Below are 288,358 nucleotides of genomic sequence, written 5' to 3' on the forward strand. Positions count from 1 at the left end.
TGCTCAAGCATTACCTCCCAGCAGAAACCCCACGTGCCAAGGTGTACTGCCTTTGCTCTGTGAAAAGCTTGCACAGAGCAGACATGAGTTTTCACTTATCGGACAAAGATAGCCCATTTCTTCAATTCAGGTCTTAACCTCACTGGATCAAAAAAACCTTACTCCTGATGTACATCTTTACAAAGTAGGAATGAATCAGGTTTATGACATCCTGTGTTTCTCCGGAGTTTTCTTCAACGAGTGAGGTCTTGTTGCAACTCTGTAGGTGCAGACCAGAGTCCGTCAGTGCAAACTGCTCATTTATCTGTCCCGTGGACACCCTCATACTGCCAAGTCTCAGCTCTAAGCCAGTTCCCAATACACACGCTGTACTGTGCAGCCCAGTACATATGCATAGTTGAAGTAAAAGAAGTCTTTTTCTGCATTCTCTGCACGTATTGTGTATCTCTGTTTCATAGAGCTACGGTAGAAGTTATTCCAAAAATGAAGGTGCTAAAAATATCTAGGCTTCAGAACTGAAATAGCATCCACATACTGCAGCTTTTTTTTCCTCTAGGTGTATGTCCTTCTTATCAAGAAATGTTAATAAGACTCCTGTACACAACCACATTACAAATAAAACAGTAGCACACATCTTTTTTATAATATTTTATTTTTTAACAGCATATACACAGACATCTGGCTAATAATCATTGGAAGACATGGCACAGTACTACCCCAGTTCTCGCATTTATACAAAATGCTGAACCAAAAGGAATCTAGAAGACTTTTCCTCTCTTCTTTACTTTCATAAATTAAATACACAACATGCCCCTTCTGGAAAGTGCACACCACATTTCCAACATTTAGTCATAATGAAAACCAGAAGGCCACAGTCTGGCTGCTCTGGAGCGTGTGCGCGCTGCAAAGAGAAGGAATAAGGACCATTTCCTCTGTTTGCATGTCTTTTGTGAAGGAGCTGAAGTCTCTGCAAAATGGTGGGGTCGATAGGCTGCAGGCTCCACATGCTGAGGTCCAGCCCTATGAGCCCTGCGACTGCGTGGGGTCTCAGCTGGTGTTTCAGCTCTGATGGACATCAGGGCCAGGGGGAAGAAAACACAGGGAAAAAACCCAGCTTTCGTATATGAGCAAAGTCTGATTATAAAAGCTCCAGGTTGGAGGAGTAGGAAGCGTCCCTCTCATCTCAGCTGCCTCTTGACGCCAGGATCCTCAGGTGCATATTTTGGGCCCAGAGCCGAGGGCTCCGGAGGCAATGGGCATGATGGAGACAGCACCAGCAGAGACCTGGGGGTGTCACCATAGCCGAGTGGTGTGCGGGCACCCAGGGGACTGCAGAGGGGACCCCCAGGGCTCGCCGCCAACCTCCCATCTCCCCAGGTGCCTGGGGACCCCCTGCTGCCACCACCACCTCCACCTCCACGGGCAACAACGTGAACGGGGACCTCCTGCCCGCAGCACAACTCAGCCACCCATGAAATGGTGAGGAAGTAGCAGTTTTGGTCCACAGAGGTCTTTTAAAATCATTTTTAAAAATCGGATGGGAATATAACATACTCTTAGCTAATATACCTAAGAGTCAGCTGAAGGCACTGGAGCCAGCCAAATCCTTTTCTCCCTCTGTAAATACATATGATTTTCCTCTGTCTGTGCACGGCACTGCTGGATAAGAACAGCCACAAACTGTACTGAAATGTACTTTCCAAACAGTAATCAAATTTGCTTAATTTATATTCACATCCTTTTTGGACCCTCTTTCTCAAAACATCCTGCTAAAAGCGTCTCTTTTTGAGGCTCCTCACCTTGAAACAGCAAATGTTGTAGAAATTCATAAAGAGACTATGTGGGGGGTTGTAATTGCAGATTTGCAGAGACTAAGGGGTAGGCTGAGACAAAACGGTGTCCCAGGCAGGTATTGCTGGGTCAGGAGCCAGGTGTCGGGCTGGCACTGCTAAAAAGGTACCACCAGGAGCTGGTACTCAGGCGTCCCTCTGTCTCTGGGGGTCTGCTTATGCCGAAGTCCAGCTCCTACACCTGCAGTGAACTGAAGACATGGGATGACTGCACGGGAAAGGAAGAGAGGCTGAGCCGAACATAAATAATCAACTCTGTTGCCTCTCAGGGAGACTAACGGCCCTTTCAGGCTACGAGTAACACCGTTAAAGACTGTGACTGGCAAGAGAGGTATTTCGTGGTGAGGGAAGGATTTGTTACCTCCTCCGCATAACAAGTGGAAAACTATAAAGAGTGAAGAGCACTAAATTTCACATGCAATCTGCTTGAGGAACAGTTTGGAGACATGGAAAGTCAAAGGTAATGTACTGTTGACAAGCAGAGTACAGGAAAAGGAAAACACTCCGTCGTGCTAAACACATTACACCGCTCTCCAAGGGCTCGCGGGAGAGAACACTGAATTCTCCAAAGGATGCCAGCGTGGAAGTGAGCAGGACTGAAGCTTATTTTCTAGGAACTCATCAAATCCAAACATTAGACTTAAAAACAATAGTAAAGGGACAGTTTAAAAGACCACTGAAATAAAAAAATAATTCCAAGAATTGTACCAAATGAATCATGAAACAGAAATTAATGGTGTGACTGGTGCATCCAGATCAAAACTGCAGATCACATTGTTTAAATAATATCTGTGGTGATTTTGCTAGCATAGAAATAGTTCTTGCAAAATATGTTCTTCATAGATAGTTAGAACAATTCATACATTCACAGTCTGTGAGGAAAATGAGAACTACATTGTAAGTACAAATAAACACATAGCTTTGGTTTGACACTATGTGCTGCTGAAATATGCTTAGATTTGCATGTACCAGAGGTGGATCCAGGTTCTGGTGATTTTTAATGCTACTTGATGTAAACTGGCACAGCAGATCTGATGGTGTTCCCATCTATTTGCCCATTCAGAGCAAGCACAAGGGATCTATTGTTCAGCTACACTTTCTGCGGTGGATCAGGAATAAAGATCATGTTGCTGTCAGGGTGGCTGTTGCAGGGAATCCATTGATGTGATTAAGGCATTTCAATGGCAAAAGAGGAAGAGGGATTTTTATCTAACCATTATCTTCCCAGCTTTCTCTGCCAGGTAACATTTTTGTATGCCAGGTAGCACTATCTGTTTGTCTCTTTGTAGCTGTATAGCACTTTTTTCATCACAGAAAGACCTGCCTTAATATGAGATTAAGGATAACAGCTATATTTAGGAGGATTTGGAAGACATCTATATTTAAAAGGAAATGTTGGGAATGGGAGCTTTAGGAAAATGTTAAATATATAAGGTATGGCAAAGCAAAAAGCTGTTATTACATCTAGACAGAGGATTTTGTCATGGAAAATGCTTATAGAGATTTCGTACTTATGGCTTCACTACAAAGGGAGGATATGGTGCAGTAAGAGAGTGTGTGAATTTATAGAGCACCAATTATCCAGCGCTAGCTTCCTGCCCAGAAACCCCTAATGCATAATGGATGTGAGCTACCTTATTCCATTTTTTAAAGTAGAAGTGGTAACTTTCCTATGAATACATAAATCCAAGACTTTGTCTTCCATGACAGAGTGATGGCGGGGGGAGGGAAGAGGCAGTTTGCAGAGAAATGCCTGTTACTAAACTGTCATCTCACCCTACGTCCTAGATGTAAGCAAGGCATCTGGAGTGCTCACAGCAGGTACTGAGGAGGGTTCCGTATGATACTACGTACCTGTGCTTGACCCCTTGTATGTTGTCCAGCAGCAGATGCACAGTGCTGTAGCTCCATTTTATTTTTCAAAATGAGGCAACCAATGTGCAATACAAAGAGGCCAATTCTTCATCTCTAGTGTTAGAAAGGCATATTTTTACTGTGTGCTTCATTTCCCTTGCATAACCTTTGTGGACGCAGAGCACTGAAGATATACTGGAAGGGTGAAAGAAGTAAGGTTAGCCATCAGTAGGTATTGTGCTGGCCTGTTCTTGTCTTAAAAAAAAGACAGCAAAACCAGTTGGTGCCTTCATGGATATTTTATGGTGTTATAACAACCCCACTAGCACTAGTTGCCTTGTTGTAGAAACCGTCCTTGGTGCAGTGAAGAGAAAGGACCGGGTAATGTGAACTATTAGGAACACAGACCTCTAGGATATGAAAGAGGACAGTTTTTTTCAGAGTAGTAAAACTCCAAAACTCCTTAATTCAATGTAGAATTAGCCCAGCAATAGCTTTCAGCAGTCATACATGTGTCTTCTTTATGCCACTTCTTGATCTAATTCATCACTATTCCAAATAAAAAATTGCCCCATTAAAACCAAACTCTACATGGTTTAAAAATCTATCTTAAATTCTGACTGATAGTGCTTGGGGAGAAATAAATTCCTCTTTTGAAAGAAGATAGGAAAAATTGATTTGACAGCCAACGCAGAAAGAGGAGCACTCTTCCTCCCAGAATAATACCACCAAAAGGACTGTAAGAATTATGTGGATATTAATAAAAACAAACAGGCACTGGAAATTTATACCTGATACTTATTTGTGAGTTCAATCATGACCCCTTAAAAGGAAGGAATGAAGAATAAGAAACTTTAAGTTTCCCATGGTATTGTTTTAATCCTGTACTGCATATCCCACCAACTCCAGGTAAAGCTGTAGTGGGAAATAGGAGTTTGGAAGTTTAAAGACAGTGAAGGAATGTCCTCTACCAAGTCACTTATGCAAACAGTGAAAGGGCATAGGCTAAGTCATGGTGGTTTCCCAGTACAGGTAAACACCTAGAGAAATAAATCAAGCTAACACAGATTAGGAGGTGGATGTTAAAATCTTTTCCTGATATTTTTTTTTTGCATGTTCACAACACTCTGTGCCTGAAATCTGAAATTCCATCTGTATTTACCAGCCTCAGATTCAGATCATCTTGACAACTGATGGCCATCTCAGCATTGCCCTGGCAGATTCAGGAAAATTTAAAAAAAAAAAAAAGGGAGAAAAAGAGGCAGGGCTAATTTTAAACAGTGAAAGTAAAAAATAATTTCATTAAGACATACAGTGTCCTAGGAAGTTTTTCTTAACTATTTCTCTCTTCTGTAGGCAAGCAAACATAGCTGTACAGACTTTGAAATCTCTTTTAAACATTAATGAGGAAGTATCAGTCATTACATATACAAAAATATAATTATATAAATTGAATTGAATACCTGGTGGAAGGTTATCTTTGCAATCACCGGCATTAACACTGAAATAAAATTCAAGTTTTGTCATTGACTTCCGAGAAATCAGGATTTCATCCTTAATTCTATTTTTCAAGTGAAATTATAGGGCCTAATGCAAAACCTTCTGAAGCTAACAACAAAAGACTGCAGTTTTAGTGGGAGTAGGTGGCAAATTAACAATGTGTAAATGTATAAAATATGCAAGGATATTTCCCAAATCTTCTAGAACACCTGTTTCAAATTCTGTACGGTATATTGATTAATCAGACACGTATCAGTAAGTGTGGGTGAAATGAAAGGAGTGTTTTAAAGTTTGAGCCTACTGCTTTTGAAGTAAGTGAAGGTTTGTCTCTCATTTTTATTGGAAGCAGTCCTAGTCCTTTCCAGAGCAGCAAAGCAGAGCAGATCATGAAGTGAATCGGCAACACATTATTGCTAAGGCAGGATTTTTTCATGAGAATTATTCTTGTGTGCCTAGTGTCTGCTAGACACAGCCCTTGCTTCTTTTTTATGTAGCTTATTGCAGAATCTCCTTATCTCTGAAATGATTATTGATAAATAATATTAAGCCACATTTCATTAAACACTCAACTGATAGTTTTAATTAGTTCAAGGAAGGTTGGAAAAGCACATTCACGGGTGGAGGGTGTGGTAACAGATTTGGTATCTTTGCTTTTCTTGCTCTTGCTATGCAAATTTGTCCTTCTTTTCAAAGAGGTGATGAAGAGCCACATGTATTTATTCCAAAGAAGTTCCAAACGGAAGGGCTACGTTCAGCAGCCAGCCTGTAGTCCTTTCTCACACTGGTTGTCCCTGACTGCCCCGGGAGTCCCTCGGGCAAGGCCACGCGCCGAGGATGGTGTCCGTACCAATCACGGCCTATTCTTCCTCATAAGGCGGTGCTGGTGTGGTGCAACTGATAAATAACAGGTGGTTAGCGCAAAGGAATGCAGGCACATCACAGGGTTAAAACATTGGGATTTTGCCTGCAGCTGTCCACAATAAATATGCATAAGTTCATTTTTTGCTTAGTTATGGATTCATCCACCTGTTTTCCTGAGAGTGCCAGACATTTTGTACTCTAATTACTACCAGGTCCTACCCAAAGTCCATTTAAGTTAACACAAAAGGAGTTGTCAGTGATCTCAGGGAACTGGGATCAAGCCATATGGAGCAGTTTCACTAGCATATTTGTATTACAGGTTCTCGGTTTTGACCTTACAAGAGCAAGGCCTAGAGAAAAAAACATTCATTCTTTGTGCAAAGGACTTACAGATTCTGTGCTGTTCTTATTTCCAGGTAGTTTTTAAAAAGAAACCTGTGCTCCTGTTGAATTATTCCGATAGATACCTTCGCAGAACCACAAAGCCAACGGAGGGCTCAGAGCTGCGGCCCCAGTCAGCGGAGATTGATGTCGCTCTGCTGATGGCTCCCACCTCACTTCAGACTTCAGACCTCCCCAGGTCAGCTCTCACACTGTCTCCAGAGCTGCTTCATCTGCAGTGCAACATTACCCATAAAGCAGATGGAGCGCTGCTGCCACAGAAAAGAGCCCATTTCCTCCTTCGGACCACCACTCTGCTCCCCACTGACACTTCTGATGCTTGTCGCTTTCTACCTGTTCTCTTTGACTGTGTCTGATGATTTTATCTCTATTGCCTTTGCACCCAAGTAAGGCCATAGGGTATCCTACAGGCATAGTTAATCAGTGAATCCACAGGCAGGATCACAGCCCTCAGAAATATAACCTTACCAGGAAAATATCTATAATCTGTGAATGCTCCAGAAAACTTTACATACAGGGGTCAAGATTGACCAAACAAAGAACAAACCAAAAACCAACAACAAAAAAAGAATGCCTAGAGGTAAGTTCCCATGGGCATAATTCAACAACTCTGCAGATAACCAGATGTACGAAGTATCTAGCATTACCAGTTTCCAGTGAGTTTCAGGATCCATTTTATAAATCTGGAACTGCATCACATAATATACTATGTATCACTTAATAATACATTTAATGACGTAAGCCATCATATCAAGCAACCTGGCCTTCTCTAAACTCCATTTTCCCTCTTAGTGAAACAATCGGTGAAGCAATTTCTTGAACTTGACGCTGCATGACTCGGAATCATTAAATCTCATGCCTTATTTTATAACAAAACTTCTAGTTAATCAACATCAGACTTATCTCTTTTTATTACTGTCTGGTATTTACATTGAAGGTGTTGGCTAGTCTCGAAACTGAGGCGGTAGAAATGTGGTTTGCATTTAAAAAATGAACCCATGTTCACTGACACCTCTCTGCACAACTATTTTCTGGTGTGAGTCTCGTGGGATGGAGATTCTTGTCAGCCAGGTTTCGGGAAGTTCATGGATATGATTAGGTGACAGTGTCCCACGTGGCTAGTGCACACAAAGCAATATGAAATCAGTCTTCCATCCTTGGCAAGTAAATGGAAGAAGAGCTGGCCTAGACTTTTTTCTTTAATATGTCTTTAGTTGTTATTTAAATTTCTTCGTTCCTACTTTATACTTACATTAGCAGACTAAGCTAAAATTTTATGGGTAGTTTTCCTCTCTGCAATATTGTAATTTGCATTAGCTGTTAGTGTAGACCTGCTTATGTGACCCATCAGTAGCAGTCAATGATTTGGAGCTGGGAAAAAGAAAAATCAGGAAGATTATTTCCCCAAATCAGTTTGCTTTTTAAAGGCTGGAACAGAAAGTTTGAAATATCTACTCTTAATATCACATTGGTGAGTCAAGATCTATTTGCTTGCTGCTAAACACTTTTCATGCAGTACTCTCACGACTATTTGAGTAAGAAGAGCAACAGGGCCCCTCTGATCCCACGCGGGATGGGAATCCCTCTGTGGGATCCAGACGCGGAGAAGCAGAGCTGCTTGCTCAGGGTGCCCCAGGAGAGGCTGAGGAGAGCTTAGCTCTTTGTGGTCCAGGTTAGTGCCTACCCAGCCGATCCATGCCCTCTCTTGCTAGGTGTTGTGCAATCAAATCTAAGATCAGATCTATTCCCTTGATAGATGTATTTTTCAAAAATAGAAATTGCGCTATGATTATTTCAGCATAGAAACACCATGCAGTGTTCTCTGCTTCTGAAAATTGCTGCAGCTCTGTGGATGCCTAATGATTTACTCACCCTTTTTTTGAGACAGACATCAATTTTTCAGAGAAGACTATACAGCCTTTATTATAGATTTTTATTGCAATATATTGTATTAAAATACAATGTATATCATAGAATATACATTGCATTAAAATACAATAGTCAATACATTATTATATATCTAGCATATCATTATTCTTGTCATAAACCATTAATATTGTAAAATCAATGATGGAATTAGAAGTCTTTTCTGAAGTCCTGAAAATATGAAATCTGATTACAAGAGAATTTCAGGTATCAGTTAAAAGCAATTTCCATATCCCCTGGTGTGAAGAAAGCTCAAAAACCTGAGCTGAATGCAAACTGAACAGACCGAAAGAGAAGAAAAATACATGTATTTGTTAAAGCCTTCTGTAAGCTGATTTGATTCTGCAAGTAGAAACCTGGTAAAAGTTGATTAGACACCTGATTAAAAATAGTAAAAATTGCTAGCAAGCAAAACTGAAATAAATCTTTGCACAAGTATGGAGGCTGTTATTGAACTCTGGGCCTGGATGCCTTCCAGCCTTCGCTGGTATGGCCGAGAAATTTTAAGAGCCACATTTTCCTTTTAAACTAATATTCAAAAGAAAAAATGAAACAGGACTTACAGAAAAGAATCTCCTGGGAGTTGAATAATACTTTTCACTGGAGTTTGCTGCAGCAAGTTAGAGTGTACTCACTACTGCTGAGAATTAAAGAGGTAATTAGCAGAAAACCAGGGAGAGATGCCTAACCTGTAGTGAACCTGTACAGCTCCAATGCAACCCACAAAGACTGCCCAGACAAGATGAAGACAGAGTTAAGACTTTGCTTTGTATTTTCCTTTGATATACCAATACATGTGTACAAGAGTAAAGCTACGTTTTTAGTAAAATCCTATAGCTATAATACCTGATGCAAAATCGCACTTGGCTTTAGAGACCTGGCCCGCACCATAAACCTTATGTATGAGAAGTTAATAATTGATTTGGCTCTGTATTCAAGACAAAGCCTTATTTCTCAGAAGCATCAGCATATGCTGTAAAGGGACTTGAAGTTTATGGGAAAAACATGCATCGCAGAAGCATGCTGTTTTTACCATAAGTGATCTGCTTCAGGAAAAAGTTCTGCAAAGAAATATCCCCTGAACTTAATAAAAATATAAAGTGCTTATTCCTAGTAAGCCTGAACTTTTTCTGGTGAGATTATCCCATGCAATAAATTTGGCAAGAATTACCCCTTAAAAAATTAACTGGTCTTACTAAGCACCACTAATAATGTATTTTAAATCTAAGATATATATGCAAAAAGAGATTAACTTAGCAAAAGAATTCTGAATTTTGCATCAAATGATCTTCCTTGCAGATGAGCATCCAGAATAATTTCAGTATAAGTGGACATCAATAACAGAAGACTTCATGGGCACTAAGCAAGAATTTTTCCTTGTTTTTCATAATACTTCTTGGGTAATGAACTTAAGAGCCTGGAATAGAATAAACTACATAGTACTAATGCTAGGAAAACTAGTTCTGTTTTATCTAGTTAATAGGAGTAACATTGCTGCAAGTGTGGATGCTGGTCTTTTAATGATAAGAAAAAGTATCTTTGGAATACTTTAATAATTTAAGTGTTCTTCAATTAGTGTCTTCAAAGAGCTCTAAATAAATTTAATAAATTGGGGTAAATCTATTTTAACAGTGAAAATCTTGATGGTCTGTTTTAGCACTGTGTTTGATATTTCTGGGTGTCCTGAGACATTATGAAAAGATTTTGATATTCAGAATCTAAAGAAGTAAATAATTAAGTATAATTCTGCTAGCAGACGAATCCAGTATTCACTGGTGCTGATTCCTCATCATTTTGCATCTGGTGTAGTCATTTACAGATATGCAGAGTCAGTGCAAAACATTACAAAATTAGAATCAGATTGTTCAAAATCCCTTTATGAAGGTGCACGAAATGTAAGGCAGGAAACTGGAAAGTCATTCCCAGTGTCTTGTGGATCTCCTACTGTTACTGGACTGGATTCTAGTTTTATTCAAGTAATTTCTTCAGATCTGATCCTTTTTACCGTTAATTCACAAAGATGAGATTTATGGACCTGAACTCATGTGTTCAGCCATGCACAACGTGGTTTCTTTGAAGAAAAGGTAATCAGCAGTAAACAGGGGCAGACCCTCAATTAGTCTCCATGGGGTTTTTTTTAGGCGTTTGCTAAAATTCGTGTAGCAAGAGCCTGCTCTGTGCATTTTGCTGGACAGAATATGCACAAAAATATTTTCAAACTAAATGCAGCTGGTTCTAATCCTCCGATAATTCAATATACATGCATCCCTAGCTTTAACATGAAACAAGTCATCTGTAAAATCTTAGTTACATTAGAAGACACAAATCTAGTTTTTGACCAGACCCAAGCCAATCAATACGACTTTCTTTCTTTGATCTTTGTATTTTCTGGAATAATGGCAAGAAACCAAACAAAAGTCACCACAAAATCAATCCAAGCCATAATGCAGTCTTAAAACTTCTAGGCGCTCTTTTTGATGAGGGGCTTCGTTGCTGGTAGTTTCTCTGCTTGCCACATGCATTCCAGTGGTGATTCAAATTCTTCTGCCGAAATGAACTTAGACGATAAACTGTACTTGCAATCATTTAGCAAGCAGTAGGAATACTAAAAAGGAAACATGAATTTTATCTTAAAAGGCATATATGGCCCTCCTTGCTTTTTTCAGATGAAATCCAGACCAAATTTGTTTAAATAACCAGTATAGACAATATAGGAACTGAAAGCAGGAAGAATGCTGAGAAAAAATAAAATGCAGCCAATTCCAAGAACACCAAAAGCATTTTATTCATATTGTATGTTCACATTACATTCAAACTGTGCTTATTCCATACTCTCACATTCCAGCTATAATGGGGTTTCATTAATATTTACAGATAACAGTTTGTATTTAAAAAAAACCCAAGGCTGATTTATTAAAAGGAAATGAGTTCGCATGACAAATGCCATTTTTTTGTGAAAGTCCCTTTATGCATCATGTAGTTTTCCTCCATTTGTGAGATGCATATTCTTGAATCAGGATTTTTACTATCCTACATCTATTTAAGTGAGAGCTACTTGAGTAGGAATGGGCATAAAGCACTGCTGCTAGAGTAGGGTAGTATTTTGATTTTGCTTGGTGCAATTGTCCATGCAATGGACAGATGACCAGAGTGAGAAACTGGTACCTGCCCACCAACTCCTTCACTTTCCTTGGGGAAAGACAGTAGCACTCAAAATGCCCTTGAGTCATTTTTTTGGCTACATACAAAAATGATTCAAATACAACTCTTCACTTGCTGCCTGAAGTACACAGCATGTTTTCAGCAGTATTCCTTCTATGAACCTAAACCCATAAGGCATAGAAAAAAAGAAAAAGATGACTAACAACTCCAGGTCTGTTAAAGAAAGGCTGCTCCATTCCTCCCATTATCAGACATAATTAATAAGTTCTCCTCCATGTTTTTTTTCCCAGTTGCTGCAGTCTTGTATTTTTCTTCCCATTTTATTCATGTTTACTAGTTTTAATCTACATTTTTTTGCAGTCCTCAAGATCAGTTACTCTTTTCTACTGATGTGGAACCAGCTAGAATAATTTAAAAGCCCTTCCAAATGCCTGTCATCACAATCAAACTTTTACTGTTTCATTTACCCGAAACCCTTATAAGTCTAAGTAGCAATATTTTCATTTGGACTACTAACTAAGGTCTACTAGTGCCTGATGGTGCTTTTTGCCTTTTCCACTTAGCTGTTTATCTTTACAGTCTCCTCATAAACCAGTGGACTGGTTGCTCATCCACTTCTTCCATGTTGGTAAAAGATTTGGGCAGACTCCATCCTTTCATCTACTCTACTGGTGTGGTATGCCATGGAAGAATGGGTGGAAATGGTCTTAGCCAGGTATGTGGTCAGTACAGATAACCCCTCTGGTACTCCCAGCTCTGAATGATGCTGGAAGGCTGACATAGCTGGGGAGGGACGTGACAAAAAACCATTCAGTGCAGATCTCCTAGGCTTTAGAACATTACCTGAAGCACAAACTATAGCAGCAATCATATTGAAATAAGAAAAATAAGAGAAACAGATCAGTTCCCCCTTTCGTATGCTGCCACCTGTCCTCTCCCAGCAAGGTTCTGGTTTGACAGTCTTTGTAGAAAGAATATTTAAATCAGATTTTGATCTCCATAAATTGTAACAGCTGGAACAGCAAAATATAAACCAGCTCACAATGGTTTTCCATATGAAGAAATGCTGGAGACATCTCTAACTCCTTTGAATTGGCAGAGAAAAATAGTATGTATAGCCAATATAGTCTGTCTGGTACATCTTTTATTCAGAAAGAAAATGTCATTCATTATCATGCATACTTCAACCAAAGCATGCAGAGATACAGAAAGACAAAGGAAACCTTTAAAAGGCTTACATAGGAACAGGAAGAGCACTGTAACTTTGAAGTCACCAGGAGACGATAAGAAATTTTCTTGTTTAAATCTGAAACGAGGAACCTTCAGAAAATCACTATCAGTTGTGAACGGGGACTGGAACAGGCATTCAACCCAGAAGGGCCGTTTGAGCCAAAAAAAATCTTATATCCCACAGTAGAAAAGAACATGGTGAAAGAATTAGCAGAGTAACAAGAAAAATCATTTAGAAATATATGGCTCTGAAGATGACTGGGTTGCCTGATCCGAAATGTGGTAAAGGAATCTACCGAGCATGAGACATCTGTATAGCCAGCATAAAATGTGCAGGAAGAGTAAGAAAAAACTTCACATAAGAATGTCTGTAAAAACAATGGAAGTGGGGAACTTGCTCAAAAAAAAAAAAAAAAAAAAAAGACACTATTCATAATGTCACAGGAATGGTTAACTTAAGACATTTTTGCTAAATTTGACTCTGTACTGTCCCGATGTGGTTGCTTTCCTCAGCTATGAAGCCCGAAAGGAAACTTGCCCCTCTCACAGTTCAACCTTTATTTCCTTAAAACATATTATACCTCTGCAGAGGTGGAGCTGCAGAACCTAATGTCAATGCCCTAAACTTCCTGTGGAAATCTTACCTCCAGGGGCTGCTGTTTAAAGGATGAATTCATGAGCACCTGGATATTAAATGAAACTTTTTGTCTTTAATGCCTGTCTCACAACTTCAGCAATATTAGGTTTTGAATGACATTTTTCTTTCTCTTTTGAAAAGCATTGCCTTTGCCTGTGACTCCATTTATTTATCACATGATGCTCAGGCAGCAATTTTCTCCTATCTTGTCTCCAGTCTAATACATTCTCTGCATCCAGCAGTAAACCCTGGGAGTTGTAGCCCTGACGTGTGAAGGATTTTGTCTGAGAAGCATGCTTTAGAATGAGAAATGTTCCTATTCACCACTATTACATTTAAACCAAAATAAAAAGATCGAGTTGCTCTGGGCACTCACCTTTGCCTTCAGCACGATTTCTCAAGCATTATAAACCACATAAAAGGACAAAGGATACTTCAGTGCCAGGCCAGAGAGACTTGAGCCAAGAAATACCTTGCCAGGATGAAGATCACAGATACTGAGATCACATGCCTAAAAGAAAAGGGCATTTCAACTGTCTTATATTTTCATGACCAACTAGAAGAGAAGTTAGCCAAGAAATGATTCAAAGCCTACCCACCAAAGCGAGGAAGGCAAACCCCAGATTTGGATGCACACTGCCTCTCTTGCTGCCATCTGCTGTTTTCCTGTGGAAGCATGGAAAATTTCAAATACTATACCATGATCATTCCCTCTACCTACTGCATTAAGCCTACCTACAATTTGGCACAATTTCATGGACCATGTGGGGAGGTATCATTCATGGCAATTTGTTCACTCCGTGGTTCCAGAAAACAGCAACTCCTTCATTTGCAGAATTACTGACAGTAGCTGCTCTTACTGAAGATGCCGCGCTTAGATCAGCTTTGCTCGTAAGCACCTGCAAGAAAACCAACCTGTGGAAAGGCTAACGCTAGCTGCACACCTGAAATGCTCTGCAGAAGCTGCTCTGTTACCCTTCGGGAGCAGAAGGGCACCGGGATGCACTGAAGGGCACCGCTCAGAACTGAGGAGCTGCAAAAGTTGTTGTGCATATTACTATGGTCTGACAAGAAACTCTTCACGGATGCTGCATGAAAATTTTTCCTGTGCTTAACAAGAAGAGTGTGTGCCAGGAAGCTTTTGGAAGTCATTTTTTACGTGTCTTTGTTTGGCAAGTGCCTGGTAAATTTTGCTCATTATCTTTAAAAGGAAAACCTGAAGTAGTTTGTGCTGCTATTATTGAATGACTTGCTTTCTCCGAGATATGGGCCATCCTGTGACAGAGGCATCTTAATCCTGTGATGTTTTTCTCTTGACGTGAAGGGGCATTGATATTGTGTAGGATCGGACCATGTTTTTTCAATTTTTAAATGCAGTCATATACGCAAAATTAAAGGGAAGCCTTTCATTTTCCCAATTCTTTATTTAAGACCTATAATTTACTAATTTGATCTGAGAAATTTTCCTTTAATTTTGCTGCCTATTTGGGGGGGGGGGGGGGTTGACATGAATTCCCATTTGGGGCAAAGGAAAAAGGTTGTTCACTTCTGCTGAAAAGCAAAGAAAGCAGATTTAATAGGGGAAATAATGTATTCATTCTGGTATATTATATACTTTCTATGAGTAAATTTTAATTGGACGACTTGCATAAATGGAATGTAAATGTGTCTACAGCACAGCATGGGTCTGGTGCTTTAAAAGCCCACGTTCCACTCCTGATGTCATTAATTAGGAACTATAATTTGTAAATGTAGGGTAGGTAAAGGAAATGAAAACAAATGTGCTTTATTAACTAATCCTTCAGGCACAGGTAAATCTATTTGAAAGTGAGTTCATTCACCCCAGCAACACACTGCATGCCTAAGACAGCCTTATTATGAGTAAGTTAATAATTTACTGCCTTTGACTACAGCAAATCTAACTCCCCTGGTTACATCTGTTAGGGACCCACATCCAGGAATCATGGTGCAAGACAAGTTTGAAGCTTCGTCTTTGAGTCTTTACAGATTTGGTCCAAAGAAAGATCAACTATCACTGCCCCCTTTACACAATCTGCCTAAATGACTTTGAAGGCCTTCTCAAAGCAGGAGATACTCAGCTGAGACATATGTTTTGATGACCATTAAGAAACCAAGATTAGAATTTTTATTTTCTTGATTGACAGTGATGGTCCTGATATTATTAATTCACAAAGATGCAATCAGATATGTCTTTAGATGCTTTGCAAGTGATACACGAATTCTGTATGACCCATCCTGCAAATGCAGTAACAGTGTAAGTGTGTCCAAGAGGGTGGCAGAAGCCTCCTTCCTAGATCTACATTTTCTCATGGAGTAGTAAAGTAAATGTCTGCTACTGCATACTACCAATGCTTAAAAGCTCAGTTGTGCACTGCTGGTATACAGAGAGCAGCCTTGCCCTTAATCCAAGTTATCTCTATATAGATATTATTGCAGGATTATTTTTTAATGGGAATAGAGTTTCCACTTTCCACGTTATTTCAGTTTAGCCTATGCTGACCTGTTTTTGGTCTTCATTCTCCAGCCTATGGTCTTACATTAACATCCTTGTTTGTGTTCTCAGTCTGTAAAACGAAGGATGATCCCTGTGCTGCTCACTGAATTTGGGTGCTAACATTATCCTTTCTAAAAGAAAACATCGCACACCTGCCCTGCTAGCTAATAACCAGGCAATAGGATGGTTGTCACAGCTTAAAAATGTAGAAATGGAAATGGGAAAGAATCCCAAACTCCCAGAGGGGAAAAGGCCAAACATAAGAGAGAAATTTATTGCTGAGTATGGCATAGCTGAAAGACAATAAAAGATTCCTTAAACTGGGCATAACAACAGGACAAAAGAAAAACAAAACCTCCTAAGCCACGTCTGTTCACTTTTATTATGGGGTCAGCTGCAGACTGCTAGCCTGCTTTAAAATCAACACTTCACAGCAAGAAACTATACAGTAATGTATCACTTCTCTGCAGGCACTTCCTTCCACTGACAAATGGTTCAAGCGGGGTAATAGCTTAAACAGAATTGCACAGAGGGGTGAACGGCACTGATGAAGGATCTATACGAGTGTATTTATTTACAGATACATACACATGCACACAGACTATTGTGTGGACCAGCTTCTTATTGTGGGTAATGATCTGTATAAAATGCAAAGCTACGGGAGATGTTTTAACAGTCAGGGGAAAAAAATACAAATTCCGCGTGTGACGCTAATTTATTCTGTCCCCAAGGGGGATCTCCATAAGCTCGTCAGTCTGAAAATCAGCTCCTCTTCCACCAGCTTTAACACTTACTAGTTAGCACCCCTAGTTAACATCGCTAACCTGCTAGCTTTATCTTTTCCCAATTTTTCTAAGTAAGGAGAACAGAAAAGGGGTTGCTCCGGAGCTCATCATAGTGCTCCCGAGTACAAGCTGAAGCACATTTTTTCCTGAGGCAGAGAATAAACTGCACCCTAATGTAAATGGCTGATACAAAGCCAATGCACCAATTTATGCCTCAACTAAATCCTTAACTTAGCACTTATGTAAGACATTAGACTTTTATAGGGCTTGGACCAAGGTATGAATTTCATGAGGAGCTCACTAATTTGAGAAAACAACTGAGTGTGCTCTTTGGTATGACAAACCAGACCACTTATCCATTGGGGAGAGATGAAGGAAGATAAGATTCTATTTTTCCAGCTTTCTGAAATGTTTTTCAGATTTCCTCATTTAATATAACCTGGATACAAACAAAGTTTCAGAATAAAATTTTTAACCGGCTCTCTAGTTAAAATGCTAAGCCTTTCCCCTCACGAGAAAAAAAAGTATTGTGCACACAGGGTTTCAACTATCTCCGCTCAAATTCTGCCAATTTTCAAATGCTTAGGAATCACACTGAATCTGCTCATTCCCCACCAGGGCTGGTGAATGAATTAGCACTAGAGCTCTGCTATTTTTCTCTTACTCAGTAGTCACATTTCTAGGAGACTGCCATTTTCTAAATACATTAATGCAATGATGTGAAATTTAGCTTAAGCTAACAGGGTTTTGTAGATTCTACACTTGAACCAAAATGCGCATTTAATGAGGACTCCAGGAAATGATGTAGTTCTTGCCAAAGTTTCACTAATGGCGTGGAATTGCAATTTTGGGATAATCAATACAAAGCAGCAAACTGTAAGCTTGGTTTTTCAGGCAGTGGGTGCTCTGCACTTCCTCAAAAGAAAACCATCTCTATTGAGTCTCCATTCTCCTCACAAATCATTAGTATCTTTAAAAAATATTCTTTTTTGTCCTGACGGTCAGTAAACTGTATTTATCCTATTAAATGAAGACATTTCTGAACATTTGGGAACAACTTTGCAAACTGTGATCAAAATCTATTTGCAATAAACTGAAAAACCAAACGTGCAGAAGTAAATTAAAGATCAACTATATACAGCTGCAAAAGTCAATCCTGACCCTTTATGAGTTTTTATGTTTATCAACGATGAAGTAGTAGCATTATAGAAACAAGACCATGATCCATCCTACTACAAAAAAGTCCACCTAACCAGAGTTTAGCCACTTGAAACCTTTTGGCAAACTTTGATATTTTTGTTCTGGAAGACAATTTCTGTTCCTACTTTATACGAAAATGGAGGAAGACCAGGAGACGCTTCGGTACGCCTTAACCTCAGACCTCTAGGAATAATTTACAAAAACTGAGTGAAGCAGTTACACAGCAACATGAAGAAGAGTGGCTTCTAATACATATTATACAGTAGCAGCTAGGCGTCTTTATCAAAATTAATGAGGATAGACACGGCAGTTAACAAATTCAGCCCCATTTTAAAAACCCTATGTCATATTTTAGTTAAACACATAATTAAAAGCTTTAATGGAAGCTCTCTAGTTCTCCTCAAGTCTCTGGCAAGACTCCTAGTGCCTTCCAGCCCATTCAGCGTTACAGGTGCTGATTCATGCCCTTGGGTAATTTAGAGGGACTGAACCTTAGGCTGCTTCTGTGGGGAAGCAAAATCCCAGCCCAGAAAGAAAAACTCCAGAGACTCTGTTGGAGGTAAGAGGAGTACTCTCTATAAATCAGGAAGGAGTAATTTAATCTTCCTCTAGGTCAGGCATCAATTTTTTTCCCTTACATCAGTGACCCCTGGGAACTTCTTAAAACTCAAGCCTCACTTGGGAGAATTAACAATATCCCATGCCTTACGGCAAGCCAACAAAGTTGTTCCTCTTCAAAACAGGGCACTGTAAATAACCCCACATATCTGTGAAGGAACATCATCTCAAAGGAGCACAGGGAGTGATCCTACACTAATTACACCACCACCACCACCAGCTGCAGGGCACAGCTGGCTACAAATAGCATCACCTCTTCCCCCCTTCCCAGGTCTGCAGGCGGGAGCAGGGGAGAGGCAGGACCAGGCCTGGGGCTCCCTGGCGGCTGCTTGCCGTGCATCCAGGCTCTCGCCACTCACCCTGAAGAGGTGCACCAGAAAAACTGCAGGAAGGAGAAGATTTCCTTCAGATGTTTCCACTTTGCTCCAGGAAACTTGACACCATTTTAAGTAACAGGAGACCAGTACTGCGGGAAGCAGATTCCTCTTTCTAATGGGTAAGATGAAGTGGCTCACGGGTTCGGACTCCCAACTTTGCGTACAAGAATCTCAGCAAATTTCATTTTCAGTTGCTAATCATTTTTGTTTCCTCAGTGGAAAAATGTTTAAATATAATTTACATTCAAGCCATCAAAGTTAAAAACAATTCCCAGGCTGAATGTTGCCAAACTATGTCAATTAAAAAAAAAACAAACCAAAACCAAACAAAGGTATTCTTGCAAGAAGTACCGTTCAAAACCCTGTAGTCCAAGGAAAATGTGCCAGAGAAATGAAACAATGGGGGAAAAATAGCTTATTTCCTTCAAGGGCTGGGCAAAAATCTCTGGAATGTGTGTAGCCTCTACCGTGTATTTCAGGGTGACCCTTTTCTGTGATTCATAATTTCCTTCTAGTAAGAGGCAGACTCCATGGGTATGCCTGTGCCCTCGGCTAGGGCACCTCAGTGTTGCCTGAAGTCTGTAACACCGAAATGATTTACTGCAGCTGAGGCACCAGCTCACTGCTCACCAGCTACCCTGAGAAGCATAGCTCAGGCTTCGCCTACCCCAGCATCGGTCCAGCCGCCTCCTGCATCAGCAGCACTTGCAAAGGGTCAGGCTGCACTGCAGAGGGACGGAAGGCTGCAGACAAGAAGTTGGATTTCCTAAATTGTGAATCCGTCAAACTGATGTAAAATTCCTGCCCTGTGGTATTGCAGTTTTCTTTCTGTATTTACCACCTGTACGTGCAATAAAGCACTGGACGTTTAGCTGATTTGAAAGTTGAAGTGAGATATTCTAAGTTTACTCCAATTCCGAATAATGTAATCTTTCTTTAGCATCAAAACGTAAACTAAAAGGAGACAATCACTGAATTTGTTAAAACTTTGTAACAACTCTGGTTCATGTTTTTGAATCATTGTCAACTAAGGAACAGAAGTTAAACCCCTTAAAGCACTATACAACTTCTCCTTCCTCCAAGTTAAGGACTAGGTACTATGCCAGAGGTAAGAGATCACCTTGTCCTTAGGGTTTGCACCTGGAACAGTTATATTGTTTATCAGTCTGCAGGCGATATTAAGCAATTTGCCAGTACCTGTCTGAAACCTACATAAACAAAAGTCTTTTTTGCTTTAATTGTGTTATTCTCCTCAGCAGCCAAGTAAAACTGTTAAAGATGATACACACATGCCCAATATGTATTTACTGCAGATTTTTTTGCTAAAGCTCTGCTTGTGTATTGTCTATACCACAATTACCTGTTGTGTACACTATAAACAAATAAATTAACGCTCCAATCAACACCCCACCTAAATTTAGGTAGTATTCAGAACTTGGCTTAGACTGAAGAAGTCAACATAGAATTTAAAAGCTGGAGTTTGCCATATTTTAAGTTCTGCATAGTTTTTCCTCTTCAGAAATTCTCAATTAACAAGTCACACAGAAGTAAACTTCCTTGCTTTTTAAATTCTTTAGTTTTGTTTGTTTCCTTAACTCTGCAATGATAGAGCTTTATTTTTAAAATATTGGAACCAAAGTTTGAGGTCTCAACAGTAGTTGAGTACCATACTCATCTTGAGTTTAAGGTAAGTATGGAGAACTAGCTTTCTTTGCAGCTCTCTTTTTATGTACTTTTGTGCAAGCTCTGCAGGACCCAGATAATCAAAGGTATTAATTCATGCTCCTAACCAATTTCAGTAGGAATTAAACATCTAGATAAGGATCTGTGCTGTCGTCTTCACCTCTCTGCCTCAGTTTCCAGTCTATAAAATAGAGGCAAGGCTTCTTTATTCACAAATCTAACGATGTTTGCAGTAACTCACTCACTGGTGTGTCTGAAGGATGGTCCTGCTGAGAGCTCAAGGCAGCAGCTGGGCATGCTCTTTTGGTTGGGGTTTTTTGCTTGTTTAACAAAACAGCACACCGAAGCATGCAAATCCCACCTGAAGAATTTACATAAGGCTCTGTCTCAGGGGGAAGGGGCCCTTTTCTGAAGGAAACTGTCCACAGGCTCTGAATTCCCAGGGCACTTTTACTAGCTAGGGGAGATTTCTCTCTCCGTACTCCCGATGCTTTAAGCATCTTGAAAACCTGGCCTGAGGCAAGTAATAAATGGGAGGTGGGGGCATGGAACTGGAGCTATAGCGCCTTGTTCTTCTTGCTTTTCTTTGTAAAATGAAGCATTTTAAAGGGAATTTTTACTGGGCTGGCCTGACTGCAGCACCCATTTACCATAACTTAAAGTAGTCTATATAGAGCCATCCTACAGCAACAGAGCCCATGAGCAGGTAGGAAGTCTAATACCTGCTAGTAATTAAGACCAGAACTTGGTGGCTAATGATGTCCCATTTATAGTGGATCAATTGAAAGGCATCTCTTTTGACAAGAGTACGGGATGTATGAAGATGGATTATTTATGTAGTTTGCAGGCAGCCACACTCAAATTCATTGCTGTGGCAGCTGTTCAGTAAAATTTGCTGGAAAATCTAGTGGAGACCAGGTTTTGATGAGAAATTTCAAGGCGTTTTCCTCTAACGTGAGCAAGCATAAACCTCTCGGGTTTATTTTCTGTTGCAGATCAGCAAGATAACCACGCTTTTGCCCGAGTGGGTGGAAGGTGCTGGGGAAATGGGGGCTGCTACAATCAGGTCTGTGCTGCTCTCCAGCACCACATTTCTCCCCAGTCCTGTTCGACAACATCCACAGACGGTCATTACAGGACATGGCTGCAAATGCCAGGGACGTGCTCGCGAGGCAATTGTCCATTTCTCTGTACGACCGCAGAGCTGTCACTCGAGTGCAATAAAGGAAAACACTTAGAGCAAACCAGGATGTTGCAATGGGTACGTAGCTTTTCCTGACCAAGGAGAAAGCAATGCATCACGCAACTTGATGATGTTGCTTAACGTATGAAACACTCTTGGCTAAGAGATTAGCTGGTGCGCAGCATGGCTGACTTGAATTTCTGGTTCTACTTTCTATTTTCCCTTGCCATCGAGCACATGGCTAGAAGTCACAGGAGACAGCGGGGAGCGTGGCTGGCTGGAAGCGGAGGGAGAGATCGCCTATAGGCAGCTGTAAGAAACATAAGGTTACAGAAGTGACAGTTCCCCTGGCTTAACATCCAGCGAGGAAAAACTTCCCCAAACTAGTCTGAACGAGCCTTCTCAGACTAGTCTTAAGGAAGTCACTGTTTGGATCGCTGGGATCGTTATATTACAATCGCCCAATGAACCCTCCCACAAAGCGCCCGACAGTATCAACTTCTGAGCGTAAATCGAGAGGTTTCTCCTAATGGCTTGCCCCGGACAAGGTGTGCCGCCACAGACTGGCACCGGCCCGCCCCCCCGCCCGAAAGCTGCGCTCAGCACCCGCCGTCTCCCCCTCCTGCCGGGCGCCCCTCACGGCCCGCGCTCCCGCCGCGGCGGCCGAGCAGCAGCCGGAGCGCTCGCGGCGGCGGGGCGCGCGAGGCGGGCGGCAGCCGCGGGCGGAGGCGGCTCGCGCCTGCCCGCCGGCGGGGGCCCGGGGCCGGGGCCGGGGCCGGCCCGCCCGCAGGGGAAGCGGCGGCTGCCAGGGCGGGCGGAGTCGGAAGCACGACAGCACGGGGCGCTGGGGCGGCGCTGGCGGCGGCGGGAGGAGCTCGGCACTAGCTGCCGTGCTGGGGTCGCGGCGCACGGACGGAGCCGGGCAGCGCCGCCGCCGGCCCCGCAGCAGCTAGCAGCAGCAGCAGCAGCAGGAGGAGGAGGAGGAGGAGGAGGAGGAGCCGCCGGAGCCGCCTCCCGCCGCCGCCGAGCGCGGGGAGCCGCCGGAGCCGCTGCCCCGGGCGGCTCATGAGCGCCGGGCTGCGGCGCCGCCGCTGCCTGCCGCCGCTCCGCGGGTGAATGAACCTGTCCCGGCCGGCGACGGCGGCTTCGCCTCGGGCTGCGGTACCGGCCTCCCCCCCGCCAAAATGGACGGTTTCGCCGGGAGTTTGGGTGAGCGGCGGCGGGAAGCGTGAGGGAGAGGGCGGGACGGGAGGGACGGGGCAAGCGTGCCGGCAGCCGCTGGCCTGCCCGCGGGGGCGCGCACCTGCGGCCGGTGGGGGTGCCGGTCCCGCCGGCTGGGGCTGGGCTAGGCTGCGCCCTGCCGCGCCGCGGGGGCTGCGCCCGGCCGGGCGGGCGGTGAGCACCGGCCCGGCGGCGGCCGGGGGCGACGCGGTGCCGGCCGGGCCGGTGCAAACACCGCCCGTGCCGCGGCGGACGGGGAGGGGAGAGGATGCCAGCGCGAAATCTGGTCAGCTTCAAACCATCTGTTGCGAGAGCTCCGGCTGCACTTGCCTCCTTTGTTCTTCCCTCGCCGTGGGCTTGCGCTTCCCCGGAGTTAGTTGCTTGGGTTTGGGCTGCTGGTGTTTTCTTGTTTGGTTGGTTTTGGTTTGGGGTTTTTGTGTGTGTGCGTGTGTGTGTATTTTTTTTTTCAATATTATTATTTTAGTTTTCGTCCCTCGCTTTTGCTCCAGGGGTGGGAGAGACTCCCGGGCGGGCGGGCGGGCGCAGCGGGCCTGGGTGTCGCAGCGAGAGCCCCGGGAAGCCGTGGGCCAGCTCTCCCCGTGGCCTGGCTCAGCTCGGCCCCGCCGTGCTCGCTCGCGCCCCTTAAAAGTTGGGAGCGGTGGCAGTGTCCGCGGCGGTGTCAGAGGCGGGCGAGTCGGCGCCTTCCCGGTGGCCGCGCATCTCTCCGTGTGCCCGAGGAGTCCTCCCGGCTCCCCGAGCGTCAGGTTCCTCTGCCTGGAGCTGTGGTGTGACCGAAAACATGTACTGTTTTCACCGTTCGTTTATCCAGATGTTCCCAGAAAACTGATAGGCTGCGTTCTCTTCAGTTTTGTTAAGGCTGCGGCAAACTGTCATTGGTTTCTTTAAGAAAAAATACTTCGCCAGCCCACTTTCCGAATGATCCGGAGGACAGATTGCATGTCGTGTGAAGTCGTCCTGATTAAAAGTGTGAAGTGAAAATATATCCAAGCGTAAGAATTACAAAGCCTGTACGTTGCTATGCATTTGCTGCAAATTATAAGCGTAACATAGGTCTGACCGTTCACTTCGTGGTTACGTTACGTGTGGTGCCTACCTGCCGCTCTCTTGTACGCCTTCTGTTTGCTTTCAGGGCTGCTGCATCCATGGCAGGCATTTCGTGATCAAACTCGCTCCATCTTTTGTAGAAGAATAAATCTGTGCCTCTAAAAATTAGATTAATTTATTTTTATAGCACTCCTGAGAAATATGTAATAATAGTGAATAGTTCTCAATTTTCTGGAAAAATTGACTCATTTAAATACTTCTGAGTGTGATCCTAACCTTTCAGGTTTTTGAAATGTCAACTCCAGCATTTTGGGCACCTGTCCAAACCAAACTGGTGCACCGTAATTAACAGTACGCTTTGGGAGTTTGGCTCTTTGCCTGATACACTCTCCCTGCTCAAGTAACTTCTGTGGTCATTTTATATCCGACGATCAAAAAGCGACACACGGAGGAATTGTACGGGTTCTGTTCCCGGTTTTCAGAGGGAAGATTATGCCTGTGGGTGACATATGCAAATGTGCCACTGTTAATATTTATGAACCTCTTTACCCAGTAGTGGAACTGATCACCATATCAAAGGGCACCGATACTGCTTTTAACTCATGGAGTGTTGGCCCTGCTGAGATCGATATTTAGAAATAACTGTTTTCTCTTGGAAGTGGGGAAAAACCCAATTATTTTGCAATAATAAAGCATCATTTTCCTGCGCGGAGGTTGCTCGCTGAGTAATGGCGTGGGCTGGTTGGCTGGCCCAGCATCTTGCGCTGGAGCAGTGGTGATGGGCTCTTCAGAGCATCCCGCTTGCCATATGAAGGGAGGCTCCATCTGGACCTTTAATTTGTTTCCCTGTTTGGTCAGGAAGATGCTGTGATTTTATTAGAATTTAATGAGGATTAAGCTCAGCTCAACCTTTTAAACTGTGTATCATGATATTCACTGTTAGTTGGCCTTTGATTTTGCTTTTATGGCAAGCACTGATGCACAGTGGTTTTCTGGACTTGGGCTGAGGAGAGGGCATTCCCAGAATCTCCAGCTTTGAAGTATGAAACTTTATGTGACTTTTTCTTGTTTTCAGGTTTGAATCATGCTGCTTAGTCCTCTTCTGTATTTATAATCACTTGTTGGTTCTAGCTGCTAACAAGCATGTAGCGTTCACAAAGACGTGTGAATTGTTCTGAGATTTTTCTTTTAAACATCTCTAATTAAAATCTAATGGCTTGAATTTAATTAGCTGTCTGCTAAATGTCTTTTAGGAAGGCCATAAATTAATGTAATTTAGAATGAAATGTAAAAATTAATTAAAATTATTGTTGGCAAAACTGTGCTATCTATGTATGTGCGTGCTCAACCAGTCAAGCGAGCTCATTAGAGAGCAAGTTGTCCTTTTAATGCCTCCTGTCATTATCTGGAAGGCAAAATGTTATTACAGATTGTGCCCTCCAGCACAGGCAGAAATACCTTCTTACATGTCTCTTGCAGTTGAAAATACTTTACGCAGCTGTTTTCTTTTGGCTTCCACATTGAAATTTTTATGAGAATAAACGATGAAAGAAACCATTTTATATGTAATTTAGAAAATTGTTTTGATTATTGGTTTAGTAAATGCTTATGTAGCAGTACTTAAGAGTATGCAATTACTGTATACAGTAAAAAAAAAAAAAAGTATTACGAGTTAACTTGCACAGCCGAAATAGGTATTGATTTACTCTTTTGATAAAACACTGAGTTATTTCACATTTGCTGGGACTTCAGTACCTTCTGAATATCACCAGTAGCAAAGCTGTTACTGAATCCCATTTATTGTCTCAAGTAGGACAGTCATACCTTACATTTGAGCATTTCCAACATGACGGTCGTCAGAGGGCTCAATGGATTTTGGCCATCTGCTTTTTCAGATGCATCCCTCGAAGTGAAAGAATGTGCTTCTGAATGGGAACAAGAAGTCCAGGAACTTGGACTGAGTGCCTGGGCTCCTGCCTTGCGCCCTTGCCGAGACAGGAGCACAGCATGGGTGTCTGGCTCTGGCTCTGCCAAGTTCTCTCCCGTCTTAGGGTCCTGATCAAAACAACTTGAAGATGGCATCTTCAGGGAAAAGAAAGCACTGTTAAATCCACCAAAAGAATCAAGCAGAGAGTTCTACCAAAAAAAAAAAAAAAAAAAAAAAAAGGCAAACAAACCAGAAAGATGATGTGGGAAATAGTACAGCCAAGCCTGTCGGCAAGGCTCGTCGTGCTTTACCCCCCTCTCATCTTCGTGCTGCGCTGCTGCCCTGTATCTCTTCCACCCTCACGCTGGTGCCTGTGAGCCCGTGGTGAACTGGTTCAGAGATGCCCATCAGAGGGCTGCAGGACTGTAGAAGGCAGACAGTTTTGCCAACAGTAATTCTGATTTTTACATATCATCGTGGATGATGTTCTTTTATAGCCTTCCTGCTCGCCTCAGCTGTTTTGGCAGGTTTTTGCCCAGATTGGCTTGTTGGAGGGTAGGAGAAGCGTGACAGTGGTGGGAGGGAAGCGGTAGGAGCCCTCAGCTGAGGGTAGGTGGGACGTGGTGGCACTTGTGTATGGTTGGCAGCTCTCCGGTTGGCTCTGCTCTATTGTGAACCTGCTGCAGTGTGGAGGGTGATGCCTTTCTTGGGCGTAAAATGCAACTTTCTGGTGCGGCTAATGTCCACCTTCAGCTGAAAGGTGTCTCAGAGTGCTGTCTTAATATGAAGCATTTGTCACTCTGTCACTTCTCTGCGGCACCTCTTAAGCTGTTCATTTATCTTCCTTTCTGTAAGGTTAATTGGCTAAGGTATGAGATCTACTAGATCTAGGCTTGTGAAGAGTAAGCCGTGACTGGCTGCCTGGGGCTGGTGCTCTTTGGTGTGGGGTGCTCTTTGGTGGACAGTTTTCCATTGTTTTTAGCTGTTGCATTGTTTTCCCTTCTGAGAAAGCTTCTGCTAATTGAGCGCTGTAACAATAACTCATTGTAAACAAAGATATGGAAGCATTTGTCAGTTTATGTTAAAAAAATGACCACAGCTGTTTCCAAGTTTGTCACCAGCTTATGGTATGGTATGATAACAACATGGTATAAAGCGTTTCAATAGGACTCTCTCCAGCGATGAGGTCTGTGGCAGAATAGTAACTCGTAAAAATAAGAAGTCTCAACTTCTGAATTCTAATCGTGGTTTTTGTGCAGCTGTGCAGGATGCCCTGAAGCTTAGAAGTAGTCTTTACTGAAAAATTCCCTATGAATGAAAATATTTTCACAGAGAAATCAAAGTCAATCTTCTCTTGAAGTCTCAGGCAAGCAGAATAATTTAGGATCTTTTTTAAAGAAAAGAGTAGTTGAACTTACACATTTTTTTCAGACACATAGAAGGCAAAGGAGAGCTGTCATGACTAAGTGGAGACCAACGTTTTGCTCTGCTGTTGTTGTTATTGGAGGGAGAGCTGGAGAAATAAGAGATTATTTTTTTCATTTTATGTAGGATCTACGTATTGTTCTGTCACTGTATATGTACTGCTACCAACTGCAGTATATGTGCTAACTACTCACTGGAGGGGTGGCATGTAGGTCAGTTCCTCATTTTTTTTTCCCATTTCTTTTACTGGGTATCGTATGAAAGTTGTTGGAAAACATTCCTGTTTGATAGGTGTGTCAAGTCTGCTTCGGGTAGCTACTGAGGCAGCGTTATGAGTAGGTGCTCTCCTCTGCATTGGAAGAGTCAACAGTGTCTGCTGAACCCGTGGCTTTGCTAAAACTCAGTAAGTCTTCTTCTCTAAAGCCCCCAGTGATGTGCAGGCAGGTATGCTAGAGGGGTCAGGAGAGCTCAAGCAGAGAGGATCTTGTGGTCACCAGTGCTCTGAGCCTGGGGAGTGCGTGTGCATCATGATTCATCTCTGGCTGGGTTCAGTACCAAGAAAAATGAGCGTGTGGAATGACTGGCTACAGCAAGTTGGGGTATTTGTCATTTATTTGGGCTAGAATATGAAGTTTTATGGTTGCCCGTCTAGACTGCAAAAGTGGCCGTGGTGCAGCAGTGCAATTGCTCATAGCGACAGCGAGTTCAGCTTAATTCACGGGGCTCTGTTCGTGGGATTGCTGTGTGCTATTGTCAGTGTGCTAGTCTTCTTAAAAATAAAAACTTTGGCAGGACATCAGTCTATCCTGCCTGAGAAGGATGGCCTTGGTTGGTGCCAGGGGTGATTAAACTATAGCAGCGAGGAGGAGAGGCTGTTTGCTTTAGAAACTCAGTGGTGGCCCACCTTTTGCTAAAAGGGTCTTTAGTTAATGGGCAGTGAGGAGGAACCCTTTGCTCTGTAGCCAGCTGAGAAGCAAAGGATCGTGTGTTTAAAAAACAATCCTTTTTTTGCACAGAGCAATTGGCAATATTTGGCCTGGTTGTGAGTAATACTCTTGCTTTTAAAAACAAAAAAAGAAACAGAATCCCAAACACAGGAGTCTCTATTAGAAAGACTCTGTTCTCCCTCCTTTAGAAAGGCTTTTAATGTTTGGGATGCTGAGAAGAATTTTTGGCCTCACAGTGTGTTTTGATATGGGAAGTACAGTTATCTGACAGGATTTTCTGTTGCCTGAAGAACCTGCTCTGAAAGGTTTTTTTTTTCTGTGCTTTATATCATAAGGTACGTAAGAGGGGAAAAAATTGGTCAAGAACAGTGCTCTTACAAATCCTCTGAAGCATCGTTTTGTTTTGTAAGCAGCATGATGTTGCTAATTGTGCTGTTAGTAATGTACAGGGAGATCTGTATGTCAGTCCTTGCTCTTCAGAGCAGCTCCTTCCCTTCTTGGTGTGGTTTCTATCATTTATTGAGGTTTATTTTTCCCTTCTCTCTTTAGGTCCTTGCTAAATCTAATCCTTAATGAATGCAATTTTAAGGCCAAGAATGTTGTTCCTGTTTTACCCACACACAATGTAATACGGAAGGGTGTTAGAGGGTAATTAATTTTATAGCACATGGCATGTATGATGACAGTGCAAGTCTCTGCTCTTGCTGGTGTTGTGCATTTCTAGTAGGGACATTCTGTTTAGGAGATGAGAATCACCTGATAAACAACTTTTTATAAGCTTCACTAACTTCCTTTTCAAGAAATCTTTCTACAGTTACTTAGGAGCTCAGGTGGAGCTGCTGCTCGCCTTGTTTTTCCTCTGTAAACAAGTGAGCACAGGCACCAACAGTTTAAAGAGGAATTGTTTGCCTTTTTTTCTTTCATCTGCTTGTTTAAATGGATGCAGAATGTTGGTTTTCTAGGCTTTTCTTTCATCGGGTGCTGAAGAATGGATACCTGCAAACACCACGTGGTGATGTGCAAGCTCTTCTGAGAGTTTTGAGTCATCTTTAGGAAATACACATACGTGCACTGAGATTTAAAAAGGCTGTGTTCCTGGAGAAGCTTGCCATCAGAGCTGATAATTCAGACGGTCAGTGGAAGTAAATGGGTGGTGCTGCTGGAGGGGTGGGATGTGAAGAGAGACACCAGAGTCATTAAAGGCCTGAGTTTATTGCTAAATCTTGGAACATACAAAATGTTTTTCTCTTCTGCTTTTGTCCCCCCCCTTTTTTTTCTTCCTGGTTTTTGTTTTTCTTTTCTTCCTCTTTCCCGCTCCCCTTTACTTCTTTTATTTAATTTTTTTTTCTTTTTGCTCCATTTTTTAAGTATTTATGCTACATACCATCAGTGAGTACAGTATTCTTCTTAAGCTTTCTGCCCTAAGACTTTATACTGGGTTGGATGAACTAGGGTTTTTTTTAATTAGTTTTTTGATTGTTTTGCCTCTCAGTGGGTTGCCTCTTCTGCTCATCCTCAATAGTTTCAGCCTAACTTGTTTACTAAATATAGCTGTGTCTTGATGTTAACTGCTGGTTTCCCAACTGCTCTCCTGACTTTTTTTAATGTCTGTACTGCTCTACTTTGCATGACAGTGCTGTTCATTGGGAAGGACAATGTTCTTTTAGCAAGTGTTGGAGAATCCAGTTTCTTTCTTTGGTTGGTCTACACTGCCTTTCTGCCCCATCTAATGATGTAGATTGCATGCTCTTGCAGGTTTTAGGCAAGATAGTTTTGATTGCAAATCTGTCTTACTGTAGAAGTAAGCTTACTTTTTGTATTTAAATACATTTTCTTTAGCTTTCTGGAGCTGCTTGTACATGTGAATGACATGCATAATAAAAGTGCAATGGAAGGGGCAAGAGACAACCAACATCGCTGTGCTCTATAAACAGTTACGATATATTTTGGAGGGGTACAACTACCTTGGATTTCAGATGTTGTATTAAATTAAATATTCACTGTTCTCTCTCGCCTGATTTTCTCTTGCTTCACTGAAACTCGGCTTTTAGCTGTGAATGCAGTGCTCCAGCCTGGAGTTGGTTCCCACTTCTCCTGCCAGTTTCCTTGGGCTTAAAAAAAAAAAAGGGGAGTGGGGGCTGAAACCGAACTGTTTTATGTTTGAATGTATTTTGGATTTGTGTAAACAGTTTTAATGCATCAAGCTAAATTGGCAGGCTTTCATAATCCTCTGGGAAAATTGGGAGTTTGAAACCCAGTGGATAAGTTAAAGTCACAAATGCTTCTAAGCCTCAGATTTGGCTCCCTAAAGGGATGCTGTAAATTAGTTAGGCCTAGAAATGTGGTTTAGTTAAAGTAAATGAAAATGCTTTTTCATGAGAACTTTATAATTTTAAAGACAAAAGAGTTGGATTTCTTTATTCCGAGTTGAGGACACAAAAGCAAGAAAACTACTATTAACAAGAGAAATTTATATTTGCTGTCCAAACACAAGAGGTAATGATTTCACCACTTTTTATGGTTTTTAATGAAATTATGACATAAGGGTAATAGAAATTGTTTTAAAATGCTTAATTTCAGTCAGCAGCTGAGGTAAGCAAGCCCTCACATGCGTAACTAAATTAACAATCCCAAATATACATAAAATGAATGGTAGAAGTGTTAGTTTGCTTATGGTTTACTGTATGTTACATTTTTTTTCCTCTTTGGAGAGCAAAAGAAAAACATTGCTTTTACATCAGGGTTCTGACAAGCTTTGTGCCCATTGCTGTACAAAACAACAGCAGTAGGGTGGGCTCCAGTTTATTTCCTTCCCCCTTATTCATGGTCACAAGCAGACCATGCCATTTGCTTAAGAGGTTTCCTGTTGTGTGCATTAGATGGATCTTTAGTTAATCAGACCTCTGAATTTCATTGACAAGCTCTGTTTAAAAATGGCAGAATAAAGCCCAGTCTTGCAGGTTCAGTTTTTGAGGATGGACGTCACCTCCCCGAACTAACTTTTTTTTCCCAGACTTTTATTATACATCTTACAGTACCTCTGGCTTTTATAACTAATAAACTTTGGATTGGCTTTGAATTGTAGATGTAATCCTTTAGGTAGGGCATGGCTGACCAAATTCCTTTCCAGGAGCAGTAGATATTGAAACCTGACCATGTGGAATGGAAGGAAAAGTGTTGCTGTTAGAGATTTTCTCACACATCTGGTTTGATGTAGCTGTGGTGAAACCGTGCTTTGAGTTGGAGCAGTTCTGAGATGACCGCTACACACGTACATCTGGGCTTCTCTGGGAGCAGCGTCCACTTCAGGTGTGTTAACATGCACTACAGCTGTTAGGGTTTGGGGCTTATTGGATGCAATTTGATTGAATGGAGTTTCAGGAGAGCATTCCTGAAAATGCGCTTCTCAGTGTTTCCGAAGAGAGGTGTGAAAAGGAGGAACCTTCAGCAGTAGGAACTGTAAATGAAACTCTTTCAGCTGCAGGGTTCAGAGACATGGCAATACTCACGTCTGCATAGTATCGCTTAGCTTTTTTTAAACAAGAACTCTAACAAGGAGAAAATTACAGCTTTGTTTAGCTATGAAATTCTGCATTGAACTGCTATTGCCTCCTCTCCCAACATGTACTGTGCAAATGCCATCAGGGAGATCTAGCAGGAAATCAGTGGTTTGTGTGCCTGTAATGCTTGCTTTCTGACCTCTAAACGTGTCCGTTACAGTCATGAGGCAAGGGAGGCAACAATAACAAGCAGTCCAAACTCTTTGGTGTTTGCCCCCCCCCCCCCCCCCCCCCCCCCCCCCCCCCGCCCCATAGGATAAGTATGAAAGAGCTCCAGGTTCGCATTGACAGGTTTGTGATAGCTGTAATAAGCACTGCTTTGAGATGGTTTTAGACTTGCGTGCATTGGGATTGGTGATGGGGAAGATTTCTGCGTGTCTATTTTCTAAACACTTAACATGTGGGATGGCATTTTTCTATGAAAATGATATGACGTATTTAAGAAAGATGACTTGTTGGCAGTCCTGTTGTCCCGGTTTGGATTCATAGCTGTATTTTCTATAATCTGTGACCATAGTATTTTCTGAAAGATGCTCAGAGGGGAGAAGGGTTGGTTAGCACGGATAAGGCAGCTGTTAGGCTGTGACCATATTAACAGTCTGCTTGTTCTTTGCCTGCCACAATTCTTGGACTGAATCCTCATTAGAGGAGTAAATGTATAATTTCTCTGAATATACAAGTTGCTTTTGGAGGTATATATGGTGAAATGCTTAGGAGCTTGATTTCTTTGAGTTTATTCTTTACACTGAAGAACCAGAGTAATAAGGCCATTTATTTAGCCAGCGTAGGCTTGACGGTGGTATTCTTGATGTAAATGTGATTTTTTTTTTTTTAAAGTATTATTTTTTGAATTAAAAATGTGTTAGGGGAGATGCTGTTTCTATCTGTTAACATTTTTATTTTAAATTGTTTTAACTTCTTTTTAATAGGCTGGATCTGCAAAAACTACTGTAGCTTGGGCAAGTGTTTAGCCTGAAGCTAAGAAATACCTGAAATCTTGTTCTGAATTTGGTACGTGTGTTTGTTTTCCAGGAAAAGCTTCCTGGAGGATATATGCCTTTTCTGCAGCATCCCTCCCAGGTTGTTTTCCTTTTGTTTCTCACCCCATACCAGAAATCTGTTGTGGCTGAGGACTCAATTCTGACAGGCAAGGCTAGAGGGAATAGGAACTGCACAAAGATACCATATGCGTGCAGGGTTTATGGTGAAATGTGGTAGACTGAAGGTGCAGTGTGCCCAGTGGTGATGAGGACAGATCCAGTAAGGCAGGGTAATAATAGGTATTTATATAATTCCTTGTGACTTCAAGTTCTGCATAACAGCATGATATTCCTTAATTCTACAACTAAACTTGTGTTTCCTGACTTCAGTAAGCTAACAGAACCGAGTTCTCCCAATTTGTACTGTGTTTTTTTGTTTGTTCCCCCCCAAGGTATTTAGCCTTGATTTAGACTTCTTGTTTCAGTTCTGTTTGATTTTTAAAATCCTATGACCATTCATGTATTATTGGTATTGTGAAGTTAATGGAAGCTATAGCTATGAAGTGTTCAGTGGCTCTATAAACAAAGAGGAAGGCAATTTGGGATATTTTCAGAGTAGCTTTAAGAAAGAAATTGCTTGTTTTCCTGTTAAACATAGAGGAAAATGGGTATTGGGCATAGTAGTAGAAAACCATAAGCAATTCAGATTCTTGGAAAAAACATGTATTTTTTTCTGAACACTTGATCTGGCTTACTAGTGTTTCATTAGAAATGATGCTCCAATATGGTGCTATTCCTGTGCTGTTTGCTAGTACAGCTAACCTGAGTGGTCAGGTACAAGCATTAAATAGGTGTGTATCCATATCCATTACTACTTGTGTGCCTCGTCAGTTCTGGAGGTGAACGTGCTCACCAAGTGGGACTGCTACAGCTGGGTGACTGGGATGCTCTGTGGATCATAACGTAAGGAATGTCAGCGGTGTGCCTTTTCCGGAGGACTGCAGTACCACGGAGGAAAGCAGATACAGAAATGAATCATCTCAGATGTCTTGTGTGCGAGAGAGTTGGGATCTGCTGCGTCAGGAGCTCCGTCCTCATCCCGTGGTGGGTTTGGGAGGAAATGACTGCTGACCCCCAAGTGCAGTAGAGCCTCAGGTGGTACATCTCCAAAACCTACCCAGCACATTAGTCAGTAATTGTATTAGAAATTGTTTTACATTTTTATGATTTGATTCGAAAACTTTCAAAGTGCAGAGACTGTGTGAGATTAACATCGGGCCTCAAGCTTTTCCATCCTAGCTGGTTTAGATGCAAAAGAAAATAGGTCTAAGCTTGCAATCTGCAAATTTATAAACTCTGATGTTTAGAACAACTGCAGCCAAGAACTGAAAAACAGTCCACCTTTATTCATGATGTGGAAATATGATGTGGAATATATACTAGAAGTTACTGTTTAACTGTAGAATGGTTTGGGTTGGAAGGGACCTTAAAGATCATCTAGTTCCAACCCCCCTGCCATGGGCAGGGACACCTTCCGTGAGACCAGGTTGCTCAAAGCCCCATCCAATGACAAATTTAATTCTAAAATAGATTTCCATTTTTCGTTTTTAGATGCCACGCCTGTAGATGTTAATAGTTGTTAGTTATTTAAGTAATGTTGCAGGTGCAAGCTTTTGTTTTAAGATGCATTGTGTGGAAAGTACCTATTTGTAGTTGATAACAGTGCAAATATACCTAATGAGCTGCTTAAAGACTTTAGTGTAACAAGTGTCTTATTGATTATATGTGTTAGCATTGGGGAGAGGAAGTGGGAAAGATACTGATGCAGGTTAAGGGAGTTAAATATTCCAGGTAATCTGCAGCAATTACTTCTTTAGAATTGTTAGGTACATAGAGTGTATTGCGCAGGAGGGAAAAGAACCCTCCTGTCCCGGTCTTTTCAGCATGACAATTTAATACATTCAGATTTAATATTTGCAAGAATCCTACCTGTAAGAGGGGATAGCTCTTGTTATGCTGTTGCATGCCCTTCTGGGCTTGTAGGCCAAACAGCTTTGTCACTGTGGGTCTTGCAATTGTTTGGGGTGTGGTCCGGACATCTTTTTGAAGATAACGTTGACGTATGGTTCTACTTTTCACTCCGTTGCTCTTGAAGTAGAGAAATGGGATCCCGTGCTTTGGTGCATCAGTAAACATCCTGCTAAAAGTTCTATTTAAAAAATATTTCCAACCTAAATCCTTGCCCTCCTTGGCTTTTTTGTTTCTTTTTCTGTGCCAAGCCAGCAATGCTTTATTTGATATCAACATGCTAGTTTCCGCTTACCTGATTTTGTGGGCCCTTTTGCAGTAAAAGTGCTGGCCCTTTCCTCAAGTGAGAGCTCGGGGCTGTGGTCCAGGTGGCTGTGTTGCTTTGTGCCTTGGTGAGAACCTGATTTCCAGCCCTGAGAGAGGCAGAGCGGAGGCTGGCTCAAATTTGTAGAGGATGCTGCGACTCTTCTTCTGCAGTGGAACCCACAAAAGGCACTTGCGAACCTTTAAGAAGTGCTGAGGATGCTGGCAGAACCCCTGTATGTGCAGGGTCTGTTCTGTGTAAATGTATTACCAAGGTAACTTTGATGCAAACGTGTTCAAGCTGTGGGCATCAGATTGGCAGTCGTTAACAATCTCTGATCTTGGTGTACTGCAGAATGGTTTCTTTGGGGTTAAATATCCTGGTGTGCATTAGCAAACACAGAAAATAGTTTGCTTGGAGGAACCTTATGTTGCTTTTACTTTGGGATAAATTGTCAGTGAGTTGTATGGTATTGGGCAGGACTTCATCTGACATCCTATTTTCTGAACTGGGATGAGAGACAGGTTTTTTTCTATCTAGTCATCTGTGTTTTGAACAGATTTTTCATCATTCATTTTGTACGTGTGTGCCAAGCTTGTGGTTCTGCTACAAAAAAGTATATGTGTGTATTGTGCTCTGCTCTTAAAGGAATATGGGGTTGGGAGAGTATTTAATTTGAATTCTAGTAGTCAAACGTTGAAGTGGTCATCTGTCTCAGCCATGAAGAGTGTAAGCTGTTTACTGCTGTGTTAAGGTATTTCAAACCGTAATGCGTGTAAAGATTGCAAGCAGCGTCTCTTTCTCTGTACCTGCAGAAAGCCTTACAGCTTAATGTGTGACCTATCCCTGAACGTGGCTGGAGATGTAGGAGAGAGGGGAGGCTCTGGGCTGCTGGATGAGCACTGCTGTACACGTGTGCTCTGAACCCCGGGCGCTCGCCTGGGACCAGCAAGGAGTTGTTTAGTGGGAGGGAGGAAGTTACTTAGTACATTGAGCAAGAGAGCGTCTTTAAATGAAGTGCGAGCGTGCGGCTTCCCCCCAGCCCCACACAGGGATCACTCAGCATTTTTTCTTATTGCCTTTACAGGGGGCTTAGACCTTAGATGCCCCTGTATTCAGTCTGTTTCCTCTGTTTTTCCTCTGTTTCCTTCCATTTTTTGTCAGGTCTTCCTATTTTAAGGGGTACTGAAAATGTGGGCCACCAAAGAGTTAAATGTCTGTCCTTTAACTCATATATTTATGGGCTGTAAACTATGCATTTGAAATTCTGGCTATGCTGAAGTCAATAATAATTAAAAAAAAAAAAAAAAAAAAGTCCTGTTAGGGTTGACCGAGCAGAGGTTTTACCTTTTGTTTCCCTCCCTTGAACGAGGCCCCATTCCTGTCCTTGTCCTGCTCCAGTTCTCTGGCATTTCTCGTCTCCGTGCAGAGAGTCCTTGTTGGCCCCCGCGCCGGCAGAGCTGAACACAGCTTGCTTCTCCTAAGCCTTACAAATCTGGGGTAAGGGCTGGGGAAAGGTAAAGAGGAGAGGTGATGTCTGTGCAGGTGAGATCTGAACCCCAGATGGGACTTGGCTTATGTGATCACCCTCCCCCTTCTCGTCCGTCCCCCCATATCTAAATACAGTGATTTGAAACCTTCAGAAATATGAAAATGAAAACTACTGTTTGTGCGCTCTCTAGATATTGGTTCAGTTATTGCCTAGCTAAGTAATATAGGTATGTATGTAATGGTTCTTGCTAACATGCTTTTAATTATCTGCATTTACGTAATTATTATTTGCAGTAGAAATTTCAATTTCCTGTTCCTATAGCTATAGCAGCTTTACCAGCAAAAGGGCTCGAACTTGGCCGCTGTTTTTGTGACTTAATGGCAACATTTGCTGTTTGCTTTTTATAGACCACAAAGGGATGTTTTTTCAAAGCTGTAGATAAAATGACAGGGAATTGTGAGAAAACAAAAGGGAATTGACAAGAAAGCATGCATAGAGTATTTGCAGCATATAGCATGTATTGTATTTATCGGTATTGTGCGGATTTGTGTTTGATAGGGTCACTTACATCTGCCTTTCAGCCTTTAGTTTAAGTTAATTTAAACAGATAAAATTTGAATAGTCCTTATTTTTTTTTCCAGAACTGATTGGGAAGTTTCCAGACTCTGGTGTGTGCATATATATACCGCTCCCTGCCCTGCGCACCCCCCACCCTGATTTATTTAAAGGGACTGAAGTCTGGCCTTTTTTAGTTCATAACTGAACATTTCAAAGAATGCCATTACAGTTTGTTCTGGACCTGGTCATATCTTAAATTTTCAGCACAGTCTACAACAGGTCTTTTTGACGTCTGCAAAAACTGCATAAAATCATTACATAGTGCACCTATAATCTCATCAAAGTATATATGCATTCTTCAGTGGAAACATTTCTATTATATTATATAGCCCTATTTTCAGGTACTTTCTGTATGTATGATTAATACATATTTTAGTTTCTTTTCAATATTATCGGGTCTTGATTATCTCATGCATCGCAGTATGTATTTTGGTTTTGCAAAACTTTAAGCTAACTTTGAAGCAGCTTTTTTCCTCTTTCCCATATCGCTATTTACAAGTCTTTTTCATGCAATGTATGTATTAAAACTCAAATACCTTCAAAGTTAAACTAATGGGCAGGTAAAAGAAGATAGAGGTCTTTACTAGAAAGAAGTGACTTGCCTAAGATGAACAAGAAGCTACATTTTGGCAAACAAGGCTTCTGTACTATTACACGATCTTTCTGTATGTATTTTTAGAAGAAAAATGGGTAGGGTTGATGTCATCTAAGAGTTGCCTGTGCATTCTTAACTCTTCATCAGCTTAACTACCCTGGGATGCTAAGGACCCTTGAGTTTCAGTACTGGCTGAACAGCCTCTGGTACCAGCTTCTGCTTTTGATCTGCATCATTCTCTGTTGTGGAACAGGGGTGTAGAAATAACCATTTCATAGCGATCCATCATCTGTTTCATCGTCTTTGATGTGTATGTGTTAATGTCCCCTCTTCTGTGCACTGCACAGTACATGTTGCATCCAGTGTTTCCCTCTAAGCTCCATGAGGAGTGGGTGGTCGGTGGCCTTGAGCCGCGTGCTACCCATGGGCACCATTGTGGCACCCTGCTGGGGTTTGGGGTTACCCATCTGGGGGAAAACCCTCGAGATGTTGCTCAAGATGAAAACCATCCCTGTGGCTGTTTGCTAATCCCATGGCACGTGTGGTCCTAAGCGGTGTCTAGGGAAGCTGGAGATGGGTCGTGCGACAGCAGAGACTTCTGTGTGCTTGCATGGGATAGGGGTAATGTTAATCACCAGATATTAAATGCAGTTTTGGCTTGCTGTGAACAAGCAGCGTTGTAGTAGGGAAGGGAAGGGCAGACGTCTGTCCCTGGGATCTGTGGGAGCCACCCTCGGCTACTCTCTGGGAAGTGTCACTGGGATGCTGACAAGCTGCAGCTGACTGGAGTGGTGCTCTGCAGAGCAACTCCTATTTCTTCCTGTTGTGTTAGGCTGCCATAACGTGTGCTCCTTGCTATAAATACCTAGATTGTCCAACACTCTATAATTCTGTAGAACTTCCCCTCTTCCTCATAGTATCTGTATGGATATTTTGTTGTGGGGTTTTTTGTTTGTTTGTTTTTTAAACTTCGGTTCCTCGGGGAATATTGTTTTCTGTTTTTCACTGACTACCATTTAACTTCAAGTTTTTGCTGAAAAATCCTTGAGGTGGGTCCTGAGTATTTTTGCTGTTAGCTGCAGGCTGCGCTTTAATCCTCCAAGAAGAGGCAGGGAAAGGTGATGATCATCCTGCCAGCGTACTTGATGGCAGAGAAAGATGGTACTGTGGTCTTCCTTTGCAGTGCTGCTGCGCTAGGGAGAATGGTGGAGGTGACATGTGCTTTACATTTCTTTTTTTACATTAAAAATGCATAGATTGTGAAATGGGGAGGCCATCCGTGCTGTCTCTAACTCGTACCTCGTGGATTCCTTAGCCCCAGGTGGTGACTGCACTCATGTTGATGCCCTGGCTTGGGATCCCTGACAGTGTGTCTCCAGCCTCGTGGTGGTGACAGAATAAAGTCATCCCTCAAATCGCTATGGCATGCAGGCAGCAGGTTAGCACAGCCCTGCTCTGCAGTTAATTCTGTTTGTCCAAATCTGGTGGTGCACGACACGCACCCCATATTCTCCTAGTGTGCTCTTGGTTGTCGTGGACTAGTTTATGTCATGTCAGTCTTTTTCTAACCTGTGCCCTGCTTGGATGCTGACTTTGAATGGTTTCAGCATTACAGAAGCAATTTTCTATCTCCTGGAAGGAGCTGTTAGAAGAGGTTTTAGCAATTTAACTTTTGTGCTATGTTAACCATCAATATTCTCGAAATGGAAAACTGAATCACGTTGATGCTCCGAGAACTTGACGTGTTGCTGGGCCACTTCAGGGAGCTTAGAGCAGGAGGGTGCTGCTGCTGCTGCACTGTACTGGCAGTTCAGTCCAACAAGGATCTTCTCATCAGTTCTCTTCTAACAGAACCATCCTTCTTGTTTAATAAGATGATGGCTGCCATATGGCTTTCTTCTTTCCCCTCTTCCCTTCTTTTAATTTTGCATGTGTGTTTATGTACTAAAAGCATCAGGAAGACCATTTTCCATACTAGTATAACACTGAAAGTAGGTAAGTTTCTACTTGTTTTTAGGGACAGTTTACTCACAGTTTAGTAAATTAAGAAAATTTTTTGTTGATGTTTGTAAAATAGACTCCTGGAGTTCCTGAAGGCTTTTACATTTTTGGGGCTGTTTTAATGTTTGGATTTTTGGATTCTTTTTCTTTTGTTTGCAGAATGGTTAATGCATTTTAAGGTAACTAACTATGGAAATATGACACAACTTGTTTTTGCAGAATACAGCTACGCTTTTTTAGCATATATAATCTTATTTTTAAAAGCATTTACATTGGAGAAGAGGGGTTTTTTTTATACTGCAGGGTACGTTCCACTTCTTTGTTAATCATTACAATTTGATTATTTTGTTTGACGTGACTCATTTTTTCCAAGGACTTTTATTGCGGCAATTACACATGTACAACAGGAAGCCTAGAAGGAAGTGCAACATCAGATCATTGAAGATTCTCTGCTACTTTTACAGCTAACTTTTATGTTTTGTGGTGCTGAAGTTAATGATTTCTTGCTGTGCATGTTCTGTTTCACATGCATAGTTTATATTGTGTCTGCTTTATCACCGAGAGTATTTTTTTGAACCCACATGTGTCAGCATAATTAATAGGAAACTTATCTTTGATTTTGTAATTGAACACACAGTTGTGCTTAAGTGCTTTCTGGTGCGGCTTCTTTTGTTGATCTAGGAAGTGACCTGTAGTAGCCATATAGAATAGTTAAAATTATCAAGAGGTAGTGCAGCTCTTCTGCTACATACTGTGATCTTGTTATTGCCGTATGTGTTCTTCTGCAGTCATTTTGCATTTGTCTTTCTGCTCTCTTTTGAGTAAGCCTTAGAGAGGAGCTGCATATTCAGCATTTCAGCTGTGTTCTACCTACCAGAAAAAGTTCAGTTTTAGTTTTGAGGCAGTATTTATAGTCCTTTGGTAGGTCATTGTTCCTGTTTGTATGAAAACATTACTAAAAGTGTCTGTGGGGGCAAACCAGATGGACTCGAGTTCTGGTTGCGTTCTCACTATGTTTCCTCCTTGGACCACGGATGATAAGCTGCTGCCTTTGGGACTGTGCTTTGCTCCTCGTGTGTAAGCTCATCTGCGTGATATCGTGCTGTGCCAGACCCAGGAGGAGCTGGACCCAGTCTGGAGGTGTTTTCCAAAACTTGTGGCTCAGACCACGTGGTGTGTGAGACTGTGTTGGAGGACCGCAGAGGGCTGGCAAGAGGCAGCTCTGCCAGCAGAGAACAGTGGGCTACCCACTGCTGTTCAAGGAGAGGGCTCCTGAGCGTGGCCCTCCTGCTTTGAGAAATAAAGGAATTTTTTTTTTTTTTTTTTTTTTTTTTTTACTAGTCTGCTTTTATAAACCCTCTTCAGGTGAAGACTGAGTAGTGGCTGCATTTGAGGGCAGAGGGATGAGAACAATGAAAGGTGAGTGCTTGAAGCCCAAATGATGTCTTGTATAAAATGTTTAGGATTAGCCGTGTGCCCATCAGCATGATGATGGGTATATTTCTGCAGAAAATTGGCTAATTAATGATTTGGGTTTCCAGGCTAGACAGTTTACCTTGTGGTAACTGTTTTCTTGTGTGTCCAGGGGTGGCAGCAGTAACTCTTCTATTCTTTCAGTCATGCTGGAGAAGCTCTCCAGCCTTTCTGAGGAGTTTTGAGACTCGGGAGCCTTGCAGGCTTGGCTTTGCCCTCCCCGAGGAGCCCAGGTGCAGGAGGCAGTGCCGGTGTTGTGTCGGTGCTGCCTTTGACTTCAGTGGATCACTGTTAGTGGCTGTGTAGGCGGTTACTGGGAGGATCGATTTGTCATCTCTGAAGGACAGAAGATGTGGGTCTTGGAACTGAGCCGTCAGATGATGATCTGAAGCTTTGGTTTGGAAACTGTAGAGATAACACTGTGCCTCTACCCTTTTGAAGAGCTCTTGAGTTGGGGGGGAAAGAAATTAAAGAAGGTGCCAAGCTGTTGTATGCCGCCCAGTATGGCCAGCCTGTGGTCCTGTCCCCCTTTGCAAAGACCCGTCTGTCTCGCTTGTGGAGCTCCTGTCTGCCAACATGGTGAAGTTAGTTCACTTCCCACCCCAAAGATGAAAATACCTCCTCGAGGCATGGCTGCAGGGCTGATGCTGCAAGTGAGGGAAAAACGACTTGGTATGGTGGTGGAGCCAGTTGGATGCTGTTGAACCTCCTTGTACCTCTCTCCAAAACGTAGCAGCTTTCTTCCCCCTCTGTTCCTGTTCCTCCCCTTCTTCCCTTCCTTCTCCTTGTCACGCCATCCTCAAAAAAGGTGTGTGAAAAGAGAGACCAGGTGCTCCCATCTTGGGAATGGGTTTTCCTTTCCAAAGCCTTCTGAAAAAGGTGGATGTGTAGCATTAGGCTATGTCATCGTGTAGTCTCAAAAATCATATATAAACAAATGTATTACTGTTTTTTGAGCCAAACCCCAACCTTGAATGCAGCTAATGATATAATTATCCCACTTGATTATCACTATTTGTCTAGCTGTCCTTGTTAAGGCAGTTATGCATATGTTCCCAATGAGAAAATGTATTGTAATTTGGTTTTGCTGTTGCTGTGTGATAAAAGAAAAAAGAAGCCAACCTAACTCAGTCTCTTAGCATGTATGTGTTTCATGGAAATAGTCTCAAATTAATTAATTAATAACTTTTACTGAATATTTTGTTTATAAGAGCAGATTGCAAGCCCCATATTCTAAAGCTAGTATGTTGTGGAACACCTAATCATAAGAAAAGCAAATAAGTATCAGATTACAGAATTTTTCTACATTAAAAATATGACCATATGTGCCTTTGAATAATTCCAGATGGAAGGCTGCTGGTTTATAATTCGTTGGTTTGGATTTAATTTCTTCAGAATTCTTTATTTTTTTTTGTAAACAGGCCAATCCATAGGTATATTACAAACAGAAGAGAAGAAAGGAATGTATTTGGTTTGCTAGATGTATTAATCTAAACTTTTCACCTATTCATTCTCCCCTCCCACCTCCCAACATTTTGGTTGCATAGCTGAGCTATCAGGGATGTGTCAGGTTTAGATTAGTTGTGTAGACCTTTACATACATTATCATTATGTAGTCCCTAAGTGATTACTTTTTACAGCACAATTATTTTTTATATGTATTTTTAAGAAGCATAGTCAGATGCTTATCGAGGGTGTTCCCAGAGTGAATGTGAAACCTTTTAAATAAAAAGGTAAATATTTGAGAATGTTATAAAGCTCTGAAAACAATATTATAATGAAAATTGTTTTGCAACCATGGCTCTGGCTGCCAGCACTAGTGCACCCTGCAACTGCTTTTGAAAGAAACATACTCTGAGAGCTTGTCAGCTTATTCTCTTTAATGATTCCCTTCTTGGGGGGGGGGGGGGGGGGGGGGGGGGAGGAGTACTTTGTGTTTATCAGGTAATTTTAAAGACCCTTTTGTTACAGCTTAGAAACAGGCATAAGCTTGGTTCGTGTTGTCAAAGGCAGTGGTTAAATATCCCATCTCAGTACTTGCACCTGTACTTCCATGGTAAGGTGAGAAAAATGCAATTTTAGGTTATAGTTAATGGAGTCTTAATTGTTCCTGTATCCAAGGTGGCTTGGGACTCTCTTGCCTCAGGAGTGGTTTGTAGTAATCCTTCAGTGCTCTTACCCTCCTGCCCTGGGCAACTTGATCATTCTTGATCCCCATGGGGAATGCCTGAATCACATTTCAGGTCCTTATTAGTCCTTGTTTGCTCATTCTTTATGCTAAGGCACTAGGATGTCCCAAGGTAATTCAGGGTGATCATTGCAGTTCTTACTATGCATGTCTATTTGTGTTTTCCTTGGTTTTTTTTTTTTATTTACTACTTCCTCACAGAGTTTTAACAGTATTTCATAATTCAGTATTGTAGGAAATAATAATTGTACCCATGTCAATAGATTCTTTATTTTTAATTTCACTCAAAGCATCACATGGGGTCCATGCGTGACCTATTAATAACACAGATGATGGGCTTGGCATCGAGTGCTTGTTCTAAGTTGCTTTTTCATCTTCATCCTCCCTTGTTTTATTTCTGCTGCCACAGTCAAAAGTTCTGGAGTTTAAGAAAGGCTGTGTACTGTATTTATTTCATGGCAGAGGAAGGTATAGGATTTAGTCTTGGCCATGACAATTACGAAGTCAGAATATCTGGAAAACTCGTTTTCATGACTGAGAACTTTATCCTTCTTTTACTACTTCTTTGGGCTAAAAATATTGTTTATTGATTATTCAGGAGTCACGTGAAGTATAAAATAGGACTTTCAGAGCCTTGTGGCTTTTAAGCTTTTATAAGCTTGCCCAATGACTTTCAACTGGTTTTTAAGTAAAGAGGTTCTTCATGCACTTTGGTGACGTAATAGCTGTTCATGTCGGCAAATTGTGGGGTTTCTTTATGTAATGTAAGAAAACAGAGTTCTGTGATATGTCCTTTTTGCAATAAATGTAAATGTGAATAAAATGTGAGCATTTTTTAAATCGGGATCAATTTCAACCAATGTTACAAGTATGTGTGATGTAAGAGAAATCATTTTGATTCCTCAAGAAGCATCATCTTTGTGCAAAAGTGCAACTTGAGTAAAATAGTTTCTGGAGTACAGAACCTACTGTACAGAGCTATTTCTGAAATACCGCTAGGAAAGAGGCCAGGATTAGGAGAGCAAAATTTAGCAGTATGGAGGACTGGTATTGCTAACGGTAAGCATTTTCTCATGCTTGTGACTGTACCATTTTTACACAGCAGTCTTTTAAAATGTTCAGAGGAGGGATAGCATGAGATGCTTCTTTGGGCTCAAGTACCTCTGTGGTCATCTTTATCTGTGGTTTAGACTTTTTTTGGTTCAAATTCTGTATTTTAAAGGGTTTTGTCACCTTCTATGAAACCTTTGCCCTGGCCCTTCAACATCTTGGATGAAAGCTGTCCTGTGCAGCTAGATATTTCTGTTGACTGGCTTGTGTTTCATTCAGTATGTAAGTTTAAACATGTTCACAAGACCTTGTGTATAAGGGTGAGGGTATTTCCATGCAGTTGTTTTGAGAAACCAAGGAATGAATGAGCTTTTGCAATATTAGGCTTGTTTGCGCAGTAGCTGTTATAAGCCCCCCCTCAGTAATGCTGCTTTGCAAATGAAATCCTACCGACTGTTCGATTCATTTTAGAATTTAAGACGACTTACTTGGTGAGCAGTTAACCTGGAAAACTTGCCTTGACATGTAAGGCTGGTTAACGTGTATGGTGTGGTGTTCTTTGCATGCATTTTTTTTATTTTTAAGCAGCTGATGTAGCAGCAGTGAGGCACTGTCTGGCATTTTTTAAGCTCTGTGATCATTCTTCTGCATCAGGGTTTCAGGAAGACACTGTCACCACACCCACCAGCAGCTCCCTCTTCTCTGGGGACTCCTTTTCCTCCTATTTCCTACAGTGCCCGTGCGATTCAGCCGTTCAGAAGTGTGCGTTTGCCTCGTTCTATGAGGTGACAGGATTTTGCTTGAGATTCAGAAGTCCTTGAGCAAAACTGTTGCAAGCTGACAAAATCTGCCAGCATGTGCCCTTGCAAGGGATGGGAGGCTAGCGGGGGGGGTGGGGGGTGTGCACCTAAGGTCTTGGAGTAACTTGTGATAGACACTGTGTTTTGGAGCAGAAATGCATAGATTGCTCAGTTACGTTGGCACCAATTTTCTGTGCGGAGCATAGGGAAGATGCTGTGGGGTGGGTACATAGACAGCTTAAACAAAAAATGGCTGAATCAGTTACATTCGGTCTTTCTACAGAAATTGCCTTTAGGTAGAAATTGGGCATGAAGATCACAGGCCCGTGTAGAAGTAATTTGCTGGAGCTATGAGGAATTAAGATTTGGAAAAAGGGGATGCTATAATGGGAGGTGCGGTTGCCTCCCCCAGTGTATCCTTCCACACAAACAAACGGTGTTCCTTCAGGTGAAATGTGGACTAGCAGAAGATAAAAGACAGCATTATATCTCTAAGCAAACCATTAAACATTCAATTAATATACTACATTAATCTACATAAAACTGAAGATGTGTGGAGGAGAGGATGTATTAGGAGCTATTACAAAGCATTGTCAATGCATTCCTAAAGGGAGATGGCAGAGGTGACTTTTACTTACTTTAAGTGAAGATTAATTGAAGAAATACGAAATATTATTTCAAATATGAAATCCGTGCTGTCCCCTCCTGCAGAGCAAAATTTGTTATGAAAGGATGGATTTTCTCAATATGTAGTAATTTTTATGCTATGCAAATAGTGTGTCGTCTCACTTCTTTATAGTCTGGGTTGCCACAGGCGACTGCGATAACCAAAATGTGTTGAAAGATAAGGTGATGCATTGCATAAAAGTCTAGAGTATTGTTAAATGACAAAAGTTTGTGATACAGTTAATTTCTTGATAGAGAAGTTTCTCTGGGTTGCTCAAAAACATGCTATAGCTTTTGACACAGATATGTTTATAAATATTTGGTCTGAAAGGCACCTTTTGATTACTTTGCTCTTTCTGTATGGGTAGGTTTGAAATTTTTAGTTTGAGACCTCTGAAGAGGAAAATGGTAGGCACGTTCTTGATTCTGCAAAAAGTTGATTTACCTGAGTAAAACTGCTAACGTGGAGTTGTAACTGTTTAAAAGTTACCCGTAGGTAGGTGTTCTCCGGTTAAAATCCTTAAATATATAGAAACGTACTGTGAAATGTTTCAGGTTTTTGTTTCCCTAACTGGATTAGACAATGGTTTCTCCAACTTTTTCTGGTGGTCTAATCTGATTACTTTAATTGTCCAAATAAGAAAATCTTGAGTGACATAAGGAGACCAGTGGGGACAAAAGAGTGCAATTGTACAATTAAGTTTTCTTGATATTTTTAGTAGACACATGTAAACCTCTAATCTGTATAACCTTCCTAGTTTAATGAACCATAATACCAATATTAGATGCAACTACATACTTTCTTCAAATGCCTAAGTGGTTATTCAGTTTTTCTCTATTTTCTAAATGGGTTAACCAGATGTATCTATTTAAATCCTGAATTTCTGATGCCACGCTATCTTGAGTCATGAAGTGTGTCTCGTTCGCTCAGACTGCATTTCCGTAAATGACACTTGACAAGCTAGCAGACAGGAATTTAGAAACTGGTAAGTGTTGGCATCTTCAGTTACTGATCAAGCTCTGCCACACTTGCTCTCTCGAAGGGTTTTAGTGTTCCAAGGGTTTTTTTTTTTCTTTCCCTTATATCTGTTCATATAGGGCTTATTCTCTGCTTGTTAGCTGATTTGCAGACTTATGTTAGTTGGGTTATTTTTGCGTTTATTTTTTTGCAACCAGGGAGCTAGAAAAAACTGTTGGAATTAATGTATATTTACACATTGCTTACGTTACTGGTGTAGGTGGTTTTGCTTTGCATCTATGTGATGCATGCTCAAAGTCTTAATTTGCAACTTGGCAAGAATGGTGAGGAGTCTAGCATTTAACATCTTTCCTGTGTTTTTGACAGCATTCCTGCAGTACCTATTCAGCCCATTTGAATGTACTCCTTTCATCAGATGTCTCAGAAGACTTAGCATTTTGGCAAGCAAAATGGAGAGTCTTCTACCAAAGTAATTTTTCCCCTCTTTTCCATTCTTTTAGTGATTTTTTTTTTCTTTTCCTTTTCTTACATGTATGCTTATATAAATTGCACCCAGCTCAGTAACTTTTTGTACATATCATGCAGAAGCTCTTACTATGGAGGCTATGTTTTCCACATGTCAGAATTGACATTCTCACTAATGATTGAGTACCCTCTCTGCAACGTGTCTCAACCTCTCACTTTTTAATTACAGACCTTTTGGAGCATAAATTCTCCAGTATTTTAACTTCTAACTTTACTTTCACCCAAGTCCGGTCACCTCAGTCTCCTTGATTTGCTTGTGGGCTTCTTGTTTGCAAATGCCCACAACTTCAAGCAACATGGAGTGAGTGAGTATTTTTTTTCGGTGCTGTAGTGTTGGACAAGCCTGTTTTTCTTTTATCTCCCTTCTTTCCCCCCTCTCCTGGGCTATCAGCATTTCCTATCCGCAGTTCACAGCACCCTATTAAACCCCTGAAATTTGCAGTCCCCAAGTGAAAACAAAATTCTTCAAAATAGTAGTTTTCAAATGAAAATAGCATTTTCCGTAGAGTAGATGAGCTGTGTCCTTGTAATTACAGGAAGCAGGAAGATCAGTGTGTGTGGGAGCCAGCTTATTACTGGCTCTCATCTTGTCTGCAGGTTCTACTGACACCTAAATTTTTCACCAGGGTAGGTTCCTCTTACTTGTAGCACCTTGCTAGGAAACCTAAATTGTGGCCAGATTCCAGTCTTCATAGTACATCTCAGTTAGTCTCCTAAAGCTAACATGGACTTTAGACACACAGTATCTTAATCATATTTATTAGCAAAAAGCAGCAATTACTTCTATATTCTGTGTGTAGAGTAGACTGGTTTCACGTTCTTAAAAAACGTGGTATGCTTCCGTCCACTCCCAACTTAAACTATCAGACATTGAAACAACCAGTCTCTTACCCTATTCACCTTAGCAGGCTTTCTGTCGTGAGGACTGTCCACCAGCATAAATCAAAGTTATCACAACAGACTTTACTGAAGTTTTTTCAACACATGCAACAAAAGCATAGCAGGCCAGATCCACTCTCCTTGATGGGGTTCTGTGGATTAACGTCAGCTGAATTTCTGGCCCAGCATGTCCAGTGCTCTCAATTCCCAAACATAGCCATACTGGCTCTGTGAGACACCAGGAGGACATTTGTATTGGAGGATAGTTTGTTGTATCAGCTGTGTTACAGAAAATCTATTTTCCCTGGGCTGTTTGTTACAGACTTTTTATTGTGACTTTGGCTAGCTATCAGATGCTTCTATTTAAACAAACAAGTTTCTTCCCCAGGTTTTTCTCAAGATGTTCTGCAGTGAAGTACCTCTGACTGAGACCAAATGGGGAATATGTACATATTTAATAAGCGACATTTGTTCAAACACATTGATAAATCAGTCATTGAATTGTGACTTCGGAGTAGGTTCTACTGGGAGTAAACCAGCGGAAGGCATCTTAAAAAAGAAAATTTCCATTTCAGAACACTTATCTTTTGTCCCTGATGTTTGTTCCCCTTCAAGCCAAGTCTATGCTACCAGCATGTGCTGCCTGTGTCTGTTGCCCAAGGGTGAGCCACAAAAAGGTATGATCTGCTGTATTGAAGGTGGAAGTCCTTATGTACAGATATGTTGGAAAAACTGTGTGTTTGCATTTCTGGATTTTTTTTTTTAACTTGCCCTTTCCAGTGAGTTTTGACCCAGCATTTTGGAGCATCTGCTGACAAGGGTATGTCAAAGGACTTCAGAGTAGTATCTTCTATTCTTGCATTTTGGCTGGCAGTGCATTTTGGCTTGCTGGTATATTACATTTGTAATCCTATACCATGCATGCCCTCCTAGAATAGATCATAGAATCACTGAAAAATGTGGGTTGGAACCACTGGAGGTCATCCGGTCCAACACCCCCCAGCCCCAGCAGTGCTGGCTTCAAAGACGGATTGTGTTACTTGGGGTCTTGTTCCAGTTGAGTTTTGAATATCTCCAAGGAGGGAAAGGCTACATACAACTCTGGGTACAAAGCAAAAATAAAAAAATCCGGATTGAGAGTGGTTAAGAGCTAAAATAGGTTGCTGAGTTGGAGTTTCCCTTGTTGCAACTTGTGATGGTTGCCTCATGCATGCCCCTTCCCTTTGTACCTCTGAAGAGAGTTTGGCGTGCTTTTCTCTGTAGCCCCTGCTGCCCAAGGTAATGAAGAGTAGAATTGGATCCTGCTTTGGCTTTTCTCTAGGCTGAACGAGCCTAGTTTTCACAGCCTGTGGTCATACCTGATGTGCTGCACCCTCCTTACCATATTCATGGCCCTCCACTAGGCGCTCTGCAGTTGGTCAATCTCTGCTGTACTGAGGGACCCCACACTGGACATGTGTCTAGCTGCCACCAAGAAGGGAATAATCATTTCTGCCAACCTGTTGGCTGCACTTCTGCTCATACAGCCCAGCGTGTGGTTAGCCTTGGTTGCTGCCAGGGTGCCCTGCTGACCCCTGCTCAGTTTGTCCACCTGGATTCCCAGCTCCTTTCTGCTGGTCACCCTAGCCCACACTGCTGCGTGGGGTTATCCTGGCACTCCTGCAAGACTTTGTATTTGTCTTTGCTGAATATTGTGAGGCTTCTGTCAAGCCAGTCTTCCAGTTTGTCCTGATGCTGGAGAGTGGCAGCCCTATGCTCCACCACTTCAGTCCTCCCCCAGTTTGGTGTCATCCACAAACAGGATGAAGGCGTGTCCACCCCGTTGACCAGATGAAGCAGTATTGACCTTGGTACTGACCCATGAGGGACACCAGTTGAAATTAATCCCCAGTTGGACCATTAGACTAGAACCATTGACATTTGGACCAGAACCATTAGACCACAATGACTGCATTTGAAGCCTGATGATCCAGCTGGTTTTTCACCCGGCTTCTAAAAATTATCATGTGTCATCTTCTCTCACCCAATTCTTACATTTTGGAAATGCAGATTTAACAAACAGATTAGTGGAAAGCTGAACAGTGGAACAGAAATTGTTTGTATTGTAGACTTCTAAAAATGCATCTTTGTTTTTAAGAAGGAATTGGGAATTATTTGTGAAAAGGACAGAGTCCAGCAGAGGAATGATTTTTTTTTTTCTTTTTTTTTTTTTTTTAAGCAGTCTATATTCATGTTGAAAGTGGTATGTTCAAAGTGATTATTTGAGCTTTATTGCACTGGTTGCGTGTTGAGGACCTTTATAGGAAAAGCAATTGAGGAAGGTTTTAAGGGAAATACTTGACAGTAAAACCGCAAAGTATCAGGAAGGTTCAGCATATTGGAACTATTTTTAAACAATTTTTGCTTTAAAATCACTGAAGTTTTAAAGTCATCTTTATGTATGACTTTTTTCTTTTTTTTTTCTTTTAAGATTTGGGAGAGACTTTTCCTGAGGTGGTGACAAATTACTGTTAGTCAGAATTTGCTTTGTAAATTATTCTTCATCTGAAAACAAACTTGGGTTTGGTTTGGATAACCTCAAGGTCTAAGCATGGCTGTCCTGAAACACCTGGGCTCATCCAAGCTGTGAAATGCATCAATGGGCAGGGTTCGACTGAGGCATGGTGCGGGGGGCTTGTTTTCCCACACAGTGAGACAACCTTAGTGGGTGTTAGGAAGTCACAGCTGAACACCATGGAGCTGTGAACTTGCTAGGGAGAAAAGAGGGATGGGAGAACATGTTTCCAGCTTGGGAACAGCTGATGTCCGTGAGCTTTGTGGAGCATTTTCCCACCATATGAATGTGAGGAATGGGGTTGCAAATTGGGGAAAATACTCTTTGGGCAGAGGCAGGGTTTCCAATGTTGCACAGCAACTTAATGCTGGAAGACTTCAGTCCAACAGTCCTGTTTTAAGGGAAGATTTGTATGGAAGTCCTGTGTTGTCTTGATTGCAGGGATTTTATACCTCTGTTCCTGCTTTTCCTCCTTGACACCTCCCTCTCCATCCCCTTCCCCTCCTCGGCAAACTAACTAGATCCCGCTGCAATCTGCCGCATTGACAGGCATGTGTGTTCAAATGAGTATCTTGTATTTCAAATATATACACATAGCTGTGCATAATTCACGTAAATCTTACATCATGCCTTAGTACATTCATTTTAGATCCATTATTACTTACACGTTTTATCCTTTTTTTTTTTTTTTTGTTTTAGTTGGACTTGGAAAAGTTTGCACAATAACAAAGGTGTATTTGCATGCCTTTTCACTAAGCCAAGCAGCTTCGATTGTCAAAAGATACACAAGTATGTTGACTTTGCAAGCGGACAAGCGTTTGGTAGATGAATTAGGTGGATCTATGGAAAATCTCTTCTATGAGGCATCTTGATGAATGAACATTCATTTTTATTATGTCACAACTGACTTGTATTATTAAATTTAATGGTCAAAACATCACCCACAAAAGAAAATTTGGTGGCAGAGATCAGAACTAGTGTTCTGGAAATGAGAAAAAATTGTTATCGAAAATTTGCGTATGAGTGGTTTTGTCCTAAGTGTTGATACAATTTGCTTGAAGGTTATAATAAAACTGTGTAACACTTTCTCTCTAAATAGTGCTTTTTTTTTTTTTTTTTTTAAACAAAACAAAACAAACCCCAAATCCTAAGAATTCTTGCAGTGAATTTGGAAAAAATGCCAGGTATGAATTTACACAGCTGTGCATGGTACTAGAGATACTGACTTGTCAAATATAAAGGAGGCTGGAGATGCATTGACCTTTTATTCTTAAACACTCGAGTTTGCTGGAAGCACAGAATAAAATCATGATCTGTTGCTTAAGGTGCTGGACATACAGATTGATGCCAGCAGGAGCACTTATAATAGAGAGAATGCCTTCGGTTTTGAGTAGAAGCCTGTTCACCATACCTTGAGGAGTAGTCACTCTCCTAAAAATAATCTGCTGTCAAATACAGGGAAAAAGTGAGAGCTATCAACTTTCAGCCTAGTTTACCTAATGGAAGATGTGTGGTTTTTTTGTTTTTTGTTTTTTGTTTTTAAAAACCATTATTTCTTTTCATTGTTGACAGTGGAAAGTGAGTGATTTTTTTGTTTGTTTGTTTGTTTTCCCCTCTCTATGTGTTGCCCGTCTTGCTGTGGATGAATGTAGAATTGGGCAGCGAGCTGTATCTGCTAGAAGGAGCTGCAAGTTCACCTTTAACTGCTGTTGCAGCAAGAGAGGACTTGGGTTTGGGGCAAAATGGGTCAGGGTTTTCGGAGGGAAAAGCACACGTACAGTGGGGAATTTCCCTTATGGTGCTGCAGGCAGAAATAGTTTATTCTGTTTTCACTATATATAACCACTGGAGATCTTGATCTTTGTAGTGACTTAGTCAAGATCATGTGCAATCTTTGTTTCTGGCACAAGTCAGTAACTGTAGTTTGGAGACCACTAACTTTTAAGTAGTTCTGTTGATCATCAGGTACACATGCCCCTAGGTATAACCCATGATTTGCAGTTATAAAGGTGTTTAAAACATCTTGGTCTGTCAATCTGATTGACATTTAAAAATCAAGTTCATTTTGGAGAATATAATTGCTATTCTAATAATTACTAGTAGTCTAGTCATTACTTCGCAGCTGCATCAGTTTGAGGAACACTCGTGTTGAGCTTTTGGTTAATTTGTCTTTTGTGCTGTTAGAAATAAGTACAAAACACTTGGGATAAAAATCTGACCCTGATCTGTAAATTTGTTAGATGAGGCTAGTGGGATTGAGTATGGACAGAGCAGTTCAACTGCATGAACCAACGGTGGCGATGGGATCCAAAACTTGCAATTTTTCAGGAGCTTTGTAAGAAATTTTAGAGGAAGAAACTTTATTGGGTTGCCTGTGGGGTTTTATAGATTATTTTTTAAAGACAGAAATATAGTTAAGAGGGCACTGTTAGCTTGAGAGCTTAGTTTTTTGCTGACAGCATCACATTCATGCTAAATAGAGATCTTTAATCAAAATTTAGATGTGAAAATACACCTGTAGCTTGTGTATATGATACTGTGTAGAGCATGTTATCAGATGACGATGTAAAAGTTTTGCTCTTTCACTAATCTTTTTGATATATTTTTTTTTTCCCCCTGAGGCAATAAACAACGTGGTATAAATATTGTACTCTCTTTGTCAGTTCAGTAGGTTTAAATCATAGTAGCAGTTTTGAGAAAGATAATTGCTAGAAGCTTTTATTGTGGTCCTTCAAAAACACCCTAGTATCTCACAGGATGGTTCTGATTATGTACGACTATTTTTTGAGGCTGTGATGTAGCTTTCTGTTTGGTTTTTTTAGTAGCTGCTGTTCTTGTAGATAAGATTTTTTTGGTTTTATTCAAAGCTTTGCATAATTTCAGTGAATTCTGTGGTTTCAGCAGGTATAAGGCAGTGTATTCTAACTAAAGCACTTCAGCTCTGAAAACATCAGACTTTAGTACCTCGTCAGGAAGAAAGCTGGTGATAAATTTAATACAAATTTTGAGCTTGTCTTTGTTATGAGTTGCTGAAACAGAAAAGAAAAGTTTGTGTGCTGTTTTGGAGTAAGATTTGCTACTTTCCTGTTATGCAGTGGTCTTATCCAAGATTGCCTAAAGCCAATTCTGTAATGCCGGAGCTCTTAAGGTTTTCTGTTGCATGGATGCAGCAGATCTGGAGCTGGTGTTCAGTCCATAACAGCATTACATTTTACATTCAGTGAACATTGTGGTAGAACAGGAAGAAGAAACTTCACTTCTACAAGGGGCAGAAAGCCTACAATGGAAAAATACTATTTTCTTTTTTTCTGTGGATTACATCAAGGGATGTCCAGAAACTGTCAGAAGAAACAGGAGCATAGCTAGAGTTAAAATGAAAGACTAAATGGAATTAAAACCAAGGTTGGAGCTGAAATTAAAGGCAATTTGAGAAATCTATTCACTGATTTCTGTATGATCAGTCCCCAAGATTCATCTGATCAGACAGTTCAGTCACTTTTACCACAAAGCAAAAGAGAAATGCAGAAGTTCCCGCTACTTTCCTGAATGTTTTTTCCCCTTTGCAGATTTAAGGTGCTGCCTGAAGTTTGATCTGCTCTGTGTGTGTACATATGTATGTCTACATATAAAAAAAATTCAGATATACAAATAATACTTTGTAGCATCAGAACTGAAGAACTGGAAATCTCCCTTGGTAATGCATTGGCCTTTTCCCCCCTCCCATCTCTTGCTGTACTCCATCCCTCTGCTCCCCTGGCTCTGCTGCTCCATTTTCCTATTTCCCGCAGGTGCAGGCAGATGCTTAAAGCAACTTGCTGTCAGGGACCAACAGCTTTTTCCTCTTAGTTGGTGGGATTTGGTGAGATCACGTAGACACTTGCTCGAGGAGCTGGGAAATTCCATTGCAGTCTGTTCCAGTTAGGTTTTTGCGAGTAATTGCAAGTTTCCCATATCTGTATTGGCTTAAGGTTTTCTATTGTTAATTGATTCAGTTGCATGAAGCTGTGACAGCTATGATAAGCCTTACCATTTTTACTTTGACGTAAATATTTATAAAATATGAATTTCACTCTGTGGCTTGAAAGTTGGATGGCGAGTCTCTGAATGTATTTGTTTAACTATCTGTAGCCAAGTACAATTAGCGTATACTGTAAGGGCAGTGATAATTATCCTGTCTAGTAAGCATGCAGAATTCTTCCTTACTGGAATATTATTTTAATATTCCCTTGGTGTAGCTTGGGGCAGCAGGGAGGTGGATCCCCATGCTAAAAATAATAAAGAAAGATGTGCATTCGTGTGTTGCATCAGCTTTCAGCAAGCTTAAAATAATGTATTGTGCAAGAACATGTCTCCTTCAGCTGATTCTCTGAAGACTACTGAGAAGTTTAACTTCCTTGAACAAACACCCCCGCCCCATGTACATACACAGAAATAGTTCATATGGAGAAAGCTGTGTTCGCCATTTATAAAATAACTCATCCCTTTTTATGTATTGTTCTAAATTCAGGAGGATCTGCACTTCAGATGCAGATTAAATTGCACTAAGGAAAGGAAAGAATCTAAATCTTATCAAAAGGTGCAAGTAAGAGGTAACTTTAAATGTCTCGGGGCAAAACAAGTTTGTTTGAAGTTTGTCGCTGAATGAAAAGGCTAGTGGTTTGTTTACATGGAAAAGAAGAGGCAGTGTTAGCTTTAACTAAAATACAGTATTTTGAATTTGATTGATTTGGCATGAGCCCTGGTCTGATTAAATAAGTGCTTTCTGAAAAGGTTGTTTAGGTGTCCATGTACTTTCTTTGGTTTCTTTGTTCCCCAGGGAAGAGAATTGGAGAATGGATGTGTAATATGAAAAGGTTTTTTTTGGGAATGGGGGAAGGCTTGGCGTTTTTTTTTTTTGTTTGTTTGGTTGGTTGGTTTTTTTACAAGTGAAATAATATATGGGTGTTTTGGCAGTTTTGGAGTTCCGGGAAGTCAAGGCTTACTGTATTGCTTACTTTGGAAATGATGCACTCTTATTGCCTGTTTACAGGGCAGGACAAAATAAAGTTAAGGAACTGGGTACAGGGTGGGGGAGATCACTCTGACACTGAAGTACTTCTAACCCTCAGCTTGCTGTTTAGGGAAGAAAGAGCTTGTAAAAAAATCTGTTACTGTAACTTGTCCAAGTTGAACAGATTGTGGCACTTGTTGATGCTTGAGTCAATACTGAAATACAGCTTCTAGTACCTTTTTATATTGGTAGTGGAACAAAATGAACCCATTTAATGGAAAGACTGTGAGCTTTTTTATTTTAACTTGCTGTAACAGGACTGGTCTGAAATCATGTCTCTTGAATTCTGTGTGCTAGAGCCACAATCTCTTGGTTGCAACTCTTGGAGATTCAGCAATAAATGTGTCCTTCCTCAAATACTGATTATGCATTACTGCATGTACTTGCTCATAAGTTGACTAAAGGAACTGTAGTATGAAATATCTTGTACAGCATCCACAGAGGTGCTTAAAAATAACTACACAGTCCTCTTTTCTGTTTTGCTTTAGTTGTAGAATAATATTTTTGTTCTCTGCTTTGGTGAGTTTTGTGTTTTGCTTCAATATAGTTGGTATTTAAAAAAAGAGCATAAATGGTTTTTCCAGTAGGCTAAGTAGCTATTGACCTAAACGTTTGAAGCTTAGCTTGGCGATGTGAGATTAAAGTATAACTTTCACAAATGAACTGTCAGCTCTAACATTTGAGGCTTTTATTTATTTTCTGCTCTATTTCTTACTGTGATTTTTTTTTTTTTGAGGTGTAAAGTAAACATAATGGCATCATTAAGAAGAAAAAGCAATGAAAATGTAATTCATATCTATTAAGATAGTCACTTACACAAATTCAAGTACGCTGTTTCCAAGCAGGTATTTCCCTTCTGAGGCATCCATCCCTGCTCGCTCTGGTCCTTCTCCCGTTTCTTCTAAAGCAGAGGGCAGCTGGCTGTAAACCTTATCTGTAAACTCCCCAGGTCCTTTTGTCTGTCCAGTGCTTATTGCTCTGATCTTCATCTGGCGTTTCTTGGGACAACAGCAGTGGAAATAACAATGCGTACAAATGCCTAAACTCATCTGACTCGAGTGACCGGTCTGTTGGAAACACACTGCAAATATATCTTGCAGTATCGGATTACATTTAAAAAGCATCAGTGATAGTGGTGATAGTCTGTACTGCACGTTACTGCGGAGGTACTGAATTGTATAATATGTGTGCTTGAAAAAGCAGGATTACATTTAACTTGGAAGAGAAAAAGTAAGCAGCTGAATAAAATGCTTTAGAGTACGATTATAATACTACAGAGGAGGCACAGTGCAGAAAATTGCACTTCTACCCAGATGGCTTGTTCATGGTTTCAGAACCAGGGAATAGTTAGGCATGAAACAAGGTCTTTACCCTCTAAAATGTTAAAAAGAAACTCATCCTCAATAAGGTGATTTATTTGTTTGTTTGTCTTGGTTTCTTAAGAAAGAGGTGTGTATGCTTTCAAAACTTGCATAAAAAGCTGACATTTCTGTTTGTGCTTTTGTAAACACTCTGGCATGTCTAACAAAGTGAATTGAGACAACAAACCGAGGCTATTTTACAATAATTATTTTCTCTACTCAAATCAAAATTTGAACCTGAGTGTATTTCACAGAACAGACATAAAAGTGCAATATTGATTTTTGTCTCTAGATAATTAAAGGTTTCCAGGTATTGCCACGTGTGGGAGTCTGAAGTTACAATTCTCTGTTAAACTGTATTAAAGTGCTGCTGTATTTAAAAAAAATAAATCCATATAAATGCGGAGTAGAAATGATACCGTTCCTAATTGGCTATTGACATTCTGATGAACTTTACTAGTCTACGGTTAAAATTAAATAAATATAAATCAACATTTGAATTTTTTTGTGGCTTGCATATTACACCAAGTTGTATTATAAGGGGCTTAATCACGAGCCCATTGCTCTTTACCTTTATTTATTTATATAGAGTGCAAGGTCTTTTAAAAATAAATAAATAACTTCTATCTACACAATGAATGTTCCCAGCCTTTACTAATTACTGATACAGATAGTGTCAGAGGTATAATTAGAGTTGTGTACCTTAGGGTTTTTGGTGTTGGGTTTTTCTTTGCTTAAGGTAAATGGAACATTTTCTCATACTTCATTCTGGTTAGCCATAGGATTTTAAGTCTCTTACTTTTGAACGACACTATTCCTTTTTGCGTTTTGCTGCTCTGTGTTTCTTATCACTCTGAGTATGAAGGAGGAGGATTTTTTTTGCCAGTACAAGACCTATTTTATACAATTCTGCATTAAAAGGCATTTACTGGATTTCTGTAGTACTTACTGATCTGGAAAGATGAGCTAAGCTGTGCAGCGTGCTTTGACAGGTTCCTGCAGTTTTGAATGCCTGCCTTTCGTATGCAGTAAGTACAGAGGCAGCTGATTGGGGTTGGCCAAGTTCTGCTACATCAGTCGCAATTATTTAAACTTAGACATGCCAGCTGTGATCTGAAAACAAACCAAAAAATCAATTAACATTTCAGAAAGGTCTTAATCTTCTGTCTTCCCCCCCTTTACTTATTTAAAGTGAAAGCAGATTAGCTCAGAGTCAAAAATGTTTTGAAAATCTTTGTTATAGACAAAGGAAACTAAGCCATGATATTTGTCTTTTTTACATATGAGAGGTTTTTCTAGATATTTTCCTGAATATAATGTGCAAGAGTACTGCTGAAGTCATAGCCCTGAAGTGGTAACTAATGCTATGCCCAAACAAGCCCACTGAATCTGTGGAGGAAGGATTTAATTCCTGCCCTCCTACCCCTTCGGACAGAAGTGTGCCATCAATAATTTGACTGGGGAAGCAAAGAAACTTGAATAAATTTAGGTCACAAAAGTTTAAGTAACGTCCGGTCTTGGAAAGGATACGTATGTCTGGGGGGGGGGGGGGGGGGAATGGTACAGAAGGGAAGCCAGAAGACAGAGTGATACACCGAGGTTGAGTCAACAGAGGCCCTTCAGAAAAGGAGCATTCAACCCTAGCAAAACCGATACAGAAAGCCATAAAATACATCAGACAAATGCACGGGAAGGAAATCAGAGGGGTGATAAGTCTGTGAAGCAGATGGTCTACTTGGTAATGTGTCACCTTACAAAAATAGGAAGTAAGTGAAATAGTTCCTTCTCCAATAGATAGTTAGAGGAAAAAAATAGGTGGAACTGTGGTGGTAAGTACTCTAGTTCTGTGGGGATTTTGTTTTTTTTGTCGTGTTAATAAGAATGAATTACTGTCAGGCTTTAGGATGTTAAATAAAAAAGCTGGTGTGTTGAAGCACAGCAGACTGTCATGACCAGTTGGATATGCCAAAGAATTCTGGTAGAATTTAAGGATGACAGAGTTGCTCTGTTCCAAACGTGCATTTCACTGTTGGTGTGAGCAACATGGTGAAATGACAAAAGTTGTATAAGGATAGTCAGTTATTTAATTTGGTTAAGACTAGGCAGGTTTATGAGAAAAAAACAGAGTAACCTGATGAAGCAGCATGAGTGAGCAATAAGGAGACAAGGATAGCACGTTGGACTAAGAGGATTTACAGAAGCTTAATTACTGTCTTAATTTGTGAAGGAAGGGAGGCAGGACAGACATGAGTTTCCAGATAAGAGGACCTTGATTTAGATTCTAAATCCAGAATTGGGCAACCAAATTTTAAGTACACGGAAGAAAATAGATTGCTTTATCTTAGTGGTTGTCTCCAAGGGATCAAAAAAAAGGGGGTGGGGGAAGCGTATGAGGCAATGGAAAGGTAGAACATCTCCTGTGAACAGTGAACGCTCAGCGAAACTAAATCCAAGGAAGAGGAAATACTCCCACCCACTCTTTTTTCTTTATCCTTGGTCTCATAGAATTAGTGTTTACATTGAAAAACACATCTTCAGAGGCTACTGAAGCTGAGAACTCTCCTGAGAATTGAGATGATTTAGACATTTGTATGAGCAGCAAGAAGGAGGTGTTACAGTAAATAATCTGGTTTTAGAAAAGTGTAGAATTATTATGTTTTTAGGCATAAGCACATTTCAGAGGTGTGGGGTGTTTTGCTTTTTCTCCCCTCTGGAAGAAAGCATCTCTGAATGTGTTACTAACATAAATGGAGAAGCAAATGCTGTCTATTTTTAGAAACATGGTGTAGGTTAGATTCACCAGTAGTCTGACCAGATTGAAAACTTTTTTTTCTGAAGTACAGCCCTACTGCATGGGCAGCTTGTGACCTCAGTGTGCATCAGGTCCTCCTGAGATGGGAGGAAGATTCATTTACTTACTTTTTTAAAAAAAAAAACAAACCAAAACAAAAACAAAAAATCAAATGCTTTGATTTGTACGCTGCTCGACTTTTGCTTGGGAAAATCATCAGGAACAACTTGTCTTACGAACAAACGAGTATCTTCTCTCCCACTTTCAGGAGGTTGGTACGAGGCTGTAGCATCAATGGAGATGTTGTGGGCTCTTAACTCTATGAATATAAACAGAATTAAACAGGAATTGCTCTGGCTGGAAACTGAACTGCCCTTAGCAGTTTAAGTGCTTCCAAGCACTAGTGACTGCTGGAGCCATGTTGCCTTCATCTGCCCAATTTCAGCTACTTTGCAGCCACTGCTGTCAACAGGGTAAAGACTTGTGAGGAGTTGAGATCTGCCCTGTAGTATGTGAATTTCCATCTCAGAAATGTAAATAAAAATCTGGGGGTTGAGCAAAGGCTGGTGCAGTAGAGTCAGTCTTGAAGTTGTCAAATACAACTCTTGACTTCTTTCTTCTCTTACTAAAGAGAAATATAAGTTAGCTGATGTCAGGTTGGGCATGTCACTCCTTGAGATTTCTGAGATCTGTTGTGCAGTTTCAAAATAATGATGTAGAAATTACAAGCTGAATTTGTAGGACATGGGTATTTTGGCAAATCATGCTGGAGACCCATCAGATCTAGTGCAGATGGTGGCTGGTGGTCATGGCCACCTCTTGTGGCACAGGGAGCTCCGTAGTTTGTGATTATGAAATAACCTTTTCTTTTGATGGTCACGTTAAGTCCTAACCAATTGCCATTAGTAAGCATCAAATGGAATGAAATATTTTTTCAGAGGGGCTTTAAACTTCATAATGCACTTAACAAGTATTCTTCTCTCCTTCATTACATGTTACAGAGCACATCTGCAAATCAGTTTACATGCCTACTGCATTTATACTGGGTTTGTTACATTTTTTACCCAGGTGTGTGTGTGTAAATCCTTGATGTGTGAACTGCTTGCGCAGATGTGTTCAAGTAGAAACCCCACACCTCAAAGTCTGTATGTTATGGATGGTAAAGTACTTTCTTAGGCATGAGGAGGCCTCATGTCGAAGTGTTAGCTCAATATGTGTTTCTGAGGCTTGCAAAAGGAAGGTGCTTAACTAACTTTTCTACTTAAGGGAAAAAAACCCCACCTTTTATTACTGTTTGCACTGAATTACGGGAGTTAATCATTGCTTGTGTGTGTATGTACGTTGAGAGAGAATGTGTTCACCGAAGGCAGTAAATCTAACAATTCAAGTTGTTTTCTTCAGCTCTGTGTGCCCAGTGAGATATTCAAGTATGATTTTCCTGTGTTAGGTGCTTTGAAGGCATTTTTCAATCCAGTAACCATTGGTGAACAGTGTCTTACCAAAAATGATCTTGTAATGTTTGGGTAGTGTTGTATATTCTGAAGCACAGTAAAGCTGAAGTATAGTTGTGCATCCTGAAATATAGTTAAATCTACCAAAGCATTAGATGTGACAACTCACATATTTGTCAAAGGCAAAAAAAAAAAATACAGCAGTTGCATCATTTTCTTCATTATCACTCAGTATGCGGTTGGCAATGTTCAGTTTACTGTAACTGAAACATGAATGCACAGGTGAAGTAAAAGAAACTGCTGTTTTCAACAGTTGTGTAGGAAAGCCCATAGTAATAGTTTCCACACACCTGGTGACCTTCAGTATGAGAACATAGTGTTGTCTGTCTAGTTGTTATCTTGTATTTAACTTCAGGCATCATCAGCCCATTTCAAGAAAGGTGTAAAACCTCCCTGCCGGACAAATGTGAGATGACCTTCCTCCTTATTCTTAACAGAAGTTGTTTTACATCCTTAAGAAGGGTGCTTTGTATCTGTTCTAAAGCGCTTGTGGTTGTTTTTTTAAACTCTTGCCTATCATGTCTATTTTTAAAACTGGCTTTTCTTTGTGTTTTCTTTATGCCTGTGTTTGTCAATAGTAATCTGAATGTATTTATTGCCCTCCTGAAAAGAATAAGTGGCATTTGTAGGAATGGTTGCAACTTTTGACTTCACATTTGTCAAATGTATATGTTTTTATTAATAGAAATACAACAATACTTATAATTAGAGTGCTGTTCTATTTTTAAGGAGAATATTGGTACAGCTTACATAGCTGAACATTAACAAATGTGAAAATGCTTCTTTTCCCAATACACATTTGCATTAGAGTTCCTAATATAAAGGAGAACAAAGTTCCTGGTTTGTATTTTTTCTCCTCTTCTTAAAATTGTTTTGAAGGCAACATTTTCTTCTACCAAAATCATTAAAATGAGACATTTGATTTTGTTTTACTTTCCAAAGTAATAAAAAATAGTTTTGGTTGTAAAGAATGTTAAAAATGAGGTGTAATAGAGAAGAATATGAACCTCTGAAATATTGATTGCTTCTTTTTATGGATGTTTTTGTTCATGTTTGTTTGTGGTCAGTTGGAAGGAAGTAAGGACTTTGCATCCTGCTAAGCGTGAAAGGCTTTAAATATGTGTTGCTTGATGTTAACTTTTTTAAAACATTACTTATGACTGACACATCCTGGTGTAGTTTACTCTTCCAGCTAGTGACCTTGAAAGCACGTCTGTGCAATAATTGCTTATTGCTGGAACAAAAGATAGTTCTGTCTAAGATTTGTTTGAATGCAGGAAGCCGTGTTTGCCAAAGTAAAATCTTGGTGACGCAACTATGTCAGGTTTCAGCAGCCACACCTCTGCTAAGCAGTTTCAAGTTTTCAGTTTTAACCTTTGTTCATAGCTATATTCCTTTTCCAGCAAAACATCTGAGGTGGTTTTCTTTCTTCCTTTTGCAATGGAGCTCTGCTAAAGAAATGCAGAGTTTCAGAAGAAAAAGCAGCAGCAAGTACTTTTGAAGTTTGCGGTTGTTTTATGTTAAGGTAACTGGACAGCAGAAGGATAAATGGATTCTCTTCCTAATCACTGTGGTAAGGATAACTCTGAATATTCATAAGATTGAATGGTATAGATGGTGTGGTTTTTCTAGAATAGGATTTCATAATGAGCTATACTTGATACCTGAAAAACAATCCAAAATGCCATCACTGGGTTCTGATTGCCTTCCGTTGTGAAGGGATACTGGATCAAATTAAACACTTAATGTCTTCACTGCCGTAATACAGTTTTCAGTGTGGCTCTGGGGTATTGCATTCACATTTGTCTTTGGTGTTTAATGCAAGAATACCTTTCTAATGAGCCATGCTGCTGAAAGTGCTCCCTCTAGGACTGTGTGAATATAGTTTTCACTGCTTTATGCCTAGGATTTGCTTTTCTGTAATTACGGATTTGTAAGAATCCCTTCAAAATTAATAGGTTTTGGATAGCAATTACAGTTCTGAAGCTTATTTCACTATTAATGTGCTGAGCTGCCGAGCTGGTCCCTTTGCCTGTGCTGTACCTGCGTATATTGACCTCTGTTCCTTTGCTGTGTGTGCTCGGGTGAGTGCAGGATTGGGTCTCTGATTAGCGTAACTTCTCACCATCATCAAACTGAAAGTGAGCATGTAATTACAAATTAGCTGTTCTAATTGCTTTGGGGGAAAACCAGAGTTTTGAAATCAAGTCCTGAAGGATCAGCATTTCAAAAGCAGATCCATCCATTTCTGCCTGGAGCCATCCACATTTATGTGTGTGCATACACACACGACTTTTAATTATCAAATACTGAAGTTTTGTACTGAGACTTCTGAAATTTGCCCCTCAGATGCAAATGCTAATTTTTGTCAAGCCTGTAAGTGCTTTAAGCATCCTTTTTGAATGGTTGCTGAATGTAGAGGGCTGGAATGAAGAGCCGTGGTCTTGGAGAGTGTTCAGTGCATTGTTAATACTCCTCTTCAGCCAGATGCGATACCAAGGGTCGAACCCTTGTTTACAGCAGAACTAAAAGCAATCTTTTTACAATGACTTGTGAAGAAGCGATAGTAGTATTGCGTGGAGCCTCTATAGTTTGTTTGTCGCTGCCTTCAGCTATGCCTCATCTTCATACTGTCCTGATTTACTGCCAAATTACGGGACAGCTGCCAAAGACCCTCACTGAAAGCAGTTTGTAATCTTCTTCTGTGGTGAGTTACCTTTAAATATGGCACCATGTTAAGTACATTCATCAGCATGGTCCACTGTTGATGTGTTAAAATGGGCATGCAAAATTTGTCATTTACAAATAGATTTTTTTCTCCAACTTGCCAAGAATGCCATGTTTCTTTCTTTATGTTCCTGCTTTCTGACTTGACTTCTTCCAGGGCTAAGCAACACCACTGCTTTCCTAAGTCCCTTGGAGGAGCTGGTGAAGGATATAGGCATATTCTGTACCTTGAGGGACTAAACTATTTTCCACTAGGCATGGACTAGGAAAATGAACTTACAAACCCAGGGTTTTTTTCATGGGCAGCACTGTCTGACTAACTCGATGGTCACCAGATTCAGAAACTTTTTTTTTCTTTTTTTTCTTTGAGATTTTAATATGGTTATCAAAGTATTTAGTGTGGTTTTCCACTAGAAAAAAAAATAAAATTCAATTTCCTCATTGAATGCATTCCCAGCCATTGATATATGCTAACTTGCCTGCTGTAATGCAAACAGGGATATACTGTGCTCAGTGTGGTCAGACCTTGCATCTGCCCAGGAGACAGTGAGTATCTGCAGAGAGAAGAGCTTCAGCTTTACTTGAAGTAGATCTGTTATGTGATAGATACAAGATACCTGGAATGAGATCCAGATGCTCAAGAGCGCTGTCGCCCAAATGGTAAACGAAAGCAAACTGCGCATGCCTCAAGTTGTTTGGGGAACATTCTTCCACCAGGAATCACGATAGTTGCTCAAGTGTTTGATGTTTATTGAAAGTTTCCTTGAAAAAAATTATTTCCCCCCTTGTCTGTATAATAGTCAGAAATTGCAGGCCTCAAATTAAAATTAAAATTAAAAAAAAAAAAAGCTTGCTGGAAAAGGCAGTGAGAAAGAGGAGGTATACAACAGCTGTTATAGATGAAAAACCTCTTTCAGCTTCTGGGAGATTGACTGACTATTACCTCCCCCTTGGGCCACAAAGTGGTGAACGCTAAGGTGATGTGAAAATGGGATGGTAAAAGACTTGGAAAAAGCACGAAATAATCTAATTTAAGATTGTTTTAATTGAGCGTTGGTTTTCTGGCTGTGTTTAGCTTTAACTGATACCCGTTTACCTGGTGTGTGACCACCTTTGAGAAAGGCTAGGGTGTGCTGTGGCTTTTTTTGCTTAGTTAGGAAGTATGTAAAATTAAGAGCGTTGATAATTGAGTACTTAAATTTATTCTATGCAGAGATGATCCTTTTACTTGAAGACAGATTTACGTGATATTCACAGCCCATAAATCATTCTTGCATTGCCTTCCTGCAAGACTATTGGCAGTAGTGTATGTTACTTAAAATATGCCTGTTTTCAATTAGCTCAAGGAAAATTCTCTAGTCGTGGAAACAACATCCATCTCTATGACCTGCACCAAGAATTAAACACCCAAATACATTTGCATGAAAGATTAGCAAAGCTTACTCTGCCTAAGTAGTGATTAGCGCTGATTTTTAAATAGGAGAAGATAGGAAGATTTAACACAACTGCCTTTGAAATGTTTGTAATCCTGAGATTCAGAGTTGTGATCGGTTGTGGAGTAGCTCCTAGGAAATGGAGAAGTGCAGCAGAAAGCACGTTCGGCTTGGAAAGCAGGAGAGATTTCAGAGAGCCATCCGTGGCAAGTACGGTGTGTGCTGGAGCTGGTCGGTCACTGCTGCGGGGTGCCAGAACACGTCAGGCATAATGGCAAGGCAAGGTGCTGCCTCGCTCATCCCAACTCACTCTTCTGGACGGGAGAGCAATAGTGGTAGTTGTTGCTTTTCCTCTTTAGCAGCAGTTTTCTGTACACTCTGTATACAACCTTCCCCCTTTTTATCTCCAAAGTGGGGGAATTGAGAGCTTTTTGTCTTGTCTTCTCTGTACAACACTTAGACACCCTTGCTTTTTATTTGTGGCTTTGCTCGTTTCATTGTGCATTGGTTAAAAAAAGGTTGTTTGGTCCTTGCAATTAGAGGTTACAGCACGGATCATTCTGTGCTCGGTGTTTCTTGTATAGCTAGTTCTACCTCTCCTCCATCTACTTTGTTCTCTTAATTGGAGAAAAGGCAAAGGGACATTGCCAACTTTCACAAAAAGCTTCTTTCCTTCCAAGGGGAATTGAAATACTTTTCGTCTGTGACTTTCTATTGAATACTTAGAAATGAACAATGTCTCATTAACGTGGTCAGTCCTAAGTCCCTTTTTGAAGGCAGAATGGGTGATCTTGATTTGTGTGAGGTTGCCAAAGTAAATACCAGTTGAAGTCTTGTGTCTTGCACTTAGCTGGAACAATATACCTGGCCTTTAAATAAAGCTTTTTTTTCACTGCCTGATCCTGGAAGAAGAGCTAATTTTATTCTGTTTTGCTGTTAGTGAACAAATTTCTAAAGGTACCACATTAATAAGCGCAACTGTTTTCTGTGTTTCCAATGAAAGAGCCATTTACTTCAGCAGGTACTTTTTGAAGTGCAAAATTTAGGACGAAGACACGACGGTTTTAGGAGCATCTTGTCAGCCTGTTCTAGTGGGGAGTACAGGCTGCTTGAGACCGCATGCGTGTATAAATTTGGAGGAGTCTGTTTTGTGAACATATGTCTGCTGCTTGGAGAAAGTGAAAACTTCCATAAAGTAATATTGCTACATGTGTTTAGATTAAAGTCATGGTGTTGTTTGTTTGGGCTGATAGGGAAATGCTAAGCATCTAATAATTTAAGTAGTCACCTTTTTATTGTGGTCAAAAGAAGTGGGTCATTTTGCAATGTGTATAAAACAGAGAGAGACTCTGTGGCAGGGTACATTGAGGCTTGTTGCTCAGGCATGCAAAAGACTTAATGCTAAAGAAATACTGTGTGTATATATATGTACTCTATACTGGGAATTACTGACATTTTTGTTAATAGCACATAAGTCTGTGTTTATGAGACTTTAAAAACACTTCAGAGATCTTCACACAGTTTATGGCTGTTCAAAAAGCTCTGTTTGTAGCTGTGTCAGTAGAAAACTGGCCTTTTATTAAAGACTTAGTTCTGAAATGGCTGTAGTTTATCATGGCCTGAAGTGCCTGACAGATCTGTTGTGGCATATACCTGTTGAGGGACCTTTGTCTGCTTGCAAAATATTCTTTACTAAACTTAAAAACCTGACTGTGGGTTGAATGTAATATTTGGAGGAACAGAATCTTTTTATCATATTTTTAGCTGGAAGGTGAGGATGGGAGAAGAGGAGGAAAGCCCTGACCATGATAAAGTGAGTTGTGAAGGTCATGAGTCAAGGGGTAGCATGTGCCATTTTGTGTCTCAATTTTTTTTTTTTTTAAATATATCCATGGTCTCAGGCTTTTGAAGGCTCACGCAGACTAATGCCTGATTCTTACAAATTCATGTACTGGATGAGCAGCTGTCTACTGTAGGGCTTCTGGAAAATGTCATTTGTCCTTTACTTGCACAATTAAAAAAAAAAAAAAAAGTAGAGCTGGGAACAGATGAGTTATTACTTAACTATAGGTTTTGTGCTTTAATCACAATTGTATGCTTCCCTTTTACAAATGCTTTTACTCTCTTGGCTGTTGCATCCCATATAAACACCTTCCACTTCAGGAAAATCTTGAACTTCCAAAAAGCCACAGGTTTGTGGCAGGAATAGGAAGGGAATATGTTAAAGTGAGACTCTGTATTTTTATATATGTATATATTTATTTATTAAATATATATAGGGTATATTCATGTATTTTATATATACATATAAAAATCTACACATTATATGTTTTTATACATATATATAAGAATACATATATATTTATATATTATATGTGTGTATTTATATTGGTTGGTTTTGGGGTTTTTTTTTTGTTTTTTTTGGTTTTTTTTTTTTGCCAGCTGGCTGCAGTAACAGTTAGTAAGATGACTGGTTATTGGAGTTAAACCATTTTTGTAAAACCCGAAGAGAAGCAGCATTCGGGTTGCCTCTGTACCTTTGGGGTAGCAGCTGTAAGGGAGCGCAGGTGCTCTGGCTGAGCAGTGCGCAGGGAAGAGGGAAACACTGCCATCAAACACAAACACACGATGCCATTTCGTGTGCCAGGTTGTTGCAGCGTCAGTGGTCAAGTCTAATTCAATTTGCTGGTAATAGTGTTAGATAGACTTGAGGCTAACAACTGAGAGGGGTCCTGCTCCTTTTGGAGTTGGTGGAGCTTTGTCCTTGACTTCTGGGGAGGAGAACAAGTGAACTCCCAGAATAAATTGAAATGTCTGTAAAGCTAGAATTACTTGCATCTGGGATGTCTTAATATTTTGTTGCTGTAAGAATTATTTTCTAGAAGAACTTTCAGAGAGATTACTGGGTTATCACTGCAGCCCTCAACTAATGCTATACTGAAATGTTACACTGGGCCAGGAAAGGTAGGCAAAACTAGCACAACACTTTGGGTGGCTTTTCAGGAACAGACAACACTTTAAAAAGCCCCTTTTTTATGCCTTCCAGAGAGTGATGATTTTTTTTTTTCCGTCTCTTCAGGTTGTTTGGATAGCACACATACGAGCCGAGGAGGACAGAATAGGTGCTTTATGCGTGAGGAAGCACTCTGTTTAGCATAGTCAAAGGCTGGTATGTGCCCGATACATAAAAGCAAGAAAACTGCTCGTTATTATTGAGAAGTTATGTATTTTAAAAGGGGGGAGGGGGGTGTTGATAAAAGGAAAGAAAAAGTATGATGGGTTTCTTCCAACCTTGACTGATAGAATGTCTACTTAGATAATTTGTGGAAAGGAAACAGTACGAATGTTTTTTCACGGATCATTGGTTTATGGGCTTGGCTCCAGAAAACCTTCCTGCAGAGAATAATTTAGTTAAAACAGTGACGCTAATCAGGTGAAACTGAGAGGGTAGATGCTCAGCAAGTTCAATAACAGGATGTTGATTCTTTTGTTGATACTGTCTCCCAAGTCCAGTAACAGTGGGCTTCCTGGCATTACTTGGCTTTCCCAGGTGGCACACGAGAGCTCCATCTGACCTTTTTTTTTTGCGTGAGCGTGACTTGACTGTGTGTGCCAGGAGCCAAGGACCTGTGCATCCATGGGGGTCCAGGCTGGAAGGCAGAGGATCCTCAGTGAGGTTTCTGGATTTGAGGCGGTGCTTTTTGAAACTTATTTCCCTCAACACCTTTGGCTTTAGCAGAGACAATGTTTTCTAGAGGACCGAGCGTGCTGGCACTGGGTCCTGCTGGCTTCCCCAGAGCTAGGAGTAGGAGCAGCAGCAGCAGACAGTGCCCAGATTCAGTAGAGGGGTCTTGGCTCCCAACCCCATGTGTTAATGGATCTTTCCACCATCCTTGGTGGTCTTCCCCTAGCTTCCCTGGCATCTCCCTTTTGCTGTTTGGCAACGAATAGAGTTCAGGAGGGGATCAGGTCAAGAAAGCCTGCAATTGTGGGACATCTCAGGTTCCCGGAATGATAAAACTCTTGTTGCCTAAAAGCTTATTTTCTTTTTTTTTTCTTTAAACAGTATCATAGTTTTCCGAACAAGTTCCTTTTTACTGGTAACTCCAGTACACTTCCATGAGCAGGCTTATTTTCATCAAGTTGCTAGCTTGAGCTAGAAATAGAGATTTTTGTTCCTTTCCTCTGATGTGAAGGTCCCTAGCACGTCTCCAGCTCAGAAGTGGGTGGTACCACCACCTGCTATGAACTTGTGCACAGGAGATGTTGGAGCTCACAATGCAGCGGGGTGGCAGTAGCTCCTGGAGCTAATATTGCTGCTAATCACAACATTGTGTGGAAAAGCTGTTGGCAATATAGCTAGGTGTTTCATATGTGTTTTAAAAGCATGCTGTGCAGGAGTTTAATGCAAGCAGTTAAATAACAGTGCCAGTTTGAAACCTCCTCTGAACTGCATGTTGACCATTTCTTCCAGCAGCGAGAAGGTAATGGTTGTGGCGAAGCTCCCATAAGGATGATGAACACTTGGTGCACCAGGCTGTTACTGACACACCGTGCCCATACTTCCTTTTGCTTCTCCCTGCAACCCGTAGGTTGTCCTTCAGCCTCTTTCCAAAAGTTGAACCCAGCCAGATCCACATTAAGCCTGGCGATGAAACTCAAACCTGCCGGCTCTCTGAACAGTAGTTTCCTGTATTAGTAAAAGGCCAAGGATATAAATGGTTTCTTGTGCATGAGATGTATAAACCATTCATATTGGTGCTAGATGGGTATCAATTGGAGGATGCTCCATTATGTTGGTGGAAGAAACGGTGGGAATGCTTGCTTAGAGTGAGTTTCAGATGGCACTGATATTTAACCACTGGTGGTAATAAACCCCATATTTAGCCCCTTGCATTTAAACAAAACAATTTATATATCAGTTTTCTAAGAAAATTTTCAGCGTATCAAGTGAATTTTCCTTCTATTCCTACTGCTATGTGAAACCAACAGCTTTGTTCAGGAAGAGTTTTTTGATTTTTGGGGTGTGTGTGGTTGTCACGTTTGCTTTTGCCTACGTACAATCCCCAAACAAAATTAACTTGCTGTAGTATATTTTCAAAATTGATTTATAGCAGACAGAACATGTTAATGTGCTGTCAGAAATAACCACATGTTCCTATGGAGGAAGGAAGGAAAGGAAAGGACAGAGCTCTTGTAAGCAGGACTAACTACATTCTTATGAGGCAGAGAAAGCTGGTGAGAGAGAAATACTAAATACTCTGAGCAGTTTGGTATAGGTTGTATACTGTCTTTATTTATGTTTTTCTTTCATAAAACCCAGCAAAATAGCCACTGCTCTCTATAAAGAAAGTTTTTTGAAATATTTCTAGTGCTTCTACTAAAAGCAAAGAAAAAAGAAAAACTAATTCCCCTGCAGGTGAAAAGTCTTGACTTTTTTTTTTTTTTTTTTTTTTTTTTTTTTTTTTAAAAGCTGCTTGTCCTACCCAACTGCTTTTCTTGTATCCTTGCTTACTTTATCAGGTTTTGAACAGTAGAAACATGACATACAGGTTGATGACCTGCAAACAGCAACTCTTGAACATAAACTGAAATAAAACAGGATGTTAACTCTAGGACTGTAGTTTCAGGTTCTTAGATGCGTGTGATATCTTTTCTTATATACCAGTCTTGCCAGGGCTTTTCAACCTCATCATTTATACATAGCAAAGAATGAGAAAACAAAAAAAATGCTGAAGTAGGCTTAATGTAACTTTTGCACTTTATTGTTCCTTTCATTATCTTCTTTCTGTTTGGGTTTTTTTTTTTTTCCTTTTATTGACTGTAAGATCACCATCAAGCAGGGATAAAATCAGAATCAGTTACACAAATCAAATGCACTTTCCTTCTTTCATAGTTCATCTTACTGCTTTTGGACTTGACAGTAGCCTGCTGCTTTTGGACAACTACAAACTGTTTTCCACAGTTTACCATTACATAATTTATTAAAAAACAAACACTTCTACCCTCCTCCTCAAAAAAAAAAAAAAAAAAAAAAATTCAAAACAACTAAGGATGCAGAGCTGAAGTTCATTTTTAAATAGGGTGCAGACATATTTGCAATTTGGAGAAGGGAACTTTTTTAAAGCTAACTACTCAGCTACTCCAAAATATTGTAGGGTATGGCAAGCTGAACTTTGCCAGAATACCATCATGCTTTCAAGTAGAGTGTAAGACTAGAGGTATAGTACATGCAAAGTAATACATAAATTTGCTGAAAAACAATCATTTTAGGGCATGCATGTGATTTTTATTGAAATATCATACAGATATCATTTTTAGGCCTTATGCCTGCCTTACCAAGAATATGAAAACAAGTAACATGTATGTACGTATATCTTTACAATTTAACGATTAAAAATTAATTTTAGATGCTACTGTATTTTGTACATTACACCCAGTGTAGGTGGTCCTGTTTGCTGGATGCCATGCAAACCTGGGAAGAGAGCAAACGTTACCTTGAGGCATTTCAGACCAAATGAAGTGGTTAGAACCGAAAGAAGTGTAGGTTTCTTTGGTAGTCCAGGACAGTTAAACCAAAGGTGTTGCCAGTAAAATGGGATTCAAATTCACTTTGCAATATCTAGAGTTTGTGTCTGTGAGCTGCTAGACTGTGTGAGCCTGCTTTGTGGTAGGGTAAGTTGGGGGGAATTCCAGTTTAAGTTCGAAAACTTATTTCTGTTTGAAACCAAAACCTAAATAAATATTTCCTTTTTCTTCCAGCACTGAGATGTTTAGCAGTGGGGAACTTCTTGTCAAAGTGCTCAGTGCATACCTTGTAATGGAAATTGTGGGAGAATGTGAATAGAACAGAAATAGACCCAGCGTTTATCTGATAGTTCAACAAAAAGTAAATATTGAGATTTGTTTCTCTTCTTGTAATGGACTATTAAAGTAAGGCTGACTTGGGAATGGAGGGCTGAAGGGGACAATTTCCCCAAACAGTCATGTAAAGAAGAAAAGTTTAAATCTAGATGGGCCTTTTGCTCCCTCTCCTCACATGTTCTAACAAATTTAAAGCCTTAATAAAAAGACTGAAAGAGTGAATAAACTGTATTGTGCCCTAGGGAGACAGCAAAAAAGATCAGAGGCATTTTTTCTATATCCCTGTTATAGTAGGGAATGTACTAAATGTAAATGTCTAGCTAAGTGGGGAACAGACCATACCTAAACTACTGAAGTCTGACCCGGGAAAGATTCACTCAAACAGCAGTAAAAATATGAATGAGGTGCAGTGCAGATTCCGCTGAAGTTTGCATTCATGTTGAAGTACAGCTTGCCCTTCATCTTTCCAGCTGGAGTAATACCTCTTGCTTTGGGGCAGTGGGAACCCTTCCACTCCTGAGCCAGGCAGTGGGTTGTTGGAAATTTTTTTTTTCTGTCTCTTGGATAATCAGCAGAAGCTATCAGTACAGAATTTCAATTACTATAATAGAGCATGTGGTGTAGTAACAAACCTTCTTTGAACTGCCTCTTAGGAATTGGTCAGACTGAACACCTGAAGCCTCAAACCAAGAGTGCCTGGGTTGCCTTTGTTCCTCACCTGTTTGAGATTCTGTCTTCAAAGAGGTTTTGCTCCTTATTGGCCCCAGCTAGTTTGACAGGCACTCCCACCCTCTGCACTGGGACCAGCCTCTGCTTTTCCCCCCTAAACAAGCCTTCCTTTTCCTCTGAGGTCCACCCTGCTTTACACAAGACATACTTACAGAGCTGTTTTGCTTTCAGAACTTGGAATGCTCTAGGTAGCAATTAAGTGCTTTAGCTTCCCTTACAGGATAGAGAAAATCTATTTTATATCTTTTGAGTAGCCTTCTCTGCACCTGTTTCAGTTAAATTGGTTTTGGGGGAAGGCACGTGGTTTTGTTTTGCTTTGGGCTAGGTAGCCACAACTATATATATAAAATTACAAATAGTGGTTTACTGACACTTTATATAATTGATCAGTCCTGGTTTCCTACTTAAAATACCTTTTTTTTTTTTCTATGTAGAACTACTGAAAAGCATCGGTATCAAATGGCTGTTAAAAGGGCTAATAGGATCCTGTGATCTTTTGGTGCTCTGACAGCTCCCTTGTCCCCTTCATCTCCTGTTAATGGGTCCCAGATCATAGCAGAAGTTGTTATTCATAATTGTCTTTCACTCTATATGCTTAATTTTCATTGCATTGGTGTTACTTCAGCTCGCCCAAAAGACTGTCTAATTTCCGAGAGATGCTTTCAGGAACAGCGAATTCTCTAAACTTTGGTCTCCCAGAAGTCATTAATGGATATCTGCTTTTTTGTATGGTCACTACATAAATTACTTAATAGCCCTGATCTCACAAAACCTAAGGAACACAGTACCATCTCTTTGTCTGCATCTCTTTTTATTGTCTGTCTTTAAGCCAGTGCTTTGTTCATCTTTAAAATGTTATAGGTCTGTACTGTAAATATTATTGCATGAGATACCACATCAGTTCTTGCTTTAACTCTGGATTAAGTTCACTGTATTATCCTTTTTTTGAGGAATAAATTGCCCAGGTAAAATCAAATTTGCCTTGTCTTCTTTTCACTGTTCAATTACATTTCCTTGATTTCTTTTGTTCAGATCTTGTATTATCAAGGTCATGCTTATGCACTTCTAACACCAAGATTGCTTTTCCTTCTCTCCCAAACTACTTCCTTTCACCCTCCCTCTTGTAATCATTTTTGGCATATCTGTCATTGTTGTGTGTGCCAATTATTTCAGTGTTGGGGGGTGGAGGTTATCCAGATCCCCTTATTTCTTTATTGCAAATGGTCTAATTTTTTATCCACACTGTATGTTGTAATAACCATTATCCTGTCCTCATTTTCACTGTATTATTTTATTATCTTTATTGAAACAGAAGGCAAAAAATTTGCTTTGGTGTTTGTTCCTGCTTATTTTTCCCTAAACATCCTCTTTAACCTCAGTGTGTAGGTACCTCCCTTTCTCTCCCTCTTTTGAAGCTGCAGTGCACAGTAACAGTGATGTCCCCAGTATTTCCTTTGCATGGTTCAGCTCAAGCAGGCTCCCAGTTGGTTTTACTCTTCTCTTTGTACCCTGTAAAGGTTTCCTGCTTATTTTTAGCATTACAGGTCAGGTTTTTATTCATCCAGGTAGTCTGGAGTCCTCCTTACCAAATTTGTTCATTAGCTTGGAAAACAAACCCAACGAGTGGAAATGGGTTTCAGCTGGAGTGCAAATACCCTCTGAAATCTGTCTGCCTCATCAGCCCCATTAACAAATTCTAGTTGTTTCTTGACATGTCCCTGGGAAGTGATCAGAAATGGTCAGGATTGGCTTGTGATTGCTTGAGCTATGGGTCATCTCTCCTGTCCAACAGTGTGAACTGACTGTGAGAGAGCATCCCTGTTGACCTGTGACTGATGATGACTGTTGACCAAAGGAATCCTTCAGCTGTCATGTCTGTGCTATTGCTAACATTCATGTATTTATTTTTTTAATAAAATATGTTGGTTTCCCAGGAATTCACACTTTTCATCAGCATTTTATGAGGGGTAATCTGTGGACTGCAGTCTGGGTTTAGGTGTAAATCTCTGTAGGATCCTAGTTGCTCTCTAAAGTGGTAATTGCCAAAAGTCTGTTATGTTTCAGCTGTTCCTTATTTCTTAACCACTTCATTGGTATACAGTGCTTCCTCATTCCATTATTTTATTATTTTTTTTTTTATTCAGCTTGAATGCCTTGCAGCCTTTGGTGCCTGTGTTGAGGTTGCCATTGGTGTGTATAGATGTTGCCAATGTGCTGCACAGCAGCTAGCTCTGTGTTCTGCAGTCAGCCCCATCCTCCTTGGCAGTAAAACAAGAGCTCGTAAGTTGAGCTCTTAAACTCACTGATATGGTCAATTGCTCTGTCTTTCTACAGTAGTCAGTTTTGGTGGGTGGATAAATCCACTGATGAAGGTGTGTGTGTGCGTTTAGTACTTCTGTTCCTTTATTTTTTTCTCTTCCCTCATTGACTATCCTACCTGGCAATTTTAGCCTTTGTGTAGGTATTGGCTACCTCTCAAAGGTTATGTTTCTCTTATTATGAAATACAAGAAGTATATTGTGGCAACGGCTCGTCTTTTGAGACTAGGGCTTTTTCTTTTGACTCTTAATTGCCCGCTGTGGCAGGACATTCCAGTGCTAGCATTGTCATCTTCGCGTGGAAAACGATTCACCATGCAAGAGAAATGTGTGGCTGAGTTATTTTTTGTGTGTGTTTAAAAAAAACTTTTCTGCAGAAGACTATTACTTTAGGACCAAAGACTGTGTGGAAGAGCTGAAGTTGCCGGCAAAATGTTTATAGGGGAAATTCTGGCAGATTTTTAAGTGCCATACAAGAAATGTGGCTGTCTGAAAACAAGAAGTTGTACGATTCTTTTTCCAGACATGATCCCTTTACCTTTAATTTGCAATTTTAGGGTATGAGAAGGTTTAGGAACAGAAAGACTCATGTAAAATGTCTAATCACACCAATAATTGACTCAGGTTTCTTTCTAATTCCATGTGCACAGTAATGCATCTGCTTGAAGGTGCATGTACTGTATATGCAATTGTTAGCAATTCCTCTCTCTAAAACTGGAGTGGTAGATGTTAATCATGCTGTGAAATCTCGTAAGCTTTGAGTGGTTAAAATTTACTTGTACACCTGAATCCGCTATATTTGTTGATATGCTGTTTCTGAGTGCTCCCTTCATTGAGTTGTCCAGACCCTCTTCTGTGCTTGCTGGGTTTGTGTGGCTTTGTTCTCTGTGTGTGCTGGTTTTCTTTTTTCCCTTTTCTCTTGTTTTTTTACCCTCTTTTTTTGTTTGTTTGTTTTGTTTTTATTTTGGTTTTTTTTTGTTTGGGTTTTTTTGTTTAGCTTTACTTAAGCTCCAGAAGGGGAAGACATTATCAGGTCTATTGGTTGTGGGTCTGTACGCCTGGCTGTGCAGAGGGTGTGTTTTTTTTTTTTTTTTCTTTTTGTTTTATTCTTCTGAGTTAACGTTGAGGAGAGGTGGGCAGAGGGGAAGCGTTAGCAAGTCGTGATGCCTGGCACCGTTTGATTACATTTGAAATAACTAGTTGTGATTTATGTTGTTTAGTTTTCGATGAAGAGGAAGTGGGACACATCCTGCCTAACAACCTCTTGTAACGCTCTATGATTTATCTTTGCAGCATGTCCAATCATACTATTCAGATTATTTTCTATGTGGAAAATGTTCAGTACTGTCAACTGTTGAGAATTCTTCCTAATATTGTCTGTGCTGGTGGACAATTCCAGGCTTGATTCTTTGTAGACCTTTGTAGTCAAGTAGCTGCAGGCATATTGTTGCTGCTGCTCTCTTAATAGGTGAGCGAGCGTGTTTTGAATGCTAATGCCATCAGATACAGGGAAGGATGCAGAGCGATTCACAAGGGGCAGAGTGAGACAAGATCTCTCGTTACTCTTTCTAGAGATCTACAGAGATGTTAGTGTAATCTCCCCTTGACCAGTGACTCATACCAGAAAAAAGGATCTCAACGCTTTTGAGCCCAGAAACGACTGATTTGGAAATACAATTTTGTCTTCTCACTTAACACAGTACTTCCTTCCTCTCCTTTATGATCGCTGAACAGATGCAGCACCTGTTAAAACTCAGTTGTGTTTTACAGTAAGCACTCTCTACCCTGGTGCTAGGTTTGTCCTTTAGGCACCCTAAGTGAGCTGCTCGCAGGGGCCAGGTAGGCACCTGGCTTTGTAGGTCGCAGGTGCATGCCCACGTACATGTATATGCCAATTGGACTGGCGAGCTGTTTTAAAGTAAATCTAGGGTTAAGTTGCTTCAGAGCTGTGGCGGTTTAAGGCGTTACCGAGCTGTCGCGGCGCGTTGCTCGGTGTTGGTGATGGTCGGTGTCGGTGCAGCCGGTTTGCCCCGGTGAGAGGTCCCCTCGTCCGCCGTAGCGCGAGGCTGGCGGTGCAGCCGATCCTCCCCGAGGAGCGTGCACGTAATCGCCCCGGCAGCGACGAGGGGCTCCTCCGCAGGCAGCTACTGCCTGTGAGGGTGTCTGTCGCTGCAGCGGGGGAATAAGAGATACTGGGGCCATAACTTCTTAAGGAAGTCTGCTAGATCTTGAAGGCCACTTTTTTTTTGTCCTCTATGCAGGTGGGATCTTCCTTGCTTCTATGACTAAGGATCCTGCTTAACCCTGTAAGCAGGTTATTTTTAAGATGACTTCACGTTGAGATCTAGGGACTATTACAACCAAGTCCCACTTTGTCAAGAAAGGGAGCTTTTAGTCTATCTCGGGAGGTGCAAATCTCATCAAGTGTTGAGTTCTATTTTTTGCCACTTGACAAAAGAAGGGTTAATGCCAGGTCTTTCAACTCTCTGCTTCTGGGCAAGGGAGAGAAAAAAAAGAAATAAGCATTTGAAATAAATCTTGTTAATGTTTGCTAATCCAGGTGTAGGTTTCATTTTTATCAAGGTCCTTTTGGGGGGTAGAATGAAGTGTAAATTTTAAATCTCTCTTCTCTGTCTGTCCTTTTGATGCTCAGAGGAATTGTGGAATTGTGTATGTTGTGAGAAATCCTGGACTAAGAATATATGTTTCTAAGCAGAAATACGAAAAGAAACTTACTAGATTGAGAAGTAAAAAATACCCTTTCATAATGCATCTAAGCACCTCTTTTAGTGTAATAGGAGTCTCAAAACAGTTCCTACCATCAACAGTTTATGCTTTAAATAGGCAAGAAAAGCAAAAACGGGATAAAAAGAAATATTTAAAGGAAATAAAAGTATTTTGTCGGCCCTCTGTTCTCCCCTCATTGCCAGTGTCCCCTGTACATTATTTCTTGCTTGGCGCTTAGTGTTGAACATGCCCATTTTACACCACCTCTGTTCCCAAAGCTGTGGAGTTACCGCCTTTGTGCATGTTGACAAAGAGGAGCATACAGTTTCAGCATCATTAATTTAAAGGCAATCCCTGGCGGAATTTGGAAAGAGACCCGTTGTGGGAGTGCTGCTGGGAGTTTGTGGTGTTTCCTTTGGTGGTGCTCCCAGGAGATGGGCCTTGCTTTGGGAGAGACTGTGGGGCTGGTGTGTGTCCATCGGGCCCAGAGCTGGAAGCGGCTCTTGTCTTGTAGTCGCTAGAAAAGCATTGCAGCCAAGAGTTCACCTTAGGAAGGGCCTTGTTCAGTGCAGGGCTTGGGGAACAACATACTGGCTGAAGTAGAGAAATCCATGCGATCACTAGGAGAGCGTAGGAAGGTTTGCGGGGTGATCTGCGTTCACGTGGCTTTTGTTCTGGTTTTTACTTTGTGTATCTGGAATGCTCTTGTGTACCTCTGAATTGTTGGGCGTGGCTAATAAATTACTACTTTGCTAGATTTTCCAGTGGATTGCAAAATCGACTGTTTCCTTAATATGGAAAAATCACTAGTTTGTTTTCATCAGTATGCTTTACTGCTTTGTTTTCATGATCTACAGAGGAATTATAAAATTGTAACGGGCACAAAATTTTGGCATACGTCTCAAAGAATGAATAGAAGCAAAAAATATACAGTCTTGTCTGGCTTAAACTGAAACTTTATTTGCGCTCATAATTCAGGTGAGTGGATTTGCTGTTAATATGCAGCCCCTCCTAACTGTGCTGGGAATAATCCAGCAATGTCAGCAATGCCTAGAGCAGGGTAGGTGGTTATTTTTTAGGAGCCTGAAATTGTGTTAATCTGTGGGAAGGTTAGAAAGGCAAACTCGTAGTTCTTCGTCATCACTTATGTGTTTTGAAATGACTTTGGAAATGTACCTGCCCATATATACGACTACGGGTTATTTTGCAGAATGGCACATGCTTCAGTCCTTTCTGATACAGCCACTTGCAATTCAGATAGGTTAAGCAGAAAAGAGTTTTAAAGGCTCTCTGCTTAATGCTCCAGTGCAATTAAATCCTGGCTCTGTTTGTAGAAGATACGATCAGCATGCATGGGAACAATTGATATGACCCATAAAAATAAGAGGCTTTGTCCATATTTGTTGTGAATGTTCAAGTAAGCCAAACTGAAGTGAGCTTTATCAAGAGCTGTGTTTTCAGGGACTGAACTCCAGCATTCATCCTGGTAGAGAAGGCCTTGTGTAGCTCCTGATTTGTGTTTTTTTACAACACTATCAACTCTATTGCTAATGGGTATGACTGTTGTGAACATTTGAAAACTCTGGATGAAGCTGTGAAGCACAAGGAAGAGGATTTCTGTGTTTGTTTAATAAAACTGGGAAGTTAGCAGTCCTCAAAGTTGCAAAAGGAAAAAGCGTGAAAATCAGACATACTCAGAGATGCAGTGTTAAGGAAAAAAAATAATCCTGAATTAACAAACACAGGATGACCAGAAGACATTGCCCCCTTCCAGTAATTTGGTGGTTTGAGGTTGGCTTTGTATTTAAGATGTGCTTCATAAATGATAAAAATTTGGATGTGGCAGATACCTGGTTGTATAATATAAGGTTTAAACAAACATATTTAATTTAAACTGACAGTGTTTGTAGTTGTTCTGTTCAAGCTGCTATCTCAGTGGACAGATCATGCTGTTTAGTCACTATGCCTAGCAGACAACCTCACACACCTATGGAGGTCTTCATGCTGCTCCGGCTACCCCATATATTGAAAAATATTTTTGCAATTGTAGAAGAAACTCCCCTGTCCCCCAACAGGAGGCTGATATTCTTCCCCTCCCCATTCTCTGGAAACATTGGATCATTTCAAATGCAAATCCAGAGTACTGCATGCATCAGTGTTTTATGTCAGCTGTGTTCAGGTCAGGTGAAATTGGAACACTGACTCTCCTGTACCTCTCATGTGGAGTCAGTTAATGCTTTGTGTAGGACGGTGCACCGTCTTGCTTATGCTGCTTAGGTTAGATCATAAAGAAAGCCAAAGCAATGGAACAGTTGAAAAAAAATACATTGAAAAATGGAATGCCTTGTTTGGGGAGTTAGTTGATAATATCCTGTAACATAAGGAGTGGTATCTACAGCTGTACTAGGGCAGCAACCTATAGGGGGAAAAGATGACTTTCTGTTATTAACTACAGAGGCATTTATTTTTCAGACTTCAATTATACCATCTTTTTCTATTTAAGATAGAGCTAAAATGTAAATGACAAATGAGTGACATTTTCTCTCTAAGGAGAATGTCTCTGGTAGTAACTAGTGTTTCAGATTTTGATAATGAATTAACTGATGTGGACCAATTTTCAGGTTTACAGTCTCCTTGGAGGCAAAACTGTCCTTAACCTATTACTATATAATACAAAATAATTTCAGTACATAGAGCCACTTCCCTAGCATTTTAATACACATTAGTGGAATTCATCTGGTATAGAAGCAACTCAGTAAAACCTGTGCTGGTCCTACTTCATGGGGTACTCTAAAGCAGTTTTTTCTATGGAATGCTATTAAGTCAGCATATTTTTCGTTTTGTCGTCTTTATGAATTTATTAAACATTTTTCTTTTCTAGCAAAACCAGTATGAGAAATCAAAGTACTTGAATAATTTGCAAAAGCAATTTTTTTAACTGATGGAGTAATAATATTAATAGCCATTTGTTTTATGAAAGTAGCTCTGATAATCATTGGGAACGTGATGCTATAAAAGAAGGAATGGCAGTATCATATAATATTTACTATAGCCCAAGCTGTCCAAATGCTGTGTAGGTATAGTTTTATTAAAATGTTTTTTTTTCAGAAGACTTTTATATCTATGAGGATGCCTTGTTTTAATAACTCGTTGGAAGTGCCATGTTATGTTAAATTGTGTCAGAGTAAAGAGTATAATAGTCTTGAGGTAAGTCCCTGTTCCCTTTTCAGTCAGCTGGAGTTTCTTGCTGATTTTTAACCTGTCCAGGACCTCACTTAGGAGATGGTCTGCGTTCAGAGCTGTGTCCCCCTTCCACCCAGTGCCACAGCTGCCAGGCAGACTCCTCCCTGCAACATCGTGAAGCAGGATCTAAAAATTTCTTACCAAATCAAATCTTCCACCAGTGAATCTAGTTTAAACCACTATTTTGCTGTAATAACCAAACTCCTGACTCAAGAGGTTTGTGCCAGGTAGAGGTTATTTCTGCTCTAATCCTTTTACTGAAGAGTGGTACCTTGAAAGCAGTTACCTGCAAGTGTTTTATGGTGTGTTTTCAGGGATGGTTGTACTCGTTCTTGCAGCTGGTGCCTGGCTCCATCCTGTCTGTGGGAGAGTGGACCTGTGCTGAAAAGCCACCACGCTCTCCCCACCCGCATCAAGGTGCTCCACACCGTGTATACGTGTGTGTGTGTGATACAGACAGCCCAAGATGTTGCTTTGGGTTTGAAAATCAGTAATGTGTTCTTGTAGAGTGGAGGACTTTGCTAATTAACATTTAAAAATTATTGCCACTACAGATTCAGGCAGCTTTTATTTTTAAAGAAAATAAATGTCCAAGTTTTCTGTAAACCAGATGCTCATCACACGTTGACATTGACACGTGATGCCCATGCTCGGTGGTCTTAGTTGCAGTCTACCTCTGGACCATTTTGTATAGCTCTTGGGGTGGGCAATTGGGATTGGATTGCAAATTCAGTTCACTGTTTTGCTAGTTTGTTCCTTCCAATGAATATCCTGCCTAAGGATAGCAGTTGATTTTTTACATGAGAAAAGGAAGGAGACAATGCAAATAAGCCGTGTTCTCTCATATTGGTTTTAATGCCATAGACCTGATTTCATCAGTGCAGACAGAAAACATCAAGACGCTTCCTCCAAATTGTTGTTTAATTTAATCCTCTTCTCTCCACTTCTCATCTCCCTCCAATGCACATATCCTCCATGGGTTTTGAGGATGCTGCAAGAACAAACCGATTTCCTCTGATGGCAGGTATGCCTTAAAACCTGTAATTTGCCTTAATGGAAGATAACACTGACCACTTGATAGCAATGAAGCAGATAAAAATGGTTGCCTGATTACCCATCAAATGAGTTAATCAGTAAATCAAGTACTCCTCCTTTGGTGAAAAAATGAGTCATTTGAATTCTGTCAAGAGACTGGCAAAGAAAAATACTGAGGTATAAATCTTCTGTTAAGAAAATCTTGAAAGGTATGAAGTATAGTCATTTGCAATCTGCAACTGCTCTCTCTTGACCTGGTTTTAAAGGGGCTGGGGGGAGCTGCCTCCTTGTGAGCCACCTGGCAGGGTGAGAGAGACTTTTCAACAAGGAGGTGTATAGTGACAGGAAGAAAAAATGCAAAGCAGTTATTTTGAGGATTACTTTTGAGATACAAATGTGTTTATGTTAAAATGTAAATATCCTAGCTATTCCAGTGTAGGAAAGCTGCTCAAGTGACTTGCAACAATTAATTAATTCCTGATTGCTGTAATATAATTTTACAGTTTATTTTCCTGTGGAGTGGCAGAATATTGAGCAATTTGACCGAAGAGTAAAAACCTGTATTTTTTATTTGATGATGCCTCTAAGGTTGCTTCAAATCTGTTACCTTGCAAACTGAATGCGTCCTCAAATGATGCCTAGAGACAAACAACATTTAGTGGAAGATTCAGAAAAAGGGACTGGAATTTTCTTTTCCTTGGTGTTTTAGTCTGTCTTCTTATTGCTACCTAATACCATTCCTTTAAATCTGGTGTCCGGCAATATAATTTGATAGTGTATGCTTTCCTGTAGAAGGATTTTCGTTTATGTTGAAAACAGAAAAAGCATATTCGTGTTGTAAATACAGCCAATGGAGAAATATAATAAAATGTCCAGCATTATAGGTTTGTTACTTTCAAGCAGATGTTGCTGCAGGCTTTGTATGTTAGTAAGTCTGTAGTACTTGGTCGAAGGAAATAGCTGAGTCTTCCTGTTTATAGAGATAGCAGGCAAAACATTTCTACTAAATAAAACTTACGCTGAATACGTAATTTTGTCAGTTGCTCAGTGTCTTGTAAGTTCCTGTGTTAATTATAAACTTATTGATAAATAAAACACTGTTACAGTTTGTCTTCTGAAGCTTTGTTTTGACAAAAACTTTTTTAAAACCATGAATTTATTTTGGCTTGGCGATAGAAAAAGGAAGAATGTGGGACTTTTGGGGCTTGTATACTGGACCGAGTATTTCAATGGTCAGAGGTGACCTATGGTATACATGGTTTAAAAAAAAAAACAAACCACTTATTTTTGCTACCTAATTTAGAGCACTTTACTAAGGTTTGGACATCTTTTGTGTCTCAAGACTGTCTTGAGATCAACTCTCACTTACTTTAAAAATTTGGAATACAAAAGAAAAATATAAACTGTAAATATAATGATACTTTATTATGTCCATAATTTAAAAGCTGTGTAGCCATGTGCAGTTACAGTTCTGTGCTCCTCCATTTGACTTTGTGGAGTGCTTTAAACATCGTACAAGCTGATAGAAGAAGTGTTTACAGTCCATTTCCTAGGAAATACATAATTCAAATCGAAGTTGTGTGTTCAGGTTGTCTGTAGGTTAGAACTTTGTGTTAAAAAAGAAACACACACAAAAAAATCCCCAATACTTGGATTAAAAAAAAGCTATGTGTAAAGGTATTTGTCAAGTTTCTATCTAAAAATCCTGTGGTGGAATTGTGCTCCTATCAGTCTTGATCTTGTAAACTTGCACGTAAGCCTCTCGTTACATGAAGCCTCCTGACTTCGTGGATTGGGGATTCCCTCTTGTATTAAGAAAAATACAAATGCTGCAATAGTCTGTAGTGTGTATTTCAAAAAAAAGTGGGGCAGGGGGAATAGTTTTTATTCTTTTAGTTTACTTCCTATGCAAATATGTGTAGATTATTCCTTATCCTAAGCCCTCTGGAGCTTAAAGCAGTCAGTACTGTGTCTCTTTGCTAGTGAAGAAGTTGCTTTTAACTGTAGTCCCATCACCCTTGGTATTTTATTCACTTAGATCATGGACTTTTATCCTTCTCAAAGAACAGATGGGTAAACTCTTCATTTGAGGCTTGATTAAATTCCTGTTAAAGTCGTGACTTCAGTATGTTTTAGATTGTTCTCTTGTTTTCCAGCTCTTATTACTTGAAGATGACTAGGTAGATCTGGAGTACAGAAACCTCCTGTGGTGAAGTGAGTAAGGACATAGCAAGCTCGATCATACACTGCCGTCACCATCCCCACCTCCTAGGGCTGGTGGTTTTGCAGTGTATGAAAATGCCTCTTACGTAATGTAATACCATCAAATTCCTGCCGCTTCTGACCTTTAGTAGGTCTCTGAAGCTTTGGTAAGCTGGATTCTTGGAAAATACAACTGCATTTCTTAAAGTCACCAAGGACCTCCTTTTTTCTTGTGTGGTGTTTTTCCCCCATAGCATGGTGTGTCCTTGCCTACACCACAGCTGTTTAATCTGTCAATTCAGTCAGCCCTCTACCGTTGCACACCAGAGTTTCCCCTCTCTCTTTTGCTCTCTCTCTAATTAGAGCCTTTTTGTTCTTTGCTTTGACCTTTAGCTGTCGTAACAGGACTGATGATCCAGAGGAAGAAATTATTTTTCCTGACCTATAGAATGCTTTTTCTGGCAATAACACATATTTCTGTAGTCAAAAGTTGACCTCGGTCTTGACCTGTGAAAGAGCTACCAATTAAAATGGCGGGTTGCTTGTTGTCTCTTACTGTCCTTTGTTTTTTTTCTCCAGAGAGACTGGCAAAGGTATCATTTGTGTCAGTTTTTTGTAACATTACTATTCCTACAGGAAGAATAAATTGGAAATCAATACCTAATTTTGTGTCAATAATGTTATTCAGACTTTCAAGTAAGCATGACTTCTAGTCTGGCAGATTTCATTTATTGACTTAGTTGAAAGGTCTCTTTTGACCTCTGTGTGTGAACCAAGTTGGTTCCTTCCAATGACAATTTTTTTATCAAACAATTCATGGAAATAGTGTGGCTTGTTCTTCCCGTTTTATATTCACCAAGTTTTAAAGTGAAGCTGAAATATCAAGACTAAGAACGCTACTGAAAAACAAGAGAAGTAAACAGGAGTTTCCATGTGTGTCTTTTTAAAAAAATCCCAACTTATATCTTTTATAGCGTAGGTCATGTGAAATCCTCAGGCAGAGCTTAACAGTTCAATCCTATATTTGTAAACAAACCATGATGTTTATTATTGTGACCCATTTTACTGAGAGTACGAAATCTGCTGTCAACTAAATTTAAAGGAATGACACGGATATAGCACTGTCTCTACAGATTCCCTTTAAACCACTTTGTTTAGTAGTTTGTGCCATCAGAAGGGTAATTTATGGACTGTAGAGCTGTTATATATATATAATAATGTCAAAACTGTGTGGCTGTAAATGATCTTTTGATAGGGTCAAACTCTGAAGTGTTGTAGGTGTCAGACCTTAAACTATTACATCACATCTGTATGTGCTAGGTAATATTTAAATCGGAGATACTGTGTTTATGTTGCATGGTCACAAATGGAGATGATCACCCCATACCTCAGGTGGAAGACTTGGGTTCTCCTGGCGTATGCAGAAGTCTGGAAGCTGAAAGGTGTTCCTAGCCATCTAGATTAAGCCAAACTAATATCTGTGGGTTTTCTTCCTCATTTACGTGCTGTACCAAGATGTGTGGTTACGTCTGAGCGACCCTCTGGGATGCATTTCCCATCCCTATCTGCTCCCACAGAGTATCTTTCTGTGCACAGCAAGGATTGCGTTGTCCCAGTGCACTGCTGAGGTAGGTGGTCACCCGCTGTGCAAGCCCTCGGTGCGTCCACAAGTCTTGTGCTGGACATCCTCAATAAGAATTAGTTGTGTGTGAAGGATTGCCCTTTTTGTTGGTGGTGTTTTTGTAAAGGCTTTTCTACTTCCTCAGCATCTCAAAGTGGATAGTAAGTGAGAAACTCTCTGGTCTCTGTCATAAATAGTGGACTCTTTTTCAAATTCTGTTGGGTTTTTTTACACTTAATTTAGTTTATTCTTTACTACCTTTAAAAATAGTAAAAATAGTCAACACTGCAGCAGTATGTTAGTGGAAACAGCCAACATTTGGAGATGTTTTAATGTGCAAGAATGACATTTAATCTTTTTTTGAAAGAATACGCAACTCTTAAGCAGTAATATTTCTAGAAGTAGATACTTCTTGAAAGTGCTTTGTTAGAAAACAGTTTTGCAGTTGGTCTTTCCCCCTCTGTTTCCCCACTTTTGCGTGGCAAAAGCAACATTTTTTCTTCTGTTGGCATGAGCTAAACGGTTAGACAACAGTCACTTAACTATAGCTAGTCCATAACCGTAGCTTTGGTATGACTAAGACTGCCAGTTAGTCATCTTTATTAAGAATCAAATTTCTGCTAATCGCTTTCAGAAAATGGAAATGCTTCATATTTAACAACCTTATATGATTCGCCTGTAGCTTTAAACATTTCACTTATGCAAAACTTGTGTGTTTGAAGCTGCGTAGGTTCTTGACCAGAGATTAAACTGTGATTATCTCCACAAAAATACAGACTGCACCTAACAGGGATGCTGCTGTTCAGACTCTTCCTTTTCTCAGGGGCAAGGTTGCACGTTTTAATGGGCCCCCACGTAGGATACGTGGTCTGGAACGTATGCCCAAAATAAAATTCGCAGGAGAAACTTTTTGTGGCCATGTTTTGGATTTAATACATTTTCATCTTGTTTGCTGGCTGTTTCCGTATTGTATTTGATGGGTAGGCAGGTAAGCAGCTGCAAGCAGTCTGCTGTGCAAGTGCTCCATGCAGGCAGCGGAAGGCACGCTGCAGCTGTGGTTCGATGTTATTTTATGCTCAGTGAAGAACCAGCCTGAAACATTGCCACCCTTCCTACTCTTCACATCAGTCTGCTGCCACCTCGGTCGCATTGGTGCAGCTGCCCCTGCAGGTCTGTGACAAACTAGAGTAAGCAGCTGATGCAGCAGAAAAAACACCTGACAAAAATAGAAATTCAGGTGGTTATTCTTAAAATATGCATGTACATTTGGAGGGCTGTTTATTGTTTGGGGTTTCTTCTTTTTTCTTTTTTTTTTCTTTTTTTTTTTTCAAGTTAGGTAATGTGGTTTTGGGAAAAAAAAAATATTTCCCCTATTCAGATCCCTTTCCCGGGATGGTTGACCGCATGGACACGAGTATGGTTTAGTTCTGGAGGACAGCCTCAGGACAGCTTTTAAGACATGATGTACACCTATTGTTTCTTATTTTTTCTGCACACTAGCTCTGTTTGAGAAAAACACCCGTAGGACGAAGGAGCTCAGTTTAGAGTCTGGAGGGGTGACAAGGGAACGGCCTCCAGCGCCGCTGTGCGTTCTCTGCACATCCTGCCCTGGCACTGCTCGCTCGGGGACTTCACTCTCTTCTCTATCAGTTCTTGTTTCTCTCAGTTTTCTGTCAATGAAAGGTGATTTACAAGTGTAGCTGTTTCACAGTCACCGTAAGTCATCCATGGGCAGAGCTGCAGTTGATGGGCAGGGTTCCTGCCTCTCTTTCCAGGTGCTGCCACCTCCCTGCTGCTGCAACATGGTTCATTGTGTTGTCCGCTACACAACTGGCCCGGCTTCCTGTTTTGGTGTTAATGGGTTAGTTTTCATCCTGTTGGGTCTCCCGGTGTGCTTCCCTGTGCAGCCCCACGAGCTGTTGTGCCAGTGGCAGGAGCAGAATGAGGATGGGATGCTTATTTTAGCAGTAGTGCTGCCATATGCCAACTCTCAGTGACCTTAATCATAGCCAAAGGTCCTGCCTTCCATCACTCTTGGTATTAATGCTTCAGAGAATGGGACTTTAATGGGTTTTATTACAGCACCAGCACCTGGAGTGAAGAGGAGCAGCGAGCAGGGGCTGCTGCATCCCGCAGGTGTTAATGAGAGCACTCAATCCTACCAGGTTGTCCTTGTCCTTCATAGCTTACTAACCTCGGTACACCTCGCAAGTCCTGCTGGAAACAGGCCTGATGCAATGAGCGTCCTTAACTGAAGTGTGTATTTTAAAACTGTGCTTAATTATTTTTGTCTCATCTGATGAGATGGTTTTGATCTGGTGTGCTTGTTAGGTGATTGCAGGTAAAAGATGCTTTTAAAAACAGTCTGTTGATTTCAGAAAGGATTCCCCCCACAAGGAAAAAGGAATAACAGGCTTCAAGTCTTTAGGAATTGGGTAGTTATTAAAGAAATCATTGTTCTCTCTTTTCCATGGGGTAAAGGTAATACTGGAACAGAGATGCATGCAGCTGCTGAAAGGTAGTACTGTTTGGCTATGAGGTTGATTGCCAACTGAAACGTTGCTGCAGTTCCTTTTCAGAAAGAAGAAAGCAAAATAATTGAAAGATTGTTTGCCAGTGGAAACATGATTAGTTGTATACATATGAAGAAACAAAATTAACTAGTGCTGCCCTCTTGCAGTTCCCCAGCAAGACAGTCGTTAAACTAGTCTCAGTATTGTAATCACTTTATATTGTTTATGTACAGTTATAGCTACAGGTTTTCTGAAGGAAAGGTAGGTAGGAAGAGCTTCCAGTAATCTTTTGGAGAGAAGATAACAATGCGATTGCCTCATGCAGCAGCTCTTGGATCTATAATCTCCTAAATTTGAAGGAGATGAAGAGACCCTTGTCCTGTGAGAACCAATTTCCAAATTTCATGTAACTGCTGGTATTTTCTTAGTAGCAGGATCACTTGCCAAGGAAACTCAATAAATAATCTTCCTGTTTGGTTTTTATTTGCTGAAGGTGTCCTGGGGACACGGTGTGTGTTCTGCACTCTGCAGCTGGAGGTGCAGTGGCTTTGGCGGGGGCATCCCCAGTTTCCTTAGCGGGCTCTGGGTCACTAGAAGGCAATGGTTGGGGTGTGGGGCAGGGGACCCGCTGCTTCCTCCTCTTCGTGTGGAAGTGATTACTCCAAAGAGTTCATGCCTTCCTATGGCTCTCTTCAAAAGCTGGAGGAACCGTTTGCTCCCACCTCTGAAGGTGGGTTGGAATGTTTTTTGATGCATGAAAATCTGGTATGTGTCTAAAATGGTTCCTTTTGTAGGTTCATAATCTGCTGTGGTCTTTGAGACATCCGCTGTTCTTAACAGATGTGTAATGTTCCTAAATATCTGTGTGTTGGGGACAAAAACAACAAATGAATCTGTGCTTGTGCGATGTGCGGAGGTCTGTTCCTGATCTTTAACTGTAGTTATTATGTTAGAATGGAGAGGGTTGGTTTTTTCATGGTGTAACATTGTAATCTGTACCACTAATATACTGAGAGGTTTTTTTTCCTAGGCAAAGGTTCCTTGCCTACGTCATATATGTTTTATTTTGGTCTGTGCCGTATTTTAAGTACTTGTTTTATCATTTGTGTCTGCCTAAAATACTTAAGAACTTGAGTACCTCCTCATCCCCCTCATTCATGTTAAGTAACAGCAGAGAAGAGCAGCCTGAGATGGTTTTTAAGCCTGAAAAGGTTAGAGGTAGACAGCTGTTGAAGATAGTGAGATTGCTTAGAAGGCCAGGTATGGGCCAGAGCTAGAAGAGTGGAAAAATCCTTATGAGGAGTTCAGGCTTTCGTGAGAGATTCAAAGGCAAATCAATTTTAGGCAAAAGAATTTTGATCTAAGTCCTCAGACCAGCAGGGAACAGGTGATGGGTGGATTGAGACTGCTGCTGCCATTTTCAGGGTGGGCTGTGCACAGTGGGCCATCTGAAATCTTACTTCAAACGTTAGCATTCAGAGGGTCTAACATTTGCTTTGGTTCCTTCTGCCTCAACCTGTATGCTCTTGATTCAGCAGGCATCTATTTAAAATACTGCCTTAATGCAACTTTTTTTTTCCCTACACTGGGGAGATCCATTCTTTTTAGAGCTAGAAATTAGAGTCATAGATACCTGGAAATATCAGTATTTCATATGCTTTTAGTACAGTAGGAGATCCTAACTTTTTTTTATACAAAGTGTTTTTCTTACTCTAAAAATGAAACACTCTAAAAAAATTTTATTAGTTTGAACTACATTGGATGCTTCTTGCCAGCTGTATATAATCTGTCATCATTTGGAGCACTAATGGCCACTTAAAATTGCAAATCAGGCTCTTTCTGCTCTCTGTGCCTGTCTTTACCAGCACACACAATGTCTGTTTGGCCTCATGGAGGATTTTTGCCCACAATTTCTTTCAAGGCTTCATAGTTCTATTAGGAAGGATGTTGAGTTTGAAGGGATACCAAAATGTATGTTTGTGCATGTTAAATAATTCTGTGTGTCCAACCCACCCAAGATAAGACTCGGTGTTTCATCTTGCAATGAAGACTGTTTCATCTAATGATGTGATGCAACATAGTGGTTGGGACAAGTTGGAAGCATGGGTTCTTGGTCAATCCCAGTGCCACGGCTGCGTGTTGAAGCCCATGGCTTCAGTAGGGCCCTTTCCTTAATTGCGTGCCCTTGCCTTTTACCCTTTATCATCGTCCACCATTCAGTCTTTTAGTCCCTTCCTTTTATTAATCGTGGTAGTTTCCTGGCTGGCTTCATACTGCAGACCTGTATTCAGCTGACTGCCTTTCTCTTGTTTTTTTTAAATCACTGCAGAGGTCAATTCCTCCAATGTGTCAGGAGCTGCTGGAAAAGGAAGATACTGCTGAAATTATGTAGATTGATGATTCTATGGAAAACACACAAAACCCATTGTGTGCTGTCTTAACTATATGTGTTGTTACGAACCTTCTTATCAGCCGTTTGTGACGGTGGAAAAAAGTGCTGCCCCTCGTTTTTTGAATGGAGACATGGACTTCCCCCGTGTATTTTTTTTTTTCTTTTTTTTACTATCCCACTGTTGTCTGGAAGTCAAAACTTTAGTCCAGAGTTATTTATCATGCTTGCAAAGCTTGAAAATAATAAACTATTTGAAGTATGATAGAGAGACTAGGCAAAATATATGCAGTACATATTCACAAATAGTTTTGTTTTGACATTTATCTTGCTGTAGTCATTCTGCCAACTGGCTTCAGGCACGGCTACCAAAAGAATGAACACATGTTGCATTCATTAGTTCTCATCTGGCTGTGCTTCATCTTGCAAGACAGACGAAATCATGATCATGCTAAATAGATTGTAATGCGTTTGTAATACGAGTTCCCTTCTGCTGAATAGAACGATAGCTTTGCAAAGCTGCTGCTTTTAAGCCACGGTATTTTGCTTTGTTTTAATATAATGGATACGACTATATTTCCAGTGATGTCATTGCTCTTTTGTCCCGAAAGATGTCATATGAAAAATATTCAAATATAATACCAAACAACCAACCGCCCCTTTCCTACCCCCGCCCCCCCCGTGTGAACGTTTCACGTCAAGTTGTGCTTTGACTGACAGCAGGTCTGTGGCGTTTCTGACACACAGACGCGCTTTGGAACAATAATGGTTCATCTGAATTGACGGGGTATAAAAATCCTTTTCGTTAGTCTTTTGTGGTGGTTCTTCCCGCTCAGACCGAGGGCAAATCGATGGCCGTTGGCTTTTTGCAGCGAGCGTCGCGATTCTGAAACCGGCGGCGAGTACCTTGCGGTGCAGTTGGCTGGGAGAGGGGGATGGCGGGTTGCCTGTGCGACCGCCCAGTTGCTGTGGTTTCACGTGAGAAGGGTGCGAGACCCTGTCGGTCGGTCGGTCGGTCTGTGAGGGGACAGCTGCCGGATTCCCGCTGGGAAGCAGGCCGGCGAGCTGCGCGTCCCTGACGAGAAGGCACCCGGGCCGTCGCGGCGCGGTGCTGGAGGGTCGGAGCCTTCCTGCGCTGCCCGCGCCCGGGGAGCGCCTGAGCGAGCGCCGGGCTGACGTCGGAGGGTTAGCCACTCCCTGCGGCAGCCGCCGAGTTTTGTCCCCATCCCGCCCCCTCGAGCCTCTCGCTCTCGCCGGGGCCGCGGGGAGAGGCGGCGGGGACCGGCCGCCGCCAGCGGGGCTTTGTGGCCCGGGGCGTCTCCTCGGAGCCCGCGGCATGCCGGCTGGGCCGGGGCGCGGGGGCCCGCTCTGAGCCGCGGCGGGGGCCGCGAGGGGGCCAGCTCGGCGGCGCTGGCGGCGTCGGCGAGAGGAATGGAAGACGGCTTGCCCTGCCTGGCCGCAGCCTGCGACCCCTCGGCGCTCGTCAGCTTCTGCGCGGGTAAAGTACCACCGCCTGCCCCGCACGGGGAGGGCCCGCCGGGCACCGCCGCGCTCCTCGGCCCCCCGCACAGCGCGCCCGGGAGGGCTCTCCCGGGGTGACCTCCCGCTCTTTTCGCTCAGCGCTTCCCTTCCCCGGAGGGGGAGAAGGGGAATCTGCAAAGTGAGCGCCGGGGTCAGTACTTACCTGCGTGGTTAAGTGAACTCTGCGCGCTCCTTAGCAGCCAGCAAGGTGCGCTGACTCAGAGGCTGAGCTGACTCGCTGCCGGGCAGCATCCTAACCTTCAGAAAAGTAAAAAAAAAAAAAAAAAAATTAAATACAATTTCGACGTGTGCGGATAGCAGAGAAAATGACAGGAAGGTCGCGGCGAAGTTAATGCTTGCTGGAGAGAAGGCTCCCGGCGTGGCCACCCCTGCAGCCTGCGTGCGGGCTGCTCCCGCCGCCGCGGCAGCGTGGGTCCCGCCGGGCGGCCCGGCCCGGCCTCTGAACTGGGAGCGGGAGCTGGCGTTGCGTGTGTGCGTGCAGGGGACCCGTTGCAGCCCTCGGGGGAGAGCTGCTTCTGTGTGTCCAGCCTTTCATTTCCACCTCTCAGTTCTACGCGTTGCAAAGGACAAGTAAGACCAAGCCCCCTCCGGGAAGCCTGGGCAGCGTGCGGGCCTCTCGGGCAGGAGGAGGCAGTAAAGGCTCGTTCAAAGCGGGGAGTTCTTCGCTGCATCTGCTGCGGCTCCGAGAGTGTGCGTTGCTGTACTTTCTGTGCGCCCGTAAAACACGGATTTGCCCTTCAGAACCAAGTCCGTTCCCCCCCCCCCCTTTATTTTTCACTAGTGTCGCAGTAAAAATGAAATATTTCAACACCTATTTCCTCTCTTTAAACAGCTGCTATCAAACCGGCCTCTCTTGAGTGTAAGTTGGGTAATTACTTTCAGCGTTCTAGCTGTATCAACCAAAAGTATATGAGTTAAGGCTTAAAAAGACCAACCAAACAAATAACCCCCGTCGACAAGTCGGATCAGAGGAAAAATGTATTGCTCCTGTATACAGTGAAGTATTTTACTGCAAATGAAACAAACGTCACTGAGCCGCTCTTCTTTGTTTGCTGATTCATGCCGTGCGGTTTTGATACGAATATGGCATCTTGCACAGAAAAAAGTACACTTCTGCCCTAAAATATGATGGTCAACAGTTTGTTTAAAAAAAAAAATAAGGAAAGAAGGGCAGGTATTTAATGCATAGATTTCTATGTGTATTTACTAGGAGAAAGGAACGACTTTGCTTACTTTCTTAAAGTGAGCAATGCACTGTACTTTCATCTGCTTCAGAATTCAAAGCGTTTGTTTTAGAATTCAAGATGTTGCAGCCCTGAGGAAGGAGGGAGGGTGAATTGGAAATTTTAAAATTACAAGTGCTTCATACAATCTTTTGCAGGCTTGCAAGGATTTTTATGGTAGAAAAGAAAGGCTAATGTTTAGCTCTTTTATCTTCAGAATAAAATTCCAAAGAACAGCAATTTTTGTGGCTATAACTTGCAACTTTGTTACTGATGAGTAGAGGTTTATGTTGACATTTCTATTGACTCTAATGGCTTTTAGCATTTCTGTGGTCATCTGTAAAAAAATATAGCAGTGTCTCAGACTTGAGCTTGAGGCATATCTTGAATTTCAGAAGTGAGTGTGGCATGGTGGACTTACCTTTGAGATCTGTCTAGAAATGCAGCAGAATATACATTCTTTTTTCAATGCATATGTTCTACTTCAATTTTTTTCTGCATCTTAAAAAATAATTTTGGCTATAATCTTGATACAAGACTGAGGATATTGCTGGATAAGGGTTAAAGACGGCATTTGTAATTAAAAGAAAATGTGGCTTTGGATACTCTTAGCAGTGTAATGTATTCTGCTGATTTAAAACTTGATTCCTACTTAAATCATTAAACCTAATGCACATTTATATAAAGTTTTCTGAGGAATGTGTGTTGGCTGGCAAGTGAACTTACAGTGATAAGAAACTGGTATGTTGGAGAATCAACAAGTGCTTTGTTCATAGGAAATTTCTAACTTCATCCTCGAGAGCTCCTCGCCTTGAGGGCTTTTAGCAACTTTGCAGTGGTAACAAGTAGGAAAAAGCCTGAGATTAAGCTGTAGAAAGAATTTAATTTTTTTTTTTTTTGGCCATACATGCTCATTCTTGCTTTATTTGAAGGAGATGAAGGCTTTGTACTAACAGTAGGGTATTTCAGGTGAGGTTTGGGGGGGATAACTTAAATTTTTTTAAATAAATATCCTATAGTGATATGCTTTTCTATAGGAACTTCTTTACCTTACCTTTAATTGTGATTTGTTTTCTGCACAGGTATGACTGTACATATGTCCAGTAGCTCATTTCTTGCCAAAGCTAAAAATAAATTCCTAATTCAGCAGTGAAGAACTAGCACTTTCTTTTAACATATGGGATATCAGCGCCAATGGGCAGCTTAATCAGATTTTTAAAAAAAACTTGTTTGATGTCAGTAGGGATGACTTCTTTTTTCTACTTATATTTAGTAAGCTTTTTATAACTGAAGCTAAGGCAAGGGCTTCTGTCATAACATGTCCCTTGGGAAAGATCTTACCTGTCAAATTAGATCTGGGCTAGAATTTGGCTTAGGTGGTACAGATCAGGATAGAAATTTTTAGTATATTTACCTGCAAACAAAACTGTTAGTTTTGCATGCTTCTTGATTAAATATTTGCCTCCAATGACACTTGGCATTGTAAACAGTATTTATAAACTGAAAAAAACCCCACAAATGTCCCCAAATTTGTAAGCTTGATTGTTTCCAGACTCTTGACTTGTTTTGGATACATTAATCTTTAATGTTAAGACTAGTAGAGAGTTTGCTTAGGCGTTGTTTCACAGTGGGGATTTGCCAGTTGCTGGAGGCATTGGTGGTAAAGGTGGTGGTGTTGTGGTGGCTCTGCAGGGTTTCTGCAAGGGTGAGCCTGCGTCCTCCCTGGGTGTCACCATGCCATGGAGGGCACCTTGGCTGGCAGAGACTTTGCCCTCTGCCTCGCTGGCAGGGGTGACGGTGGCCAGTGCATGTTGCTGCTCCTGCTGCATTGCTTCCCTAACCAGGCACTCGCAGAGGAGTACTTACTTCGGATTAGTATCTGACGTAAGGAACGTATTGTCCACAGTCTTGGGCTAGAGGTGTGTTAATAGTTTCTCTGAACCTGCTTTCCTGTTTTCCAGAAAAATACCTATTTGATAGTAGCACGCTTAAAGGACCGCAGTGAGTTTCCTTAGTGAAGGAGGCAGAGCATTTTATTTTCTAGAAATAGTGAAATGCAACCCAGCTATTCCACAAGAGCTGGGGCTCCCTTTCCCCATGGTTACGGTAGTCCAAATGCTTTAGGCTGTATTTTGGGAAAATTCTCTGCTTCCTATTGATCACCCGACAGAAGGGCAAACTAGTCCCTACCAGGAGGAACAACAGTCACCAAGAAATGAATGCAAAGGGTTGCATTTTTGTGGACATGGCCATTCATGCTTGTAATTGAAGGGCTTAAATGCCTGGAATTGGGGATTTCTGAATGTAGGGACGGATGGGATGTTGCTCTCCTTTTGTATGCTTCTTTGCTTATTATATCATACTTTATAGAAGGAAATTATGAGAGCCACCACTCTTTACTGGCATAATTTCCCACATCATTTTCCAGTTTGACATCTTCAGTTAGGATACTTCTCTTATGTCTAGAGGTGAAATCCCATCTCATTATGGTTTGTGAAAATACCACTGCTGCCTCTTGCGCAGCCATAAGTCTACGAGAATTTGCAGGATAAGGTATACTTGCTTTTAAGTTCTACTTCCTTATCAGGTTAGTATAGTTTTAGTTACCACCTTCTACTACTTTGGCAGAGTTAAATGAAGCTTTTATTGAGTGGTTATATTAGAGTAATTATAAGCACAGTTGGACAAAGCAGTATTTACTTGGTTCATGAGTTAGCTGAGCCTATGCTTAATGAAGGGAGCTCTAAGCTAGGTGGGCTAGCTGTTTCCAGGCTTCATTACATTAAATTTATTGTCAAGGTGCTATTTCCTCTTCAGATACTTCTGCCTTTCCAGGTAACCGGGAGAAGGGACATGCCTGGTCTGACCCAACTGTGCACAGTACAGGCTGGTATGGTGGCATCGTGCAGAGCCGCATGGATCCCTCTGTCAGGTCAAACACAGTGTTTGATTGTCACTAACTGTGGATGGGCTGTAAATGTTTGCGCCTACACAGTTCATTAAAAATCTTTCAATGTATGTCTCGACTGAGAAACAGAAAAAAGTATATCTGGTATATACTTTGGTAAATAACTGTTTTATTACTCTATAGCATATGACTAAATATCTGCAGTATTGCACTGTAACAGCAGTGCCATGTAGATACAGTGTAAAATTACAAATATTGTAAAGGTCCATAGGGGTTTTCAACTCCCACTGTTTAGAAGGTTAATACTTACCTAGACTCAGTGGAAAAGTCTAGTTTCTTTAACTTGATAGTTACCTTTTAAAAATGTGGTTACATGTTTTTGGTAATGTTTCTTCTGCTTTGCCTGTCTGGGTCTCTATCTCACTTCTAACAGTTCTAGGAATATGTATTAGTCATCAAAAGAGAGTTGAGAAGATAATGATGACTTGTGCAGGGTAACGGTTAGCATTTCCTTAGCAGTCTCAGAAAGTAGTTGCAAGGTGAAGTAATTGCAAGCCCCACTTGAAGTTGCTAAAGTATCAAAACTGGTGAAATATCAAAGGTGCAGTTGACACAGCAAACTTGTCATTAGAGGTCAGATAAAAACGTTCAGACTGCACACACTTTCTGAGCACTAAGTCAATGATCTCAAATTTTGAGTAATGCCCAGATTAAGAAACCCAAGAAAGTATCTTTATGAACGCTACATCACACCCCTGCTTCACGCAGATAAATAAATCAGGAAAGCAGCAGCATTGGAAGCCTCCCTTTTGCAGCATGCAAAACTAAAGTGCTTCTTCAACCTGCTCATTCTGCAGTGAGGCAGAGTGGCTCTGAGAGCATAACTTGCAAAGAAACACAGAGAGACTGCTGGACTTGTAGAACCTGCCCTGTAAGTGGGGAAGGAGAAGGAAAGACCAGATGTGACAGTCATTGGTCACAGTTGTTTATCGTGTGATGAGAAGATGCTGTGATGCATCCCAAAACCAGATAGAATTTAGGTGCCACGTCTTCTGGCTTTGCTCTTCTCTCACAGCATCTTTTTTGTTCTTCATATGCTCTAAAAATGCATTAATTTGTTGGGTTTTGCCCTTGTGATGGTGGAGGTGGAAAAAATTGGAGGTGGAAGTGGCTTTTGATTCCTGAGTGGTTTGCACTGGTCACGTGCAGTTTCTATATTGGGGTTAGATTACGTGACTGGTGGAAGAATGGCTCCGGGGGCTGTTGGGCAGGGGCCTGGCAGGAGCTGGCAGAGGCAAAGCCGTGCTCCTGGCGCGGCTCCCTCTGCACCAGAGCAGTGACATTGCTGGGGCAGGGTCGTTTGTCCTCTCCACCTGTGGCTCAATGCCGGGAGGTCTTCCCCAGCTCTCAGAGGTATACAAGCTGCGTTTCGTGTAGTGCTCTCGTACGAGGACTTTTTGCTGTGCAAGTCGCAGGTCAGAAAGGATGGTCACACCTAGTTAGAGTGTGGGCTTGCACATGAGTTGCAGAGAGCTAAGTGAAGGTGGAAAACTTACAGCATGTTGACACAGTAGGTTTGTAAATGTGGATTAGTAGGTTAAACAACCTGGCATTTAGTCTTGAGTAAGAGAGTGCACTTGAGTAGTTACTACACGGAAGCTGTGATGCTGTTAACTCCCTCTTGGGCTCACTCCCTCGTAGTTTATGTGGCCATACCCCAGGTCGTAGCCCAAAGAACTTGCTCATACTAGCTCAGTTTTTATTCTTTACTGCTAATGCTAAAAATAAAATAAAATTTGTAAAATAAGATTATCGGAAAGGTTAGAAGATGCTGAAAATGTATAAACCAATTTTGTTCTTACTGATCTATTCTGTTGGGAGGGGGAGATCCTTTTCATGCATGAAAGATCCTGTTATTTTGGCTGGCATTATTATGCAGAAATTGCATGCTCCTGGATGTTTTTTTTTAATGTATAAATAGCTGAATTAGTATAGCGAATGCTTAATAAGTGTATGTGGAATTAATCAATCTTAAAACATAAGCGTTAAAGGAATAAACTGGATAAGCTGTGGTTTAAGATGATAGCTACTTTCAGAATAATTATTATTTTTTTGGCTTTAGATTGTTCCCTCCCAGATATCAAACAAAGTTATAGAAATCTCCAGAATTTTAAAAAGGGAAGAGAACTGAATTGCAAACACTGGAGATCTACAACATACAGCTTTTTCCAGTGTGTTTTTCACTTCATTAGTTTGAAGTCTGTTAGTATGAAACTATAAATTTCCTTTCCATGGGTTGCAGGCAGGCTTTACCTAGCATTGCTGTTCCTGATCTGTTATAAAAAGCTGGAAGTGATACCCAGTGTACTGAAGAGAAGAGCTTTGAGGTAGGTGTGTGAGGGAGCAATGGCCGATGTGGCAGTGGCAGGTTTAGTGGCAATGTAGAGGCTGTGTGGTTGCATCAGTGGTGGTGTACATTTGCAGCAAAACGTTGCTGCTTTTTTTGAACTTGTGTACTTTAGCACATAAAGATTGCTCTTTCTGAGGCGGCTTTGACTGATGTCAGTTCTTGATTAGTTAATGCCTTGATTTTGGGGAATAAGGAAGAAAATGGGAAAAAAATGAAGCTTATTCCTGGTTTGTGACACTGCTGTTACTTAGTCCCAGCCAGATTTAATTCTTGTTTCCCTATCAAGCATTTGTAGTACTTGATCATTTCTAATACCAGACACATCCACGATCAGTCCCGTCTCCCTTGCTAATTTGTAGGGATATTTCTTTACCTAAAAAACTGTTGCTTTGTACCAAATAGTGGGAAAAGAAACTTGAAGATTTTTTCCACTTCAGAGGCCCCATCTGTTCAAAGAACAGGTAGTAATCTGCTTATCATACAAAACATGATGTATTTAAGCAACTTTGATAGAAATGTGGTCCCTTTTGAGTTTACAAAATTTGTCAAACATTCCACATAAGAAATGTATGTGTTTTCCTACAGGATTCTTTGAGAAGGAAGGAAAAGGTATCCCCATGAAAAGGCGTATGTTTTTCCCATGCAGGCAGATTCCATGCACGCGTTCATGATGGTTTCATATGATTTATCAATAGCGATTGTGACACTTCAATTTTATGTAGGACTTTTACATAAAATTTGTTCAAGGTGAAATTCTATAAGGTCTTAGCCTGCCTGTGTCATCCAAAATGTTCTGTTAAGTGATTTTTCTCCGGGAATTTGTAGCATCACATAACACTGTTGCCATGTGTTTGTGTTTGGTTGCAGGTGAATTGATTCTGAAACCTGCTTTGTGGCTTAGCCTAAATAAAGATGAGACCTAATTCCTTCCTTTCCAGTGGAGTTTTCCATTTTAGGCGTAATAGTGCCAGGACTAGCAACTGAAATTATCATTGAAACTGGCTTCGTTTTTATGTATTCATTTCTGTGGAAGCAGCCTGACTATAGCTTTTTAAAATGTATATGTAGTCACACATACAGAAGTCTGTCATGCTGTTCAAGGGTTCTTCCTCCTCATGAATTAAATTAGTTGTTTGACAGTTACCTCATTTGTTTGCAGAGCATTTGTGGAAACTTATTGTTTATAGTGTCCTTGCTAAGGCACATGTGGCAACACTTGATAGTAGATCTGCAGTCTGAATTGTTTAAAAGAGTATCTTTCTTTGTAAAATAATAAACGTTAATATGAAATATTTCTACAGCTGTTCAGACACAGCGTGTTGCAGAATGGCCGGATCGATGACCAGGCAGTCCGTCTCCTGTCAGGCAGCAGCAGCCACAGTGGCAGGAAAGGTGTGAGCAATGCTTTCCACCCACACCTTGTTTATAGGTATTAACTTCAAAGCTTTGCTGGGGCTGTTTAATCACTAACATAATAAAACAAAAGGAGCTTAACTAAAGAACTAGTGATTTTTTTAAATTGTATTTATGCTCGGTTCCCCTTTTTGAGGGTGGCTGTTGACTTACACCAGGATAGATACTTCTGCTTGCTGTCTGGTCTGAAATGTTTTCTGTGACACACAATGTGCAAATATTCCCTTTATTTCTCAATACTTGCTCCTCTGTAGTAACTGAAATGGAGATTGTGACTAATGTGCGATGAGTAGTTGCAGATACCACCTTACAGGTTGGCTGTGTGGGAGTCATGCAGCTTGTGCTTTATCCTTTAAACTATGCAGATAGCTTAGCAGTGTCTGTACTATGACTAGTCTGTATGGAGACATTTTAGATCTTTCCTATGCAAAAAAAACCCCCGAAACTGCTGTTGATTTGGTTGTACCTGGAGTAAGCATTAGCTGTTGTAGAGGTGTTCCTCTAGTATCAAAGCTGCAAGCAGTTGCAGAAGTTGGGGAGGCATCTTGGTGGAGGTAAACGAAAGTGGGATTTTGACTGTTGCTGTTAGAAGTGTCATGTTGGATCTAGCTTGCAATTAAAGAGATTCAGTCTTACACTCCCAAGAAACCGTGGACTCTTAAAAATATCAAAAGCAAACCTTATGTCTGTTCTTGCCTACAAAATACAGGAGACATGTAATGACTGCGAGATGGTATCCCCTGCTGCAACAGCGAGTGTAATGTTTTCAACACAGAGCTGGGAACAGGGGTGCCTTCTGCAGGGGATGAGGACTGCTGGGACAGAGCGTGATGGGCACACAAGCACAACCGATCGCCTTGGCTCTGGTGTGGCAGTGCCTCAGCCATGATGGGTGATCACGGGAGAAAACTTAACACTGGAATTAATACTCCCTCCAGAAGGCTTGTCTCTTAATAGAGCTTATTTTTCACAAGGCAGTGAGTGTATCGTCATCCTTTGGATAAGAAAATGCAAAGAAGGACAGTAACTTTTCAAGGTCACTTTGGCTTGCTGGAGAGAAAGTTGGCGTTTTCCTGAATGGGCTCTGGTATTGAGAGGTAATAAAGCAGTGGCCGCAAATGGGCTGTGAATAAGGGGAAGGAATTCCTATACCTGAAAGGCAAGGACAGAGAGCAGAATATAACCCCCATAATCCAAGAGGAAATAGTTACTGACCTACTACGCCGTCTGGACGCTCACAAGTCTATGGGACCAGACGGGATCCGTCCAAGGGTACTGAGAGAGCTGGTAGAGGAGCTTGCCAAGCCACTCTCCATCATTTATCAGCAATCCTGGTCAACGGGGGAGGTCCCAGACAACTGGAGGCTTGCCAATGTGACACCCGTTTACAAGAAGGGTCGGAGGCAGGATCCGGGGAACTACAGGCCTGTCAGTCTTACCTCGGTACCAGGGAAGATTACGGAGCAGTTCATCTTGAGTGTGCTCACATGGCATGTGCAGGACAACCAGGGAGGGGATCAGGTCAGACAGCACGGGTTCATGAAAGGCAGGTCCTGCTTGACCAACCTGATCTCCTTCTATGACCAGGTGACCCACCTAGTGGATGAGGGAAAGGCTGTGGATGTTGTCTACCTTGACTTCAGCAAGGCCTTTGACACTGTCTCTCATCATGGCATGGTCCTTGAGAAGCTGTCGTCTCATGGCTTGGACAAGTGTACTCTTCACTGGGTGAAAAACTGGCTGGATGGACAAGCCCAGAGGGTTGTGGTGAATGGAGTTAAATCCAGTTGGCGGCGGGTCACAAGTGGTGTTCCCCAGGGCTCGGTGTTGGGCCCCGTTCTGTTTAATACCTGTATCAATGATTTGGACGAGGGGATTGAGTGCACCCTCAGCAAGTTTGCAGACGACACCAAGTTGGGGAGGCAGGGTCGATCTGCTCAGGGGTAGGAAGGCTCTACAGAGAGATCTGGACAGGCTGGATCGATGGGCCAAGGCCAATTGTACAAGGTTCAAAACAAGGCCAAGTGCCGGGTCCTGCACTTGGGTCACAACAACCCCATGCAGGACTACAGGCTTGGGGAAGAGTGGCTGGAAAGCTGCCCGGCAGAAAAAGACCTGGGGGTGCTGGTTGACAGCCAGCTGAATATGAGCCAGCAGTGTGCCCAGGTGGCCAAGAAGGCCAACAGCACCCTGGCCTGCATCAGAAATAGTGTGGCCAGCAGGAGCAGGGAGGTGATTGTCCCCCTGTACTCGGCACTGGTGAGGCCGCACCTCGAGTCCTGTGTTCAGTTTTGGGCCCCTCACTACAGGAAAGACATTGAGGTGCTGGAGCGTGTCCAGAGAAGGGCAACCAAGTTGGTGAGGGGCCTGGAGCACAAGTCTTATGAGGAGCGGCTGAGGGAGCTGGGGTTGATTAGCCTGGAGAAAAGGAGGCTGAGGGGAGACCTTATCGCTCTCTACAACTACCTGAAGGGGGTTGTAGTGAGGTGGGTGCTGGTCTCTTCTGTCAGGTGGCTGGAGATGGGACGAGAGGAAATGGCCTCAAGTCGCGGCAGGGGAGGTTTAGATTGGATATTAGGAAAAATTTCTTTACTGAGAGGGTTGTCAGACATTGGAATAGGTTGCCCAGGGAAGTGGTTGAGTCACCATCCCTGGAGGTATTCAGAAAGCATGTAGACAAGGCACTTCAGGACATGGTTTAGTGGGCATGGTTGATGGTTGGACTCGATGATCCTGAAGGTCTTTTCCAACCTAAATGATTCTATGATTCTATGAAATACCAGAAAACTAAGATAAGGCAGTGAGTTGCCAAGTCTCTTTCCAAACAGATTTTACCTTTTTCTGAAATCACTGTGTCCTGTGAGTTGGAGAGATAAGAGCTGTCAAATATCCTGCTGTGTACACCAGCCCTGGTCCCTTTCCCCTCCATCCTCTGGTGTAAGTGTGTTTCCGTTGAGCACAAAACCCCACCAGATCCCGCTCTTCTCAGCAGAGCCGAAAGGGAAGGCTTCCCCTGGGGGGGAGAGGAGTGTTTTGGGAGAGGGAGCTTTGAGTGCCCAGGGGGGATGCAAGCACCACAAAACCGAATTGCAGTGAGTTGGTGGCCTGTGGGGAGCCGCCAGCCTCCCTGGGAGGGGGCGCAGGGCTCTGTCCCGTAGGAGGAGCGTGGCATCCTGCCCTGCTGTCCTGGCACCCACAAGAGGGTCACTGTGAATTTGGAGGAGTGCTGATGAACTGGGGTGTCTGCACTTTAAGGCTGAATTTTGGGCCTGAAGTGATGCTGCAAAGGACAGGCTTGGGCAGCTTTCCCTTAAGCATGAAGGAAGATGAAGACAAGTGAGAGCAGCATTTGCTATGCTCCATGTTTAATATCAATATCAAGAAGTGAATCTCTTTAACGTATCAGTACCCTAATACTCGTATTTTTATATGCATGTCCATCATTCCAACAGGAGATTATTCTTGTTGCGTAAACATAACACTAAATCTACAAGATAACATCCTATTGCCTGTGAAACACAAGCAACCACTGACAGCTGCACAACCTGTACAACCCAGATTCATAAGTGGACACTGTGGACAAAAACATTTCTTTTGGCAAAGGAAATTAATAAAATAGGCCAGGACTCTCTTTTTCCTGACTTGATGGAGTTTTGCATAGTGGCATTTATGATAGAGTGCCTTAAAATATCGCAGAATGAGATAAAAGCAACGTAGTTTGTACAGTGGTATTTTTGATGTTACAAATTAGTTACTTATGAGTCCTAGGGGCAGGAAGAAAGAACAGCACAATGAAGCAGCCAATACAACAAATTTCAGAAATATTCCAACACTTTTATTTACAGAGATAATGTCTAACTTTATTGCTATGTAACAGAAGCTGGAGATTATTCATTTGTCTTCTAGGATTTTAGATTAGTAAAATTTTGCAAATAAACACTGCATGGTACAAAATAAATTGTATCCATAAAAGAAGAGGGTATGTTGCTTTGCCTGATGTTATCTCACTTAATGATTTCAGTGCTTTTCTGTTTTGGTGCTGAAATTATACCCTAGAATTGATGAGAGTATAACAAGCTTCAAGAGTAAAACCAGCTTTTCTCTGGGGCAAAAATGTACTTGTTAAAAGCACACCACAAACAAAAACTCAGATAAGTTTGTTGCCCAAATAAGCAATAAATATTTAAGATGTTGGAAGGTTTCCATAAGTTTCAGATTAAAGGTATGTTGGTACTACTGAATTCAAATGTTTTGCATCAGAGATGTACTGCAGCGATGGGGAATGTTGGACTTTCCCTGCATTGTTGCAATCTAAAGATTGAATATTTTGCAAACTTGGATTTTATTTGCATGTTACTAGAAAAAATATATTGGAAATATAGCTTGGAAAATCAGAGGTAACCTGTATGAATTGGGGCTTAAATTCTGAAAAAAAGATACCCTAAATATATGGACACTTCTCTGAGCAGGAATTAGCACCGTCACTCTGACAAGAACAGTTAAAAAATAAGTGGCCCCGAGGGGAGGGAGGGGTGCAGAGAGAGGTGGAGAGTCTGAGATCACTCTGAGTGCTCTTTCTTTTTTTTATCTCTGCCGCCTCCCCTCTCCCCCCCCCCCTTTTTTTTTTCCCCCCATTTACAAGCCTTCACACCAATTTCCTTGCCTGCCAGATAACTGGTGGGTACCTGTCTGTGAAACCGAGTTTGCAAATACTCCAGGAAAACCAGTGTTTCAGATGGTCCCATATTTCTCGGTGAACTCTCTACAACGTTTGCTGGACTTCATGATGTTTTGGATAGTGGTACTTTTGTCCGAGCCTGAATATGGTTATTATTATAATTCGTTGTGTTGAGCAGATCAGTGGCAATTACTGCTGCTGTCTTTTGTAGATTTATGCAGTAATGACATATGGTTAAAGAAAAGTGTTATGAGTGGGAAGTCAAAATACAGAACATAAAAGTCAGAACTGGGGTAGTCCTTCAAGCCTGTATTTAATCTTCTGGATCATATAGGTATTAAGATGCAGCCTTTAATTACTTGATCATAGTCTCCTCCAACTCAGAACTTGGAAAAGTTGATTCTGCCTAAAAAGCGGTTGCTCAGCATTTTGAGTTGCCTTAATTTTCTTTGCATGTCTTCCGATATAATTTTTATGGCAAAGCTTTTAGTCTTGCTTTTCAAAGCAATGCATGAATTTAAACATTGACTTTGCTGCAGCACTTACGGTAGTGCTTCAGTAGCCCACAAGTGTTAATTAACCTTTATGCAGTGTGGGATGATGCTTGCATTTAACAGATGAAGAGTGAAGTTAAGAAGAGATTAAGGTCAAAAGCATCTGCTAATTACCTAATTTTCTAATTAAGTAATTGCCCAATTTGAAACCGGGAAGACTTGATTGTCAAAGTGCCTAGGTAGAACAGCCCTGTACAGGTCAAAAGCCTGATTGGTGCTGGTGTGAGGTACCTGTGAGAGCTCAGCACTTTTCCACCCTGATGTCCAGGGTTTCAGGTTAGGCAGAACGTGCAGGTTCTTCCTCTGTGTGGCCTAGGGAGTGCAGGATGGATGCTTTCCTATTCTTGGTGTCCTGCTCTGGGCACCCTTCAGCCCGCTCCATGGGGCGGCTGGGGTGCCATCCAGTCATGGTGCAGGGAGGCAAGCATTGGCAGAGCCCTTGGTGACAAGGAAGACCTCAGAGTTGCAGTCCCTCTTCATCTTCAGCATGTGAAAAGTTGTTTCCCTAGAAAATTTTAACTAGATCGGTTTGGGCATGGGAGGATAGGGGCAAGGAACTCCAGGCACTGAAATTTTTAGCCTGCATAGTTTCATGCTTGGCAAAGTTATTAGTTTGTAACTCTTAAGTTAGCATTTTATCATGGAAGTGTTCTAACGCTTCTAGCACAACATGAAGTATTTTTGACGAAGGAATCCTAATATATGTGTGCTAAAGTGTTATTTTTAATGCACGTGTAACTTAGAGCAGTTCATTGCAGCTGTCTCTCTGGTTGCTATGTGAAATTCCAAGCATATGTGTTAGAAAAGATGCTGTCTGCCCCTCTCTTTCTCTTACTGTGACATGAAAATAAGGTGGCATCAGATATTAAAAAGAGCTTGGGGTGACTGGGATTGCTGCTGAGCGAGTTATAAGGGGGATCCCAAGCAGGTGCCTGTAGACGCCATGAATTCTGACTATGGAGTGTAGCAACAGTGAGCAACAGTTGCTCATCTGTTGAGCAGAAACACCATTTTGGAAGATAAAGGCATGTCTTGCTGGTTGAAGGCAAAGTGTTGAAGAGTCCTGAGCTTCAGAACAGTGTCAGGAGTATCAAGAGCTAAGCACTGCTAGGGGAAGAAAGATACTTAAAAACCACAAGGCTTTTTAAGTAGCGGGTGGTGAAAATCCCATGAATAGTCTTACTGTTGAGATGTGTCTTAATGGAGGTGGAGCTGATATGAAGTATGCAGTTCGGGAAGGATATATGAGAGAGCCAGCATAATTACCTGCCTTTTTGAGTAATTATACGGATAACAATATCAAATATGAGAAGTCTGTGTAAGTGTTGGTTTTCTTTTGTTTTCTTGGTCTGTGTATCAAAACTGGTGTTGGCAAGTATGAAGTCTGATCTGTTTCTTCTTAAAACTTGTGTGCCCAATAAATAATGGAAACCTAGGCAAGCTGAACACTCGTGTTGGTCAAATACAGCATGGGTGGAGTTGTGCCCTGTGAATCTCGTGCTGATATATTTCTAGATTATCTGTATTAAAAATAATACGAGTGTTTACAGCAGCAGATGCACAGGATTATTACAAAAATATTTTTGTCATAACAGCTGTAATTTGTGGTTATTACAAAGTTATTTTTTCAGGATGTTTTTGTATCATTTTTTAATCTTTCTCCTTCCCTTGCTTTTTCATGTCAGCAAAAAAAAAAAAAAAAAAAAACCCCAAAAGATTTGAAAGCTTATGTGCACAAATCTGTTTGGTGTACACAAGTAGAACTACTAATTACTAGAGATGAAGCGGTAGATCATCTTGCGTGTCAGACCAACCCTTTAAATGAGATTGCCTGAAAACATGGGTGATGTTCTTTATAATGTAATGGCGCAGTAGTAGGCTGCCAGGCATGAACTCACTTCAAATAAACCATAAAGCAGTTCACAAATAGCAAAGATCAGTAGCGACTATTGCATTTCATAATGTTCACATGCTAGGGTAAAATCTCCTCATGGATCATCTACAGACAAAAAACTGCAGTTGTATAATGTATATATTGTGCTTAATTGAAAAGTCCTAAGGAAACTTTGTCCAGTGTAGTTATATATCTTTGTTCTTCTAAAATTTAATGCACTGCTTTAATAATTTAAATTTATAGTTTATGTCCCCTCCCCCCCCTTTTATTTTAAATTGCATTTTGTTGTGTATGATTATCTATACAGATATATACAGGTCTGTATTCCAGATGGGCCAGTTTAATTTTATTCAAGTCATGCATAAATTCTTAACAGCATAGATTATATTCCATTCAGGGTTTTGACTGAGGTTTTTAGGCACAGTCTACATTTTCAGACTTGAGTGAGGGTTGGGGTTTTTTTGTTGGTGGTTTTTTTATATGACCAAGTTCTTTATCCATCAGTTAGCATGGCACATTGCACTGCTATAAAGTGAATAATAAGCAATCTTTTTACACAGTTTATGATTAAAAAGGCAGATTAGCCATTGGGGTGATCACTTTTGATGTTTAAGGCACTATCCACTAGACATTGCACTCTCATTTTATGGCCTGACTTTGCACTAAGATCTGAGCAAATAAACTTAGTGCTTACTGTGGACTTGCATTTAAAGCAGCTTGTGAAAGGCAAGGGGAGAGTAATACATCTTTTTTTATTAACTAGCATGTAGAGGACTAAAATGAGATTGTTTAATGTTTCATAGTCTAATCTTATGAGCTGTAGAAGGAAGACAATTTGCTCAACATGGTGGTCCTTGTGCAGCATCAAGCCTGAGCAAATGAGTGGTGTGTGACAACATGCGTTCTTCCCGAAAACCTGAAGAAATGTCTGTGGAAGAGAAAAATACAAGGCTTAGCTAGTGTTGGAAGTACTAACATGCTGCGTATTTGAGAGCCGTGAGTTGGGGATCACTGTCTGCAGTCAGTGACTTATCTGTACCCATCTCAAAGCATCTGCATTGTTCTACAAGAAAGTGCAGAAAGAGCTTTTATCTTTGTCTCCAATAATTAATGTGAGATCAAGCAGTGCATTATTTTACTTCTGAATAAAAAATTTGGAAATTAGGGAAAGAGAATGAAAAAGTAGGAAAGAAAGTAAAAAATATGTGGAGTAATCCAGAATGTTAAAGGCCATAGTCTTGCATTTGCAGGAAAGGACAATTTGGGGACAACTTCCCACTCCACTTCCATGCTACCAGATCTAGCTTTTAGGGACACATCAGAAGTTAATACAGTATCATTTGGGGGGGAGGAGGAGGGAGAAGCTTTTTTAATCTTCCACATTTGTGTTGTGGGTTTTAATTCCTGTTCTCATGTTCCTTCCATGACTCACGTCCTTTACAAAACCGAGATAATTTGTGTGTGTGCTGGCCTTTGGAGGAGGTGAAGGAGATACTGTGGGCAAAAGTGTAGAGTCTAGTTCTACTTCTCTCTCTTTTTTTTTTTTTTTTTTTCTTTTGAGAATTATGTATTTGAAATATGGAACAGAATTCGTGATCTTTTATAAGCTAGTCTTAAGACAAGTGAGCTGCACAGAACTGCAGAGCATTTTCTTTCAGTTAACATGGTAGGAAAAACAAATTTGTCAGTTATCTCTCTGGAAATATAAGCCTCATACAGAGTCAAATTATTCACTGCTCTTCAGAATAAAAATTACAAGTCGTGCAAATACGTACCTTCCTACACACATGGACAGATTGTAGTCCCAGTGAGAAAGGGTTCTTTTGGGCCAATTAGTCCCTGAAATTGTGAGCCAGAGCTTTATACCACTCCAAGTAATTTCTATTGCATTTCTGTAATAAAAGTCTCTTACCACTCTGGGGAAAACATAGAAAACTGTGTGGGTGCCTTGGCAGGCAGGGGTTTAAAAATATCTGTGGTTTGTGTGGCTTTATTGGATAAAATGTAGGATTTTCCACCCTGTGGTTTAAGTTTCCATGTGCTGGAGTTTGTAAAATTTGTTTTTCTGAAATGTTGCTTATGTCTAAAATGAAGCCCTTACTTATGTTTAGTCAGGGCTGGGAGGAATTGAGTCAGAAGTGATAATGGATGCTCTGGAATTGTTGAGGGGCCTCTAGAATAGATGGTTCAGTAGTAAGATTTTTTTTTTATTTTTTTTTTTTTTAAATGCAGCCATTTAAAATTTCTGCTAGGCAGTGAGTGATGAAGGGTGATACTTTTCAAATGCTGTTATCCTCACATGCCTGGTTGGTGACATGTGAGGAGAGGAGTGATACATGGGTCACGAGGTTTGTTAAGTACTATCACTATGTGCTGGATACCCCTTTCAAAGTTCCTGGCCCAAGTCTAAGGGGTGGTTTGAGCTGCTGCTTTGTTCAGTCTGCTGGGAGTGGTTTGATGCACGTGACTTGAGGAATCCCATGCAGCATAATGCGTCTGTTTAATGACGTTCATTGACTATGAAAAGTGAACCCTAATTTTTAGGGTCGTCCAGATGTCTCATGAGTACTGAATACAAACACCCCATATACATCCCTGCTTACTCTAAAAGCAGGGGAAGAATTGATGTTTTAGTGGCTAAAATTAAAAATCTATTGAACTATGGCAACTATGATAAAATAAGACATCTTATTTTGAGATTTGCAGTATTGTACGTTTAGACCTAGCATGGTTTTGCTGTCATTTGAGTACCAATACTCTTATTTTAAACCACTTTTTAAGATTGAAGGACCTTAGATCCTCATCTGTGTGGATGTCTCCTCACTACTACCAGCAAGCACTACAGATGGTGCTTTTTTTGCAATGGTTCTCTTCCCAGTGGCTCTCTTGAATGCATAGGTCATGAACAGCTTGGGAAATGTGACTGACACGTCAGAAATGATGCTATTTGATTATAATAAAAATAACCAGGTAACTAAAAAGGTCTTTTTTTTAAAATATTATAATAAAAATAACCAGGTAACTAAAAAGGTCTTTTTAAAATTAATTAAGTGAATGAATCAGTAGTCAACTGCACTTTTCAAGAAATTTGTATATACCCTTAACTGGTTTCCCTCTTTAAATCGATGAATAAATAAATAAATCTCCCTCTGGTTTAGTAAATTAAGAGTGGTTCATGGAAGGCCTGGATAGATGTCTGAGACAGCATGAGGGAAAGGCCAGATGTTTAGGAGTGGGAGAAGAGGAAGGGAGGAGATGGACTTCTGCTTCACAAGTGACAGACTTTGTACTTGCATAAGAGTTCTTTCACCTCTGAAGGGGGAAGGGCATGAACTTGAAGGAAGCTTTTTGTTTAAACTTCTTTTGAAGTAGTTCTGTAGATTGTAAGAATGTATTTTTAATGGAAGAAGAAATCTTGAAGAGATTTTGAAAACTTCTATGGAAAAAAAAAAGTATAGTTTTGCATTGTGCAGATTTGTCAAAATGATCTCAAGGATTGTGGTTGTGTTTACTTTCAAGGCATCTTCTTTTAAGCTAATCCCTAGTTGACTTGCTTTTCAAGACACTGCCAAGAAGGGCATGTTGGATTTCAGTTGAATATTTGCTTTCGTGCGTGAGGTGTTTGGGTTGGGAGTCATTCATTTTAATTCTCTAATAGTTGCCAGGGTAATATATGATTGTCATCACTTGAAACAGATGCTGCTTCTGTAGAGTGATAAAGAACAATAAAATATTTTCCCATTGTGCTACTGTTCTTTGATCAACCAAAATATCCGTGATTTTCTAGTGATCTTCTTGCTGTCCAACTTCTTTCAGTCGCTGTCTCATGTGCCCTCTTTGCAATGCAAAAGCCACTGGTGGTTTGAAACCTCTTTTCTGCCATTGTACACACACATTGCCCTCTGCTTTGCCTGTTTTTCAATCAGCTAAATGGCTTAATCGTCTTGGTTTCCTACTCATGCCCCATTTATACAGCTATGACCTCTGACAAGCTGTTGGGATGAAGTTGAGTTTGAGGGTCCTTCTGCCTCTCGATAACTGTGTCCAGGGGTTAAACCTCCACAGGACAGGTCACAGAGGTGGACATTGCTCAACTCCTCTACCATCGCATTTGATATGTTGAGGAGGTCAGAGCATTGCAGCTCACCCTTACAGGGCAGAAAGATTTGCTCTCTTGTTTTCCTGTCAAGTTTCTAAGGAAACTTGCCATAACTGTGGCTTTGGGAACTGCAGGAGCTATCTAATGTGTCCCTTTTTTGGGGTGCTGGGGTTCAGCAGAAGCAGTCTAGGCCATGTTAGTAGTCGGTGGGGAAGAAAGATATCCACGTCAGGCAGAGCACTTGCATCTATGCTCATCAGAGAGACAGACCAACAGTGGAGCCATTGCTGGTTTGGTAATTACTGTTATTTGGACTCCACATAGAGAACACAGTAGTGTCTGGCTTCTGAAATGATGATTTGACATAACTACTTCCTCCTTTTACAAATGTTTTAGAGTGATCTGCTGTATATTTATACAGCCTGGGAATTTATCCATGATTTATCCATTATAAGACCTTTTAATAGTTCATTAATTGAAGTCTTTGGCAGACAAAAAAGGAAAAAAATTAAGCTTTCCTTTTTTTTTTTTCCCTGTATTTTTTTTCTTTTCTTTTTTAAGGAAATGTCATACTTGTTCCTTCTGTTTGAACTGCTACCCAGTGTAAGATGAGTTAGAAAGATTATACTATTTTGAAAATAATTGTCATTGTTTTCTGCAGTGTTCATTTTGACTGGTCCATTGCATGTATTTAAAGGCTAATATTGTAAGGATAGCAAAAATATGAATTATATGGTACTTCTTGAAGTCTATTTACTTCCCTAAAGCAAAAGCTTTTCTTCCTGAATTAATGTGAATTTACCTTACTTCCTTTTTATATGCTGCATAGGTATGTGTGTTTGTAGGAACTTCTACTAGCTCCTTAAAACAGGTGGGGTTTTATGGTTTGAAAATGGGGTTTTTAATAAAAGAATCTTACACAGTCTTTCCCAACCTGGGGTAGCTGTCACCGGTCTGGATTTGTAAAGTACTATTGAGAGAGCATTGGATATGCTGGGCTGTAGAGTCGTTAAAATACCTTTTCTGCATATAGGAGGTACAGTTATGGCTAATGATATTAAAGGCATTTTGTACAGAGTTGTTCTGATCTTTTGTCTCTGGATCTCAGTCTGAGTACATGCCTTATTAATTCCCCCACAGTTTTTTTTTTTTATTTATTAGCCTGAATGAATACAGTATTACCTGTGAAGTGATACACTTCTGCTTTTGGTTTAACCAAATAGTGAATTAAATCAATACGCAAAACTGTCTTCGTGTAGGAGTTGTTTTATCAATGTAATCTTAACTGTTCCTTTCAATGTAATAATAATTGTGAATACATTTCACTACTAATATTAGTTTGTTTTACTAATTCCATGCAGGAATTTTGTTGGTGGTGTGAAAGTGTTACTGTGATTCTTTATTTTGGTTGGTTCAATTCTTGGTCCTTCAGCAGTGAGTATCATGTTTTAACTGAATGGAAGTTGGCATTAAACTCCTTAATCGCTTTCATATTTAATTCATTGGAGGGGTTTGGCTCAGTGTTTCTTTTGCTTACATTTATTTTAAAAGTGCCCTTATTCAAGTATTTCAAAGATTAAGGCTTTTTTAGTGAAAAACAGAGTTTTAGGATTGTGGCTTATATTAACTCTTTTTTTTCCTTGGTATATCTTCGTAAGATTAATGAACTAAAGTTTTGATTGTATATAATTGCAGTAATAACATCAGCTATTTATCCTTACGTGTAAATTCGCTCTTTGTATGCATTTCATAGAAAATGGACTTACACTGTCTGTTTGTGTAATACAGGTAAATTTTGTAAACCTGTATTAGAAGTCCCTTCCTGAGTTTTTAGTAAGCCTAAATCAGGATGGATAAGGAATTCAGTACCTTGTGATTAAACAACATATTCTTTTATGGTGTTTTTTGTTTAGTGGTTGGCCTGTGATTTATTGGAACGTCCAAACACAAAAGTCTGTTAAGTGTTATTTTGGCTTGGCAGGAGTAATACAAAGAACTGTCAAAGGCAAACAGTATGCAGAAGCTGTAATTTCCTTTTTACCACTGAAGAATAGATTTGGCTGGATTATGCCTTCAATGCTAATCTATCTCTGTGTGGCCAAACAGATTTTTGGAACCTTTTTGCAGTGTATTTATTTTCTGTTCACTTCAGGCCAAATGTTATAATGTCGTATGGTTTTTTGGCACGTACAGGGTGGTGATGTGAAAAAAGTTAGAGAAGGAATTGAAGTTAAGAACTCTGATTTAGACCATTTAAATTCAGATTGCCACTTGATGCAATTAGGTCATGGCTAGCAATACTTTCATGTTCAACTGTGGAATTTTTTCTTCAGCTTTACAACTTTCTTTAATACTAAGGATCACAGTTAAAATTCTTCAACAGTTCCAAAAGAATATATTGCAAAATTTTACCACAGTTTTATACCATTTTAGTTAATTCAGTTGGCTATTTAAATAAGCTTAATTTCAGTCTGTCTTCTGCTGGTAAGCATGTTTTTCTTTCTGCACTATTTTAACAGAAAGCACATTGCCTCTTCTGATTGTTACAGGGCCATGCACCTTAAGCCTTCTGTCTTGGCTAATGATTAGTAATGTTTCTGTCTTGAAGCACTAATTTGATATGTTTAACATAATATCCATTCCTTATTTGCCTGAACATATTTGTTTGAATGTCTTCAGTATTTCAAAATGATGGGACAGACATACTCATGCTGTACATGCTTTTTTTCTGTGGCTTTTAGTTAAGAACAAAACAGTTAAATGTCTCTTTCTACTCTGCTTTCCCGCTGTACAGATGACAGCATCTCAGCTGCAAGCACGTCTGATGTCCAGGACCGTCTTTCAGCCCTGGAGCTGAGAGTACAGCAACAAGAAGATGAAATCACTGTGCTAAAAGCAGCGTTGGCTGATGTGCTAAGGCGTCTTGCTATCTCCGAAGACCATGTAGCTTCTGTGAGAAAATCAGCACCCAGTAAAGGTAAGCCCATATTTGGTAAATTCTTTCTAGAGTGAGAATGTTATCATTTAGAATGTTCTCCATTGATCACTTCTTTTTTCCCTTTTCTATCTCATTTGGAAAGGCAGGTATATTTTGAGCTGGAGGGGTTAGTTTTTTAAGAGTGGTTTTATAGGATATGGCTAATAGATATCTGAAATACGCTGTTTGCTAACATTTTTTATGTACTTAACACTGCTGAAAGTTTATCTTACTTCTTGTTAAAAGGTTCTTGTTTTAATTTAAATGGTGAAATGCTTTACACCTGCGGTCTTTAACCTGCCACAGGGCATTCTGGGGCTTATGGGCAGTTCTGAGTCTCAGCTTTGACTTCACCTAGAAGTTACTCAACTGAAGGAGCATATTAGAGGCTACATTTCCCCCTGCTCCTGAACTAAAAACAAAATAAAACAAAAAACCTGAAACACATTGCCACCAAATAAGGAAGCTTTCTGAATATAGTTAATTTTTGTTCATCTACAGAGATAACTCACCACCAGTAGGTTTCTTGTAAGAAGTGGCCATATAGCCATTCAGCAATATCTCTTTTGGTTAGTAGCTAGTAACTTTTACATTGCAATTTTGAAATATACAGGATTGTTTAAAAGTAGAGAAACTAGATGCTTTTTTGCACTAGTTTTTACATACTTTTTTTTTTTCCTGTGGACATTTCCTTTTCTATTCCAGAGGACTATTTGAATTGAGTTATTTGAATTTACTCCAATGTAAAATTGTGTGTTCGGCGAGAACTACGGCTGTATATGTTTGTGGTATACATTAGGCCTCTGATTAAATAAAAGGTTAGGTCATATTTCAGATAATTCACAGTTCCAGTTCACCATAAATGCATGTATCCCCATCAAACCATGCAGTGCAGTGTTGTCTAGGCTCAATCCGTGTATTTCATCCTTGAAGTACACCCATTACACCAAAGCCAGTATAACACTGAACTGACACATCATAGCCTATGTTTGTTTGGGTGGCTGCATTATACAGGCTGAAAATGCTGAAAGTTTGAATTATTTTAGAAGTTGCAGAGAGATCAAATTCCTTAATTAAGTGTTTCTGCAGTCTCTCTGCCAGATGGAAGGAAGTGATGATGCTTAATTGGCTTGGGCTCTGAATCCTGCCATTCTCTATTGCTTGCTAAATGGTAGACTGTTGTCATCCCTGCTTATAAACGCAGCTTTTATCTACCCGGTATGCATCTCTGGTCTAATCAAGATTGAGACTTCCTTCTCTAACTTTTTGTAAATAGAGCTCTAGCAAGTATTTCAACTAAATCACTCTTTGCTGTCTGCTGTCCATTATGATAAAAAGAAAATGTCCAAGTAGAAGACTGTGGGCAAAACGTGTGCAACATAGGACCTTATTCTTCCCATTTAAATGCAGAGGAGCTGGAATATGCACAAACACAGCTAAAGACCTTTGGCTTGGAGCTGTCTAATACCCAGCAAACTCTGTGCACAGGCAGGGCAAACTTGCAGTGTTCTGCAAAATGCCTTGGGGCCATCTCCTTACTGAGACTTTGGGGGTCTTGGGGCCATAGCAACTTCTCCAGGTGATTTTTTTTTTTTTTTTCAGTGAAAAATAAATTAATTATTTCTTGGGGGAGAGGGAGGGTGGAATATCTAAAAATCTTCAGCTTTGTGCTATTACATCTCAACCAGTTAATGACAATAGCATGTAACTGAAGAAAAAGATGGGGGTGGGGGTAGAGATGTACACATATGAGCTAATGCATTGAACTTTAAATGAGTTATGACCAATTGGCACTGTATTTAATTTGTGGTAGATGTGTCCCCATTGTGTTCAGTTACCTAATACCATCAGGCAACACATTAATTTCACTGTTTATCATGAAATCATCTGCATATAGATGGTATAAAGACATCACAAAAGAAAATGTTCACATACAGTCACTGGAATTTTGTACAAGTCTAAAATTAGACTTGAATGAGTTTGAGATTAATATTGATTTAAACTTAAACATCAATATTTTAATAAACATTTCAAAAGAAGTTCGTACGTAGCTTTTTGCAATACCTTAGGTTCTACTTTTGATTTCTATATTTTAAGTTCATTCATTAGGTAAAGAGCTCTTGAAATGTTTTAACAAAGAGAAATGTATTAGTTTCATGAATGAGTAGGATTGGCAGAAGATCTGAATTGTCATACAAAAATAATACTCAAGGAAGTCATTGTTAATTTTTCTTTGAAGTATTTTACGGGTACATAACAGGCTCTTACTAGTCAAGTCATGGTTGCTGCAAAGGTAATTGTATTCCTCCAAAACTCTTTTTGGTGTTCGTGATCCTGTCAAGAATCCAGATTCCTGCGTTACAATGATTGCAGTTTCATGGTAAATATTATAGGTAGGTTTTCTTTAAAAAAAAATGCTGAGGCTTTGATTCACAGAAGTATTTGTCTCTACAGCAGCCCTTAAATACATGCTGACATAAATGAGTAAAGAGGATAGGTGTGTGCATATTTCTGAATACGTTGAGAGAGATGTGAAGTATGGCAACACAGTAAGATAAATACTTTTAAAATAAACTGAGCTTAGAAGAATCATAGTACCAGAAAAAGCCATCTTGAATCTTTCCATCAAACAAAAGAGTTTTAATCTGAGTAAGAGACAATATCTAAAGTAGTTTGAAGGAGTCTTTCCTACTTGCTGCTGAAATGAGTTTTCTAAAACCTCTCTATTTTTTTTCTTGTTGCCACCTCAGCAGTGTCTTTGAAGAGAGGTTTTTCACAGGCTAAAAATAAGTGTTGTGAATAGACTGTGAATCATGCTGAAAGGGACAAATCCTGATCACTTTTTAACTGATTTTTTCATTCTGAAGTTCATGGCCCAACTTAGTGGAAAAAGAGATCTCTTCGTCCTCTGTGTTAGTTTGTCTGCATTGCATATCTGGTGAGCTAATTCTGTGCTTATTTTTCTTATCCCTTTTTGAAGCAACCATAGCTGAAGATAAAATTGTTTGCATTATCCTTGTAGTCTTGTGTTTTTCTTTTTTCCTACATTTCTGTTGCATGCTTATTTTGAACTTAGTCCAGTCTTCAGTGAAAAACTTCACATGGGCATGGGTAGAGTTTTATTTCTAACCCATGGGCAATCAGTCAGGAGGTTACTACCTATGATTTTATCTGTCTAGCCCTGTCTCAGAAGCAAGCTGCTCTTCACGCAGGGATAGGTGATTTGCGAACTGTATGAGATAAGCTAAAGGGTTAGATTTTTTTTTTTAGCCACCGTAGTGCCTCCTAGTAAAGTATGAAGTGGGGATACTGTATAAGGGAAACACCTCTAGTAAGGATTGCAACAGAACTAGTGCTTGTCTGTTACTGCACAGTGAAAAGCAGACTGGGAGTGTTTGCATGTGGCTTGTTTTCCTGTTCAGTATTTCTTGATGCAGTGTCATTCTAAATAGAGAAAATCTTTTCAAAATAAAAAGGCTACAATAGTACTTCTCTGTCTCTGCACACAGCTAAGAATAACTACACAAAGGAGAAATTACCAGGTCCAAAGATAGGGTTGAGAATTAGAAATGTGAAAGGGCTTGATTAGGGAACTGGTCCCCAGCAGCTACAGGGTTTGTGGGGATCGTAGTGTGAGGGTGCATTTGGAGGGGGGCGGGAGGATCTCTTCTTTCTATCTGTCTTCCTTTTCTTTCTTAGTAGATGGCTTGGTAAGAAGAATTTCTTTGATGGGAAGTTCTTTGCTTTTGGCAGCTCTGTGCTCTTGTTGCCACACGTCTCTGCTGTTGATGAATGATTGATGCTGTTAACATTCACAAAAAGTTCCAAAAACAAAGATTACCTGGACACCGAAGAAAAGGAAAGCATAAAGCAGTCTGGTACTTGCAGCTGCCAGCAAGATAGATTGGCTCACAGCTGGTGGCTGGTAAACCTATTAAAATCTTCTAGGGTGTCAAAATGTGTGTAACAGGAGAATTCATCCCTCAGGCTCTGGGTGTGGAGACAAGTTTGTGGCACACAATGGCACCAGTAAAATATCTCAGACTAATCATATCACTGGGGTGTGAGCTCTTGCCTGAAAAAGTGGCCGTCTACCAGAAAGTACATCTGATGTCTGCCTGTAGAGAAACAAAGAGTTCATGTCCTTTTTCTGGACCTGAAGGAGCCTTGTCACAGGTTAAACCTCTAGACGAACATTTCCTATTGCTTGGACAAGAATTGATATAAAATAACTCATATGCAGACTCAACTCACAAAGTGAAATTGAAGCAGTGGATGGCAGTTTGCAGAGAGGGTCTCCCATGACAATGCAGGCTGGCAGACTTGAGAGGCATTTATTTTACTTAAAGCAATGACCTTGGGGACCTGAAAAAGCAGCCATGTACTGGAAATGCAGATTTTTTTAAAAATTTATTTTATACTTTTTCCTTTGTGCAGTGGATTTTTATAGTAGGAACCCACAGAGTTTTCCTTCCTTTCCTGCTCCCTTCTCTCATGTGAAATAGTGTGTATCTTCAATAGGAAAAATCCTAAGTAGTATCTTGGATCAAATTCCATCTCATTGCACCAATGTAAGCAAAGCACTTCAGATGTCATTTTTGCCGTATCTCAACAATGGTTTCATTTCAATAACACTAAGTCATTTTCTTTTGTATTAACAAAAATTGACTTCAGGTGTTCAGGAAGCTTCATTAATGAAAGCATAGGATAGACTTGCATTTATGGTTTTAGTCCTAACACGTTTTAATGCGCAGAATTGTACTAATAACTGGGTCATGTTTATGTTGTCTAGTCAGTAAATGTTAAAGGAACAGAAAATAGAAGTGTAGACAGGAAAATGCTTATGGTAGAGGTAGGATATAGGCTTTTATCCACGATATTAGAACTAACCTGGCAAGCTTGTACGTGTGTCATTTTACTCATGGGAATAGTCCAATTGAAGTCTGCAGGCTGTGTGCTTGCATAACAAATAATGATACTCTTGAGGTCTTAATGGATTTTCCATGTATTGGTTTTAGTGCCATCTGTTCTTTCTGCATTAACGTTATTTTTTCTGCATTTCTTCCCCATTTTTTGCTATCTTCTCTGTCTTTAATATTTTCTTTTTCTTCTGTTATACTTGCTATTCTTGATGTTCTTCACATATTTTCCTTTATTCAAAGAATTTGGATCTGGAGGGCATTAATGAACTAAGGGTCACTAACGAGCTAAGCTAAGTTTAAGGAAAGAGAAGTGAAGAAGAAGAAAGTTCGGTTTTCTTTTAACTTCTGTAACCTAATAATCTTGTTCATTGGAGAAGATACTTAGGGCATTGTAGAGGAGTGGTTTTCAGTTGTGGTAAGTGTCCTTATTCTTCTTCCATATGTTTCTTACAGTTTTGGATCTATTTTATGCATTTTTGTGCTTTTTTTAGAACAGTGTGGGCAAATTCTCCTGAGCGGTACTCAGCCGTTCTCCATGATGCTTCCTCAAACTAAGAATTGCAATGTTGGAAGAGTTAAATGGTGCCACTAACTTTTTCAGATAAAAACTGCTTATTGTTTGTAACACTAGAGTAGCTCTTTCATCACTGTTTGCCAGAGTACCTCAAATTGTTTCAGATTACCATAGTTAAAATTTTATTTCCTCTGCTTGGGTATAGCTCATTTGGCAGTTGGTTGAGGAAGTAGATGGTGCCTCTGGGAAAGTATAGCAAAATAATAAGATGGTAGGGAGGGAGGAGAAGGGCTGTGGTTTGAAGAAGCAACTGGCTGTCCCATGCCAAAGTCCTCAGTTTCCCTGGGTAGTAGGTTTTAAAATGCCTGCCCAAGGAGCCATGCATTAGAGCAGGCTCCCCTAGACTCTTAAGAGCAGAACACCTGGAAAACTAGTTTTATTTCTCTAGGAGAATCAGTTATAGTTAGAAATGTATGCGTTGACAGGTTAAGTCATCAGCTATAAAATTTTTGTAGGAAATCTCTAAATAAATATCTAATTATTCTTAATATTGTAGTTAATTTATCTGCCTATTGGGAGAGACTCACTTGCATCTCAAGATGTTTATGCATTAGCTATACATTCTCAAACTGTTGCATATTAACATGCTTTTAACAGGAAATGACAAATAATGTGTGTTTAATAGCCAATTGTCAGTTGAGATTTGTGAAATTGGGCTTCAATTAAAAAAAAGTATGAAAAGCATCTGTGTTTTTTCAGCTAGATACAATTATTGTAAGAATAATAAAGTTTGTCAAAACTTAATTTTGTCTTAAAATTGGATTATTAAACAAGATGAAGTATAACCCATAGGTAGTGAACGGAATTATTTTTTCCTGATTTATACTGGTCATTATTTGAGAACTAATACCTCACCCTGACCTGTAACGTTTGTTCATGTGACAGAAGAAGAGAACATTTTTTTCTACTTAAGGAATCTCAATCAGAATTTGACTCTTACTGTGTAAGTGAAGTAGCTGAATAAAGCAAAATGCTGAAGAAAATATTTCCCTACCCTTCAGAATACAGTACTCTTTTAAAAAAAGAGTCTTAGTGCTCCCAAGCTATTTCTTTGCCAGCATCTTCCATGAGCTGAGGGACTTGACATCCTTTGAAACTTTGGAAACAGCAGTGACTACAGTTAGTTGCTTTGGTACAATTTATTATAACATCTTGAAGTAAGTTTAGGATTTGTCATAACTTCTAGTTTGTTTTTGATGTCTTTATTTTAGGAAGGAAGTGCAGATAAAATCTTATATTTTGCTACACTTAGAACTATTTCAGTCTGTTTTTCTACGGCTCACCTGTGTGGGTTCTCTGGTGACTAGTAGTGTGGTTGAACACACACTGTATGCTTCTTTAGTAAGAGTACTAAATTGGGTTTCTGTCCTTAAACCCATCAGTTTTATTTGCACAAAACCCCTAGGCATGTAATATGCTTGAAATATAGAAATCTTTGTCAAGTTCTGCTGAAAATGAAGTATTCGAAGATTGTTGAAAGGCTTGGATATTGTGTCTTTTTTTTTTTTTTTTTTTTTTTTTTAACAAGGCAAGCCTAAAAGTACAGTGTATCTTTTTTTTTTTTTTGTAACACATAATTTCTTGAGCTTTTTGTTTTAAATCCACTAGAATGAAGTGTCCAGAGAAGTTATTTTGATGTAGCTACAGCTGCTTAACTTTAAAATTGAAATTACCTGAAGAAGAGAAAGAAGGGTTAGATTTTTCTTCGGAAGAAAGGCAGTTCACCTGTTAGGGTATCAGCAAATACAAAGATATTAAGCAAATCGTTGTTCCAGCTAAGACAACTAATAACATAATAAACTATATTTAAACATAAAAACCTGTAACTTTGGGGTTTGGGAAAAAGAAGAGAATTACTAACTGATCCTCAGCTCTAGTACCTTATATGTATGTTTGGAAAGAAAAGCTGTCCTGTTATCACAGGACACACATTTTCAAAACTAGCACTGTCTCTTACAGCTTGGCTTCAGTTTTTCCTCAGTTAGCTAATCAAGGCTGATAAAGAGTTGGAAATAGATTCTTGGTTTATTGTGGTCTGTTTTTTCTAATCCTACTTATCTTTCATTCACACACTTGTGTACTTGACAGATGTTAATGAAATGCTTCTTTTGAACTCAACAGATACTATTCTGTGAAAATTATCAGAACAGAGATGAATCCATTATCCATAAAAGACATTTTTTTCCACTTTCATCTCTGACAATTTGGCTTTAATCCTGGTCACCATACACTGGCTTTCATTTTACGTTCAGTTTATGTCTGGCTTTTGTTCCAAACTAACAGATAAAGCTGAGTGCTATTCAGTCTGAAAAATTTCAGACTGTTTATGCTAGCAGGTGACGTATGACATGATATTGGCAGAGATGTGCAATCCGAGTGCTGGGAGAGCTCAATTGTTTTAGTGTATTGATCTGGAATTTGTGTTCTCCTGTGCCATTTCATTATTTCCCAGGTCTGAAGCAAAGTTGCTTGACTGCTATGAAGGCCTATCATGCAGTGAAGAAGGTTATAGCGTTGTTAATTTTTGACATCTTTTGACTGTAGAGATGCCCTGGTTAAAAGTTGTGAATAGAGCTGCATGGTTTGGCCTGGTAGGTCGGCTTCCCTGAGCTTCTGACCTGGCTGGCAAGATCCCAGTTGTGTGTCTCTGACCCCATGGACAGCCAGGCTTCACTGCTCCACTGCCTGGGATGTGCACAGGGCTTAAACATACCCTTCCTTCTCACGGCTTAAAATTTAAATACATTTTCTTTACATGTAATTGCAGATGATTTCTTGAATTTTTAATTTTTTTCCCCTTTAAAAATAGTATTCTAAAGGTCACTTTTGAATACCTAGTTAAAATGGAATATATACTGAGTCTGGAAGGGGGCTTTTTTCTTAGGGGTGTTGGGTTTGGGGTTTGAGGGTTTTTACTTGTTTTGGTTGGGTTGTTTTTTTTTTTTTTTTCTCCATTGTTTTTGTTGTTTTTTTACATTTTATTGCATATTGAGTGCGGCACTCTCAACTGTGACTGACCAAGATTTTGTTCTGGTCTATAAGAAAACCTGATATATTTTTGACTCTTGAAAAAAAATCTGTCGGTGTGGCTTTTTTCCTAGATATTGGTGTTTCGGTCTGTGTCCAAATGTTTTGGTCACATTTTCAAGGAATGAATGGTTCAAGAGATCTTTGTTATGTATAATTGTTAGTCATTTTACAAACAATGTTTTTATTTTGGTTCAAAAAATCTTCATCTCAAACTTAATTTTGCATGCCGCTTTTTGAAATTAGGAAGTACTCTGCAGATCTACCATCAACATCCACTTTACCAAAAACCAAACAACCTAAAAACTGCTGTACGGATCCTTTTTTTATTATTTTTGCATTCATCATTGCGTGGAGCAGCGCACGTTCCTGTCATGAGTATGCACTGATGTACAGTTTTATTCGTATTCAGTTTTGTCCTTGAACGTAAGCAGGAGCTAACACTTTTTGTACCTAGAAGGGGGAATTACTCACAAAATAGCCGTGTGCTCCTTGCTTGAGAAAACTGAGGAATTTGTTCCCCATCTCATTAAGTTCCTGTACCCTGTCTGTAGCACTGTTGTTCTTTACACTTTCCACTGAATGCTTTCTCCACCGTACTGAGAATTACCGCTATTATGCCTCCTGATCCACGTTTCTGGAAAGTTGTGCTAGTGCTGCTTGGAGAGGCGTTGATCTATTATGATGAGCAGACGGAGATGTTACGGTCGTATGCAGTTAAAGAGTGAATCATAGGCCTTGATATTATGCATCTCCACAAAGAAGATGATTTACTTTGTCACTGAAAATAAAAGAAGCTAATTTATAGGCTTCTAATACTAAAAGTGCTTTTTAAGCTCATGTGCTTTTGTTCTTGCATCTAAGTTACACAGGAGGGTAAAAATCTCTTGAGCTTCAGAGGTTTTGTACAGCATATTAACTTTTAAAATAAAAATCTGTATTCCAAATGTGTATGTTGCAAGTAAAACAGTCACTAAGAAGTAGTGGTTGGAAGGAATCACCCTGAGTTGATTTATGCAGAACTTAGGAATAACAATGATCTTTGCAGTGTTTCTGTATTTGAGTGTGTCTTTACTTTCTTCAGATTTCCTTTATTTCTCATTTCTGCCTGGGATATTCTGCATGCTCCTTTTGGCTCTCCTGATCTGAATTTCAGATTTGGTCACGTGCCACTTGGTGCGTTTGAAGCAGTATATGGTTAGCGCAGGTCAGCCTATTTCTGCCTTCATCCAAATAGTTCTGAAATCTAATATTCCCTTGATGGTATCTCTCATATGTAAATTGCTTGTTTAAAACAAGAATTTGGCTCTTAGCCTGCCCAAAAGAGCTGCGATGTGACAAATGGACCAAATGCTGGTATTGTTCAAATGATGCATCTGTGCGAGTTTGCCCTCAGTGCACAGAGCAGTTGATTCTCCCTGACCGCTTTTTTACTCCTCACTTTTATCTTCAATGTGTGGCCTCATGCCTTATCTAACTCACACTATTCCAAGCCTGCCATGAACACAGAACTGTTATTTTCCTGTCTGTCATGTCCTTCGTGCTTGTTGCTGAAGTCAGAGAGACTGGACATCGTGTCCCCATGAGATGCAGTAACAATTTGCTGTTTGTGAAATGGGGATGTGGCATGGAGATGGGATCAAAACTAACCACTGATTTTTGGATGCTTAATGTGAGGTTAGCCCAGGGATTTTTTTCGGGGCATGCCACGTTCCAGAGGATAAAAGCACAAGTTTAGCACTCAGGGGGAGGAGGGGGCAAAACTCTTTCCTGAGTAAGACCTTAGAAATAAGACAGGCAGGCAAAAAAGGAGACACACACAATTAGTGGGAAAGGGCGAAATATCAGGTTTGAGTAAAATGCCTTCTATTTCACTGATGGTCTGTGGCAGAGGCAGGTCTGCGAGTCAATTGCCAGGCTAGCGTTCATCTCTTTAAATAGAAGAGCCTTCGCTCCCCCCCATCTTCCTTGCAATCCCCTCCCACATTCACTGCATAGTTTCAAACTTCTACAGTGAGTGAAGTGAGCATCTGACAGACAGCAGCTTTCTTCACAAATACAGTCTTGATTTCATCCCTGGAGGGAGTCTGTAATGTTCACTGGATGTGGCAGATGTTCTATGGATTGAACTGTATCAGAAACGTAACAACTGTATTGTAATGCATATATGCAAAGGTCGATACTTTTTTAGGGTGGAAGGGGAAGCTGAAAACAAGCTGAAAAACTGGATTTTTGAATCCTTAGAATCACAACCCTTAAATAACTCCATAATTCTTTCAGTGTAGAGAGGGCTTCTGTCTGCAATTTCTTTGAGCTTTAGTAAAAAACAGATTGAAAGCAAGAACCCTCATGTAGTATTATCTGAGCTGTGATGGTTTTGAACAACAGAGTTGAAATAATGAGATCTGCTGTCCCACGGCTGTTGGAGCTAACCAGCTTCCCAAGGGTAGCCATAGTCTCTAATTCTCCCTGTGGATCACAACCGGAAAGAGATGTGGCGTGTCACTGAATTAAAGTATTTGCTGGCAGCATGGCAGTAGAGAAGCTGACCCCTATCAGAGGATATTCTTGCCTGTCTTACTGTCCCAGGTCTCCCATCTCTAGCTGCCTAGGTTAAGGCTTTCGTGAACGTATGTCACTGGATATAGGCTAGATGGTTGTCTTGAATGCTGGGGCTGCTGCTGTGTGATACCAGGTCCACATCTGAGAGCTTTTGGTTTTTCAGATGGATCTTTGGATACAGCTGTAAAATTTTGTGTTCTTCAATATTATTTTTTTTCTAGGTCAGCCAAGCCTTCGAGAAGCTATCTCAATGTCCTGTATAACTAACGGCAGTACAGGAAGCAGGAAAACAAGCCACAGTTCATCTGTTTCTGTTGCCAGAAAAGAAACTCTTTCATCTGCTGCAAAAAGGTACCGCCTTGTTATTAAAATTGAAATTTTTTTTTTTTTCTTTTTAAAACAAACAAATGGAGCAAGAGTTTGATTTTTGCCTCTGTATGACCCTCAGCAGAGCTTCCTGAAGTCTAGTAAGGCACAAATAAACTTTGGAGATGTACCGTGTTGTTGGGCTGCTTACAGCAGGGTTCTAAAAACAATTCATAAATGGGGAGTACTTCTGTAGTGTATAGTGTCCAAAATGCATTCTTACTGAGGGACAGAACAGGCAAACGTATTTCCAATACAAATGGAAAATTTTTCCTTCTGGTATTCATCTGCATCTTTGTTGGTTTTTTTCAAAGAAATTAAAGGACAAAATTGACTTCATTGTCTGGAGTGTAAATAGTAGGCAGTAGCAAAACAGCTATGAAACAATAGTGAATTGTGTAAGATAAAAATTTACATTTTTGTGTAGAAAATCTTAACCCAAAACGTGGCTACTTAATCCTTATGAAGAATATCTGTATCAGATCTCAAATGTGTAGAAATAACACTGCTTGAGTATTTGAAGTTAAATGAGCTAAGCACCAAACTAGCTTTTTTTCCCCTCCATGTAATGGTTTCAGCTGCATACAGTAAACAAAATGTTTGTGTAACTACTTTCTTCTGTGGGTCTGTTAAATAGTGATTGCATGGCTTCTTTAATCAGTAGGTTTTGCACCTATTCCTATTTGTTGGGAAGAACGGGCTGCCAGATACAGCCACAGGGCAGAGAATACTCTAATGTATAACTGTGGTAAATTATGCGAACAAATTCTTGGCCTCTGTAGAGTACTCTGGTAACTCCAGTGGCTGGTTTATCTTCTAGCATGCATGTAAATACTGTGCTATACAACAAGACAGGGAAATGATATACTTCAGGGAATAAAAATGCTGCATGCAAATATAAACTGTATGGGAACAAACCAGGAAAAGCTTTAGTACCCTTTGGAATTTGGAAAGCAAGGGTAATGCCCTGCTCTTCGCTATTCTCCATTGTGTAGCATTGCATGTCTGTCTTTTTAATGAATCCTTATGTTTACTTTTCAACAATAAATCAGAAAGTGATCACTGTATGTCTCTATCTACTAGTGTGACAGACACCGGGACAAAAGATGTTCCCACAGGAAGGTATTTCTTAGCACTTTTCCATTAATCTTACCGCTGTGGCTCTTGGCACTTTGATGAGAGCCAGTCCGGTTCCCGTGGTGTTCAGCTTGCATTTGCGCTGAATCACCTTCTTGATTCATTGGCTGCTCAACACTTGACTACAGAAGAGCAGACTGGAGAGAACGGCATCCCTTTCATCTGAGTTAAGGTCTTTAAAAGGAGACCTGGATAGGCCAAAAGAGGAAGACCTTAATATGCAAAGGGCAACTCTTCCTGGGCCCCCAAGTAACTGTTCAGGGAAGGTTTTGGTGCTTCCAGTGCAGCTGAAGATACATGACTCCCTTCTTCAAGGCTTGTTTTAGGAAGGCCTAAGTCCGTTCTTCAGTTATCTTTCCAGCAGTTCCTTTCACTCTCCAGCAGTTCCTTTCACTCTCCTGTCTTTATATGTTCTTCCATTAAATTTGTTTGGTGTTCGGAAGAATATAGACTTGCCCTCTTGTAAAATTACCAATTCAAAAAAGATGAAAGAAAATGCCTGATCTCAGGCTTTGTGGATGCGTTTTTTTAATAACAGCAAAACCGTTCGGTACCAAATAGCGTTCCTATTAGAAACATAAGTTAATGTCAGTAGTAGTCCCATTTCCGTAACAAAGTTAGGGTAAACGTGTCTACTTCTAACACTCTTGTCATGGTGAAAAAGAAGAAGGCCGAAGGAGAGTATCAGCTGGTTGTGGGATGCTTCACCCCAACTTGTCCAGGCTTTTCTTCAGGCTGGAGGTTGAACTAATGCAGCAGGTGGACATGGTCATCTGTTGGTGTAGAAGTACGCTGTAGTTACCAAACAGACCCCATAGCCTGCTTATAGCTTTTCATGTTGTAAATATATGTAGCCACGCACCTAGTCACAAATAACAGGTGGCCTACTTGTGTCCAAACTGTTGTTGTTGAAGTTTAGCGTCTGTTTCATGCGGTCTTAATATTGTATATTTCTGCAGCTCTGGCCTCTGTAGACCTGCCGTCTCTGAGAATTTCTTCTATGAATAAACAGTTTCATTTCCTAGACTATTTAATCCTTGTTCTACCAAAGTGAACACTGAGTTCATGGAGATGATCTGATGGCTCAGTAGCTGCACAACAGCAGCATGTCTCATTTTAACAAAGGTATGCTAAAATAGCAGCTCTTGCTAAAACCAGAGCCTAGGAATGTATCACGAACAACAGGTAGATGATGCCCCATTGACAGAAATGAAGTCATGTACATGTTGGGAAAATTTCAGCCCTATAGTCTGGAACAGACTTGTGATAGAGGTGTCAGAACACTTCAGAACAAAGAACCATGCTGCATACCTTGTATATCACCAGAGTTGGAAGCAGGTTTGTACCTCATACTGCAGGTGACTGTCACAGAGACCTGTCTGATCATTTTCCCTAGGACTAAACATTCTTCTGAAAACAGCTTCTGGTAACAATAGTCTTCATGTTTCAGAATGACAACACTCCACAGTAGCTGCCAATGTGTTGTGGTCCAAAGGATGAAACATTGTACTGCATGAAATTAAAGAATCTGCAAAATTAGGGCAGATAGTAATAGCTCTCAGCTACTCACATGTAGACTGAAGAGATGCCTCATCAGGTTGGGATTTGGAAAGAATTTTTGGATACATTAAATGACTGCTTCCCAGAACAACTAGTCTTTAGAAACCCACAAGAAAAGGTGCTGGTTTTGATTTGGTTTCAGTTGTTGCACAAGACCTAGTTGAAGAAGTATTAGTGGGAGAGCCACTCTGTAATAGCCAGTCATAATACAATTAAGCTGAAGATTTTAGCAGAAGTGAGCAAACAAAATAAATTCAGAACAAAGATATTCCATACCCAGACTGCCACATATCTACATAATTTACTTTCAAATTAAAATGGCAGTCAAAAAAAGAAGCCTGCTTGCAACCTAGTGGTAGAGAAGAGCACTGTGTTGTAACCCAAGGTATACCTTGTGCTGCAACCCAAAGAGAAACCAGAGTGGTCCAGTGATTCTCGTGGCCCAGCAGGGAAATTAAGGAGTGAGCCTAATGGTAAAGGTGTGAAATGGATAGTCCACAGCTGCAAGTTCAGTGAAGACGTTGAAGAGATTCCCACACTGAACCTGTGGTTTCTAGGAGATGGATCAGGTGAGCTAAATGAGTTTGGGTAAGAACACAGAAAATACAAGACCGAATTGATAAGTTAGATGTATGCTACTATCAGCAGGTGGCATTCACCTGAGCCTGCTGGAGGAACGCAGAGGTGAATTGCAGGATTGCTGGTGTGTCATTGTAAATGGGATATTACAAAAACTGTGGTGAAAGGGACTACGGGTAATGACCCCACTGTTGAACTCTTTTATGTTACCATCAGAGACAGAACATGGTGCCAGGAGAGCCATTGTTCTGACCAAGTAGAACCATTCTTTGTAGACTTGCAAGCTGGAGTTATGGAAGTTGTTACATTTGTGTGGTCTCTCTCCTGCTTCCCTCATCTCTTTTACTGTTATTAGACTGTATTTTGAAATCCCCAAGTAGAGGGAAAGGGAAAATAGGAAGCAAGTCTTCCTGAAAGATGATCTCTTTAAAAAAATCAACACCACCACCACCACCACCCCCCAACCCCGTCCTAGTAGATGGACTTTGTTGTGAGAAATCCTGCGTTTATGGGAGAGTGAATGCAGAGGTCAATGAGTGTACCTGTCAGAATAGGAATAGAGAGACTCTTGTTTTCTTTAGTGACAAGAGATTCCGAAAATTTATTTCGCTATACTGCATTTCTTGCCACAGACTGCAAAAAGATGAAGATTTCATAGTGTGCTTTTGCATCCAGCAATGCAAGCTAAGTCTTCTGATTAAAAAATAATAATTTTTATGCTTCTAGTTAATTAAGGACTTCTGGCTATAAATTATTAACCAAAACCCCACAGTTCTTCAAGCTTTGTTCTCTGTGATCACATATATGCCCTCAAAGAACTGTGAAAGCTCTTTCTGTCTTGTTTTCATCTGTTTTTCTGAAAAGAAAATGTAACTTTGATGGATTATATTGACATTTTTAACTAGTCGATATGGTTTACAGAAGAAATCCTCAGTGATCACTATAAATGTATTTTGGCATATGTTTGTTCTTCTATGCTTCTTTGGAAGCATTTAGAAAATTTGAACTCATATAAGTGTTGAGGGCTTTGTCTCAGTGGTAGATGATATACTTTAATTGAAATAATAAATGAAGCAAAAAGAGGGTCTTATGAATGTTATATTAAAATTGGGGGCCCATTTTTATTCATTTATTTTTAATATTGTCTTACTGTTTTTCATTGGTTTTTGGGGAAAGGTAAATGGAAACACAAATGATTAAGATTATACAAGGGTTTGGGGGAGAATTGGTGTGAGGGAATAGAAATCTGGATTCTCCCCTTCAGAAAGATACTATTTCTTTTTTACTTTGCAGGTTACTTTGAACCCAAGAGAAAAATTTTTCTTTTTCCTTTTTAGCCGGTGTTTCTATCTTGCTTTGTTTGTTCACTGAGAAATTTATCTTGGAAGATTTTTTTTTTAATCTTAAGAAAGAAATAGGCCACGTACTACAGAATACCCTTCTCTTTCAGATCCTGCTATTGTTTGTGTGATTCAGTATATTGCAAAGCATGCTATTTGATAGAAGAGCCTTTTAATTAATCTTTGTTTGCTTAGTGGACCGTTGGTTAGGTTCTTAATGAATTTAAGGTTGTTAATGGTATGTATTTGAAGCTGTTTAAAATGTTAACCTAATATATACAGCATTATGAAAATAAAGATTTATTCTTAGCTGTCATTTACTGAAGGCATTAAAGAAGTGGCAAGACAGTCTGATGTTAGTCAACTACAGATCAAAACAGCAATGAGTTTTCAGGGATGATTTCCTTTGAACTATGGTGCAGCCAGGGAGAGCCCAGGGACCAGCAACAGCATTTCAGTCTTTCAGTGACAGCGCAAAGATAAGCGGTACCACACATGTCCAGAAATACAGAGAGGTAGGTATAGTTTCATGGCAGGCTTAAGCTAATCGGAGATAATGCAAGTCACACTCCTGCCTTTCCCTTGCACTGAACCTTGGCTGGCAGCACAGTAAGGTAGTCAGTGAGGTGAACCAGAGGATGTTTTTTTTTTTTCTGAGGGACAGCAGACTTGAGGTGGATCAACTTGTGTCAGCTTTGAATGCTGTAGGAGCACCTGCAAATGAAGGACATACTCAAATCAAAGTTGTATTAATTTTAAAATCAGAGTAAACTTAGTACAACTACATGGTAAAAATAAATAAATAATCTTCATGCCTCCCTCACCTTTTTTATTTTTGGAGTTTGTGAATAAATCTTATTTCAGCAAAACACTAACCTGAAGAGACTGAGTAACTAATCAAAGTGTTCTTTTGGTGATTATGTATAGTAAGTTGTTACATGCTTCTCCCATCTTTTCACAGAGGGTGTTTTCTCCCACCTTTTTAATTTATTTGCTTGTTCTCTTTTTTTTTTTTTTTCCCCCCTATGTTATACTTTATTTTACAGCGGTACAGAAAAAAAGAAGGAAAAACCTCCAGGACAGAAAGAAAAAAAAGAGGAATCTCATTCTAATGATCAAAGTCCACAAACTCAAGCATCACCTTCTCCCCAGCCCTCCTCACAGACTCTCCAAACACACAGGCAAACTCAAGAAAGCAAGAGTTCTGCTCCAGCTAAAAGGTTTTCACAGTACCACAGTACAGAAGTAGAAAATGATTGTAATGATACTGAGTTCATATTTGACAACAAGTCATGTGAAATAGTTCCAATCTCATGATCAAGTTAATAAATGTTTGATATTTTTTGTGCTAGAGAACATGCATTCAACATGCATTGCAACAGAGCAAATATGTAAAAATGCAATTTTTCTTTGAGTAAATTTTTAAGATTACAAAGTTTGGGCTTTTTTTTTGTTCTTTGTGATTGAAATCCTAATATGGTAGATCACCTCTAATCAGTCATTATTCTAAAATATTTAACGATGACTCTGACTTGATCCTTCTCAAAATACACTTCATAGGTTTTGTCTGGCATAGCTGAGCTGTGGAGTGTATTTTGCACATGGCCATTTACCACATCTCGTAACAGCATTAGTTAAATACTAGTATCATTGCAACTCTTCCTTCGGGAGTTTTGCTTCTCAAATTACTCTATAAAGTGACTGCAGTTTGGCTTTTTTTTTTTTTTTTTTTTTTTTTTTTTCCCCCAGCCGTTCCCTTTTCATTTCCTGCTAGGTTGCAGGGTGGTTCACTTCACTTTTATTCTGATTCTCTACATGAGTGAAGTTCTGGTTTTACACCCAAATCATAGAACTGCTTGACTTGGGTGAATGTAGAAGTTTATTTAGCATAGCCTGTAAGTTCCCACTCATTTTAGTGGGAATTAGGTACAGGAAAAATGGTACTTTTTTTTTTTTTTTTCTTTTTTTTAATGCCTTTTTAAGTCAAGGAAATGGATTTTAAGATTTGGGTGATTACTTCTGAGTTTCAAAACTATGCAGATCACTCGGTGTGGTTTCTTTTTCTTTTTTCGGTTCATTGTTACCTTATTGTTTTGGGAGGTGTGAAATTTTCTTCTACTGTTTGACATTTAGGAGACTGAAACAAGCTCTTAAATAAATGAAATTTATTCTGAAATTTACTGTAGTTCACAAGATCATGTCGTCTTGCATTGCTCAATTTCACAGCTCTAATAAATATTTAAACTTTCACTTGACTGATGCATGTTATAACACTCCATAAAGGCTCTGTTTCCATGTCTTGCACAAACTCTTTAAGTTGTCTGAAGCTGAACTTGTGGCCTGTTGTTCTCCTGCCTGGTATCTCACTGTAAAGATGTTTGTCTGAAGTCTTGCTTACTAATCTTTTGCAGTGTGGGGAAAAAAAATAAATGCCTTTTTTAGTCTCCTAATGGTTTAACTTGATTTGATTAACTTGTTTGTCACAGGACCTTTCAGCCTCCTGAGGTGCTTGGAAGGAGCTTGCCATTTCTAAAGCTGCCGTTCAGGACTTACTCCTGCAAAAAGCATTTCTGACGGGATGAAGTATGATACTGTTAGCAGGACACATGTAGACTCTAGATCAGCTGATTGAAGAATAATTTGGGCTACATCACTTTTGAAAATGTTTTCCATGATTAAGATGTGCGTGAAATTAACGAACTAGTGACTGCAAAACTTGCGGGTTCCCATTAGTGTAAATTGGCTACAATTAGATTGCAGAAAAATTATATCAGAATTCATGGATTTAATCATCTGTAGTATTGGGCCAAACCTAGCTTGCCTTATTTATGCAAGAAGTTTGCAGACATTTGTTTCAAAAAGATTACAGCCATTAACGTGGTTTAGAATGTGCTGTCTGTAAAACAGCCATATGAATCTGTAATCTGATAGAACTGTTCTGCCTCAGAAATCAGTGTGTTAAAGCTAGTGAACAGTTAATCAGGGGAAAAAAATTCTACTTTTCTTTGTTACCTTCTTAAGTGATTTTTTTTTTAAATAATTTATTCTTTAAGGCTAATCTACTGTAGCCTCATTTTTTTTTTTCCCACTTTTGTAATTCATTAGCAATATAGTAATGAAGTATAGAGTTGTTTTGTTCAAGTCTTTATGTAAGAGCATTTGGAAGTGGAAAGGAATGGATAAAACATTTGGCAGCTGTCTTGCTCAATTGTTTTCATTCATCCAGTTAGAACTTTTTGACTAATCTTTTTTTCCTGTTTCATGCTTCAGCTTGAAGGAAGACCTAGCTCTGCTTTTGTCTCCTGCTGCTTGATCTGTCCGTTGCATACCAGTTCCAGTTATTGATATCTTATTATCTTGTAATTTTAAAATGTATCTTTGTTTCTTCTAGCATAAAGAAATCCTTGACTGCTGAAAAACCTCACAGTGCTTGGGAGAGTTCAGATGACAGTCGTAACAAGCTGCTGAGAGTAGCATCAACATCTAAATTAATATCAAAAGTGGCAAAGAATGCAGACAAGTATGTATCAGTTTGGTGCATAAAAGCAAGTGAACTTTAGAGTCAAAATATTATGAAATTGCATAATTTTAGTGAGCTTATTTGTGTATATGCTAAGACGATTTGTATCTTTGTTTTAGCAGGAGTAATTACTTGCATAACCTGCCAATGTGATGCTCCAGGTGCCTGTGGAATCTTAAAATTACTATGAACTGTGAATGCAGGATTTGGGTGTAAATATATTTTAATGTTGCCCATTTGGGTTAGCGAAATTATGCACTATGAGTTAAGATTTATGGCTTAATGCCACTGTTGTGAAGCTTCCAACCAGTTTTTTCCTAATTAAAACTGATTTGAAAATGCAAGTGTATTTCCTTGAAGTTAGTTTACTGGATTTGACGTAGTATGTGTGTTTCTAAAGTAGGCTATAGTAGTAAGAATATACTTTTATGATTTCAGGTGGGTCTCTCAAATTAACTCTTTAACAGGTTCCTGATTGCAGGTTCTAGATAATAGGCAGGGATCTTCTTTTCAGCTTCACCTTCAGTAGGTGATGTGCTGTAGCCCACCATTCCTCTTGTGCTCTTCTTCAGCAGCAGGTTTTCTCAGTTTGTGGTTTCTAGTGGAGGCCTCACTGGGGATGAATAGCACAGAGTAGTTACTTCTCCTCCTCCTGTCAGCACAGGTACAAGAGTTTGCTTTTTGCTGTCACTCCACATTGTTGAGCCCTATTGTGACCAACTTCTTGTCCTCAATACTCTTTGCCAATTGGGCTTACCACTTTGTACTCACACACTTAGTTGCTGGTTTTGACTTTGTTGAAATTTTGCTGAATTTGTCGAAATTGTTTGTGTTGACTTTTTGACTGAGTCCTCTCCCATTTGCCGAGATCCCCCAGTGTGCTGGCAACTTCTCCCAGCTTGATGTCGTCTGCAGATTTCATGCATCTGCTCATTAATCTTCATTCAAATAGCCATTAACTGGTCCAAGGCAGAACTACCTGAAAATCCCTCCCACTATGACAAATAAAACTCCTCAGACCTTTCAGAGTGATTTCCAGTCTTTTTATGATCGTGTCTGTAGTGCTGTCCTTAGCTTGGATATAAGACTGTCAAATACATACTTAGAGTCAAGAGCAGTGCAAGTGCATTCCTTCTTCCCTGGGAATGGGAAGAACAAAAACATCTTAAATTAATCTTGGGTGTGGATATCAGCACATTTACTAAAAGCTTTATGCTTAGCCTGAAGAGTTCTGCAGAGCAGTGAAGTGCTGTGTGTGAGGGACTATGGGTTATGTATTTTGCAAGTATTTTTTTTCCTTTTATGATTGGTTTTCACTGTTGGAATTTAAAAGCCCTTTGGCAGTTAAGATTATAGCAGCATACTGCTAGATAATATTTTGAAATGAAAAAACTCTCTGACTTGATTTCTGTTTATCAAGTTTCTTTTCTTGGTTTTTGTTATGCTACTAAAATACCTTTCACAATGTGGTATATACTTCAAATTTGCTAATCATAAAAAATAAATTTTACTTTTATTGACATTTTGTATATTGGTTCAGGTATGGTCTAAACAGAGGTATCTTGTTTCATTTTCCTGTCATTCTGATTTTTTTATAAAAGAATTTAAATGCTGCCTTTCTACAATCTCTAATGTAGAAAAAAAATCAGGTATCTAACAGACAAGGAAAGATTAGGATTAAATATTGTAAGAGAAAGTTGTCTGTTCATTACTTGAAGCTGTTGTATCATAAAGTATTTGGAATAAAAACAAAGCTTTAAACATTATCAGTTGTAGACTATCATCTGATTGAAGACTGGGTGTTATTGTTTGTGTACCTTGTTCTTATGCTGAGATTTATAATAAAAGCACTATTTGCGTTCAAGAGTACACATTCATACTAATTTCTTATTCGTATCCTGTGTGCCCAATTTCTGAAAGAATTGGTTGGTATTGTGCAAAGGCATATTGTTATATTGCATTTATCTTTCCCAATTAAGAAACATTGGCCTAATCTGCCTGAAGTTACCCGAATCTTGTGCAAGGGAATAGAATTCAGCCCCTAATGTGGGCCCCAGGGCAGAAATGTTTTACATATGCTTTGTGCTACCAGCCCAGGATATGAATTTTGTTTAGTAAGCTCAGTCTTTAAGCCAGCACTGAGCTGTAAATCAGTCTGATAAAGCCATAAGAAGTAAGAGGGTTCCCACGGCAGCCCATCATTCAGTGTTTTTCAGGCAAGACTGGGAGTCTAGTTTTAATGTTTCATTTGGCAGTCTGGTGAAGGGAGATCTACCAATAGCCAGAGATTACTTTCCTCATGCATATGCTTGACCCTCTGCCACTGTTACAAAAATTTGACCTTCATCCAGCTAAAAATACTGGATGCCACTCATACCTTCCTGCTGAATTTCAAATGAATTCAAGAGGGGTTTTTTATGCAATACACCCTCCTGTCAAGGAGTGGTATTCTGGTAAGAAGTAGCTCTGATGCTGGAAATTAGTATTTCTTCCCTCTTTGCAAAAAAGGATTGAGGTTTTTTGTGAGTAGTTAATTCCTGCTTCTGGTGAGGAGAGACATCTCAGCTGCACTCCTTTGAAGACTTTGTGTTGTACATCCAGTAATGCCTTATGGATCCAGTTTAAATGAAACTGCAACTTGCTTACATTTAATCCATGTGTCCAACAGGGTTAATTTCTAGAAAAGTTTGTGGTGGTGTGTGCTGACAGCTAATTTTGAAAGGTGTTAAATGCTTTGCATGCAGGCCTGAGGATGTTTGGCAGCTTAAAACACTTGGTTATTACAAGTTTGCTCTCTCAAAAGGGAATTTTCTGTGCACAAGGAACATGCCTTCCATAATTTATTTTTAAAAGCTTTTTGTATTTTGTTGTTATCACAGTAGTTCATAGGAACCCTTGCCATAGGGCCAAAGACTTTAAGTTACTCAAAAGATACAATGAACTGTGTAAAATAATATATGGGTGAAAATGCACTACAAGATTAGTTATTTAGCATCCTATACTACAGTCACTCTGTACACAGACTCTGATGAGATTACCAAATGCGATAGAGTGTAAGAACTAGATAGTGTTGGCTTGATAAGCATTTTGCGTATTATTAACAATATCATTTTGAATTTTTCCCCAGGCACAAAGATGTCATCGTCAGCCAAGGTAAAAAAAAAAAACCATTTATTTTTAAATACTGGGTAAAGTTGAAAAGATTCGCTTTTGACTGAATAGTATTTCCTGTAAATACATTGGGATGTATGCTTATGAAACAGAGATATAGAGCTAAAATAGCATTAACAATTACTCCAAGATTTCATCTGGACAAATGTTACTCAAGACCTGTATAAGGACCTTTGAAATTATGGAGAAATGCCTCATCAAATTGGAACTTTAGGAAGGACAGAAATTTTTGGTGGGTGGTGGGAGGATTTGTTTTACTCTTGTGAAACAAAAACCCTTTTTTGATTATTTTCTCTGGGTATGTGCATAAATAGAGAGACGTTATGAAAACAAAAACCTAAAGTTTTGACCTATGTGCCAGTCTTCATCCAAGCAGGTGTGAGTGAGACTTTAGAAATAGTTTTAAGATATTTTATTTCTGTCCCATAACCAGCAAAAATGTCAACTCGTGAAAAAAACAGCCAAGGTAAGAATTAAGCTATGCCCTTTGGTTGCTTTCTAATTTAGTGCTCTCACGAATCTTTTATTTGGCTTTTCGCCATCAAAGAGCATCAGTGCATGATCTCTTAAAAACTTTGTGCATTCAAATAAATATTTCAGCTTTCTTGTTATGGAAATATATATGCATATCACATTGCAATCTATGTGGGGATTATTTGGGGGTAGCCTAATATAAATTACTACATACACAACTTCCTCAGAGAGGAATGTGTGTTCAAATAAGGTTCTAGAAGTCTTGCATTGTTGCCTAAGATATCAGAATATTAAGAACTGCCAACTAAAAGATTTGTTTTATCTCAGCTTTCTGTCTTGCCAATATTACAACATATACACGCTGATTAGACAAGAACAGAGACTGAAGGTTTTAATATAGTCTCCTAAAATCAAAAATGAGTCTCTTCTAAAGCGTGTGTCTTTGCACTGATGAATCTTGCATTCTGTGGCTACCTGCTGCGGCTGGCTTGTTCAGACAGGAAAAGGAGCCATCTACCTGAACGTGGTGGGACGCGACAACAAAAGAAATCCACTTCTTGTGTCGCAAAACTACTCTGCTTTGATGTCCTGCAAAGTGTACTGAAGCATGCAGTTTCAAAACTAAAGCATGTAACCCAAGTGCATGCTGTACACAATATGTATCTATGCACAGAGGTTCTGTCTCATGCTTTTTTGCTGCTAATTAACAAATCTGTAGTCTCCAAATTCTGTGCTGTAAGCAAGATTACATTATACGCAGTTTGATTACTTTTGGTTTTCTCTAGATTTTCTTTCAAAAAGTTAATATATGAATTGTTGTAATGAGAGCAAAATCAACTTGAATCCAATTGCTTTATCTTTTTCTAATGAAAAATTTTCTAAATTGAGGCTTACCAAAAGCATCCTTCAAAGACAAGAGGGGTGAAAGAGGGTGCATAAGCATCAGGAACAAAGAAGAAATGTTTCTTTATGGCAGGTTGCTTAACACCAGCTGTGGAATGGTACATATGTGCAGCAATGGTTACTGTAGAAAGAAAACTAATCAGTAGTGTCCAGACCAGCTGCAATTTAGCTTTGCAAGAATTAAATAAAACTGTTATATTAAAAATACCCTTTCTACCAAACTCAACTTTTCACAAAGCCAAGTTGCATACAGCTAAAATATCTTCAATACTAATTCTTTCCTTACAATGTGCTTCTACAATTCGATGTGTTCTGCCAAGAATGGGCCATCCTTCAGTTCTCTCATCCTGGTAGCTATAACTTACATGGCCTCGATGTGTACCCTGCTATCTCTTGTGTTACTCTGCAGATGTTGTGAGCTTTCACTGAATGGTGAATGAGTACCTTCCATGTGTGTCATGCCACAGTCTATTCTAGCCCAGCTGGAATGAAAGAGAAGTACGATGCAGATGACAGTGGCCCCCTGTATATGGAAGACTGAGAGAAAATCTTGTTGTAGAAAATGCATTTACTAACATTTTAAACATGTATAATGGCAAAACATAATTCTGCCTTTAACATGGTTGCGATTAGCAGGATTCAGTCTCCAAAGATTTTCTTTTTTTTTTTTTTTTTTGTATATGGACCAATGAGTGTATTTTTTGACAGCTTTTAGAGTGTGTGTGTGTGCGCGTGTATGTGTAAGGCTGTGTTAGGTTTTGTGTTGTTTGCTGCCACAGAAGTAACCACCTGTTCATTACTGTAGTTGCAGAGGGTCCTCCCATCCTTTTCAGTATAAGCTTAGCAATACTTAGCCAATTCTCTGTAGTGCAGCATCCTGTTCAGGGTAGGTGACTTTAGCCTGGTTTGTACTTGCTAGTTGCCACATAAATCAATTTCCAGCTGGCACTATGACCCACCCAGTCAGAAAGTTGAAGAGTTGCACAGACAGTTAACATGGTTTGTGGAGGTAAATCCTGTGCAGCTGGACAGAGTTGTCTTGGGCAGGGTGGGATGAAGGGTAGCCTTTGCTCATGCTGTTTGTGCAGGACCTTCATGTTCTGCAACCCAACGGCATGAAAAGTTACAGCTGCTTTAACACTGCTTCGTGGCTTGCCAGCCTTTGCCTCTAGAGGTAAGCAGTCTCTAGCATGGTGTTAATTAAGTTACAGTAGCTCCCCTGTGCTGCTGCTCATTTCACTAGGCTGTATGTGAAACACTGCGTACACCCCCGGCACACACCTCCCGCGCTAACGATTGTGTCAATGCACTTCTGAGAAATTGCGTGAAGGACACTCTTGGGGAGACTGTTGCTGTGCAAACTGTCAAGCTTCAAAGCAGATCTATGTAAGAATATTTCAGCATCTTTATACACACATAAGCTTGGCAACACAGTGAAATTGCAGATTATCATAGCAGAAGGTGTTTGTGTGGGATAATAGGATGGAAGGTGACAATTCTGTGTAGTTTTGAACATCCTGCAGTCATTTTTGTTTCTTCTTTTTTGATTCAGCTATTAAACCAACTGCTTTGAAACCTGTCAGTGTAGTACAGTACCACAAAATGTAGAGGAATGTGGTTTTGCACACTTAGTTCTTAGAATCGTACTTTTCTAGCAGCAGAATTTACTTCAATGTTATCTGTGTTGTAACCATCTGTGCATGTTCATTATGATTTCTGTTGATAGTATGTATTAGCTATAAAAGTGAAAGACTTGAGGAGCAGGTGAGGATGAATCTTAGATGAGCTTCCATAGTGAAAGGCATCAGCTTCGGTATGGAGTCCCCCAGAGAGCATGCTGCAGGTATTGCATGTGAATGTCAGCAAGACCTGGGCAATTCTCTCCTACCAGCAGCAGCAGTGTGGAGAGCCACAGCCTGCAGCTGCTTTGTGGGCAGTCACTTGAATTTCCTCTGTTCAGCACCATGCCGAGACCATGCATGTTACTAGTGCCTTTATCACTCTTACTTGGGTTGAGTTGCACGTACTCCATGTTAATGTTGGGCCTGAGCTTTACGCATCTGGATATATGCCAAAGCAGGGTAATACAGACAGGAACGCTTTGGTGATGCCAATCCAATGAGGGAAGTATTATACACACTTCCATACATTTGCTGAAGAGGTTTTTGGGGTTTTGTTTTTCAGCTTATTTTTGAGCATTTGTTTGTTTATCCTTGTAAACAGGGGCAACCTTTTTACAACAAAATCCAATACTAAGGAGGTATTAAAATTCTGTGAAAATCCAATAAAGCTATGGGTGGAATGAACAGGTGCTGACTACAGCCTTACAAGGATACTAGCTAAAGTTATTCTTTTAAATTCTTTACCAGCAGGTGTTTATAATTGCCTATAAAAGCCATCTTGCTTTTCACTTCAGCAGAGACATTTTTAAAGTATTAATCATAAAGCATTCATGTTTTTATACCCAGAAGTTAGACCTGGCTTATTTGAAGTTAAAAGGTAATTTTTTTCACTGAGATTCCATGATTGAGTTTGGTTTTCAGTGATAGCAACTCCATATATGAATCGCTTGTTCACTTATTATAAAGTAAGAGACACTTTAGACGTTTTTGGATGGCAATAAAAACCATATGTGAAAGAATTAATGAAAAACATTCGCTGCATGCCTCAGTTTGTTTCTTTTTAGATTGTGCTTTATTAGTTTCCAGTACTTTTTCTTCTGTCAGTTTAACTGTGCTGTAGTTCTAGCTTCACAGAACGGGGCGATCGTGAAGCACGCAATGGAAAAATCTACCCTGCTCCAGTGTGTCCTGTCCACGGAGAGTGTGAAATTCAGTAACTACCTTAGATCAGTTTTTTCATCAGACACAGATTTTCTGTCAGATGCTTATTGAAGGTGCTCATGTACCTGAGGGCAAATGGAGACCCAGTCTGTCTCGTTATTATTGGGCTGCTTGCTCTCATTCAGGCATTGTGCATGTTATTAAAAACCATAGATACTGTAAGAAAAACAAATTGGTATTTGGGAGGTTTTATCATTGATTCTTGGTGAAGTCAGGATTTTATTATTTAAGCAGGAAGCATTTAGATACAGTCTTATTGAGCTTGTTGAGCTTGTTTGTGTCCAGTACTTCTTTTAGAGTCCTTTTTTTTTTTTTTAATAAAAGGCTAGAGTTTAATATTAAACTTGAATTATTTCAGTGCAAATGGTAACTGTTGTTAGTACCTAGATTCTTAATGTCACCTGGTACATGCAAAAATGGGGTTTTAACTATGATTTACTCATCAAGTTATAAAAAATTAATAACCAAAGTTCTATTAAGAAATCACAAGGCAAAGACGTAAAATCATTCCACACTGAGGCAAATCTCTTGTCTCATTTGCTTTTTTTGACTGTTGGTTTGCATTGGACCAGCACTCAATAGCAACAGTGCATGTCCGCTTGTCAGGTTCAGCAAGCGTTGACATATAGCTCAGGGAGAGAGATGGCAGACCTGCAGTCGCATTTTAATTCCACTGTAACTTAAAATGTAATGGTCTGGGCACAGTGGCTGAATTCGGTTGTATTTGTCTCTGTGCTGTTAGCACTGGTTTAAATTAGAAACAGGCTTTTAAGCCTTTGTTCCTTAGGTTAGTGGTCCTACAGAGTTCTTGGACACAGGCCTGAAAGCAGAAAGCTTGTGGGAAAGAAGCTATTTGTAGTATTAAAAAGCATAACTTCACTGGTCAAGCAACTAGAAGGTGAAGACAGATTAATAAATGTACTCTGGATATGGTAGTTTATTGTATATTATTAGAGAGTTCTGCTTGGCCAAGCTAGTGGGAGTCTTTTGGGGTTTTTCGTTTGCTTGTAATTCACTTTAAGGGTAAGATTCACGTGCTAAACACAAGTAGAACTGAGCTGAGGGTTTTGATGCATCAGTCCGTGTTCTTCTTTCAAACTAGATGGGGTGGGACCTGTTGAAAAATAGTCACTAATAATTTGTAAGATAAGATTATTGTAATGATTCCTTAAGAATTAAATTTATAACCATGTAGAAAAATAGATAATTTTGTTATTTATTCACTATTATCTACTCTGTGTGTGTGTGTGTGTGTATATATATATATATAAAATCTACTGCATGCTCATTAGACTTCCCATTGTGCATACACTTGCTAGCTGAAGAGCAGTTAATTACAGCACAGACTTGGGGGGCTACCTCAGGGTCTGTCTAAATAATGAGGAATAGTGTGATATAAAACAGGTTCTAATATTTTGTCCAGTTTTTTTGAAGAAATCAGTAATTGAGGATGAGGGCTTCTCACATGCTTCTACGAAACTACTGTGTATTCCTTGATGATTTCATTTTGAGGCATGTTTTTTGGAAACCAGGAGGATTTTGGTTTTGTTATGTCACTGCCTTCAAATTTCTGAAGGATCTAAACAGTAGCTTTCATGTCTCCTGAATTGCTCTTCTTTCTAGATACTTGAGTTAATCTACAAAGACTTCTTTGATCTTTTTTTTCCTTATCCTATCAGTTCCTATTATTTTTATTATTTTCCTCTGAAAACCTTCCATATTCCCCTAAGAATATGATTCACGGAAGGTAATAAATTGCTTAAGTGTCATTGCATGAGTCTTTCTGGGCTGACTTCATGGAAGCACCAATTTCAGCCTTTCAGATGGTTTGTATTGCCATATCTTTGCTGTCTGTTATCACCTCCAGTGTTTTTCATTGGTCTTACCTTCCAGCTTTCTTTCCCTGAATTGCTGGGCTTTAAACTTTCTTCCAAGAGCAAATTAATAGGCATTGTTTGCAGTTGAATTTTATTGTTACCTTTGTGCTGCTTTTTCTTTTTGTTTTTTGTTTGGTTTTTTTTGTTTCTTTTTCTTGTATAAGGCCCGATTAAAAGCTTATTTATGTTAGTGGGAATCTCATTTTGATACAAGGAGGCTTTGCAGAAAATCTTCAGTCACTGTCTACTGTTTCTCTACAATTCTTTATTTGCCCCTAGTTTTAGTCCTGGATTCTTGGGTGTTGCATGATTTACCAACAGTTTCCTTGCATGCAAGGTAAGTATGCTGGCTTACAGTGACTGTCAATGAAGAAGATGCACTTGTTTCCTTGTAGATCAGGCAGGCTTCTAGGGTTCCCTCTCAGTAGCAGCACCTTGTTTCACCGACATATTTATTCCTCTCTTCTCTAGCAGGCTATAAACTTTCAGAGAACCCACAGCAGATCTCTGGTTGCTAATACCTGCCTCCAGCCTGTTGGGACATATTTGGCTTAGTGTTTACATTAATGAACTTAACACAGGAAAGTAGGAGCACTGATGAAATTTCACTGATGACATGAAGCTGAGAGACCAAACTGATACAGTGCAAGCTGAGATTTTAATATAGTAAGACCTAGATGTTCCTGAGGCCTGGACTAGTATAAGACAAAATTAACTTAATCAAAGTGAAAGATCATACATGCAGGAGTTGCTGGCAGTGTTTTAGCTATAAACAGGTTGTCTGCCAGAATTAAATGTTGAGGAAAAGGGCTCTAACATGCTAGTTAATCATACAAAGATTGAACTACTCACTTGTTAGAAAAACACAAATGCAATCCCAGGATTTATCAGAAGCAATTGTAATGGAGATATGCAGCCTTATGGAAAATGTTAATGCATCAAACCCTTTTAGGTTCTCCTCTGTAACACTGCATGCCATTATAGCCACCCACAATCATAAAAGGCAAATTTTGTGGTGATGTGGAGACAGACTGAAACCTTATCACACAAAAAGAGAGTTAAATAGCTGGATGTTTTTATTTTTGCAAAATGAAGGCTGGGAGGAGGAAGGGCATGATTGCTGTTTTCATGCTCACCTGATGCACTTCCAGTCAGCAGATGGGCACACCTGTGCTGAAGTTAACAGCCATGCTGTCACATGCACAAAAAGTAAACAACCTGGCCATACTTTTATTGTTGCCTGGAAGTTGAGAGGTTCCCAACTATTAGGAGAAGGAGATTTTTGGATGGTATTCCAAAATCAGCAGAGTGTGTTTGTATGTATCCTAGTGACAGCCGAGTCTCTGCTGTCTAAAGGAAGTGCTGCAAATACCCTGCTCAGAGTAAAAACCAGAGTGATGCAGGCAGAGAGAGTGCACTGCGGGGAGTGCTGTGCATCTCTTGGGCAGGGCTTAAGCTCAGCTCAGCTGTGATGTTCTTCCAGCTCATGACATGGGTTGGCAGACCCTCATGGCTGATAAGCACGCAAATCCACCTTTAGGTGGGCTCTTGCCAAGTCACTGGGCTCTGTCTTTGTGTCATTCTTCCTGAGTGATGTTTTGTGTCCCTTCAGCTGACTGGGGCCACAGCGCAGTCAGATGAAGTGTTTCTGCATCTCTGGGGCTGAGTTAATAACTTCCCCAGACCTCCGGGGATCCCACAGACAGCTGATACCTGCATGGAGTTTGCTTGGGTCCAGCACACCCAGAGGGCTGCCATGTGAGGCTAATAAGCCTGAGCCAATCCTGGGGGCAAAAATGGGAAGTGCTGGTCATGTGTCCCCTGGCACTTGTGCAAAGAGATTGTCGAGGCTCCAGAGGTGAATTATTGCGTAGCCAAGCAGAGTTTGGCAAGGGCTGTGAATGTGAGCTCAAAGCTGCACAAAAGCAGCTACAGGTGTTCCCAGTGAAGAGCTGACCCCTGAAGCCAGAGTGCTGCATCTACTTGATGCTGCCTTTTGTAGCAACCCTGGGCCCAAGCTATTCCTTTTTGTGTGGCGTGGATAAGCCGTGGCACCTGGGTGTGCTATCTACAGAGCTCCAACTGTACTTTCAGGTTGGTTTGATCCATATTTGAAAGGATTGATAGGATGTCTGCAGTTGCAGATTAACTTAGCAAGTGCCAAGGTCTTTTCAGGTATGCCCTCCTGTCTCTTCCCCCCTGTCCCCCAAATGCTTCTGCACAGTGGGTAGTGGGGTTTGAACATCTCTTTATATGCTGTAGAGAATTTTTACTTTCGTACCTACTGTTTTCAGGCAGGTAGATACCAGAATTGTTGAGGATTTTTTGTTTCTTGGGTTTTTTTCTTTTCCTCTGCTTGCTTTAAAACTTCTGACTTTATCTCCCCTATACTCCCTTACCTATGTATCTGTTATGGGATGACCAAGGCTGTTTTCTTCCAGAAGATCAAATGAGGGAAAAAAAAGTCTTGACATACTGCTTTGTACCTGGAAATAGTGAGAATGCAGGAAAGAAACAGATAGTCTAATGCTCTTGAGCATTCAGTTGAGCCAGTATGCAAATACAAGAATTTGGCCTGAGGCAATTAGTTTCTGTTTGAGAATCGTTTTGTTGATATGCTACCACCCTCTCTAGTATTTCAAAAGATTTTGACATTAATATTATATCTGCCCTACAAGTTATTCTGACGAAAGGAAATTTAGAGTCTTAGACAAAAATCTTTCAGTGGGTTCTCTCTCTCTCTCTCTCTCTCTCTCTCTCTCTCTCTCTCTCTCTCTCTCTCTCTCTCAATATCCTTCCTCTTCTGTAGGGAGAGGCTTAATCAAGTTATACCTAGCCTATGTCTCTCTAACAAGTGTGTTAAATATGTATCTTCAAAGATAAGCTTGAATGACATGCAGCTAGCTAATAAAAGCAAAAATGTTCTTTCTTTAACAGGGAGGTTCAGAGAGCCAATTTGTATCTGAATGCCCTGCAGATAATCTTTTCCCTGAAATCCAGGAGAACCTCTTCTCTTCTGGCCAAAGACTTGACTGAATTCCTCTTGGACTCTTCATCTCTCATCTGCAGAGTCCAACAGGTGCAACTGCCTCCATCCATATGAATTTCAGTTGCAGCTTGTCTCCACTGTTCTAAGCAGCGATGAGAAATTTGATCCTAAATTTGTGGTGTCATTTTGCACTGATCTTGTGGAACCAGAAGTGCCAAGCTCAGTGTCAAATCGAGAATTTGACTTGCATAAATGAATGGTCTTTCTAAATACCCCCAGGCTACTCTGTGCTTAAATTTATAAGAGTGTGAGTGCCAGATTTTAATAGAAAGGTCACTATTAATACATTACTCTTGGTTTTGGCCAGTGTTGTTTTATCTCTGTAAAATACATAGTATAAGAAAATATTTTGGTGGAAAAATGACACATGTTACTAGTTTGGAGTAATTATCTAAACATTTGTGTCAAACTAGTGACAACACTGATCTTTAGCTTTTCTCAGCAATGCAATTAAGCAATGCACATTTGGTAAAATAACTATTGTTTCTAATGTAGCTATTACAAAGTGATTTTCTTTGTTCTTTGATATTTGATCTGAGGCAAGTTTTCTACTGTTGTCAGTGGATGGACTCACAGGGTTCTTGTTCAAAGGAACTGTATTTGTTCTTAAAAGTGGGTCAACTGTTTTGCATCTTCTCGGTATTTGTTCCTTTGATACTGGACTTAAATGGCTCAACTTTCATTATATTAGTATTCTAAATAAGGAAAAACCTTTATGCATGTGTTAGTTTTACATTGCTTAATTTTTACGATTTCTGTTTAGGAATTATTTTTGGAGCCTGTGGGTTTTTTGCACTGGCTTTCAGTTGTATTTGGACTGTTGTAGGAGAATTCCCTTACATTGCCTCCAGCACAGAGTAAACCTACTATCAGGGTCAAAAGCAACACAAAATTCAAGGAAAATGAATTCTTGGTCTCAGAAGGTTGATGTGAGCACACAAAAAGTGGAAAAGGAGTCACACTAATCATATCTTTTAAGTCTGGGAACTTGGTAAATTTGATAAACTGTGATCTGTTTCATCAAACAAAAAAAAAAGTTAAAACTGTTGAGCATCAAGAAATCAAACTACAGTGTGTTAAGAGGAAAAACAAAAGTTTTTGATTAATTAAGCCATACGTGTTGTGAAATCTTTGAAGTGAGTATCATGCACCTAGTAGAATACTTTTGACTAGCTTATGTTCAGGTACTTGGATTCATTGACCTACTTAAGTTTGAGCAGTGCTCTGACAAGTGATGTTAAAACCACGCAAGTGGTTTCTTTGGCTAGGAGTTACTGAATAAATTTATATGATTTGGTCACCATAGTTTTTTCCTATATGTGTCAGTGCTGTCCAAGTCATTGGTGTGTGCTAGGATCATCACTGCTGTGTTCAAAGCTAGTGCTTTCCAGTGTTTTCAGAGCTGGGGTGGTATTCCACAGAATTTCACACAACTCTGGTAAAATTCTCTATGGTCAGAAATACTACTTTTAAATAACCTAAAATATTCACCATATTTTTTCATTAGACTGATGACTGTTGGTCTTCTATCTTATCTAGCTGTAGAATAAAGACCTTGAGTGTCAAGAATTCATTTCCAAACTTCGTGCAAGACTGCTTTATATCTTTGGTGGATGAAAACAGTTACAGGTTTTTCCTGTCACATTCTCTTCTGACTGCAGTAAGGCAGAGTATGTTTCTGCAGTTTGTATAGTAGGGGTATTTCAAATTCAGAGAGGGGTAGAGACACTGGCTTAAGGTTGGTCTTGCTCACAACTTTGATTATTTCTCGATCTCTGCATCTTCTAAAATGTTTAAGAGACTATTTTGGAGTCTACATTGCTTCTGCTGTCACCGAAATGCTCTGCTTTCTCTTGCCTTTTTAGATCTCCAAGTTTGACTTGAACTGTTAAGCTATAATTCTGTGGGAATAAGTCTGAGTTTCTCATAATTTCAATTATGGATATTTTAGGGAATGCAAAACACAGATCACACATTCATGCAGTCTGAGTAATAATCTTGCGCTTAATTGGGGAAATATTTACAAGCATTCCCTGGGCATTTACAGGGAAGTCTGTCTCATGTTTGTCTTTTGAAAGAAATATAATAGTAATTGTTTAAAGATCTTAATTTTAGAGCTCAATATTGGTTGCATCAAATGCGATGGGAGATTTCTTAATACTGTATTGCTAATTCACAGCTATTCTTCTACTCCAGTCCTACTCAACTATTCACATTTTGGTTTGAAACTCTGAGTTCCCTCTGTCTGCTGTGATTTTCAGATCCCTACTCATAAAAAATACTGTAGTTCCAGATTCACAGTAGAATATTATATTACTTTGGATTTGTGATATTAGTTAACATTAACGATGGATAATAATTACTAAAGAAGTCAAAGAGTGATAAAAAGTTGCCATTTCATTGACGCAAAATTAGTGAAATACTTGGATCTTTGTGATCAGTGCTTTTTGAAATGAAACTCAAGTCAGCAGCATTGGAGGCTGGCATTAATTCTTGTGGATTTGAGGCCTGATTTAACCATGGTTAAACAGCACTACAGTGCTGGTTTTGCTATGTGGGTAGAGTGTAAAGGCTTTTAAAAGTCTCCAAGGACTTTTCTAGCCATCTGAAGTTAGAAAATTATTATTGTCATAGTGTGGAGGGAAGACTCCTGTAGGGCATCTAATATACTAGTTGCAATCATGTATTCCTTAAATCCAGATGCCTTATCTTCCAACGACTAGCTGATTTGTTTGACCAAGCCACTCAGCTACTCTGTAATTAGTTTTCTCTAGTGGAAAACAATTTCATGTTCCTTGAAAAGGAACTCCTAAAGGCTTGTGAAGTGCTCAGATGCCCCAACAGATTTACATGTATTTTGCCACAGTTGTAGACAGTGTTACAGCTGGAGTCATTAGGAGCTGTTGCTTCTTTCCATTCTTCAAGATATGATGCAATGTGCAATAGCATGCAGTTGGAATGATTTCAATAAATTAATAATTCAGGTTAGTGTATTAGTGTGTGATGATACATAACTTCAGATAATATTCCTCAGCAAAGCTTTTGACACTTTTTCCTGCAGTATCCTTGTGTCTTAGCTTGGCCATTATGGTTTGGATAGGTGGGCAGCTAGGTGGCTAAAAGAATCAGTTGGGTGGTTGGCCTCCGAGAGTCACGGTTAATGGGTCATACTGTACCTGGTGGCCAGTAGGTAACAAGCGGAGTCTGCAGGGGTCTGTCCTGGACCTGTCCTGTTTAACAGCTTTAACCATGACCTTGTCATGAATGAGTGCTTTGGACTGCTTAAGCAATCACTGTCAGTGGTATTAGCAAAAGTGATTTAATAGGAATTTATAAAAGCGCAATTTCACAAAGTTCAATGGCAAAGTTCACTCTATTACTTAATACATGGATGAAATGTACAAAGGAGAGTGAAGTTAGAATCAAACTAGAATTATTTATACAGAGACTGAAGACGCAAAAGGCTAAGAGGGAAACACACAAAGGAAAATCGAGTTAGAATTGATTTTTCGTGATTTGCACAGAGATGTAAAAAGGTAGGGGAGACCCTCTGTTGAGTCATGAGGTTCAGAGAAGACCCCCTTCTTTCTAAACTCCTGATGGAGCTTAGGTGTGGCTGGATCCACTCCTAGTCCCAGACTTGGGCAATGGTTTATGTCTAAAGGGATTATGTGTGTAGCAGCAGTCTGAGGTTCATTGACAGTTTGAGGTGAATCACAAGATATAGTACAATTTGATCATTTTAACATTTACAAAGTGATTCAATAGAATTTACTACAATCACAACAGTGACTTGGTTATAGATTAGAAAGGGCAATATTTATACTACACTTGCTGTAGAATACCTGGGTCAACTCACACACGCATGCACACAGACACTAAGAGAGAGAGATAGAGAGAGATAGGTAGAGAGATAGATATATATATATATAAGCAAAGGTATACCTGTTAAAAATTCCCCTTGAGTTCAGTGAAATACCCGCGTCAAATGTCTCGGCATTTTCTCTACAGGCGAAGGGTTGAGTCTCAAGGAGCGAAGGGTATCAGCCCAGGTCCTGTCGTCAGCTTTCAGCAACGGTCCTCCGATGTTCGCAAACTGGAGAGTTCGCGAGCGGTGAGAGGTGTCCCCCTCAGAAGGAGGTGCTGGTCGCAGCCCGCTGTGGTCCGGGAGAGCTCAGAGGGCCTCACTTAGGACCGCTCTTTATGGGTTCACAAGATGATTGGCTTTAGTCATCAGCAAATTACTGGGATTCCAGTAACACTGGTACCATTTCACAAGAGTTACTCAGATAAGGGATGTTCCAAGGCTGTCAGGGGATGACTAATTATTCCTGTTCCCACTCCCCACCTTAGCCATGGAAGAGTTCCTGGTACGGTCAAGGGACGCTTAACTGCCCAACTCACTACACAAAGGCTAAGGTCCAATGGGAATTCTTGAGATCGTAGAGCAGCGCAGGATGGTGGGGGGGAATGCACCACCACAGACTTGGAGCAGGGAACACAGTGCACTCTCAAGTTTGCAGAGGACAGCAGACCAGGGCCCCAGTTAATATGCTGGAGGGTAGAGCTGCCAGCCAGGGGTACCTGGGCAGGCTGGAGGGATGGGCCTGCAGGAACCTCACAAAATTAAGCAGGGACGAATGCCAAGTCCTGCACCCGGGGGAAGGAAGAGCCCCTGGCAGGGATACAGGCTGGGGACAGAGGGGCCGCAGGGAGCAGCTCTGCAGGAAAGGCCCCGGGGGTGCTGGCAGACAGCCAGATGCCAAGAGAGGCTGTGCCATCTCCATGCTTGCAGGTTTTCAAGGCTGGACTAGGCAAAACCCTAAGCAACCTAGTCTGACCCCGTGGCTGAGCCTGCTTTGAGCCAGAGGTTGGATTTAAAGACTTCCTGAGGTCCCCTTCAACCTGAAATACCTTATCCTGTGATTTTCTGACTATTTATTTATTCAATTTCAGATTTTAATTAAAATTTTAAATTTGCCTTTGTAATTTAATTTGCATGTCTAAAATGATACATGCTTAGTCTGTTCTATCACAAATTCAACTAACGCTTACTCTGTGTGTGTGTGTGCGCGCGCGTGTGTGTGTGTTAGTGTTCTGTCTAAAAAAAAAAAATAAAAATCTGGGCCTTTACCAAGTTCACATTTCAAAAATAATTGTTATATCACAAGTGTTATTTGCATTTCTGTTCTTATTACTGGTTTCTTTTATGCTTACTTCTTGTGTAAACTTGCCACGTGATTAATACGCTTTTTTATTTCAACAGAGGGAGAATATATCAAGATGTTCATGCGAGGTCGACCAATCACAATGTTCATTCCTTCTGATGTAGAAAACTATGATGATATTAGAACAGAACTGCCTCCTGAAAAGTTAAAACTGGAGTGGGTGTATCCTTGATATCAGTAACTACTTGCTCTGTTCCCTTTTCGTCTTGTCTTGCTTTTTTTTTCCCCTTTAGAATTTGGTCTTGTCTGCTCTGTTCAGAGATAAAAATTACTTAAAAGCAGGGAAAAAAAGTTCAATTTAATATAGCAATTGAAATGGTTCGTAGCTACTGTATAGTATGACTTTAAGCTGCAAAATATGTAGGCACAGAAAAGCTATATTATTTTTTCTTTGTTTTGCTGTTGAAAATAATTACAATTTATTTTTAGTGTGAAAGAAAGTCTCTTTGGAGAGTTACAGAGTTTCAGAAATGTCCTCTTCTGCCCCCCACTATATTAACATATGCTTTGCATTCAGGAACATTGGTAGTTTTCAATCTCTGTTCATTTTTAGGAGGTTTTAGAGCTATGGAAGATCTTGAATTTCTTGTGGTCATTACTTACAGAGTGAGGATTGCAGAAGCAGCCATCCTTTGCACTGCTTCTGTGTTTCAGCTCCAAAGTGAAGGCGTTTTCTTGGAGACTAGTGTGCATTAAATGCACTAAATAAATTTATCATTTGAAGAATGGAGTTGGTGTGTGGCTGATGACAATTCTCCAGGCTTAGTAGACGAGATGTTAAGTTCATTTTAAGAAACGTGCTTTTGCACACGTTTGGGTCTTCCTGACACCCCCTCATCTCTGCAGATTCTTCCAGTAAGCTGTGATTGTGTAAGTTTCTTAGTACTTCAGTAAAATAACATGTCTAGGCAGCACTTGGGTTGGTGTAATAATCTCAAGTTTGATCCTTCTGATGTTGCTGAAAGCAGAAACATTTTTAGGAATGTTGATGATACACTGTCATATGGCAGGATGTGTACAGACAGAGGCTACCCCTACCTCTATCAGCATATCTTAGTGACTAAGGCATACATATTTTTTAAGCCACCCCTTGTTACTCCCTTTAGGAAAGAAGATTTCTCTATTATTTTTCCTGCCTTTATTAACTAATAGATGTTTAAAACAGATAATGTTGGGTACTTGGTTATGAAGAGCAGCTGTGGAGCTCATGTCCTCTGAACTTTTCAGTGAGACTGTGGAAGCTTAGACCATAAAGGAGGAAAGTTTTGGATTAAAAGTCTGATGGGAAGGAAAACAGAGCTTATTCATGCTTTGCAAAGCTGTGATGCCCAGCTTTCCTACTGTCACAGCTCTTGGGTGCTGATGCTGGCATTCATATGACCGTGGAGTGAATTGGGTCAGTCACTGACCTGGCTGAAATGTAATCTTTTTTTTGTGGAGTTAACTTTCAGCAGGATCAACTCATTAATTTGATTTGCCCCACAAACATGCAAGAGCTAGAACTGGCATACTGGAGGGAGACCAGATCTACTTTTTCAGCAGCAGTGAGCAGTTTGGACTGACAAAAACTGATCATGAAGTCACACCCTCAGTTAAGTAAGTGCAAATCCAGTGTAGACACACTTACTTAATGTCCAAGGACCTTAGGTTAAATCCATTTCCTGCTGAGTGCTGATTAAAGTGAAATAAATCTAGTCTAAACAGACTGTCCATATGTTTTTGGAATCTGTTTAAGGAAATGTCATCCTAAATCAGACCAGTATATTTATGAGTGTAGGGTATCTTTTAGATACAATGGTGAAGAAAACAATGAGGAAAAGGCAGTAAAATTTATGAGGGCTTAATATTGGTCTCTATGAAGTTGCACAAAATTGCTCTTCAGTTTTGGAGATGGGAAGATACAGCAGCGGCAGATCTTGTACTTCATGCACAGGTTTAGCAAGGGGAAGAAATCTGCAGGCCAGCTGTAACTTCCAGATATGATGGCAAACTGAAGCCTGTACACCTTATTAAAAAGGCATAGAGACAGTGATTCATAGAATGTTTTAGCAGTGTCAGTGTTTTGCAACTGAAAGGTCAATTGAGTGTTGAATTGTTCAATCTAAGTTTTGTTTTCAACACTTTTAATTCTCCTGCCTTCTGGATGATTGTTCATAATTGGGTTTTCCTTCAATATTACTGTTTTGGAAGATGCTGATCAACTATGAACAACTTCAAGGCAAGAACTGAAGGGTTCTTGGGGTGGGGTTTTTGTTTGGGGTTTTTTTTTTTTTGGTTGGTTGGTTGATTTGGGAGGGGGGTGTCCTTTTTAGATGAACTGTGTCCTGCATGTATATTCAACTACTGATACCCAGTACTGTAGATTCAACAGAACACACTTAGCTTTTGTCTGCCCTGCAGATTACTGTCAGTTGAAGAAATACCTAAGCTGCTTGGTAAGATAAAGTAGCTCGTGGAGAAGTCTGAGCTCTTGACTGTGTCTGGTTCCTGAGTGATTTCATTTAAATTTAACAATTTAGCTTGGGTATCCCTGCTTTGTAGTGCAATCTTTCCTACTGCACTTCAGAACTGGTTTAAGCATATCTGGCATTGCCAGTAATAGCGAAATGAGTTTATGTAACAGCTAGAGAGGTCACAGTCAGTGCTGCTGTTGACAGGCAGTGACTTTATAGAGTCTTTCTCCCAATGTATAGTAGCTCAGTTTCTGGAGGGTATTTCTGACTCTGTTTTATAAGATTATTTTTAGCACTGGTGCTGCTCTTTCTAAGAATAATTGAAGCTAGTGGTAAATGTACTATTGAATTCTGGTGTAGGGTGGATCACTTTTCATGAGGACCATGGCTATTCCTAGCCAATTAAAAAACAAAAAAACCCTCAAAACTAAAAGCTGTTAAGTATATCAAATGTTGTGACAAAACAGTCCTTGTCATTGGTGAGAAACATTCACAATATGAAGACAACCATCTCGAATTTCCCTGGTTGAAACATCAGTCTCATTGAAAGATTAACATTGAAATTTAGTGGAAATTAAGCATCAAAGTTGTGTCACCCCTTTTTCTGTAGAGAGAGTCAGTCAATTATGGTATTAATGTATGTGCTGATTTGTTCTCTGTGGAGAAGGAAAGAACTGCTGTGGAGCAACAGCTCCTCTCGTTTTCTCTCGAGATAGTTGGGATGGAGAGTGAAGAAAGCAAAAAATTTCTCCCACAAAACAGGTTGTTCCTTTACATGCTCCTAAAAAACACACTCCTAGAAAATGCAGCTGCTCTTTGGTACCTTATTATGTAGGAGGGGTAAAGGAAAGGAATGGACTGAGAAAATGTAACTATTTTTTGCAGCCTCATGAATGCCAGAGCTCAATGGTGGGTGCCAAAGTATTTAGCCTTAGCTTTGTATGGTAGACTTCTGTTATGGAAAGGCATGTTTGCATAAATCGTTAATACTTTACTAGGATGAATGTTCAAAGGTGTCAATCTTACTAAATCCTTACCAATACACTCCCTATTGTATAGAGCAGATTAACAAGATCTGCCTTTCTCCTCTGAGAAGGTATTTAGAATAGCGTTCTTAACGCTTCAGGATAGAAAAAATATTTTTACTGGTTTGTAGCCCATTGTTTTTGAAAGTTCAGTGATCTGGTTGTTTTGGTTAGGTTTGGTTTTTTTTCACAAAAGGCCATTCTGGAGTTTCTTTTTGTTCCATTAGTGTTCAAAAGAAGAAAGAGGAAAATTTAGTGGGAAAGTAAACAGTGATGGAGGAGAAACAGAGGCATCCTCTTTTTTTTCTGCCCTCAGCATTGTGTTGTATCAGCATTTCTCTCGTTATCATTTCCTAAGCAAGCTCCTCTGCTTCAGAGGAGCCATTGTGTTTTCTGTAATAAATGGAAGACAGCAAGATATAAATCTGGTTTGTTTTCTGTACTGTTAAGAGATTTAATTGACAACTGAATGCAGTGTCCCTCTTTGAACCATTGTTTAGTTACAGCATGTTTTTAATTTTGCGAGTGTTCCTGTGGTGTAGCAGTCCTGTGGTTTGATGGGACTGCAAAAGAGGAAAGGTAGTGTGGTAGGGGATTCTTGGCTGTGGGGGTGGCATTGGAAGGGGTGTGGTGGTATTTTTGGTAGAAAGGTAGCCCTTTTCCAAGAAGAATAGAGGTCAGGCTGTCAGCTTAAGAGATGTCAGTTTAGATACTCCCAAACTTGGACTACTGCACCTGCTTTCATTTATGAGAAATGGCCAGCTTCATGCATCCAGCTTTCTCCATGTGGGTCTTTGACTTCCTTTTATTTACCTGATTAACCAGGACCTAAGGCTGGAATCCTTTAGCTAGTTGCTTAACGTATTTCCCATATTTTCCTTGCTCTTGCAGGTGTATTAGTTGGCGCTGAAGTAGAGAGCTCTCTGAAGTGCAGGACATAACAGGAAAATTACATTTTTTGAGGCTACAGAACTACTGTAAATTCTGAGTTATGATGTTAATTGTACTTAGTGACCCTGGGAACTGCAGTACAGGCAGCCAGCCACATTAATAGTCTAGATGAAGAAAATTGCATCTGTTTCAAAGAAGTAACAAGCTGTAATAACATTTGATCAGTGTAACTAAGGCTGAGTCACACTGTGTAAAACTTCTGAACATCATTAGGAGTCATGCAGGTTTCCTCCAAAAGTCATCCCTTTTATATATTTTCGGTAGATTTGGATAGAATATTTTTCACTGTGTCAGTTCCTTTTTGGTTTTGTTTGTTTTAAAAATACTCTAAAACAGTCCAAAGAAATATTTCCTGAACTTGGCAGCTGCTGGGCAGAAGCTTGCCTTTTTCTGAAGGGCATTAGGAATTTTCACACGCTTGTTGTAAAAGGCCGAATAGTATACGCCGAAAGTAATACTCTGATGCCCACAGTGCAGATGCATAGCTCCATTGCTGTAAAAATTGTTAAATCAAAACAGTGAGTCGTGCTATTACCTAATGAAACTTCACGTGGAAGTTTTTATAAAATGACAGCACTGTATTTGTTTTACTTCAGCGTGCCTTATATGTTTTATTTTTAACATCAATAAGCATCACTTTTTAAGGGATTTGGTTTCCTGAAATCCAATTGTATGGGGTTTGTTTTGTTCTGGTTTTTTAAACTGTGTTACTGAAATTGTGCTATAGTTCTAGTGGAAAATCATAAAGGGCATTTGCTGACAGGAGAGCTCCCAGGAGTCCTTTAAAACAAGAAAGTTGGGTTTTTTTTTTTCTGATATACAGTGATTATGAAAACCTTGACTTTAAAAAAAAATATATATGTAGATATGGGTATCGTGGAAGAGACTGTCGAGCCAATGTTTACCTCCTTCCTACCGGAGAAATTGTGTATTTCATAGCATCAGTGGTGGTACTATTTAACTATGAGGAGAGAACTCAGCGACACTACTTGGGTCATACAGACTGCGTTAAATGGTTAGTATATAACATTTGCATGTAAGTATGTGTGTAATAATGCAGAAATGTATTTTTTTTTATTCTCTCCTACTGTATGTATGAGCTTATTAATGTCATCATAATTGTAATTGTTTTCTGTTTCATCTACCCCAGTAGATTTCACTGTAGTAAACACTGCACAAATGAATGGTGCTAGAGCAGCCTATGCTAGCTTACAATTTCTGGCTTAAATGTAAAACAATGGGATACGTAGACAATCTAAGAGTGCCAGATTAGAGAAAGGATCTTTGCTTAAATTATTTTAAGTAGATATCCCAGAAATTAAAAATTGTTGTCAGCCTAATTCTAAATCAGTGATTTACAGGCAGTATGGTGAAGGTGTAGTCTTAAAGGAGAATTAGAAAACCAAATGGAAAACTGAGCAATAATTTTCTTATTTTTTAATAGCTACCCCATCCAAGTATTAAGACGGTCTGGGAAATCAGAAGTTTGCAAAACAAAACAGAAAGCAGGGAAATTGAAGCCAATGTCATTGTGGGTGGAAAGGCAGTTGCTGATTTTACAATGTTAGTCTGAAGAGTAGTGCACATCATGTAATGGTGAACATAAGCTCCCTACTGTACCTTAATGGAGAAGGGTTGCCATCTAAACCTCTTTTCTCCTGGCTGTGCTTTGATAACTGTAATTGCTTCCTGTGGGAGGAATGCTGTCAGTCGTATGTTCTTCACTTTCATTCAAAAAACTAGACTGAATAGTAAATGGTTTTGGTGTCCATCATTCTGACCTCTTCAGGCTCTCCCTGGCTCCCCCTTTCCTGTTTCAATGGCTTTCTCCACCTCTGTAGTTTTACAGAGAAAGCAAGTAAGAAGGTCGGTCAAAAAATCACTAGGACTAAGAGGATGTGTACTCTGAAATCTGTTTTTTCACATCGGGTCCAAAGCAGAATGTGATAAGCAAAAGCAGATTTTTACTTACACTAGTAGTACACCATACTGGAAAACTTCATTAGTACAATTACTCATTTCAAGTGGCAGCAATCCCTGACTCCTGGGTGCACAAGCCCTCAGCCAACTTTTCAGCTGTTTTTCCCCCAGGTTCATGCTATCTGTAGGTTTAGGCATAAAATATGCTATAGTGTTTATAAATATGGCACGTAACTATGCGTAGGAAGTCCATCATGAGACAAGGTACATTTTGTTACAGTGGACTCCTGATACAGTCAAACCTTAGATTTGTCAGAGCACGTGTGGAGGTGCTCTTCTGGCGCTCCTGGTTGTGTGCCAGCAACCATTGCAAGAGCCTGATCAACCCATCAGTACAGTGTGTAATGAAATAGTCTGATGAAAAACATTCAAGCCGTCTCATGCGGGATTTAGGATCATAAGTGTCTTCATGGGCTTCTGTTGAGAAAGAAAAAAAAATTTACAAAAAACCTCTCAGTTTTGAAGACCTATGACAGCAAAAGCAAGTCATATTTCTGTCTGTCTTAGTCTTGCAGTTCATCCAGACAAAATTAGAATTGCAACAGGACAGTTAGCTGGAGTGGATAAAGATGGAAGGGTAAGTAATAGAGCCGTTGAGCAGTAGTATCTTGTTTTGAAAATCAGGAAAAAGTGTTTGGGGTTTTTTTTAATCTCATCATCACCTTCTGTTTGCAGTTTATTTTATGCACTGCATTTACTGAGATATTTTGCTGTTTCTAAGGTAACAGCCTATATCTCTAGCAAAAGACAGTAACAACTAAGCACTCAGCCATATGTCAAAAAGAGCAGAAGCTCATAAAGTCCTTTATCTGTGACATAGGAAACTCAATTTTAATTGTGCAAGCAAATGTGAAGCTTGTAGTTGATTTATAAGGCCACATCATTTCTGTCACATTTTTTTTAATAAGTCTTCTGCAGAGGAGGACAAGTCCCCAGTTCTGTGGGTCAGTGTACTCTTAAGGCTTCATGGAAGAAGAAACCAACTTTTAGAGTTCATGGAAGGTGTGTCAAGCTTTCCTACAAACTTGCTCATTTGGGAGCAGGTGTGTTTAAATGCTCTTGTCCCTGGCTCTTGGAAAACTCTGTCACAATTTGAATAATTGGATTATCTTCATGAAGTTATAGACAGAGAAAGAAAAAAAAAAAAGAGGGGAAAAAAAGACAGATACTATAAGGTGTAGAAGCCCATTAAATATAACCCTTATTCAGATGTTCAACTTAATTTCTTTTGTAAGAAATTGATGTGGGGTTTTTTGTATAGATGTTGTTATAATTTCCACTGAACATTTGTTGACTTTCTTCTTAGGGCTGGCTGGTTTGTTTTTCGATCAGTGGGATGATTTATTGTCACTTTCGATGGTGAATGCTGTCCTTAAGCCAACTTAATTCCCACTTCATTTGTGATTGTTTCACATTTATGAAGCTAAGCTGGTTTGGGATAGTACTAGTATGAAATACAACCATGGACATTTTCATTGAGTGGTTGGTGATGGTTAGGGGACTTGGTTCACCAGGGTGGGGTGTTTTTTGGTTTTTTTTTTTTCCTACTTTATGTATTAAAAAAACAAGGTTTGATCATTGTTTTCAGCGGTTGCATAAGATTGCTAGGTCTGGTGCCTGAAATGCAAGATGACTCTTCCATTATTTGTTCAATGACTTAAATTGAGCAAAGATTTATTTTCACAACTACCAAATGCCACCACACTTAATTTCCTGCCTCGGCGGCACTGCTGCCACGTTTGTAGCTCAGACACAAGGAGTAAGATTGTCTTGAATTGCCTTTTGAGGTTCAGGATACTATCCAGCAGCATCATTAGCACAGGTCATCCTGCATTTCGGTCTATAGTTTGTAATTCAGGTAGCATCTGCTTAAGGAAACTTGACACGTGCATATGATGCTTTCCCCGTTGATGACGCTGTTTGTCCCATTGCTTTTTCATGCAGCCTCTGCAGCCCCATGTTAGAGTATGGGACTCGGTGAGCCTGGTGACGCTGCAGGTTATCGGCCTCGGGACTTTTGAGCGTGGAGTGGGGTGTTTGGATTTTTCAAAAGCGGTAAGATGGGTGCGATTACTTGGTGCGTTAATTTATCCAATCCTGTGTAAACGGGAAGGAGATCTCTGGACATTTTGTATGTGGTTGTCTAGCTGATCTGTTTTGGTATTAAAAGTGTGTCAGTAAAGTTTATGTATACTTTATAAAACCAGCTGACAGCAAGCTAGCTGGAGAAACAGGAAATTGCACATGTAAAATTGTGGTAACAAACTAGCACAGTGAAAAAATAGCAGGCAAGAAAAACCTTAACTAGAAATTGAAGGTCATGCTGGGTTTAGTGGTTTGGTTTTGTTTGTGAGGGGCTTGGTTGTTCGTTTAGATGTTAAAAACAAGTTTGTTAGTGAGGTTCGTGAAGACAAATTTTAGCAAGTTCTGATAGAAGGGGTAACTTTTCTGCTTGCACAGCTGGAGTAGGTTTTTATCCACCAAGAAATAAAAAAACCCCAACATTGTCTTGTGCTATTTTTTTCCTCAAGGAATAACTTGTTCAATTTGTGCCTCTACTTTTACACAGAAAAAAAAAAATAGAAGTCTTGTTACTGGGCCCACAGAATTTGTCAGAAAAATCAGCAGCAAATGGACATGTGCTACTTGGCATTGATAAAGTTCTCATTTCGGAATTGGCAATGAGTTTATTTTTTTTTATTATTATTTCTTTTATTTTGTAAAATATGTGTATATTTTAATCTTTAACCTGCCTTTGTATTTTTGCCAAAGCACAGATGTATCAGACCTGCTGAAAACTTAGACTGTGATTCTTGCATCCCAGCAAGAAGAATTAATGTGTGTAAAAAATAAAAAAATGCAGAAAAAGAATGTCTACTGTATTTTGCTAATAGAGGAAGAGATTCACAGGACAGCTGAGGTGGGAAGAGATGTCTGGAGATCACCTCATCCACCATCCTGCTCACAGCAGGCTCAGCCAGAGCAGGCTGCTCAGGGCTGTGTCCAGCTGGCTTCTGAGTATCTCCAAGGATGGAGACTCAACGGTGTCGCTGGGCAACCTGTTGAAAAGAAATGCTTATGCTATCTTGCTGCAGTTTCACTTAACACTGAAATGTTGCTATGTTAGTTACATCTAGGTTTTGTCTTTCAGTAAATAAGATAATTTTTATGTTGGTTTTTTTTTTACACAAATAAGGGGTAGCATAAATAAAATAATGTGAAAGGAGTACTGTCATACCTGTCACTCTAACAAACCAGTAAAACTTTTGAACTGAGGTACTTTTTTTTTTTCCCAAAGTGAATAAACACATTCCAACAAAACAAACAAACAAAAAACACAGGAATTTTTGAGGACTAGATTTTAGTTTTTATTAGTTCTGTTTTGCAGCTGAAACTGATTTTGATACCTTATTACAGTCTCATATGATTCCTCACTAGACAGAAACAGTGAATGTGCAGTATCTAGAACTGTGTTTTTAGCACATAATTTCATTAAGCCACACAAGAGCTGTGTATATCACCAATGCTGTCTTCAGGGTTTCTTTCCACTTAATAATTGACATGTGTATTTGCATATTACTGCTCATAGTAGTATTTGGGAATAAAAATTTCAGCCACCTCTATTTTCATAATTTGTTAGAGAATGCGGTTGAACTGCAAGAATCAACTTTAAAATAAATAAGGCTTCCTCCAAATCTTTCTACACATGTCCTTGAAACAACTGGTTTGTGCAAGTATGTGTTGCTGTGAATAAGTATGTGTTTGTTCTAAGATTTTCTGTCTGCTCTTCTAATGCCATATAGCCATATTTAACATTTTGTTGTAAAATTGTTCAAAATAAGCCATTCTAGTAATTTAATACCGTAGATGACAGTCTTTTTGCTCTGTAAGCATAATTTTATTCAGGAAGTGTTACCTTTGCTGCAGTTTTACCAACCACATGATGAAACTGCTGGTACTTAATGCTCCATGCGGAACAAATTAGATGTGCTTACAAAATTTGATAATGTAAAGTTGTGTGTATGTGATGGTGACATTTAAGAAAAAAACAAAAGTGGAGCTGTGTTTCTGCTTCTGAGACCTAAGGAAAAACAAAATATTTCCAGAATAGAAAAAGGGAGAAACCTCTTTGCTACTAGCATGATATTGCAAACAAGAAAGCAAAAAAAAGACAACAATAACAAAAACAAACTAGGAGAGAGAGACTTGGTAAGATACTTTTAAAGGTTTCCTAGAATCATTATTTGAAGCATGGTCATTTTTTGTGAGATTATGAAAAACATCTATGTCTGTCTTTAAGAGAAAAGGAGAATACCAGATATTTGGAGTTTATAATTACTTTAAATGGACTTGATTAATTTATATTTGTACCTTTGTGTTTTTTTAAAATACTACTACCCTGCCCTGTTTCTAAATGGGGTGTGATAGTACTTTGTCAGCACTTCTTTTTTTCTTTTTCCTTTAGGATTCTGGTAGTCATTTGTGTGTAATTGATGACTCTAATGAGCATATGCTTACTGTGTGGGATTGGCAGAGGAAATCAAAAATAGCAGAAATAAAGGTAATTATTGCACAAATTAATTTTCTGAAATACAGGTGGTTGTATTCCCATAAATAAAACAGTTTGAGACACACACCTTTGATTGTACTTGGAAACTGCAACTGTAATACCACTGGCTTGTATAAGGATACAAAGGAAATGTATTCTTAACTTTGATATTGGAAGGTTTTTGCATATTGGAGTGCTTATAATCACATTTTACTTATCCTTGAGAGCCAATGCAAATAAAGCAATTCTCTAATATTTTCCTAATTTAAAAAAAAAATAAATCCTGGGAACTTTAAGAAACTGAAGTGGTGATTCAGTCTGTAGTTGTTTATTTAAAAAAAAAAAAAAGTCGTTTTAGACATCCCTTATTTTCATTTTTGTCTGAATCGAGTTCCAGACATTGATTCTCCATACATGTGTCTCTTCTCATTTGAAGTCCATTAGTACTTTTGTAGATTGCAGTCTTGTCTGCTTTCCTGTTTTTTTCATAACCTCCTAAATTTCTGATTGATGAGAAGCGTTCAGAGGTGTTGCGCTCAATGTTCGTGTAAAGTTGATTCCACTGGAAACACCCAATCCAATAACAACTTGCTATTGAAGTCCATATTTTGAGACCTCTTGATTTGCATTATATAGTATCAAGCAAGGAGATACTACACGGATGTGGAACTGCGTATTTTTTAATTATTTTTTTTTTTAATCGTGAGTCAGCAAGGGGAATATAGGCATGTATGTCTATATGATTACAAACTTGGAATTTCAGATAACAAAATCAGGTTGGTTTGACCCATTTTCTTCAAATTATGTTGACCAATAGTAATTATGTTCTATTCTGTAAGTTTTAGTGTAATTCTATGTCAGTATTTTCATTTCCTTGCTGATATTTAATGTGAAGTTATTTGGCATGTGCCTTGTATTTCCCTTTCTATTGACATTATGTTTTGACTATTTTCACTCTCCAAGGAGTTCCTTGGTGATTCAGAATTGCCTGAAAACAATTTGCCAGGGACAGCTTGCCCTTCAGTACTTACTCATGTTTAGGACTTGATCTTTCAGTATCTTAAGCAGCTTCCACAATAGTTGGTGTGAGCAGAGTTTCATCCCTTGAGCTGGGGTGCAAAACAGAAGCCTTTTCTCAGCTGAACTCCATTAAATTTTTCAGTCCTTAGTTTCCGTAGGATTTGTGGATATCGCAAATCCACTCATGTGGAGGAAGCTGTGTGAGAGAAGCGTAATTCAATAAATATGGCCATCAACAAAAAAATTAAGAAGGTTGTTTTCCTAAAGTGAGCCAAAAATGGTGAAGTGGGAAAAGGTGCTGATTCAGCAGCACTTTTATGTATACCCCTTTAAAGCACAGGCTTAAATCCCATTGAAGTAAATGCATTGATGCATTTACTTAAGTGTTTTGTAGAGTCCTTGCCTCCAGGAGATTGTCTTCAAAGTCAGTTTGGTTGAATATACATTAGAATTTAGATAAATGACCAGTCAGTTTGTTATGTTTGTAAAATCTATTGGTAAAGGATGAAATACTCATTGAGGTGTTAGTAATTCAGTAACAGTATATGCAGCCAGTAAAAATACAACGGTGGGACACTGCGTTTCAGAGTTTTGAGTTATGCGGGCTTCTGTTTTTCTTTGTGAGGAGGAAAGGAGAGGAAGAAAGAACCCGAAAGAATTTTTATAGAATTTCAGAAAGAGAATGATGGATATAATCCTGCTGTTACCATTGTCTCACTTGCCTCTGTCAGAGCTTTGTTATCCAGAATACCAAACTAGTCTGTGTAAAAAATAAGCAGGTTGTCTTGTATACATCATTCACGTTCCATGGCAGAAATTTTAGCTGTTTCAGAGGGCAGAAGCTTTTATGATTTAAAAAGCAAATGTAAAACCCTGACTTTTCTACTGAAGTTTTATAAAGATCTCTTACGAATGTAGAAAATCCATATATATAAAACGATATGTGCGGTCATTCAGACAGTTGATTTAGCACGAACACGTACAGATTCTTTCAAGCATACAATGAGCTGTCTAGTTCCTCATATCTCTGTTCTGAAACCTGGGATCTTAACATGTGTTTTTAGTAGTTAATGTCTGAATAATGCCCATCTGAATAAATATTATTTCTCTTATTATTTCAGACTACAAATGAAGTTGTTCTTGCTGTAGAATTCCATCCAACTGATGCAAATACCATAATAACATGCGGCAAATCTCATATATTTTTCTGGACCTGGAGTGGCAATTCATTATCAAGGAAGCAAGGGATATTTGGGGTAAGAATGACTTGATGTCAGGTCAGTTTTAAGTCAATGGAATGATCTGCTCACACCTTCTATAAATTTGCTTCGTTGTTACCATGTACTGTTTGAGCAGAGGTGTAAACAAACAAAAAAGGTTAAATTCTGCTTATGTGTATGCAGGGTGTATGGGTGTGGATACATTATGCTAATTACATAGAGAGTACAAGCAATAATCCCTTTCTTTTGCTTGCTTTGTTTCAGAAATATGAGAAACCCAAATTTGTTCAGTGTTTGGCTTTTTTGGGAAATGGTGATGTGCTCACTGGAGACTCAGGTGGGATAATACTTATATGGGGCAAAACTACTGTAGAATCTACTCCAGGAAAAGGACCTAAAGGTAGGATACATTCACAGTTAATCACAGATTTTAGATAGTCCATAGAAGACAAACATAAAGCATTGCATTAGAAAAGGAATAGGGAAAGAGGCCTGACTAAGGGTGTACACTTCCTATTACTAACAGGTGTACTAAACTCCTTCAAGTGTCATGAATATGCTGACTTAAGAGCAATCTAGAGTTTCTAAATAATTAATGAGACTGTGCCTGAAATGAATGAAAACTACTTTATCTAAAGGGTTTGCATTTAAAAACAGGTACAGTTAATCAGCTTTCCTTTCATCCTGATATTTGAAAAACGCTGTAGGATAAGTTTGAGGATTCCACAGGCTACCTCTGCCTCTTAAGGCTTACATTGTACCATGCTTCGTCTCAGAGGAATACCATTAAGTGTTGAAGCTGATGTTAATGGGACTTGTATGTGAAGGAAAAATATAATGCATAGTTGTACCAATTATGCAAATAAGAGTATCTGGTTTAGCAGATAAGTCTTGGCTGTAAAATATACTTTAAAACCCATCTTATTCGCAATTTGGGTTAAACTTACTCTTTAGGGCAAAGCTTTTGTAAAAAAGAAAGGAAAATTATTTGCTACTCTATATATGCAGACCTGGCACAGTTGAGCCCTAAGGTAACTTATAAATTCAAGGATAATTTATTTTACTTGGTAGCTTTTCAAACACTCTGGTTTAAATCGGTATGCCAGGAAAACATTCATGTAAAAAGTATATTTTTAACTGTAAGTATGTTTTTGTAGGTAAATCTTTTTCTTGTCTTTCAAGCTAACTGCAATGGAAAAATAACATATTATCTGATGTTTAATTTTGAAATTCTTGTGCAAAAATAACCATTCCTGAGTATAATCTTAAAAGATGTCAAATAGAACATTTATTTACATTGCCTTAATTAAATATGGGATCTTTTAGTTGGTTTATCACATTAGATTGGTCACATTGGTATGAGGACTTGATCTCATACTCTTTTTCACAGTGTGAGAGCATGCTGACTTGAACTGACTTGAGCCATAGGCAAAGTCAGCGAAGTTAAGCTGGTATTTATTTGGGTGGTGTTTTAGGCTTTTTCTGTGATTGCTATTTGGAAATATGCAAGTTGCAAAGCACCAGAATCTTGCGCTTTTTTAAAATATACTTTCCTACAGCAGTTCGTTTGACATGAAGTCCCAATTAGGATGCAAAAGGCTTCCTTTGCTACCTTTGTTGTTTAATTTTCTCACCTCTCTTTTGTTCTTCCTAGTGTTTTCCTTTGGGTAGACTACTGTATTGGTAGATGCCAAATGCTGCTTACACTATTTTTAAGTGAGGCAACATCCAGCACTAGATGTTAAGTTCATGCATCCTGGAAACTTTGCTATAAATAATTTGCTTTTTATTCCCATAAGACTATAGACAAGAAATCTTTGAGTTTCTTAAAAGAAAGTAACTTTAATTGTTTTCGAATAATTACTTGCTAAATGTTTATTGACTCTAAACGACAATTTCTCTTGCATCTGGAAAGACTGTGTTTGTTCCCTTGGATAGCAGAGAAATGAAAGCATTTTGCAAATAATTGTTTTTCTTGCCTTCACAAGTTGTAGGACAATCAGTCTCAAAAAAGTTTCTCTTCAGAAAGGCAGGCCCTTTGTTTTATCTTCTTATCCTGCAAGAAAACACTACCACCTTGTGTTTGCAATACTGATGCGATACTAATAGCCTGACAGTCCAAATGTAATTATTTATTATATACTGTTACTTTATTCTTCTGTCAAAAGGTATAGCTTCTTGTAAACCCCAGGTGAAAAAACGAGTAGTGTTCTTTATTATTTTCTTTTTGTGCATGTAGGAGTTTATCAGATAAGCAGACAAATCAAAGCTCACGATGGCAGTGTGTTCACACTCTGTCAACTGAGGAATGGGATGCTACTAACTGGAGGTGGGAAAGACCGAAAGATCATCCTCTGGGATCATGATTTGAATCCTGAAAGGGAAATTGAGGTAAGAAAGCAAGAGTGACAAGGGAATTGCCTTGAGCAAGGTATTGACTAGCAAGACAGAGCCCTCCTCACCCTTTGGAGGATCGGTAGTTAGGATGATAGAATGTCTTCTGGTTGCTATCTTTTTAAGTGGATGACAATGTTTTATTATAAAGTGTTTGAATTTTCAGCCTATAATGAGCCTATATGAGGCTTCAGTTCTCCTCTGTTTTAAGTTCAACAGAAATTATAAGGTTTTTCTTTCCTCCAAGCCCTTCCTTAGTTTCTTTTATTTGTCACTTTTTTGAGGATATTGTTTAGTATCACCTGTGTTTTTGTTAAGTTTGCCTGTCTGGAGAAAGACAATGTTGCCAGGATTTGAGGGTTTTAATAGAATTTTTGACATAAGGCAAACAATCGGTGGGATACATATGGGTATTCTGTAAGAATTGATGATTAATAAGCTATGTTGAGGAACTTCTTTTAACTTTATCCTAAAACAAGTGTTTAGTGAATATGTATGTCTCTGTGATTTGGCTATATGGCAATGCTAGGTAAATGGGGATGAACTGAAAAAAATTGTACATTATGGTTTTTAAAATACTTCTCCCCCCCCCCCCCCCCCCCAACAATAAGATGACCTCTTGAATTAATGTGTTCTTCTTAAACAGTTGTTCTAATAATGGTTTACTCCACTTACCTAGTGTCCATTTATAGCAGCATTTTTTCCTTAATGCATATGTTTAGTTCCGTCTAGAGTTTATTACCTTGAATGTAATATTTACCTTTAGAAAACACATCTTGATAGTAAGTAAGCATTGACTATTATATACAACTCTTAGGCTTAAGTAACACTCTATTCGTATCAGTGTCTCTGTTTGCCTTTTGTAAATGTTATGTTGAAGCTGATTTCTTACGTTGAGAAATATTACCAGAGCCCTGACAGACATCTTTCTGAATGATTGCATTCATTTTCTATCTTGTGTGGCTAATATTAGTGTATTTTCTAAAGGTAGATCATTTAGAATACCAAACAAATGCACACTGTAAAATAAACCAGTCTATTAGAATTCAAGCATGCAATAAACAAACTCAATAAAATTTGGGGTCATTGCTGACATAAGGCATATGAACGTTTACTTAAGGCTAATCAGGAAGCATTTGCGGTGGGCTACAGGATTTTCCTTATTTTTCACAATGTGTTTTGAAAAGTAAACAGTAACTGTGTATTATTGCTATCCTTATAAGATGAGTTGTAAGGTTGTGGAGTGCATTCATTTAGTGTATTTGGCATTTAAAAATCCATGTAAATTAATTCGTAATTTTTTCTACTGTGACTTATTAAAATGGCATAATTGTGATTGTTTTGGAGTGAGATTGTCTTGTATACTGAACAAATAAATGAGGTAGGTTTTGGGTCAAGTCCTGATCTAGTGCATACATGATTAGATTGTTCCTTTTTACTGGGATAACTGCAGTTCTGGTACCGTCTTTGTGCACTATTTGTGGCCTTCAAAAATAAGCACCTATCAAGATGCGTGATGTGGTTTTACAGATGTTTCTTTTCCTAGGTTCCTGACCAGTATGGAACAATCAGAGCAGTAGCGGAAGGAAAAGCAGATCAATTTTTAGTGGGTACTTCACGAAACTTTGTTTTGCGGGGAACATTTAACGATGGTTTCCTAGTAGAGGTACAGGTGAGCACAGGTTTTTTTTAAGCTACAACCCAAAAATTGTTTGGATTTCCCTGCTGGTGTGTTATTTTAAGAGAGTCTTTATTTTATTCATTGTTAAATCATATGTGTTTTCTTTCCAGGGACATACAGATGAACTCTGGGGACTGGCATCCCATCCTTTCAAAGACTTATTTTTAACATGTGCCCAAGATAGGCAAGTTTGTATGTGGAACTCTGTGGACCACACACTGGAATGGACCAGGCTGCTAGATGTATGTCAACCCTTTAATGTTAAATACAAAGCTGGAAAATAAGAAAAAGCATTAGTTTTCTGCAACACCCTTGTCCCATCTGATTGCAAGAGAAACAAAAATCCTGTAGTTATGGCTTTAAAAACAGCTATTCAGAAGCTTTGCTAAACTTAACCAGGCTCATCAGACATTGTACAGACTGTAATCTGGTTACCATTGTCTGATGCCATTCTGACAATCCAAGTTGTATAAAACTTAGTCTTTGTTCTTGTTACAGTTTAACTTTCCCCAATCATTCAGACAATCTGAAGAGGGTATCATACAGTTGTGCAAGGTCTGGCTTTAGATGTCCTTCCTTACTGTCATTGTTTGTGTCATATTTTGGCTAGTTCTGTCCTAATACCCAAGCAAAAGTATCTTTTTACACAGAAGTTTAGGCTTTTTACTTTCAGTGTCATGTAGTGCATGTCACTGATAGATTAAAAGAAAATCTTTCTGAGGGTTTTAAGCATGCTGCTAACTGATTGGTTTTTCCCGTGTCAGTTTACCTCAGACTTTTAGGGTAGCTTTGGTATAAGGAGAGGTGTTTGACCATAAGGAAGCAGGCGGTTGAATGATGTGTCTGTGCCTCTCTGTTCAGGAACCAGGGCACTGTGCTGACTTCCATCCCAGCGGAGCAGTGGTTGCGATAGGAACGCACTCGGGCAGGTAAACACCTTTCGACTGTGTTGTGATGATCGTGATGATTGAAAGTTTAAAGGAGACAATTTGATACTACGTATCTTATCTATTGGAATTTATTTGCTTTTCATTCTTTTTGCTTGAGGTTACGTACCCTAAAAAGCTTGGGGGAAGGGGATGGATCTTTCTTACATGGGTTAGATGAAGACAGAAGGATTGACTGTTGTTAGGCTGTTCTGGTTTTTTAACTACTCTTTCGTGAAAGCCCAGATCTTGATTTTTTTTTATTTTTTTTTTTTAACTATTTTTTTTGCAGGGGTTTCCATGAGCACTCCTTATTGGCTATACCAAGTATCGTTTATTTTAATATTGTGTGTGTATGTTACATTAGTTAATAAGACAGGTACAGTACAGATCTTCCTCTTTCCCAAATCAAACAGACCTGCCATCTTTTAAATTGACGTGGAGAGGCAAGTGAACAGGCTAGTATTTTGATTTTTGTGTAAGACAGAGTTCGACATGGCACATTGCTGCAATGAAGTCCTATTGAGCTGTTCATATTCTTCCTGAAATCGTTGCCTATTTGAAAGCTATCAAAACACAAACTGAATCTTTTAACTCAGGCGTCTTTCAGTAGTGGAAAAAATTTGTTTTAACTCATAGTGAAACTCTGGCTTGGTATCACCTCCCAAGAAAGGAGTCTCATGCAATGGATTTTTAGCAAGTACCAATTAAAAGAAAAAACAGGATATTCATAGCGTTAGAAAGGTGAGAGGAACAGATATTAAATCTATTAGGATTTTTATTCTGTTTTTCAGTTCTACCTCATGGTTGACAACTAGATGATAAAATAATGCATAGTGCATGTAAGAAAATGCGGATTTTTTTTTGTGTTTAATTTGCCTCCTAGAAATTTTTTTATGTGTAACCTCATGCCTAAAAACCATTTAAAGTTTGGTTTTTAGAAACCTTTGAGCATGTGCAATACCCTTAAACTTTCCTGGAAAAATGAAATGTTAAATACTTCTTAGGGAATTTCCTTTTCCAAGATGAAGATGCAGTCTGCACTTAATTCATTAGGTATAATATCAGGCTAGAAAACCTAGTTTACCTTCCTAAGAAAAATCTTGCTGAGCTCTTGTATATTTGCTTTCCACATTGTACTTTTCCATTTTTTCATCTCTTTCTAATTATAGCATTAAATTGAACAAGTGTTTCTACCTTCATTAAGCAGAGCAGAAGATACTGGCCTAATAGTACTTGAAATAGGGAACAGGGAAGAGAAGGTCAGGCTACATTTCTTGAGAGTTATTAGGCATTTTTTAAATTATATCAAAGCACAATCAAGGCATATTGAGCAGCCAAAGCATTCAGTCTGTTGTTTGCTTTTGCTTTACTTTTTTTTTTTCCTCCCTCCCAGACCATTTAACGTTACTTTTTGAGTTCAGCACTTTTCAGTTTAAATTCTTATTTTTAAATTACTTGAGGCAACCAGTTTATACTATGTTGGATAAGTTTATGATGGCGGCCTTGGGGGTTTTTTGTTTGATTTTTTTACCCTGTTCTTGGAACTAAGCAGTTATATTTTCACCATTATATTTTACTGCGTTCTGATTGCATGATTCAGTGATAGGCTTGAGATATACAAATGAAACTGAATTTAAATGAGCCCTGGTAAGTAGACAAGTGTACGAGAAATAAATGGAATTGTGAATCAAAATAAACAGACCAGTTTTAAATTTACTGCCTAACCAGCGACATCACGCAGTGCTTTCTGTGCCAGATAATCCAGTCCAAGGGAGTTATTTCCCAAGGCATGAGGGCTGCATGATATACCTCGATTAACATAGGAGAAAATAATCTCAGACCCATAACAAGTCATTTAATAACTTGATTTATAGCCCAGAATGCTTAAAGCAAATATTAAATGAGTCTAATCTGTTTAGGACTCAATAAACACAAACCTTGGATGTGTCTATGTGTTGCTGTTCTAGTGCTGCTCTGCTTCCAGTATGGAGGTCACTAAGACAGAGGTAGGGAATGGAGCATTAAGAAAGTTGGGTTTGATGGTTGAAATTGTGACATCTGAAGAAAACGGAAATTTCTACCTGTCTTCCCATTCTTGTCTGTTGTTTCACAGCGGTGTGTTTTTATCAGGCCAACATGTCATGGTCTTGGTGTGTTTTTCACATACCACTTCCCATGATTAGTATTTCGGTATCATTTCCCTTTTGGGGCTGTCTGCAAATGGTCTGCTGCAGGTTTTGTTACTGCTTCTTTAAATACCTGCTGTGTGCCTGATCATCAATTGTCTGGGATTAAGCCTAGTTTGGAGAGAACTAATACTTTTTGTGGATCCTGCTGTTTGCTGGAAATGCACAGGTGGAAAACTAAAAAGGGCTGGCAATCAGAAATCCTAGCAGAAAAGTGGGTTTTTCAAGGCACTGTACAGATCCTTTTGCCATGCTGCCAGTGGTAATATTTGCAGGGAAGTAGACCTTTCTGTGACTAATCATGTAGACTATCTTGAGTGCTGTGCATATGAGTACCCAAAAGCACTGCAGAAAAAAAGACAAGATTCTTAAAAACCCACTAACATTATTAAGAAAACTGAAGGCTAAAGGACAAGACCAGCATAAGCCAGAGCCACGAGGAGGTAAATCAGTCAATAGAGCTATTGAGCATTATACCAGTTCAGCATCTGTTGTGGTATTAAGATGAAGAAGCCTAAATATCCCAGGGAACCAGTCTTGTAAGATGGGTTGGTTTGTCCACCCTGATTAATGCCTTGCAGATTCAACATTCAGTATTACCTAAACATGGGAATTGCAAGTGTAAGTGCGAAAATATATTACTACTATGGAATACCATTTCGCTGGTGATTTAATCAGAAAAGATCTACATTCACAAATGTGAATTATCAATAATAAATGTCTGTCATGCGTCAGAATTTGTTTTCCAAAAGAGAGTAGTTTAAGGGGTTTTGTTTCTAAAAACATGGTTTTTTATATAGGTTATTAGTATTTTTTTAAAGCAAAGGAATGGGAAGACAAGAAACAGATGAAAAGGGCAAAAGTTCTGTCTTGTTTACGTGAACTCACAAACAAGTTAAGCATGTTATCTTCGGTAATAATTGGGAGAAAAATGAATAAAAATCAGAAAAAGTGAAAGAACCGCTATCTTACAGCTGGGATACCATTCATCCATTTATTTCATCCGATCTACAGATCAGAAGTTCACTTGCCAGCCAAGCTTTGCATTTCACAGCTCTTAGGACTTCTTCAGGGTCAGCTGCCATTTGCATGTTGCATACCTTAGTCTTGGAAGGAAGATCAGAAACACAGTCTCAAGGTGGACCCCAGCTGTTTGCGAGAAGGGCCTGTGTGGGGCATGCCGATGAACTGCTGTAGCTGCTAAACTGAAGACACATTTCATGGAGAAGGGCTTTTTTGCTCGCAGTTGCAGTGTTTGCCATGGCGTTGGGAGAGCTTGGAAGATTGAAGAGAGCACGTCTCATTACAACTCGTGGAAGCATCAAGAAACAGCTGAACTAGATGTGACCAGTGCTTCCTTTCTTAAATTATTATCAAAATTGTCACAGTGCACTGATTCTTTCCAAGGTCAGCTAAGGTTGCTGCTAGTGTGTCCTCTGCAGAAGAATTTTTTGAGAAGGACTGCTGTCACAAAATGCTGTCTCCTAATGTCAAATGAAGTTCAGTGTGCACTCTTAAGAGCAGCAGCAGTTTTGCATTGTGTTTGATACCAAACAATACCACCTCTGTGCTTTCAGTAAAATAGGGGGGGATTGAATGTTTTTCTGGTTGCATTTTAGGCTTTGGGTATTTTTCATTTTACATACTATTAACTGGAGAATTACCTGTTTCACGTAACAGCCTCAAAGGACCAACCTAAAGAGCCAGTGTCAGGACCAGCATCAAGAGGCATGTCCTTGTGGCAGAAGCCTCCCTGCCCTGCCCTGGTTGTGTATTTTGGGACACGGAGGGTTCAGCTCTCCCCTTGGCTGTCTAGCAGAAGCGCTGTGCAGCATGGGCACCTGCAGGAGGGCGTGGGAAGGGGGTACACACCCGCTTTGTGGAAGAAAGCTGCTTTTGGCTGTTACTGTGCTGATCATCAGGTTTTATATCCAGGCACTTCAATTACGCTGCTCAGAATAAACAAAGAGGTATCATGCTGTGTCGTCTTGCTAGATAAATAGATTTTACAGTATACTGCCTAAGTTTTCTGGTAAAGCAAAAAGTCTTCCTATCTCCTGTTTTGCTGGCTGTGCACAAGAGGTGTGTTGCCCACATGGGCTGAAGCAGTGAGGAGCCTCCAGCCTGTGCTGGATTCAGGAAGACACAAAATGAGAATGAGACAGTGGGGCATTGGCCTTCAGACCAGCTTCTTGTATTGCTTGAAAACCAGATGATTTCAACTCAGTGATGCCTCCATGTGTGTTCTTCACCGTTCTGTTGTCCCATCAGGATGTACTTTTAGAGCAGTTTTGCTGTCATGGTGGAGTGATTGTTTTTCTTTCTGTGGTGGCAAAATGGCATAGGTACCCTCTCTCTTCCCCCCTGCCAAACCCTTTTGTGGTTTTGGTTGTTGGGGTTTTTTTTAATTTACTTTTGTTTGTTCTTTAATATCCACACCCCTATCAGGGTTATCACCCAGGTAACATCTTAGTGGAGCATTTGGCAGGGCCAAAGGGGGGCACAGTTTGAACTAAATAGCAGAATAGGAACTTGTAACTCCTAATGTGTTCAGAGAACCAGCAAAGCTTCAGTGTGTAGATTGGAAATCAAAAGTCCAATTTCAGCAGAGCATTACAGAAGAGAAACCGGGAGCATGGTTTCTACTGCTGTCCAATGCAAACATATTAGCTGTTTTCCACTGGTTGCATCTGTCTTGCACACAGATTATTCAGCAGTCCGTGGCATGTGGGGCTGGGGGCTGGGGGGGTTGTGTGTATGTCGTTTAATTTCTTTCATGTGGTTCTCTAACCACAAGCTGGTTTTAAGCCATTGGACCAGGTCACTTTCCAGATACCTAGCTACTGGACACTGGATCAGCATGAGCTGGAATCTGATCTCCGTCCACAGAAAGCAGCGATGTACGCTGTTGTTCCTGGAGTTTATTTTAGGTCATATAAGTTTGTTATGAAATAAATGGTCCTAGCTTTAGCACTGTTCCACTGAGTTCACTATCAGACAGCGGGTTGAATTGCCTTACTTGTTTTCCCCATGTGTGAACTCACCGTTTGCCACTAGGGATGGAAACCTGGCTGTGGCATATGCACATGGTTGTGAGATCAGAAGTTTGGAGCAAAGAAATTAAATTCTGTGTACAGCTTTAATGTATTTAGCCATGTTGACACCTTGTGTTTTCATGATACATGTTATGTATTTATATTTTTATTAGATTTTCATTGTCTTTGTTTTGCTAATGTTCACTGTATTTAGGAGTTAGGTGGGTATCAGAACCATTGCAGAACGCTCAGGTTCTGCTGATCTTGCCTGTCTTGCTGTCAGTGGCCATTTCGGTGTATGGGCTACTGAGTTTTTGTAAGCTTCTCTGAGCTTTTTACATGTGCCTCGTAACTAACACTGCAGTTTGAAAGTTATTGTTAAATAATAAAAAATGCAATTAATTACCTTAGTTATAAATTATCCAAGCAGGAAATAAAAACAAAAAATGCTAGGTTATGAACCATCAAATTTCCGTAGATGGTTATTCCTTCTTACTTTGATAAAATTATTCATAGAAATGGAAAGGACTGAGGAGAAAATACCAAATTAGAATATATTTGTGTTTAAAATGAGTGTGAAAATGTTTTCCACTCCCTACTACTACTTCTATTTTTATTTTTTTTAACTTTGCTTCATACAAATTGAACGATCAGTTTTTATATCAAAGCTCTTCTTCAAAATGGGGAAGAAGTAATAGATCAAAATTCAGCTGTAGCGTTAAGGCTTCGGGATGATAAGGTGTAGTCATATTAGCTATCTGGTGGCATGTTTATCATCTAGTAGACATTTTGGTGATTACTGCAGTGTTCAAGGGAGAGGGAAAAAATTGGGCTGTATTTAGAATCTTTCATATATTCTTCACTGAAACTTGTATCGCTTTGTGAACCAGAAAAGCGTTCCATTAAAAACAGATGTTTAGTGTGCTGCTTTTGAGGCGCTAGGATGAGAAGATGAAGGCAGGCAGTGATTATTGCTCCTTTGCTTGTTTTTTTGTTTAGTGGAAGTGATACTTACTGGAATTCTCTCTGTAGGTGGTTTGTTTTGGATGCAGAAACAAGGGATCTGGTTTCAATACACACTGATGGCAACGAACAGCTCTCAGTGATGCGCTACTCAGTAGGTAGGCCCACTTGTACGTTCAGAATAATTGCTGATAAATGAGATGTCTGTTCTATTAAACTGTCTTAAACTACTCCCCAGTCACTAGAAAAGGCAGAGCTTTGAAAAAAATAATTTAAGATGCTTAATATATAACTGAATACTTGGTTACAGATTTGTGTATGCTAAATCTTGGAGTTTTGTAACTGCAAAGTTACAGTCACCTTTCCCAGCCTTTCCTTCATGTTGATCTGTACTGTTACAATAAAAGTTAGCTTTGCTCCCAGAAAAACTAAACGTTCTTAACTAAATAGTTGGCAGGTTAACAGAAAAGGCTGTAAAAAGCTTAGTGTTTCAGTAATATTTTAATATACTTCTTAGTTAATTTTCAAGTTTATTAATACAAAACCATAAAACCAAACAGGTCTGTCAAACTCAGAGCTGTTTGCTCAGTATTTGCTATGGGTTTACATGGTGTCCAAGCCAGTATCGAGTCTCCTCTTCAGATGTGACATGACAGACCACCAGAGGCTGAATTCTCTCTGTTAAAACTGGATGGAAGAACACCCTCGTAAATCTGTTTCTTGTTTGCTTTTGGATAACATGCCATGTCAGTGGGCAAAATGTTCATCTGCTGCTGCCACATCTGCCAAGCGCAGCAATGTATTTCAAAGCACTGATGTTCATTGACACTACAGAGGCATTTGATCATGATTCAGGGCAACTCTTGTCCGTGTAATTTTTTTAAAATGGAGACAACACAGGTTGGAAAACTGCTTGTAATGTTTGAATGCTCCATTTGTCATTTAGACCTTATTTGGTGCTGATTTATATGCAACTCTACACCCCCGCCCCAGCTAAGCTAACTATACAGTAAATACTGTTATGCATTTTTTGTGATGCACAAAACTCAAGCCTGCCTGCTGTTGACAATTTCCAGAAATCCAGTGCAATCTGAGGATTTATACCCTGTCCATTGGACACTTACTTAAAAAAAGCAGAAGTGAAAGAACTTGCCCAAAAACCATGCCCACAAAGTAAACAGATACTGACTGAAAAACAACATAATGTAAACAGTTACGTATCCTTAAATACAATTAGTAAGCAGTAGTTTAATTGAGGCTATTGTCTTAGTGATAAATCTGAAATCATTAAAATTTGGAAAACAAATATTCTGTTAATTTATATAAAATATTTTGTGTTGTAGATGGCACCTTACTTGCAGTTGGATCCCATGACAACTTTATTTACCTCTACGTAGTAACAGAAAATGGAAGAAAGTATAGCAGATACGGAAAATGCACTGTAAGTTTTGGAGCAAATATAATCAGCAGTTCTTGCATTTTGATGTTATACATACACCAAGATGTTAAGCAGTGGAACTCTCCGCAGTGATGCTTTTCCTTTTTTAGTTTTGCTTATATGTTTTATGGGGGTTTTTTCAGCATTTGATTGATTTTAAACTTCGGTCTGATGGGAACTGCAACCGTTAGTGTTAGGTGAACACTTTTGCATCGAATATGGCTAATTTCTCAGACTATTGACTTTCTTTGAAATGGGAAATTAGTAGTAAGATGGAGAAATGCCTTGTACCTATATGCTGAAACTCTTGGGGAAAATATTACACTTGTGTGTGGGTATTTTCCCCTTATTGGTAAAGTACTCGTTGGACTAACATAACATTAGGTGGTGGAATTTCTTTAGAATATGTGATTTTGGAGGTTGCAAATATGCACTATTTTCAGCTGTAATTGTTACTACAAAATTTGGAATTGGGGGCTACGTTAACAATAAATTTCTGGCCCAGGGTAAATAAATCTAAGTGTAGCACAAGCAGTGGAGTTTATATTAGTCCTTATATGAGGTTGTCCCAGTGTTTAGTTAGATGTCTAACATCCTGGCCTTAAGTTCAGCTATCTCTTTAGGTTAGTAGGAATATTTACATAAAGAACATCGGAACCTTAATGGGATTTGCAAATGATATCATGAGAATAGGTTCACATTTGAAATGTGAAATGTTTTTTTTAAGGAGTGCATCCCCTGCTCAAAACACTTTTCATATGTTTGTCACCAATTGCATTTAGTTTTAAAAATAAGAAAACTCCTAAAGCTGCTGTGTTAATTTGAAAATGGGAGGTAAGGGGACCATAAGGCTAACTTGTGGGAGTTTGGGGCTGGTTGTTTTTTTTTTTTTTTCCCCTACAACCTTTGATGCAAGACTTGCAGTGGAAACTTTTAGGGGGAAAATAAACAGGCATTAGCCAGTCCTTTAGTGACATGTATGATGTCTTTGAGAGATTTCTCAATCATTTTTGATTTGGCTGAGGATGCCCCACACTGCTAGCGCATGGGGTTCCAGAGCAGCCTGTGTCCAGCTGCTGCCAGGGGCACAGGGCTGCAGGGGTGGTCAGCAGCTGTGGGTTTGCCCCATACCTACAGTGTGCAGGCTGGCAGGGAGGGCTCGGCGCTGGCATGGGATGCAGCTGGGAGGGAAGGCTGTTGGGTATGCTGGGGACTCCTCAATGGCAGGGTTGCGGTGCAGGGTGGGCCAGGGCATCCTACAGCCCCTAAGCAGGGTGGTGACGGGCTTAGCCGATAGCACAACAGTCGTGAGACAAGAAATCAGGTCTGCAGCCTTCCCAGGGAGCTCAGGCAGTGGGGAACGGGCTGAGCCTACAGGTGGGTCAGACTGGGAGCCCAGTGGGGCTGGTGGGGATGGCAGCAGATGGCTGCACCTCAGTACAGCATTTCACGCCATCACTTACTTTTTAATCATAAAAGATAAAATCACTCAGAGATGGCTAATCTTAACACACGTAATATTTAGCTTGCTATGTACTTCAAGGTCTCTGTGAGCTCTTTGAAGATGTATGAGATCATTTATTTCTGTATATCATATGTATTATGTATCAGGAGAGAGCATGTTGTAATTTAAACCAGCATCTGTATGTCTGTCTCTCTGCCTTGGCAGGAAAGGGGTTTGTAAAAATAGGGATGGGAGAAATGAGCATTGTTATACTCCGGCAGAAGCGTTAAGGCTTCAAAGCAGATTTCTGTTAACCAATTTTTTCAGTCCGAGTGTCTGTGTGTAGAGGCCAAAATTAGCAACCTGGTTTCTGTCAGGGCTGAGCTCCCCTGACCCTTCCAGCTTGCGCAGAAGGCAGCAGCATGTTAGCTGACTGGAGCGTGCTGCGAGGCTGCCGATCCGGTTTCATGTGCCCTGCACCTCCCCTCTGCTGCCTGCCAGCATGCTGGCGGGTCGATACCAGCTTGATACTAAGCAGGGAGACACCCAGGCATGCTCGGGACCCAGAGCACTCTCCTGGCCGGTGCTTAGGTGCTGGCACTGCGTCCTTCTGGCGTTCTTGTGTCATTCAGTAGCCTCGCGGATGACCTCCAAGTAGTATGACTCAGTCCTCCTGGTAGTCAACTTCTAGTTGTTTCTTCCAACTTGAATAAATTATTTGAATACTTTCAGAAGGATTTTTATCTACTGAACCAGCATCAGCTTGTGCATAAGGGCTGTATGCCCACTGTTACATTTAAATCCCCTTTCAGTCACGACCAGGCTTTCTGCTGCTGCCAGAGAGGCGAGTCTCTGACCTGTGAACGTGTTTCCACAATGAGGGATGGTGTTGGTTGTGATCAGAAAGAATTTCAGATGAGCTGAAACAACCGTTTCGACTAGTGCAGCTGTTTTTTGAGGGCTCCAGCAATGCAGACAGCAATGTGAAGGTATGGGCTGGGGTATGAACTTCCAGCATGTCAGCAGCTCCAGGGTAGCTGGCGCTGTCTCTGTTTGCCTTACATCAGAGATATCTGTTAGCAAAAGAGAAGTGTTGTGCATTTACCGAGGGGGCTGTGGGGTGAAAGTCACACAGGCAGCCACCCTGAAGTATTTGATCCACTGGACTTAACCTGAAATAATTAGCGTGCCAATCCTATAGGCTGTGGGTATTTGTACCCTTGCACCACTTAAATCTGAAACAGATGAACATTGCCAATGAAGGAGAGGGTTTCCATTTAGTTAGATAGTTTTATTAGCCAGTGATAATATGAGTAATTATGTTCATTGTATATAAAGGTACAGAAAAGGAGAGAGTAAAATGTTGCCCTATCAGTGGGCAGCTACCAAAGAAAGATTTTAATAGAAAATGGGATCATCCTATTGAAAATACTACGACAGTGTTTTGTTCCAGTTCATCGTTCAGTGATCGCTTGCCCGAAGGGATTTTGCGGCATGGAGCCCCCTGGCCAATTGCTTTGTTCCCTCCCCCGATGCCCCCAGGAATTTTAACAGCTGCCAAATGTCTGGCAGGATTTAGTAAATGACTGACCAATTCTTTTCCATGTTGGAATTCGTTTGCAAATTTGAAGACTTGGAAAATAAGGGGGGGAGACAAAATCCTAGCCAACTGCACTTTTTGTTTTGTTTTGTTTCCCAAAATACCAGGTTTGCATGTTGATATCATATATCCCATCCATGACTGCAAAGCAGTTATGTCAATACACAGTTCCTCTGCTTGAGGCAGAGACTAGTTCATAAGTAAATAAATCTTAAAGGCTAGCTTTTCTCCTAAATGTTTATGCAGTCTCTCACAGAGGACCTGGGGAGACAGACATGGCGTATTTCTACATGTAATTCTGGAAGCAATCAGCACCTCTTAGAGTTCTCTATAGAGGGAGTTGGTGTGGTGGGTGGTGCGGCAGCCAGTGCAGCGCTCCAGTATGGCCCTGGCACGGTGGGTGCAGGCTGAGCCAAGAGACCTTGTGGCGGGGCTGAGGGATGCCATCTTCGTAATGCCCACTGAGAGAGGGAGGTGAATTGGCATCTGTCAGTCAAGAAAGTGGTGTTTTGTTGCCTGGCAGAATGACTAGGAAGGGGAGAAAATGGATGGTCTTACAAGGGGAAGAGGAGCAGTAAGAAGAAATGGAAGGGTGGAGGAAGAACAGAGTGACATGGACGTCACTTATTAATTTCCTAGCCTTTCCTCTACAGAGAAATAATTTATTCCTACCTTATACAAATGTGTGGCTTCTCTGGAGCCTCTCATAGCTTTATTATTACTAGTATTATTCTTATTACTACCAACAAAAAAGTTCATGCACAGGAAAAATATTCTGACCAGCTGCATTTAGCTTCTCCCTCGAAAACAAAGGTGGGTGTTTAGCCCTCAGTGTGCTCTTGATGGTGATAGCTAAGCAATTGGACCAAAGTGTTTTGATTCTTATATAGATGACCCTGTGCCTAAAGGGAAAACTTCTTTCAAAGTTGGCACTAACATGCATGCAGTGTAAGAAGCACAGCAGAAACTTTCAAAAAGCTTACTAGGGTATTCTTGTAACACCAGTCCTTGATCTTGGAGTTTTAAATGGTGGTTGTTAACTGAGGTATCCTAAGTTTTTAGGATGAGCAAAGGTTATTTGAATGTGCGTGCATTTAATGGAAATTATTTTGAATGGATAGAGAAATAAAATAGAGTCCTATCTGTCACTTTTCTGTTGGGATCTAAAAATGATCCTGTGCAAGTTACTTGCCTTTCTCAATTAGTAGCAATGTGAGTTTATCCATATTTTAGCAACGTACCTTCTAGGAATAAATCATTCTGGGGTCTAAGAGGGACACGGTTTACAAGTGAAGAATCCACCATGCGGTGGGAGAGGCACGATGCCCAGCCTGCATTTGTTTAGCAAGTGTGGCACTGTGGAGTAAGGAGCCTTTAAAGGAGCACAAGTGAATTGCGGCAGACCTGGGGTGGGTGGAGAGGTGCTTTTTTGCTGTTAGCTGTCACATCTGTAGGTGCAACTTCTGCTTGTGTTTGAATTAAAAGTAAGCGTTTCACATTGGTATTACTGCATTCTTCTCCAGGGACATTCCAGCTATATTACACACCTTGACTGGTCCCCGGACAACAAGTATATAATGTCAAACTCAGGAGACTATGAAATACTATACTGTAAGTATGAAATTAGATACACTGGAAACAGAAGTATGTATTAGCTGTCAGAAAATTTAGAAGAGTGTGTTTGATCAGGACTGTACAAAATGCTTACTGACAAAGGAACCAATTTGAACTCGTGTAACCTGATATTTTGATGTTATTCAGAGCTGTGTATTACCTAATGGCAATGCCAAATATAGCTTACTTCTTTACAAGGTCATAAATCAGTTTAACAGCACAGAATTTACAGAACAAGTGGTGCTATGTTTTGATGTTGGCCCAAAGTTCTGTAGATTGAAAATAATATATACAGTTGTCTAATTAGTGTCAACAGTACCAGTTGTTTTCAGGGAATAAAATCAGTGGGTCTGTGCCACTGTTCTGCTCTGGGGTTTCTTTTTTTAAACTTTATCTTGGCTGGTGGTGTTGAAAACTAAGCAAAGCAATAATACTACTTTAATGAGTTAGTGGTAATAATGGTTTTGTGTTTGTCTTTTTTTAATATGTGAAAATACGAATTTAATATATAGTGATTATGTCAAAAGTTCAACTTGCATAGTGCATATCAGTCTGTTTTTAAATACTTTTTTGTATTCTTGTCTTCCTGTAGCTTTAACTAGATCCAAGAGGATTGTAGTTCTGCTCCTGTACAGGCAAGAAGAGCCAACAGTTTAAATATCTGTCACCTTAACATGTTTTTTCTGCCTGTCACAACTTAGGTTTCAAACCTGGATAGTGCAATATCTCAATCTACCAAAAGGAAATGTTGGTGCTTATAATTGCCTGTATAGGGAAGCAAAGAGCTGTGACCCATTAGTACTGGGCTGGTGTATTGAAAGATGGACAATCTTTCCTTTCCTAGTTTGAAGTTGAAAAGCAGTCTAAGGCTCCTCTGGCAATAGTTGCTCACTGTTTTAAAAGCAGAGCTTCCTGAATGATTGATTGAATTTTAACACATCAGTGAAGCTGGTAGGAAGGAGAAATTATTCTATTACAGACTGTATTAAAGCATTTTGTAGAGTAGGTGGCAGGGGACCCAAGCTGCAGGGAAGTGTTTTTGAGGTATGCTGATCTAAAGAGGGAAATCAGAGGTAAATGTGACTCTTAAATACCAAGCGAAGCTTCGAGTATCTGGAATTTGATGAAAATACTGGTCTGTCTTTGCCTCTACAATGGGATTCCAGATGGGTTTTAAGATTTATTTATTTACTGTCTTAGCACCTTCAAAGGGCACATATGTAAATATAATTTTAGATGGCATAACTCATCGTTCACTTTTTTTACAGGGGACATTCCAAGTGGCTGTAAGCTAATCAGGAATCGTTCTGACTGTAAGGATATAGATTGGACGACATACACTTGTGTGCTAGGCTTCCAGGTATTTGGTAAGCACCATTTAACTTGCTTTTAAGCTATTCAGGCTGTGCTTTTGTGTTTTATTTTGCTTCAATTTGTCATTAGAAATACGCTGTTAACAATTACTGAGGATGGTGCTGAGATGACAGACCAAAGAGACTGACCGCAGTACTTGTTTGTGATACAGAGCACTGGATGCTCTATAGACAACGTAAAATTGATTTCTGTTTCGTCTTGAAGTTTGGGATTTGATTTTTCTGCTGTCATTTTAGGCTACCAATTTTGGAGGTCCTGAAGCAAAAAGCTGATATTTTAAAGTGCTCATATGGCACATGTGCATTCTCCTTTGCTCACCTTGTTTTGGGATAGGAACAAGACTATGTGAGTGTAGGTTATACTTCATGACTTAAAATCACGACAGCACTTTGATACCTGTAGTCAAAGGTGAATAATATGCACTGCTTCTGAAGAGTAAAAATGCTTTAAAGATTAAACAGATTCTTTACCTAGTAGTTTATTTTTAAAATGTACAGAAAAATGTACAAAGCTGCAGATCTGATTTTAATAGTGCAGTTTGAGACTGTGGCCAGACAGTTCAAAGTGCTTTTGCTGAAGGCAGCTCTGTTGGCCATAAATGAGGAGCCCCTCTGTGAGGGGTTGAAAAGTATGGCTCGGCCTGTCAGTGTTGTAAGACCAAGTTGTGCGAGCAGGATGCTGCATGTCTCACTTCTGCTGAGATTAGATACCTCTGTCCTTCATGTTGTTGGAAACATCAAAAGCAGGTAAATCAGCACTTTCTTCAGAGGTGAGGGTTAGGTCTACAATCTTTTCTTCACAGCTACTAGGAGTTCAACTTTGAATATCAGTTTATATGCAGGGTAATAAAAAATCAGTCAAGTCTGAGTGCTTCTGTAGCTTCTGACACCTATCCGTGCATATTTTAGGACTGTCATGTGCTTAATAAGCAATTAGCCTTAATTGATTGCAGTTGATCTGTGGGCTAACACTGACACTGTGTGGCATATTGGTTGGGTGGAGGGCATTTGGTGCTTTATAACCAGGCTTGATTTCCTTTGTGGGTACCAAAGATCTGAGGCAGAGCAGGAAAAATAAAGGGGTCAGAGAAGGAAGCTGACTGGTTGATAAACTGCATAAATATTTTTGAGTTTTTTGGAGCTTGAGGTAGGTAGCAGAAACAGGAGCATGCTGTTTCTGGAGCTCAATACTGTTGCGTATTGCTAGTTTGATGAAAATATTGACTCTCATTAGCCTGAGAACTGTGAACTGGGTTGTGTACATGTTTGTTTTTATTCAGTCTGTCTGGGTGAAGTAGAGACTGGATGGCTGTTTCCTCCTGATGCTCTGTGCGTGTAAGCCTAGGCTGACAAGGAATTGGTCCACAGCAGTCATTTCCTCAGTGTCTTTGCTACTGCGACTGAAATAATAGTGCAACACAAATGCCTTTTTTAAAATGGAGTATCAGAAGATTCAGGAGATGCTAGAGAAAGTGAAAAGCAAAACTCTGATGCTAATATGATGTCTTTCTCCAGGAGCAATGAAAACACTTTGTAAGGACTGAATATTCCTTCTGGAATAGCCTTGGAGCTGAAGGCATTTTACATTTTATGCAGAGTACTTAAATGTACCAGAAAGGTGGAGGTAGCAGACGGTGGCTCTGTTGCTACTGAACTTCATTTGGTAGTAGAGCAGGCAGAATAAGGGGAGCAGCTCCCTGAATTCCAGCGCTTTCCCAGAAGTGTCCTTTACTCGTGACCTAAGGAGATGAGGTGTGGGAGTGCAGAGTTTGGTTTCACATCTAGACCATTGGCTTTGTCTTTTTAACAGCTGTTGGATAGAAGTGGCTGGGGCCAGGCTGGAGATGAGCAGCTCCCATAATGACTGTTTTGAGAAGCCTTTTTACTTTTTGTTTTTAAAAAGTGGATGTCTGTTGATCCTCTTGGCATTCCCTTTTGGATTAATACAAACTTTAACCACTCTGGGTTAAGTTTAATTAGTCTCAAAAGCTCTCAAAATCTTCAGTGTGCCAGAGGACCTGGGAATGAAGTAGATAAAGCAGATTGTGTGATGTTATTCTGGGGCAGAACAGAATATATTTAAACTTCCTAGCCAAGATTCATCCTGCCTTGATTTTATATTGTCTGGTAGTCTGACACCCTTTGCAGAATCTTAAAATTATGGCTAGGTCTCAGACAAAGGCAAGTATTTTCCCATTAAATCAGACAGTGCATCTAAGCCAATCTAGCAGATACTTGCTGCCCAAAGAAGTCTGGCTTTGACCTGAGGGTGAGCTGGCTCAGGGATTCAAACAAGCCGGGGGCTGCTCACTTTAATGTTCAGGAGAGAGGGTTAAGTTTATGGGATTTGGGCTTTGGGGGTATGTGTTTTACTAATTTAGCTCTGTGGATAGTGCGTCCGTAGGCTCAGGCATTGCACTGTTGTCAGCAGAAGAAAGAGGATAGAAATGCATGGTTCAGATGAGAATAGCATCGCTCCTTTTTGGCAGTTGATATTACTATATTGGCTCAGCACTATCATCAGTCTGCACTCCGAGCACTTGGAAGTCACTCTCTCATTTACTGCACATTTCCCACACTTTCGTCTGAGCAGATTCTTTTGAGAGGCTTACCGCTGGCTAGCAGAATTTATTAAAATTGAAGTGCTGCTGTTGTGCCTAATAACAAAGTCCTATTATTTTCTATTTTTTGCTATTTTTACAGTTATTAAGAACTAAGAATTTGGTCATATTAATGTCTTGGTTTTTCCATGTTTGCCTGATGCATCAAAAGCAAATCCTGCTGTCTTACGACAACAGGTTGTCTTGCCTTTCGAGCTGCTAAAGAAATTTGTGAACACAAAAGATGTTCAGTAAGAGATGCAATCTTGAATATTAGTCTTTTTAATCTTAAATTAAAAAGAAGAGGAGATAGCATAGCTGTTTGGCATAGTCTGCCTAACGTGGTAGCTGAAACTTCAGGAAACTGATTTGAAGTTCATTTATTACTCCCACCTGATGACCGTATTTTATACATAGAATGTAGGAGAAAGTAAAATTCATTCATTTTGAGCTACTTGAAAATTCTTAAGTAGTATATATTTTTCAGATTAATTTCATTGATGTGAGAGCGCTAAAATGTTTCTGAATACTTTCCTTAGCATTTCATATCTTTATTCAGTAAATTACCTACAGTGTAGCTTTTTGGCATTGTAACAAGCTTAACAAGCTGCCTTTGTTATTCTTCAGAGAAAATAAAGTTCTTACTCCACCCACTGAAGAATGGAAAAAACCCAACTTTAAAGTTAAATGCTATTTGCCATTTTGCTTATAAACAAGAAGAGATAGTGTGGGAGTTTGAAAAAGATAAGGCGATTCTAAGTTGGTGTTTTGTGCTATATAGAATAGTAGACAGCACATGTGTTTTATTTTACCAAAGTCAGTGATTGTAACAGAGGAAGAAGATATTTTCCTATCTGATAATGAACATCCCTCTCACTCCATCAGACACACAGTTTTTCAGGGTCGGGGGTGAAATTTAAGGGGGGGGAAATTCCTCCTAACTCCTGAACTAATCAGAAACCCAAGTCTGAGCTGTAAAAATATGGTACCTTTGGCATAAATTAGCATCTTATAACCCCTTGCTTACCTTTTGTTCAGCTTTTCTTGCAGATGTGAATCATCAGTTTTGTTATGGGAATCTCTAGGGTCTTTGTTTTTTAATAAAAATAGAGCCTCCCCCTCCCCAATTTGTTCAGTGCTTTTTATCCAGGCAATGTTGTTATTCTTTTGTCTAGACATATCTGTGTCACTTTTTTCACTTAAAAACATATTGAATTGTACTTAAGCACTTGACAGCACTTACATCTATGAGACTCATACAGGCTGGGTTTCTGTGCAAAATATCATAAATCAGTTGCCTCCTTTGAATCATTCAAATACTAAGATTTAAAATAAAACCAAAAGAAATCTCTGCATAATGTATGGTACCTGGTCTTGTTCCATGTTTCAGCATGAGTCTTGCTTTCAAAACATTTCTGCATGAATGAAAGTGTTAAATTAAGAGTTGCCAGTTTTAGCAGCAAACTTAATCTTAAGATAAGCTTTAAACAATACAGGTTTTGAACAGGAAACATATATTAAGCCTGAGAGGTTATCCTGGCTGAGGCTGAGGGTTTGGGGGAACGGGGTGGAGGAGCACCATTAGGCTAGCAAAATATTAATGACGTTTAATGTAACACATATTCCATTTTCCAGTTGAATGTCTGTCTTACCTTTTGTTAAGCTTGCCTTTTCTCACAGCTTTATAGATCTTGTTTTTGTTTATGGATTGTCTTTCAATTTGTTTCTAAAACTACCATCACTAAATATCTGCTCTACTCTCTCCTAGGAGTTTGGCCCGAAGGATCAGATGGGACAGACATAAATGCCCTTGTCAGATCCCATAACCGAAAAGTGATAGCAGTTGCTGATGATTTTTGTAAGGTCCATCTCTTTCAGTATCCCTGTTCCAAGCCAAAGGTAAGTCTAGACCAGTCTAGTCTATGTGCTTGTTTGCATTGCATGAAGCTTTACTTGCCAGACACCTGCTTCCAGCTTGGTTGTTTGGAACCTGGCAGCCAAACAGCTCATTTATGTCTGAGAACAGTGCTAGAGACAAAAGCGTGGTTTTCCCCATTAAGTTTATATATAAAATAGAAAATATAAAATAATACAAAATAATATACCTAAAAGCAAAGTGGCAATAGTTCTCCTTAAGTTCTGGAGCAGAGGCTTGACACTTTCTGTTCGTTGGCCTTGGTGTTAGGTCCATTACTTTTTGCATAAAGATCTAAATCTGTCCCAAGTTACACGCCTTAAGAAGAAAGGATGTATTGTGGAGGGGGAACCTAATATAAATACAGTTTTTTACTCTTATGTGAGTAAAGAGCTCTCTCGAGGGGCTAAGGAAAAATAGTAGTAGTTTTAGATTTTGGTATCGTATGCTCTTCTAGTCAAGCATGTGATTTGTCTTTCTGCTTGTTTTCAATAGGCTCCAAGTCACAAATACAGCGCTCACAGTAGTCATGTGACAAATGTCAGCTTCACCCATAGCGATGGCCACTTGATTTCAACTGGAGGGAAAGACATGAGTATTATTCAATGGAAACTTGTGGAGAAAGTTACTCTACCACAAAATGACATTGTTGTAGACATCGGTGCAACCAAAGTGCCCATCTCTGCCAGTGAAAATGCTGTACAGTCTCCTGCACCTCTCCCACAGCCTTTTAACGAAATGAACCAAAACGAAACTGTAACTGGCAGCTCTCCGGCTTCTTTGGAGAGCAACTTGGAGCAGTCTGCGGAGGCCAGCGAAGAGCAGAGTGAGGAGCAAAGCGAGGGGAGCAGTCTGGATCCTGCCGAGCCAGGCTATGAGGAGCCCTCCAATGAGATGAGCGAGGAGCACAGCGAATCCACGGTCACTGAAGAGCAGCAAGATAACTCACCGGTGTCTTAATGCTCCCAGCTCAGGCGGTTGTTGTTTTCCCTTGGTGTGCGTGCTTTCATTACAGGGTGAGGGTTCAAATAGGGAAAAGTAGCTGAGATTCATGACCACTCCAGCTTTTGAGTTTCAGTGAGATTTTTAGTCTGAGCTTCAGTTCAATGTGTGGAACCAACCTGAGGGCCTGGCTTGATGGTCTGTGTCAAGATCTGGTCACGGTTAGTAGTGGACATTACCATAGATCCATTTCAGTTCTGAAATCGCTGTCAGGAAGTGGCATGAAATGTATACTGGAAAAAAGGTTAGCTCTGAGAATTAGCTGAAGTAGACCACCTTAACTATGTGAAAGTGCTTTCTGAAAGAACTAAGTTGATGGGAAGCACTGAGCTGTTCCAGCTGGGGAGTACTGTGCTGCTTTTTCCAGGTGCGAAGACAAACAAAACAAAAAAACAACCAAAAAGCTCTTTGTAGGGCTGTTTTCCTTTTTTTTTTCTTAATGAGAAAAATAGAGGAGAAACAATGTAATGATGCCACGTGCATGGCGATGCCTTCTTGATCTAACATATATGCAATTTTCTAACACTACTAATTCCTAGTGGAGTCTGGATGTGTTCGCAGTTGGTCTGCTCTGGGTGCTGCTAGTTCTAAGGCAAATCCTGTCAAGGAACGGTGTCGGCTGTTCCATTTTCACAGACTGTTTAGTATCAGACTAACCAAATACTGGCGTGTTTCACTTTTCATGACCTGAAAGTTGATTTAAACTGTAAGATGTAATTGTCTCTTCAAAGAATTGCTTGCCTAGAGAGATTGAAACTTTAAGAAAGTTTTTACAGTGACTTTGATGTGAACAGCAGAGGAAGCATGGCAAGAACACAGAAGTCAGACAGGCTCCGAAGTTAAACTTTAACCTTTCAAGCAGAACTTGCTCCATCCCTAGTAGGAGAAATATAAATACAGTTAACTTAAATTATTAAATTGGTGCTTAGGATTAGTATATTAAGTTGATAATTTTTTCTTCTGAATTTTTAGAGGTAACTCTAAGAATCATTAAACTGCAATCTCTACCCACCCCCACCAGCTCCTTTAGCAGTTGTGATATAAGCATACAGCAATTTAGATGATGATGTGATTTTTTTTTTTTTTTTTTTCCCCTAGACTTGCTGATCTATTGTTTTTGTGATTTTTGTTTCCACCCCTCCCTGGGTTGCTCTAAGCCATGCAGCTTTCATGTGGCTCTACCTGGCCAGTTACAGGATATCTTGGCATTTGTTATGCATTTGGAAAGTACTTTTTTTACAAAGTTTGTCAGATAGCTACATTTTTTTCTTAAGTGCATACATTTCCTACTTTAAAAAGATATAGATTTACTGACAGATATCCATTTCCTATGTACTTGTTCATATTTTGATTACATAGAATTTTCTTTTTTAACTTGCTGCATTGTGCTGGTATTTTAGTTCTTAGTTAGAATATCATGTTTAGAAACTTTGGATGAGTTCATAAGTCTTAATTGTGCAAGCGTTTACGTGATTGTGCCATTCCAAAGTGCATCAAAACTGTCATTCCCTTACTAGTATCTTCTCAGGAGAAATGCTACAGATCAGGTATTTAGTCATCATTTGGAAAGATAAAAACAAATGGACTCCCAAAGGACATTTAGAACATTTATATATAAAATATATAAATATATATATATACACACATATATATATAAAAAAATATCCTCTTGTTTACAACAGTTCCAGAAAACCTCAAAGTAGTTCCCTTCAGATGGAGGGGGATATGAATTCCAAGCAACCCATCTGTTTAAACTGTGCTCTGTACATAGAGTTTTACTGGAGAGCTCTAGTATGCCTGACTTGCAAATTTGCCAAAAAGCAGCAATGGAAGATAAAGGTCAGCTCATCAAAGTTCTTGGTTCCAAATGAGGAATATGCTGTAGTTTTAGAAAATAATCATAACAAAGGAGAAAGGATTTTAGAGTTAATGAGGCACAGAGCTCTCTCTGTCATTTTTATGAACTCCACATAAACAACACTTTTTTTTTTTTTTTTTTTTTTTTGGAACATCTGTCACCTGGGGTTGCCATGTAAAGTGAGAGTTATAGTTGTGATATTCTTGTGTTTGTAGTTCAGAAGACTCTACTAATATGCAAAAAGCCTTACAGCTTTCAATTGCTGGCAACTACTGTTTAACAAATAATTAAATCTGTGATAATGGATGGAAATGGGTGGGATTATGTAACTGTAGATGTTTTAGAAAAATAATTGTGAATGAATTATGACTAAGAGTGTTTCATGTGAAGATGTTTGAGCCATTTCTATCTATCATGCATTCCTGTCTCAAGGCAGAAAATTTTGAAGATTAAACAAAAAAATAAAATCATCAAAATAATATATCGCAGTGTCTTTCTCCATATCTCTTCTGGTTTCTTCTGTATATAAAGTGGATGCTGTGATGACAGTTGCAATGTCTGGGTCTATGATTTTGGAAGAACGTTTTTGACTTGTGCTTTTTTTTTGATAACCTCCCAGACTGCCTAAAAATAAGCTGATCTTCATCAATAATGCTGGCACTCCTAAATGTTGGTCTTGTCATAAACATACAAAAGTAAACATTTCCCTTTTTCATTTTTGATTAATAGCCTACTAGCATTATCTTGCTGTAGCTAATTGATGGGCAGCAGGGGATTACAAATAGGTATTTGTCCTGATGCAAAATGCAGTCTACCTTCCAGGGTTCCGCCAGAAGCTTTCTTCTGGAAGTCATGCGAAAAAAGTACAAGCTTATTTTGGATGTAACATGTTAAATACCATGATGCTTCTACATTCCTGATAGTCTCTGTCCAATTGCAGTTGCAGAAGGTCACAGTATGCTTAATACATTCCTTATGAAAGATTCTCAGTCTTTTAAAAGACTTTGAATCATCTCCATTTCTTGCAGCTGGTTTCTGTCCTTCACAAAAGGGGAGGGTGAGGTAGAGAAGAGACCTGCAAGATAGACAAATACCTCATGTTTATCCTCACTTAAAAAAAAAAAAAAAAAAAAAAAAAAAAGCCAGCAAAAATCCATCATTGCCACCCCCTGAGGTTGACTGGAAACCTCAGTGACTCTTCCGCCAAATTGTCAAGAGAATGCTGCTGTTCTAACTTGAGCAACAGGCAGATGTCTTGAGGTCATGCTGTGCTCTTTCCAGCACACCCACAACATCATGTACCACTTTGCCATGGGGGCAGCTGTGCAGTGGTGTGCTTTTCTAGGCTCTGCTCCCTTTCTCTTGAAATTCAGCTCAAGGCTTTTGCCACCTCTTCTCCTGGGATGCTGGGTAAGGCAGGAATCTTCCTGAAGAGTAGGTAAGCTGGTCTTCTGTGAGCCTCCCTCAGGGTGGAGACGGGATGGGGCTCGTAAGTGCCCACTCTTACTTGGGACAGCAGCATCTGCTGCTGCAGTGATGGTATTTGTCCTGTGGAGCTGAAGTTCAGGGTGGAAGCTCCACTGAAGGCATAAAACTACAACAGCATCCTGTTTTACATGATTGAAAATCTAAATTCGAAATCTGCATTAAAATTTTCATTTAGGTTGCATAGTAAAATACTTGAATGTTACGAAATGCCAAGTTTATGGATTCTTGCAGTATGCGTCCGTATTGGGTGCAAGTCATGCAAAGTGATATTAATTGGGTTTTACATAGAAAGGGCACTTTTAAGGATATGACCACATACTTTGGTTTGGTTTTTTTCCCCTGTAGAACTTCCAGGATAGATGAGGAAGAGGCTGGGGATGTGGATGGGTAATGATGAACCAAGAATTTCTTAGGTTTGATCTTCCTATAATTCTCATTATAAATAACAAGTACTAGTTTTTGCATATGATGCATGTCAAGTTCCAGCCTCTTACTTTTTTTAATCATCCCTAGAATACATAAATTCTGGCTCTGTCTCTCAAAATAAGGCAAAAATTAAATTTTGATTGTTATATTGATTACACTGAACAGTATGTTGTATTTCTACTTTCTGCTTCACCACATAAGGTGTGTTAGACCGCCTTATATTTCCTTCAGTTCAGTGCAGTATTTCAGTTGAACCAGCATAAAATTAAGTAGAATGTCCTTGTGAAATTTAAGCTTGGCCGAGCCAAACAAGCAACAAATATTCCTTTCTGCTGCTTCATGCCAATAAAATGTTGGTTCCTGGCAATGAAAGGATTAACACTACATGAGACGGATTTTACTTGCACGATACTTGTGCTGCTTGTCTGCTTTCCTCCTGAACAAGCCCGAGCCCATTGCCTAATCTTTATTTCTGACAGATGTTTTCTGTACTAATTCTTTAATCAACTGAGAATGAAAAACTGCTTACAGTAGGATTATACAATTTAGAAGACTGGGCAGTGTACACATTTTAATGTATTTAATGTGCATGGTGTGTCTTTGTGTGCATACACATGTATACAAGCATGAAAGAGAGACGGCTGCTCGAGGCCTTTTGTTTGTTTGTTTGAAAGAGAAATGTGGATGACTTCACACCGCAGTGAATTAAGAAGGTTTAGGAGCACAGGGGAAAAAAAGTGTTCCCAGCAGGATGGCAAGGCAAGAGGACTGGTTTCAGGCAAGAGGACTGGTTTCAGGCAAGAGGACTGGGAGAGGAGGCACAGTGGTGGGATGGTGGTTGTACCAGAGCTGTCTTTCCTATGATGGGTCCCCAGTACCGTCCTGTGCAGGTCCGGCTGTCCCCCTCCGTCCGGATGGACTAAGCTGAAGCTCCTGACACATCTAAAGGTTAAAGTCCGCTAAGCGATATTTCACAAATGCAGGATGCTTTCAGTTAAACGAAAAGCCACTTCAGAGGTCTGCTAACCTCGTTACCTTAAACTTGCTTAGTTACCTTGAACTGAGCACAGACCTCAGATTCCTCTTTCTAAAGGGGAAAACTTGAAGTGGAGAAGCTCGGCTGCCTCCTGGCACAGCTGAGCGTGTTACGGGAGGGCTGTGGGGAAGGAGGGATGAAATGCCCCGTTAAGAATATACTCCAGTGGATGGACTCTGGTTGCCATTGAAAAAAGAAGAAAAAACAAAACAAAAACACCCCCCCTCCTGATACTGTACTTATGACTAAACTGATTTTAAGGGAAGAAGGGGAGATTATGAATGGATAATTTAAAAAAAAAAAAAAAGAAGAAATTAACTCTTTTCCCTACCCCACACCCAAAATGGACCTCTGTTAGGTTTTGTCCGTATGCTAAAACCTAGAAGAGCTTTCACTTCTGTTAGATGTACTGGGTAGTTACAGGGAGGTTTTGAGAAAGAGCAAGTTTATGGAGATTTTGGCTGGGTCTTATTTTTAACAATTCTAGAAAACAGTTTTCTTCCAAAAAGTTTTACTAACAAACAAAAATCTGGAAAGTCTACATGTTCAAGGAATATGTCTGTCCTCGCGATTTAAGTGGTGGGTTTTACAGCCCAATATAGTCTTCAGAAGGGGACTGTACTTCTGGGCATTTCCCAGCTCTCACCAGACAAGTGATCTCCAGCAGAGTCAGCAAGGTCCGTGCCTTGTTAGCAGCTTCTGCTGCGTACCTCTGCATATGTCATGTTATTTTGCTCTCAGATAACCACCACGCTTTGTTGGTTCTTTGAGACAGCTGTAAAAAACCACTTTCTGTAAATTCTTACAGACTGAGTTACAATCAATTCCATTGTCCCAGCTTTATTTTTTGATAAAGTGCCTTTAAGTTACTGTTTCTAGAACATGCCTTTGTATGGTGAGCCAGATAAGTGCTCCAGATAGCTGTTGAGATATTCTGTTCCCTATTGTGAGATATTTCAGCAATTCAATGTTTCTGTCATGCATCGTTTGTTTTGCCAATCCACCTTGGTCTCAATCCTCCTTGACACACAGCACGGTCTTTGTCCTGTGTACATCACTGCCCTCCCAGGATAAAAGCAAGAGGTGACATTTGCTTTTAATGCTGCTTCAGAGTTTATTTCAGCTTCCTTTAAATACGCTGTCTTGTCATTCCAGTTAGTGTCTGTGTGTGACCCTTTTTTCCCCTCCCACAGAAAAGAGCAGTCCTTGCTCTGGCAATAGTTTTTCTTTTTAGTCTCCCTTAAGTCCATTCACACTTCTGTGCATCTCTAACTGCATACAGGAAAACCGTAGAGAATGAAAGTCATAAGGTGTCTGCATCAGGCAAGGGATACATCTTCAAACACTATCTAGTATGTAAGTACAAAAATCCCTAGTATTTTGTATTCTATAAAAGAGTGTCTCTGGTGTTGTGTGGACACTGACAGTAGAACTGGGAACTTAGATAGTTTTTTATGTCCTAGGTAAAAGGAACTTGGAACAAACTTCTTGTTACTGCTACATCAGAGAGGCCTGGAGGCTTGCCTCATAGCTCAGGAAAACAAAACAAAACAAAACAAAAAACCAAAAACAAAAAGCCAGCTAAAGCATTTGGCTTTAGCAAGGCACACAAAAAAGAGTTTTCAATTTGACAGCGGAAGAAGAGGGAGCAAACAGCTAGGTAGTGTTGTGTGTACAGAGGAGGTAACTGTATGCCAAACCTCCTCTTACTATATTTCTTCTGGTCCGAAGGTGGGTGTGAGCTGCATCCCTGCTGTGGGTGGGAACTCTCTTTTCTAGTGATGCTGCAGGTTCTACTGTAGGCAGAATTTCTGTGGAAAACCTTGCTTTCAGCATTGCTTTGATTACAAGTTTTCCTTGAAGAATTGGACAATGCAGAATTAAGAGTGGAGAGAGCAGTCAAAACCTTGTCCACACACAGATTTGTCATGAATGTTTAACGTGAAATGGCTGTAGTATAGACAGGGCTTTTGAAAGTATCCCATTTGCCCCAAGTTTGGCAAGTGGCAAATTAAATGTCAATTGAGCGTGTGAGGCTGGGTTTCTTGTGTCAAAAGTTGCAATGCATTTTTTAGATTGATTCATATATCAGGAGGTCTGCAGTCCTGTGGATTTTCTGCCAGCTGGGAGGGAAACAGATGTGAAGCATTTTAAACTTTAAAAAAGCATACCTAGGAGGGATTTTTCGGGACAGATGTCCTTTCCACCCTTTGCCAGGACCATACGGATCTGCGACGTTATATTGTGCGTGTATGTGCCTCTGAATCATGTTTCCCTGAGTAGGCCTCTTGCTCTAATAGATTTCTATTCAATTATACATAATGTTTCAAAATGGTTTTTCTCTCTTAAGAGTATGATGACCTTCCAGGTTATTTCCAGCAATTAAATCAGAGTCTGTCTCCCTAACCATCAAATTGGGGAATGACTACAACTCGTGTAGGCCTCCTGTCATCTGAAAATTTTGGCTAAGGCTTCAGCTGTCAAGATGAAGTTATCCTGTGCCGACATTGCAGTTAGAGACTAAATAGGGCTGGTTGTGTACGTACGTAAATGCACATACTTAAGGGGTGGCCGGGGGGGGGGGGGGGGGAGGAAGCTGTGCAGGGCCCATCAAGTTCACCCTGTTTTGGTGAGCACTGCACTATGACACGTCATCGTTATCAGCCCGTGTGATGTTCCTGGAGCACTTTCACTCGCTCAGATTACTTTCTCCTGGAGTGTTTTCAGTTTAGTAGCAGCACACAGGCTATCGCAATCCATAAATTTCTCAGAGAAGAGGGGAAGAGGTTTTTACATACAGCATTCTCATTTAATGCTTTGATTTTTACTTTTTTTCCTTCATTATTCCACAGATTTAAATTTGTTTGACCAGAAATGGGCGAAGCAAAGCATTGTCGCTAAGCATTTTCGCAAAGCATGCCGCAGGTTTGGAAAGCTTTTTCTTATGTTCCCCTCCATGTCTTTGCAGCCTGACCAATGTCACAGATCATAATGTCACAGGTACAGTGATAGAAGTTCTGGTTTAGCTCTGCTATAAGAAGAGACCCAGGGAAACTATGGGCTGTATCCCATTTTTGGGTCCTGAATTATTGCCAACTATAATATCTCCCCACTGCATGCACTATCTCCCCAGAATCATCCTGTGGGAATAAATCATAAGTCTACAGCAAAGAGCAGAAAGGATTTTTGTGCATAAGGGGGAGGGATTTTTTGTGCTGCAGATGGGGAGAGCTGCCATAAACGGCTTACTTGACAGTCCAGCTTTTTGCTGAATTGAAAACACTTCTAGAGACTGGTCTCGCTGAAAATCATGGGAATCGGCTCACTAGTTCCAGACTAGATACATCTGCATGAAGTTGTATGCGTAGAGAACTGGGCCTGGGGGTACTGTGCTCTGCTGCACATCTGTCATGCCACGTCTCTGTAAAATATGTATTTAATGAAATGTACATGGAAATGGAGAGAATTAATATCACGTGCAAAGGAATAGGCAAGTTTTTGATCAGCCCAACATGCAACTCTCTTGTAATCCTTAACCTGATTTGTTTGTTTTCCCTTGTTCCTTCAAATTTTCAAAGGCCCTCCATGAGGTTTATTCCTGGTAGTTCTCAAGGAGTTCCAGTTCAAAGTCATTTTCAGGGCAGAGCTGCATTTAAACAACAATAAAATGCACCATTGTTTTCTCCTGTGATCCAAAATTGATCAAGCTACTGCTGATGGTTTGACGAAACATTACAGTAGTGAGGCTGCATAGTTACTGAATATAGTAGTGAGAAAAAGCCAATTCTACATAGTAATGGCAAATAAAAGCCAAGTGCAGTAAAGGCATACTGTTTTAGCACAGCTGCGTAGACATGATAATCAGACTTGTTTGCCTTTAGTAGTTGCTTTGGATGAGTAATGCTGATACTTGTTTTTCCTTGACTCTCATGCACCAACCACTGACCATGTATGAATATAATAACAATTCTTGCCTCCTGAACTGAAGTGCTGCATAGGAACTTGTGGCTTTTTGTTGACATTCATTTGGAAAAAAACCCTCCCCTTCTTATCATGAAAATGGAAATTTCACACTAGGTGAATTCTAAGCTAGCATTAACAAATATTCACCTGAGAAATTTACAGGTACAAATTTAAGCTCTGAAGCGGAAAGGTGACTCTGAGAGTTGATTACAGGAAGGAAATACATGGTCTTACATGACTGACACAATAAAAGAGAGGGATTGCACCACTGAATTTTCTTAATCATAACAGATAAGTGGTCTTCAAACACTGGTATAGGAGTTCAGCAGTGGATTTATTCTAGGAAATAATGATATGTTTCTTGAGTAATTTGAAAACTGAAAGGAGGGAGAAAGCTGGAAAGGGGGATTTGCATGTATGGGTCATCCTACTTTTCTTAGCAAAGGAGTGTGATCACCACTACAGCGCATTGCAGGCTAGATGGTGGGTTTGCGATTCTCATTCTCTAAACTACAAGAATTTGACCTTTTAAAAAGGTCTTTTATATTCTAGTAGAGAAAAGGCAATAGGAAGTATGTTGTGCAATGCTTTGTCAAAACAGAAAGCAGACTTTCCTGAAGGATTTTCCTTGCTGATTATTTTTAACCAACTTTTTTCAGTGCTCTTTTTTTCTAGGACCACTAGAATTAGACATACTTCAGGTAGTGCTCCTAGCATTTGTTTGTAATTCTTGTTTTCCAGTGCCTGTCTTTATCCAGGGATGTTATTCCATTAAAAAAGAGCTCGTGAAGTGTGAATATAAGCTCTCTGTTCCTCAGAAATCATGCCACTACCATCCACTCTACCTCCAGGAGACTTGGATTTCATTATTTTGCTTTTCTATCCAAGCAGGTTCTGAATATCTTCCCACCCTCAGGTATTCTGTGGCTTTGTGTTAGCACTTTCCTTAACATGCAGAAATTGATAATGGTTAATTTGACCATTGCCCTTAAAGGAAACACATTGCCACTGAGGAATTATGTATTCAAGCTTAAGCTTTTGAACTTTGTCCTCCAATTTTCCTCTGAACTTCCCATCTGTTATACAGGCTATATAGGCTACCTCTACCTATGAGATAGTGGGATGTTCTCTTTTGTAGCAATGGCCAGTCCTGTTCTTCCAGTGGTGCTATAGTACACCTTATTCATCTCTGACCACTACCTCAGTATAAATTAGAGCTGAATTGATAACCAGATGTGTTGCTGCCTTTCTTACCGGCAGGTGAAAATCTGCCCAGGTGGAAAGATGCTCGCACCTCCCAACTTCGACCTGTAAAACTGTACCCAATGAAGACAGGAGGATATGCAATGACACTGTTTTCTTTCTCATGTTGGAGCTAGTGTATAGCTTGGGAAACCCTACAGCTTTGCAGAAATTTCTACAAAGACATTTCAGATAATTTATTTTTTAGATTTTTCTCCTTTCTTGATGAAATATTTTGATTAATTTACAGTACCTTTGTTACAGCTGTGATTACCTAAGTTGCCTGTGTGTAGGCTTGTACTAAGACTGAAACTAAACAGTGCTGCACAGTTACTTTTTTTAACTTTGGAAACGTTTTCCAAACTTATATCCTGTTCTGGATATATTTTTCATGTTTTTTATTACTAATTTCTCATTCACTTGTAGAACATCTTGTATTTCTCTTTGCTGCAGGTACAAACTAATTATTTAATCTCTCTACCAAAACTTTGACCCCATGGTGGTATCAATCATCAGGACCTCTAGTCTGGGCAGTGGCCAAAAAGGTGTGTCTTTCTCTTTGTCAGCAGAGTAGACTGTGACTGTGTGGAAGAACATGTAGAGATGGGGTTTTGTTGTTGCTGGGGGTTTTGTTGTTGGTGGTTTTTTTAATTGGTAAGTTGTATTTTGATGTAGGTGGTCTATAAGGCTCAGATTTAAGCTGCTTATTTTCTGGGAAGGAATGTCATAGGTATCCTGCTAGCACTGACAATATTTTGTTGCCACATTGGCTTGTGAGCAAACACTTCTCTCCAGCTCGATCTCTGTGTTGCAAGCAGCTTCGCCAAGAAACTGTGAATGGCAAGTGAAATTCCACAAAATACCTTCAGCAACATAGAATCATAGAATCATTTAGGTTGGAAAAGACCTTCAGGATCATCGAGTCCAACCATCATCCATGCCCACTAAACCATGTCCTGAAGTACCCCATCTACGCACTTTTTGAATGCCTCCAGGGATGGTGACTCAACCACTTCCCTGGGCAGCCTATTCCCAGACAACCCTCTCAGTAAAGAAATTTTTCCTAATATCCAATCTAAATCTCCCTTGCCACAGCTTGAGGCCATTTCCTCTCGTCCTATCTCCAGCCACCTGACAGAAGAGACCAGCACCCACCTCACTACAACCCCCTTCAGGTAGTTGTAGAGAGCGATAAGGTCTCCCCTCAGCCTCCTCTTCTCCAGGCTAAACAGCCCCAGTTCCCTCAGCCGCTCCTCATAAGACTTGTGCTCCAGGCCCCTCACCAACTTGGTTGCCCTTCTCTGGACACGCTCCAGCACCTCAATGTCTTTCCTGTAGTGAGGGGCCCAAAACTGAACACAGGACTCGAGGTGCGGCCTCACCAGTGCCGAGTACAGGGGGACAATCACCTCCCTGCTCCTGCTGGCCACACTATTTCTGATGCAGGCCAGGGTGCTGTTGGCCTTCTTGGCCACCTGGGCACACTGCCGGCTCATGTTCAGCCGGCTGTCAACCAGCACCCCCAGGTCTTTTTCTGCCGGGCAGCTTTCCAGCCACTCTTCCCCAAGCCTGTAGTCCTGCATGGGGTTGTTGTGACCCAAGTGCAGGACCCGGCACTTGGCCTTGTTTTGAACCTCGTACAGTTGGCCTTGGCCCATCGATCCAGCCTGTCCAGATCTCTCTGTAGAGCCTTCCTACCCCTGAGCAGATCGACCCTGCCTCCCAACTTGGTGTCGTCTGCAAACTTGCTGAGGGTGCACTCAATCCCCTCGTCCAAATCATTGATACAGGTATTAAACAGAACGGGGCCCAACACCGAGCCCTGGGGAACACCACTTGTGACCCGCCGCCAACTGGATTTAACTCCATTCACCACAACCCTCTGGGCTTGTCCATCCAGCCAGTTTTTCACCCAGTGAAGAGTACACTTGTCCAAGCCATGAGACGACAGCTTCTCAAGGACCATGCCATGATGAGAGACAGTGTCAAAGGCCTTGCTGAAGTCAAGGTAGACAACATCCACAGCCTTTCCCTCATCCACTAGGTGGGTCACCTGGTCATAGAAGGAGATCAGGTTGGTCAAGCAGGACCTGCCTTTCATGAACCCGTGCTGTCTGACCTGATCCCCTCCCTGGTTGTCCTGCACATGCCATGTGAGCACACTCAAGATGAACTGCTCCGTAATCTTCCCTGGTACCGAGGTAAGACTGACAGGCCTGTAGTTCCCCGGATCCTGCCTCCGACCCTTCTTGTAAACGGGTGTCACATTGGCAAGCCTCCAGTTGTCTGGGACCTCCCCCGTTGACCAGGATTGCTGATAAATGATGGAGAGTGGCTTGGCAAGCTCCTCTACCAGCTCCCTCAGTACTCTTGGATGGGTTCCGTCTAGTCCCATAGACTTGTGAGTGTCCAGGCGGCGTAGTAGGTCACTAACTATTTCCTCCAGGATTAATGGGGGTATATTCTGCTCTCCATCCTTGCCTTCCAGCTCAGGGGGCAGAGTACCCTGAGGATAACTGGTCTCCCTATTAAAGACTGAGACAAAGAAGGCATTAAGTAGCTCAGCCTTTTCCTCATCTCTGGTGGCTACGTTCCCTTCTGTATCCATTAAAGGATAGATATTCTCCTTGGGATTCTTTTTACTGTTAACATATTTGTAAAAACATTTTTTGTTGTCCCTTACAATAGTGGCCAGATTGAGTTCTAGCTGAGCTTTTGCCTTTCTAATTTTCTCTCTGTATGATCTAACAAGATCTCTGTACTCCTCCCAATTTGCCTGCCCTTTCTTCCAGAGATGATAAACTCTCCTTTTTTTCTTGACTCCTAGCAAAAGCTCCCAGTTCAGCCAGGCCAGTCGTTTTCCTCGGCAGTTTGACTTGCGGCACATGGGAATAGCCTGGTCCTGAGCCATTAAGATTTCCTTCTTAAAGAATGTCCATCCCTCCTGGACCCCTTTGCCCTTCAGGACTGTCTCCCAAGGGACTCCCTCAACCAGTGCCTTGAAGAGGCCAAAGTTTGCCCTCCAGAAGTCCATAGTGGTGGTTTTGCTGACCACCTTCCTTGCCTCACCAAGAACTGAGAATTCTGTCATTTCATGGTCGCTAAGCCTGAGACAGCCTCCGACCATCACACCTCCCACCAGTGCCTTCCCTGTTCGTAAACAATAGATTTAGCAAGGCTCCTCCCCTGGTTGGCTCACCTACCAGCTGTGTCAGGAAGTTATCTTCCACACACTCCATGAACCTCCTAGGTTGTTTACTCACTGCTATGTTGTATTTCCAGCAGATGTCTGGAAAGTTAAAGTCCCCCACGAGAACAAGGGCACACGATTGTGAGAGTACTACCAGCTGCTTGTAGAATGATTCATCCATCTCTTCAACCTGGTTGGGTGGTCTATAACAGACTCCCAGCACAATATCTGCCTTATTGGCTTTCCCTCTCATCCTCACCCATAAGCACTCCACTTTGTCATCAGAATAGTGTAGCTCTGTACAGTCAAAACATTCCCTAACAGAGAGCCATCCCACATCTTGATAGGACAAGGAGTGGCTTGATAGGGTAATGGCTTAGAGCTGAAAGAGGGTAGATTTAGGTTAGATGTAAGGAAAAAATTCTTCACTGTGAGGGTGGTGAGGCACTGGAACAGGTTGCCCAGAGAGGTTGTGGATGCCCCATCCCTGGAAGTGTTCAAGGCCGGGTCAGATGGGGCTTCGAGCAATGTGGTCTAGTGGCAGGTGTCCCTGCCCATGGCAGAGGGGTTGGAACTAGATGATCTTTAAGGTCCCTTCCAACCCAAACCGTTCTATGATTCCATGATCTTAAATCAAAGGTATTGATCTCTTCTTTGCAGACAATGAAAAACCATTACACTGGTGAAATGCAGGTGTCAGATCCTCGCATCGCACTTCTTGCTGCTGTAGTCTGAGTCTGCTTCTGTGTGTGCAGTGTGCGTGTAAGACCTCTCACAGCGAGCAGCTGCACCCAGCCGCCATCAGGGAGGTGCCTTGTAAATTAAATTCAGCTGCTTGATCTGATCATCCACAATATGGAACCAAACGTTTGTATCAGTTTGACATTTTCTTTATATATTACGCTTCTAATGCACAAGTTGCTTGCTTTCAGCTTTTTTGCTGAATGAGGAAGTAGACGACCTAACCCAAGTGAGATACCCATATGTCCATGTGCCTTCATGAAGTTGTGATGGTTTGCACCAGCTCCAGATCAGGCTGGAGTGACAGTGGTGCTGCTGGCTGTGCAGGGGAGCCCCAGGAGGGAGGACTGTGCTGGTGCGAGGCTGCAGGGCACAGGGAAGGGTATGTAGAGGCTCTGCTCAGTGACATCCCATTTCCTATCAAACCCAAAATCCAGACACAGACCTTCCAAAGGCATGCTTGCCATGGCAGGCTGTAGGTAGCTTTTGAACATCAGTTTTGTTTTCTTCTTGGTGTGCTGCACCTTTAAAATTTCCAGCTGAGGCTCTTGGAGAGCAGCATGTATTGATTTGTTTGCTGAACTCTCCTGAGGGGGAGAAAAGCCATTGTAATGGGCAGCTCTCACTCTGCCTCTCCTAAGTTGGGAAAGACAGACTTGGTTTATTTTCTGAAGGGACCATGATTATGTGAGGTAGTGATGACCAAGTACTAATGAGCTTCTTGTCAGAGAGCACAGCACTGAAAACATCGAGTTTTATGGAGAAAAGCTTTATGGAGAGGTCTTGTCTGCATACACATGTGAAATCAGACCTGCCATCCTAAAACTGCTGTGAGGTGGGTGAAGAGTCCTGTGCAAAGCAGGGTCAGGGACTGCCCTACCCCTGCTCTGACACCGGTCAGCTCCGGTTGCCATCTGGGCTGGCGGGGCTTTTCCTTCCCCCGCTCTCAGAGGTGGCCCTCCTACACTGATGGGTTTTGCAGCGTTAGCGACATGGGCTTACCCTGAGCTCCACGATATTGCAATAAATGTTGAAACATTTAGACGCTAGGGATATGACTCAGATGCCTGTGCCAGATACGTGAAAAGAAAATGAGAACAGAAAGTAAACCCTCCAGAAGGAGGGGAGGGCCTGCGTGCATGTTTAATTGAACAAGAATCAGGCATTTTAAAGTCTTTCCGAGAAAAACAAGCCTAAACCTTAAGCTAAATTCTCTATGGCCATTTTGAAAGCCATTCCTTCCCCTCCAGCTGATATAACAACTGCAACCAGTTTCCACCCCTGTCCCTCTTTTATCTGTTTCCCTTCAGTAAAGTCAGAGAAAGTATTTCCGCTCCCTCGTCCTCCTTAGACGAGGAGGCTGCCTGATATCCCCTCGGTCCATGGGAAACGGAATGAAAACTGCCATGGCATGACTCGTTCTGTTACAGACGTGCACAGCTCCTTATCCCCAGGACACAGGGTGCTGAAAGGTGACAGTTCTGTACGTGCCTGCGACTGGCTCAAAAAACATGGTCTGAAATATATATATGTTGTGGGAGAGAAGCATGAGGTTTTTAAGCACACGTCTTTGAAAATATGAGAGCTTAAGAAGAATTGGGTCACATCTGACTGCTACCATCTGGCCCACTTCACTCCAAGATTACCCAGGAATGTATTTCACATGTGCCTTTGGAACAAGATTGTGAGCTGCCAAAAAGCAAATATTTTACAGCTGAGCATTGCGTTTCGCTCTGAGCAGTTCAAATGCAATAACTCAAGGAGGAGGATTCCACCGGCGGGTATCACGCAGGTCGTTCGGGCTCAGCCCCTTTGTTTTGTCTGCGCAGTTTTGTAAGACGGGACTCCTTGTTGCTTGCTGGAGTGGGTTTAAAGGTCCTTGGTTGGGACAGCCGCTTCCCAACGGAGAGCGGTCTTTTAAACCTGAGTCCTGGGTAGGCGGCTGACCTTGTCTTAAACCGGAGTCCCAGCTTAAACAAGGCGGCTGACCTTGTGCAAATGGTGCCTCAGGATCGCCAGTGGGGAGAGCTGCAGCTGGGTGGGGACACCTCGGAGGGAGGTTGGGGACATTGGAGTGCTGCTCCCAACTCAACAGGGAAGCTCTTATCAAAGGGCTTCACCCTTGTCTCTCAGTTTCCCTGTGTGTAGAATGAGGGCATCTCACTTCTGTGAAACCGAGGTGTGCTGCCCTGCCAGAAATATATATATATATTTATATAAAGATAAATATTATTTAATAATATGTTTTAAAATGTATGAAAATAGATGTTGTGATGATGATACCTACTTGCAAAGATGGCAAACTGGCAGGTGGGCCAGGAACTTACATGATGAAAGAGCACACTGTGCCTGTTGTACTTGGGCTGAAGTAGGTCCATTCCACGCAGCATGAGAAACCCTTCTCACTAGAATGGGAAATGTCAGGGACAGCAGCACTTCCCTTTGCCTCCATCTGGGCATCCTGTAAGAGGAAAGGGAGCTTTTTGCAAATTACTCTAACCAGAATGGAGTTACTCCTCTCTCTGCCTCAAGCAAGAGTGTTTGCAGGACCCGATTGCTGAGCCAGCTGTGGAGGTTTCACTTCTTGCAGTGTGCTGGAGATGGTGGGATACTGAGGTTAATGAAAGATGTAGGCTCTCTGGGGGACCCTGGGATAATCTCGAGAAGGGGGTGGGAGTGCATCCTTCCCTTTTTTATTTTTTTTTTAAATAATTGGAATCAGCCACAGTTCAAGTTAAATTTTGTCTTTATTATTATTTTAGGTTTTGAGTGAGGGGAGTTCTGCTTTTTAAGACTTAATAAACAGGGCACTTTCATTTACCTGTAGGATATGAGCTCTGTCACACAGAGTGCAGTATGAAACTGTATGTAAGTACGCAACACTTCTGCTAGCTGGAGCCACCCGTCCTAAGCTTTGGGGGGGTGGGAAGGTGTGTAGTGGGACCAACTTGATGCTTCAAAAGGTTGGTGGTGAGCAAGTCTTCCCCAGGTCACTAGCCTACAGAGGCATCTCCACACACTGCCTGCTAATGTGCTGCTGGGCTTGCACCAAATTATTCCACCATGGTAACAATGGCTACAAATAGGTATAGTCTCAGCAGGGTGGCACCTCCCTGTCTTTCAAGATGAGACTTTTGGGTCGGAGCAGATGACTTTTGGTTGCAACAGGAGGAAAGTAGTTCAGGCTGCTTTTGTTCCTACAGCAGTTGCACAGCAGACAAAGGGTTCGAGTTGCTACACCCTTGTGTTTTATTCCTCTCAAACTCGACTGGTTTTAACCAAAAAAGAAAAGAAAAAGCAAGTTGTGAATCGTGTTAATTTCTCCCACTGCAAGGGTGTATTTGCCGTATTTGGAAACATTTACTAAGCAGCTATGAAATCTTGTTTGATCCTCTAAAACAGAAGAACTTGGTAACTTTTATGCTGCAGTCCATGCTTGTAAATTATAACAGGCTCCAAACACCAACAGTGAAAGTGGTGTTTCGTGGCTTTGCTGCAGTCTGAACAGGATGAGACAAGAATCAGAATAATAATTCAGAATAATTCATTGAATTATTTTTTATCTGCTGTGCCCAATTCTGCTAGCCTGAAGATAGGCTGTGTTTTTCATAATAAATGTCAGTTAATCTCAGCTTTCTCTCAAACACACCCAAGGAAGAAGACAGAACTGAGCAGCAAATAGACTTTACCTCAGACTGTGTTTTCCTGAGAATATCTGTGCTCCACCCTGACAGTCTGTGTGAGCCAGTTGTTCATAACCACGTGTAGCAATCACCAAGACAAGGGACTGAGGTTTCTGTAGTCTGGGTATCATTTTCTGGGAAATCTTGTTTTACAGTACACCTGTTGTTGGGTGTGTTGAAGGTTTAAGAAATTTAAAAAAAAATTTGACACTTCTCAATTTGTCCTTTGTTGGTCTTGGAGAAGAATGTCTACAGCATGGGAACGTCATTCTAGCCAGGGAAATGCTTTCCCTAGCTTAACACTAGGAAATGCTTGATCTCTGTTTGAGCTATCAGGGAACTTCTTCCTGCCCCCACTCTGCCAGCGTAAAATCTCCCTTGGAATATCAGTAAATGCATTTAGGGAGTGAAAACGTTTGTCATATCTGTTTATGTCTAAGGCCATTTTCAGAGCCCACAAGCAGAGTTTTCACCTCATATCTCTTCAAGGAGCTGTGGGGCATATAAAGATTTCAACTGATGTTTGCTGGGGTCAGTAGGTGCCTTTCATTTGAAATACAGATGATGTTCCTGGCCCTGTGTGATGTGTTCACCTCAGCCAGGGGATTTAGATTTTCTCTTGGTGGGACAAAAAAATAAATCCTTGCAAAGTTTGAAAAGCACAGTTTGAAATAAACATGACTTTTTTTTTTTTCTTCCATTCTTGGGCATTTCTAGTAGTTTGAGCATATTTTTGTCACATTTTCTTCTTCTGTTCATGTATATGATGTTATGTGCTAAAATCTAGAGCGTGTGTAACAGTCTGAATGCACTCACCCAGAAGTACAGGGCTTTGTTAACAGCAGAGCCTTGTCAACTTTACAAAGAACATAATTAGTTCAGGCTCTTTTATAATCTTCCCTTCTGTTAATTCATATGCTTTCCTTGCATCCTCTCAGGGAGGGTGTGTTACACTGCCAGTACAACTGAAGAATGAATTTTTGGTCAATAATTTCTTACAGATAAGAGCATGCCTTTTGAATTCAGACCTGCTTATCACTAGGTGGCACTCTGCTATAATCTAAATTAGTTTGCCTTAGTTTTGAAGTTTGGTAAACATTTTAGCGATGGGAACAACAAGAAGAGATTAGATTAATCGGTAATTTACCAGGATAGGCACCCATCTTGTGATATGAGGGGAATTTTAACTAGATCATAAAGCTGTCTGAGCCTCTCTAAATGTCCACTGGATGAGAGAGCAAGGAGGAAATGAGATCCATGTACTTATTCTAATAGTGCTGTTCATTGTAGTTACTGCTGAGGAATCAGTATGGTGTTTTGTGGGGTAAATAATGTGGTGCTCTTTAGTGTTACAGTCTGAAATAATTCAAGGCCACATCAGTAGGATGGCGATTGTGGGACACCTACTGAAAGACTGGCCATTCTGCCCCATTTGTTCTTAGTCCATTTTGCATCACGGAGGCTGGGAGAGTGGAAGCTGTGCTATTTATACTTTTCACAGTTTTGTGTTGCCATGTTTTTTTTATTATTATTTTAATGGCCTGAGTGTATGGTGTATGTGAAGATTTTATAAAGAGGTGGATTTCTGGGACAAATACTGCCTGGGTGGGTGCAAGACCAACTATTGGTCTGTGGGGAGGATAGGATCCTCACAGAAGGTAACGATGTGGGCATATTTGCAGAGCAAATTGTTAGACAAGGAAATGAAACCGATGGACGTAGGACTTGAGCACTGGAACTCAGTTTCTAGTGATAAACAATAATCTGGAAACTCTGGAGTGAGGCATTGTGATCCATCCAAGCTCTAATTCCAGGAAGAGGTGTTGTCTGGGAATGCTGCTCAAGTTCTCCTCTGATGACATCAATAGCATGACAAATGGAAAAGGAGTGTCTCATGCACCATACACCTGAGAATGAGCTCCGAAATTCTCTCTTGTGGGGCTAACTATGGGCAATAAGACGATTTCCTGGAATATGACTGAGTGAAAATCCTCTGCAACCAAATATTTCAGGGACAGAATCAGGTGCCCTAATTTCAATTAACAGAAGTTGTGTCTATGTTAAAAAGCAATGCAGCCCAGCAGGAGCAAACCTGTGGATCTAAACACTTGGAGCTGAACTCCTAGCATCCACGCTTTACAGATTTTAAGTGCATATACATTGGGCTAGCTCTAGCCTGGCCCCACGGAGTGTCCCCTACCAGCTGGAGGATGTTAGGTGCCCTCTTGAGGCTCGTCTTCTAAGCAGGTTTCACATGAAATGAACCTAGTTTGCAACCTGTGAGACTGCTTGGGGATGTGAACTGGTGCACACTCAGGTGATGACACTCAGGAGGTTTGCTTTAGAAGTTCTCTCCTGTTCCAGGTTAAAAAAACCCCTGTGCCCTAGGGAGGCCAAATTCTAGAAATGGAGCCCTCCTGCCTCCCTTGGAGGTGATCAAAGCACTGGAAGGTGTTACCGTTCTTGATAGCTCCTACCCCATCCCTCCTCACGTATCTGAGTTGAATGTCATAGACCATCAGCCAGTATCAGTGATCAGCCCTGAGCAGAGTAGCAGAAATGCCACGTATGCTCTCTGCATACATTCAAACCTGTTTTTATTCATGGATGGGACAGAATTTGTGTATGTGCTGCTCATCAGGAAGAAATAGATAGTGTCAGAAAAACTCAGCTCATGAATGCTGTTAAGAGAAATACGTGATTTGGAAAATGACTGTCAATCGTTGATCTTACGTCAATGTTATTTCTGGTCAGCTTCAGAGGAAGGACGACCTATGGCTCAGGACACAAACCCAGCCCTGGGATTGCTGCTTTGATATTTGAAGTCTGATGATACAGACTTCCTATATGACCATGAACATAAAGGCTGGATTCAGTCAAAGGCTCAGCTGCTTTAGCGTAACTCATCCCCTAACTCACAGAGTGTGGGAACTGAGACTCTGCAGCCAGTATGTGATGAGAGTTAGGATCTGAGATGGGCAAATGAAGCATCTCTGCTGCTGACCAGAGAAGAGAGTTGTTGGTTAAGCTGAGGCGTGTGGGGAAATTTCTTGTGTTTGGCAGAGCTTAAAAGCATGTCTGAGGCTGCTGGAGGTTCCTGTCCCCTTGGAAGCCAGAGACTGGGGTCCTCCCCACGGGGAGGCAGATGAAGGCATTTTCTGAGAAAGCTGACCAGAACTGACTGTTTGTCCTTGAAAATGGGGCTGGCAGAGGAGGACGAGGGCACTGTTTTTTTATGAACTAATTTAGGTGTTAAATATCTTCACCAGATGTCTTGGGGACCCTGGGCTGACTTTCTTCCTTGGCACGTGGAGGTGCATGTCCAGATTCGCTCTTCGTAGGGAGGGAGCCCCAGGGCACCCGCAGCACCTGGCTGGAGGAGCTGCAGGGCTTCCACCTCCCGCTTGAAGCAATGCTGGTGGGCAGGAGGATGGAGGGAAAAAGGAGAGAGCCTGGCCCAGCCCAGTGCTTGGAGCATTTGCCTGGAGGGAGGAATGGGCTTCAGGTGCCTTTAAGTGCCAGACTTTGCCAAAACAGAGCAAATGTGTTTCATATGAAGTAGGTGTGTGTCTGTACATTTCTTGCTGGTGAACATTGACTTTTTGTTAGTCTATGACCTTTGTGGTTTGAGTCCTGTCCCTAACATTAAGGCTCTGTTGTGAAATACCTTTTCTTGTGCTCTGTGTAGACCAGTTCTTACCGCCCCAAGTGACTGATGCCATTTTCCTTGGCTATCTGGGCATATCATTTGTTTAGCAGTTTTCTTCCAACAGTCGGTTTACTGGGTTGTTTTCTTTCCCCCTGAATTTTAGCCCAGGGCTTGTTTTGTCCTGTAAGACAGCTCTGATATTTTGGAATGCATTTATAATTTGCTCCCCGTCAAATACTTGCAAATAATTAACTTAAGTTTCTATTCCATAGCAGATCTTTGGTTGCTATAATGGCAAAAAGGGGCATATTTTGTAGATTTCTTCTTTTCTAAGGGGAAAGAAAGCTCAAAACTTCTGCATTTTTATCTGGGGGCATGCCTGCGAAGAAAGATAAAGCCAAATAAGAGTAAATGGCTATCCGTACACACTTGTGTAGCGGCTATTTTTTTTTTTAATCTTTCTGTGAGCTATTGCTTCCCCCCCTGTAAAGATTACATTACAAAAATTTCCATATAAATTCAAATCCTTCTGAGGTGGTTCGTGGTGAAATGTGCCTGATTTAACTGTTCTTTGTGGTGGAATACAACTGCAATTGGTGGTTTTAAATCAGTCCAATATGTGGTGGAGTACTGGTAAAACACACGGAGGCAGCCTGTCTTCCAGTGTATATTTCTGCTGGCAGAGACCCTAGATCTCCTTGGCCAAGCATTCAGCGCTGGGATATAATCTAGATTCCCAGCAAATTCTCAGTTAAGTGCAAGATGTTTCTCGAGCACAGAGCCAGAGATCAAACTGAAATAAGGCTTGCTCTCAGAAATATCTTGAAAACTGTTTGAATAACCTAGTGTATACAAATATTTTAGGTCAACTATCATATTCTCTCAAGACTTGTAGGCGTTTCTGTATGGGTGCCAGCAGCACTGCATCTCTAAAGAATGGAACCAATGCTGAATTTGTACTTCCACTACTGTGTCAGTGAATCCACCCACAGCTTGATAATGTCAGTGCAATGTGATGGAAAGTTTTAATTACTGTTTGGCTCTCGTGTTGTTTTAGTGATTTTTTGCGTCAGCATTACAACAAAAAGGAAAGGGTAGTGTCCAGGGATATGAATCACAAAGTAAATCATCTAACTGTTTGAAGACAAACTCACCTGGTCTCACTTTGCAAAGCAGTGTTGGGAGCCAGTCTTTCAGGTTTTTTTCACCTTTAAAAGCCTGGCTTTAAATTAGAGGATAAATAACCCTCAACAATTTCTTCTGTTGCATTCCTGAAGGTCTATCTATAGCATCACATCTGTGAATAGCACACACCCGCTCCCATGCCTTCCCAGAGCCACAGACATGTTCGGATATTCTGTTGATGGGAGCAAATATGACTTAGGATGTATTATACTGAGAGATGAGCCCAGATCAACAGACTGTACTGCTAACCAGCTACCAGCTTGGTTAAATTTGTGGTGCAGACAGAGCTTAAGCTGGTGTCTCACTTCATCACAGTAACCACTGTGCAGTCTGCTGACCAGCTATATTTAAGTATTTTGGCAGAATCATGTTTAAAATTGGAAGGAATGCTTTTAATAGTCTGTGCATTTCTCTTGGAGGCCTGTATTAAGGATATAGTTGCATCCCACACATACATAAGTCTGATTGGAAAGCACGATATGGCATGGATGTACTTTGTGGCTACGGGATGTCAGCAAGAGAGATTTAAAGTACCGTTGGCTAAATGACCAAAGAAAGATTCAGATGTTTTAGAGGCCAGATTCAGATCTTTCATATATGAAAGCAGCAGCAACTTTGTTGAAGTCAGTGGTGTTACTGTGCTGTAATGCACGTGACAAGATTCTGAATACTTAATTATTTGAACCAAAGCACATCCGTGCTTTTATGTCACTGAGATTTTGTACGTGGAGCTGTGAACCTCCTAAGAAGCCACTACACTTGCCAGCTGCTGTTAGTTTTCACGCAGGAGAATTTAGCTCATCCTGAATTCATGCAGCAGTTGAGAAGATGAGAAATCCATTGCTGTTGTGCATTCTGTGGTATCGGAAAAGGGATGAGGATTCCATATACCTCCAGTCAGGTTTTGGGGATTGTTGAAAAGATACCTGGTCAGCTGCTGAGTTTTGTGCAATTAGAGAGAGAGCTCTGTGGTTTGCATGTGAAATGTACAGGTCTCACTTTGCATAAAATGTTTGCAAATACTGTAACTGGGCTGTGTCAGCATGTGGGTTGGCTGAAAGAGCTGTCAACCACAAGAATTCACAGCTTAAACATTAGTCCCTTCTCTCCCTGCCTCCCCTCCCCAGTTAAATTACAATAAGGAGAGTTTATTTTCATATTAAATATTTGGGGTTCTTTTTAAATTTTTTTTTTCTGGCTCACAAAATGAAACGACAGTCTTGGCTTGCACTATAAAGCTTTCCTTTACAGCTACCAGGACTAGAAACTTATTTTAAAAACAAATGAAAATGTAACCAAGAGATGAAAGCAAGGATTTTTCCAAAAGTTGCTGATTCCTGAAAGATGCTTGAGGGAAAACACCAACAAAGAGAACATCAATATCCAAAGCCTACTGATAGGACCCCAAGAAGAGACAACAGTGAAATAAAGGGTGTCTTTTTTTTTTTTTTGGGGGGGGGGGGGGGGGTGTTTTAATTATATAGAAACTAATATGTGAGCAGAATGAGCAGACTGTCAATTACACCCTGAGCAGGGATAACAAGTTCCTGGAAAACAGTGATAAGGCAAAAGCACCTGGAAAAGGGAATGTGTAAACTGTCATCCTGCCCATCAGAATTTTGCTGAGCAGAGGAAGATGTAGTCTACCTGGCGTGTAAGTGGGTGCGTCACTTCATGATACCCTCTTCTTTGAAGAATCAGAGAATGTTCTACAGAGTGAGTCTACTTGAATTAGGTGGTGTGGATCCAAGCTTACTCTTCAAATGGGAACTTTGATAGCAACTTAATGTTTTGTGGTACTTAAATATTTTTGTAACACTTCCATGCAGAATTATGGAATCAGACGGTTTGTGCTGTGGATGTGGCTTCTCTTTTTTATATACATTTTCTCTGTTAGTTGCAGTGAGAACCTTGAATTGTGGTCATCTCAACAAACCTGAGTGTTTTCAAAGACTGCTGACAAGCTTTTCAGTAACCTCTATTGGATATACGCTGACTGCATGTTGGCAAAACAGTTTCTAAGTATATAAAGACGTATGACTCTGTAGATAGATGATCTCATCCTTAGAAGCCTTGGCAGTGAATTCTGCAGGACACCCATGCCTTTGACAGCGTCTTTATGAGGGCACATGGTAGAAAGTATTTCCTGCGATTAGGTTTGTACACCTGCTGAGACTGACAGACTCACCTCTTCTAATAGCAATCATGGGACTCACTGTGACAATGACAAATACTGAGAGGTATGGAAGAGCTATATTTGAGAGAGCTATGTATATTTGTAGGGGAGATGTTGTGGGTGGAAAAACAGTTAAAAGAAGGTGAAGATAGGAATATACAATATCTATGAAGAGACAACACAAGGCAGAATAAATCTCTTCAGGTCTCACTTGATTCCTTTTCAGATTGGTTTGGACAAACTAATAATTTCTTTAAGGTTATGCAGACATTAACAAAAAATGCTCTGCAGTAGGAGATGATCTGTAAGGTAAAACAGTTAGTGCTGGGGAGCCTGATTTCTGCAGCAGATGCCTTGGGGGGATTTATTTTTTAATAGCTCTAGTCTGATCCTGTGGACTTGCTGCCCATTAGCACAGTATGTGCGCTCCTGGAGCGCATCGTCCCATTGAATTTAATGCATAAGGAATTGTGTGCTCTGAGGTGTTCTTGGAATACAAACCAAAACACAGTGAGTGGGATCAACCAGGAGATTTGCTTCAAAATTGTGCTCCTGACCCAAAAGAACACAGAGGCATGCCAGGCCACAGAATTTATCCTCTCTCCCCCTTTTGGGAGAACCGTACATGGGAATCTTAACCCTCCTCATGCCTGTCGTGCTGGAGGCTTTGGGAAGCATGGCCAAGCACCCCTGCTGCCAGCAGCTTGACTGTACAGAAACAGGGGATTTAACCAACAGAGATTCCATTCCAGGGAATCCAAAACAGGATCTTTTGGATCTTGGCTGCACAGTTTTAAGTATCAAATCAACACGAAGGAAGTCAGAAAGGAAGATCAGAACAAGTCTGTGTGATGTTTACTGTTTACTCTGTAGGCGTTTCTCTCAAAGCCAGGAAACTGGAGAGAGAAGACTCACCTGCTGGCAGCATTTTTTTCCCTATATTTTAGTTTTGCATATTCACAGGCTGGATCTTAAAACTCTACTCTTTGCCTATGAGTAAAAAAAGGTGTGTGTTCACTTCATCATGGCATAGCTGCTTGCATTAATAAGTCCTAAAGCTTCCTTCCCTATTGTTTGACTTTCCGTTTTTAGCTTACATTTTTATATTCCTATGGGAGGTTCCCCACTTTCATTTCCATGCAGTCTTGAAGCTGGGAATCCCATTACCGTTGTTCGTATGACCTCCGGAATGTGAATAAATGTTTCATAGCAGTATATCTTCTTGGCTGTTCTCCAATGCCTGTAATTAACTCCACATATATTCCTCTATCTGTTGTGCCAGCTTAAGATCTGACCTAATAGCAGCAGTGGAAGCTGGAACAAAAAGTAAAGCTTTATGGAAAAAATCAAATTGGTATAAAAGGATGCCTGTCTAAAGAAAGTGCTTTGCTTGCTGATAAGTCTTTACGTGTTTACTGCGCACGCTCTTTTAACAAGATTGCACTTCTAGAAAAGTGCTGCAAGTATAAAGCAGCCCTTCTAAATGCTCACTGCTGCTTGCAATGTATAAGACCATGCAAAATGGTTGGGCATCCTTAAATTTTTAAAGCATGATGGTGAGCGCATATCACTAATGAGTGGGTTGAATGAACCTTTACCTAGATAGCAACAATTTTTCATTTAATAAGTCATTTAAATATTTTGTCATCCTGATTAGCTAGTGCATTTTTCAAAAGTAGCTGCGTTTCAAGTAATATACCCATGTCATTTTTGCTTTTACTTTCTATGGTATTTGCTTCTGGCAAATATTCATTGACTCTGTATTTAATTCTCTCATGATTTACCAAGTTCTTGACAGGACTGAAATAATTCTAGACCTGGTAGAGGAAAAAAAAGGTAGGATTTGTAAAAGTAACATACAGGTACAACACCTATCCTTTGCTGGGATACCATTTAATTCTTGACCAATAGTTAGATCAGACCAGATTCAGATCTTAGCTATGCTGCTGTAAATCTGGAGTAATAATACTGAAACCAATGCACCAGCAGAGCTGAAAGTGGAACTTGGCCTTTATTTTGTTAAGTACCTCATTAGAATTTCCTATTTTTGATCCATTTGGTTTTCTGTGCACTCAGTTTGTCTTCTGTATCCGATTATGTATATTTAACCTTGATTAGCGTAACTATTCAGAAACAAAGGCTTTCTTATTGTTTCTGGGCTTGGGCTATTGAGATGCATTAGACACTGCTTGTAGAGAAATGTTAGTGGCTCAGCCAGCCTTTCTATCACATTCCTGTTGATGGCTTTTATGTATGCCATTCACCTGGAACAGATGTTTTCCCTCCTGCTTTCACCATTCACCAAAAATAACTGAAAGAAAAATTAAAATACAATTAATATGCATATCTAATAAATTAATTTAAATAAATTAACATTAAAATGCATTCTGGATTTATTTAGACACTTTCTGCAATAGCCAGAAATAATCTTGATGCAGGACTGAATTTTATCAAATGCCTCAGTAAACAACAGAGACATTTTTTTCAAAACAGGAATCTTTATTACAAGATGGTAATTCAGTCCTAGAACCAGCCTCTGCTTTCTGTGAGCAGTGTGAACCCCTGGATTTTGGTCTGCTGGGGAAATGGTAGAGAAGAGCACTACCTTGAAATAGAGAGGATGACAGTCAGTTGAATCTGCTGAGGTTTTGGGAGAGGACAATGCAGATCAATTGGATATAATTACGCTTGACAGTATGGACTACTTCTGCACTGAGCACTAGTTAGCCCAGCAATTCCTAGACTAGAGGTATTTCTAATACACTGGAAATATGTATTACAGGGTGTTGGAGGCTCCATGGTCAAAGGATTTCATATCCAGGATGTCAGATTGCTGAGTGGAATGAGGAAAGGGGGGATGATATTTAGGCATTTGAGGACGACCTTGCGTTTGCATTAAGGTGTACTTTCTCCTCGTAGGAAGCTTAGTTAGGTGCAGACATTATCTCCTAGCTTCCCTAGCTTTTGCTTTCCTTTGTTGCATGTAGTGAAGGAATTAATAAATTAAATATATTGTCTATAAGATGCCTCTCAACAGCTACTGCTTTCCCCACCCCCTCCCATAGCAAATTTGTCAGCTTTTCTAGAGACCACAGGCTAACTGTGATGACAATGTGGTGGCATGTTTAGAGAGAATTTCCTATGAAATAAGTCTGATGCCAGTTTCAATCATTTTCCAACCCAAGTTACACACAAATATATTTTTAAGATTGGCCATGATCCCATAGCTAAATAGCTAGCTGTTTCGGACTTCCCTGACTATAGCCTTAATTGAGATAGAGCATAGATTTTTCTCTGGCTTTTAGGATTTAGAGAGTTGGAAATGTCATGTCAGTGTGGAAACTAAGTAAAATACTGATACAAGGGCTTTTATCAGGGACATTTCTAACTCAGTCACAAGATGATAATGGAGTGTGAACACTAAAATATTGCCCACTCAATGTGAAAAAATCAGGAAAAGCTGAAGGAGTTGAGATTACAATTGGCTATACTTTCTTGCATGATGTTTCCATCCTCTCCAGATTGCTTTCTACAACTGAAGATCCACCCTCCAGATCATGGTACCGCAGTCTTAGGAGTGGGCTGGTGAGGCCAGGTTTGTGACATGCCCTTGGCTCCTGGAGATACCAGCATCTTGGAGAAGCGACTGCTCCCAGCAGTGCAGGAGGTCAGTTGGGAGCTTTGTCACCAAGGAAGGGGTGACTCCAAGTTCTCTGCTAGGACACCTCTGTCGTGAATGGAGTGATGCACTTCGCTCATAAGAGAGAAACAGCAATACGTTTATTGATGTAAAACAGCAATTTAACAAAGTTTGATAGTAAATGCGACAGTGGTTTAACAAGATTCAATGGCAAGGTACACTTGAGTATTTACTGCACAGAGGGCAGGGTCAGACAAAACTGTCAGGGAGACCCTCCCATTGAGTCATGAGGTTCAGGAAGGATTCCATTGCATTCTAAACTCCTCAGAGGGGAGTTTAGGTGCAGCTGGATCCAGACTTAGTCCCAGAGTTGATCAATGGTTTATGTCTAAAGGATTGATTATATATGCTCAATCAATCCTTTATATCACATAGCTAAGATTTCAAAGTTTAGCATGTTTTTAATCACAGAGAGTCTGTTGTAGCAAGGAATCTCTCAGCCTCCAGGTGTAACCTTGAAAGGCATCCCTACTCAAGGCAAGATCCTGGTGTGCAGCCTGCTGCTGTGCAGGAGAGCTCATCGGGCCCTGGGCTGTCCAGTATTTATGAAATAAGACAATTGACTCATAGTCTTATTTGCATACCGACTACAGATGTTAGCTTCTTCCAAATTTGGCTTGAGTCAGACACTGACCAGCACTGTGGTTAGGTGGGTGTGTTGTTCAAATTAGCTCTTGGCTGTTGTGTTGTAATCTGTCTCCCCCAAATCCACTTTGAGCTAGATGTAGCCATCACGAGCAAACACATCCATTATGACTGTCACTGGTGGTTATCACTTGAGCAGGGTTATGGGAAATACAGGGCAGGGCAGAGGGAGCACACTGTCACAACCTCTCTCCCTCTCTCTTTTGGATTTGCTTTTGTGCATAAAACCACTAAACCATCAAGCAGAAGTAGATGCAAGTTCCATCATTGTACATTCTAATGAAACCTATAAAAAAAGCAAATAATAACAAGCCATTTAAAAAAAGGCAAAAAATTAATCATGATCATTTTCCCTTTCCTCCCCAGAATATCAGCTGTTAATCTTGTTCCTCCCACAGGCTAATGATGTAAGATCCTTCAAACAACAGGTGAAAGCTAGAGTTGAACCAGAATACTAAAGAAAATTTACTCTGATATAGTCAGAAAGATTTCCTAAGTAAGCTGGAGTCTGCCGTATTTTTTTTCTTTTAATCTAAAGCCTGAGCTTTCTGAAACTGGTGACTTACTTAGAATTTGCACCTCACTGCAGCAAAAACAACGTAAACATACCAAATAGTTGTCTGCTGGCTTAATAAAGGTTTTGTCAGCATACCAGTGAAAATGATGAATTATATTGTGGTTTGTGCATACCTTTTGTGGGCAGTTTAGTGTACTCCTGTATATGCAGCAAACAATTGGTAGAGTCTGCAAAAACAAATACATATAAGAGTATGAGTCATGATGTCCTTGCTGCCCTTCTTTCTTTCCCGAAAGATTTAGTACTAACTTTTTTTATGTGGCAGTTTATTGTTTTAATTTATAAGACCTTCTGAGCTGAGTAGGTGTGAGGGCAGGTGTGGGATGAGCACTTGGGATGTCAGTGCTGCTGCTTCCCCCACCCAGGGAGATGCTCTGGTCAGGGTATGGTATGGCATTGTGCCCTCATTCTGGCAAGGAATCAACATTAATGTCGTTGCTTTTGACTTTACTGCAGTCATCTTGCAAAAATGGAGACTGATCGTATGATGCAGGTAGCCAAGGCAGCCGCCAAAATTACCTCTTTTCATTCAGGCAGAATCTTTCCCTTCTGAGGCTAAAATGTTGCTTGGGAAAGGCAGCCCTTTTTCATTGTTCAATAAATGTTGATGAGATGCCTGTATTCTGTTTGTAAATGCAAAAAGAGAAAAAAAATATTTCTGCCCTTCATGAAAACATTTAAAAATTAATATTTGAATAGCCCAGTTGAGAACTGACATTTGGCAGGGATTATAGCTTTCACTGGGAAGGACTTTGGAGAGTTTCAGTGGAAATTGGGTTTGATTTGGCCAACTTTCTGAGCCTTTGAAAAATATAAAATGGATAATGCCCGGTATGTTTTTTCCACTAAGCTCGTATGGATGTATTCATCATGCATTCCAGTGCGGATAACTAGCGATATTATGAAATAGGAAATGAAAGTCCACAGAAACCCATGGCTCTCGATTTCTGGTAAATCATCCGTTCCATGAGCCGCATGGGACAGACCTCTGCGGTGAGGCACCTAGGAGCTGTGCTGTTGGTGAACGGACCTTCTCAGGCTCTGGAGTTGTGCGGGATCACTGGGAAGGGAAGGTTTCATGGTGGAGCATAGAGGGTGGCAGCACAAAGTTGTTTAGAGGCTCCTCTCCCTGCAGCAAATATTGTGCGCGCAGCTGTTACTAAATGCCAAATTGAGTGCTGTGACCTTAACTTGGAGCTTTTAATGTATATGCTGCACTCGACTGCTTGACTCTACCTGCTTATGAAAAGGAAGATGCGGTAGCACGTGATCCTTACAGCCGCCCTCATTTTTTCTGCGCTGTGCTTGGCCCTGCTGTGCCTCATGCGCCAATGCAAACAGGAGAGTATGCCTCCCGGGCAAGAGCCAGCGATTCAATGGTGAGGAGTGTCACGGGGAAAGCATGCCGGTGTTTATAGGCCACCGGTGTTCAGATGCCACCTGCATTTCCAGTTCACATAGTTTCTTTAGTCCTGTCCTTGCTTGAGTTATGCCCTGATCTGAAAATCCCCCTGACCAGGAACTTAGAAACACCGTTTTGGTAATCTGCTCCTGTGTTTCTCCAAGCGTATTATTAGAATTGTTTCCTAACATTCAACTTACTACCTCTCTGGCAAGTTTTTTGTTTTTTTACAGAAAACAAAGTATTTACACCCTTTTTCATAACAGTCTTCTAAATACTGCAACTGTCATTGTTGCTTCTTTGCCTTGACTTTTATTGGCTGGACACACTGCTCACCTTTTTTCTTGTGTTTTACACACAATTTTTCTCTTTGTCTTTGCAGTCAGTTCAAATGGTCAGTTCAGTAGGAAAAATACATCCAAAGAAGTTTGGTAAGTCAGAAAGAGCTATGTGGGTAGTGTTCTCACATGCAAAGCGGGAAAGCTGGAATGAATCCACAGACCTCTTTTTTTTCCATTCTTTTTCAGTTCTCAGAAAATCCTACTGGTCAGGGTAAGGTAGGTGGAAGACGCATCCTTTGTGTGTCCTTTTCAAGCACAGCAGTGGCTGGTGAAGAGCTCAAGATTGCAAGAGTAAGTGTGAACCTTGCTCAGCAGCCCAGCAGCTTTCGCTTAGGAGGAGGAAACCATGGATTCACAGCCATATATATATGCTGCATCCCTGCCTTTTTATGTACAACATAGGTAAGTGTCAGGAGCAGAAATCAAAGCTGGACACCCTCCATATGTAACCTCATCAGCTGCCTAGTGGGCGGACACTTTTCTGTGAGCAGGGACTTAGCCTCAGAAAGCTTACTACTGAAATAATCTGCTGATACCCCCAGCTGACACATATCCTGGGGCTGCAAGTGAGGAACTGGAGAGTAAGTAAACCGGAGAGGGAAATTCCTTACTAGTTTCATCTCTAGCATGACATTTCTTGAGCAGTTGCAAGGTCAAAAGCTGGCAGGAAGCAGGAGGACTCAAAGGGGAGGAGACTGTGCAGGAGAACCCATGCTAAAGATACGCTTTGCAATGGGTTGCGGTCTTTACTGGGAACACCACTAATATCCCCTGGGAGTCAACATGGTCTTTCAATAAGTGTCTCTCCCCTTTTTATGAGGCGATAGAACTTCACAAAATACAATCTATTTTTATTTGAAACCGTTCAGTAAATTATTAATATAACAGTATTTATTCATATTTTCAAGTGTATCCTGAAAGAACGTTCTCTAAAACACTTGGCAGACTTTCCATGCTTCTTTCCACAAAAAAATTCTATTGTTCTCCATTAACCATCCCCAAAGATTTCAGTTGCTCTCACATAACAGCATAAGTTTTTCACATGTCAGGGGATAATTTATTTCTTGAATTAATGAATGTAATTTCATTGAGTTTAATATTTTAGCCAGGATTTATTATAGTGCAGTGTCTAATTTACGTTCAGCTCAGGTAAATAGTGCCTTACATTTGTCATCATAATTATGATTGATTGGAGGTCTCTTATTACAAAGCAGTGGTGCAATGGCTCCCATTTTATTCTGAATAGGAACAACTACAAAAACCACTGCTGTATGTGACACTTCCTTGTCATTTTTCTGCACTCTCAGCTGAGGCCAAATGAATTGGAAGGAATCTTTTTCTTTATTTCTGAGGTCCTCTTTCAGGCCCAGTTTGAGGGAAGTGCACCAAATCTGGGACACCCCCCACCCAAACCTTGCATTTCTGGTGTCTGCTATATACCTACGGTCTTTGGCTTTTAAGCTTTCATTTTTCTTGAGCCTAAAACTCACTCCTATGTAGAAATCTAACCTCAGCAAATGTTGATATTTTGTGAATTTGACTTAAGTCATTGCTTACCTCTGCCATAACAATGGTCAAGGAAATAAAAATTATGTGTATCATTGTCTTTATATCTGTAACATGACAGCAGTTATCTAACTAACTTTTCAAAAGAAGCACTGTGTACCTAGCATATTCCCCAGTTATATTCTCTGTCTTTCTTTAGACATATCGATTTGGGGATTTTAAGTATTTGTTCAGTATTATTTGTGTCAGCTGTAGGAGTTAAAGTAACTAGAAGCAGGATATTTGGTATCTATATGCAATGTGGAAAAATAACAATTTACTGACTAAAGCTGCTTTGTTGATTGCTTATGTAAATAGAGTAAAAGGACTGTTTAGCTCTGAAGAGACAGTGAGTAGACAGACACCACAGACACAGACAAGGAATAAAAATTGTCCCACTGAAGAACAAAATGATGTTGAACTCTAAGTGTGCACACCACTTTGGACATGCACACCAGAGACTGATCAAACTTTATAACTGTACAGAGCATAAAAGTTAAAACCCCCTATATTTTCTGGACCAGCCTGAAACAGTACCAAATCAGGCATGGCTTCTGCTGAGGTCTGAAGATTTCTGCTGACCTAGTCTAAGAGCATAGGGTGCCTTTAGGCTAAAGTGGATCTGAAAATCAAAACTCTCGAGGTCCTTGGGTTCGTTGCTCTCTTGCAATTTTTCTTGGATTAAAGCACTGTTATATAATCAAGGATTAAAAGCATTAAACCATCCTAAAGAAACATAAGCATGTAATTTCATCCAAGTTACCAGATAATAGATCTGAAAGCATTTTTTGACTGTTGAATTAGAACATATTCCTTGTTTGGCTTGGACTGACTAGCCAAGCAATATAAAAATAAATTATCAAATCTGAGGGCTTCTCTTTCTCCTTTGCATATTTGGCATTTGAGAATATGTCACAGGCTGACTATCTTCCTGATCTACTTAAGCTTCAATCAGTTTTAAGTGTAGGCAGCTCACTAAACTGCAGTGACATGTATGCCTTACTTGATCATGTGAGAATTATAGCTAGGGCTTAGTCCAGCCAGATATAATCCTAGTGACTAAATTTAAAATACAAACTTAGGTGATTGCTTGTACTGCATTGGTAAACTGGTATTTATTTGAAACATTCTAAACTCTCTTAGAATTCAAAAATAATAATTTCAAGTATTTAAATTTTATATTTACTCTACATATAAAATTAAACTTTACATTAAAATGGTATTTAACAATTATTAATATTGGTATTAAAATAAAATTTAAAACATTATTCCATAAATTCACAAAACAGACCTAAATTTTTATATAGCTACATAATATGTAGCCTACATAATATGCTCTAAATGTTAGACTGAAATACAGAATTCATTTGGCGGCAGAGATTCTGTAGCATACGCTGAGAATGGCTGGGTTAACTAAAGTACAAATTTGTCAGAAGGTGCCTTATATGAGCTGAAACAGCTAATTGTGGTTTGTGGGAGACGCACACAGGATACACTCAGCCAGGAAGAGCCTCCTTTCGCTTTCCATGGTGGGAATGAAATCACCCCAGATCATAAACCAAGCTGTCAGAAAAAGTGCGTGCTGTAAGGAGGTGCGTGGCACTGATAGGGGAACATAAACCTCTGGTGGTGTTCAGGAAAATGTGGAAAAGGACATTCAGATATTAAATCCAGGTCAAATGCTGCACTTAGCCTCCCACAGGTATATGCTGGAAAACACAGGCTGTGTGTTTATATCCTAATTTCTGGTCTGACTCAAAGGTGGAAGAGTTCCTAGACTAATTTAGGCAGCTCATGGAGTTCTAAGCTTTAGTACCTCCCCACGTTTGCCATCGGCCTTCATTTTCATCACTGGGCACGCCTATGCCTGTGCCTTGCACTAGTAAGGCAAGGGCAGGCTGCACCCACCATCCGCAGGGACCTGGGCTCACCAGCCTTGGATGAGGACTGCCAGGGCAAGCTGAAGCCTTTGTCTGAGCTGACAACTGTTGTTTTCAACTAGTATTCGAAAATGTATTACAAATTTGGTCATTTGTGAAGTGTAATAGAAGTGATTGTAGGCAGGCAATTTCTCCCTTGCTCTTCCAGTAATTGCATTTTACTATTTTGTGGCTGTATTTTCCAGGTTTCTTGATAATAGTAAATACTCTCCTACATTAGCGCTCTCAAAGCCAATTTTGATAGCAACTACCTTGCTCGTGTTGATTGCTACAACCACAGAGAGGAGGTACTGTCCCTGACGCAAAAAGCTAAGGATCAAAAGACTCAAAATTTGTTATTCTCAGTAAACACCATGATGTGCTTTTGTGCAAACATAATTACTAGATCTTGATTTCCATGTATTTTCTCTTCTTTGCTCTAGGAGCGGTGCACTTACTTAAACAAGGGCCTATCTCACAGAGATATATGACTTGTTTCACCAGGAGCTCTGAAGGAATGCAGTTATTTTTCTACAGGTGCTCTGCAAACATTAGTTAAGTCACAGGTAGAAATGATTTAATCTATCAAGATTTAGCTATTTAAACTTGCCCTCTAAGCATATGACTCAAAGTACTTTGACTGGACAAATCAAATTTTCTAGGGAACTGCAGATAAAGCAGCTGAGTATTGACCTGGTTGCAATTAGAAGTTAATTTTGTTAGCTACTAGTCACCAAATCACACGAGATTTGCAAAGAAAGACACTTGCAAAGGATCAGAAAGATTTTTAACTTTTTTTTATTGAGGATTTTCTGAAAGAAATTTTATGGGGGTGGGGGAAACCCAAACAAACCACCCACTGTTCTGTTCATTTTGGTTGCATTACATTGATAACTGGAGTCTAAGTGGTGTTCTGCTGGTAAAACCAATTTCCCACTCTGCAGCTTGACCGTGCCACTACTTTTCGGTTCCTCTTCTCCTGCCTCCATAAAGGGCCGAGATTTCCTAACTGCCTTCCTATTGCTCACCAGTTTTTCTGTTGGCCATCATATGCTGGTGCTTCTTCATCTACTCTTCTCTTGGATGACCTTATCTTTTCTCATGTCTTCTCTGATGCATGGCTTTGGTCAGCTCTTTTCAACTTGCTCTTCATTCACAGCTGTTCTTAGTAAACAGCCTTTTCTTTTTCCTTGCAAGCTGCAGAATAAATATTTCATCAAAATGTATGTATCATATAAATGCTTATCTCATCATTTTTGATGGTGAATAATACTGGTATTCTGTATTTTTGCCCAGTTTGTCATCTGGTCATTGAAGTCACTATGCTGTAGCTCTCTACTGATGATGCCTTACAAACCTGAACCTGCAAGTTGAAATCATCTCATCTAATCTTGGCAGAAGGCATTATGTTCAGGGGTAAGTGTTCTGATTTAGCATCCTGAGGTAGATGCTCAGTGTGGGAGTGTTTTCTAACTTAATTTTTGTCAGCAGCCCTGCCAATAATCCCATAGGACAAAAAGTTACTCTGCCATCAGCCCAGCTGTCAGCCTATGCTCTCAATTTTACTGGTACAGTGCCATTTTCACCAGAAACAAATATTTAAATTAGCTTATCTTGCATAGTCAAATAGTTTCAAATTCATCATGATCTAGTGAGAAAGACTTATTACAGTTATTTGTTAAGAAAACACAGAAAACAGCTTGTATTTGTTAACTGTTTATTTCAGTGAGTATCAAGTGCAAAAGAGTGGGCTGAGTTAGTACTGTGCATTAACAAAGAAAGGGAGAGGAAAACACAGTGATATCATTGCTCAGGCTTTTACTTTAAGTAATGTCACATTTGTGGCAAAGAGATAAGAAGTGACTAGTCTGAGGTACCCTCAGGGAGATGGTAAGTGAACTACTGGAACAAATGGAAGGAGCATTATGAGACTGGGAGGGAATAAAATTAAGACTGATAACATGGAATCTTGCAGCTATTTCTTCTGCCTCCCAAAGATTAATTTTAGCTGATATTTTTTAGAATGATTTAATAATAAACAGAGGTTTATGGCTTAAAATGCTGGCAAAGGGAGGAATTTAGCAAATGACTGCAACATGGAGGTCACAAGATCTGAGGATTGTATTGGCAAATTGCTATCAAAGCAATTTTCTTGCAAACTGAGGAGTGGTAAATTTATTTCTGACTCAAAAAAAAAAAAAATCAGTGAACAAGAGGAGGTACACACCATGATATGTTTGATTATGGTCAAGCACTTATATTGATTTTAAATTGTAGATGCAAGTCCTTTTGCAACTGCTCCATGAGGTGCTTACAAGACAATTTGCAAAGAGGGTGATTTCTGTCCAGCAGTTGATACAGAATAAAGGAGGCCCTGAAACACATTGATGTTGCTCAGAAGGGCAGATGATGACAGAAACTTTATGATATTGCCATATGATATTGAACTGAACTGAGCTCAAACAGGATTCAGACTTATTCACCAGAGAATATTAATCTCTAAAAAGAAGTAAGATAGCCGCTCTTTTGATTTAGTTTTATCACACATACTGCAGTGAGATGTGTCTCTCCATCACCAGAGATTCAACAGAATTTAAAGTAAAAAAAAAAAGAAAAGTAGTGGGGTGTATAAGCCAAATAGACAGGATTTTGATGGAAGTGGAATGAGATGAGATTCTCCTGTTCCTAATGCAGAACACAAATATCTGGGCAGAGGAAAGGAGTGAGAAGGCTGCTGTCTTTATTGTGTCTCCTATATCTCACAGTCCCCCTTTTTCTTTCTTTTACAGTTTGTAGTCTTGTCTTCTGTCTCTTTATCCTATTCAAATACTTGCTGACATTTTCTCTCTCTTCAACAGTTCTCCTTGCTTCTTCCCTCACTACACTATTTAATCCTCCGCTTATCTATCTATCTTCAACCCTGCCAAACCAATTCTGTCTCGCATCTTCCCCCCTCCTCAAACTACTTGTTTCCCCTCTCCTATTCAGAAAAATCTACTCAAGTGATGACAATCAGCCTGAAGTCCTTCCTCAAGAATTTCCTCAATGTAGCCATTCACCTTCCAGGAGTCACAGGTTTTCTATTTGGAACAGTTCCTAACTCTCATCCCTGCTCTTAGTTCAGCAAAGTCTTTCCCTCCCATCCAGGAACTATCTGGTGCATCTTGTTACATGTTATCAAGCCTGCAGAAGCTAGAGCAAAGGAAAGAGAAGGCCTGAGCACATTCTGAGTTAATGAGGCTAGTCTGAATTTTCTACTGACTTGCCTATTTCCCTGGAGTGAACCAACGTACATCTGGCTGTGCACCTATGAAGTACAGCTTAAAGCCCTGGTCCATCCATTGACGGATGGACCACTCAGTGGATAAGGAATCGGCTGGATGGTCGCACTCAAAGAGTTGCTAGTCAACAGCTCGATGTGCAAGTGGAGAGCAGTGATGAGTGGCATTCTTCAGGGGTCGGTATCGGGACATGGGGTATTGTTTAACATCTTTGTCAGTGACATTGACAGTGCGATCGAGTGCACCCTCAGCAAGTTTGCTGATGACACCAAGCTGTGTGGTGCAGTTGACACGCTGGAGGGAAGGGATGTCATCCAGAGGGACCTTGACAGGCTTGAGAGGTACGCCCGTGCAAACCTCATGAAGTTCAACAAGGCCAAGTGCAAGGTCCTGCACTTGGGTCGGGGCAATCCCAAGCACAAATACAGGCTGGGTGATGAGTGGATTGAGAGCAGCCCTGTGGAGAAGGACCTGGGGGTGTTGGTTGACAAGAAGATCAACGTGACCCGGCAATATGCATTTGCAGCCCAGAAAGCCAACTGTATCCTGGGCTGCATATAAAACAAGCGTGATCAGCAAGTTGAGTGAGGTGATTCTTCCCTTCTACTCTGCTCTCTTGAGGCCCCACCTGGAGTACTGTGTTCAGCTCTGGGGGCCCCAATATAAGAAGGACATGGACCTGTTGGATCGAGTCCAGAGGAGGGCCACAAAGATGATCAGAGGGCTGGAGCACCTCTCCTATGAAGACAGGCTGAGAGAGTTGGGGTTGTTCAGCCTGGAGAAGAGAAGGCTCCAGTGAGACCTCACAGCAGCCTTCCAGTACCTAAAGGGGACCTACAAGACAGCCGGAGAGGGACTTTTTACAAGGGCATGTAGTGACAGGACAAGGGGTAATGGCTTTAAAGTGAAAGAGGGTAGATTTAGATTAGATGTGAGGAAGAAGTTCTTTACTGTGAGGGTGGTGAGGCACTGGGGTAGGTTGCCCAGAGAGGTTGTGGATGCCCCATCCCTGGAAGTGTTCAAGGCCAGGTTGGATGGGACTTTGAGCAACCTGGTTTAGTGGCGGGTGTCCCTGCCCATGGCAGGAAGGTTGGAACTAGATGATCTTTAAGGTCCTTTCCAACCCAAACCATTCTATGATTCTCCCCTGTGCACAGCAAAGTATTTGCACAACCCAGGCCAGCCCAGGGTACCTCGCAGAGGGTGTAATGCATTTCTCTTGGAAGCTTTTTTTTAGCTTGAGAAAAAGTTGTCAGGATAGCATTCTGAAGATGAAATGGATCTAAAATCAAATTGTATTAAAAAACCAATAAATATACAAAGGGAGGAAATTTAGAGGCAACAGCTCTGCAAACATCTCCTCTGTCACTCACTTGCCCATCGAGTCCCACTTGCATGGCTATAATGACCAAAATATATGTGTCCCTCACCTTTACCCTTCTTGTAGGGTTAACAGTAAAGTATACATTTGTGATTGCGTGACAGCTATACCTCTGAATCTCAGCAGGGCTGGTTTGTGAGTTAGGCACCAAACTTTCAGCATCACTGATATGTAGTCCTGGTCATTCTTTAAGTGAGTGGTTTAAATCTAATCTTCTCTAAGGTGAGGTGGCAGCTGGGAAGGGCATTGCAGCTCCATCTCATGTGCCTCAAAAAGGAATGTATACTGTATTTTCCCACCTTATGGACAGGAGTTTGCTGCCAACCAGCACTGAGGCCTGTGTGGCATGTGTTTTACCTTGCATGGGGGGGTCTCCCATGAAATTGCATTAGAATGAAGTAAAAACTGACTCTCAGTAAGGAACTGCAATTGTATTTTATCATATTGGAAGGAAAGAAAAGCATCTTCCTTGCAAAAAGGAGTGACTCTAAAACTCTTTTTCAGCATATAATCTATTTTACACATGTGTGTATGGTTTCTGTGACTAGTTTGTTGGGACCAGAAATTCATGGCTTTAAGAAACTGGTTTTAAATTTCCCATACTTAAGAAGATAAATTGTATAAAAATCAAGAAGCTATAATTTTGATAAGCATCTGTTTCTTATATCTTGCTTGTCTGATAGATCTCTCTTTTTACAAAGAAAAGAACCCCCTACTGGTGGTGTTATTGAAATCAATGTTTTTCAAACCTTTTTCCTGAAGTTTTCAAGTGTATATGTGGCCTCCATGCAAATGACGTGAGCTTATGGACAAGGAACTTGCTTCCCTTAGTTAACTTTTGTAGCCTCTTTAGAAGTATTTTGGAGATCCCTAACAGACTGTGTACCACAGGCTGAAAAATAACCACTTGTGTTGACTTCGTTTCTCTACATATTATTCAGGTAACTTTTGTTATGGGTAAAATATAGATACTGTTCATTATGATGTGGCTTGTTTGTGCATGTGGGAATGATGGAGGGTAGATGTTTTTTGCTTTCAGTGACAGTTGCTGCTGGCATCCCTGGTAGCTTATACCAGACCTGCAGACAGTGCTTACATTGACGGGAGTGACCAAAACCTGTGCCATCCTGTGCCAGCAAGCAGCCTGTAGTCCCTTTGCTGTCCTCTCACAGAAAAATCTTTTTCTCTTAATCCAATTTGTGCATCAGTCAGAGGAGAGAAGAGTTCAAAGTGTCACGGGATGGAAGGTGGTGTTGGAAGATCTAGTTAATGGCTTGCTTGAACATTTTCATATACAGTACAGACTGAACCCCCTCCTCCCATAATTTAAACTCCCACTGTCTGCAGAATGGAGCCTTTGTGCCAATATCAGTTATATGAAAGTGCAGAACAATTAAAGGCTGACATACTCAATTTGTTCCTTTGCTGGACTGCTGCTGCCAGAATCTGTCACTTCAAGAAACCTATTGTAATCCTATTCCTCTGTTTTTGTAAAGCATGTTTATATAAAGCCCCACTCACAGCAGTTACTCAGTCAAATCCCTTTGTGGACAGATAGATAAAGAAGCAGCAAGGGAATATGTTAAAAGCAGTCATTAACATGTATCTCACATCAAATAAAAAAGTACTGCAATTAATCATAAGGACATCATTTTTCTTAACCCCATTTTAGATTGCTGTTTTAAGTGCAATTTATGCCACACACCCACCCATGTCTATTTTAATCAAACATTTTGTACTGATGAGTAAATTAAAGTCATGTAAGAATAGAGAGCTGAGATATGTGATAGAACAAACAAAAGGTTGTTAGGCCCCTTGTTCCAGCACTACAATGTACCAGATAAAAGAGAAAAAAAAAAAAAAAAAAAAGGTGACTTTTTATCAAATAAAAAGACCTATGAATGTTCCAAACCAATCTGACAAAAAAGTCAAAGTAGCATAATGTCTTTTCCATTAACCATTTGGTGTCAACAGAGCATCTACAAAAAAGTGGAGAAATTTCACAATTCCTATGCAGACAGAAGGTGCTCAGATCACTGCTCATCTCTTGCAAACATCATAGATGTGGAAGAAATAATTTCATTTAAATACAAATAGTTTTGTTTCACTGACAGATTCTTCTGTATAACCATGTGACAGGGTCATTTTTGTCCCAGTAGTCACTTATAAATGGCATTGATCTATTGATGTTCTTGGTGCAGATATACTGTATGTTACCTGAAATTGACTGCTACTCTTGGCTTTGAACTGATTTTGTTTTTCAAAGAGGAAATTATCCATATGAGCAACAGTAAAATTGGAGAGAGTGTGTCTTGGCAGTAAAAATTTAAAAAGCATTGATGTAAGCTGTCTCACTATGTCACTAGCCCTCCTACTGTTTCTTGTGCTTGAATTTCCTCTCTCTGAATATACCATCCATCTGCATGTACGTGCTGAAACTTCAGTCCAAACTGTGTATCAGCTGAACTTCTGTTAATGAGCAAATATGAGTGTAAACTATTCTTGCTTTTGCCACCAGTCTACCAAAGCCTTTCTGTCTAAATCAACAGGAACCATTCCCAAAACAGTTCCGCGAATGACATTTCCCCCCACAATGGAATGTACTGGGAAATTGTTGCCAATATTGGTATTTTTGACACCACAACATGGTGCTGTAGCTCAATTTCCCCCCTCTTTTAGTTTTTTCTTTTGGAAAATGTAGTTGATACACCCCTCTATGATGTTCTTTTCTGGCTCATTTCATTCCATCTCAGACATCTGATTATTAAGATTATTGTTTTTAATATATTAATAATTAGTCTAGTCTAACTTATTCAGTAGTCTCAACTCAAAGTGTTACAAGAATCCATGCTGAAACATTCAAAATACTTGTTCCAGTGAAAATGGAGAGGTAAATAATCTGAATAAAAGAGAAGGAAAAAAATGTCAGCTTTCCATTTGAACAGAAATTATGTTTACATCTACATGCTTCTGAATGAATAATGAATCTGTTTCAGAAATTCACTTTCCTTCAATTACTCAAACACTAGACAAGATGTATCATGCCAAGGTCCATCTAACACTGTACTGTATCTTTGATGCAAATGATAACTGATACTTAAGGAAAGGTATAAGAACAAGGGAGGCACAAAGTGATAGGCATATTAAGCCTTCAGCCTTGAAAATCTGGCTGGTAACTTCCTGAAATTGCAGCAAAGATCTCATATTGTCCTGGTTTCAGCTGGTATAGAGTTAATTTTCTTTCTAGTAGCTGGTATAGTGTTATGTTTTGGATTTACTATGAGAAGAATGTTGATAACACTGATGTTTTCAGTTGTTGCTAAGTAGTGTTTAGACTAAGTCAAGGACTTTTCAGCTTCTCCTGCCCAGCCAGCAAAAAGGCTGGAGGGGCACAAGAAGTTGGGAGGAGACACAGCCAGGACAGCTGACCCAAACTGGCCAAAGGGGTATTCCGTACCATGTGACGTCATGCCCAGTATATAAACTGGGGGGAGCTGGCCTGGGGAGATCGCTGCTCAGGAACTAACTGGGCATTGGTTGGCGAGTGGTGAGCAATTGCACTGTGCATCACTTGTTTTGTATATTCCAATCCTTTTTATTATTATTGTCATTTTATTGTTATTATCATTATCATTATTAGTTTCTTCTTTTCTGTTCTATTAAACTGTTCTTATCTCAGCCCACGAGTTTACCTTTTTTCCTTCTAATTCTCTCCCCCATCCCACTGGGTGTGGGGAGGAGCGAGTGAGCGGCTGTGTGGTGCTCAGTTGGTGGCTGGGGTTAAACCACAATGCATGTTCATGTTAATGCCCAGTAGATGAACCAAAACTGGTAGTTTACAGAATTTGGCCCATTTTTTAAAGAGAAACAGCATTTCCAGCATTACGAAAACAGTAAGTGGTCTGCATATCATTTTTCAAACAACTCTGAAGTTCAGATGCAAGCAGGATTTGCCTTTATCGATGGTAGGAAAAAACACTGCAGCCCCTGCAAGGTTAATGTCAATTATTATCAATACGGACTGAGTCTACTTTTGACACAAACTCTTTGTAAATCAGTAGACCTGAGACTGTGATACAAATTTACTAAATGTAGAACATCCTGTATAGGCATGCCTGATTTAGGGTCTTAAAAATTTTATTTGACCTGTTTCTCACTGCATCTACATCCATTTGTTCCCTTGTGTCATTAACTTGGTGAGAAGTGTTTTGAAGAAGCAGGAATTAGTACAGTGGAGCTATTACCTGTTCAGTCTTGAGAGAAATGGTCACAGTGAACAATTCTACTTTTTAAGCCCTAGGATGTGGTGTGGATATTTGTACCGGCATGCCATGTCATGAATTTTTTTCACTCATAAAATATCTACTGTAACTGGATTCAAAACTTCCAGTGGCACTTGGATATGTGACAGGTATCTTCCTTGAGCTGTCTGTGATGGGATGCTACCCTTATTAATCAGTGGCTGCGTGTGGAGAGGGGATTTGATGAGGTGATCTGGCTTGAGCTGTCTACATGGTGCAGCTTGCTGCAAGCACTGAGTTTGTGTTTCACTGGGCTCTAGAGATGCAGGTAATTCACTTTGCCTGGTGGCCAACTACACCCAGGTTTGGTTAGGGAGCAGATGGCTGCCACTCGATCCTGACAGGTTAACATCATGCTACTGGGTTGTAGAAACTACTACATAATTATCATGGAAAAGATTCATCCCTGAACTGGTTTTAGAGAACTCTACACTTCCTTGAAGCTTATAACTTTGTTCATCTCTAGAGAAAGCTGAACCACATCCATATGTACATAGATATAAGTACAACTGTATTGTAGCATTACAATCCCTATATGTCTGTACATCTATACTGTGCCACTCAAATCCCTCTGGCAAAGTTTCTGCCTGAAAACCCTGCTAATCAAGTCTTGCCCTCTTCAAAAGACATATTACAGTTCCTAAATCTCCATTGATGAACTATTTCTGTGATGCATCTGTATACGCCAAGTCACCTTCAGGTTTTTTACTCTTCTCCCCTTGCAGCTTGTGTGCTGTCAGGGCATCCCAAGGTGATAGGAGCCAAGGGTGACCCTCACCGACGGGGTGCAGTCCCACGGTGCCTGGGCACCACAGGCACAGCTGGGTGCCACTCTAACAGGGTCCATCAACAGCCCCTGATGCCGTGAGGGGATGAACCAGCTCTGGTGTCCACCTGGGGAACCCAGCCAGGAGCAAAAGGAGACAGGGCTGGAGACACAGCTATAGGGTACATCTAAAGAGTCCGTCCTGGAGACAGGCTACCCGCAGCGTATGGTCTAGGTCCATCCAGGAGGCAGGGACAGAGGTGGGGTTGGAGACCAGCAGTGCTGTGGTGTCACCAGGGCAGGGACTGACAGCCTGAGCTGAGCTGGAATGGGGCTCCTGGGCGTTGGGCAAGGTGGGGGAAGGCCCAGGGGAGGCTGGGCAAAGACAGAGAGGGCTGTTTGTGCCCACAGGGTCCTGACATCGGTGTCCAAATCCTCAGTTTGGGTTTTAGCATTTAGTATATGTGTCTTTGTTTAAAAACGGTATCAAAATGTTAGTTATAAAAAATAATTGTCAAAGACCAAGGAGGAAAACTAACCTTTCTGCACCCCGAAGATTGTACTGTAATTTTGAGCTGCTGACCGAAACTCCTGAGCAGGAGTCAGTGACCTGGGAAGGCGACTGAAATATGACTGGGGTGATGGCATGCCCCTGCACCAAAGAGCCATCATCGTGGCGAGAGTGCAGCTAACTGGTAAGAGCTGGGGAGCAGGGGCTGCGGAGGGGAGGTCTTGTCTCCTTGCCGTGTTGCAGAAAGCAGCAGATTGCATTCTCAAAGAGATTTGGAGCAGTGAAATGAATGACAGAGTAAATAAAAATGGAGCTGTAGTCAATAGCCATTGACCAACAGTTCGTTGCCTCAAAGGACTAGGAAAATCTAGAAAAAGACAATTGATAAGAGAAACTAAAATAAAAACCATGTAACTGTTTGGCTACCAGGAATTTTCCTTTGCAAGCTCTGACTTGTAAGGAAAGCAAAAGAAATGAAGGGAGAGACCTAAAGCTGGTGCTGCTGGTAGCTCTGCTATCTCCTCTCTTTTAAACCAGGAGCTGGGTCAGAAATCTCCTCAGGGTGCAGGAGATCTGTGCTCGCTTCTCAACCTCTCCCAAAGGACCTGAACCCAGACACGCACACACAAGCACGTCCTGGCTCCCAGAAATCAGAATTCATACAGAATTCTCATTTTCCTTGCGTCCCTGGCAGCCACTCCAGCTCTACTTGTTTCTTACAGAATTTTCTGTTCTGCAATGTTTTGGTTTAAGCTCTGACAAATTAGACTTGCAGAAGTATTAGTTATGTTTTTGCAAAGCTCTGTTGCCTCCCCTGTATGACAGATGTTAGAAGGAATAGAGATGAAAGCTTGTACCAAATACTCTGAGACAACTTGATTAGCAGAACGTTTTTCCTTAAACAGGCTTGTATTTTACAACATTTGAAACCCATCTAATTACCACAGAACAGCAGAATGAATTCAGGATGTTGAGAGGATCTGGAAAGCTGTTATTTTACAGTAAATGGCTTTAATCATCCTGATAACAGAGCTGTGCTTTGTGTGTAAGAAGTCTTGTTTCCCATTTTTTCCCCCCACCAAAATGTTCCGTATCAGCTTTCTCTCTGAGCTCAAGCCACAGAGGATGTGGACAGTCATGTTATATCCCATTTGCTCTGTCTGCAGATAAAACAGGAAAGATTAGGCTCATGTCATGTTACCCTTTTAAAAATCATTGCTTTTACAGATATGTGTTCTGTATTTTAAAGACATTTACCCTTTGAAAGAGAGAGGTTACAAGAGCATAAAAATCAGTGTAAAGAGTGGTTAGAATTGCACCTAGTCTACATTTTTGCCTTTAAATCAAAAATGTCTTCGTATTCTATTGTATCTTGCAGTCCTTTCACAGCCTTAGCTGGATGCTTTGGAACAGATCATCTTTCATTGTCTCAGATGTGGATCTGGCAAGAAGCTTCTGTGCTGAGGCTGAATTCTGGGAAGCCTGAGCTCTGCACGGTTTGCTTCTGTCAGAAGGAAGAAGGTCACAGATAAACTTAATTGTGATGTTACCGCACAATTAGGGTTATGAGACAATGTCTGGAAATAATTTAATCTGCAATTAAAATCCAAAAGGCAGCAGAAAGAAATGAGTGTATTTATAAAAACACAAAAGGCATACAACATCCTAGCTATTGAAAGTCAGTTGAACGGACGCTGAATATTTTTGGCTTACTTGATAGTAATGGTTCACGAAAGTCACTCACAAAAATGATGCAAATTTCATAACCTGGATTCGCATATTGTCACTAGTCTGCATTTATGCAAATCCAACAAATAGATTCTCTACAAAGTTATGCCTTACTGTGGAAAAGTACATCTCCCCTGGGCTTTCAAAACCCTTCACGCTGACTATCTCACACACCCTAGGGTCCTCTCCCTCCTGCCTCCCACCGTCAGTGGGCAGCTGGGGACCTCGGGCTCGGCAGCAGGGAGCCGATCCCCTGCTGTCTCTCAGGTCCTGCTTCTCAAGACGTGCTGAGTTTGAGGGAGGCTGAAAGTGATGGGAGAGGAGGAAGTCCTGCACAAAAGGCTCACATGCCAAGCCCTGGATAAACTACAACTTCTCCCATGTGCTTCCTTCATAAAGAATGTTCCTGTGACACCATTTTCAGTCGTCGCTTGCTTGCCATTTTCATTACCACAGCTGCCAATGTTTTAAAAGGCACATGGGTAATTCTGAAGGCAAATCCCAACAGAAAGTCAGAAAGCAAAGCCTAACAGATCGCTTTGCTTTTATAACCCACTGTTGTAAATAAATGTGCATGCTGGAATTGATTAATTGCTTCCTTTCCAGTACAAGAACAATTATTCTTTGGTTTTTGTCAGGCAAGTTCCAGGTTTCACAGCTTCTCATAATGGAAAAGGGAGGTCTAGCACTCCTGTGAATCACTTCACAAGGTATTTGAGAGCAAAGAGGCTGTGAGAGACAGAGGGTAGTGGGAGGATCCAGAAGCAACCGCACTGCAGCTGGGGGCATCTTCACTGGGCACACCCCAAAGGGGTTGCTGCTGGGCTGGCAGAGAGAAGGGACTGCTTCCTCCGTGTTTGCATTGGCTTTCCAGAGCTATTTAACGAAGAAGCAGAGAAAAAATACTACTACAGTGAATGTCTGGTTAACCTTTTCATTTTCAGGTGCTCTTTTTCACTCTCTGTAGATCAAGATTTAAATGTATCAGTAGAGCTGCCTGGAGAGTACCCGGATATTCCCCAGGACCTCAGTGTGTTTTTTCTCAGTCACTTCCATAGAAGCAAAACAGGCAAGAAATTTGATATGGTAGAAATCTAGCTAGTTGGCTAGACGTAACTGATATCAAATAGCCTCCATATTTTGTTTTCTAATAATGCATATATGACAAAAAGCTGCTTTTTGAGGGGGAGGGGAGGGTGTGTAATTTCTTTTTTCTTTAGCCATTGTTACAAGCGATACAATAGTTGCATCTTTGGATGTTACAGCTGCAATTTCCTATTTAGCCATCAAGTTTGTTCCTATGGCCTAAGATCTCTCTCGAGGAAGAAAACTTTTAGTGCGCTGATAAAAGATGTCCAAAAAACCCAACTGATCCGTTGCTGGCAACTGGGTTACAACTATCAGGGAGCTATGCCCGCTGTGAACAAATGCTAAATAATCAGCATGGTAATTCACTATTGTGTGAACCTCAGCAGGACTGGATAGGACTTGATAAGGTGCCATGACTCATATCTTGAAATTGTTCTCTGTCTTAATAAGAAATTATTTAAACTAGACCCATCTCTGTCCTGCCATTGTTGGGATAGTTTTACTGATTGTTTTACTGATACCAACAATCCACTCTCCACTGATAACGCTGAGGTCTGTAAGTAGCTAACAATTGTTATAAAATTGCACCCAAGAAGGGACTTTAAACTCCCATGAAAGTCGGATTAAGACCAGGGTTTCTGAGAGCTCATGACTGCCATGTAGCAGCTTTGGTGTGCATACCCCTGAAAGATTTGTTCCAGTTCTCAGCTACCTGTCTGAAATCCGAACAAATTTGTCCTCGGTTTGGTATAATGGGTCCTATAGCTCTGCTGCTTGTGGTACCTGTATGTGCATGTGGTACCTGTAAAGTTCATTACACGGTTTATTTCTCGTAGTATTTCTAGTAGTAAAACCCAGAAAAAAGACATACAGCCCAAGGTAATGAAACACATAAATTACTAGCCTGTTATATGGTCACGCTTGGCTGTTCTACCTGATCTCAGAATCCAATGGTTCTGGTGGATTCTCGTGTAGGTTATGAATTAATTGCATTACAAAGAGGTACAAAATGCTACACAGTTTTTGTCATAGGGGTCTCCCAGCTGGTGTATAGAACACCCTCCAACATTTTGGTATTGATCACATGCAATTTTCAAAAATCAGCAAGTACAGAGATCTAGTGGTAGATTAGTTTACTATTAGAGCTTATACAGTTACATTCAGTTATTTTTATTTTTCCCATATATTTCTGAGGATCTGTGGGGCCCAAAAGCCTAGGGTCATGGGGACACGAGGAAACTGCTATTGCAGATTGTGCAGCACAATACAGCCTGAGCGCAGTTGCTGGGGCATGTTTCTGAGGCTGTCAGATGGGGACACACTTGGTATTGCTGGGATTTTGAGGACTAAGGACGCTTTAACTAGAGCACCTTTCATGTATCCTATATACACCTAGGGAAAAATAATGGAAGAACAAAGAGAAAGGGAGACTTTCCTCTTGTGATAAATGTCTCTGTGGCTGAGCACAGAATTACTGGGATGAGGGAGGGTTGGGTCTATCTCAATGGTTGCCTGCGTCTCCTGATGAAAGTTGCGGTGTTACTGCACAGCCTCCCACCCACATCGTAGCCACAGGCAGCTACATCCAGCCCTGTCTATAGCAGTCCTAAAATATGCGTCCAAACACAGCTGTGAATAATATTTTTAGATGTGCACAGGAAGGCTGACTATTCTGTGTTGTGTGATTGGAAGACTATGAAAGGTTCTGGGATGCCTCAGTAAATCCAGAAGGGATGCTTTCAGCACAGTGGAACATTAAAAGTTCCCAATATTTTTAAAGTTTTATAATGCAGTGACAAAAAATATCACTCAGACTAGGCAATCTTCATGGAAATATTTAGTCTTCTGTCATGTGGGAAACAGACTGCAGCTCTTAAATTCTGTTCTGCAAATTCAGAGTCAAAGGGTAACGATTCCCCATGTGGGATAAAATTGATATATTATATGCAGTTGCTGAGAGCAATGATTAGGAATTAGGAGAAGTCCTTGCAAGACTCCTGAACTCTTAACTTTTTATTATGTCAATGATATTGCTTTAACAGAGATAATTCAATAAGTAAACCAATACTGTCCCTATAATGGACATTATTCATTTTTTCCAATGCTTTGGACTTTCTCTTGCATTAGACATACTAGCCTAAATTCATCCTTGCCATAATTTCACTGGTGTGACTGGAGAAATGTGAAAGATGTACATGTATGCCAGTCTGCAGCCATAGCACACTCCGAAACTCTTCATAATAAGTGGGACAGTCTGGATTGCGCAATCTCTGGTGGTTTTCCAATGTAATCTCATCCTGTTTAAACTGACTGCAGACAGGGATGGGCAAGAAACCTCCTGTTTGGATGATTGTGCTGTTTGGAGGCTCATTGCAACACCAGAATTTGTCAATTACTCCATGATGCTCAGATTTTACCTTGGTTATGTGCTGTAATGGTTTTACACAAAGATATTGCATTTCAAGAATGCTCATGATTTACTTTCATAACCACAGCTTAATTAAGCTATATTCACTTAAAAAAAACGCACAACACACTCTTGAACAACATACTTATGGTATTTTTGTTTTGCATGAAACATATTAATATTTTGTACCATTATCCTACCTTTTAGCAGTTTAAAGAGCTTTAAAACAATGATTACTAATATATGTTTGCATATATACCCACTTAGATGACGCTGTGTACGTAACATCTGGTAACCACAATTAACCTTTCCAGAGTGCCCAGCACAGAAGTCAAATGGCACCAATTATCCCTCTCTTGATCTTGTGCCAGGTTATATATATATCTAGAGGTAATGATGCAATTTCCACCTTTATTGAACTACAGTCTATGTCTTTTTGTCCCTCTCCATTTGTTGCCTTGAGTTCACAAAACATAACCAAAAACCCCCCACAACTATTACGTTGAATTAGATATTCTTAAAATATGCCCCAAGTACCTTTTATTTCAGATTACTCGGATCACAGCAGATAAATGATAATTTCCATGTTAAATATAAAGTCAGAAAGATCCTGTAAGATTTTCATAAACTGGAAAAGGTGCTGCCACATATAAAGCTTATCTCTCTCCTCTTCCCTAGAATCTGGCTTTGCTGCTCTGTAGCTCAGGGCTTTGAAAGGTGGGGGGGGGGGTTCCATGCTTGGGAGCAAAGTAGCCCAATTTTAGTTATAAATCTGCCGTGTATGCAGCAGGAACTCTTCTTTTCAAAACATATGAAACACAGACCTTGGGGAGGAAGGAATGACTAAATGACACAGAAAATCTGCACTTTACCCCAGGTGGCAAGGAAATGCATGCTTTATGTCTGTTACAGGGAGACACTGGAGAGGATTGTGTGCAAATGAGTTTGGGGATGTCAAGTCTCCAGGTGGTGACTGTCACAGGTGAGAGGTGTTAATTAGGCAGACCTGCCTTGCAGTGAGCCCCAGCTCTTTCTCACTCTGCTGATTTACACAGAATAATTCATTACCCAACACTGCTCTTTGACTGTCACAAGCAAATCATGGGCTGGAATGTTTTGCATCCTTCTCTCCAGCTAGGAGACTGTATTTTGAGTATAATGAAATTTTTGCATTACAATTTTTATTTTTTTTTTTTTTAGGGAAACAGGTCAAGAAATAAGATTTTAATATGGTTTTGTTTATCCATATAGCATCTAGTGCACGCAAATATCATATCCACTTGAGGGAAAACCCATCTGTCATTACACAGAAGCATTTCTCTCCTAAGGTTTGATTTTGCCACTGAAATTTTTTTAAGCTAAGTTTTATTTTCTGTTGCAGCACTTATTCGTCTTACCAGAACCAGAGTGTGTCTAGACAGTACAGGGGATGATGTTCTCTCTCTTTAGAAATAAGATATTACAGACATTTAATAAGAAACTCTCTACAAAGATGCCTTTTATTAATGATTAAAAACGTAGAGGAGCATGTGGATATGATGATGATTATTCATCAAACAGAAAAAGAACATCTACACTTGCCCACCGTCATTTCAAGACATACAGTGCATTTTGCTGCAATGATAGAGACAACTGGGTCACGTATTTTTAAATGACAAGAATGTGGACCTACATCCCTTTTAATTGGAGGATCAGTTTTTCACAGATAAAGCAGGGATGGATATGGAGATGTAATTCAGTGATACACTGGGGCAGTGATGAATAGTATTGAGAATTGTCCTGTTATGGTGCCACTGTGGTGCCCATATGGGATTTTTCCAAGTTTGAAAACTATGAACACCTGGGGCAGTACTTTAACTGTATGCTGATGTTTAGTGCATCAGAGACTGTGGGGTTTTGACCTTTTTTACCTTCCCCTGCAGTGCTGACACATGACTATTGGAAAGTATGGCAAACTCAGGCGAGGACATTTGGACATAACCGTATCATGAATTCTTATTCCAACATACCACAACGATTACCGTGAGATAGAATTTATCCCACCTGCAGACAGCCCAGGCAAGGCCTCAGATCAATGCTGCAGAAGCAGCTTGGGCAGAACAACCATTCAAGGGACCTTTTTTTTCTTTCCACACTTCCCAGGAACTTGGCTGACATTTCTAAGGTGGAGAAGAGCAATATTCCTTGTACTGTGGCAAGGGCAAGCTACGGTGTTTTCAACAGGCTAAGCTACAGCCCTGAGCTTTGTTCACTAGAAAGGGGAAATTTTTCCCTCCCCACTAACTACAGAGTTCTCAGCCACAAACAAAATTTTCTTGAATCAGACAGAAAATGAAAAGATATCTATTTCATCCCAAAACTTTTTGTCCTGAAACTTCATCTTAAAACATCCTTGAAACTTCCCCCCTGCCTCCCCGCCCCGGGCGAGAAGAGTTAAGCTCTTGATTTGCAAAGGGAACTCAGTTTAGCTTTCAAAATTTTGTTCTTGCTCTTTCACCTGCACACAATTATGGCTAGAAATGCATATCATTTCTTTCACTGGTTGAAGGCTAAGCGTGCATTTGTTGGCACAATCAGATAATTATCTATCCAAGTAATATAAAACAATTGTAAAGATATTTGCAGCCCACTTCACTTACTCACAATTACCATAAAACTAAGGGAATGTGAGGAATGAGGTCTGGCTTCATCTTTGAACAAAGCAGAGAATTCTAGAAAATACACTTTAATTACATTCCTCCTCTTGTTGGAAAGGTTGTACATCAGGAAAAGTCTTCTGAATCTTTTCTGCAGCAGAAATGTAGCCACCATATAAAACCTGTAAGAATTGTCAAATATAACAGTTTTATGATCTCTGTTCTTCACCTGGGCAGTAAAGGGAAGCTTTCCTTAATGAATGCATTGATCTGACAGATGAGGGCCAAAGAAGCAGCAGCACAAAAGCAATACCATGGCTTCACAGAAGAACACAGAGGTGAATATTTGTAAGACAGGCACAAAGAGGTTTTACTAATGTGCAGTTGTTTTGTCATTGCTGGTGGTGACAGGTTGAAGTGGACGATAGGTGTGAATTCAGCCAGGAGGACTGGGCAGGGCTGATAGCCCAGTTTGTATTGCCCAAAGAGACTGGGGAAGGGGTCAGAAGCACAGGTTATCGGATACCTTGGAGGGTATGTAAATCAGGAGGTATGCTATTGAAGTTTAGGTTCTTGGGTGTTCAGACTGGGATTAAAACCGACTCCTGTAGATTATCTATTTATAGTAGGCTGAAAAAAATAGCAAGGATTTTGGAAAAGCACGTCATTTTCTCTCTTGCCATGTTGAAATATAGCTTTAGCCTCTGTGTGGTTAAGAGAATATCACAGTGTCAATAAATGATAGGCATCTTTTTTTTTTTAAGCAAACTCTCCAGGGGCTTAGAGACATTATTATTAAAACAGTCAGGATGTGAATGCTGCATGATCCCACTGACAGCAGTACAAACTTGCCAAAGTGGTTACGCTCCAGTAGGATCAGGTCCTGCTGGCCATGTCTCCGGTTGTTTACATAGGTGTAAATTAAGTGTGAATCTACTGTGGCCGGTGCAGGCATTAATCATCATGTCAGCGTAATAGAGTTCCCTTCAACTCTCTATTGAGTTGTTGAGCTTCCTACCCCACGATAAATGTACCATAACAAAAGTGGCGTGGAAACGCTCATCACATGCCAGGATGCCCCTTCCCATGCATGCAGGCATTTGGGAGCTGGTACCTCCGTCACCAGTGGTGCTTTAGGAAACTGCTCCATGGTCTGTGCTTTGTGACCATGAGGTGCAGCACGCTGGTTGTCGCTCATTTGGTTGGGCTCAAAATCTGTTTGTTGAAGCTCTTTGCTACTATGTGAGACCTTTCTCCCTCTCCCACAGCCTTATTATGTCAGATTTGGTAATGCCAGCTCCCGAGGAGCGGTGGTTCAGCTCAGACCATGAAGCAGCATCTCCAGAGGACGAATTAAGTCAGCCACAGCTCTGAGGCAGTACCAGCCCCGGAAGACAACGATGCATCAGCTGCTTGGAAAGGAGCCTTAATGCCTGATGCAAGTCAAGATTTGCACGATAAAATGGACGAATTTTTACTACAGTAAAGTATCTGTAGGAAAATATTATGGATCCACAAGAAGAGAGTAGGGGTTATAAGAAGAATTTATTATTGAGGCAGCCTAGTTTTTTCTTTCTCAATGAATTGCAAAACTGAGTTTCATGTTGAGATAGACTCAGGTAGTTCAGATTGTTCTTAACAATTTGTTACTGATGTTAGTAATACGGAGTATAAAATATGGCTGGAAGTTTTTGTTCATCTTTAAAATACAACAGACAAAACCGTTCTTCTGAAGTTCATACTGAAAAGTTGGCTCTCACTGTTTGTAAACACACACACAAACACAAAGGGAATTTGCTTGCACTTGAATGGGTCCTGAGAGAATAACTGCTTTCTGCGGGTGTTTTCTTTTTTATGCTGAGTTCTGGAAGGCTGGTTGAAACAAAGTAAAGAAAGAGAAATTTCTTTTTTTTAAAAGAAATTTCACTCTTCATAACTGATGACCTACTTGTGGTTTTGGAATATTCAAGATTAGTGGGGGTTTTATTATTATAATTGTTATTAACAGGAAAGTAAGCATGGGCAAGGACACAAGCCATATGCTTGACCTAGAGCGTACCACTACTTGTTCTGTGTGTGTTGGAGCAGTTGGCAGTTGTGCTACGGGGAGGAGTGTGTGCCTGTGCAACACAACTGGTATGCAGGAATCCTTTTGGGATGCCGTGAGTGAGCCTGAGACACAGACACTATGATCATGCACCGCCCAGGTCAGGTCTGAAACCTCCCAGCATGTCACAAGAATGGACCATGTTTATTACTGTTTCCCATTTTCCTATAAACTTTGAAGAGGTAACACTGAATAAATAAGGGTGCATATTTTGTTCTGTGGTCTCCAGAAATATGGCGTTGCATAGTTTTAGTCATGGAATACACTGTTCTGGAGAGATTTTATTTTGTACTATCAGAACTTTCTTAAATCAAAAGTTCTGGATTAAAGAAAGCATTTGGGAACTGAAGCTGCATCTTGCCAGTAGCCTTATGAATAGGATTTTTACATTCAGATTTTAAGGCTTTTCACACATTTTCTTTGGAAAGCTCAAGTTTCTCTTTTGGGGGCTGAGTTTGTATTTTAATGAATCAGAAAGTGGGAAAGCTATATGAAAATAAGTTGTTAAGTCTTGGGAGGAACAGTCATTCAGAACTGGCTATCAATAGCAAACTGCTTTCAATAGGCTACAGCTTTGCAAAAGTTGAAGGGAAAAAGGACTAGCTATATATAGATAGTAATCTACATAAATACAGCTATTTTAAGACTGTACAGTGCGTGCCTTTGTCCTCTGAAAGAACGGTATGAATGAAGGCTTAGTATTTTCTGTGTCAGAAAAGCTTCTATCTATTTATTTCACAATTAACATAAAAATATAGAATGTACATAAAGATATAGCTAATATAAAATTCTTAGTAAAGTATAGAAAAAAATATTTGAGTCACCAAAGGCCTGCTCAAATAAATTGGGATGAAAACCTGACCTTGATTTCTAACTGCCCAGGCAGTGGCTCTGTGGCTGCCCTAAAGATCCCCAGCATCCATCTGTTCTGAAGCTTGGGATGCTACAGATTGCATAGGAAATGCAATGCTGCAAACAATTTTGATTTAGGAACTTGTGGGGTTTTTTTCCCCTCTGAATTTGAATTACTAAAGGAACTTCTTCCTTGTTTTTCTTTTTCCGTCATGGATGAGCTGAAGGGAGGTTACCCAAATGGTTTTTCTCACTGATACTGTAATAAGGCTGAGAGATGAAGATGGTGGGCATCAGTATCCCCAAGCATTCACTTGGCCCAGAAGTTAAAAAGACTTAAATGCAACAACAAGAATAAAATCAACATTTAAACAGGATAAGCTGGAATCTGTGGTGTAGTTTGGCCAGGGAGCCACATAGAAGAAAGCACAAGTGCAACTCATAGATGCAACCAACTTCTATGAGAGACGGTAGCAGCTCTACATTAATGTTTTCATTTTTAAGGCAAATCAAATCACAGATTTTTTTGTCCAATTTTTACAATAATATTCTTTCAGGCCCCAGAATACAGTATTAAGGAAAAGACAAGACTTGGGTTCAGATGTCATTGAGTTACTCAATGACATCTGAACAACGCAGGGCTTACAAGCAATCTGTGGGTTTAAATTAGGTTTGCCAAGTGTTACATAAAACAATCAGATATGCACAAATCAAAGCTGTTGAAAGCCATTTGCATGCTGGATTATAGGGAGATAAAGCTCAACGAACATTATTGCCAACAAATAATCCGACTTGTTTCTGCAATGAGTATGGAGTGCTTGAGATAACTGGTGGCACATTTTAGATAACAGTGTTGACTTACAGTAGAAAATAGCCCTACCCTTCCTGTGACTTGAAATCAGGAAAGACCACTAATATCACCTGCAATTTCTCAAAGGCAGACAAAGGCTGTTTCGTGCCAACAATTTTATTTGTGTTCATAAGTTTGAGATGTAACAGCACCTTGGCTGTTACCAAACTCTGAACAAAATAGAAAAAGTGTCCATTTTAAAAATCCTTGCATAACTCTTTAGTCAGCTCTACCAATTACTGTCCTCTTATGGTGGAAGAAGAATTAGGAATCCGTCTTGCTGGAAATCCTGGTGCACTATTTAAAGGTTTGCTTTGACTTGCCAACATGCCTTTCTTTTGAATCCTTTTGCTTGTCTAGGTGGCAAACTGCAATATTAGTTCAATCAGCTCATGCGCAAAGCAGTCCAACCTTTTTGCTGGGCTTCCCAGCACAGCTAATATTTTGGATCAAGCAGCACTCTCGTGGCTTTATATCTGAAATAAATTTGTATAAATCAGAGGAGATTTAAGGCCTGTAATGATTTATGGTCAAAAGTTATGCCTTGAGACCATAGCTCTTTTTTGTTTTCCTCCGGACTGTGAGAGTTTAGACCAACCTGTGTGTTGGTTTAGACCAAATCAAAACAGATGAATTGTACTTGACAACTTGGGGAGAGCTTGGCACAATACTCCTGGTGAAATCTTGGCTGTCACTGGAAGGTAGCAGGAATTTTGCCATTAACTTCATATGGGACAGATTTCTTCCTTTTGCTTCTCATCCCTGGTGGAGTCTGCTTAATCCCCTCTGGGCCAGCGAGATGAAGCAGCAATGAAGATGGCATTGTGATGTAAAATGGCGGGCATAAGGGATAAAAAGTTGAGCTCAGAGGGCTAGATAAATATTAATCTGTCCTAGCCCAACCACAGAAGGGAAAGGGACTGATACATGTAGCTCTTCTTTCTAGAACAGACAGAAATCCTTCTTAGATCCTTATAATCCCTGAGCAAAATTTCTCGAAAATCCCCTTTATATTGTGGAAAGAATTTAAAGTAGAGTAGAAAGTTCTGTTTCTTGGGGGGGGCGGGGAGAAAAACAAGAAAAATAAAAAAGCACAACTGTTTAGCACAAGAAATCACCTGTTCATCACATAAATCAATGAAAAATCTTCTATTTATTAATTTAAATGAGTAAAGTTTTATGTATGTCAGAATAAAGTAAATTCAGAATATATAAAATATTCCAGAATTGTATATATGTTACAAATTGCTATGTCTGACTAGATTATCGTTCCTGGATTTATGTTGTGAAGGAGAGTTTCAGCAATACTACAAATTTGTCATAAATAATCCTTAACAAAGGTGATATTTCAGTGAGGAGACTTGGCAAATGTGTTTCATGTGCCAATGTCATTTCCAGGTTCATGTGCAGTCAGCATTTCCTACGACTCCACTCTGTCACTCCCTATTTAGGACCTGATTTTCAATTTCCATTGCTTTCAACCGAGATCAGCTAAATCTGCCAGAGAAACAAACCTTCTTAAAACTAAATCCAGAATTATTAGTAATAGGCTATTTATAAAAGAGGCCAATTTCTGTCCCTTACAATTCTATAAGTGATAGCTAAGATGATAGAGATAGATCTTTTGCTACAATAAAAGAGCAAATCAGGAGAAAAAGGTATGTGTGATAGGAGAATGTATTCTGTATTGACTGCAAAGAACTGTCTTCATCCTTAAAATAACAATAGTTTTGCTAAATTCCAAGATGAATGTTATACTACACCTGAATTGTAAAATCTTCTAAATGTGTTTTAAATGCATGTCTAAATACAGGTCACATTTTCATGTCCTAGGTATGCTCAAATATTTGCAGACTAGACTAGGTTTAGTCCAAATGTCCTTTCCTACCATCCAGTGTATAAGTTTACATCCAGACATTGGTTTTGATGGCTGTATTTGTTGATTCTTGTCCCTTGTAAGTGATCTCATCTTCCATGCTGCAGTTTTAGGTGTGAATATTGCTGTCAAATTTTTTTCTAGTTATGGTAACACTCGATATGTGGTCGGTGAGAATATATGCCCCAAATACACAATGACTGCAGATACCCTTCCCACATGCTGCTCCTTGTGCATGCCCCCTCTGTGCAGTCTTTATATGAAGTCTGGGTCCTCAAGGCCACGGGAAAAATCAGCCTACATCCCAAATGATATGAATAATTTTAGGAATGTTATCATTATATAATGAGGCAAATTATTACTCTCTGTGTGTGAGAGACCATTGTAGCAGCTGAGAACCTCAGCAATGTACTTAAGTTCTATTGCATTCGGTATTGGAAAAAACACTTAAACTGCAAGATTACTTACTAACATTGAATCAACAGGTTATTTTCTAGCACTTTTATTCTCTGAAATCTGAGTTAGTTGGTTTATATAAAACATTAACTACTGAAAGAAATTAAGAAAAATAAACAGGGAGGAATCCATGTGGTCAAAGATTCTTCCGTGATAAAACAGTGGGGATTTTTGTGTATGATTTGGCAAAGTTTAATTAGTGTAAGTAGGAGAGTTCCTATGAATCTCTTGGAACTGATATGAGATCCACTGGATCTCATTCTTGAACAAATCATCTGTCAGGAGCATAAAATAGTTGATATCTATATAAATTAATCATTCTTTGTACTCTTTAGTACAATTAAGTAATGTTTACTAAGAAGAGTCAGAAGAACTTGAAACACCAAAGATGAGAATTTCTCATTGCTTTCAGATGCAGATATTTGAAAAAAAAAACTTTGAAAAGATTGTTTCAGAGTTTGGATCTTCTGATGTCTTTTTCAAGTGATCAGTTTTAAACCACACATTCCTACAGTCCCAGGGGTGCAGAACACAAAGTGTGACAGCAACGTTTACATCCCATTAGAGATGATGAATTGTAAATCACCACGAAGCATCACTGTGATAAAAGAAAGTAGCCAAGTTTAACCTTTGTCTTTTAGTGCTGCAGCAAACAAATGAAGAAGCATTGTAATCAGTTTTGCTTCTTTTTAAGTAAAATCTATTTTTTGCTACAGGTAATCTTGCAAGAGCAAAAGGTGACTTTTTACTCAAGAAATCTGAAATTCATGGTGGTTTAAAATTACATTACTGAAATGTAAATACACTCACCAGGACCAAAAAATTTGACTATGCAGTTACCCAGCAAATGAAATGTATTTTTACTTGCAGGAATTACCACAGTAACCATAAATTATATAAGTAATAAACCCAATATTTCTATACCACCTAGAGTCTTTACATGAGCTAAAATTTCTCTGCATAAAACAGCACCTCTATCTCCCTCTCTCGCAGAATTCAGGCCAGTTTCATTGATTTCAAAGAGTCACAATGAAATTCAATGGAGACTGAATTCATTGTAAAGCGTTGCCCAACTGCACAATATGGAAGTTGGTTGCTAGTGACTTCCTAACTGAACTTCTGTCTGAGTGGATTCAAACCCCTGGTTCCTGTCAGACTGAAATAGCTATTAGGCTATTTGTACTGTTGAGATGATGCTCATTAAGCTCCACTTACATGGTTCCCCCTTGCATGGACTGACTTCCTAGCAGCTTAGGGGGAGTAAATACAAACTGGTAACTAGAGGGCCTGTGGAGGGGAAGGGCTGGAGTTCAGTTCCTTTTCCCATGTATGCTTAGCTAAATACCTAAATAGATGCTGGAGCAGTGACAGGGAGACAGGTTCTCCACTGAAGGAAAATTTCCTCAACTTTTAATCATGCTCGAGATCGTTCTCTGTCCAAAGTCATATTTAAATAGTCTGTTGAAGTTGAATTGTTTCCAAAGAAGAGACTAATAAATGTAGTAAACCGATTACAGGCGTGGCTCAGCACAGGCATGCTGGAGCTGATATCTGAGGTGCTAAATCAAGAGGGAGAAGAAGGAGATGGCAAGGATGAAACGACAGAAATGGAGAGGCAAGGAGGCGGAGGTGTTGGCAATGAAGCCAGCCCGTAAAAGCAGACTACTCTGCTTCTCTTCCTTGCAGGGCCCAACCCAGCAGATGTACTTTGAGCATGTCCATCACATCAGGCTTCACAGAAAAGCCAGAGCAGTAACAAGTTCATAGTTCTCAACAGGGCTTAAAAGCAAGCTGGAAGTTTTGTTGTTCTGGCTTGTCATGGTGTAGGTAGCTTGTGGGTACCTAGAAGCAAATGCTATCCCCCCTCTCTCCCCAGAGGACTACTCTTCAAGTGCCACAGGACTCTTGAAACAGCGGAATGTGGGGCTTGAGGAATCAAATTTTACTCTTTGATGCTTGGCTTAGCAGTTAGCCTAATTATTATTGTAGATTTGGCAGGCAAGTTGTCTTTCTAACGTGTTCCCACTCTTTTGAACTATCCATAGAGATTGTGAAGCTTTTTTCTATAATGCTTTAAGATGCCAAAGTTCACTTTTAAAATGAAAGAGCCCGGAAGCCAGAAAGACATTGCTCTGCTGTCAAGCATAACCTCACCTCTTAAACATTTGAAAGCCTGAAGGGCTTGGAGAGAAAATGAAGAAGGGTGTATAACTTTCATGAAAACATGTATTTGCTCTCTGATCTCTTTATTTATTTTGGTAAGAAGTGCACAGAAAGCAGTCAAATATGTTGAAACTAATCATGTGGAACTGATTTCTGCAGGAGAGGCCATAAGGTAACTGCAGGAACCCAAGCAAGGCCCTGATCCTGCTGCTGTGACGTGCTGATGGACAGGAACCTGCTTGACAAGCAATGAAACGCGCTGTGACATACACACACAACTGAGCTGCTGTCAAGGCCGCAGTCTGGTTACACGGGGCAGATCAAACACCAACTGGAAGACAAAATCGAGGCCTTACGTAATCAATGACAAAAGTGGAGAGAAGATGAGGTAGAACTGTAAGGTGGTGTTCCAGTGCCAGTGTCACCAAGGAAAACATGGATGACAAATTGTAACCTATAATCTGTGGCTGGTAGACACCAACCTCACTCCCTTAGCAGCAAAGAAAATGGCAGCTTCTGGGTAAGGAGACTGCTCATATTTAAATATTTCCACTGTATTTTTATGCTATGGCCATCACCAGAAAGAGAAATTCCAAGAGAATTAGTGTTTGGTCAGTGCTCAGTGGCTATAGGAAAAGTATGGGGGCCATGCATTCAGCAAGCCAAGCGCTGAAGCTTTAGGAAGATATGTTCCCAGACACGAGATGCCCTTGTGAAAAGCACATAGCAATGTAATCCATGATTTATGAGATTGATCTTTAAGAGTGAGATCTTCCAAAATGCTGTCAGCAATGTCTGTGCAATCCTGGAACATTTAGCTATTAAGTACTGTCTTTTTTCTCACTAGTGGCATAATTTGCATTTTGATTAGACTACCCAAGTATTTTGCTGAACAAAAGAGTATCTTAGTAAACATAATTATGTTTTTGGTCTGGATGATCTTTTTCCTGAAAAAAAACTATCCTGCTTACCTTTTTTATTAATAAAAAGTTGATTAATGTAGTTGGATAAATTAATAAAGAAGAGATAACTGAATTAAACATACTTAATGTAATAGCAGATTGCTAGGAGCTTATAGATTAGTCTAAGAATTTCACTTCATGTTATAGGCTAATCTAGATAGACTTAATTCAAAAGGATTATGTCTATTTTTTTTCCTGGCCTTACCCACAAATTAACAGTGCACTAGTAAAAACTGGCATATAACAGACACAAGGTAATACTTGGGATAAAAGGACCACAGAGGCCCATGTTTTTCGCTACTTGTTTTTAACAGGAACTGGAAATCTGTTCTGTTTGAAAATATAGATTTTAATTGTCACAGAGAATAAAAGTCTGGTATTGATTTAAAATGGATTTGGAGATATTCAGACCTTTTGGCTGATGAATCAGTCTTGAGCTGCTCTTTAGCTCCCCAGTTGCTTTGTTAATTACTGTCTTGCAGGTGTGTTTCCTGAGATCTGAGATAGATAGCGCAGCAGTTGACTGAAGCACTTTCTCATGTTCGTATTTTAAGAGAAAAGAAAGTCAATTCTATTCTTCCTTTTCTTTTGTAGACCTTGCTATCTCACGACCGGTAATTATATCAACAGCTGGGACCCATGCAGAGGACGAACAAAGTGAGTGGGAGCCAGATGATAACATTTTTCCACTATCTGGGAGTGTGTGATTCTTCTTGAGGAAGACACTGTCTGAAACCATTGGATTCCAGCGTAGCTCAGCCTATGGTAGACCCGCATGTATAATCACAGCCCTTAAAATGTAAGGAGTCCCTAATTTACAGTGAAACAATTCCAGACAACATATGTGACATGGGAAGAACCAGGTGCCAAAAATTTCTCTTTTGTCCGGCCATAAAGTACAAAAATATTCTTTCTAAAAGGTAAAAATCCAATGAGCTCTCTAACATAAAACTTTTTTTATGTATGTTCTTCTCCACCATACTTCTCTTCAGAATTTTTAAAGCACCTTCAGAAAAAGGTTTTTTTTTTTTTACAAAAAAGACTTGAGTACTCCTTCTCTGTTCAAGAGGCTATTTGAAAAACCCCCATAGTTTTTATGCATATGAAGGTATGAGCATGTACATAAACCCAGAGTTGTACTGGACCTTTAATAGCCTCCAGCTCAGCAGACGGTGACCAGCAGAAAAGACCTAGCCAGCTTGTCTGCACCATCATTGGCGGCTCCCACATTCACCATGAGCTTGTGGAAGAGACAAGAGGGAGGTGAAGGCACCACCTACCCAGCAGAGACTGAGAGGTGATGGCTCTGCACAGAGAGGACAGTAGCATGAAAAAGCAGGTGATGTTCAAAAGAGGTTGTGCAATGGGCAGTTCGGGAGCCAACCACAATTTCAATGGCTGGTTCAGCTGAACGAGGCTATATCCCATTCAGCTGGCTATATGCATATGAGAGACAGACAAGGGCCCTCCTCCTTTCTTCTTGCATCTTGTCTGCTGAGAGCACAGTGCCAAGGTAATAAAATAGTTCAGCTGTTGGAGGAGAAGCCTGTCAGAGGGATGGCCAGACTGGCTCAGGCCAGGGGTTTGGCTGGTTTAACATCTTGCTTGTCATTGAGCATATGAGGAAGGTGCAAAAAACACAGCAGAAAATGGAAGGAGGGCAATCTAGCCAGCAATCCTTAGTGGTTGTAATGGACCCCAGCATACCAGACAGCCTCTGTGTTTAGTTCCATTAATCATTACAACCCCTGATATTTTTCAGATCAGTTTGATGTTCAGTTCTCTTTGAGCTTAGAAATTCTGAGGCAATGAGGTCTATAATTTAATCATGTGCAAAGTGTGCATGGTTGTGTGGGGAAGGATAGGAGGTGCCTTTTTTAATGGTTTTGAAATTTCCAAAGTCTCATTTCCATGGGATTAAAATTTTTTGTTAGATCTGAAGCCGTGCCCGGTGCTCTCCCTGCTTTCATTTCAGTCTAATGGTTATAAATACAAATAGCAAAAGCAGATCAAGCAAACAGAGCAACACACTGTATTTGCTCGCAATATTTGTTATATGACCAATTAAAACATTCCTGAGGTAAATGTTTATTTACCAAAAATATTTTGCAAACCATATTTGAAAGGTTAAAAAAAATCTTTATGTTTTGTCCCAAAAGCACTAGCTCCAGCATAGTCTGATGTCTTCTGGATGTAGAAAATAACAGAGTTCACATTAGCAAACCCAAATTGTTCTAAAAAGACCATTAGACATTTTCGTTTGTTTAAAAAAGTAGTTAATCTCAAGCTTAAAATTGCCTACAATCTGTTGAACAGCTTTCAAGACTGATATATCAAGTAGAAGAAAGGATGGTCTCTAGAGAGCTAATCTTGCAGCTAGTAATCCTTTGGGATTTCAGCCAAATAGGATTAGAAACCAGGTTTGCTATGAAGAATGATTAAGATGGCTATATAAAGCTCAGATTAGGAATTAAAAAAAATAAAAAAAAGAGGATGAGAAAAGGTTTTAGTGGAAAAGTAAAATCTCACAAATCTCCTGTTTCATTAAAATCAGTACTTCTCATTTCAGTGGAAGAATTTTTGTTTTATTTTGTTTTCACTGCATGCAATTTCCATGGTTGTACTTCAGACTGCAGGAAACTAGGTTCATACAGGAGAGATTATGCATCTGATGTTGTATTCATTATACCCAAACCAGTATACCAGCACAGCCTTCTGGAGCATGCATTGGGCTGCATCTCCTTATTTCCATGGTCAATCCCAAACACTGAAGTGAAGCAAAAATGTCCATATATTCTTTAGCAATAGCATGGAAGTGTGAAAAATGTTATACATGAGTCAAACAGAAGAAAAACTGATTTTTAAATCTCCAGTGAGCCCAGATTAGGACACTAATGACCCAGTGGAAAATTATGTGAATATTCTGGTCCAAGGGGAAAAGAAATTTCCCAAGAGTAACTATACATTGATTTCAAGCGTAGGCTGGAGAAGTTAGAGTGGGAAGGAGGGCAAAGGCTTGAGAAAGGCAAAGCTGACAGCAGTATTAAACCACATGCTGAAGTTGTTCACTTTTGTATAAAACAGGAACTCATATTGTAGATGTATAAAATATAAGCATTTTTCACAAGAAACAAAGTGGACGTGAGGTTGCAAAGTGTTAACAAGGTCAGATCTTCCTAAAGACAAGCCAGCCTTTGATAGTCTAAGAGAGGAAAAAAAATATAACTATTAGCTGCCAAGTCCTTAAACAACTATGATTTTGGCATAGTCTTTCTGATCATATGATGCACATTCTACTAGGGAAATCAGAGTTGTGTAAATTCTTGCAAAGTATTTTTAGAAAGCTATGAAGAATTGTCTGGAAGGAAATCAGAGGAGGAGAGAATTGCCCTAAATTACAGAAATGTTTTAATTTCTTTGTTAAGTATCTGAGAAAACTTACAGGAAAAAAAACAAGTGTCTCTAAAAAGGCTATAATAAATCACCGCGTATAAATTTTCCATCCTATGTATTGTTCTTGCCTAGGTTTGTCATTTAATATCTACAAGTACTGTGAGAAATCACTTTGCCCAGAAGGTTTTCAGGACTTCTATTACTTTTTGGAAACTTAAAATCCCTACATGACTCCATATCCCGAACTGCCATTCTGCTGTTAAAGCTGCAAATTTGATGAACTCACAATGTTACATTAACAATTCCAAAGATGTAATTACCTAAATAGGTATTTCTATGTATTCTTCTAAAAGTGGCAGAATTTTTCTTACAGATCATTTAAATGACTGTACTGCAGCTTTTGCATCTGCAGGCAAAGAACTTCTGATCTGGCCGGTTTGATTCAAACAAATGCACATGAGCCCATTTGTTTATATTTTCTCTCTTTCTGACGCAATGGGTTCTTTTGAAAATGAACATTTCCAAACAGAACCTTGTTTTTATCTGTAACAGTGATTTGCATCCCTTTCTCCTGGCATGTAATTGTTATAAACAGTACCAGGACATTCTTGTCTTGTATTTCAGTAGTGTTTTGTTGCTGTCATAATGATTTCAAGACTAAAGGAGGCACCCCAACTATCAGGGTCAAATGCAAGACCTTGGCAGTAGAGGAGGGGCTTACTGCTCTCTTGCTGCAGACCATCCCATCTCTGGTCTCAAAGGGGCTTTGCACATCTCCCAAGCTGCACATGACACCATTGGGGAATGAAGAAGGAAAAGGTCACCCAGGTGAAGATGACAGCTCTGAATTAGCTTGCATCTTGATGGTCAGTGTTGAGGTTTTTTTTTCACAGCACTGATTACAGTGAATTTTGTGAGCGATGCATTTTTCTTAAGTGATGATGTGATAGCTTCAGCTGAAGGTCTGTAGCTTCATCTATGAGATATTCAGCACTTTTATACTATTCAGCCCTAAACTGGTCCTATAGATGATGGTGAAATAACATTAAAACACCTTTTTTTTCCAGACCTCAAAGGTGAATGTTTAACATTCACTTAAGTCATTAGGAGTCCAAGGTACTCAGCGGCTTGAAATCCAACCTCTATTCCACTCTGAATGGAAAAACTATTAAGAGATCGGGACAGTAGGCAGAGTGCACAACAATAACTACAAGGGCAAAAAGAATGGAGATAAATGCCTGTTGAAAGTCTAATTTTGGAAAAGGTCTGAACCAGACCTGTAAGAAAGTACAGAAGAGTTTAATTAAGTGAATGTTCATTCCCATAATCTTTATATAATCTGCGAACAACAAATGGTATGAAATTGTGTTGTATAAAACACAGTCCTCCAATCAGGATTGAAGCAGTACTCTCCTTCCCCTTACTGCATCGTTCAAATCTTTACCAAAAATGGGGATGTTGTAGTCTTTACAGTTTCACCCTATTGCTAATGGGAAGGATGGCCAATATAAAAAAAGGGGAGGAACTATCAGAAATGTGATCACAATTCCAGGAGTGGTATAAAAAAATTTCTTTGGTAAACTCAACAAAACAAAGACAGTTTATTCTCCTTATATCAAACAACAGCATTTGTCAATGTCTGTGGTACAATGTATAATCACAAGATCCTCAGTGAATGAGCTGCTATATATTTCTCTTACTGTCAGTGCAAAAATCCATCAACTACCAAAAGTTTCCTTTAAGAATCAACCAAAACAAATTAATCAAAAATTACAGTGTGTCTCATCCAACTTCAGAGTAGGAGCTATCTTCATTTTACACCCTTAATGAATGTATTTGTAAAGCCTAATAAAATATCAATCAGTATTTTTGCTCAGTGTTCCTTCCCACGGTGATCTTGTTATGGCTTTTGCATTAAACAAGGAAATGCATAACTGTAAATATATTAGTGGAAGTGAGGGAACAGAAGTAATGATGTCAGTAATGATGAAGGGGAGGTGGAGGCGGTCTCCCTGGTAAGCAGATGTGGTAGGAGGAGAAGAAACACTGACTCAGTTTAGGGTGGGGATCTTTGAGGGAGCTATGGGGAGAGTAAGGATGGGGAATAGTCCAGGGTACTAGATGGAAAGATAAGCTCAGAGAAAGAAATACAGCTGAACTGGAAGGTGTTATGTATTCTATGATGTTGCGTATTAATACTGGACAACTCCATGTACATGAAGCCAAAATACCTCTTCTTTTAAGTCAAATGTTTACATACTACAGACTTGTCCTATTATTCCTTATGGTTTCCAGTACAGATAACTCCCAGGCTTTCCTCTAATCCCATCATAGGGCAATGCAAGATTGCTTCTCCAAGCATCAAAAATGTGGCAAATAGTGAAACAAGAAAGGTCTGGCTGAGCTGAATAGATAGCAAGCCCAAAATTTTCAGATGCAGCAGCCTTAGAAATTATCCATTAATATTTTCTCTAGTAACAGAGAATTTTGACTGAAAGAAGCATCTCTACAAGAAACTGGTTTGGCTTATTTTATATTCAATATATTTTTTAATCAAAGCCCTCCAGATGCTACTGCATTCTCCTCATTCAAAACCATCAACAGCCATATGCTACAGAACCAAAGGCTTAATTGCAAAGATGTATCTGGAATCCAACAGAGTCAGGGGAGAGGAGGTGGAATTTCGTTGGTAATCAGGCAAGCAGACACAGGCAAGACAAATTAAGTAGCGAAGAAATATGCTCAGCATTCTCGCTATTGAGCAAGTTTTCAATTACTTCCAGACCCTACAAAAAAACCGGAATGAAATTGGTGTCTCATGTACATGTACACATTCACCCCTTATTTCCTTAAGTACCAACCAGTAATTGTTACAGGAGAGATGAAATTAGGGAACACACAGTGAAGAAAATAAAATACGAAGAAACACATAAGGCTACATTTTGGTGATACCTCAGCACTGAGCTTGTGAGGAACCAACATCTAAGAATGGAGTTGAAATGGAGCCAGTGGGAAGGTGACATTTGTGGAGGGGTGAAACTGATGCATAAAGATGAGAATGTATGAGGTTGTTCAGATCGACTTTGTGGTAATTTATAATGACTTAGTGTTTTTGACCAACAGAGAAAGTAGCAGGGTCTGTACCCTGTTACAGAATATCATTACCCTGGGTCTATGTTATTGACATATTTCACACACTGCCATTTTAGAGTTACTTAGTTTGAATAAAACTTAAGAGCTGGTTTCTTCACGTGCAGCACAATAGTAATTGTGATTAATGACTGTTGTTGTTCTGGGGTCTGGTTTCATCCTGCCATTCCAATCATGTATTTGGATATACTTTGAGAGGAAATGTCACATGTTCTCAGATTCGTTTTGTATTTTTACATGGTCAAGCATATAATGCAAGTTAAATACATTTTTAGCACCCCAAAATCACATAGTCCTCATAATATCCAACACCAATTAAAAAATTATTCCAAAATGTACCTTATTTCCACTAGAGGTCAGTCAATAGATGGTAAACTTTCATGTTATAGAAATTTATATTGTTAGCTTCCTTACCTGCTTAACTTGTGCAAACATGCTGAACAAGAACATTACTGTATATGAAAAACTTATGCAAGAAAAATTCCTTTAACCATATGCCAAATTTTTAGAAACTTAGCCATCATTGTTGTAAGGTGAGGTGTCACTAAATGCTTAACTATCAAACAGAAAATGTGCATGAAGAATTGTTGTTCCATAGTTGCAGCATGCTCTGGATAGAAAGACTCTGTTTATTATGGAGTGTTTTGTAAATTACAGAAACTGATTGGAAATCTACATAAGGCTTTTAGTAAGCTGAAAACTCAGCAAAACTACTGGGTTTTTTTTAAAGGCACTCTGTCTTAATGTAAAGCTTGAAAGTACCAAAGTGCTTTAGTACAGCTCTGTGGAGTTAAAGCTATTTGTCAGGTAAATGGGAATTCAAAAAAGGTTGCACCGGCCACACTTACCACTGCCTTTATTTGCAACCTTCAAATGCGGGGTATTCCCCAGGTGTCTTGATGCTGAAGAGATGTGGCTGTTAAGTTGCTTTATTTATCATGGTTTTACTTATTACCTTTTCTGCAAGCAGCATATTCAGAATTTCACTCCTTATCATGGTTTCTACATATTGAGCTTAGTTTATTTTTAATGTAATTGCATTGTTTATTATCTCCCTCATCTCAGATGAATTGCTGCTCAGTAATGAGGCCCTCAGACTCAGATGATGTCGTGGATGGAGTGATGCACTTCACTTTTAAGAGAGGAGCAACAATGTATTTTATTGATATGAGATAGTGAGTTAACAAAGTTCAATAGTAAAGGCGACAGTGGTTTAACAAGATTAGATGGCAAGGTTCACTTGAGTATTTACTACACAGAGGACAGGGTCAGACAAAACTGCCAGGGAGACCCTCCCATTGAGTCATGAGGTTCAGGAAGGACCCCTTTGCATTCTAAACCCCTTCTCAGAGGGGAATTTAGGTGTGGCTGGATCTAGACTTAGTTCCAGACTTAGTCAGTGGTTTTTTATGTCTAAAGGATTATGTATGTGCAATCATTCCTTTATATCACTTAGCTAAGATTTCAAAGTTTCAGCGCTCCTATTCCCAATTCGCTTACTGACTATCTGATGCGATAAGGATTCCTCAGCCTCGAGGAGTAACGTCGAGAGGCGTCCCTACTCAAGGGGAGATCCCCGCATGCAGCCAGCTACTGTGCAGGAGAGGCCCCTGGGCTGTCCACTATTTATGGAGTAAGATGATTGACTTATAGCCATATTTGCATGCCATGCAAATGGTATTTTGGTTGGCACATGCTCCACTAGCCCTTGGCTATTGTGTTGTCATCTGTCTCCCCCGAAACCACTTTGAGCCACATGCAGCCATCACAACCACACGCGTCCATTACCACCGCCACTGGTGGTTATCACTTGAGCAGGGTTACAGGAAATAACGGGCTGGCTGGGAGAGGTGGGGGGAGCACACCACCACAGATGCTCTTCTGTGGTTCCAGGCATGAAGGCAGTGGGTCTTCAATCTGGAAAGCAATTTTGTTGTGCAAGATGGTCTCTTGGGAACCATTAAAACTGGTCAGTATCTGTGCCAGCTGCTATGTTCTGTTCTCAGTGTGTATTTACCTAATATTTCAATTTAAATGCTTTCGTTATGCTTGCAAAGATCTCCCATTTTCTACTAAGTGTCACCAATGATGACGACGACTTTAATCACGCTCAAATGCAGCTTTTTTGTTGCCACCCCTCTGCTGCAACTGCATCAATGCTGAGGCACAAACAATTTCTCCTAAGGATTCACCACAACATTGTTCACATGTGCACCAAGAACATCATAAATGTGAGCACCAGTACTGAATCTACCAAGATACTACATACGTACAACAGCTATATGCCTTCATATCTCTGCTTGTTACTCAGATATAGATATAAGCCCTACCTGGCATTACTCAGGTATAACACTAAGATATTTAACCATCCAACTTCAGGAAAACTGAAGTGCAATGTTTCTACTTCAGGAATCATTGGCTGGCCTCTGCTTCAAATCATGTGATGTGTGATTACAAAAAACTTTGAAATATTTACAGTATTTTAAAATTGTTTTATAAAAGATAATTTTTATGCAGATCCTGGTAGGCCCAAATTGCAAGTCACTAACATCTTAACCAAGATTCATAGAGTAGGAGTACCATTAGTACTGAAATTGTTTCATTGTAATTGAACTTGACAGTTAACTACAAGACATAAAAGCTCATTTCTGTGAAGCCCCTGGAGGATCAGAACTAGCATTTTCAAAACTTCCTATTTTCCAAAAACTATCTGTTGGATTGGACCTCTCAATATTAAGCTAAAGTGGCATGCACAGTTTTGAGCACAGGTCAGAGGATTTTGGAATTCAGTGGCAGTGTTTTCTAAAGGAGTTATGTTTTTTGCCATGTTAACCATGCTTTTTCTGACACATGACATTTGAAAATCTATTTCTGGCTGTTTCAGCAAGAGAAGGATGAGCTTGTAGAGCTCTTGAATCCAGTTTAAAATACATTGCTTTTAATGTTTCACAGCCAGGATGTTATAAAATAGAAATGTGCTTTTAGATAAACTTGTTGAGTTGGTACCCGATATCTCAAAATGTTTGGGTTTCTTTGTTCTTTGACTTTCAGTCCTTAAAATCCTCTACTTCAAGCTGAATCAGCTGAAGATTCAGCTTGTGGCATCTATGTGAAGATGATGAAGCAAATATATCCATTATCTTGTTCATTTACAACAGCCTAGCATTTGGCTGTTATATCCCTTTGTTCCTTTTGGTATGACCTGCAGCAGAAGACCACTTTCAGAAACCTGGGAAATTTGGGCTTTGCCACATCCCTTTTGTGCTTTAACTGTGATGGATAGCTTTCCCCGAGAGAGAGAGGGTGGGAGGGCACCAGAACTGCGCGAAGTGATGAACACGCACAGAGAGTTGGTAGAAGAAACTCATTTTGCTTGCGTGTCAGAAGAGGTGGGATGTGCCCAAGGGAAGCAGGTTTCGGATGAAAGTTGCTGAACTTTCCTTCTGATGCTCAGAAGTGAGCACTTTGCCTCATGGCTACTCTGGGAAATTTACCCTGGAGCTCTTTAAACAGACACCGACTACAACAGACAGACAGGGATTTTTCCTTACCATGTGAGGCAAGGCTAAATGAATTTGAGTTTTCACTAAATCAAGCTTTTCTGAAGATGCCCATCACACTTTGTTCCCCTTCTGGGTGGATTTACTGAGGAGGCACAGAGCTTTGTGGACCACAGCCTCCCTCATATCCCCACCAGATGCAGACTCCTTCCAGCAGTAGGGAACATCAGCCTGCCTTGGAGCTGCTAAATAACATACTGCCACAGCTGAGGTGTGTTGGCCCATTATCCCAGTCCACATTAATACCTGGGACGTTCTCATCCCTTCTCCTCCTCACTGCCCTAGGCCATTCCTACCAGGCTGAACAGATAAAATAAACTCCTGCAAAGACCTCACATGAAGGGCTTTGCTCACTGTAAATATTTCCCTCCCACTAGCTTGGCTACCTTTATGATGGTATGAGTAAACTTGAATCAGTGATTCCAGACCCGCATTGGTGTGATCCAGTGATCTCAGGAGGGCTTTGCCCATTTAACCAAACTGTGAACACATCTTCTTCCGCTGCATGTCCTGAAAGCAGGTAAGCTGCAGAAGTGTTAAGTGTTTCTAGGGATAGTCCCTTGCTGTGAATATCTTGAATGAGCAAGCCCACTTTGGCTGTGTTTATAATTTCTGGTAAGTTATGACCCCCTCCCTCTGCATGAAGAACCCTTGAGGGCTTTTCAGGCTCACCTGAAAAAATGCTATGCATCCTTCAGATTTAAATTCACATAACTCCTATGACCTAAGTGCAATTTTATCATTTTATACCAGTCCTGCTTCATTCTCTGCCATTTGAAGTTCTGGTCCAGCAATGGCTATTGAAAAAAATACTATGAGAAGCCTTGTTCATTTATATCAATTGGTGTTCAGAACAGACTGGCTATTTATGCACTTTTATTTGAGGACATATTAAAAATCACCTTGGGTACATAGAGGACTAATATATATATAGATGTGTGTGTGTGTATATATGTGTGTGTGTGGATGTAACAAGATATTATAGCCTTATCTATTCAGTCACATAGGTTTTGGACTGAATTCAGTAGAAAGATGGGTATGGAAGGGGAAAAATAATTGAAAGGAGAGTTGAGGATTCATAAGAAAAAAAAATTATTTTGGAATGGATTTTAAGACTGGGCAGTGCATGCTTTTTGCATGTTAGTTTTACTCTGAGTTCAACACTCTCTGCTGTGCTATGAAGGATGGCCATGAACAGCACTGAATAGTTCCAGCTGTTAGAGTCCCAGGTAAGTAAGACTCTGGGAAGCATTTCTCATTGAATATCACAGAACAAATTGATATCAAGAAAATACTTTGGCATTTTTGAACTCACAGTGGCTAGTGCGTCTTCTGAGGGGAAAAAAGTTCAATTTGAATGCCATTCCTTTTGCCAGTATGTACAAGAGTGCAATGTGAAGAACAGAATACTTTAAAAGCTGATACAATAAGACAGCTGCAAAATCCCATAAGAAAAAATCCACAGAGAAGCAGAGAGATGAAAAAAGACTGGACATATGATACCCTGTTCAGGACTGGGAATCCAAACCTCGGCTGTTCAGCCATAATCAACGTCAGTCTGCTACCTGATCTTCTTGATTCCTCACATACTCTTGAGAGAGAAATTAAGAAGTGAGAGTTTGGATAGCTGGAGCTGCTCAGATGTGATTGGGGAAAAAAAGAAGAGATAATATGGTGCTGTGAAAGGTTATGACCAGCGTACCACATTTCCTCCTGCCAAATCCATGACAATATCAGGATGATAAAAAAAAAACAAAAAAAAAAACCCCAAAACACCACCAAAGGGTTTTGTCTCTCTTAGTTGTCCTGCATAACCAAGGAGCCAAAGGATATTGTATGATTAACAACTCACAATCAAGTTACGACAGCTCAGCAAGTTAAGTTGTCGACATGTGTCAGCTGAGCTGTGGCAATTGTTCATGTGTGTGGTTGACACATAAAATGCCAAGCAATGTTATTTAACTCTCTTTCATTGCATCAAATTACTCCCAGTGTGCCTGGGTAAGGAGTGCACGTGGGGAGGGATTCACTGCTCTAAATTTAGATCTCTGAATTAGAGAGGCCTATGTCTGAGCTAGTTGTCTAAGTTCATGCTGAAGTCAATGGAAAGAAACAGCTGCTTCTGGAGTGCACTTCGTCTCATCTTGGGATAGCTGTTCAAAACAGAGCAGGTGAATCCTGCTCCACTGACTCTAAAAGGCATCTACGCGATTAGCTCAGGTATAATTGTCTAAGGTTAAGTGAGATTAATCTTTGGAGAGCTACCATATCTCAGCTGATGACTTGATCATGAATCTGAGCATGAAGTTATAGTGGTTGGTTTAGTATAATCTTTCACTGATCATAGCAAAGAGAAATTAAGACTTCACTGAGTATCAGTAAGAAAAATCTTAATCTAGGTAGGTCATATAGAGAAATCAGTCAAACTGCATTTGCCGCATTTCCTAGCATTCTTTGCTTTTAGGTACATAGCGATTCCTCCCAGCCATTTACTACTTTTATCTTGTTGCTTCTAATCATGCAGATACTGGATGAATTTTCATTTTGTGGTACAAATGGACCTGCCGCAGCAATCCAGTAAGAGTGCAAACTCAAGCAGCACTAAAGGAAAAGTACAACTCCTCATCTGGTATGATGACTCAATATTTTCAACAATTTACTGTCAGAGAATCATTTACTGTGGTTTTACTTCATACAGTGTTTCTGAAAGCGTACAAGCCCTGATCCTCCTATGTGGGTTGGCAGTTTTGTTCTTGCACTAAACTTGCAAAACATCTGGAGGTCTGGTTTTACTGTCCTATCGTAATCACCTTTGCCCAAGAGTGATTCCTACAGGATATGAAGAACTCCTTTTCCAGCACCCTGTCTTCTCTGTTTTGAGGTGGGAGTGGGGGGAACTTTGGCAAAAAGAGCTTCCCAGAGCTCCTCTTCGTGGGTATTTGAAAAGGTATCTGAGAGTATTAACAATAAAATACAGGGCAGCCCTCAAGCTACTCTAGATTATATGTGGTGAGCTGAATGCTATTAGAAGGAGCAGGTAAAGCTGCCTTCAATAATTGCATTCCATTAACCTAATCTAGCTCAGTCTCTGCCTCATTCTCTTTTAATGAGTCATGTGAGCATTACAAATAATTTTTATTGCAATGTTGGTTAAGCAGTTGCCACTTTGTTCCTACCTCCCATTAGGCTGTCCTGCTCAGTTGTATATCCTACCTCATGCTGGCATGAGACCGATTATTAAAAAAAACAACCCCACTCTTGGGGAATAATTTTTTCCACATGAATCTGTCTAACAGTGTAGCTGCTGAGGCACTTGCTCCAGCGCAGCGAAGAAGAGGGAGAAGGGGGACAGCTGCTGAACACTTGAGTATAGCCTCAGGACTAAGGAGAGAAAATTGTCTTGTTTTCCCCTCTAGCAATCTACAAACACTGGGGTGGGGCGGGGGGAAATCATCCTCATTGCTAATAAAAATGAAGTTTAAATTCAGCATTGTGATGCTGACAAGTTACAAAACCTTTAACCAAAAGAAACTGCATGAGAATGCAATATTTGGCTTTTTTCCTCAAACTCTGCATTTTCTGTCAGTGCGGCACTTTTATGGCTTATTTATCTTTTACAACCTTTGTACCATTTCCTTCATTTATGTTATCTATTAGCTAATTAGTCATAAGAAACCTAAATCTAAGCTCAGTGTCATATGAGACTCAGATTCAATCAGGAAAACCCTGATGACTGGCTTGCAGCACATTTTCCTCGATGTTCGCAGATACCCCTCATGCCTCCAGAGTGGTTGGGTGCACTCTGGCTTTTAAGCAGAATTATGAATGATCACAGTTCAGTTCCCTCTTCCTGGGATGTGCTTCAGCTTTTGTAGCAACTTCTCGTCATGTACAGCCGGATAAAATCACGCCTATACTGAAGTGAATAGGATTTCAGTCTTTGACTTCAGTGGTGTCAGAACTTGGCTCCAGATTAGTCCCAGTTACTGGTAGTCTTGTGAAATAGTATGATGTATCCTGTGTATCTTAAGCGTGTTTTGTAAATTACATGTAAATATAGTTCAGGCTTTTGTGAAGAGTTCGTCAAATTCTAGAAAATCAGTAATACTCAATTTACTTGTTAAGTTCACAGAGGACACATCAGGGTGTGTTCAAAAGCAGTGGCACTCAAGATTTCACTGTCTGCTTCTGTAGGCCCAAGGGAAATTACACCAGTTCCACTGCATTTTAGTGAGGATTGCTTAGGGCCTTAGTCTGTGTTCCTTCACTTTGGATGTCTGCAGCGAGATCAGGTAAACATGCAGGGATCTGCCATTCCTTTAGTGCAATGTTTCCCATCTCCTCTGCGCTATGGCAGAAAATGGGGTGACAATCTGATGTTCAGTGGGTACCATCACTGTGCAAGTATTGATGTGTCTTTTGGTAATTAGCACCGACTTGTTCCAAATGTTATTCTGTCTCATTTTATACATACCATTATGCTGCTTTTAATTGCAAAATAGTACAAATTATTTTGCAGCATATAGTATGAAAAATGCAGGGTTTGATATCCTGGCTCATTTCTTCCTCTGAACTGATAATTTGAAGAGCAAGGTACTATAGCCTATGATGGCTTTTCAGTGCTTTCTTCTGAGAGCTGGGTTTTTTTCTGCTTTGAGTAAAAAGAAATCATAATTTCTTAATTAGTTTCATCATCTAACATGAGATGTTCACTGATTATAAATGTAAAAGAAGTCATTTGCATTTCTATGACACATACCAGAAATATATGGCCATTGAGTATTCACCTGCCATGTTGTTTTTTAGTTTCACGATGGAGATACAGACCTTCTTATATAGGGCATTTTCACAGTTAAAAAAAATAGAAAGCAAGGAGAAGGTGTTCAATATGAGACTACTTCCTGTTCTCACAGCTGGTTTTTTTCTACAAAATAATTCTTCCAGTATTGGGATCTAACCTAACTGATTTTTAGAGATATTTGTTAGCATTACACTCTGGCTCTGCAGATAAGACTTTTAGAAAGTATAGGTTAGTAGTTTAAGAAATGGCTAAAACGACTGTGATAAGCCTGTTTCCACGCTGTCTGAGAGGGTGTTATGTGACACGCTGGCCTTAAATGTTTATGCTTGCACAGATGATTGACTTAAAATCCCAGCACCTGTGATCTCTATAATGTTCAATCTATTTGTGCAGCTGTTCGTCTGAGACCGTTACATGCAGTAATTGATTAGTTCAGCAGTCCTTCAACATCACTGCTGTGTTATGAAAGCTGGTGAATTAATAAGCTACATTTCAGCAGCATACAGCCTCTTCCTCTCAGTTTGCATGATGATTCTCAGGTACCAATATTTTGCTGTATGAGCCCTACTTTTCCAAAATGGCTAGAACACTTGAAAATATTGCTTTTAAAGTTGAGAGGAAAAAGCATCTGCCTTCATCGCTTCCTTTCCCAAAGTCAAATTATCTTTCCATTTCATTTGATAAAGAACTGATGAAGATAATAGTCTTAAAAAGAGGACCGAGAGGTGTAGAGCTTGGAGGAAGTTCAGTGGAGAACAAGCAACCAAGATACCTTGTCTCTATTCCTTGTCTGAAGGGAAAATGTCATGTTTAAAATAAAGTGATGATGATAGAGTTTAACTGTACTCACAGAATTAAGATAATGTTATTGTTTCTGAAGGACTGGTATGGTGCAAAGAAAAAATGCTCTTAATCTTCTCCCATGTTATCTAGTTGTCAGAGAACACTTCATTAATTCACCCACATATAGTATGAAAATATTCTCTCCTACAAAACAGTGTTTAAAACAACACTATCACATAGTCTGTTGAAATTAAAAAGGAAAGCAATGCAGTCCATGTTCACTTCCTACTCTGATGTGTACAATTAAGTCTATTTTTCAGACTAAGATTTTTCTAGGAGTATCACAGCAAATTATAATCAAGCTGCCTAAAAAGCACTGCACAAGTTACAGATTGAACTGAGCCTCATTCTTTCAAGGTGTTTCTACCCATCTTCCTTCAGCTTACAGATCTACTTTGGGCTTGCTAAATGCATGTCTGCATTTTTTTTTTTTTTTTTTTTTTTTTTTTTTTGTGGCAACAGTTACAGATACAAATCTCATCATTTATATTACTCATTGGGTCATAGTCCTGCAAAATGCTGGACTTTAGGCATGCAGTGGTATTCTAATGCTGAAGATGAACGTGCACCCAAATGTTTTGTTACATCAGTTATTTATAAAGTCAGATTCTGCATCATTTGTATTCATGTTCAGGATGCATACGTAGATAAGTGATTAACAAAGTGATGTTTAGGAGAATATCTTGATTTAGATCAAATGAATAAAATTGCACATGTAGGTGCAGGTGTGAAACAAGGTCAGTGGAGTGAGAGGCTGTTTTTTTTGTAAATCTGGGCTTAGGTATTGAAAAATTAAAACTCAAATACTCATTACTTAAATGGCAAAAAAAGGGTGGGGAAAAAACCCATGAAGATACATCACTGTGTTGCAATAGGTAAAAATTGGTGTAAGAGAAATACAGAAAAGATGGAATTGCTTCAGATTTTTAGTTTTGTCACTTTAATGAACGCAGAAAAACCACGTATGTTGAGTAGTAGCCAGCATGTAGTAATATAACAGTAACAGCATGGTGACAGCATTATTATCCTGTCATGTATGAGATGTGAAATGATGCCTGTCAGGGTGGGAGGCACACGTAAAACTTATCCGAGCACTATGTCAAGAGCATCATAATCATGGATCACGCACTTTTTCCAGTCATGCTGGAAAGAAAAGTCATGCATGTTGTAAATCAACAGAATACATTCTGGCATAATTTACAGCTATTGTGGGTTTATAGATGGGTAATGGTTTAAAAAAAAGTGATTGCTTGTGTTAGGAATAGATTTGTGTCATGCTACATGCTCTCATGTAAGTCTGTTCAAAGTGACAACGGGTAGTCCAGGGAGACCTGGAAGACGAGGCCTAATTAAAAGTTTTTGTATTATTTCTTTTCTTTCAGTATTGCAAAAGTAGCTCATTAGGAGCCTAAGACTTGAGTTGCATGCTTAATAAATCCCTGTTAGTTTATCGCATCTATTCTTGCTGATGAAAACCATACCAAATTTCTTAAACAATGCAAGATAAGAATAAGATGCTTTAAAACCCAACGAAGAGAAGTAAATTAAAAATTGGCATTTTTTTAATTGAAATTTGTTTTGATACTAGAAGAAAATATCTCTTGCTTTGTCTCATGACCAGTCCTGAACGTTTCAAAAATAACTCATCAAGCTTTTCAAAATCAGTGTTACAAAAAGTGAATGTCATTCTCTTTGATTTCTGAGTCTTAGATTACACTTTGGTCACATTGTCAAGTTTTTCTCTATAGCTGCAAGGACTCTAAAATTTGAGGGGGATCTGTGTCTCCCCCTGCCCCCCCCCCCCCTTTTATTTTTTTTAAGTGAAAACTAGTATTCTCATAAAATTTTATGAATCATGAGCTGAGACTTAAAGTCATTGAATATCTTGAAGGTCCCCTTAAAGTTCTGAGCTGGAAAGAGTTACAACAGACATCTGGGACTGCCTTTGAAAACAACATATGAAAATCTATAAGAAAGATACCCTCCTAAAATATATGAAACACAGAATCTGAGCAATAAAGAGCTGGAAGATATCTCCTGTTTTGCTATTGCATCTCCTTGCTCTGAGGTAGGAGAGGTCACAGTGAAATGTTCTTTAGCAGATATTTACCCGACATATTACTGAAAACTTCCAGCTTAATTTTCATACCTTTGTAGGCACTCTTGTAGAATTTTGCTGTCCTTGTTATTAGAGCAGAAAGTTGCTCTAACTCCAGTCTAGCCTCTAACCTTTCCCTGCTGTGAAACAAACCAATTATTCTTTGTTTCACCCTCAACAGCCTTGGAGAATAGTTAACCACTATACCCTTTTCAACCTTTTTTGATATACGTGAAAACTGCTATGTCTACTCTATCACCTTACTATCCTTTATGTATTTACAAGTTGATCATTTAACATTTGCTCTGGCATCTTTCAGGGTATGAAGTAAGCTGATACATGGTTCCCTGGACCCATTCTGCATTAAGGAAAGTACAGTGCTTGCCTTTCACCAGCTTTCTGTGGCTTCGCAAGGATAACTATTCAGAAGAGATTCCTTTGGCTTTAGGGTGCATTTTGGCATGCCCCACTGACTTTAATACAGTTAATTTGTCCATTCTTTATCATGCCCTTTAACTGTTCTGCCTTGCTTTCTACATACCTGCTAATATTAATTGTGTTAAACAGCTTGTCACAAATTTTGTGAATGCTAATGCAAAAGGGCAACTCAGCCTTCTCCTCGCCGTGTGTTATGTGCTTGCTGCTTGCTCCTTCAGCAAAGGAGCTAGTCAGACTGCCTACGTGGTCTTGATCCCGCGGCAGCAGCCCATGGCTTCTGCTCTCCTTTTGTCCACCTCTGCAGGAGTGCCACCGCCTCATGTCTTCACGCCACTGTTATTTCCTTCCCTGGCATTGAGTGCTATTGCTCAGGACGTATTTCATCCAAAATGCATTCTGACTTTAGGATCTGAGGCATTTCCTCTCTATTTGTCAGGCTTGAGTGAAAAATAGCTTTCCACCTAGTTGTTTCTTCTAACTTAGAATACATAAATAAATAAGTAAATCTGGGGACCTGGGGCATCTGTGTCCTGCTATATTACTTTTTCTGCAGCTTTCAAGTTAGTTAAAGCCTTTCGTAATTAAGGTTGTTAAGGAAACCTGCTCTTGAATGCTTTTGTTGTCTGTTAAAGAAGTGACAACATTACAAATTTTGAAAATATAAAATTAGATTTATGTCCTCTCAGATCCAACATTTTGAATAGACTATCTTGAAGCTAATATAAAGTCTAATACAGGATTATTCTCCTAGAACACAAATGAAAGTGTTCAACAGGTTGTCAGAAAGCAGAGCTTCCAGAAAGATGTTGCAAAACCTGGATGATTTGGCCATTACAGAAACCAACATCCTGCTAAGAAAACATAAATTCCCTGATTTCAGGCTAATAAAGCAAAAGCAACTGCCTTGCTTGCATAGTAGTCATCATAAATCTTCATGCATTGTAAGAAAATGTTTGGGGTTTTTTTTTCTCTACTTCTATAGAGAAGAGATAAAATGGGTGTCTAAATTCTTAAGCTGATATTCTGAAAGTAACATCTTTATGGAGGGATATGCAATCAGAGCAAATCCTGCGTTTAAGATTTTCTAGTGCTACTCAGAATACATTTCAGTCACTGGTTTCTGAAGCCCGAAGAAATTTTCATGTGCCTTTGCAGGCAGGTTTTCTTCTTTCCTGTCAGAAACAACCCAAGCCCAAAATGTTACACTCTTGGTTTAGCTTCAGGTCAAATGCATGAACTCTCTTAAGACACAGTAGGCTCTTGTTCAGTCTCAGATTTATGTCAGGTTTTTTTGACTGGTGTGTGGTAGACAGATCAGCTGAAGAAAAGTTTAGATGTGTTATGGTGATACCAATCAGAACATAAATCACATATTCAGAACAGTGGAGGGAGAGCAGAATTTAAAAAATAAGCAAAAATTCAAACCATAAGCCTGGGTGAAGGTGCATGGCAAATTAATGGATTTTTACCTTTTTTTACTGCTGAAGTGTGACTGTGGGACAGAAGGGAATATAGTAACAAAATGGAAGAGAAGATAGGAAAAATGCTGCCATTCATCTTCTCTTGTCCTTTGAGAGGGTGGTGAACCCCTGTGCACTTCACAGGTGTCCCTGTGTGGTGGATTCCCTTGCCTCTTGCACTTAATCTAAACCTGTACCTGAGCAGTTGTGATTCGTAGGCTCTTTCCTCATTTCTGAGACACTTGCACATATTGGATGTCCTCCTGATTACCTCATTCAGCTGTCTTTCAAGCATTCAAGTAAATTAATTTAACTTAGTATCTTGCCAAAAGAAAATGTTTTATAAATGCTCATTGCCTTTGTGGGATTTATCTGAAATATTAGTCTAAATGATTGCATTTTATTATTTTTCCATAGCATTTTATTGCTTGTGAAATAACAATCAGTTTAAATGTAGTTCACCGTTGTCTGCCCAGAGATAATTAATATCTCTGAAATAAATCCAAATACATTAGCAGCCTGTTCAATAGACTTCATAGTCACATCTAGAAATCTTATTAATTTCTATGTGTTGGAATATTTCACATTCTCCTTTGTTGATCGAGCTATTATTTTGTACATTAACACAGACAGAAGCGTCAGCACTATAATATTTACCAAGGAAATTCCAGATATGCTGATTAAGCCAAAGCAAAGCATATGTCCTTTGTGACCCTGTTAGATTGTCTCCTTTTTTTAAGTGAAACTAGCACTTCACACTTGTGGGCATCCTGTCTGTGAATGAACAGCTAATCGCCTTTAAATTATTAAACTGAAAGGCTGCAAATGAAGAACAACAGTTAAAACCTCCCCACTTGAAAGCTTGCTGCACGTGCCGCTTCCTTTGCCTCCTCTTCTCTGGTAGCTCTGTGGTCAGTGCATTTTCAGTCAAGTCACCTCACTACCATGGATCTTTGTTTCAGCTTCCTTCTTAGGTTGCATGCTTCCTGAAGCAGGGGTTCTTATTTTATACCTACAGCATCTAGCAGGGATCTCAGGGTACAACCGTGGTAGAGACCATCATGAACAAAACTCTTTAATAGAATCCTGCTCTTCCTTCGAAGTAGTTTTATTTGTAATGAGGTTATTAACTGCATGACTTACACTCATTTTCATCAACAGGTTGTTTTCAAATGGATTAGCTTATTTACTATTCATCATTAACAATAATGGTGTTGCGTGGGCATAAAATGGGTTTAATGGCGTGGAGAGCAGGATTTGAAATGTTCATCAGCCCTGTTGCAATTTACCCATGTGCAAGAGCCCTATGTACCATTTCTGCAAATGATATTTGTCAGTTCTTAGTAAGTTCTGCTACCTTTAGATTTTTGCTTCAGTTACTAGGGGTTTAATTTTGAATGTGTAAAAACCAATGCCGTCATATGCTAACACACCCTCACATTAGCCTTGTTTATGCACATTTAGAGACTATGCTTTCCAGTTGTCAGACAAGCTGCGTGGCCTGTTTGTAGTGGTATGTAGATTTCTCCTGTAATTAATATATACTTCTTCAGCATATCTTTTCCTGATTTGAAGGATAATTTAAAGGCATAACTATCTGTAGCCAGGCAGAAAGACTTTTTTACACAGTATTAAACTGTTTATAAACCAACAGCACACAGGTACCTTGATATGAAAAGCCTTACACATGGGTATTTTACATTTAAAAAAATGCAACATAAACAGGTACACCAAAAACAGATACAGCAAACCACCTGGTCAAATTTAAGTAACTAACTTTCGAGTATCATTCTGGTCGGCTGGTGGTCAGCAGCACCCAGGAGGCAGCTACTCAGGGCATCCCTTATCCCCCTTGTCTGCCCTGGATCTGTGCCTGAGCTGACGGGCTCACTTTCAGGTTGTTAGACCAAGTTTAGGAGACCATCATAATGCTTCCATCCAGTGAGAAGAGCTGCCCACTGCCTCACTGACAGTGCCCAGTGGGATCCCAGCTTATGAACAGCATGGGGACAAGTTGGCACCCAGATGGTGGAGTAAATGCCATTTTACCTCTCCAAGGTGCATCCGACACTATGGTAATGGTGAAAAAGATATTTCTCTGCCTTACACATTTTGGGTACGTTTTGAGGGCAGCAAAGATAAAGAAGTACTGATGTACTGTTGATAACAATGTCCTTAGGACACATTTTCCATATTTCTTTAACAGAAACAGAATTTCTTTAATAGAAAAAGAACATTTCTGTAAAAGCAGTAGAATAACACCTGCATCTGACCTTCTTATCTGCTGAATTTGGCAACCTTTCACATTTCAGGAAGACCTGAAAAAGCTGTCATGGTCTCTGAAAGCACCCACTCTATGGGCTCAAGACATGTAGTTGACCAGCACTCAGCAGCATTTGATTTAACTTATTTGCAGCTCAGAAGCATGAAGAAAGAGATGTTTTTAGTGTAGTAGGCTGGGAAACCCTTCATTAACTGTGCTTCTCCTCCTGAAATAGCATCTACTTTTTGCATGGTGGGAGGACAGAGGGATGCTAAGTAGTCTCAAAATGCAACCAGTTCCTAGAAATGTTTCAGTGCAGATGGTGCTGTGAAAGCCGAACTATTCCAGAAATTCAGAGTGGCAGATGGAAGTACCGGAGCATGTGTGAGCAAAGAAAGCTACCCCCTCTCTGTGCCGGCTGGGCACAAACCACACAGCCCAGGTCATTACAGCAGGGAAGCTGTACCCAGTTAACCTGATCCTTGAATTTAGTCCATCCTGCTGTGTCACCCTATTCACGCAAGTGAATTGGATTTAAAGAGCATTATGGCAACTTGGAGCCAGTAACTGGCTATGTGAAAAATGATGCTAAGCCATTATCTCTGACTCTTGCTAAACAGTATAAATATATTTCTCTAATGCATTTACATTATCCGTACTATAGCAGCCAAAGACCCCATCAGCTTTCTCAAATCAGTAAAAAAGGGACTGTGGACCAATCTATCTTTTTCCTTTTTCTTTTAAGTGTATTCTGATGTCATTTCTTGGTCAGTAACTTCTGTGCCCTCTCTTAGCTCCTGAAAAGACAATCTCTTAAAGATTTAAGAGAGTCCTCAGAATTGTGCTGACCCTGTATGCATTTCTTTTATATTACCTAGTGGGGTTTTTAGTACACAGAGTACTCAGTCTTCAGGTGAAAGTGTCAACAGCACTTTTTAAATGAGGTTCTAAGCCAGTTTGGATACAGTATGGGAGCTGGCTCTGACTGTATCACAATCAGTTCAGAGATTCATTTTTCTCTTTGTTGTTAGTTGAAACAAAATGTGACTCCTAATAGAGAGAGAAAAAAATTCTGCTTTCAAAACTGCCCCAGTGGTCCACATGCAAGAAGTTTGCCATTGCTAGTTTTACAAAGAAACACCTCTGATTGCCTAGTTACGTGTCTTAAACAAAACTAAAGTCTTCCCAGAAGTAAACCAGCCTGACAAAGCTAATTTATTTTTACTCAGTTGCCAGTGAAATTTGGGGTTTTTTTAGGAAGCCACACTTTCAAAAATAACTTTTAACTCTGTTGGTCTAAAATGATACTACTGCATTTTTATTCACTTGTTTTTCAGCTTCAGAGTATTTTGACTACATCTGAGGCTCCATACTCATGAATGGATATGTTAAAATAATTTTGCAAATTATTCAATGGGTCCTTAAATGTTGCCTAGCACTCGCAATACTGTATCCCATCTTTGTGCTCTTTTCTTGGAATACTATTCCCAGGTGATTTCTGCTCTTTTCTCATTGCTGGTTTTGAGCTGTCATTCCCTCATTTTTTTACTTTCAAAAAATGGTCAGGTAACTTTTATGAATTTATTGATAAGCAGGATGTTCTTTGCTGGTAGGTATCTGGTTGAAGCTGGAAATGGGTGTATTGTATTTGGTTAAATTTCTAGACAGCCTCATAGACAGCATTTCCTTGTCAGTGCATTGTCACCTATGCCTACAAGACTTGCATATAATTCATAGGTACAGAAGGGCAGACACTAAAAATTGCCCATCTATAAAGCACTGAACAAAAGAAAGTATTTTTAAATAAAATAAACTTACAGGAAACACTGAAGTGTAAGCAGAGGGTAAAGATGTAATTCCAAGGAACGGAGGCAATCACAGGAGGGCACCTAGAGACCACAGCCTTCAGTCCTCTGGCTTCTTCTCAAGGAAGGCATTCCTAGAAGACCTAAGGCCTGTTTATGTTTCCATCATTGAACTATGAGATTGTGGGCAAACACTTCATCTTCTCTTGCTTTGTAACTCTGAAATAGTACTTTTCTCTCTTTATGAAGTGCTTAGAGTTCCTAGGGAGAAGGGGTTGTGGATAAATCACCTCTTTGTCCTCTCACCCATGCTTGTCCCATAACTTACATGCAAGTTTTACGAAGAGCTTCTCTTTTTTGTCCTTGAGTTATGCTAGAGAAGGTTGTTGGGCAATACGAATGTTTGCCTAAATTATTATTTGTTCTGCAGGATCCATTTGCAGTTGAAAACAGCTTCCTGAGAATTTGTTTTGATGATAATAATATCAAGTGTCAAAAAGGACAGGACTGCAGCTACAGTCTTGAAGAATAGCAAGAAAGCCGCACAGCTGGATCCCTATCAGCTCACATTTGATAGTTATGTCCTGCAGTCTACTGTCCTTCCATGGCACTAAAAGTCAAGAAAATTTTGTGTTATGTATCAAAACCAAAAGTAACCATGTCTATTTTAAGAGCCACACCTTTAGAAATTATCTGCTGGCATTTCATAGCATCAGAAGGAGAATATTTTTTGGCTTATTTTTAGAGCCTGTAATTCCACTGGCTTGAGAAAGATAATGTAAGCTCTCAGGTGACTCTAAACACCTGAGTTTTGTGGTGTCTTCAACCAGCTCAGTAAGGAGTTCAGAGGAAGCAATCACCTACGGGAAAGAAACGCCTGACTGAAGAAAAAGACTATGCTCACAGGGAAGACGGTCATGAGAAAGAAGGAGGGGTTGTGATGAATCTCATGCACAGCTCGAAGGAAGCTATAGAGGGAAGGAAGGCTATCTTGGAGAATCTTTTTTCCTGTATCAGTAAAATTTGTGTCTCGGTATGGTAAGGAACAGCGTAACTGGGAAAGCAATGAAGTGTATTGTCTAGCATGAAATGTTCAGACCTTGTTCAGCACCATCTGACTAGGTGGTTCTGGAGGGAGGGGCTGGTGGAAAGTTGTCCCCCAGAGCACTTGAGGCAGATAGTCTGCTCAAAGCTTCTTGCTGTCTTCATTCCTCAAGTGAGAAAAGTGCTTTTTAAAGCACATTTTTCTGCTCTCTGGTACACATCACGTTGCATATAATAGGTACAGTTATGATTGTGCTAGACAGAAAGGAAAGGATTAAGACTTTTTCTGACAAGGAAGATTTTACAGTGCGTATAGAGGGTGTCTCAAAGCACAGCACAGAAAGAAGGCATGAAAGCAAACTCCCACCTGGCAGCAGAATATAACAAGGGGAGCCCCTGCAGCACAGTGTTGGGGAACCTGTTGAGGTTTGCTCCTGCTTCTAGTAGCACTCCCTCTCCTGACTCCCTGGTGGGGAACACCCGAGACTTACATCATGCATACACAGTGTGTTTTTATAGACTCTAAGACTCTATTAGGAGGGGTCATACAAAAATTGTTATTAGAAACATTACAATAGCTCAGTCCCTATGTCAAAACAAACAGAAAAAGCACCAAGGTGGTATTCCTGAGGTCTTTCCTTTCCATGCTACATATTTGGGTAAAAATGATGGACAGGAGGAAACCATTAAGCTGACAGAGTGGTAAATTATTTTCTTTGGTCTTCCCTCTTCCTGTAATGGATGGTGAAACTACTTGGTTTACTTCTCTGCTGTTTGTTACTGTGCGGTGGTCTGTGCAGCAAAAGAAGCTGCATTTCTGTGGCTGTTCCTGTGTGGGGTCCTTTATGACATTCTTATATTCCCACGTGGGGGATCAACATGTGGAAGAAAACACAGGACGTGCCAGTAATCAGTGGCCTAATAGCAGAACTAGTATTTAGGCAGTATATGTGGATACTTAATCTATGTTTTTACAGTTGCTGTATTCCCTAAAATATCTCTTTCTTGCTAAAAATGAAGCTAGCCACTACTTGGTCATCGTTACCTGTAAGAGGAATTGAAAGGAAAAAAGTTGTAACTCCAGGAAAACATCCTTTAAATGTAATTCTTTTCTAATTTTGTGTCTGGTAAGTGCTGCTAGGGAAGAAAGAAAAAATTGATTTTTCTCAGAACTTTTAGTGCAATATTCCTTTTCAGCCAAGATTAGCTAAAAAGGCTACTCAAGGTTACTAGTTTGAAGCTGTGAGGACACATAATAATCTATCAATTAATCTCAGTATCCAACAGCTGTCATGTGAAAAAGAGTTCATACAGCTAAACAAAACAACAGATTCATTGGCTCTTTAAACATTAATGCAAAGAGTTAGCTTAATGGCATCCTATCATCAGGCTCATGGGCACCCTATCATCCATGGTTTGCCTGCAGGGTCTACTTCATCAATTTTTTCAGAGATTAAGATGAAATGAAGACAGTTGTTATTCAAACAGAATTGTTCCCTGCCTGAGCTACTCGCTAACTCTCACAGCACCACAGCAAATTATTAGTATGAGTTCAGTATATTAACTGAAATTAATAGAATCGCATTCAGTAATGCTCATTTGCTCTTATGGCCTGGGGTTGTTTGCCTGCTGATGCATGTTAAATCTCTGAAGTACTCTGGGGTCTACCCTGAGAAAAACAGAGGTGCTCTGTAAATGCAGCCCATCTGCTTCCTTCCATCACCAAATGTATAGGGGGAATCAAATTCACAGGAGTGGCTGTGGAAGAGCCGGGCAGTGCAGCGATGTTCCATAAGATGCAGTGTCATTCTGCAGAGCCACCTAGCCTTGCTCCAAAACAGAAAAAGAAAAATGACTGCACAAACTGGCCTGCAAGGGCAGAAATGGTGGATGAATTATTCTGTTTGAGATTTTATTCATTTCTCACTGTATTGTTTCTGATTATTCCACAAAACCAGAAGGCACAACCTGGGTTAGTGATCAGCAATCACAGTGCTGCTCTTAAACCCACTGTGGACAGGAAGGGTCTTGTACAAAAGCATTATTCTTTCTTCTTTTAGTTTTTTTTTTTTTAAGTTTTTTTTTTTTACTCTTTTAATTTTCCTTACAGTTTAAATTGTGTGTGATATTCTATTAAGATTCCTCTATAGTTTGCTGAATTTTACTGAGAGTTGTAATCATCATATCCTACCGTGAGTACTACAAGAATTTTTCAACATGGAGAACATTACGGGAACAGTTGTTGCATTTTTAAAGAAAAGATTATGTTGGTAGAAAGACATGAAGTCGTTTTGTAGATGACCAGAGCAACATAATTTAATTTTTATGGATGAAGCTTTACTTGGCTTCAATATTCTTCAGAGAATTGGCAGAACCTTATCAAATGCTGAAAATAAAAGCACTTCTCATAAGGCACCATTGCCATCACTAAGAAGTTTCTGACTGGAAACTGGTTTGGTGTATATGGTACTGTCTAGTTCACAGCTCCTCTTGTTCTTAGAATTCAGCACCAACAGGACAAACAAGATATTTAAAAATACCTGATTGTTTGTTCCTTAAAGATGAGTGCCTGTGGATGTTAGGTTTCTTTAATGTGTTCATAATGTGACTCTTTTAAGGAAATGGCTGGTATGCCACTGTTGCTTTCTTGCTCTAGTAAGCAATGAAGCTTGGCTGGAAGAAAGGAAACACAATTCTAGTGAACAAAATCTATTTACAGCGAAATTAGGCCTGATCTGTATTGCTTCATAACAGTTAAACAAAAAGTGTTTGCTTTCTCAGCACTGATTCAAAGTTTAAAACTCCTCACTCTCTAGTGTAAGAAGGGGAGGACTTTCTGCCACTTTAGTGTCAGGAAATAAACTATTGCCAAGCTCAAACCACCACTGGTCTCCACTTCATAACCGTTTTACTTGTGGTGAAACAGAGATGACTCCTTACCTTTGCGTTTTTGTATTTCAGTAGTTTGACGTTTCCTTGAAAGAAAAATATGTTTCTTCAGATAAATATGTTTATCTTCAGACAAATATGGAATTAATTTCTTTAAAGGTATTGTAAACACATCCTTGTTTACAGTGGAACAATTCTGAGCACAGGCTTGTATCTGAGACTGAGGAAAACACACCTGAGCATGTAGCCAACAGCTACAAATGAATCAGGAAATGTTTGGAAGTCTCAATTTCTAATCCAGTTGATTTCAGCATTTGCATTAGGAGAGCTGACTTGCTCTGAGTTGCTTTTTGTGTCCTTATGAAACCTTTCTTCTCCAGTCTCCCCATGCCACTGCCCTTTATGATCAGAATGATTTCTGTTCCTAGGATTTGTGCCAAGAAAACTAAACAGACTATTGGAAATCTTGATGGCATCAGTACATGGAATCCAGATCAGCTTTTGTGATTTGTTTATTGCACACAAATTTAGTTAGGAGAATAATACCAATTTTTAAATGTTAATGAAACAAACAGCCAAACTTTGGGTGATTTTTTCCCATTCATTTTTAGCCAGCTCTTCTCAGATCTGTGGGAGAGTTGCTCTGAGGCTTAACCTTTCAATTCAGCTTCTTCAATTATTCATAATGCAATAACCATGCAAGGGCTAAAACAATGGGATTCCCCCTGCTTGTGGAAAACAAATCTTCCAGCTATATTTAATATTTAAAGCACTCTCAAGATATTACTCAGTGGAACTGGCAGTGGAAAATCACCATTCAGACACCTACACTGGTCAATAAAATATTAGAAACAGAATGTATATGCACTGGTCATTATCAGTTGCTCTTTATGAAGCTATAAATTGACTCAGCCTTCAGAAGGTACTTGTTGCCAGCAGAGTTTTCACATCATCCATGCATTAGACAAAATGGGGTGGCTACTTTATTTAGCTGCTTTAAAAATCCTTCTTTGTAGCACGGCTTTAAGTAAAAAGAATCTCACTGGAATGTCATAGATTATTTGCTTTTTAAAGCAGACTCATGCCATAATTTTAAGAGAACAACATGGGCTGTATATCACAAAATATTTAGGGCTAAGTAAGACAGCTGATAGTAATTGCTGCAGCCAGAAGCACTCCTCCAAATGGACTCCAAAGCCATGATGCTCTGCTTGTATGTGCAGAGCCTCTATCCTCATTTTCAGCTTCTTTTCTACATGTGAAAACTATACTTGTACTTGTATTACAGTTCTTGTTGGCATAAAATCTCTGCCAAAGCTGTTAAAACTGTTCTCATTAATCTTGCCTCCTTTTGAGAAATCAGATGCTGTAAGTAATATTTACAGAATTGCTAATTATGATTACAGTGTTAAAAGAAAAAGAAAATTCCTAACAGTGAACAAAGAGTTTAAGGGACACTGCATTACCTGTAAACATATTTTTATCTTCACTTTTGGATAACATCTGCCTAATGCTTTATCCAAGTCCAACAAAGAAAAAACAAGGATGTTAAGGTGGAAAGAGCAAGGCAAGCAACAAGGTAACTACTAAAGAGAATGGCAAGAAAGGACTGAATGAAACAGCCATTCATCAGGAGGAGTAAGGATTGCCAGAGTCAGAGCTCCAGAAAACTATTTATTTTTGTGTCCTGGACCTAAAGGAATAGCACAGGGGCAGCTTCGCTGGCTGGGGAGAAGAGTCATCCCTTTGTTACCTGGCCTCTCACAGGGATCCCATGTGCTGCATTAACTGGTTTGCATTACCAAGGTCTTGGCGACAGATTACCACCATAGCCTGGGTAACAAGCTAGAGAGGATCCAGGCTCTAGTGAGCTCTGAAAGCATTAACTGGTTGCTTACATTAACAATATATTTGTTGTCTGTAATGGAATTAGTGTGGGGAGGTGTGAGGAGGGCAGTTTTTACTGTCCTGTAAGACTGAAAATAACCAAACCAAGATGTATTCGTCTATGACAGTATATAAAAAATCTGAAAATAAGAATTAATTCAGCTCTGTTGTCCAGCTAGGGTAAAATAGAGTTACAAAATTTTCTTTCCTTTGTTCATTGTAAAATGACTTTTAGAAGCTTTTAGTCAGTCTCTAAGTTATGACATTGTACTTTAAGATAATGACAGAAGCAACACATAAAAACATAGGTCTTGCAGGCTGGTCCCCCAAGTCTCCTAGAAAAACTGGAGATCCTAAATTAATTGGACATCCATCAGATCCCTGTACCTGGCCCTGAATATTATTTTCCATGCAGTGATAGTAGTGGACTTGGTTTGGGTTTTGTTGTAAATGGTCACAGAAGAGAACCACTTCGGTGCTGGAGCTGGCAGCATCAAAGCACGTCTGCTGGGGATAACAGTTAATTGTCAGCACCAGACCTACCTGAGTATTCAATCCTATCATCACTGCCAACATGGAGGGGCAAGCATGGGAAAGGCCAATGCAAAGGACAGGGAGGACATGGGACATACTCTCTGACAATTTTTAATTTAACAAGTGACTGGTAATACCTAGTGACGGTGAAAGCAAGTTCTGTCTTTACATCCTGCCAGGGGAGGGATTGTATGGCAAGAAGAGTAGAGCTTTACTGAATGTGGTGGGTTGACCCTGGCTGGGTGCCAGGTGCCCACCAAAGCTGCTCTATCACTCCCCCTCCTCAGCTGGACAGGAGGGAGAAAATATAACAAAAGTCTTGTGGGTCAGGATAAGGACAGTTTAGTAAAGTGAAAGCAAAGGTCGCACGTGAAAGCAAAGAAAAATAAATGATGTTACTCTCTACTTCCCATCAGCAGGCCATGTCTAGCCACTTTCCGGGAAGCAGGGCTTCAGTACGCCTAGTGGTTGCTCCGGAAGACAAAAATGCCCCCCCTTCCATCTCCCTTTACTTAGCTTTTATATCTGAGCTGACGTCATATGGTATGGAATATCTGTTTGGTTAGTTTAGGTCAGCTGTCCTGGTTATGTCCCCTCCCAAGATCTTGCTCTGCCCCAGCCTGCTGTTGCAGGGGGGCAAAAATGTTGGAGAGACAGCCTTGATGCTGTGCCAGCACTGCTCAGCAGTAGCCAGAACACTGGTGTGTTATCAACACATTTTTAGCTACTGATGCAGAGCACAGCCCTATGAGGGCTGCTATGGGGAAAATTAACTCCACCTCAGCCAGACCCAATACACTGAAGTAAAGGTGAATGTCTGAAGTCAGCAGCAGGGAAGGCCAGCTTTAAATCTCTCTTTGCTGAGCTATAAATCCTAATTCTCCTCCTATCTGGGTTGAAACGCGTTACAGAAATAGCTTTTTCAGACAGATATGGGTTTTTCCTCAGGCACGAAAGCTGTAAAATTCAAGAGGCCAAAGGAAAACTATTTGAACTCCTCATCTAGCAAGTGTATTACTAAAGTCTGTGATATTGGCAAAGTGCTGCTAACTCTCCTCATTTCTAAGTCAGCAGGGTAAGCTGAAAAAACTGCTCCATAAAATAAAATCAATATAAGAAAAAAAAGAATTCTTTCCTGAAATTTGGCAATACTTTTAGACACGGTTTGTCAGTAGTCAGGCGACTCTTTCTCGTATACAGCAAATGATACAGGTGGTATAGATCTTTATTTCTCAACATCCTCAAACAACAAATTAACCCAAAACTAGTTTGCATGGCAAATACCTCATACTAGTGTCATCGTCCAGGAGAGAATCTAAGAGGAAAACATGATGATAACATACTGGAAGATAACAACAAGGGCAGCAATATCTAAAGATGCTCTTCTCATGTCATCTAATTTGGGTCACACTAGTCATTTGTACTGATCATCTAGTATTAGCAACTTTAGATCCATCCTAACAGTACACCATGGGAGCTCTTTCATTGTGAGCCATTTGCTACCTGGTGGAATTCAAATATCAGGATCAAGAAAGAACATGAAATACCTTATCCCCAACATTTTCCAAAAACATAATGACCAACTGGGGAAGCCTTATCTTTCAGCAGAAGCTGCTATGACTGATAGCCAGTGTCAAAGGCAGCTTTGGTATTCTCACTCACAAATATCAAGACTTCAGCTTCATCAACTCTTGCTAGTATTGTTAAATGGCGTTCTGCAGAGAGATGAAAGGGAATGAGGGCAGCTGCATCAAAGATGAGATGATGTTCAGGAAATTCTGAACTAGTCAATTAACAAGAGGAAAGCAAGCTATATAATCCTAGATCAAAAGTAACAAATTGAGACCTCTAGATATAATTAGCTAAGTTGTGTTGGGATTTCTTTAACAACTGCCATGGCATCATCTTATATCATCAGAAAGTTGCCTCCTTTTGACTCATTTTAATATGCTTACTCTTCTCTAGACTTGCTAATTAACAGCAAAAATACAAAGGAAGTGGAGGATGAAGACTGTTTTGCATTCAGTAGCAGAAAAGTAAGTAAAATTGTCATGTATGCATTCAGCGACATAGATATAGTTCTGTTTTAAATACTAGCTTAACTTCTGGGCAAGACCTTGCTGTTTCTCTCTGGGATGCAAAATTATATTGGCAAAACAGGTTTTACACATGGTTTTCTTTGCTTGTTGTCCAGGACTTACCAACTAGAAGTCTACAGAGATTTCAAGGAGATCATGGGCATTGTATAACTCCTGCCCTTTCATGGTCTTCCTTTTAGAAAACATGTTAATTCTAAGAGTTGTAGATGAAACCTTGGAGACACATTTTAAGCATAAGCATATGCAGACTTGCCACCTGCCACTGCGGGCAGCCTTCAGGTCAAGAGCCATACCCACAGCTGAGATCACCTTGTGTGGACCTTGGAGAGAGTTTTTTTTAGGTGAGTATGAAAGTCTCCTTCATATAGTAGAAGTCAGTGAATAGAGGAGACTCGTCAGACTTCTTGGCTGTGAAAGACCCTGAGCACTACCACAACCACCCTATCTTTCCATGTTACCAGATAGAAGAGAGACAGACATTGCTTTAGACTTTTCCTAGTTAGAGGCCAAATGCCAGAAGTCTTGCCTCAGGGAAAGCTGAAAAGGGGCCTACCTGCTGCCTAATCTCCACCCATTCCTGGCAGTGGCAAGCCCCCTAGCAGTGACTCTTTGAATGGCAATTCCCTTTTGCGATTCCAAAGCACAGCTGGAGCTCAGCCTCTCTGCACACTCTCCTACAACAGGATCTTCCATTCAGTACCTCTCTTTCCCTTGCCTAGGATTAAGAAATTAATGATATGAAAGATTCAGAGTCCACTTACTTCCAATGTCTGTGGACACAATGTGATTTAGTTTGGCATGATAAAATAGGATCTGCCCTACGGTTTGAGTGTTCACATGAGTATTTGTAGGAAAGCTTTACTAAGCATAGCAGTTGCTTACCAGCTGAACCAGAAGGCTATGAAGTTATGTTGGATGCTTCCCTCATGCTAAGAGTGCTTCTGAGGAGAGTCCAGAATAGCGTTTCCTACAATGAGGCTTATATTGACGACATCGATGAAATAAATTGCTTGGTTTTCAGGAGTCTCCAACCGTACTGGAAATGTCCCTGATCAGTGTAACCTACAATCATCTGAAATCACAAATGTGTCATCCCATAATAGGTATCTTTCATTATTCTGCATGAACAAATTTAAATAGAAAATGTAATTCCACCTCCACCTCAACTACCCCTGCTCAGCTTAAGCTCTATGGAGCCAAGAATTTAGGCTGCTATATTATAGTACTATGGCTTGTTTTATATACCTCGTTCTCTGAATGTATTTTTCTGCAACAAATGAGAAATACTGAAGCCTCAAGACTCTGAGCTAGAGCTGGTTTTTAAATTCAGAAAAAAAATAGGAAGACCCATTAATAAACCCCCTTCATTATGTAGCAACAGTACCATCAGCAGTTTCCATGGAAACATTTCCAGGAGCAGGAAGTGTTCATTTTACAATTAGATTATAGGAGGTAGTTAAATTTTTGATCAAACACACATTAGAGCATGGAGAATTCCCAGCTAAGTGCCTCACACTGTTAAAATAGAAGTACTGCAGTATCCATGCAGTGCTGTCTGGAATAATGTGTGGAGAGAGGGGCAATATGCAGAAGGTGAAAGAGCATCTGCAGTTTCCACCAGTGGAAGACTCCAGTTTTTTGTTCCCATGTGGCAAGGATCAAGCAATGGCTGGATTTGGCTCTGGCTTATTGGCCATCAAGACAAATGTAGGATGTGATGATTGCAGCGTTTTACAGTTATCTGGGTACTGGGTAGCTAATGCATTAAATAAGTCCTAACGCTGAGGGTCTGCCTACACGGTGGTTACTGCTGTGCCATCTTTACTTAACACAGGTCATGTGGATTTGGCAGTATTGTTTACAGTTAGCTAGGTCCAGTATATGTTGTAGTCCAGCCACATGGAACATTGCATAGGATAATTAGATGCCTTGAAAGTCAGTGAATTTAGGCAATTCTGCTACGGAGAACACTCTATATTGCTGCAAGTAGACTGCTAGCAATACCACAGTCAGCTATTTTAAGTTGAAATCAGGCCTATATGTCATAAAAGAGTATATACATGCCCTTGTAAATTTTGGGGGGAGAAAGTGTCAAGCAGCAAGAGAAGCTGTAAGAAGCTGGGCTGAAGGGAAGAGGCTCAGCAATGGGAAAAAGCAGTAAGTGGAAGGACACTGTGGATATGCTGCTAGAAAGGAGCATGTCTAAAGGCTCTTGGCCCAAGGTGAAAAAGGTTCACATAGCAGAAGGGGCCAAGTGTGAGCTTCCTTGAGTTGGGGAAGAGGCAAGTGGAGGATGATTGCCCAAGTGTAGAGAGTGTGGCCCAAGTGGTGGGAAGGACTAGTGGAGGTGGTAGCATCTTGCTGAACATATAAGAACTAAAGGCAAGATCCTGTTGTAATAGAAGGTGCAAGATCTGATGACAGATTTACAGAGTTATTGTCAGAAGCGTGTGCGTGTGCCCACAGCAGGTGTCAAGGAAGCTTCTGACATTTACCTTTCAAGAAGGGGCCTGCGTTCTGACTAGCGTTTGGATCAATGTGTCCTTGGGACTCTGTCTTTTCCTGAGCTAGTTGTTCATCAGAAAACTTAAATCCCTACCTAAGCCAATGCTAGGAAGTTGTCATGTTTCTGCTTTTTTCAAAGAAACATAAGAAATATGGAATTACTGTTATTAGATTTGGAATCTCAAATTCCAGATACAGTAGGAAGTCTTTATTTATATGGAAGTTTTAATGGTCTTCGTGATAGCAGATTGCAAGGCATGAGCTGCTGATCTTCAGAACTCATGACTCTGTGACTTGCCACCTTCCAAATCATAGGATTAAAAAAAAAAAAAAAAAAGTTATATGTTTTTTCTTAAAAGGTTGTTTTCTCAGCCTGTATGATCATGTTTTTCTGAAGCTATGAGTACTAGAATTTCTATTTCTCTGAAATAAAATTTAAGAATTTTGCATGTATTGGACCTTTAAGGAATGCACTAACTATCATAAGACTCATGATAATCATGGAAGTTTAAGGCATAAAAGTTAAAGTCCACAATTTAAAAGGATTAAGAACCTAAAAAATTTTTCTGGCAGAGCCTTAGTCAACCTGACTTGAAGTCAACTTGATTCTCCAGTGGTGCAAATTCTTTGTATATATTTATGTCTCTACAACATGCTGGTCTGAAAGGAAATTGGATTGAATACTGTTCTATATGCATTGCTACATATTAGTGAGTCCACGAGCTGGGAAGTGCCAAGAAGAAATCCACTTAGTTTGGGAGTTAAAGTGAGACTGTGATTATGCTGAGTCCAGCTACTCGGAATACCAGGAATAAGCCATAATTGTGTCTCCAGAGACTCTACAGCAGCTCTAGTATCTGTTCTCTTTTTCCACTTCAAACTATAGCACTACAATTTATAGTATCAAATGCAACAGTTTGCCTTGGCAGTATGGCTAGGTATCACTAACTACTTGGTAAAATGACCTCCCAGCAGTCCTGTGTAAGTGAGATAAAAATCCTGTGAAAAATGTGAATGGTCATTAGTACTGCATCTTAGAAAGCCATTTTTCTAATGTGAACTAATGAGTGCAAGACTCATGGTTTCCTACTGGTTCACTGGGCATCAAGTGTAGAGGTTTTAAATCCGTATTTATTTGCAAGTAGAAAATGAAATTCACTTATGAAATCACTTCTAACTTTTAGACAAAGTACCCCCGTCATTGAAACAACTCTAGAAAACAAACTCTTGTGAAGATATAGAGATGCAAGCTTCAGACACAGGCACTTTGAATACATGAAGCCATCAACACAGTAAGTTTGCACCAACACAGAAAGAATTCTATGCTCAGTGCAGAGCTGGCTGTAAGGATAGGACCAGGTCATACTCCACAGCTCTGCCAAATGCTTTTCAGGCTCATCAAGGAGCCACGCACTTTGGGGAGCAGGAAAGTGCCTTCAGGCTAGTCATCCTTTTCGTATTCCAGGTGCTGCTTCAGAGAAACTTATTTTCTAGGTTAAGCTGTGACTGCTCTGGGGCGGATCTTCAGAGACATTGCTTTCCATGTAGATTTTCTTTTCATTTTCTTCTCTTGATTTTTGGAATTGTGGACAGAAGGGAAATTGAACGGATTGTGACCCCTCCTTAGTCTTTTGCAGCTGTATCCATAATGTGCTGAGAGAAAATTCCTTTGTAAATAACA

The 288,358-nt window shown here is 40.2% G+C and overlaps 1 protein-coding gene across 8 annotated transcripts; it reads left to right on the top strand.

Moving 5' to 3' along the window:
- Positions 1–22,736: 22,736 nt before the first annotated feature.
- On the top strand, positions 22,737–192,115 carry EML4 (EMAP like 4). Of its 8 annotated transcripts, none has more exons than XM_030035140.2 (24): positions 22,737–22,992; positions 115,090–115,272; positions 126,579–126,708; positions 132,386–132,559; positions 134,731–134,859; positions 137,987–138,012; positions 138,464–138,496; positions 152,443–152,566; positions 157,699–157,848; positions 159,321–159,390; positions 160,758–160,868; positions 163,279–163,374; positions 165,504–165,638; positions 165,867–166,002; positions 167,842–167,993; positions 169,543–169,668; positions 169,788–169,919; positions 170,539–170,606; positions 176,860–176,948; positions 178,134–178,231; positions 182,796–182,883; positions 184,155–184,253; positions 188,628–188,758; positions 189,270–192,115. In XM_030035140.2, the coding sequence occupies exons 1-24, from the start codon at positions 22,968–22,970 to the stop codon at positions 189,732–189,734; spliced, it is 2,970 nt and encodes a 989-aa protein (XP_029891000.1). In that variant the 5' UTR covers positions 22,737–22,967; the 3' UTR covers positions 189,735–192,115. The 8 variants fall into 8 exon arrangements, with proteins under 8 accessions (XP_029891000.1, XP_029890997.1, XP_029890999.1 ...); XM_030035137.2 differs by lacking the exon at positions 22,737–22,992 and adding an exon at positions 92,757–93,072; XM_030035139.2 differs by lacking the exons at positions 22,737–22,992; positions 138,464–138,496 and adding an exon at positions 92,830–93,072.
- Positions 192,116–288,358: the final 96,243 nt, after the last annotated feature.

The sequence above is a fragment of the Aquila chrysaetos genome, chromosome 13, assembly GCF_900496995.4.
Source record: "Aquila chrysaetos chrysaetos chromosome 13, bAquChr1.4, whole genome shotgun sequence".
In the NCBI taxonomy this organism is placed as follows: domain Eukaryota; kingdom Metazoa; phylum Chordata; class Aves; order Accipitriformes; family Accipitridae; genus Aquila; species Aquila chrysaetos.

What these genes read in the sequence shown, in the direction of transcription:
- EML4 (XM_030035137.2), top strand. Translation starts at nt 93,006, where the DNA reads ATGGAAGACGGCTTGCCCTGCCTGGCCGCAGCCTGCGACCCCTCGGCG. An exon ending in CATACAGACTGCGTTAAATG is followed by an intron (nt 157,849 to 159,320) that starts GTTAGTATATAA and finishes TGTCTGTCTTAG; the next exon opens with TCTTGCAGTTCATCCAGACA. An exon ending in GGAAGCAAGGGATATTTGGG is followed by an intron (nt 165,639 to 165,866) that starts GTAAGAATGACT and finishes GCTTTGTTTCAG; the next exon opens with AAATATGAGAAACCCAAATT.